General features: G+C 39.6%; 7 protein-coding genes across 21 annotated transcripts in view; 3 read left to right on the top strand and 4 right to left on the bottom strand.

Annotated features, from left to right (window-relative positions):
- Positions 1–623: 623 nt before the first annotated feature.
- tmcc3 (transmembrane and coiled-coil domain family 3) lies at positions 624–33122 on the top strand. Its single transcript, XM_017696942.2, has 5 exons — positions 624–773; positions 25719–26201; positions 28466–28926; positions 29935–30070; positions 31204–33122. Exons 1-5 carry the CDS (start codon positions 708–710, stop codon positions 31504–31506), a joined length of 1449 nt encoding a protein of 482 aa, XP_017552431.1. The 5' UTR covers positions 624–707; the 3' UTR covers positions 31507–33122.
- A 7235-nt stretch (positions 33123–40357) lies between these two features.
- lamb1b (laminin, beta 1b) lies at positions 40358–94904 on the bottom strand. The gene is made up of 33 exons (XM_017696941.2): positions 94715–94904; positions 92744–92904; positions 89104–89236; positions 84955–85028; positions 84006–84194; positions 79462–79525; positions 78692–78894; positions 78368–78488; positions 76680–76868; positions 74620–74796; positions 73544–73656; positions 73351–73430; positions 71975–72110; positions 70190–70348; positions 69965–70086; positions 68548–68668; positions 68238–68427; positions 66735–66878; positions 64989–65220; positions 63777–63940; positions 61766–61990; positions 59544–59758; positions 57960–58056; positions 55184–55553; positions 54028–54212; positions 52715–52956; positions 50928–51128; positions 50234–50378; positions 49069–49273; positions 48652–48793; positions 48232–48408; positions 47096–47255; positions 40358–42943 (listed from the first exon to the last, which is right to left on the bottom strand). Exons 1-33 carry the CDS (start codon positions 94743–94745, stop codon positions 42807–42809), a joined length of 5304 nt encoding a protein of 1767 aa, XP_017552430.1. The 5' UTR covers positions 94746–94904; the 3' UTR covers positions 40358–42806.
- A 5896-nt stretch (positions 94905–100800) lies between these two features.
- Positions 100801–125277, bottom strand: LOC108427037 (peroxisomal succinyl-coenzyme A thioesterase-like). Of its 4 annotated transcripts, none has more exons than XM_017696938.2 (13): positions 125198–125271; positions 124886–125070; positions 124087–124186; positions 114280–114476; positions 113485–113584; positions 113015–113205; positions 111168–111331; positions 110284–110403; positions 108681–108763; positions 108213–108303; positions 107975–108055; positions 107033–107168; positions 100801–101719 (listed from the first exon to the last, which is right to left on the bottom strand). In XM_017696938.2, the coding sequence occupies exons 1-13, from the start codon at positions 125212–125214 to the stop codon at positions 101598–101600; spliced, it is 1587 nt and encodes a 528-aa protein (XP_017552427.2). In that variant the 5' UTR covers positions 125215–125271; the 3' UTR covers positions 100801–101597. The 4 variants fall into 4 exon arrangements, with proteins under 4 accessions (XP_017552427.2, XP_017552428.2, XP_017552429.1 ...); XM_017696939.2 differs by having other exon boundaries at positions 111183–111331; positions 125198–125269; XM_037540491.1 differs by lacking the exon at positions 100801–101719 and adding an exon at positions 104381–106602 and having other exon boundaries at positions 125198–125277.
- Positions 125278–148881: 23604 nt separating this feature from the next.
- On the bottom strand, positions 148882–189704 carry il15ra (interleukin 15 receptor subunit alpha). 6 transcript variants are annotated; one of them, XM_037538729.1, is made up of 12 exons: positions 189173–189702; positions 168969–168998; positions 167247–167426; positions 166844–166873; positions 162429–162446; positions 160494–160610; positions 159135–159326; positions 156519–156635; positions 155805–155996; positions 150926–150964; positions 150077–150161; positions 148882–149464 (listed from the first exon to the last, which is right to left on the bottom strand). In XM_037538729.1, exons 1-12 carry the CDS (start codon positions 189318–189320, stop codon positions 149311–149313), a joined length of 1302 nt encoding a protein of 433 aa, XP_037394626.1. In that variant the 5' UTR covers positions 189321–189702; the 3' UTR covers positions 148882–149310. The 6 variants fall into 6 exon arrangements, with proteins under 6 accessions (XP_037394626.1, XP_017552422.1, XP_037394628.1 ...); XM_017696933.2 differs by lacking the exon at positions 155805–155996 and having other exon boundaries at positions 189173–189701; XM_037538731.1 differs by lacking the exon at positions 159135–159326 and having other exon boundaries at positions 189173–189701.
- Positions 189705–199672: 9968 nt separating this feature from the next.
- rbm17 (RNA binding motif protein 17) lies at positions 199673–215375 on the top strand. 3 transcript variants are annotated; one of them, XM_017696932.2, is made up of 13 exons: positions 199673–199759; positions 200668–200798; positions 201374–201490; positions 201873–202039; positions 203784–203893; positions 204871–204921; positions 206264–206390; positions 207383–207534; positions 208125–208181; positions 209443–209516; positions 209613–209711; positions 210677–210749; positions 214939–215375. In XM_017696932.2, the coding sequence occupies exons 2-13, from the start codon at positions 200676–200678 to the stop codon at positions 215040–215042; spliced, it is 1254 nt and encodes a 417-aa protein (XP_017552421.1). In that variant the 5' UTR covers positions 199673–199759; positions 200668–200675; the 3' UTR covers positions 215043–215375. The 3 variants fall into 3 exon arrangements, with proteins under 3 accessions (XP_017552421.1, XP_017552418.1, XP_017552420.1); XM_017696929.2 differs by having other exon boundaries at positions 209440–209516; XM_017696931.2 differs by having other exon boundaries at positions 199751–199860; positions 209440–209516.
- A 10906-nt stretch (positions 215376–226281) lies between these two features.
- Positions 226282–239470, top strand: pfkfb3 (6-phosphofructo-2-kinase/fructose-2,6-biphosphatase 3). 4 transcript variants are annotated; one of them, XM_017696927.1, is made up of 17 exons: positions 226282–226531; positions 229212–229340; positions 229475–229571; positions 229698–229764; positions 230000–230074; positions 230164–230220; positions 230928–231052; positions 231424–231631; positions 231883–232029; positions 232120–232224; positions 232979–233108; positions 233208–233270; positions 233367–233431; positions 234362–234541; positions 234751–234773; positions 236064–236114; positions 237836–239470. In XM_017696927.1, exons 1-17 carry the CDS (start codon positions 226450–226452, stop codon positions 237840–237842), a joined length of 1611 nt encoding a protein of 536 aa, XP_017552416.1. In that variant the 5' UTR covers positions 226282–226449; the 3' UTR covers positions 237843–239470. The 4 variants fall into 4 exon arrangements, with proteins under 4 accessions (XP_017552416.1, XP_017552415.1, XP_037398546.1 ...); XM_017696926.1 differs by lacking the exon at positions 234751–234773; XM_037542649.1 differs by lacking the exon at positions 236064–236114.
- A 25683-nt stretch (positions 239471–265153) lies between these two features.
- prkcq (protein kinase C, theta) overlaps positions 265154–283536 on the bottom strand; it is a 43720-nt gene continuing 25337 nt past the window's right edge. For both annotated transcript variants that reach the window (XM_017696924.2, XM_017696925.2), the window contains exons 3-18: positions 282282–282481; positions 282028–282088; positions 280595–280772; positions 279465–279496; positions 279226–279311; positions 278709–278838; positions 277810–277919; positions 277066–277201; positions 273152–273315; positions 272888–273061; positions 271501–271592; positions 271215–271277; positions 270943–271081; positions 270365–270553; positions 268530–268658; positions 265154–267013 (exon numbers count right to left, since the gene is read on the bottom strand). In XM_017696924.2, coding sequence (XP_017552413.1) covers positions 266855–267013; positions 268530–268658; positions 270365–270553; positions 270943–271081; positions 271215–271277; positions 271501–271592; positions 272888–273061; positions 273152–273315; positions 277066–277201; positions 277810–277919; positions 278709–278838; positions 279226–279311; positions 279465–279496; positions 280595–280772; positions 282028–282088; positions 282282–282481 — 2042 coding nt within the window. In that variant the 3' untranslated portion in view covers positions 265154–266854. The remainder of the gene's footprint in view (positions 267014–268529; positions 268659–270364; positions 270554–270942; positions 271082–271214; positions 271278–271500; positions 271593–272887; positions 273062–273151; positions 273316–277065; positions 277202–277809; positions 277920–278708; positions 278839–279225; positions 279312–279464; positions 279497–280594; positions 280773–282027; positions 282089–282281; positions 282482–283536) is intronic.

Raw genomic sequence — 283536 nt, 5'->3', positions numbered from 1 at the left:
GGTGTGTGTCGCGTGTCCTGGATTATCATGATGAGACCCGCCTCTCTGAATAATCCGAGTAGTTGAAGAGACGTTTGAATCATTTTTCTGAACCGAGTCTGTTCGTTTCAATGAACCGAACGTCCCACTCAAACGATTAATTGACTGGCAAGTCAAACCAACTTTATTCTCACCTCTTACAAATCTAAGGTTCGCCTCAAATTCAAGTATGTATCACTATCATATCCACAAAGAAATGTTATGTACACACGGACAATGATTTATTTCCCCATTTTACCACACATACAACATACAACGTAATGTGAATGCGCAATATACAAACATACAGTACAACGCTGTAATATTTCCAAGTTAGAAAGCAGTAGTTAGTGGAATTGGTGATAAAAACATGTAAACGAATTCAAACGAATACTATTTTGCATTTTGCATATTTTATTATGTTCTTTTGCGAAAATAACAATTAATCGAATTCATTTCGGAGTTTTCAGGCGTTCAGCGCGGAGAGGAACAGCGTGTACAGGCCATTAAATCAATTCGGTTGGGAGGTGGGAATCGCCTCAACCGACTCACTCAAGAGAATCGATTCGTTCAAATTCATTCAAAAGAAGGGCTGGTTCACGAGCCGGACATCGGCCGCTTCATAGACAAACCGTGAGGAGGAGGAGACGAGAACGGAGAGCCGCCGCCGCTTCACCGGGAGAGCGGCGATGCCCTGCGCCACAGCGCCGGACAAAACTTTCCCCGAAGTGGCCAGAAACTCGTGCGGAGAAACGGTAACACGCCGAGCCGCGGCTCCCGCTTCTGCTAACGTAGCTGCCTGTAGCCGCTCAGACTGAGAGTTTACCAAGCGGCTACAGTGCGATGCCCTGCCGTGTCTTAGGCTGTTTCTACACACGGATCAGCTTTAGTTCAGTTCAACAGCAGGTGGCAAAAGGCGGCAGTGCTCGTCACTAAAACAGCACGAAGCTCTCAGGTGTGCACATGTAGTCTAGAAGCTGAGAATTAGCTTTGGTCCGTCTGAGTGTGGGTTCAGGCTGTTCGGCTCTTTGTGGTGACCACAACATATTGTCGTGCAGACATGTGGGAGCACCCAACGAAGACACCTATTAACAAACCAGCTTTTATTGGAAAAGTGAAAGAGGGCCAGTTAGATTTTGGCTCCTGGAGTGAAAAGGGGATTATCTGCATAACTACATCGTTACACGTACACAAAGTCATTCAGGGTGGTTTGATGAAGTAAGTCAGACACTGGTGGTGATGGGAACCAGGCGTCCGACGCTGCTGAAGGTAGAAAGTTTTCACACAGAATGGATGTGAATGGATGTCTTGTGGCCTGAGGCCTTTTATTTATTTTTTATTTATTAATTTATTTATTTACTACTATTAGGTTGTGGTGTAAAATGTAATCTTTTAAATCCAAAAGGTACAGTCAGGACATGGTAAGGTGAAATAGTACCCAAAGAAAACTTTCAGATTTACCACCATTTTAGCATCTTCACTATTACATATAAAAAAGTCAGAAGACACAGACACAAGACACGTTTGCTGTCAGAAGTTGCTTCTAACAATAAGAATGGAATATAACTACAACATTAGGCTTTGGGTGACCTAGACTTCTGTTAATTGAGCTACATTAGTCTCGTAGCTCCACTGCCAAACTGAAGAACACCAAACATGTCTTGGCTGAGGAGCTACATTAGGGCTCTGTGTAAAATGGTGTGCATTTGATTTTTTTGTTAAGCCCATTCCTTTAAGGTTGGGGTTAAGTAGTGGTTGGGATAGTGGTTAACACCTCTTCCTTCTATACTGCAGACTGGGGTTCAATCCCCCACCAGGGCAAGCACCCTACACTATACCAATAAGAGTCCTTGGGCAAGACTCCTAACACCTGTTTAAAATGACCAAACTGTAAGTCGCTCTGGATAAGAGCGTCAGCCAAATGCCATAAATGTAAATGTAAGTAACATTACTGCACCACAGCATATCATTACAGTCATACAGAAGGAAAACACCCCAGAAAGAAAAGAATACAATTATGTGTGTAACTGGTTGGTCAGATGGCAAGTAAAATAAGGTAAAAGCTAAACTTAGTGCTAATAATAACAGTGACTACTATGCATAAAATGCCTTCAGGCTTGTGTACAGTTGAGTGTTGCTTTTTCTGCAGGGTTTCTCCTTAGAGATTTGGGCAGCTGCCATGCAGTCGAAGTTTAACAGGCTAAACAGGTTTTTTTCCTAAACAGTTTATCCGTCTCTGATGGCGAAACGAGGATTTCTTCTTGTCCCGTATGTGGGCTGTCCCATCCCACTTGTGAGAGACTGCGGCATGCAGTGTGGTAGCTAGAACAAGTATGTATATACAAAGGCACAGTATGATCAGCTCCATACAAGTGTGATGAGAAGGTTTTTGGTTGGAAATGAGTGCTGGACATGGTAGGTTGGTATTTGTAATAGACAGTTGCATGTAAATCACAAATTTGTGTAGATTTTATGCTACAAGCAATATGATATTAGACATGCTGACATTACTGGAATGATTTCCGCTGTGCTTTTTAAACAACGCTCTATTATATTGCTAAAAGAGGCAGAAAGCATCTGTGTTGAAACTGACACCATGTGGACTTTGTATGTATTTAAGTTATTTGGGGCAGATTTTCTAAGAGAGGCACAAATTACTGACAGTCTACTGACAGTTTGAGCCTATGAGGGTGGCTGATCTAGCAGGTTTTCTACTGATAATGCCCATGCAGATGAACGCTGGAAATTAATTGTCACAATTATCATTATGTTCTGGTTTGAAATGTTATTTTTTTGGCTGGTGGGAGTTCAACTTGAGTTCTTTTGAGTTCTCAACTTGTACCCAGGTCGCCTGAGAATTGTATGATTTTAAGTGTAATGTTTTTGCTGTATGCAGTGCCTCGAACAACAGATGTGACATTTCTGTTGTGTACACACACAAACCACAGCGCACAGAAGCCACAGCGCACAGGAACAATGAAGTAATAAATAGCTTTAGTAAAGCAGGCACTGCAGAGCCAACGGCTCTCAATATGTGATTTGAATCATTTGAAAAAGAAAGCTGTCAGATCATTGTTTAGGAAAAATATATATAAAAAACCTCACAATAATAAGGATTTTAAGAACACACACACACACACACACGCACACACACACACACATGTCTAAGCCGCTTCTCCTTCTGGGGGTGCCTTTCCCAGTGGTCATCGGGCGGAAGGCAGGATACACAGTCCAACTGGCCTGAAAACTGTCTGATTTTTATTTACGTCATCAAATTAGAATAATGAGAATTCATATTTCCAGGAAGGAAACTCATGCATACGCAATAAGACATAGGCACACAACAGTAGCAGCATTTCACCTGTTTAGTAAATCACAACAGCCCCTTTTTAAACGGCAGAATGGAGTTTGGGACGTTGCACAATGTTGGTAAATCTGGCCCTTTGTCTTCTAAAATGACTTGCTTTCAATTATGCTCTCACCAGGTGCTGCTGTCATGTTTTGTCAGTTAACTAAGTAGTTGTAGTACTCTAACCAGGCCTACACCTCGTGACGGTAAACTGAATTACTCTGTCCTGTGACAGTAAAAGCTCATTTACCCCAGGTTTAAAAAAAAATCCTTTGTTCTTTTATTGACTTATTCCAAGCAATCCACAGCGAGACAGTAGTATGCCCATACATGAACATAACTGAACATTCAAACATGTTGGGTGATCTGTTGTCCTACATTAATACCACATTTATTGTACAAAACATAGATGAGATTGCAGGCACATGTCGGTATAGAAGCTGTTTGCAGTACTGTGTACTCCTGTACTCTATATACCTGTACTGTACTCCTGTGCTGTATGGTGAAACTTGTGTATTGTTAAATCTCTAGTATGAATGTGTGAGAACTTTCTGGGTAGCTGAAGTCTGTGCTGGTCGTTCGTGCTTCATTGATTCAGGCAGTAATGAAGTGAAGGTGGAAAGCTCATGCTATTAGACCGTTGGTAATTGAATTGCTTTACAATCACATCACACTAATGAAATGTCATTGATGAACAGAGAGGGAAGGGAAAGTGTTTTTCTAATGACTTCTCCAACCAAATTACCCTTCAAGTTCGCTTAGCAAAGTGTTTGCCAAACCTGTTATTAATGTCGCCCAGTGAACAACAACGCGTCTGCAAGGGCCTTGTTTTTGAGATGAAAACAGTGTGCCTCTTTCACCAACCACTTTTAAGAAGAAATTTCTTTTTAAAACCAACTTACACCGTTTTGATGATGATTCTCACATTCACCAGTGCTTTCTTATATGGGAATTGTTCTTGAGGAAGAATAGAATCTGCACACACTCAAGAGCACAAAGGTGCGCGTAATTCTGCGGTTTAAGAGCACATCTTGAATCTGACATAGACTTTTTAGGGCCTTTCTCGAGCCAAATTTAAGAAAAACTGGACAAAGTAGGTGAATGAGGTCCGTTGTAGTAGATAAAGGTTTTCTCCATTGTAGCCTACTGCATTCCCAGTGTTGCCAGGGCAACCCATGGAATTCCCCAGCCATTCAAAACTCTCATTGGCCAGAGTGGGCTACGTTAGTCTGCCTGATAACCTACCATCTCAGCTTTACCTCATTATTTCTTGATATACCCTGCCTGTCAAAAGTTTGGAGACAACTAGCCTTTTCAAAGTTTTAATACAGATGAATGTGAGTTCTTTTCTCGTTTTGCAATTGCTTAAACCCTTAAAAACCCACACTTATTACATCCTAAGGCTTATTATTTAGTAATTACATATACATCAAACTGGCCGAGTTATTTATTTATTTTTTTACTTGAAGCCCAGACCCACTAGTGCCCCCTGGCCAGTTAATTTAACTATTATATTCTAGTGTAAAAGTGCATGTGTTAAACAGGTTTATGTATGGGAATGTTATTTGTGTATGTACTGGGCATCTAAAGTTTGGGTACAACAAAGAAGACAATAATTAAGACAAAATACCTGAAAAGTTGTTTGAACAAAATAGCTATATACTAATCTTTCAGCTTCAACACTTGGCCTCATATTCACTATGAAGCTTTGTATGAAGAGCAGCTTTTGTCTAAATAATGATTAGATTCTTTATAAATAATCCTTCTGTAAGGATTCACATGTTTGTGTTTGGAAGGCTTCGTATGTTTATGCCTGGTTCTGGTTCAAATCTCACACTGCATGAGGCATTTTAAGTTTATAAATGAAAAATTTGTTGTGTTTTTAAATAATAAAAGTACATGTGACTGTTATACACTATATTTTCAAAAGTATTCAGTCATCTGCTTTCACATGCATATGAACTTGAGTGAGATCCCATTCTTAATCCATATGGTTTAATATGATGTTGGCCCACCCTTTGCAGCTATAACAGCTTCAGCTCTTTTGAGAAGGCTTTCCACAAGGTTTAGGAGTGTGTTTATGGGAGGTGTCCCAAAGGTGTTCTATCGGGTTGAGGTCAGGACACTGTGCAGGCCAGACAAGTTCTTCTACACCAAATTGGCTCATCCATGTCTTTATGGACCTTGCTTTGTGCACTAGTTCAGAGTCATGTTGGAACAGGAAGGGGTCGTCCCCAAACTGTTCCCACAAAGTTGGGAGCATGAAATTGTCCAAAATCTCTTGGTCTGCTGAGGCATTATGAGTTCCTTTCACTAGAACTAAGGGGCCGAGCTCAACTCCTGAAAAACAACCCCACACCATAATTCCCCCTCCCCCAAACTTTACACTTGGCACAATGCAGTGAGACAAGTACTGTTCTCCTGGCAACTGCCAAACCCAGACTCGTCCATCTGATTGCCAGACGGAGAAGTGTAATTCGTCACTCCAGAGAACACGTCTCCACTGCTCTAGAGTCCAGTGGCAGTGCTTTACACCACCGCATTCAACGCTTTGCATTGCACTTGGTGATGTAAGGCTTGGATGCAGCTGCTCGGTCATGGAAACCCATTCCATGAAGCTCTCTACACTGTTCTTGAGCTCATCTGAAGGCCTCATGAAGTTTGGAGATCTGTAGCGATTGACTCTGCAGAAAGCATCCGCTGACCTTGCTCTGTCATTTTACGTGGCCTACCACTTTGTGGCTGAGTTGCTGTCGTTCCCAATCGCTTCCACTTTGTTATAATACCACTGACTATTGACTGTGGAATATTTAGTAGTGAGGAAATTTCACGACTGGAATTCACTGAGCTCCTGAGAGCGACTCATTCTTTCACAAATGTCTGGAGAAGCCGTCTGCAGGCCTAGGAGCTGGTTTTATACACCTGTGGCCATGGAAGTGATTGGAACACCTGAATTCAATGATTTCGAAGGGTGTTTGAATACTTTTGGCAATATAGTGTATATGAAGCCAATACATTGCTGGGAACGACTGCGCTGTCTTGATTTTGGCTGACAAAATACTTTTGTTTACACAGTTGAATTTTTGGTTTTCATGAACAACAGCAGCATATTTCATGCTTGATTCTAGCAGTGTACTGCTCAGCAAAAAACTGCCTTTCATGCATGTGTGTTCGATACTGTGCAAAGCTTTTGCTTTTGTAGTCAAATTTTAATTTATTTGCGAGAGAAGAACATAGGGTTAATGTCAGTGCACTCCTCTCGGTAAATACTGTTCAGGCCCTGCATAGCCCAAACGTTGCTGTTAAATATGTGTCAATACTTTTGAGTGTGAAAACATTCCACCATTTTTTTTTTTTTAATTGCTGCAAATTAAATTGTTGAGATGAAGTGATTCAGAGCGGTGTGATGTGAAATCATACAGTGTGGAGTAACCTACTGAGCGATTTATTTGCAGTAGTGCTGATAGAAATCAGGGATTGTGATATCTACAATACAAATATAGCCATTTTATTTACTATCTACAAAAGCAGTGAAACAACACGTGTTTTTATACATAATGTAGATAATGGTAAAATAGTGGTAAATCTGGAAAAAATCAAGTTTATTTTGTACTACTTTGCCTTACAGTGCCCCCTGCATTTATAAAAAAAAACAAAAACAAACTATATCTCATATATATTTGTAACCATTTTATGACAGATTTCTGTGATGTAGATTTTTAGAGGCATTAAATGCTTCAGCCGTCTGGTTCCTATCACCGCTATTATAACGATTCTGATCCTTCTGAGTAGTTTTCTCTACATTAGAGCATTTCGCATCAAACCACTCCGAAGTACTTAGTTTATCTCTTAGTTTATTAACTATTTAATTAAGCAGAAATTTGGAAAGATTGATGGAATTCCCCTTTTAGCGTAGGCCACATTATGGCCTGCCACTGTCAGACTGTGTAGTAAAGCATTAATATAGATCCATTAACACACTCTGCATGCTGCTCAGTCTCAGATATTACACCCAGCTGGAGATGTGCACGGATTGCTGCCAGTTCAAATGATGTTGCTTGTCTCTTTCTCTTCCTCTCGCTGAATTATTACTGTTAATGTCCTTGTGGTGACACTGTGCTTGTCTGCCAGGCTGTAACTTAGAGATCCTCCATATATTGTGTGTGTGTGTGTGTGTGTGTGTGTGTGTGTGTGTTGCTTTGGTGCTGGCAGTACCCCAAATGTCTCCACTGAGAAATCAGATTTGTGGGCGTCTGGGGTAGGAGGGGACTTTTTGGTCTTTTGTCAGCTCATTTATTCTCTCTCTCACTCACACTCTACTCTCTCTCACACACACATTGCACTAAATTAAATTTATTAGTTTGTGAAAGCTGTGGTTAATAGAACACATTACACCTTAAAAGCACAAAATTGCACTGAGTGCTCTTGGCACTTGGGGCTGGGTGATATGGAAAAAATATCACTACAATATATTTTTTCCTATCATTTGGTACCGCTAATGATCATTAAATATTAAATAAACTGCTATTCAAATTACAAGTTTAAGTGAAAATAAGTAAACACATACTCTACAGGGAGCAAATGTGAGTATGACATTTTTCTGCAATTTCTGTGCACAATTCAATTCAAAATATATATATATATGCGCAAACAGATAAACTGTATGTTCTTTGTAGAGGAGAGGATTTTCACATCTTTCAGCAGAAAGATTGGGGTGCCCAAACTTTTGCATACAGCTGTATAAGATTTCTATAGAGCTGTATATAACTTCTGTCATAATTTGTAATCTGTAATACTTTCTTGCATATGTAATGTTTACTTGTATAGTATCCTGTAGTACACTATAATAATTTTCTAAGTTTCATATAAGATACTTATATGAATGTGTAGTATCATTATAAATCTTATAATGGTATGCTCAATATTTCTTTTCTTTTATGTTATTGGATTATTCAACCTTGTAAAATTACAGTATTATACAGTTTAGCATAGACTTTAGGTGCAGTGGACACTTGATCCATTCAGACTGGGCTCCTGGCAGCTAAAAAACACTAAACACAGTTTGTACTGTGGTAGAAAATTAAAATCTAGCAAGCAAAGTCAAATGTGATATACTCTGAGAAAAGAACAGGAATAAGTAGGAAATACCATCTCAGCTCAGTTACCCCAGCAGTGATTTACTGTTTTCTTCTAGTTCTACTACCTGACCGAAAAGTGTGATTAGGCATATAAGTGGACAAGCCTTTGCAGACACAAGCTAACATGGTAGCCATGACGTAACAAGCTAACCATGCATTAATGCATCAACTGCAAGCTGACGGCCAAAGTCTGTGCTAAGTTTATCAGCTTGTGTTGTTTAATGTCCATGTCCATCAAATCGAGAACTATGTCTCGAACGATACTCTGCACTATATTATATTGCTACCTTCTTACTAACACTTCTTACTGTTCCTCTGGTTTGTCTTGTTGTAAGTGAATGGGTAGACTACTCCCTCCCTGTCCAACAAGTAGAAGGCACACACTGCCACCTAGTCATATTCGTTGTTTAAATCTCAAGCCATTTCTGCATTCCAGGAACAGAATGGAGTAATCTTTTTACTGAAAATACCTGCACATGGAAAAAAAGTAATGCAATGAATGTACTTGACTCAAATCAAGTAAAGACTAAGAAAGTATGTTACATTTAAGTACACGTCAGAATTCATTGCATTAACATTATCAAAAGAAAAAAGATTTATTTTTGGCAACTATTGTTATCACTTTATCACTCAGACCTGCTGGCGCTTCTGTAGGAGTTTCCATTTCAGTGGACTGTGTTCAGCTCTGGCTGCAGCTCTCTGTGTCTTTGATGTTTGTTCAGTGGAACGGGTTTAGTCAGATGTGTGTATCTGAATGTGTGTCAGTGTGAGCGAGCGGAAGGATTACAGTAAGACACATTCAGTTCTGACACAAGTTTAGCTGACATTAGATTAGCTTAGCTCTTACCCTACACACACACACATACACACACACACAGTTAGAAGCAAGGGCACACCTTTCTTTCCAGCAGCATTGTGTTTTGTACAGAGGTTTGATAACCGTTTGTTCCGCTGTTCCACTGACCAGCACTGACAGGCAGAAGAAAGGTCGCCAGGTTAGACCCAGCAATTTTATTGGGGTGGCAGACTGCTAAGGAAAAGAGTTGTGAGCTAACATTTTGAGAGGGTTGTATTTGGCTATGTATACAGCCAAACCTACTGTAGAATTAGCAGGAACGAAGCCCTTCATTCGCCTCTGATGAAGTGTAGCCTACATTTTTTAAAAACACATGCTTACCCAGCTGTTAGTAACACAGTAAGACTTAGCACTGATGTAGAGATTTAGCTATTTAGGTGCATTTAAACATTTTCCAAATGTAAAAGGCAATTTTACGCTAGGTAACCAAAACAATTAAGAAAACAGTGTCAGCAAAATGATCCCAGATTTGGTGAAATGCTTTGTGCAAAAGCTCCATGGTTTACTTTTTAAAACTGAAAAACATTTCTTTTTATTTTGATCTTATCATTAGGGTTAGTTTTAAAGTTATGCTTAGAAAATTCTTATTAAATGAACATATTTATGTACATATAATACTTCAGGGGCATATTATTATCGCATATTCATACTCATACATTCATATGTGTATCAAAAATATGCGTACATCTGACCATCACACCTATATGAGCTTGTTGGACATCCCATTCTGAAATCATCCCGTTCTGAAATACTTCTGAGTATGTATTGCACAAGATTGTGGAGTGTGTCTGTGGGAATATATGCCCATTCACTCAAAAGAAGATTTGTGAGTTCGGGCACTGATGTTGAACAAGAAGGCCTGGCTCACAATTGGAGCTCATTACAAAGGTGTTCAGTGGGGTTAAGGACAGGGTTTTGTTCAGGCCACTGGAGTTCCTTCACACCAAACATGTCAAGCCCTGTACTTAAGGACCACCCTTTGTGAACAGGGGCCTAAAATCACTGCAGCGCCAGGCGTCGGCTGAAGTGGTGTAAAGTAAGCTGCTGCTGGATTGACCCCTCTGCACATAGCAAGATCCGTAGAGATTTATAAAATATATAAAATACATGACCCCATGTCCTCACAAGGTATAATAAGAATGGTGTGTGTGGCGTGGGTGTGTGTATGTGCTCTTTTCTGAATTGCAGGTTCGCTGTTTAACCTCAATTCGGTCTGTAATGGTTTAGCAGAGCTGAGTCACCCCAGGCCCTTTCCAATTACCAAAGCAGTTCACAGTTATTATCCCCAGGCCATAACAGTGTATAATGTGGAGTTAAAGCAGAGTGCAGCAGGATTTTGGGCCTATGTGACGTGATACAGGCAGTGTATGACCCTTGTTTGAGTTGATTTTAAGGTACTGGCCCCCAGGCAAATAGAGTGCCTTATATGGCTTTGCCTTTACTTAGGCTGTATTTTGCATTAGTGGACTTGTTATGTGTTTATCTCCTGCAGTGAGGTTTGTGGTCTGTTGACTCATGACTTGCAGCGTAGATGTTCAGAACTTCCTCAGTGCTTCGTGGAGAGGTCCATACCATGTCTGTTATTCACAGCCTTTAGATTATAAAGGTCATTTGTGGTGAACAAATGGAGTGTCTGGTTATTAAGTCCCAGTTTTAGACCCTGTATTCAGTTGTAAGCAGGTGTAGTTTTAATTTCCCTGTACAGTGGAAGAAGATTAAAAAGACAGTACAAAAAGTCTTTAAAATGGTTAAAACTTTTTTAAACAGTACAGTTGAAAAGTAACATGATTTTATTGCTTTTATTGTTTGTGTGTGTTTAAGAAATAAAAGCTTACTGCCCAGATAAACAGCTTTACGTATTTTCTCACAGTCTAGGGCTTCTGCACAGTAGTGTGTGCTGTGTGACTGCATTTTTTAAACAAATACGTTCTTACTACCCAAATAAATAGCTTTACATATAATTTTCCAACTCTTTATGCAAAACAGTTTTTGCTGTAGTTAATGTATTACTAGCAGAGTAAAAATAGGGTCAACCTGCAATGCCAGTGTCAGCAAAATGATCCCTGATTTTGTGAAGTGTTTGGTGAAAAAGAAGCAAGTCACCATAATGTAGCTACTTCTGGCTCCTTCCACTAAGCAGAAACTGTCAGGTTCAGATTTATTGCCAGTTGCCTAAAGTTATTTTTTTCTTCACAGATCTGTTTTTCTGCTGCTCTTCTGTGCAAGCCTTTAAACTCATTTAAGTTTAACATTTGCCTATTGACACGCCACATTTAAGCCATTAGTTAATTATCAGTCCATTCATGAGCTGAAGTGGCTGTGTTAGGGTAAAGAAACCTTCCTTTTCACTCTGTCTCACTCAGTCTAGGTTGAAACTGGAATTCAGAGAATTTCTGAGTTATGTGTTCGAGTGTGGTGTGTTTTAGGTTTATTAGGCGATGTGGCACAAATTTTGAGAAGACATTTCTGGTATTTGTCACAATATTTAGTTTTTCTGATATTTGTGAATTTGAAACAGATAAAACACACCAGCAAAATAGGAATATTTATTTCAAATTAAAAAAAGCTATAACAATAATTTACTTGTTACCATACTGTTTAACACTGGTTGTTGTTGGGTAGAGACTCTATAATTGGTCAGCATTTTTACCTACCGATTTCAACTACTGATGCACCGATTATGAATAATTCTTTTAGGAACTTATTTTTTTTAACTGAAACCTCGTACTGTGTGGGCTGAATGGAACACAGGAGCACGTTTCCAGAACCTTTTCTTAGCCAAAGTGCAACATAAGCCACATTATTTGCTCTTTTGTGGGCCAAACTGGTATTTTAAATTCTTAAATGAGAAATCAGTTGCCTGTCTAAATAATATGAATCAAATAAAGTGCTGCATTGAAATTAAGAGGCAACTGACTGTTTAGCACAATGAGTCATGCATAATTATGCAATGACATTTTGGAACAGATGTCGCAGCAGCGTTCAAATACAGTGCGAGTGCACTTACCTGATTCACATTATTTACAGCGTAAAATTACAGCACAGATTGGGCTAAATAATAGTAATAAATTGGCTGAATAGCTTGTTCAGAGCGAAAATCTGCCGATTCTGATTTTGGTCAATTCCAGATGTACGTCTGTATTGCTTGCTCAAACAGTGTGTTTCTCTTATTAGCACTAAGCCACTTTAGCTGTGTGAGTATATGTGTGCTGATTGTTCATATCAGTTTCATCACATTACCCCTAAAGCAGTACTTCTTTGACAGGATTACTGTCTGAGTGTGCGCACACTCATACGCACTCTCCTGTCAACCCAGCTGGTGTCTGCCCCCCCCCCCCCCCCCACCCCCCACCCCCCCTTCCCCAATCGCCCAGCTGGGCTGTGGAGCTGAGACCGTTAATCTGTGTTCTAGAAAGAAGGGATTAATAATGAGAGAGAAATTGAAAGAGAGAGATAGAAATAGGTAGAGAGACAGGTAGCAAGTGAAAGGAAGAGGGAGAAGATGGGGGGAATTTCTTTTTGGTTGTGGCAGGGTGTGTGTGGGTCCTTAAAAATATTCAATTTGTCTGAAATTACATTACACAAATGGCCTCTTATTGTCTCTTTATGTGTTTGTCTCCTTGCTTCATTAAATTCTGGCACCAGAGTGATGAAGCCACCCGTGTGTTGGCCCTATCGTTGGGGGATTGCAAATTCAGACTCTGCCGATGCCACAGCCGCATGTGCCTGGGACTCCAAGAGCGAATAATTGGCCATAGGATGGCCTCTCACAATGCTAGTTTTCATTTAGTTGAAATAAGACAATTGGCCATTTGTGTTCTTCTCCAAAGAGTGTTAAGCTGTATGAAGATCAAATCAAATTAAGCCAAGCTTTATTGGTCCCACACACAGCCATTTACAGTACAAAGTGCAGTGAAATCCTTATACATCTGTCTGTTGCCATGAAACACAGTATATGCAATATAAAAATATAAGCTAGAATATAAAAGAAAGGGAAGAAGAGTATAAAATATAAAAATATGGGCATTTAATAAAATTCAAGTGTACAGTGGGGTAAAAAAGTATTTAGTCAGCCACTGATTGTGCAAGTTCATCTACTTAGAAAGATGAGAGAGCTCTGTAATTTTCATCATACACTTCAACTATGAGAGACAATATGAGAAAAAAATCCAGGAAATCACATTGTAGGATTTTTAAAGAATTTATTTGTAAATTATGGTGGAAAATAATTATTTGGTCACCCACAAACAAGCAGGATTTCTGGCTCTCACAGACCTGTAACTTCTTCTTTAAGAAGCTCTTCTGTCCTCCACTCGTTACCTGTATTAATGGCACCTGTTTGACCTTGTTATCTGTATAAAAGACACCTGTCCACAGCCTCAAACAGTCAGACTCCAAACTTAACCATGTCCAAGACCAAAGAGCTGTCAAAGGACAACACGAAGAAAATTGTAGACCTGCACCAGGCTGGGAAGAGTGAATCTACAATAGGCAAGCAGGTTGGTGTGAATAAATCAACTGTGGGAGCAATTGTAAGAAAATGGAAGACATACAAGACCATTGATAATCTCCCTCGATCTGGGGTCCACGCAAGATCTCATCCCATGGGGTCAAAATGATCATGAGAACGGTGAACAAAAATCCCAGAACTACACGGAAGGACCTGATGAATGACCTGCAGAGAGCTGGGACCAAAGTAACAAAGGCTACCCTCAGTAACACACTACGCCAAGAGGGACTCAAATCCTGCAGTGCCAGGCGTGTCCCCCCCTGCTTAAGCCAGTACATTTCCAGGCCCGTCAGAAGTTTGCCAGAGAGCATATGAATGATCCAGAAGAGGATTGGGAGAATATCATGTGGTCAGATGAAATCAAAATAGAACTTTTTGGTAAAAACTCAACTTGTCGTGTTTGGAGGAAGAAGAATGCTGAGTTGCAACCATACCTACTGTGAAGCATGGAGGTGGAAACATCAGGCTTTGGAGCTGTTTTTCTGCAAAGGGGACAGGACGACTGATCTGTGTTAAGGGAAGAATGAACGGGGCCATGTATCGTGAGATTTTAAGCCAAAACCTCCTTCCATCAGTGAGAGCCTTGAAGATGGAATGTGGCTGGGTCTTCCAGCATGACAATGACCCCAAACACACCCCTCGGGCAACGAAGGAGTGGCTCCGTAACAAGCATTTCAAGGTCCTGGAGTGGTCTAGCCAGTCTCCAGACCTCAACCCCATAGAAAATTTGTGGAGGGAGTTGAAAGTCCATGTTGCCCAGCGACAGCCCCAAAACATCACTGCTCTAGAGGAGATCTGCAGGAGGAATGGGCCAAAATACCAGCTACAGTGTGTGCAAACCTGGTGAAGACTTACAGGAAACGTTTGACCTCTGTCATTGAGAACAAAGGTTATGTTACAAATTATTGAGTAGAACTTTTGTTATTGACCAAATACTTATTTTCCAGCATAATTTACAAATAAATTCTTTAAATATCCTACAATGTGATTTCCTGGATTTTTTTCGCATATTGTCTCTCATAGTTGAAGTGTACCTATGATGACAATTACAGAGCTCTCTCATCTTTCTAAGTAGGAGAACTTGCACAATCAGTGGCTGACTAAATACTTTTTTGCCCCACTGTATGTCTATGTGAAGTGCAATTGTTTGGAATTTGAGTTTTCTGTGATGTTACATTAGTGGTAGTTTGCCATTTTATTCTTCTTGGAGGAAGCACATTAGGCTTCACCCTAGGAGCTTGGTAGATTCCAGAAACCTAGCTAGTGGGTAGGAATTGGCCGTAACTAATTTGGATGCGTTCAGACACCCTGTATGGCTTTGCAACACACAGAGCATTCAAAGCACATAGAGAGCTTCTGAATCAGTATCACCTTTTTGGTCAAGTACACTTGCATGCACGAGGAGCTGGTGCTTATGTAAATAGACTCTATACAATACAAATAATAAACACATAATACAAACCAATCCTATAAGAGCCAAAAAGGGCTTCTCAAAATATATGCATGTACTGTACAGAGCTCTGCAAAAGTCTTAGGGAGCCATGAAAATTGTTTAAAATGATTTATTTTGGCAATAACAAAATTGTTTTTGCCAGTAACAACACTATAGCATTAGAATAAGCACAGTGAAAAAAAATATAGCAAAATGCGGCACAACTTTTAAAAGTTAATTATATCTACATGAGCAGAGTACAGTTAGAAGAACTTGGGTTTGATTCCTGACTTCTTAGTGAACTCTCTCTCAATGTCAACTAGACATTGGTAGTAACAGTAAATGCTAGACTTCCTTGAGAAGAGCTTTTAGAAAAATGGTAAACTAATACTCTCACACATAAAATAACAGTTGTTTATTCGTATTTTATGTAATGTTAGTGTTTTTTGGAACAGATTGTTGCCCTGATAAGTAGCTTTCTGTATGATGTTCTCAGATGGCCTAAAACTTTTACACAGTACTGCATGTAAAATAAATGTACAAAGAGTTTACACACCCCATGAATGCATGACAAGTTCATTTGCATACACTGTTCTAGTTCTGTAGTTTATTTGATATCCGTGTAACCCTTGCCTTTGTGGTTTAGTCTGATCATATCTGGTGAGATGCGCTGTGGGTAATGTTGCTGCCTTGTATAGCACCTGTTTTTTCATTACAGGCTGAAGACAGGGCCTTATATCACCCCCCCACTGCTGTTGTGTGTGTGTGTGTGTGTGTGTGTGTGTGTGTGTGTGTGTGTGTGTGTGTGTGTGTGTGTGTGTGTGTGTGTGTGTGTGTGAGATAGTGGATGATGTGTGAAGAAAATACCTCAGACACTTAAAATGCTGCTGCTGTACTGCAGGTACTGTTGCACAGCGTTGAATCATTCATCAGAGATAGTCGCTCTGCATAACAGTGTCTGTCTGATGAATGAATGTAAGCATGTGTTTCTATCTGTGTGCATATTAAAGCTTTACGATATTAGAGCAAAGCTGATATGCAGATTTTGTGGGTCATAATGATGTTAAAGGGCTAAAACTTTCGACAACCAATAATATCAGCACATTATTTTATTATTATTTTGACATATTATTATTTTTTTAGGATTTAATTTCATACCCCTGTAGTTTTAGTTCAGTAGTGGTGGTGCTTTACTGACAGATATAATGATGATGATGATGATGATGATGAAAATAAAATATAAAACAGAATCTCAGGATAAACGTGTAGCAGATGCGAAAGTAAGCTAAGAGAGTCATTATAAAAAGCCGTGTGGTGGAGAATCTCTAAGGGTCAGTAGCATCAGGAAGCACAGCTGCACTATCTGACCACAGGCTGTTGATAGTGGGCTTCACCAAGGACGAATGTGTAGTATTGCCAGCTGTTCTGCTATTACAGTAAGGATATGCATTTCAGTTTGAGCACTGGGTGTAGATCCTGCACTGAAATTGGCAATAAGGCAAAAATATTTTAAAAAATTATTGCTCTGGCAAAAATACAAAGTAATACTTATATATTTGTAGAATGATACAGTCATTTGCAAAAGTTTAAACACCCCTTGTCAAATTAAATGTTTTTTAATTTCTTAAGTAAAAATAAGCATGTGGACTCTTCCTGTACAAGGAAAAAACTTAACTATGCCAATTTTTTGCTAATTTTACTTATTAGTTTAGTCATTTTAGTCATTTGACCAAACCTTTACATATAATTGTCATCATATTTAGTTATTGACGTTTGCAGTTGGAATAAACAATAAACAATAGTGCCACATAAAAAAGGTTATGAAAGAAATATGTAATTTTTTTAAATGTAGCATTTTGAAGAATTAAGTAGCTTCCATTACCTGCTCACTACATTAGCCTCGTAGCTCCAGCACAATACTGAAAAAGCAAACTTCAGACACCGAACATGTGTTGGCTGATTGATTACATTTGGTGTGAGAGGGAATGTTTTTATTGATCTTGCAGCGAGCCAAACATAGCAGTTAGTGAATAATAAATCTTCAGACTAAGAACTTGTAAGCTTTTTAAGACTAAGCTTATGTTTAAGGGAATAAATGGAAAAAAAATCTTTGAAGGGGTTAAAAAGATTTGTTGCGCGTCTATAATGTGACTCATTTCAGTCCTTTGGCCACTTTAGTACATAGATTTCAGTCTTTTTGTAACCTGAAAGCAGTCACTGTCCATTTCGAGGAAGCTTAACTGAGATAATAATATAGCATTGGCTTTCCATTAAGCAAAAAATAATGTTAAATGTCTTCTGTTAAAGAAAAACTGTAACGGCCAGCAGTGGTTTTCTCTTAAAGGGCATGCCCTTTAAAGAAACAGTGCTAAACCTTTATGCCAGGTCAATTTGGATGGAGCTTCAGTAGATTCTCTGCCAACAAATTTGTGCGTGTAGAGGGAACAGGAACCGGAGTGAGACTAAATCCATTTATGTGTATTGATGTGTGTACACCTGTTGGTGGATTTTCTCCCCACAGTCTGTTGCATTATGTATTATGCAATCTGTGTATAAAGATAAGATTAGATATCTGATGCTGCATTCATTCACTCGCTCTCTTTCCTCTCTGCTGGCAGTGACAATGCAAGCTCAGATTGTTCACATAGTTACAGGGGTGGGTGTGACACAGCCAGTGGGCTCCTGTGAGGTCAAACGTGATGGGCTATGTATTAATCTCTCTCTCTCTCTCTCTCTCTCTCTGTCTCTCTCTCTCTGTCTCTCTCTCTCTGTCTCTCTCTCTCGCTCTCTCTCTCTGTCTCTCTCTCTCTCTCTGTCTCTCTCTGTCTCTCTTTCCGTGTTCATGTTGATTTGACAGAGCTCTAATTCTATGCTATATAGATTGGTATGTATGTAAATAGATTAAGTTCTCAAATATCACAAGCACAATAAAAAAAAGAGCAGGGGTTTGTCCACAGCCTCGTCTCTCTGCCCATTTAAATCTGGTAGGCCGCACTCAGATGCCAAGTTTTGATAATTGACAGTTGTTTCTACTGTTGATGGTAGGGCTATACAATATTGTCATAAATAAATGTCATAAAATGTGATGTTTGATAAAGCTGTTGGATATAGGGCCAAACGATTTTTGCAAAATATCTAATTGCAATTTTTCTGATCAGTATTGTGATTATGATTTAAACTGCAATTGTTTATAATTGAGGTATAAATTGAGAAGACCACCATATATTTTTTCTGGCTTGAGACTTAAAGTGGTAATACAGTGCCTCAGCCTGCCAGTTATTTGTGGTTCTGATGTCACAGCAGTGTACAAGCTCCATGTTATTAGGTCAAATTTCCCTATTTAAAACTTGCATTGCATCAACATTGTTGCTAATAAACTGTAAGACTATAATAGAAGTTGCAGCTCTTGTGAAAATTGCACTCTTCCAATTGCGATATAATTTCGATATAAAAACAATTCAATCTTTCAGCCCTAGTTGGATACCAAAACCACAATATGAGAAGCAATCTGTTATTATTAACATAACGCACACTCACACCTTATTTTTGGATGTATATACAGACAGCTAACTAACTAAATCTGCTTTAAGCAAAAAGCAAAATACAAAATTACAAAAGCACCAAAAACAAATGAAATACTAACAACTACTTACATTAAAACTTTGAACACTGAAAGGCTGAAAAATAGACAGCATTACCTCAACACCTTTTTCTATAAAGGCTTCAGTAACATATATATTTTTATATTTCAGGTATATTGTATATATTGTATATTTTATATAATTATAGGCACAGAAGAGTGAGTCATTTTTGTTTTCCTTTTGTTTAGTTATTAAAAATATGACAGTAGCCAATACCACCTCACACAGTTAAAACACAGTACTAGATATGAGAACAATTTTCGTGTTTGATGTGTTTTTACTTTTGTGCTTGTAGTTTAGGATGTTTTTGTGAGTTTTTGACCTGTGCACAAGGGTCTTTTGTAATTCAGTGGTTATCGCTCATTGCCCCATGTGGGAGTGCAGCGTTCAGTCCCAGGGCAGAGAATCTTCTAATGGTTTGTGCTGGCAATGTAGTGGCATCTGTCTGGTTCTGATTTGTGATCTGTTTGATGTTATTTAATCTCTTCAGTCATTGCAGAAGCTCATATGGCAATAAAGTTAAAAACATGATTGATTGTGCAGCCTTAAAAGATGCTCAGAATAAACTGATGTGTATTGGTGATTCAGTGGATTGAAACTGGCGATACGCTGTATTCGAAATGATTACACCTTTACTAAGTATCGTCACACCCTTTCTCAGAAACACTCATCAGGGTGGTCTGCAGAGCATGCAGCTGCTTACAAGAGTTTGTTTCATCAGTGTCACCGCAGTGCTCAGAAGGCTCCACCACTCAAATAATATGTGCTCTGTGGGGGTACTGTCCATTGAAGAACAGGGTAAAATGGGGCAAAGTATGCAGAGAAAACTTCCACAATAACAGATCTGCACCTGTGAATGGACCAAGAGTGCAGATAGAAGGAAGTGTTCTAATAAAGTGTTCAGTGAGTGTATATACACACACATTTTGGGTATGCGTTAAACGGGTGTATAGAGGTGCGTACACAAAGGCAAGCAAATAGCCAATCAGATAACAGCTGACAGGTCCTGATAGTTGTGGCCTATAGATATCAAATGCTATGTGTGGATGGAGTGTCTGTGGCTGATACTAATGCAGTTTTAGCGTGTTTAAATGATGAATTGATATGATGAACTGCTTAGCATGTTGTAATACCGAATAAGCATTCAACTTTTGACTTGTCATGCAATAATAGTTTAGAATCTCGTCCTCACTCTCTCGGTCTTTCACACACACTCATCCACACATACATACATGCACAGGGAGACACACACACACACCATGTCTGTGCCTGTTTTGCTCCCATTAGGGTGAACTTCAGTCCCTCAGGAGAATCACCGTGCTCTCTAAATTAGCACATGGGCACTAAGCATTAGTGCAGAAACTCCGTTGTCCTCCTCTGACTTGCTCTCAGTCTCAGGTGTTCTACAGCCTGTACTTTTTGCCACACTAGCCTTGAGAATATTCTTTTAAAGACAGCTATAGTTTATCAAAATGAACTTTTTTGCCAACCATCACAAAAGCATGTTGTAATTCTATAGTAATTATTTCATTGTAACAGCTGGAAGTCTTCATACCATATTTGTGTTTGTATGTAGAAGAGGCGATATTTTGTCATGATTTGACATTCTTATTTTGAGGAAAGAAAACCATTCCTTTATTTTTTGTCATGATTTGGTTGAAAATTTTAAAAAGTAAAGAGTTATGCACTGATGCCAATATCTGTTATCATTCCTGTACGTATCTGCCAACATCAACACATAAACATTTATAAAATGTCGAAAATGCAAGTACATCTGTCTGTATAGCATTGCAGAGGACTATCACAGCATTTATTTATTTAGGCTTACAAATGCAGACAAATAAATGAAATGCAGTAGCCCAGCGTTACTTAAACATTCTGCTCTTTATGAGTGCAATAATTACATCATCGATCCTAAACATCTGTCTGATGCCATTTGTATCAGTTGTATCAGTTCTGAAGGGATACAAATATCACTGTCCCTAGACAAAAGCCTGAAGTACAGAACCTAACCTGTCAATACAGAAGATTAATTACATGTAAATGTAATTCATTCTGTGGCTAATTGTGCCATCAGGGATGCAACTGTGTAATTATGTTTAAATAATAAAGCAAAATCACAGTGCATGTCAGCACACATTTCTCTGTAATGCCAAGTGCCAAGTGATTCTAGTTCCAGTTTCTGTTATCAGTGTAGATGGACAAGATTTGATATCAGCATCTGTCCAGAGTTCCCTCATATCTGTACATCCCTGTAATAACTATAGATTCCTGAGAGTTAAATCTTTTTTTCCTTCTTGTAAGCACTTGCAAAATACAGCATTTGCATGTAGAGTGAATGTCAGTCAGGCTTGTGATGTGTTAGTACTAATGAGATAGCTATTCCTCTATCCCCATGTCCTCATTCTCTCTCTCTCTCTTTCTCTCTCTCTGTTTCCCAATCCTTTCTCCCCTTTCTCTGCATCTCTCCCCATCACTCTTTCTAATTCACACACACATACACACACTCACTTGCTCCCCTGCCTGCTCCCTCTCGCCTGAGAGAGCTCTGTGTATGTGTGTGTAAAGCGGGCATAGAAAGTAATTGCATATGTGATGACAGCGACCTACTTCGCCAAAGTGTGCTTTTTCCTGATGACATCGAGATGCTCCATCTGCTCTGAGTCCAAGAGGTGTCTTCACACACACACACACACACACTTTCCATTAACAAAAGGCTGCGTCTCTGTTCTGTGTACTCAGATTGGTGTGCTTTGTTGCTGGCTGCCATGGCAACTATTAAACTTGATTTCAGAGTAAAAATCTGAAGGTCTCTCACAGCACTGCATTCACAGATAATACCAGTGAGTCCAGTGAAGGCAAATAAAATGTGCACTGTTTCACAAAGAGCTTTGCTAAAGCCTTAGGGGTGGCTGAGCACTAACACAAGTGGAACAACTGTGTGTGTGTGTGTGTGTGTGTGTGTGTGTGTGTGTGTGTGTGTGTGTGTGTATTTGTACATTTTCAAGACAATTTTTTGAACAATGAACAAAATGCTCCATGTTTCAATTTTTAAACTGAAAGAGCAAAACCAGTCCTTTTTTGGTCACTGAGGTTAAGATTAGTGAGATTTGGAAAAATTCCTGTTACACAAATATACTTACATACATGTAATACATATGAGACATAATATCCTTACTTATAGGCACTTGCATGTTGGAACAAAACCTTCTGTTGCCTTTTGATGTTTTTAATTTTTTTACCTTTAAAAATAGTAGCTGCTCTCACATATTCATAACAAACAGATCAGTAAAAATGCTCCAAATTAAAATAAAATCTTGTTACATTTACTTTATTTGAATGTTTTTACCTTCTCTACCATTTTAGAGATAAAAGGTTTTATTCTGGCAGCAACAATTTAAACAATTTATATAATACAAATGAATGTGTATACATACTTATACAGTGGTTCTTGAAGGTTTTTTAACCCTTTAGAATTTTCTATATTTCTGCATAAATATGACCTAAAACATCATGAGATTTTCACACAAGTCATAAAGTAGATAAAGAGAACCCAGTTAAACAAATGACACAAAAATGTTATACTCTGTCATTTGTTTATTGAGGAAAATGATCCAATATTACATGTTTGTGAGTGGCAAAAGTTTGTGAACCTGTAGGATTAGCAGTTAATTTGAAGGTGAAATTAGAGTCAGGTGTTTTCAATTAATGGGATGGCGGTCAGGTGTGAGTGGGCACCCTGTTTTATTTAAAGAACAGGGATCTATCAAAGTCTGCTCTTCACAACACATGTTTATGGAAGTGTATCATGGCCCGAACAAAGGAGATTTCTGAGGATCTCAGAAAGAGTTGTTGATGCTCATCAGGCTAGAAAAGGTTACAAAACCATCTCTAAAGAGTGTGGACTCCACCAATCCACAGTCAGACAGATTGTGTACAAATGGAAGAAATTCCATTGTTTCCCTCCCCAGGAGTGGTCGACCAACAAAGATCACTCCAAGAGCAATAGTCGACAAGGTCACGAAGGACCCCAGGGTAACTTCTAAGCAACTGAAGGCCTCTCTCACATTGGCTAATGTTAACATTCATTAATCCACCATCGGGAGAACAACGAACAACAATGGTGTGCATGGCAGGGTTGCAAGGAGAAGCCACTGCTCTCCAAAATTTGACATGGCTGGTCGTCTGCAGTTTGCTAAAGATTATGTGGACAAGCCAGAAGGCAATATACAATAATACACAGTGGTGCTTGAAAGTTTGTGAACCTTTTAGAATCAGAGGTCAGAGTCACAAGTCCGAGGTGTTATATTTACTTTCAATGCAAGTTAATTTAACAGTTTTTTTCCAAGTAATTTTTTGTCATTGGTCCAATCATCATGGATATTTGGATATTTGCATGTAGTGTAAATGGCACTTAGCATTTTGTAATTATGTGGAAATAGATTTAGAGATATGGGGGGTACATAATGTGTGTGTGTGTGTGTGTGTGTGTGTGTGTGTGTGTGTGTGTGTGTGTGTGTGTGTGTGTGTGTGTGTGTGTGTTTAAAGAACGAAGACAGCTTTGATGTCAGTAAACACAGACAGGCTCTTTGAAACAGCAGACTATATAGAAGTATCTGTTACTCTGTCTCTCTCCATCTGATTGTTATATATTTTAAAGGCAGCATAGAGCAGCATACCCTGAACATCTGAATGAGTATTTTGACAGCAGTGTTGGATTTATGCACAGTCAGGATGTGCTCTGGCGCTCAGAACCAATTTATGACCTACTGTATTACACACTCTCCCTGCAGACCCTGGGGCCTGTTCTCCATCCTGACGTACGCTCAGTTACAGCTGCCCTCTGTGCAAAGACACACAATTTGGTTTTCTGGTTTCATAACATGTTTCAAGCCACAGTCACACTCACCCTCTGGTTATGTGCTAAATGTGCACCATTAAGTAGGTCACTCTGTGTCAAATTGCTAGAGCTGGACACGACATGTTGCACAGCTTGGAGTCATGGTGTAAAGAGTGAAGCGATGCCTCTGAGATTTGAGAGAAACATCTGTGTAAGGAGAAGACTGAAGCAGGAAGCAGAGGTTTCTGTCAGCTTTTTTTTTTTTCATCAGTGTTCCCTGTTTGCAACTGCTGAACATCTGACTAAAAATCTCTCAAACACTGCCTTTGACATCCCTGTAAATCTTATGCTGTGAAAGGCTGAGGCCGCATGCTGTGTGACAGGTGGAATTGAAACGTCATCTCTCAAATCTCAGTATTCGTGCATTCAGTCTCAGAATGTACCCATTTTCCACTTACCAGTGACAGGGACGATGCAGCTGATTATATGACCTGTGCATATTTAAGTTTATCTGCACCAGTATACAAGTTTCATGAAGAATGGGCCAAAACAAATGACCCAGAATGACTTGGAAAAATGTCTGCTTCCATTGACTTACATTACAAATAAAGATTTTTTCCTTCTGCTGTAAAGTCATTCTGTAGATATAAGGTTGTGATCCGACAGCAGCGTAATGAACTGAAGAAAGCTACTGCATTTATATGACTGCAGTGAGATATTTTGCATCTTAACAGTAGCTGTCTTTCTTCCTTCTTCATTTATCAGCTAACACTTATAAAAAACATTTCAAACAAGCCTGCCAGCAAAAATCCACCCAAAGCAATTTTAGTTTTTGAACATTGCTCCCACATTCAAGACACCTCATCAAAAGGTTTTTTTCTAGTTATTAAAATGGAAAATCAAACTCTGGAGACAACTGCATCACTGCTATATGACCTGAGTGAACATGTTTACAAAAGAAGTAGAGATGGTTCAGTTTTTATTTTTGCAGTATTTAAATGATGGACATGTAGGTCCTGAGTTAAGACCATTTGAGAAGCAGACGTTTAGACTCTGATTCAGACGATTTTGTCCAAAGTTGTTTTACTGCAGAGGCCATTACATGGTGATGTGTCACGCTGAGCTAAGACACTTTTCTTTCTCTCTCTTTTTCTTTCAGCATCTGTCCCTTTCACAACTGACATGGCTGGCAGATTTTCTAAACTGAACTGATCTCACTGTATACCATGAATAACTGTCATTTCATTCACTAACTTCATTTGTCCAGATTGGTTAATTAAACCCTAACACCTAGACTTATTATTCAGTTATTATTACTATGAATGATTATTCAGCAGAATTACTAAAACATTGTTCCGTAATTAATATGAATCCAATCAGGGTCCAGTTTCCCTTTAACATCTTAACAGGTAGAGGGAGTGTTCTGTGTGATGCTCGCTCTACCATTTAAGAAGAATCTTTGTGCTAAGATGCTTGCAGTAAAACCCAGCCCTGCATGTTTTTTTTTTGTTGTGAAAGGGAGGAGCTTAAACGTGGGCCCACATACAGACCTGAGAGTTCAGGGAGGTTTAATCAACAAGTCATTCAACAGCAACCTTGAAAAAATCTTGAATTCAGTAGCAACATTCTTACATCCTGATGTCCCAATTTCAACGTATTGATTATATTCTCTTTCTCTATATTTTTCTCCTGCTCTTTTTTTGTTCCTTTTTCAAACTGTCATTCTTTGCATTTCCATTTTTCTCTTTCTTTTTCTTTCTTTCTTTCTTTCTTTCTTTCTTTCTTTCTTTCTTTCTTTCTTTCTTTCTTTCTTTCTCACAGATTCATATAGCTTTACTGACATGTATAGTCATTAAAGCATCTTACTGGATATATGTTTTGCTGATTTATCACTCTCTCTCTCTCTCTCTCTCTCTCTCTCTCTCTCTCTCCAGGCAACTGACGGGAGCAGTCTGGCTGTCCCCGGCACCATGCAGCGGGGCGGCTCAGAGACGTGTCTGGAGCTGGATGGGGAGGGGTCCGTACGAGACGCGGGTCGCGGGCGCCTGGGACTGGAAGGGCTGCAGCAGAAGATACTGAAGGTGACAGAGCAGCTGCGGATTGAGCAGGCCCTGCGAGACGAGAACGTGGCCGAGTACCTGAAGCTGATCAACAGCGCCGACAAGCAGCAGAGTGGGCGCATCAAACAGGTGTTTGAGAAGAAGAACCAGAAATCAGCTCAAACCATCACTCAGCTGCAGCGCAAACTCGAGCAGTACCACCGCAAGATCAAAGAGTGTGATGTCACTTCCTCCTCAAATGGGACCAAACACACACATACACATAGCAAAGATGCAAAGGAGTCGTCCAAGGACAGCTTGAAAGAGTGCAAGGAAGCAGCGGTCAGGGGCAGTGGACGTCACCCACAGCTAGACAAGGTAATGAATGATGGTCACAGCACTTTTCAGGAACTCAGAGATGCATTGAGTAATTATGAACATAAAGTAACATATGGCATTAAGGACATTGTAAGCAGGAAAAAACAAGCAGTTTATGGCTAGACTAGACCTGAGAAGACTGTGATTACAGAAGCAAGATCAAAATATAGTAGCATTATAAACGAAAATAAGTTATCCGTGGGTTCTTCAAAAGAAGTGTTAGGAGTGTAAATAAGACCATCTTCAAAATAATGTTATGGCAAAATATTGCAGAAAAGCTCATGATAATAATGATATCAACGCAGTAATGGCAGTATCTGTATTTATAGAGTCATATGCAAAAGTCTGTGCACCCCTGATGAGTATCCTTTCTTAACTTAGACATGTATAATTTTTGTTAGTTATGTACTTATTTATTACTGTAGTTTTTAGACATCAACCAAAAATATTTACTGCACAATAGGGGAGTTATGTCATTATATCACATAATTTGATGTTTGGGATTTTTGGATTCAGTGATGTGGATTCCGATTAATTTTGATTATCCTACAACATTTAATCAGTTAACTGCCGGGAAGAAAAAAAAAACAGACCAAGATATATTACACTTTTAGGTCAACATAGAGCTGGAGGCTTATTCATTAAGGTGATGGCACTGTTGTTAAGAGGTTGAAAGAATCTTTAGCAGCAACAGAAATACATTTGAAAAATGTTTTATTATTTAAAAATAGCTGAGGGAAATTGCTAGGTTTTCATATTGGAAGAGGAACGGAAGCTGCTTCTTCAGAACCATGTTAGTTTGTCAGAAAAATATAGACAGACATGGCTAACATCAACCAGTCTAGTTAACAATAAAGCCATGTTAAATTTGCCTTCTCAGCCTTGACCGTAATATTGCACTGACGTTCCAACAGTCGTCTCTCAGATCAGCAAAGTGTAACATAGTAAGCATGCTTATTTCTAAACATGAAACTGTATTGTTTTACAGGCCTGTTGAGAAAGCCGCATATCATTGCTAATTTGTATAGTTCCTGTGCTGAAAGGGAACGAGAACCCGAATAGGCATTTCAGTATTCAGATACCGCCACCTTGAACAGTTAACCAAGTACTCGAATACTTGTGCAGTTCACCTAATTAAAACTGCCTTGATTCTACCAATTTGTATGGAAAATATGTTAATGTTTTAATGTTAAATTTCAATACACTGTTTCAAATATGATTTTTCAGTACTGTATTGAAATTGTTACACTTTCATTAAATTTGTAACAGGGTAACTCCAGTGGATGTACTGTCTCAGATGTACTTGTGCACAATTTATTACACTCAGAAATGAAAAATCAGTGATGCCTGTATAACTCCATAGAAGTGGTGATTATACAAGCAAAATGATTGCCAGTATTTGCTCACTCGACTGTGTTACCTACAGTGGAAACCTTTTCTCTTTAGCTTTACTCACATTGTGTGTAAGTGGAATATGCTAATGTTAACACAGGCTGATTGGCAGATACCAAGTTTGTGGTTGAAATGAGCATAAATTCTGTTGTTAAGACTGCATAAAAATATTGTCAGTATTTAACTAATTCAGAATAGTCGCCAACCAAAAATATACAGCTGATAGTGGTCCTGTGGTCAGAAGCTGACCACTGATGAGGGGTTAGAGGACAGCAAAACCAGTAACTCTGTGCGTGTATTGTGAAGTCTCAAAGTGTATAGCCATGTTAGATTTTCAACAAATCTGTTTAAATACAACTTAAAAGACATAAAGATATTACATAAAGAATAACACACTTACTAACATATTAATGTGTGAATAAATTAATATATTCTGCATGGCATATTTGAGATTTTAAAGCTGCCTTTTGATCAGGCAAACACTTGAATATGAATACACCTCACTATTCTGTCTCTGTTTACTGCTACTCTGATGAAGTAAATCAGTAATAAGCACTTCTATAGCGGTATGAATTGTGTTCTGAATGTCTGCTCACGCTCAGGCTATTCTACTACATCCAACAATGAACACAGCTTTGAGCTGCTTTTATACAGAGATAGGAAATATGGTATGGCAGAAAGCTCCAATTCCACATTCTGATCCAGTTTACTGACCAACACTGACATGCTGCACACTCACAAACTACATTTTAATAAAAAAAAAAAGACACAAGGACTCTGAACATACTGCCGGCAAGACGTTAGGTTTGATATGGTTAATTGGTATAAACCTATAGACACCCTGTAATTATTTGGTCTTGCCGCTATTACAGGTGAAGACCATCGGCCCGGGGGTTTCTCTCTCACCGCCTTTTTTTTTCAACAAGTCCCGTGGCTTCGCCAACCTCATCCGCAACAAGTTTGGCAGTGCTGACAACATTGCCCACCTGAAGAGCACCATGGAGACAGGGGGTGGGCTGCAGGCAGAGGGGGCAGGACGGGTGCTGAGTGGCAGTGCTACGCTGACCAGCAAACCCAAATACCCTAGCGATGACGAGTGCTCCACAGGCACGTCTGTGTCTGTGGAGAGCAATGGACACAACTCGGCTCTGGGTGCCACCCACATTGAGGCGGTGCCAGGGGAAAGCTCCAGCAGGCTGGCCGAGGCCCTGGAGGAGGTGCGTGAGGTGAGGGAGGCGCAGACTCACCTGGCAGAGGACATAGAGAACCTACGGAGCCAAATAAAGCGCAACTATGGCTTTATCTCACAGATGCTTCAGGAGGAGAGATACAGGTAAACATACATACACATGTACAACAGAAATTATATCCCTATACATACACCACTAATCAAAAGTTTGAGTATACCTGATTTTCATTAATAATGCAGACCCTCCTGTTACATTTCAAAAGTAGGTCTTGAAAGAAATAGTTTGGGCAAAAAATAAATAAATAAAAATCTACTTACACAAGATGTAGTCAATCAGGCAAGGCATGGTTAAATGTTGTTTCTTTTGTTTAGAAATGGATTTACAAGGCTAATGTAATTGACAAATGCAAGAACTCAGTAATGTTTGAGCAAAAGTTATTTATTAAAGTTATGCAGACTTGTTGATGTGATTTAGAGCATAGTATAACTTACTGTGAGCTAGAAACATGAACAGAAATTCACAGATACAGACAACTATTTAAAGGGACATTGCATCCATGCTCCAAAATGTCTGTGAAATTGAAAGGTTCAGATGTGATAAAGCATGAAAAATACTGATACTGACGGTGATCCCAGTCCTAGAATTAACCAATTTTTCTCTCTACATACAGGGGACAAACCATGTCTGCTAGAAATGTTTGGAAATTAAATTGTCATTCTGTTTATAATTGCTTTTACCATCTGTGATTTAATTATACATAATTATACAATTGTATGCAAAAATTTGGGCAATCTGATAAAATACCTCTTTTTTGCTGGTTTTCTAAGTGAAGGTAAGTTAATACATTCTCTACAGAGAACACACTTCTTCACATATTAATGGACAATTACTGTTTATTTACAATTTTCTAATGTGTTAAACTCAGCGAATAATGTGTTTAACTCAGTAAACAATGTGTTATACTCAAATAAACATTTGCAGAACAAAAACTATTATTTGTGTTCCCTGTTTACTTATTTTGTCTTAAATCAGGGATGTTCAAACTTTGCATATGACTGTAAATTAAAGAACATTCAATATACAGGCTTTACAGGAGGATCAATGCAGAAACTCACAAACACATACCCACTGTGTGTGCTTGTCTTTGGCAGATGCGAACGGCTGGAGGATCAGCTGAACGATTTGACCGAGCTGCATCAGAATGAGACGGCCAACCTGAAGCAGGAGCTGGCCAGCATTGAGGAGAAAGTAGCCTACCAGGCCTACGAACGAGCCCGCGACATACAGGTACACACAACACACACACACACACACACACACACACACACACACACACACACACACACACACACACACACACACACACAAAAATAACGTTGTGTCTAAATGTTTAAACATTCCAACATAATAACTTAAGAAACCTAATTGGGTTTTAGGGTGTGTGTGTGTGTCTGTATGTCAGGAGTACAAATAGGTCAGTACTACAATAACATTCTTCTGATGTTGTGAGGCATTAGTTGGGAAACATGTTTTAAGCCATGCAGATGTTCCAGCTTGTACTATTTCAGTTGAGATGTGCGCCTCACTGCTTAATAAAACTGTGTTCACATTACAGGGATGAATTTTGTATTTTTGCCTAAATGTGACACAGAATTAGGGGGTGGACAATATAGCAAGAAATATGTTTTCAAGCTAAATGATATGTTTCATGATATTTAGTTTTAAAAATACATATTTTGGAACCAGATTTTTCAGTTTTGAGAATTTGAGAATAGTTTTGGAAGCAGAATCATTAAGTTAAGTGAGCCTTATTAGTCCCACAACAGGGATATTTCACCTGTGCATTGTGAAACATCACATACACACTAGTGAACACACACGCTAGGGCGCAGTGAGCTCACTTGCCCGGAGTAGTGGGCAGCCCTGTCTGTGGCCCAGGACCAGTTGGGGGTTAGGTGCATTGCTCAAGGGCACCTTAGTCACGTACTGTCGGCTCAGGGGATCAAACCGGCACCGTTACGGTCATAAAGCTGGTTCCCTAACCTCCGGCCCATCCTCATTAATGCACTTCAACCAGTCAGTTGTGTTGTAATGAAGGAGGGTAGGGTCTAAATAGCCCTGCTTTGAACAATATTTCTGAATGGAATCATTCTTTATGTTTTGACCTCCTCACAATTATTTTAAAATGTTGAAAATAATAAATAGAAAGTGATGAATAATAATGTCCAAAAACATATGTACTTTTTAGAAATTCAGAGTCCCAATAAAATGCGGTAGACCTGTTCTGTGAGTACATGTGTCTAGACTTTTGACTGGTAGTTTAGATAATCAGCAGTAGTCATAGCAATATAACATTTTTTATTCGTATTTAGTTAAGTCCTTGTGCCCTTTTTTGACCTCTGTGTTCTTCTGTCCTGTAGGAGGCGCTGGAGGTGTGTCAGACGCGGATCACTAAGCTGGAGTTGCAACAGCAGCAGCAGCAGTTAGTGCAGCTGGAGAGCGCCGATGCCAAAGTGCTGCTAGGAAAGTGCATCAACATCATGCTGGCCATTGCCACGGTAATCCTGGTGTGCGTCTCCACGGCAGCCAAGTTCACGGCACCATTGCTACGGAGCCGGCTGCATGTGCTCGGGACCTTTGTGTGTGTGTGTGTGCTCGCGCTGGGCTGGAGCCACTGGGAGCACGTACAGTGTGCAGCGGAGAGAATGTTCCTGCCCAGCTGAGGAACTTATAGCCTGTATATGTCTGTGTGTGTGTGTGTGTGTGTGTGTGTGTGTGTGTGTGTGTCTGTGTGTGTGTGTAATCGTACGCTGAAAAAGTTCAAGTACACTGAAAAAATTGAACTGACTTAATTGATCAGTTCCACATGAATAAAATATATTACGTCTGCATAGTTTTAGTCCTTCAATTTACTCCTGGCGTAATATATATTATTCATGTATAAGTTATGTACACATTAAAATCAAGTAAATTCAGTGCATGTATTTTTTTCAGTGTAATACTGACACTGGAATTATAGTTCCTTCCTGGACTCTTCGCTACAGTCGGGCATTTGCAATGAGGAACTGTGCTGTGAATTTTGGCTTTAAAGGAACTCTTTTGTGTGTGTTTGTTTGTGTGTTCAGACCATAATGACCTTTATTATTGACACATTGGGATTCCAGTTTGTCCTGGACTCATCACTACAGTTAGAGATTCACTACAATGAACTGTTCCCTGAATTATGGCTTTAAAAAACTTTTCTGTGTGCTTTTGTATTGATCTGCTTCTCTACTCCAGCAGACACGGGTCCATCTCTGTCACTGTATTGTAACAGGTCCATCTGTATAACTGTTGTAATGGGTCCATCTGTGTTACTGTATTAGCTGTTTTGACCTGATTCACTATACTGTTCTATTTTCTAAGGGTGCACCATGTAGCAGCAGCTAGTATTTTGTTCGCTGATGAATGGTAAAATAGAATTATTATTATCAGTCCCAGAATTATAACTGATAATTTAGTGCCCTATTTTTACTGTCCTATTTATTTTTAAACTCATAACAGTACACCCTTAAAACATGGGCTCTTTAGTAAAGGCAATTTTTATATATAAAACCCTGTAAACACAAAGAACCATTTGAACTGAATGCTTTCCATCTATAAGGAAAGCCTGTTGTATATGGTTCTGTAAAGAACCTTTTTTTTTTTTTAATGGTTTGGAGAAATCGTCCAAAAAACAAAATGTTAAATATTGTTTATTATTATCTCCCAAAATTCCATATCGGTGCATCCCTGCATCTCCAGAGTCTCCCTAATAGATACTTAGCTTTGTGTGCATTGGCGGAGTAAACACAACATTTGGCTGTAACAGTCTGAGTTCAGGCATGCCAGAAATGTTTGTGTTATTATGGCCTACTTTTCCTGAAGAGTGGGAGTAGTGTGAAGCTCAGCACACACAGCTTAACATATGCACACACACTCGCCCTCCGAAACGCACACTTAAGGCGGAGCAATGTTTGTGGAGTGAACTGTTGTGAAAATGAAATATATTGTTATATGTTGACAAAATATTCCAAAACATTAATGGAATATATTGTAATATGTTTTCAATGTATTACATTTTTGTGTGGGGCAGCTTTGGAATAATTTTCACTGTGCAGAAAAAAGTGAACTTGCTTTTCGTCATTGTCAGAAGTTTGTGGTAGGGTTGCCTTTCTAAATGAGCAAGTGAAGTAAAGTAAGCATGTAATGAACTTCAGAACTGTTTTAAATGAAGGCTGAAAGAACTATTTTTGTACCTTTTTAAATCTCTATTCAGAAACTATGTTGGAACTAATGCAAATACAGTGACCTCCACCAACCTTGGAATGTCTGTTTGTTGTTTTTTCAAAGAGAGCAGTGAGGAAAAAATGAATGATTTGAATGTTCACACAGGTAATAGATAATCTGGGTCCAGATTTTGTGCCTGAAGCAAAGCATCACAGCGTGACCAGTTGAGTAACGAGGAACTAAATCAGTGGTCATAAATGCCTCCCTGCAACCCAAAACTGACCCACCAGATCAAGCTGGTCTATGACTTCAGAAGGCTGGCTTGGTTGGAATTGTTGGAGTGAATTATTTTGGAGAAAAACTTATGTGAGGTTTTGTTTGTGAGAAAATTTTTTTTTTTTTTTCTCTCTCGAGGTGTAATGACATTTGTGTGGGTTTATGTACCATTAACAGTCATAATTCAATTCTGTGTGGCTATTTTCTACTTCTCTTCATCCCCTAGGATATATATATATACACACACACACACACACACACACACACACACATATATATACACTGCTCAAAAAAATAAAGGGAACACTCAAATAACACATCCTAGATCTGAATGAATGAAATATTCTCATTGAATACTTTGTTCTGTACAAAATTGAATGTGCTGACAACAAAATCACACAAAAATCATCAATGGAAATCAAATTTATTAACCAATGGAGGCCTGGATTTGGAGTCACACACAAAATTAAAGTGGAAAAACACACGACAGGCTGATCCAACTTTGATGTAATGTCCTTAAAACAAGTCAAAATGAGGCTCAGTGTTGTGTGTGGCCTCCACATGCCTGTATGACCTCCCTACAATGCCTGGGCATGCTCCTGATGAGGTGGCAGATGGTCTCCTGAGGGATCTCTTCCCAGACCTGGACTAAAGCATCCGCCAACTCCTGGACAGTCTGTGGTGCAACGTGGCGTTTGTGGATGGAGCGAGACATGATGTCCCAGATGTGCTCAATCGGATTCAGGTCTGGGGAACGGGCGGGCCAGTCCATAGCTTCAATGCCTTCATCTTGCAGGAACTGCTGACACACTCCAGCCACATGAGTTCTAGCATTGTCCTGCATTAGGAGGAACCCAGGGCCAACCGCACCAGCATATGGTCTCACAAGGGGTCTAAGGATCTCATCTCGGTACCTAATGGCAGTCAGGCTACCTCTAGCGAGCACATGGAGGGCTGTGCAGCCCTCCAAAGAAATGCCACCCCACACCATTGCTGACCCACTGCCAAACCGGTCAAGCTGAAGGATGTTGCAGGCAGCAGATCGCTCTCCACGGCGTCTCCAGACTTTGTCACATGTGCTCAGTGTGAACCTGCTTTCATCTGTGAAGAGCACAGGGCGCCAGTGGCGAATTTGCCAATCCTGGTGTTCTCTGGCAAATGGCAAGCGTCCTGCACGGTGTTGGGCTGTGAGCACAACCCCCATTTGTGGACGTTGGGTCCTCATACCAACCTCATGGAGTCGGTTTCTAACCGTTTGTGCAGACACATGCACATTTGTGGCCTGCTGGAGGTCATTTTGCAGGGCTCTGGCAGTGCTCCTCCTGTTCCTCCTTGCACAAAGGCGGAGGTAGCGGTCCTGCTGCTGGGTTGTTGCCCTCTTACGGCCTCCTCCATGTCTCCTGGTGTACTGGCCTGTCTCCTAGTAGCGCCTCCAGCCTCTGGACACTACGCTGACAGACACAGCCAACCTTGCCACAGCTCGCACTGATGTGCCATCCTGGATGAGCTGCACTACCTGAGCCACTTGTGTGGGTTGTAGAGTCCGTCTCATGCTACCACGAGTGTGCAAGCACCACCAACATTCAAAAGTGACCAAAACATCAGCTAGAAAGCAGAAAGGTACTGAGAAGTGGTCTGTGGTCCCCACCTGCAGAACCACTCCTTTATTGAGTGTGTCTTGCTAATTGCCAATAATTTCCACCTGTTGTCTATTCCATTTGCACAACAGCATGTGAAATTGATTGTCAATCTGTGTTGCTTCCTAAGTGGACAGTTTGATTTCACAGAAGTTTGATTTACTTGGAATTATATTGTGTTGTTTAAGTGTTCCCTTTATTTTTTTGAGCAGTGTATATATCATAGTATAGTGAGCAGAGGTCGCCAATTTTCTGCAGAGTCGATCGCTACAGACCTCCAAACTTCATGTGGCCTTCAGATTAGTTCAAGAACAGTGCATAGAGAGCTTCATGGAATGGGCTTCCATGGCCAAGCAGCTGCATCCAAGCCTTACATCACCAAGCCCAATGCAAAGCGTTGAATGCAGTGGTGTAAAGTGCTGCCACTGGACTATAGAGCAGTGGAGACGTGTTCTCTGGAGTGATAAATTACACTTCTCCCTTTGGCAATCCGATGGATGAGTCTGGGTTTGGCAGTTGCCAGGAGAACGGTACTTGTCTGACTGGATTTTGCCAAGTGTAAAGTTTGGTGGAGGGGGGGATTATGGTGTGGGGTGTTTTTCAGGAGTTGGGCTTGGCCCCTTAGTTCCAGTAAAAAGAACTCTTAATGCTTCAGCACCAAGAGATTTTGAACAATTTTATGCTCCAAACTTTGTGGGAACAGTTTGGGGATGGCCCCTTCCTGTTCCAACATGACTGCACACCAGTGCACAAAGCAATGTCCATAAAGACATGGATGAGTGAGTTTGGTGTAGAAGAACTTGACTGGCCTGCACCTCTGAGTCCTGACCTCAACCTGACAGAACACCTTTGGGATGAATTAGAGCGGAGACTTCGAGCCAGGCCTTCTCGTCCAACATCAGTGTCTGACCGCACAAATGTGCTTCTGCAAGAATGGTCAAAAATTCCCATAAGCATACTCCTAACCCTTGTGGAAAGCCTTCCCAGAAGAGCTGAAGCTGTTGTAGCTGCAAAGGGTGGGCCAACATCATATTAAACCCTATGGATTAAGACTGTGTGACCTGGAGGGGTGTGATTGGGAGGAATGGCCTCTCTGATCTGAAGCCGAGTGGTGTTCAGTTTTTGGACTTCTGTACAAACCACAGTTTGTCCATCATGAACACCATGTTTGAACATGTGCACATGGCACCAGGACAACCTAGGCCGCAGTTCAATGATTGACTTTGTTGTCGTGTCATCGGACTTGCGGCCATGTGTTTTGGACACTCGGGTAAAGAGGGGAGCTGAGCTGTCAACTGATCACCACCTGGTGGTGAGTTGGATCAGGTGGTGGGGGAAGATGCCAGTCAGACCGGGCAAACCCAAACGTATAGTGAGGATTTCCTGGGAACGTCTGGCAGAAGAACCTGTCAGATTGATCTTCAACTCACACCTCCGTCAGAACTTTGACCAGATATCGGGGGAGGTGGGGGACATTGACTCAGAATGGGCCATGTTCTGCTCCTCCATTGTTGAAGTGGCTGACTGTAGCTGTGGCCACAAGGTAGTTGGTGCCTGTCGGGGCGGTAATCCTCGAACCCGGTGGTGGACACCCCAGGTGAGAGACGCCGTCAAGCTGAAGAAGGAGTCCTATTGGGCATGGTTGGCCTGTGGGACACCAGAAGCAGCTGACAGGTATCGACAGGCCAAGCGATCTGCAGCTTCAGTCGTCGCCAAGGCAAAAATCTGGGTGTGGGAGGAGTTTGGTGAAGCCTTAGAAAGTAACTTTAAGTTGACTCTGAAAAGATTCTGGCAAACCATCAGGCGAATCAGAAGGGGAAAGCTGTGTGCTACTAGCACTGTATATAGTAATATAGGAATACTTTGAGGACCTTCTCAATCCTACCGACACGTTCTCCAGTGAGGAGGCAGAGTCTGGAGACACGGGAATAGGCTCGTCCATTACTGAGGCCGAAGTCATTAAGGTAGTTAAAAAGCTCCTTGTTGGCAAGGCTCCAGAGGTGAATGAAATCCGTCCCGAGTTCCTCAAGGCTCTGGATGTGCGGGTTCTGCCCTGGTCGTGGAACACTGGACCAACTCTTCACCCTCTCCAGGATCCTAGAGGGCTCATGGGAGTTTGCCCAACCAGACCACATGTGCTTTGTGGATCTGGAGAAGGCATTTGACTGTGTTCCCCGGGGTATTCTGTGGGAGATGCTTCAGGAGTACGGGGTACATGGCTCTTTGCTATGAGCCATTCAGGCCCTGTACAAACAAAGCAGGAGCTTGGATGGCATGGCCGGCAGTAAGTCAGACTTGCTCCCAGTGAGAGTTGGACTCCGTCAGGGCTGCGCTTTGTCACCAATTCTATTCAGAATTTTTATGGATAGAATTTCTAGGCGCAGTCAGGGGACAGAGGGTGTCCGGTTTGGTGACCTCAAGGTCACATCACTGCTGTTTGCAGATGATGTGGTCCTATTGGGGACATCAGGCTATAACTTCAACTTTCGCTGGATCGGTTTACAGCCGAGTGTGAAGTGGCCGGGATGAGAATCAGTACCTCTAAATCCGAGACCATGGTTCTCAGGCGGAAAAGGGTGGAGAGCCCTCTCTGGGTTGGGGACAAGCTCTTGCCTCAAGTGGAGGAGTTTAAGTATCTAAGGGTCTTGTTCACGACAAGTACGATGGTACAAGGGTAAAGAAAGCTGAGCCACAAGGCAAAGCTCTCGATTTACCTGGTCGATGTACGTTCCCACCCTCACCTATGGTCATGAGCTTTGGGTAATGATCGAAAGAATAAGATCGCTAATACAAGCGGCCGAAATGAGTTTCCTCCGCAGGGTGTCTGGACTCTCCCTTAGAGATGAGGGTGAGAAGATTAGTCATCTGGTAGGGACTCGGAGTAGAGCCGCTGCTTCTTTACGTCGAGAGGAGCCAGTTGAGGTGATTCGGGCATCTGGTTAGGATCCCTCCTGGACGCCTCCCTCGTGAGGTGTCACAGGCAAGTCCACCAGGGAAGAGACCCTGGGGAAGACCCAGGCTGGCGTGACTATATTGCCCAGCTGGCCTGGGAGTGCCTCGGAATCCCCCCCGGAGAGCTAGTGGAAGTGTCTGGGGAAAAGGATGTCTGGGCCTCATTGCTTAGGATGCTGCCCCCGCGACCTGAACCCCGGAGAATGGATGGTTGGATGGATTAAGAAATTAACCAGAACAGCACATGAACTTGACTGGACTTCGACTTTTACTGTCTGCCATTGAGACACTGTCTCTCTAACCCAAACTTGCCCTCGGTATAACAGGAACAAACAGCCTGTCAGTTCTCTCCAGCCTCTCAGAGAATGTAGAGTTTTTACTTCCCCCTTCCTTTCTTTGCCATAGTGATTCTCTGGGCACTGACTGTATGAACAGAACGTCATTTTCTTCTTCCGTCTTTAAATCACGTTCTGCTTTACCTTGTCCTGTCTTCTTGTCACACATTAAATTGTGAAGAAAAGCCTGATGGTGCCCTGACCCCAAATCTGGTGAATCGGTCAAGACATGTTGGTCTAATGTTTGCTACGAGGCTACTGTAACTTGTTAGCTAACAGCTAAGCAGTAGCTTTATCAGAGTCGGTTTAGCATGCTGATAAGCATAATGCAAACTGCATGCCTAATAATCACACACTTGCCTCAAAACACCCCGGGCGGTTAAAGAGGAATTTGACTGATCATGATTCTGTAGTTTCTCTACAGAGCATCTTGCGCAGCATACCACTCTGAATGACTCAACATTGGAAAACCAGTGAAAATCAGTGAAATTCCTCTTTAAGCACTCTCAAATAGACATTGCATGTGGTGACCTGCTGTTATCTGACATGGACAAAACTACAGCGTAGCTAAAACAATAGCAGCAACTGTTCTGATGCTGAAATGTTCAGAAAAACATTCAGAAAATGTTTTTATCGCTTTACATAATGTTGATGTAAGTTAGCGTGTGAGGATTTGTGGAGCACTCTGCTGCCCCCTTGCGTCTGTCGACAGGAACATAACTCTAATTCATCCGCATCAGTGAGGAGAGGAAATCAGGGGTTCACACTGCTCAGGGTGCTCATATATACCAGATGATTAACTACTACACAAGACTTTGCTGCTAAAAAAAACAGCTTAGACCTTTAGACTAGTGTGGATTCCAGGCTGGTCTAAATTAGTGTATGCTGGTCTGGGGCTGGTTTAGCTGTCACCCAGTATGGTCATGCTGGTTGACCAGCATTCAAAACACAATGAATGCTTTTTTTGCTGTGTTGGTCTGGGCTGGTTTTTAGCAGGGAAAGCAAAAAGGTCTGGAGAGAAAAAAAAGTACCCTGCATTTTTTTGCTATATTAACAAGCACAAAAATCACACAGAATCTCATGAGACATATTTGTTTTGAGATTTTCAGTTGTAAGTGTGACTGCGTTGGCCGTTTACAAGCGGAAACAATTGTGTTCCCCAGCTTCCCACGGCACTCGCACGCAGCATAAGAGCTGGACTGAGAAAAATGTGCTCATATCATTTTTGCAAACATTTCCACAATGTTATATACATTAATCCAAGGTGGAATCCCTTTAAACTACTACTTCCATAAAGTACTATAAATTCTTAAGTAAACTAATCTAAACTAGCAGCAGATCAGGTGTGGTCACAGATTTACTTCTGTTCAACATCATCTTCACACATAACTGCTTCCATTAAAGTGATGTGGGACTGCAGGTTTCCAGTCCTGCTCCATTTACAGTGAAAGTGAGCTACACAATGTATCACGAAATTCAGTGCACAAGTTCTGTTTATGTGCTGAGTTTAACATATTGGAAAACAATAAAAAAAAATGTGTCATACGTTCAGCACATTTAAGCTTATTCTTCTTCCAATTTGTTAAATTCAGCAGGTAACTGGTAATTATGCATAAAAATGTGCAGAAGTGTTTTGTTTTTGTAGAGGATGTGTTCTTATTTTCACTTCACCAAAACATGAAATATTGGCACTTGCAACTCCCGACCACCAGAGGGTAGGCAGTGACAGCTTTCCCTCTCATGGTCAAAGATATGACCCAGGATGGCCCATACACCCTACTGATTATCTGACAGACCACTGAAGGTCCACTTATTCTTAGGAGGAGGATTTATCAGGTCAGATCAAATTCAAATCAGAACTTGCAAGAAGAACAATAATAAGACTTTAAATCTTACCAACAAATCTACTGTTACTGTAAACAGAAACTTTGTTCTGAGCAATTTTTTACATCAAATGTCTCTTATGTTACACTTTGATTGCACACATAAGAAAATTCAAAGTTAGAGAAAGTATTTTAAAAGTTATATAAATTATGATTCTTATTCTTCATTCTGCATTTTTGGTCCATTTCAGTCTGATGTCTAATTACTCTGTGGTTTAAGTAAGAACATAGAAGAGGCAAAACTTCAAATACAAAAGTGATACTTTATTCATCTTTGGCCATATCATTGTATAGCATTGTTCAAAAATATCACATAGCCTTTCTTTGGTATAGATGTTCTTTTCATTATATAACATTTTAATACAGTCTAGATTAGCAAGTTAAATGTTGGGCAGTTAGTGGTTTGGGTGTATGATGTATGTAAGAGTAAATTCAGTGTGGTAGGATTTAGTCTCTGTTCCAGACTAAATTGAAAACTCCAATATACCAAGGGCCTCATTCAGAAAACATGCATAAGCACGGAATTCATCTTAAAATGCAATATTTGAATTTGACATACATGGAAATGCACTTAATGAGTGTGAGATTCCATCCTGTCAGGCATTACTGTGTGTGTCCTGTGAGCACTGTGTTCTCATAAATCAGTCGTTGCAAAAAATGCTGAAGATTTATCTTAAATTCTAAATGAATAATTTGGTAAGTTGTAAACAAAATCACTCAGAGTGGTTTAATGTGAAATGGTTTATCGTAAAGAAAGTTCCTGACTCACTCTACAACACAGATACAGCCATTTTATTTATCCAAAACTACCAGTGAACCTATACCTGTCTTCTTTTTTCATATGTAAAGTCGTTCATTTCTTTGGGGCAGTGTGCTCATTACCATTTCATATAATAACTGTCTATGATGTAGTTAAAGTCTTCAGACGTCTGGCTCCTATCACCACCACTCGGAACAATTTAGACTCAGAAAGTTTCTCTAGAGCAGAGCATTTCACATCAAACCACTCCGAATTACATTCAAACTGTTTCATTATATTGAAATGTATGAAATGAAATTTATATTACATTTTGGAAATCTGGTGTAATTCCCCTTTGATAACAAATTAAGAACGAAATCCTTTATAAATCTGGCCCCAAGTGTTTCCCAGTCCTGCACCGCAAGGTCTGTCATTTCCCTGTTCTGACACAACCATTCAAACCCATTAAACTGCATGTCCCTGTTTTTGAGCCCACACTCACTGCTTCACTCTAAGAACTACATGTAATGCATTAGTTTCATGACAGTTTAATTATTAGTAGGAAATGAAACTGTGTGTCAGGGTTAGGGCTGTCACTAATACTCAAACATGTTGGCTCTTTTTAAAAATCATCAACCAAAATTTACCTTCTTGGTGAGATGAATTGACAATCTGCACAATGCACATTTTAAAGTAAATATGGTATGCGTGAGCTGCATTTCATAGGATCTTTTGGACCATATTATACATCTTTACATATTAATGTCACATGCACAGGCTCAAAAAGAAAGTCTGGCTCGATGGTTATGATGACAATAGTAGGTCATTCAGTAACATCATCAGACATACTGATGCTCAGTTCTGACCGAGTTCTCTTTGAATACCCTTTCAAAGTGCTGACAATCATCAGATTCATCTGCTTGGGGATGGGGTGCTACAAAATGTTCTTCTGCACATTGCATGCAATTACACATTTTCACCAGAGAGGTCTCCAAATTCCCAGATCTCACATAGTGCAGGTTTAAGTCCATTGTTATTCTTAGGCTTTTTTTTAAATCAGTAGATAACTAGCCCCTGATATTGAAAGTGACATGCCTATTTAAGACTGTTAGTGGGTTAATAAGCCTGCAGTTTAAGATATTAAAGGGGAACTCCACTGATTTTTCACACTATCTGCATAATTAAATGGATACTATATAAACAAAGCAATTCAGAACTGTTTGGTGTTAAATGCTTCGTTCTAGAGACGCTTGCCAATTCAGAATTGTTCACAGTGGTGGAGAAAGAACCAAGATGTCTAAACTGTTTAACGACTCTAAAAGCTCCCTCACAGAAAATGATTAAATGAAATGGTTATGAATTTGGCTTAAAATGTATTGTAATCAATTTATTTAAATCTATTCATGGTGGAGGGATACATGAAGGATGTATTTGGAATAACACTCCCCAAGGAAATCTCCTTTTTTCAGATTTACTACTATTTTACTCTTATCAGCATTAAACGCAGACCAAACATGTAGGTTCACTGGTGGTTTTGGATAGTAAATAAAATGGTTATATTTGTGCTGTAGACATTGTGACACCTGGTTCCTATCACCACCACTGTAAAGAAATCTGAGAGGGCAAGTTTCTCTACAAATAAACCATTTCGCATCAAAACAGTCTGAATGACTTTATTCATATCTCAATCAATGAATTCTGCAGACATTCTGAAAAACTGGTGGAACTCCCCTTTGAATTAATGAAGTGCTTGGTAATAAGCTGATGAGTTGAGTCTGGAGTGATAGAACTGGGAAAATGCTACAATGTTCATTGCGGCTGGACCAGAACTAGGAAACATTTGCTTAACAGAAGACAGAAGTGTGGAAGCTATTACTAATGTGCGTTCTGGCCCCCAGCACAGGATGCTGACTCCCAGAATCTTGGTTAAGAAAATGGCTTGTTATGGTACAGCTACAGGCAGGTGCTGTAGACTGTAACTCTCTGGCTGAGTTCATGCAAGATTTCTTCGGCCGCCTTCTCCAAGCCCCTCAGCTCCTCCGCTCGCTCTGCCAAAGTCTGCTGGTTTACTGAGAAATCTCTCTCCAGCTCTGAGAAAGAAAGAGAAACAGAAAGAGAGAAGGTGTGTATATAGACCATGTATATTGGTGTGTATATAGACCTTGGCTTTAAATTTTGACAGGAAAAAGATACTGGGTTTTTTTTTAAATCTTTTTTTATTAGCAATAATAACAACAATGAATTTTTGAATAAGCTATTTTTATTGTGTTCATTGTTGATTAGCAAATGCAAAAAAAACCTCAGGCAAAATTTAAAAGCTAATAGCTACATAAGTCATTTTGTAATGTAATGATCTATAATCTGAATAATCGATTATTTGTTTCAGTAATCTATAGATTATTCGACCATCAAATTAGTCGTCTGCTGCAGCCCTAATTGGCGGTGGCTGTCCCAAACCCTAACCCCTAAATTTCAAATCAATCAGTACGTTGCACCTCGTTGCACCTTGTTCCTGGGGGAACGTAATTTCACTCCACTGTGTACTTGTACATAGATGGAATGACAATAAAACCCTCTTGACTAAATTTATGGATTTTATCTTTATGGATTCAGTCATTTTGACTGCTTTTAAAGTGCAATTGAAATATTTTGATTAGATTTTTCATGTCACTACTAAAACACACATAGTTATTTGTCCATAGGCAGAGCCTTACAGTCATACCAGTTTATTTTAGACCACAGTATGTATGACTTTTAATTACATTGTTTGATTCAGTGTCAAAAATATCAATGCCAATAATAAAAACTGCAAAGTAGCAATATTTTATATATTATAATGTTAAAATGGGGTAACATTAAAATTAAACTGGCGAGAAGCAATGGCCATGGCAAAATGCCATAGTACAGTCACAGTGAATCTCATATAAGCTCATAGGAGGAAAAAAGTCCCATGTATCATTTCTTTTCTGGTACTTATTTATGTGTAATAAAAATGCCAGCACTGTCAGGTAAGGATTACACCAGCCTCTTGACTAATGTAATTTCTCCATACTGTCCCACTCTTCTATTGGCTTAGTGTAAGTTTCAGAGTTTGTGTGTGTGCCTTTTTCAGCATTTCTGCTGCTTCAAATTGAGAACCGGGATTAAGGTCTGTTGGTTTTGCTGGTCAGTCAAAGTGTTCACTGGGATGTTCCATCATATCTGCTGAACCAGTCACACACAGACACCTTACATTTGCCATCCTGGAATGTGGGAACGTCAGTGTTATGTTCTGTTTGGACATGACATACAAAGTTAATGGAAGAGTAAGAAAATGGAGAGGGCCGCATTACCTGAAAGGATTGGCAACATAATTAAGGCAGCTGAATGCTTATACAAGTATTAGAGAAGAAACAATGCATGTGGCTAATTTGTTGCCAGGGATTCTTGGCGTCAACTTCTCACATGTAACACTGTAAATGTTACAAATGTTTGTACCATGGTACAATGTCTCTGTGTTTAGCCTAGCCATGTGATGTTTTAGTCAGTATTTAGCAGGTGTGTGTAATAGCTTAAATGGCCAGGTCTACTAACGTTACTACAAAACACAAGAGCCTTCATGTACCATAGACATGATTGAGAATTTTGTATAAATGTGGCTAGACTATCCACAGCAGAAAATAATCTACAGTGACTGCTCCTGATCTAACGTTAACCTGACTGGACTGTAAATTTAAACCACAGTGGCTAAACAATTTTCCTTCACTTTTGAATGACAGATGCAATTTTCTTAATGAATAAAAAAAATCATGTACAACCCCAATTCCAATGACGTTGGGACGTTGTGTAAAACATAAATAAAAACAGAATATGACGATTTGCAAATCCTTTTCAACCTATATTCAATTGAATACACTACAAAGACAAAATATTTAATGTTCAAACGGATATTGATTGATGCCTGCAACCCGTTCCAAAGAAGTTGGGACAGGGGCAACAAAAGACTGGGAAAGTTGAGGAATGCTCAAAAAACACCTGTTTGGAACATTCCACAGGTGAACAGGTTAATTGGAAACAGGTGAGTGTCATGATTGGGTATAAAGGGAGCATCCCTGAAAGGCTCAGCTGTTCACAAGCAAGGATGGGGTGAGGTTCACCACTTTGTGAACAGCTGCGTGAGCAAATAGTCCAACAGTTTAAGAACAACGTTTCTCAACGTGCAATTGCAAGGAATTTAGGGATTTCATCATCTACAGTCCATAATATCATCAAAAGATTCAGAGAATCTGGAGAAATCTCTGCAAGTAAGCGGCAAGGCAGAAAACCAACATTGAATGCCTGTGACCTTCGATCCCTCAGACAGCACTGCATTAAAAACTGACATCATTCTGTAACGGATATTATCACATGGGCTCAGGAACACTTCAGAAAACCACTGTCAGTGAACACAGTTTGTCGCTCCATCTACAAGTGCTAGTTAAAACTCTGCCATGCAAAGCGAAAGCCATATATCAACAACACCCAGAAACGCCGCCGGCTTCTCTGGGCCCGAGCTCATCTAAGATGGACTGACGCAAAGTGGAAAAGTGTCCTGTGGTCTGACGAGTCCACATTTCAAACTGTTTTTGGAAATCATGGACGTCGTGTCCTCCGGGCCAAAGAGGAAAAGGACTGTCTGGATTGTTATCAGCACAAAGTTCAAAAGCCAGCATCTCTGATGGTGTGGGGGTGTGTTAGTGCCCATGGCATGGGTAACTTGCACATCTGTGAAGGCACCATTAATGCTGAAAGGTACATACAAGTTTTGGAGCAACATATGCTGCCAACCAAACAACGTCTTTTTCAGGGACGTCCTGCTTATTTCAGCAAGACAATGCCAAGCCACATTCTGCACGTGTTACAACAGCGTGGCTTTGTAGTAAAAGAGTGCAGGTACTAGACTGGCCTGCCTGCAGTCCAGACCTGTCTCCCATTGAAAATGTGTGGCACATTATGAAGAGCAAAATATGACAATGGAGCCCCCGGACTGTTGAGCAACTGAAGTTGTACATCAAGCAAGAATGGGAAAGAATTCCACCTACAAAGCTTCAACAATTAGTTTCCTCAGTTCCCAAACGATTATTGAGGGTTGTTAAACAAACAAAAAACAATAAGGTTTATCCGTTTGAACATTAAATATCTTGTCTTTGTAGTGTATTCAATTGAATGTAGGTTGAAAAGAATTTGCAAATCATCATATTCTATTTTTATTTGTTTTACACAACGTCCCAACTTCATTGGAATTGGGGTTGTAGTTCCTTTGTACTGCTGAATTTGTTGAACAGCCCCTATTAGACAGATGATTGACAAAGCAATGCTACAAAAATTCTAGGGATAAAATGATTCTCAACAGCTGTCATTCAGAACGTAAACAGTCTTCCTCTCCAGCCTAAACAATACATGGTCGGCCACAGTACTACAAAAGCAAGCATCAATTTTTTATGCGAGTTTAGTTGTATGTGCACTGCATGTACAAACATCTGGGTGTGTGGAGGTTTAAGCTTAAAGTGTCAACTATTAACAGCATCAACAATTCACACCAGGGAACTTACATTACTAGTTAGAGGACAGGTCTTACTAAAGAGCATGTGGACTTGTAAATATATATATACACTATATTGCCAAAAACATTCACTTGTCTGCCTTTACATGCATATGAAATTGAGTGAGATTCTATTCATGATCCATAGGGTTTAATATGATGTTGGCCCACCCTTTGCAGCTACAACAGCTTCAACTTATCTGGAAGGCTTTCCACAAGGTTTAGGAGTGTGTTTATGGGAATTTTTGACCATTCTTCCAGAAGTGCATTTATTAGCTCAGACACTAATGTTGGATGAGAAGGCCTGGCTCACAGTCTCTGCTCTAATTCCTCCCAAAGGTGTTCTGTCAGGTTGAGGTCAGGACTCAAGTGGCATCCTATCGTGGTACCATGCTGGAATTCACTGAGCTCCTTAGAGCGACTCATTCTTTCACAGATGTTTGTAGAAGCAGTCTGCAGGCCTAGGTGCTTGGTTTTATACACCTGTGGCCATGGAAGTGATTGGAACACCTGAATTCAATGATTTGGATGGTTGAGTGAATACTTTTGGAAATATAGTGTATGTATGCAACTCAGTAGGCAATATAGCCATTTCTGTGTGTGTGTGTGTATGTGTGTGTGTGTGTGTGTGTGTGTGTGTGTGTCTGGGGGTGTGTGTGTGTGTGTGTCTGTGTGTGTTCACCTTTTAGTCTCTGTAATTTGCTTGTAGCATCTTCCAGAAGGTCTTTTGCCTCCTGCTGTAGTTGCATTGCCCTCTCACGTGCATTAGATACTCCCACTGCCTTCTGTTCCATCAGTCTGCTCACTAACTTGAAGTTAGGCTCCACTTCCAACTCTAACGCCTAATAACACCCAAACACACACACACATGCACACACTCCTGATTAGTGCTATTGTACTGCTTGAATTTGTTGATGCAGAGGACCTTATGATATTTCACAAGGGGTTTGTGAGCTTTTAGCACTCAAGTAGCTTTTTACATCAGTGACACATGTTCTTATTCCTTGCTTTTGATAGCTTTTATTCATGTCTTCCTTCCTTTCATTCTTTGGGAATGTCTGTCTGTTCTTTATCAGAGCTAAATTGAATATGGACCATGGGTTTTTTAACTTGGGCCTACGAGTGCCTGCTATGCTGCGAGTGACTGCAAAAAAAAAAAAAGAATCAAGTACTGCAAAATTCTAAAATGATGTATGGCAGTGGTGGTGGTGGTGTGTGTGTGCGGGTGATTTCTGGGAACTAAAAAAATGCATGCATGTGAAATTGTTGTTTACATTTTAGAATAATTCTGCAAGTATTATAGAAGATTTGCAGTGGCGCAAATTCTCGCCATTCAAAAACATTGCATTTGGTGTGCAAGATATTATCAGTGTCTTAAAATGAATTTACTGAATTGTGTTCAATTTATGAAGGCCTTTACATAAAATGGAGTATCTACAGCTCTATGTTGTATGGTCTGAGCTCTTTTTTTTTTTTTATAATGTAAGGTCTTTTTTTGAAGCCAAACTAATTATGCCATCGGTTGGAGGTAAAACAAATCTGTACCTAAACCTTTTGAATTGACTCAGACATTATTTATTAGTGTTTTGTATTATACTGTGTCATAAAATCAAGTGACTGACAGGTTACATCGATAATTGTGTTATATTTGTAAAATCTCGGTCGGTTGAGAGTGGCCTGTGAATTACAAAAGGCTAGGAACCTCTGCTTTAGGTTAACTGCCAACATAATTACAATGTGGTAGATGAATCAAACATGTTCTTAAGTAATGTTACAGAAGTGAACAGTAGTGAACACTCTCCTGGCCATTTCATTTACCCGTTTGGTTTGGGCAGTGTCTTCAGAGATGTAGTCAGTTTGTCTCTTAGTAACTTCTGCAGTGTTGGAGGTTTCCAGGGTTTTCTCTCTGACCACACGGACTCCCTTCTCCAGATCCAACAAACGCTGAGTACTATCACTCAACTTAAACTCTGATGCAGCCGTCTCTGACTCCACCTGTAATACAGAAACGCGCGCACACACACACACACACACACACACACACACACACACACACACACACACACACACACACACACACACACACACACACACACACACACAATGCGCGTGTCATAAACATTCTACATTTAACTGGGATTCTTGTTTCTACCACACACGAACACAAGGACATTTGTTACACATGTGCATGCAGACACACACACATATGGCACAGCACATAGGGAAACATTCACTTACAGAGGTCAATTGTTGTTGTGTGTTGTTGAGGTCACTCTTGGCTGCTTTCAGGCTGTCATTGGCTACAGACTGAGCATGCTCAGATTCATTTAATGCAGTCTTCACCTCATCAGCCTCTTCCTTCAGTTCTGAAGCCTTTTCACTACAGCACACAAACAAACCATACAAAAAGACACAATGCACTCTGATGTTCAAACATTTGAAATCAATCAATTTGCTAAAAGGTAAATGCATAAAATTATTCTAATTTGCTAATTATGTGCAATGTCTTAGGTTTCAAATAATTTGTAGCTGCACATTACTTAAAATAGTAATAAAACATATCTAGTGCCTTGTTTTAAACTGCTACTCTTATTTTATGAAAAGTAACACAATGTTAATATTATAATATTATGTGTTTGAGTTTTGTGTGCACACCTGATGGCGCGTGCCTGTTGCAGTAACCTCTCAGCTACTTGGGCCTGGTCAGCACTTTCAGCAAGAATGTTGTCCACAGTGGTTAGATTTGCCACATGCTGCCGAATCTCCATGGTTATATTCTTCAGCTTATGGGCCTCTACGGGCATCCTCAGCTTCAACACCTCATCAGCCAGAGCCTCAATACGCTCCAGATTTGTTCCGTCTACATACACAGTCAGATTGTCAAGTTCATTTAACTAAAGTCATGCTTCTAGAACATCTAATGATCTAATGATTTATTAAAGGGCTGTTCAAATGTTTTGTAGTAAAGAAGTTAAGAAGGCTTCATAATTGAATTTTTAAAACTCAATATTTTGTCACTAAATGTTTATAAATACAACTTTAAAAAATGTGAATAATAAGTTTTATTTGGTCGGGATCCATCGTAATGAAAATCCTTGGCCGAAACCAAAGACAAACCTGGTTGAAAATCAGAAATCGATAATAAATAAAAGCATTTTTCATAAAATATATCTACTAAAATGATTACAGCATGTAGACCACAGTATGGCCCATGAATCTAATGGCATTTCAAAAACAGGCGACAGATGGTGCTGGTGTGCTTGCAGGGGCTTTCATTTTTAGTTTCTGGGTTTTCTGCTGTATTCTGCATATCAAGCAGGATGTTATAGATGTGTAACAAAGCTGTAATGTTGAGGGTTTTGGGTGTTATATCCCTTCTTGATAAACAGCATGAACAGATATTATAATTTGTTTTTTTAATGTCCCTTGTAAAAAACCCAGAAATAGTTTTACACAACATTTTTACTGTTGATCTGCAACTGTTGATCTGCAACTCCGTTCAAATACATTTGTACTGACCAACACAGGAGAGCCAAGGAAATAATAGGAAAATCTCTTTTTCATTACCATTAAAATAATTTGGTGCCAGTCTCTTTCTGGCCAAGAAAAATGGTCAAAAATTATACTTTTGGTACATGCCTAATATATTGGTATATATGTTTGCTCTTTCTTTGGGGTAATGGGGTCAGTTATGAATATCTTTCTGCCAGGCCAAACCAAATGTTCTCATGACTTATTTATAACATTGATACTACAAATAAATTTGTGAAAGAAACAAAATACACTCATATTACATATATAAAAGTGTGTGTGTGCTTACTTGTAAGAAAGTCTCGTATTTCCTGAATTAGCTCTCGTAGCTCTTGATTGGTCTGCTCAACTCTAGCTTTGCTCTGATTGGCCTTTAGTAGGACATCATGAGCACTGTGTTTAGCCTCATCTGCACGGCCACGAGCATCAGACACCTGTTTCACGCATTAACAAAGAAGTGCAGATACTGTTATTAGTAACATTAAGCATTAATCTACATGCTTATTATTCAGTTAATCATAACACTCATTCAATAAGTACTATTATTCAATTATTCATACACAATGTATAAGACGTGCATAAAATACCATAATGCCATTATATTACTATATAATGTGACAGCAATATATATATAGCACACACACACACACACACACACACACACACACACACATATATATATATATATATATATATATATATATATATATATATATATATACAGCAATATAATCACATCAGTGAATTCTGGATTCAGATTGGTTTAGAGATCAGCCTGCACTGTTTATGTTTCTTGACTCATGTGAATGGCGTAACTCATTTAACGGCAACAGAAACCATCAGGAACATCTGAGATTTGTTAAGGATGATGGTAAATGTCTCCTTTGCGTATTACGATGTTCTGACATATTATTTTTTATAAAAGCTGATATTACAATAACATTTAAGAAATTATATATTGTGCAGGTCTAATAAAAACATACCATTCTGTGGAGCTTTTCCACTTCCTTCAGTGACTTCAGGATGTCCTGGTCCAGGTCTTTAGCTTTGCTCCACATATCACTGCTCTGAGTGATCAAACCCTGACAGTTCTCACCACCGCACTGAGGCACTCCGTCTTCACCTGCACACCCCAAACCTCCACAATCTCCACAGCTTTCTGGGCCAGATGCCGCACCACACACCTTCGGAGACAGAACAAGAGGGAGAAAGAAAGAATACAAGGATGGGGATAAGGATTGCTATTCATCGCTGTCACTATTGTCATTGCAGTTTAAGATATAAACTATATGGCCAAAAGTTTGTGGACACCTGACCGTCACACTATGTGAACTTGTTGGTCATCCTAATTGAAAAACATTAATACGTAGTCACCCCCACCACCCGATGGAGCTAAACCAGCATCCACCCATCTGGGAAGGCTTTCCATAGTATGTCCATGGGAGTTTGTGTCCAGTCAGCCAAAAGAGAATATGAGGTCAAGCACTGATGCTGGACGAGAAGGCCTCACTCTCTATCAACGTTACATTTCATCGCAAAGGTGTTCAGTGGTGGTCAAGGCTCTGCACAGAACACTGCTGTCCCACCACACCAAACATGTATTTATGGAGTTTACTTTGTACAAAGGGGCACAGCCATGCTGGAAAAAGAAAGTGTCTTCCCGAAACTGTTGTCATAATGTAGGAAGCATGTAATTGCCTAAAAAGAATTTGTATGCTGTAATTAACATTACCCTTAGTGGAACTTAGGGGGCCTAGCCTAAGCCCTAAAAAACAGCCTCAGACCACAATCTCTCCTCCACCAAACTTCACCATTAGCACTATTCATTCTTGTAAGTAGTGTTCTCCTGGCATCTGCTAAACCCAGATTTGCTCCAGTCCTCTCCAGTCAATGCAGGGCATTGCACATTATGATCTTAGGGTTGTGTTCAGCTGCTTGGCCATGGAAACCCATTTCATGAAGCTTCTGAAGCACTTTTCTTGCACTGCTGTTGCTTCCAGAGGCATTTTACAACAGAAGAGAGGTGCATCACTAGTCAGCAGCCTTAACTGAAAAGAAATATCACTGATTCAGGCAAAGGTGGCTTATTATGACAGTGCTATGTTTTAAGTCACTGAGTTCTTCGTTGTTACCCATTCTACTGCCAGTCTTTGACTATGGAGATTGCATGACTATGTACTTGAACATACACCTGCTCTCAATGCTGGTGGCTGAAAAACCTGAACTCAATATTTAGGTGGAAGCTTACTTACGTTTGGCCATATAGTGTACATCACCTGTCACCTTGAGACATCTATCCTTTTCCACATTTTAGAATAATACTGCAGACAACAAAACTATGAAATACCACGTGTCAGTTGAATACTATATGCCAGTTGAATCAAAGCACCATTTTTTAGTGTATAAAACACTTTCCATTATGTGGAGGTTCTTTAAACTTTTAAAGGGTTCTTCACGATTGTTCACAAAACTGGTACTTTAAAGAAACATGCACTGAAAGGTTCTTTATGGAGCCAAAAGTAGCTCTTTTATAGCATCATGCCAAATAACATATTTTGGCACCTTTATTGTTTTGACAACATAGAACTTCAGTTGCATAATCTTTTTACAAGAGACAAAATGAAAAGAGAAACACAGTCATTAGTATCCGAGAATTTTCCCATTGTGGGACTAATAAAGGATTATCATGTCTTATCTTAATCAATATTTCATATTCCCTTGATTGATACAACCGCTACATCCACTACTAAATTCTTATTGGCCGAGTTACCTGATAGCTGAGTTTTGACAGGTCATCCTGCTCCAGTTCCTTTTTCAGCTTGTCCAGTCTCTCACCCTGCAGCTGCTGCTTCAGCTCAACCTCTGCCTGTAAGGCGTTCAGTGTGGTCTCTGCGGCTTGCCGTAGACTTGTGGACTGCTCCACTGGGCTGAGGTGGTCAGTTGTGGCCCGACTGGCTCGACTCTCAGCATCTACTGACTGCTGATAATATTCTCTAATGCTATCTGATGCACCTGAGTAATGGTGAATTGAACACAACCATTAAAGATGAACGGTAATAATCCTTATATAATGTACCCTTCAATAATAAATACTACATTTTAAAAAGGCATAGAAAGGTTACTGAACATAAAAACATGTATAAGGTGTACTATATGTATAACCTCTATTGGTGTTAATTAATCATCATTAATGCATTTGCCTAGTTTTACCCTTCAAAGCATCCATAGTTCCAGCTTGAAGTCCAACTGCTCATGCATTCTTTGTAGGATTGTGTGAAAGCAGCGCTCTCGCTCAAATACAGCTTTAAAATGGAAATTTATATTTATGGCTGTGAAAAGGTTAACTTTCCTTTGGCCTGTCTTTTCCCCAGTGACTAACATGTATTAATAAAATCAGACTCTGCTGAGGGTGCAAGGGTGTCTGCCCTTTGTGCATACTTACAGGCTGTTAATAACTATTGTTCCTCTTTTATTGTGCAACCCATTTGCACAATATAATTATTTGATGATGATTAACAGCCTAACAGGCTGTCTTGATAAAACGAAAGTAACACCAAGTCTTGAATATCATTTACCCACAAAATACACAGCTAATGCTGCAATATCAGTAATTTATGACCAAAAGGCTACAATCGCAAAATAGTTAGAACATGTTGCCCTTATTGGGTGTTGCTGATGAACATTAGACCTTGTATTTACCTTATTTTCACATTCCCCCTGGATTTCACATTCAGTTCATGTGAACTTAATTTTATTCATTTATGGAAAGCAAAAATGTCATTCTACTAAAGTTTACTTGTCCACTCATACAGCTGTAAACAACAGACTGATTTTATAATAAAAAAATGTTTGTTTAGGGTGAGCAAATAAAATAAGTGTAATATACCGGAATTAACTACACAAAAAAAGAGTGTGATCAATCCTGATTAATATTTGAATTGTTTGACAGCCCTAATGACACAATAATAAATAATAATAATAATAATAATAAATTTAAATAGTTTATTTTTATATTTTTAATATTTAAATAGTGATAATAATAATAAAATGTGAACATCATTAAATGATTAAATGATACTTTACCACGGAGGTCAGAGTGTTTGATGAGCAGCACCTGCTGCTGTTTCTCGTCTGTGCTGTCTTGCAGTCTCTGAGCCTCTTGAGTTAATGTGTTCACCTCATCCACAGCTTTGGCGTGTTCTGCAGAAACCTGGTTCACGGTTGCCTCTGAACGGTTCAGAGAGTGATCCAGAGCCAACTTCAGCTCACTGTTCATTTTTATAAATAACACTTTATTAATCCTCAGTGGGAAATTTAAGTTGAGTATACAAATAAAATGACATATGTACACTGTTATTTAAAAGCTTCCAATAATGTTTCCAATAACATAAAGCCAATTTGATTGCAGACAAATGTAGAAATGGTTGTAATATGTTAGTTGTATGCAAAGGTTTGTACAACCCTGATCAAATGACAGTAAGTGAAAGTAAGTTAACCCATCCTTTAAATTTTTTCATGCACGATTTCTGTTTATTTGATGAGTTTCACAAATTGGAGAACATAAAATATTGAATGTGCCATGATTATAGACAGACCACAGTCTGATTATGCATTTTATTTTTTCCATTGTGTAAACCTAAATAAACAGTAATTGTGCACTGAAATTTGCAGAAGTAACTTGATCAGAGGTGCCCAAACTGCAGTGTAAAACTCACGACAGTTCAGACTCTGAATGTGTAATTGAGCACATAAGGGCAAAACTGGGTAAGTTAGATTTTTTTGCCAAACACTTTAACTATGGGTGCTGCACAAGTTTGTTGAGACCAGTGTAAAATACTTCTATTTTACATACTGTTGGCACAGTATGTGAAATCCTAATGAAAACTGAAAGATATGATTATTAAAACCTATTTAACCTTTATTATATTAGAAAATGGTACAAAAACTAAATATTTACCTTATGAACTTATAACAAGCATAACTACATCATCTGTTAGAGTTTTTTGAACATTTCACAGTGTTCCTAGTCTTGAACTGCCCCTTTCCCAACTTTGTTGGAATGTGTTATGGGCATCAGTTGTAGATTTAGCATATATTTACAAAAAGACAATGCACTGAGAATTGAAAAAGTAAAATATTATAAATCATAGCTGGCTGTTTACATTTGCATTTTACCTACAGTCTCAATGTTTTAGGAATGTGTGTATGTGTGTGTGTGTGTGTCTATGTGTGTACATACTTGGCTTGCTGCAGTAGGTTCTGAGAGTGTGTGAGGGTTTGTTGAGCTTTGTTGTCCTCTATTATCTGAGTGAGCTGCTTGGCTCCATCCTCTAAACTGGATATTGTGTCCTGATAGGCCACTGTCACACCGGACACTTTCAGTTCATCCACTGCGTCCACCAACCTCTGAGTCTGATTGGTTAACTCGCCCACTGTCACATCCCAATCACTAAAGCACTGATGACATCGCTGACAGTCTGGAAATGTTCCTACATAGCCCCGCCCACATGAGTCACAGCGCTGGCCAGTCACGCCCTCCACGCACACACATCTGCCTGTCATCTTGTTACACTGTGGAGTGGCAATGCCTCGTGGGTCGCAGTCACATGCTGAAACACACACACACACACACACACACACACACAAATACAGACACAGATACAGACACACACACACACACACACACACACACACACACACACATACACACACAAACACACAAATCCATTCCATTAAAATAAGTCAAGCAAAAACATTTCAAGTGAAGCTATTAATTGAAACAAGCATGCAACCTTTTAAAGCTATTAGGCAAATAGTTTTTAGTTAAAGTTTAAATAAAAAAGCCTTACCAAGCTAATTAACTGGTTACTACTTTATTAAACAAGAAATAGTACAAGATATTCCTATTTCAGGAGCTATTTCTGGAAAGATTACAACTAAAATATTCCATTTGCGCAAAAAGATGTGAAAAAAAGAAAAGAACAAAAAAAAAAAAACAGGAGATTCCAAAACTCAAGAAAGAAAATTATTAAAAGATACAGAGAAGATGGAACCATCAAAACTGAGCCCATCAGATAAACCTTACTTAAAGATTTCATCTTTGAGAGAGAGAGAGGAGAAAATCAAGCTCCACTCTTGCCACAGATCAGAAAAAATCCACAGTTGTTTCTGTCTAATCTTGTGAGAAGACAACTTAACACTATGCATGAGCTCAGTATGAACTCAGCATTGCATTTAAGAGGCAATTTAGAACTTGATTCACAATTCATAATCAAAATTTATAACAAAAAAAACTTTTGGATTATACATCATTTAATGCTGGTTTAAGGAACTATTAAAACTAATTATTAACACACTTTTAAAGTTTGTAGAAATATATGTTCATTATTATTTGGCTATATTAGGATGAAATATAAATATTCTACAACACTTCTAATACAAATGCTCTTATTGTACACAAATAAATGTATAGAAAGTATAAAGTGAGGTGTATTTGCATATTAATAGCATATTTAGTGTATTTTTATATATAATTTTGCTTGATGATACCACTCCAGCCCTGCATATATTTAATGGTCCCACATTTGTACAACAAAGCTGGTTGGTTTGATAGGGCTGCCAACTGGCCTGAGAAATGGTTACACTTTATTAGAACCCTGCTACATACCACTGACATAGAAATGCTGTAAACATGATTTCATGACAGCTTATAGAAGTCTGGATGGTAATTTGAGAAGTATGTCATGACAATTAATTGTAAAGGTAACAACACACTGTTACAGTACTGGACATCTAGAGTGCATATGACATCTGTCTTGACATGTTTATGGCATGTTTATTTCACTGCGACCAGCAGGGTTCAAGAAAAAAATCTAAGGGTCTATTTGTGCACCAGTCTGTACATTAAACAAGGACAGAATGTGTCCGATTTGTGCCTGAAACAGGCAAACAAGACTCAAAACATCAGATAAAAAAATGTATTTGTGTGTACGGGTGGGTCGGTGGGTCCTTGTGGGTGTGTGTGGGTGTGTTATAAAACAGTCAGTCTGCAAGAATGCATGAGAGACTGCTTTTGTGGCTGCTGCTATCACCATAAGATGTATGAGGTAACAGAGCAGAGATGTGTTTGTGTGTGTGTGTGTGTGTGTGTGTGTGTGTGTGTGTGTGTGTGTGTGTGTTTGGACACAGCTGTGTTTAGGGAATTCTTCCCATGGTGGGAATTTGTGAACTGGAGTCTCCCGAGTTTAAATTCTTATGGTTTTCAGCTGGAACATGACCAGACCTTGTATATCTCTCCATCCTGGAATGTTTTCGTCTGAGTGTGTACGTGTTTGAGAGAGACAGAAACAAGCAAATCAGAAGAAAGAGCAGCAGTGGGAAAGTTACTGTCTAAAATAAACTCTCCTGCCTGAAATAAACTTTGTCAACTCCAATTTTTTCAGTCTTATGTGGCATTTTCTATACAGAAGCAAACACAGTGTACACACAAGCTCATACATGAAATACACATCTGACACATGTGTATGTAACAACCAGTTTATGATATAATCCTTTTTAAGGGGAAACTTTTGTCCTTACTGACTGAAATTCTGTGGCATTTTACATACAAAAGCTGCACTTTAGTATAACAATTTTGTAACACACCTACACACACACACACACACACAAGGACCCACCGAACCCACCCGTACACACAAATACATTTTTTTATCTGATGTTTTGAGTCTTGTATGCCAGTTTCAGGCACAAATTGGACACATTCTGCCCTTGTTTAATGTACAGACTGGTGCGCGAGTAGCAAAAAATACAGTGTCATAAAATAAAAAAATACCTTTTAAACAGTATCATATTTTTTTAGACTGTCACTGGGCGGGAAGGACAAAAGAAACCTTCTTGGCTTCACCAACAGCTTCAGTATGCTTGATACAGGGGGCAATATACAATATGGGGGCATTTTTGCCCTTTGATTAATTCTGATGCTGGTGTGCACATTACAATGTTTTTTTTAGACTCACCGTAGCATTTGACTTCTGGATCACCCCAGAACAGTTCTCTACACTCCTCACATGTCCTGCCACCAAAACCAGGCTTACAGGAGCATTGACCAGACAGCTGAAGAACACACACACATGCACAGTGTTCAGTACAGTAGTCTCTAGCAGATGTGTATGTGTTTTCCTACTAACACTGAAAACTAGCTGCATATTTAAAGTGATAGTTCTGTGCTTAGTCGTGTTTGGCATATGATGTTTGCTTTATAGTTTTTTGTATAATGCTGAATTATCACTGTATTTTAATTAATCTTAAAATGCATTGATGTCAACCTCAATGTATTTCAAGTTTAAATAATGCTTAACTGAATGATTGATACCTTTGGAACGACACTCACCGGCCACTTTATTAGGTACAGTGCTAGTGTAAAAGGTTGGATCCTCTTTTGCCTTCAGAACTGCCTTAATTCTTCATGTCATACTTTCAACAAGGTGTTGGAAACGTTCCTCAGAGATGTTGGTTGGTTATTTGAGTTACTGTTTCCTTTCTATCATCTCGAACCAGTCTGCCCATTCTCCTCTGACCTCTCACATCAACAAGGCATTTTTGTCCACACAACTGCCGCTCGCTGGACATTTTCTCTTTTTCAGACCATTCTCTGTAAACCCTAGAGATGGTTGTGCGTGAAAATCCCAAGAGATCAGCAGTTTCTGAAATACTCAGACCTGCCCGTCTGGCACCAACAACCACGCCACATTCAAAGTCAGTTAAATCCCCTTTCTTCCCCATTCTGATGCTCGGTCTGCACTTCAGCAAGTTGTCTTGACCACCTCTACATGCCTAAATACATTGAGTTGCGGCCATGTGATTGGCTGATTAGCTATTTGCGTTAACAAGCAATTGAACAGGTGTACCTAATGAAGTGGCCGGTGAGTGTATGCTGCTAACAGAAATGTAGTGAAATGGCACTGTTTTAAGAGCTAAGCCATTCTTCCCACCTAATTACAGTACAAGCAAACAGCTCTCAGGGACCTCTAGCCTAGAAGAGCTGTGGCATCACGAGTTGAAAAAACCTTCTTAGCCAACTGCAGCTCTCAAGACCCTGCACTTCAAGTATATGAACAGTTATACTGTCTATTTACTAGCTACTTTATTACAGCCCCCTAGCTCATAGCTTCGTATTGTTGGGCAAATCCTATAGCCCTTCCTCCATGGTCAGTTTCTGACTACAGAGCCACTCTTGGCCAAATTTTTTTGGCTGGCAGAGCACTTTCAACCTAGCAGTGACACTGATGTGTGTAAAAACCCTAGAAACACCACTTGTACTAGCATCACACACAGAGCTGTGCTGAAAAAGACCCACCACAAGTAATACCTGAAAAAACAGCAGTCTTGTGGTCAGACACTGACCAACTATAAATGGAGCAGAGGGGGCTAATAAATTGTACAGCAACACATGGGTTACTGTCTCTACATCTATTTAGTGACCTATAAGTGGCCAGTGAGTGGAAGTACAACATGGAGACTGTAAGAAAGTGGACAGTGAGTCTATTAACCAGGTTTCAATGTGCCTTTTTGTGTGTGGAAAGCAAGGTGTGAGTGCTCACCAGGTCACACGAGAGGCTGTAGGAGTGTATGTGGTGGCACTGGCATGGCTGACAGCCATCTCCACTGTTAATGTTCCAGGTGTTGGGGGCGCAGTGATCACAGTGTAGTCCCTCCACTCCGGGCAGACAGGCGCACTGACCACTCACACGATCACACTTACACTCACCATCCACACAGCTGTGAGCAACAGTGCCCAGTGGCAGGCACATACACTCTATATCCACACACAGACACATACACACACAAATAGAAAAAGGGTTTTGTCTGAACAAACACACAGATACCCATTTTGGTAACACTTTTGTTTACAGTTTCTGTGTAGTTATATTTACCAGCTAAGTATAAAGTGCAAACCCAGTGCTTTGTAATTATTTTGCGCAATGTGATAGTAAGTTCCAAGGCAGTCTAAATTACAAAAACATTGCACATTTTTTACCCAAGTATTTTGAGTAAACAGTACAGGGTACTTATATGATGGAAAAACATTGTATACATATACAGGGTGAGTCAAAAGTCACAGGTATTTTTTATGCTGTCACAAGCCTCCACGATGCAGTGCTGAAGGTGGTGTTTGTTGCGGATTTTCTCAGCATACACAATTTGTTTGAGATGACCCTAGAGATAAATGTCGATAATAAAACAAAACAAAAAATAAAATAAAACCTGTCCTGTGACTTTTGACTCACTCTGTATATTATGAAGAGTCTTACATAGCATGTACCTGTCTATTACCTATAAACAAAACTGAATCTAGACTGTAAAAGGAAATAATGGTTTTTACTGTGGTTTTCCTGAGTCCTTAACATTTACTTCAGAAACTATTTTTGCACATTGTACAGTCATATGCAGTATCTCTCAAAAGTGAGTACACCCCTCACATTTCTGCAAATATTTTATTATATCTTTTCGTGGGACAACACTACAGAAATGAAACTTGTATATAACTTAAAGTAGTCAGTGTACAGCTTGTATAGCAGTTCAGACTTACTGTCCTCTGAAAAGAACTCAACACACAGCCATTAATGTCTAAATAGCTGGCAACACAAATGAATACCTCTCACAGTGAACATGTTCAAATTGTGACAGGCTGACCTCCCACTTCTTCAACCTCTGCAGCAATACTGGCAGCACTCATGCGTCTATTTTTTGAAGCCAACTGCTGAACATGTGGACTCAACTTCTTTGGCCGACCCTGGCGAGGCCTGTTCGGAGCGGAACCTGTCGCTGTATTACCTTGGCCACTGTGCTATAGCTCAGTTTCAGGGTGTTAGCAATTTCTCACATCCTCACAGAGTTCTTTGCCATGAGCTGCCATGTTGAATATACAGTGGCCAGTATGAGTGAGTTGTACCCAAAACACCAAATTTAATAGCCCTGCTCCCCATTCACACCTGGAACCTTGTAACTCTAACAAGTCACATGATACCAGGGAAGGACAATGACACATTTGGGCACAATTTGGACATGTTCACTGTGAGGTGTATTCACTGAATCATAAATCCAGACAAGGGACCCCTGAGAGTTGCAGGGTTAAATAAATACATTAAAACATTAAATAATAAAAAAATGCATCACTCACATACTTAAGGACATACATGCAGAACATGGAAAATCAAAGGACTTTACAAGCAAGGAATCACAGCAAACAAACAAAGTTATTTTTATGTAATGTCAGGACACGGGATACATCAGAGCCCTTGTGTATTATACACTACTGGTCAAGTTTGGAATCAGTGTTTTCTATAATATAAAACCAATCTGGTTGGAGACTACTGTATAAATTGATTTGAATATGTTAGCCCTGTACAACTTCACATGGTTTTCATAATTAGCAGGATACTAGAAAGGTGAAATTAAAAAATTTAAAACATATTCGTTTTAAAAAGACTGAGAAAGCTAAACAAGATCAAGAATGAACTTATTTTAATGAACATCCAGACTTCATCATATTTCAAAATTGAAGATAAAGGGAGATAACGTGAAAAGAAATTTTGTGAACAAATAATAGTATTATTTTTCAAATAATAACTTTATAAAAATGATTGAAATATTAATTAAAACATCTAAAAATACCTTATGGTGTCTAGCCTGTATTATTTACATAGAAATATGCAGCCTGTATTATTCTATAGAAATACAAAAATTGCTAATTCCATCTGATATAGTGTATATATGTGTATATAAGTGTATCTATGTAATAAGAGTTTTCTTATTCACTTACTCTGGCAGCTCTGAGTGCTGGCATCTCCATGGTAACCAGGGCTGCAGTGCTGGCACCTGTGGCCCTCACTGTGGAACAGGCATTTGAGGCAGACGCCTGTGCGGGCATCGCAGGACCCTGGGTCATGCATGTCGATGTTTCCGTTACACTGACATGGATGGCATCGTCCACCCACCACCTCAGGGTTGCCATAGAAACCAGGAGCGCATTCTTCACACCTGGGTCCTTTAGAACGAAATGAAGGTGCAGTGAAGCTGTTTGGGTATGTTTACGGGTAGACTCACTCTCCTAACTTCTATATGACTTCGGGGTCATGGATAGGTGATGACATTATGTAAAACTACTAGTTTTATTTATATATTTATATACATACATTTTAATTGTTTGGATAAGAAGGAATAGAATGTATGACAATGACTTCCACTAATGAACAGCCTGCTGTCTCCGCTCTTTTTTATTGGATGAACTTCATGCAAATAATCTGAGTGCTGGCCAAACAGAGTGTTGATGTGAGGTACTGAAACCACATGTGTCATGGCCATAGTCAAGTTACATATGGACATCTAGTGGGAGATTATTACAATGAGCAAAATATAAACTCCACCCAACAAAAAGCACATGTGTCTCCGCTATGCTCTATTATTGTTTTTAGGAGCTGCATTTAACCACTGGTGGATCTAGGGCCGGGGTCACAGGTCAGTGGCATCAGATATAATCTGACTGGCCCCTTAAATGCACCCCCTTCAGACACGTGCCACCTCCAGTCACATCACTGACAATCTCATCACTGTCTGTGCTACTCACGTGAATGGTGTAGATTGAAAGAGTTTCAAGAGTGCTGCTGGATAATATAAACTTAATTAAAGTTTCTGGAAATCAGTGCTTTAATGGTTTCTTGAGCATATATCACAAATATGACATCTGCCTTCAATAACTTTAGAATGTTGGATGCAAAAAAGCTAGTATTATTAAATTAGACAATCAGGTATCACTTCAATTTGTCTGAAATTGATATAGAACATGTTGATTTCTGTGTATTGTTCTCCCGTTGCAAGCTAAGTGATCGTCCACAAGTGGCAATCGTGGCAGTCCAAGCAAGTTACATAGAACACAAATGACAGTGAGTTTTTAGAATGGCCTCCATTTATAATAACTGTTTAAGAAGGATCTTAAAAGGAGATATTTTCCAAATTCTGTACATACTGACATTGGTATGGTAAGCAATATGTTATTTTAAGCAAATATTTCAAAATACCTGGAAAGCAGTAGAGTTTTTGATATGATTTGAATTGCCATAGTTTTTGAACTCAATAAACTGAATTTTTTACAATCTGCATCTTACAAAGGTACCCAATCCCACTTTTATAACACACTTGATCCAATTAATAGATGCCTTCAGGCATCTGAAAATTAGACACAGGGGTGCTGGACCTGAACTCTCCAGGGTGGTGGATCTCCAGGACCAGGATTGGTCCCTTTTGTTCTACAACAATTACCCGTTTCCCTAAATGAATGCACCATAATGCTTCAATTTCATTTAAAATAACTAAATGTTTTACATTTTCTAAGCTAAATGTTCCAAGCCTCTGAACCATCTACAAGGGGTTGGCTTCTGAACTTGTCCCATTTTTCACTGCTTATGGGTTTGTATGTCTGTATTTGGTAGTTGTGACATTATTAGCTCCATGATTAAATTTCTACCATGTTTGCTGCTGAATGTAAAACCACACTGAATAATATGAATAATATATGTGTATGATGTAAATAATATATACAAATATATAGATATTATGAGCTATTGTGGAACTCTTAGAGTTTGAAGACATTTAAGCTCCTGAAAAAAAAATCCAATACAATAACGTAATGTATAATTACGATTGTATAATTACAATAAAGGCAGAGGTGCTATAGTAGAGCTTTGTATTGAAACACAGAGCATCACTTTAAAATGGGTGCATGACTTGGCTACCAGGTTAGCATCATGTCACACAGCAGGCAGGTGTGTCTTTACCTTTATATCCTGGACTGCAAACACAGACGAGCTGGAGTGAGTTGAGTTTATGGTAGCAGGTGTCAGCAAACTGTCTGCCACTTCCCGGGCCATCAGGGCACATACAAGGCCGACACTGCTCTCCACTGCCTAGCAGTGCATTGCCATGGTAACCATTTTCACACCTAGTGAAATGAAAGTATTGTCACCAATACTAGAGAGCAGTGAAAGACTTTACAGCAAAATGATGTGTACAGCAATAAATCACGCATTGCATTGCAAGTATGGCACATTAAATGAATAGTCGTCCCCTCCCCCCAATCCCACATATACATCTTTACTTTTCTATTGGGGCTATGAGACTAACATAGCTTATGGAAGCTTATACCCCAGGCATCTGATGTTTTAGCCTATTCCCCCCCGCCCCCAAACATTGCAGACTCTCTATCTCTATATATCTCTCTATATATATTTTTAAGTAGTTCTTTGTTTGTTGGACCTCACTGGTCACGCATGGTGCAATGCATCATAACTACTTAAGTACCAAGGTGACAATCCATCCAAAACCACATACCACTTCACTATACATATAACACTAAGGAATGCACTTGTTTTAATGTGTTTGACATTCTGTTTAATATGGTACACTGCAAAAAATATTATTGATATATGTAATATTTCTCAGATTTGTTGTAAGCTTATCATAAGATTATTTACTTATTTCTAGACTGATGTTATGTGATTGTAATAAGTTCAATTATCTAATTTTATTGGTAGATTTTTTTTTTATTGGTAGATTTTTTTGCTTATATTTTGTTATAAAAAATACACTTGAAACTAGCCAAATTATCTGGCAATACAAGGAGATAATTTGACTTACTTAAATCACTGAAAACACGTAATGTCTAGAAGCAAGTTATGTAATCATAAGCTTACAACTGTCTTAAAAAGAGAAATATCAGATGTATTAACTATATTTAACATAATTACACCTGCCAAGACACTTTTTTGCTGGGTAGAATGAGCCTGTGTTTCTAGCTTGGTCAGCCATGAAATGTATGACTTTGGCTCAAATTCTGGTTCTGGAAGGAAGTCCATAGAGACTATGTAAATTATTGTTATTGCAAAGATGCTGGTGTCCAAAACAAGTACATGAATCACTGAGTAAATTCCACTGAAATTAACGCTAAAACTCTCCACATCCTGTAATATCTCTAGGGTTAGTCCCCATACCTCTCGCAGTGGGTTCCAGTGGTGTGGTCTCTACACTCCAGGCACTGTCCTGTATGTGGGTGGCAGTGTTGACTGTGGCCATTGCAGAAACATGGCTGGCAGTGAGGGAAGCCCCAGTGGTTATGCAGACAGTGGACACAGGTACGGCCATAAACACCTGGTAAACATGAACACTGGCCTGTGGTGGCATGGCAGAAGGCATTCTGTGAGCCCAACGAGTCACATTCACATGCTGCAGGAGAGGAAATGTCAGAAAACACACATCAGTGTAATGCACAGTACAATGACTAAAAAATAAAAAATATCCCATGAAGTGTTATTATACAGGACGAGTCAAAAGTCATAGGACAGGTTTTTTTTATTTTATTTTTTATTTTACTATCAACTTTTATCTAAAAATAATTGTGTATGCTGAGAAAATCCGCAACAAACACCACCTTCAGCACCGCATCGTGGAGACAGCATAAAAAATAAAATAAAACAGTGTCCTGTGACTTTTGACTCACCCTGTATATGAAATATTACACACTACTGTTCAAAAATGTATTGACATGACAGAAAATGGACAAACAGACTGGTTCCACATTGGCAAAGGAGTTAGACAAGGCTGCACACTATCACCATACATGTACCACTGAGTAAGAGATGCAGGACTGAGGGGAAGATGATCAGAGATTCAGAATTGGTGGAATTATCATCAATAACCTTAGGAATCAGGAAGATGTGAAGGCCCTTATAATAATTTAAGAATAGAGAGAAAGGATTAGTCTTCAGCTGAATAAAAGAAATGGTTACGATAACGGGAAGAGTTGCTAACTTTACCACTGTTGGTGAAGATCTAGAAGTAGTGGACTGTGTTTGCCTATTTGAATCAACAAAGTTATACAGCAGCCAAGGACAAGGATGAAGGAGCTTGAAAAGATCTTCGAATGTACTGGTATGCGACTACAAATATCAGAACTGTCCAGGCGATGGTCTTTTCTGTGGTCTTTATGGATGTGAAAGCTGCATTATAAAAAGGCAGGACGGGAACAGTATTGATGCCTTTGATGTCTAGTGCTAGCAAAGACCTCTGAGAGCACATTGGATAGCAAAGAAAATAAACAGATGGATCCTTGACCAAATCAAGCTTCGACCTCTCACTTGAAACCCAAATAACCAAACTGATGCTCTTATTTTGGACATGTTATGAAAAGAACTAATTCATTGTAAAAGACAGTTATGCTTGGAACAGTTGAAGACCAAAGAGGAACAGGACAGCCAGCAACAAGATAGAAGGAGACAATCAGAGTATTCATGAGCATGAGATGTCATAAGATGCCTGAAGAACCAAACAGAAGACAAGATATTCTGTATAAACACTGTCTGTATGATCACCAGGAGGCAGAGTGAGATTGCGGTATTATCAACTAGACAAGAAGGAGTTGCCTGCCTCAAGATTTGAGTACCACTTCAAACAAACTAATAATAGAATAAATACAACTAACATGTATATAAGTAAAATAAGTAGTGATGTTGTGTGTGTCATTATGTTTGTTTAACCATTTCAAAACCTTTCCTTATGGCAGCCCAGTATTATTGTGGTTACCACCCAATACCTGGTTTGGCTAATCAATCAAACTAACTGATAAGATTATCACATACTTTTTCAAAAAAGAAATTCTTATTTCTTTTAACTATATTTATGAGTATTCTCAACAATGTGTTTAGATCTCTAAGACATTTGCACAGTGTACATATACTCACGTCTGCAGCCGGAGGGTCCGAGCTGGAAGGTACCGGGAGCACAGGTGTCACACTTCTTTCCCATCACATTCGTCCGACACTGACATTGCCCGCCGATTGAGTCACATACCAAACTCAGCGAGCCCCTCAGATCACACTGACACTCTGTGTGTGTGTGTGTGTGTGTGTGTGTGTGTTTGTGTGAGTGAGAGAGAGAAAGAAAGAAAGAAATACACACAGCTTTATGACTGTGACTCACACTTGGTTTGTTCCTATTTCATGACAGTATATTTCCTATAACTCTTAATGCTACTAAAACATAATCAATACTCTCATTAAAGTTTTTTGTCTTATAACATTGTCACACCCTCATCAGTCAGTGCCACTGGATGATTGAATTATGATATTTCTCAATTACATGGATTGTAAATACCAGGCTGGCTGTTTTGTCTCATGATGAGGTCTTACTAACATTTTCTATGCTTTTCTTCATTCTGAGGTGTTTTATATTTCCTTTTTCTTGGTTTCTGGTTAATCAGAATTGGACTTACATTTACCTGCTTGTGTTGTGAATATTTATTTGTGCTGAATTCAGATTCAGATTTTGGTTACCTGTCCCATCTTTTGTGTATCACAGTGTATTTGACCTTGAACTGTGTTTATCCCCTGACGCTGTTTTCTTGGGTTCTGTCTGGTTCATTTTTAGACATTAAAAGGACTGTGTTTACATCTTTCTCTACTGATTCATAAAAACACTAAATATTTACTATGATAATTCTAAATATTGCACTGGCAATATACATGAATTACATAACGAAAGAGAGTGATAATGAGTGAGAAAGGGAGACATGAAAAAGTGAATAGACGCCCGTGGGATGGTGGTGCGCTTGAGCCAACTGACGATAGTATCATAAATTGACAATAGTTTCTATCTATCACAACTGCTGGAGTAATTTCAACATCAAAAAATGTGCCATCTGTAGCCTTAAGATGTAGAAAAGTAATCATATTTGTCTTCTTTGATTTCTTTGTGCTTTATTTTAATGTCAGTCTAAATATGCTGTGTGGCTTCAGAAAATTCTTTCTTTTTTACCATGGTTATGCTTTTTAAACAGATAAAGTCGTGTTGCAGCTTTCCGCCGCCAGAACACCTTCCCTCCCGAAACATGTATGAGGGCTTAAAACCTCTTTTACTTTGACCTTGTGGTTACATGAACGCTAACAAAAAGACAAAGGCTAATATTGTTACTAATATCCTAATGATAACAACAGGCCATAGTAACAATAAAGGACGTCTACATTAACAATATTTTTAACAAGAAGCTATTTATCAGCTATAAACAACTTTTTAATTTATTAAACCTACAGCAAAAACTACCAAAACATAGCAAGAACAAGTGTAGCTTAAAAGTTGCAGAGCAGATGGTGGATCTTTTTGTATGATAGTTTCCAGTGTTATTACAGTGTATCAAGGCATTTGTCTATGTTTGTGTACTGGAACAGTGTGTAAGTGTGTGTTCTGACCCATAGCCCCTTGGTGCAGCAGGGCAGATGCACTGAAGATGTATTCTTTGCAGATATCAGTCATAGGGGTTTTCTGGACACTCTGGCTTCGCTCTAGGCAGCGGTACTTTTGAAACATCTCCCAGGCTGCCTGTCGGTCAGGTGACCCAGAGAACAGCTCCAAATCCCTCACCACTGGTAGCAGCACAATCTACACACAACACAGGTCATGCTAAGATTAAACGCTGAGTGGTTGGGTAACCCACTACTGACGCACAAACTATGACAGACGTGGTGTGTGTGTGTGTGTGTTTGAGACAAGGATACTCACAGAGTCGATGAGCATGTGTGGATGATGATGAAGATCATTTGATGAATAAAGGGCCAGTAACATTTCCACTGTGTATTTCTGACCTTTTTCTAAACACAGTGGTCTGGACAGAACCACATACCTGCAAAGACACACATACACACACATGCACAGGTTTTCCTTCTCTGCACAATATAGCATTTCATAATCTTTATCCAAAAATGTATCTTGGCAATGAGCCCCCTAACCAATGTTTGAACTGCGTGCTGTGAGCAGCATCTGTAAACACTCATTTTCAGATTAATGTTTCTCTGGGTGTTTTTGATGAATGAAGGTATTCTAAGCTAAATTATTGTTACAGTTCAATCTTTAACTGTGACACATTGTTGATGGAATCGTGTGTTTGTAATACATTGTAAGGCATACTGTAATTACAATGTGTAGCAATATAATGCCATTAGGTCATTACTAGCTTTTATAACCAGCTTACATCACCTTAGCTAACTATTTACAAAGTCATTCTAGAAACACATTAATATACCATTCAGTTTACAATCTTGTACTTATTAGTCATGTAATCTTGCTTGGTGGCGTTATCATCCAGAGCAAAGAGTTTGCTAAGTTGTCATTGGCTTTAGCTGTAAGTGTTAGCAAATACATAAAAAACTTCCTTGGACATCATTGGTCCAGTTGACATCAAACTTGAGTACCAATAGAAGCGGAGCCTTTCGGTACTGAACCAATGGACAACGGAAAAAGCAGTTTCAGTTTTCATGTGCCAAAGGTTTTAGTGCTCTGTCCACTGTAAAAATGATTTACATCTGTAAGTCTATAACCTGTAGCCCTAGCTTTTACAATGCATCCCTGACACCAAGTTGAAGTCCAAGTGGTGCCATCACAGTTCATGAGAGCACAAACCCGACCATGCAAGATCAACACACTGTCCATATGAACGATGCTCTGCTACAGTCACGTAAATCATGTTCAATGAGCCTACATAGATAACACTGAAAAAAACACATCTTTAACGGATGCCCAGTGTTTTATACATTTGGGCAGTACTGTTAGGTGCTTTACTTGTGACATTTTTCATTCCAAACAAGCAGGAGCACCCGCAATCCCACTTAATCTGTTAGTCTTAGTATTTAACAGTTGATTAGATGAGCCCCTAGTTGGCTGCAATGAAAACCCAAAGCCATGTTGGCCCTTTCTGGATAAGACTGGATTCCTTTGGTTTAAATAAAAGTGAAGCAATTAAAGAAAATCATGTGGCACATGAAAGAGAATGAAGAGCAATAACTGGCCTAATACCTAACTTAATTTACACTATTCTCATACTCAGTAATATCAGTTATCAGCCCAAGATTATGACATACACAACCTAGACTATGTTACATAAAAGGCTGTAGATCAGCTCACACACATGCAAACACACTACCTGTATCCTGGGGGCAGTGAAACACTCTGCTGGTCAGCGTAAGGAGGTGAACAATGTGCAGATGGTGAGGGAAAGCCAGTGCGCACTACATCCACCATCACCTGCTCCCACACATCTGGCAACTACAAACACACACGTAGCCTCAAAAAGATATCACCTCTTAGAAGCACACCAACCATACTGCGCATGTGAATGTGAGAGTGTAAGCAACTGCACATGTGTTACCTGTGGTTCGTAGCGGATCAGCAGGGTGTATTCCATAGACTGTGGCACATTGTCAATGGTGAATCTGATTTTTTCTCCTTCAGGCACGTTTGCAAAGCCAACGCCAGTCCAGGTGGGCTGACGATCTACAGGCAGCGGCCTAGGGACCACCTTCACCTCCTGTCAGACAATCATTACACACTGGAAAAACACATCCATTGTTCTAACAGACAGCAGAGTTTATCCCAGAAGAAAAGTTTATTTCTCAAATACTGATCTTAGACAGTTCATGACAATGATTAGACAATAATTAGAAAATGATTCTCACTATGTTTAACTTATGTTTGTTACAGATGTTCTCCTAAAATTCCTTTGGAGAAATAACAATAGACAAAAAAGGACATATGAGATACTTCTGGACAAGGTTGCATATTATAAATTATTTACAGCATCAAAAGTGAGAAGGCTATCAGTAACAGACGACGATTGAAAGTTTATCTTATGAGTTCTGTCTTTAATTCAAATGCAGATAAAATGAGTGTTATGTTGATACATTTGAGCACAGAGAGAACTTTTTTGAGATCTCTGCAAAGAGGAAACATGCAATTACTGAAATCTTTTTTGAAGGCTACCTACATAAGGGCTTTATGACGCATTCATAAGCACTGAATAATGTGTTTATGAAGCACTACTTGAACATTTATTAAGTGCTTATGTCGGTTCTCGCAACCTGACATAAGATGTTTTATGAAATAAATGACATTGTACTGACATAGTAAGAATAAACATTGAACATATTTACAGCACTAAACATATTTAAACACTATACATAATTGCATCAATCACCTTATCCATGCCATGGAGCGAAGAGGGGGTGGTTTCCAGGCATATTTAACCTGATATCAGTACAATGTCGTCTTAAGAATGCTGACATAAATAGTTATGTATAGTGTTTTAAAAGGAACTCTTAATGCTTCAGCACCAAGAGATTTTGGACTATTTCATGCTCCCAACTTTGGGGGAACAGTTTGGGGATGACCTTCCAATATGTTCCAATCCTGTTCCAATATGACTGCACACCAGTGCACAAAGCAAGGTCCGTAAAGACACGGATGAGCGAGTTTGGTGTAGAAGAACTTGACTGGCCTGCACAGAGTTCTGACCTCAACCCGACAGAACACCTTTGGGATGAATTAGAGCGGAGACTGCGAGCCAGGCCTTTTCGCCCAACATCAGTGTCTGACCTAATAAATGCACTTCTGGAAGAATGGTCAAAAATTCCCATAAACACACTCCTAAACCTTGTGGAAAGCCTTCCCAGAAGAGTTGAAGCTATTACAGCTGCAAAGGGTGGGCTGAAATCATATTAAACCCTATGGATTAAGAATGGGATGTCACTCAAGTGTGAAGGCAGACGAGCAAATACTTTTGGCAACATAGTGCATTTCCACCTATTTAACCTACAGTGGTCTAGCTCCACTCATTCAAGCTGAAGGAGTATTCCAGACCGGACTCCTTTTTTGAGACACTATGCAGGACAGTCAGACACTATGCAGTACAGACTGACATATGTCAGTCTCAAAGACACAGCAGTAAAAAGTGGACCTCAGGAGGAATAAAATGTATGATAAAGGGCATTTTAAATCCTGTTAAAAATAGTATTTTTTATTTAAAAAGTATTATTCCTTTTTTAATGTAACCTTAATGTAAAGGTAAAAGCCTTATAAAACATCCATTTCTCCATTTTCTAAGCCGCTTCTCCATTGATTAAAAAACAAGAAACAGAATCTCTGTGGTGAGACTTACTGGTTGGAATGCTGCATCCTCAGCCTCGAAGATGTAGTGGTCCAGGGAAGCAAAATAATAGCCAGACTCCACCTGGTCACAGCGCCTGCCAAACATGTGCTCTCTACACACACACTGCCCTGTCACTGGAGAACAACTAGAGAGAGAGAAAGAGCGTGAGACACAATTGCAGGCAATTATGATAAAGATAATGATGTTTTAGACAAAGATAGGGGTGATGAAATGAAAAATGGTCAGATTTTCAGGAAATTTATTGTGGCGTCCAAAATACAATCTATCAATAAGCAGTGTGAAAACTGCATGCCACTTGCCTTACACTTGTTAAGGAATCTCAAATGCTACTTACATAGTTTCTGACACTGTACAGTATACTGTTATCTACACTGTATACAGTGATTTGGAGTTTTATCTTAAGATTTTTTTATTCTTCAAAAATGTTAACAGAATTTAACACACACTTATTTTTCTGATAACTTAAAATGAACGAGTGAATGAATGAATGCAATTAATGAATTTGTTTGCAGTGCAACATTGGTTTCATAGATCCAGTGCAAAACTAAAGATGCAAACTTTAAACACTGAATGTATCAGTCTGGGCTGACTAAATAATAATACATTTTATTATTTAATGATCTGTCACTCTTAAATGAACAATTTGTTATTCCAATGATTTTTCAAATGTGTGCATAATCAAATGATTTAAGATTTGCAAAATTCTGTGTTCTAGAGAAACTTACAGAATCAGAATTGTTCACAGAGGTGGTGACAGCAATCAGCCAACTGAGGAATTTAGTATCTTTCTCCCCCACATAAAGTTATTACATGAGATGATTACAAATATTATGCCTGAGACTTTACAATATTGATGCCTGAGACATTGTTTTATGCTAGTTTTGAGATTAGATTCTTGCCAGGTGCTCTAAAGCTAAATAGTCCCCAAAAAACGTCATCAACATTATATATAACAACTTCTATATAACAACTTGTTGGTTTACTGGTGGTTTTGGATAGTAAATAAATGACTGTATTTGTGGTACAGACCGGTTCCTATCACCACCATTGTGTTAAGTTTCATCTTCAATGAACTATTTCACATCAAACCTCTCTGAATGACATTGTGTTTAATCTCTGTGAATGAATGCAGAAATTTAGAAAAAACAATGGAACCCCCATTTAAGAATGGCATGTTAGCTTGGATGTCAATTCCCACTGCTCCATGATGATCAGAGGTAGGACTGAGAGAGGGCTGAGGAGATAAGGTGGTGGTGGGTTTTGAAAACCACAGGGGCAATGCATGGTATATAATAAAGATGGAAACTTGCAGGATGTTAGAATGGAAGGACTAGGACCTTCATGCATGGTCCAAACTTTCTTACTTGTTGTTCAAAGCGCCACCCAGATCACAGTCACACGGTCGGCAGCCATCCATGTCGTTGCTGAGACCCCAGTGCTGAGGCTGAGAGAGAAAAAAAGAGAAAAAGTAGTGATTAAACATACGCCCAAACACACGCAAACACACACACACACACACACACACACACACACAGACACAAAAAAGTGTTCTCTCACCGCACACTGGTTGCAGTATCGGCCAGTGACCAGGCGTTTGCAGAAGCAGTTTCCACTGACTGTGTCACAAGGGTTTCCTCCAGGGAGTGTACCCAGAGTATTACAGCTGCACGCTGGAGTCACACAGATGTAAAAATAAACAGCAAGTCTTCCACAGTTTAAGGCCCTTATAAAACAATGATGGAAAACAGCTGCATTATTTTATGACATGACATTGTTTTATGAGTTTGTGTGTCTGTGCCCATCACACTGTGTATTCTGATGCAACAAATGCAATTCAGCTGGAGTGTTAGAATCAATGTTTAATCACTTTCAATAAAGTATTTGGCCATTTATTACTGGTATTTTTGGACACACCATAGAAAGATTTTCTTTATTTTGACTTTTTTTTCCACATTTTAGAAAGATAGTGAAAGGCATCCCAACTATGAAGTGACACATTTGGAATTTTATTCAGACAAAAAAACAAAAAAAAAGTTTTCTTATATTTAAGATTCTTTTATAAATTACCACATTTAGCCACATCCGTACCCTATATGCACCAAGAAAGTTTTTAAAAATACATTTAATACATTTTAGACCAGAACCTCATCTCAAAACGTAAACACTTCAGATGTCTAGTTCCTGTCACCACTGTTGTGAAAAATTCTGACATTAAGATTAAGTAACCCTTATTAGTAGTAAGTAAAAGTAAAACACCATATACACTCTAATGAGCACACACACACTAGGGGGCAGTAAGCACACTTGCCCGGAGCCGTGGGTAGCCCTATTCGCAGTGCCCGGGGAGCAGTTAGGGGTTAGGTGTCTTGCTCAAGGGCATTTCAGTCATGGACTGTCAGCGCAGTGGATCGAACACTTGACCTTCCTGTCACAGGGCAGGTTCCCTGAACTCCAGCCCACGACTGCCCCATGGTGCATTTTGCATCAAACGACTCTGAATGACTTTGTTTACATCTTAATGATTTAAAGATGCAGACATTTTGAAAAATTTAAAGTCAGATATGTATACCTCTATGTGTGTGTGTATGTGTGTGTGTGTGTGTGTGTGTGTGTGTGTGTATCTTTCTCCTCACACAGACAGCCCAGTGGATCTTCACTGAGTCCATAGTGTCCCTGTTTGCAGTGATCACAGCGCTCTCCCTCTGCATTGGGCTTACAGCGACACTGTCCAGCAACCATACCCCTCAGAATGTCTGTCACACTGTCACACACACCGCCATTCAGAGAGCCGAGGGGGTCACAGTCACATGCTGCAAGCACACACCAGCACACAAAACAAACTCGCAAATGCATGATATAATACAATCACACGCTAATAAATTATTATGAAACCAATCTAAACATAATAAAAATCTAAATTCATTAACCCTAAGAAGGAACCGTCATTGCGTGTGATAATAAAAGTCTGTTTCTGATTCTAAACTTTCAGTACATACCCGGTTTTTTTTGGAAGTAGAGGTGATATTTTATTAAAATTTAAATTTGATGAAAAGGTATTGTTGTGTATAGAGCCTTATTTTGCAGAAGGAAATATGTCACTGACATCAAAACAAAGGGAGAGAAGACAAAAGGGCAGGTTTCGATCTATCTGTTAATAAAACCTGCCATTTGGCCCGGGGCACTCAAACTCTTACATACAGCTGAAATCAGTTATATAGTTAAGTGCATAATGAATTATGTACTTAATTATATAATTGATTTCAGTTGTATGTAATGACAGGCTTTATTAACACATTCATTACAGATGTGTTACATTTCTGCAAAATTTGCACAAATACTGTTTATTTGCTTTAAATGTGTAAAAAGGTTATGGCACTTCATATTTTATGTTGCATTTTTTCCCAATATGTTTACCTAAAAAAATAGAAACAGCAATACATTTTCCAGACAAATGCCTTATTTGTGCTCCCTGTAGACAATGCGTTAAATTATTTTTAGAAAATCACTGATGCTGACAGATACAGTACGATCAACATTTCAATTTTTGCTGCTTTTTTGCTTTTGCTTTTTTATACTTGTGGATGTTCTTTCTGGTAATGCACCATGGTCAATGATGCAATGGTGATCAGAACACAAAGCTAATCTATACTCTCAGCAAAATGTGCTAGAAAGACAGCAGTGAAACTCTTTTAGGTGCTATACAGAACAACATTTTAAAAGGCTCTTCAAACAGAAGAACCATTTAATCAGCAAGGAACCATTTATAAATCCAAATGGCTCTCTGTCATAATTCTACAGTGACCGTAAATAAGTATTTAGACACTTTTGATTTTTTTTATACACTTCCTGTGCATATATCTACTTCAACCTAACCCACATCTTGTCTACAGATGTTGTAATTAAAAATATGAATACAAAAGTACATATAGACATTTGCATTAACAAGGATATGTTTAAAAAGTAAAACTGAAAGGGAAAAAGTATTCAGACCCCATGTTGTTGTAAAATTACAGCTTTGAGAAGTAATTGGCCTTTTGCAATATTGTGATTTAGTTTTGTTTTTCATTTTGTGGACTGGCAATTTTTAGAATCCTCCATACATTTTCAAAGGGATTGTGAGTATATAAGCCTGATCATGTAAGCATCTTCACATCCTTTTTTTAGATACTAGTCTTGAGTTATTTGACTCTATTTTGGGTTTGTTGTCTTGTTAGGATATCCTTCTTCTACCCAGAAGTTTCTTGGTTGATGAGATTACATTTTCCTCTTATATCTCCCAGTACATCACTCTATGTACTCATGTTTCCATCGATGACAAGTAATGCCTCTTATAGTTTGCAGAAAAGCAGCCCCCATATCATGATGCTCCCACCACTGTGGGTATGGTATCGGATATGGGATCAAACGCACAGCCTTTTTTATTCTCTAAATATGATAAGCTGAATTTCTTAATTAGTCTACACTGTTCCAAAACACTTCTGGTTTGTGTGAATGCTCATGTGCAGAGTGTCTCAGTGTGTATTTTTGGAAGATGAGTTTTGTATGTATGTAAGAATTGAGATGATTGCGGTGCAGATCATTGCTTACTTTTCCCTAACTTACATTCCTGCTGCTTTCAGGTGTATGATACATCGTCTGAATATTTTTTTCCTAGGACTTTTGTGGACATACTCTACACTCCACACACACTTACGTTCGCAGATGTGAGGGTCTCTGAGATGTCTGTTGGGGTGCTGGTAAAAGAAAGGCTTACAGCCCTCACAGTGCTGGCCCTGTGTGTTGTGCTGACAGCTATCACAGACTCCTCCACTCACATTCCCAGACGACAGATACACGGCCATGTCAAAGTGACATCTGTCAGTGTGATGGTTGCACTCACATCCTAAAACAGAGAGAGTTGAAGACTAAGAGGAATAGAGAAACAGACACGTCAATAAAACATCTTTAAATAAATATGTTGTGGTATTGTCTAATACCAGTCAAAAGTTTGGACATGCCTACAGTCAAAGCTAACAGACATGTTTACTTCATTTCCTATGAAATAACACCTACAGAATTATTCAAAATGTTAAAGAAAGCTAAACTTCTATTTCTTCAAATAAAGCCTAAACTGCTTCACCAGGTGCCACTTTTTACAACAAAACCAAAGAAGATACACACATGCTGACACTTTGTTAATTGCTGAAAACAAAAAAAAAGATTTTTGCTAGGGTTGTCAAATGATAACAGCATGTGACAATGGACCACATTCTTTATTCAGGCATGAAAACAACCACGTTCCTAAAAGCAATATATGCATAAACACATTATGTTAACATCAATGTGAGATGCAAAAAGATCACGTAAAAGTACCATGTTACTCATTGTATCTCCATTTTTGCGATTTTCATTTTTTTTATATATAGTTTGAGCACCTGTCCTCTACATTGGCTGAAAATGTTATGATGATTGGACCAACATAAATGCTCCAAAACTGCAAATTGGAATAAAATCATTAAAAGTAAAGAATGTTTTTGCCTTCTCATGAAAAGCTGTTAATATGGAGATACTTTTTTGCTTTGGACAATGACTATACAAAGCTTTCCATTTCTCAAAAAAAAAACCTGACTTTTATATTCTTGTCTTACAAAAATTAAAAGCAGAAAATTGTTGCCATTTGGCAACACCATGCAGTAAATTGCTAAGCATAGGCTGTTAGGTCTTTAAAATAATACAAATCATACTTGCAGTTGGGTTAGGGTTGGGGCTAAACTTTTTACTGGTACTGTAAATATTACATGTATATGTATAAGTGAAAATGGGACTCCTAACAACTACGCAAGACCTGGGAGTTGCACATGGAACAAAGAAGCTGCTGGTGGCCTCAGAGCAATAGACTGACCACCCAGTCCAGACCCAACATCACAGAATGTGATTATGATCACTTGGTATGTAAGAAACTGAAAATTCAACCAATTGATCTTTGGAGGTGTAGAAAAATCAGCAGGTTTCTGCATATGACAGCAGGTTTCCCGAAAAGAATGGAATCTATAATAAAAGCAAAAGGTGGACAAACTGAATACTGAAAAAAAATATTATTTTTATTATTATTATTATTATTATTATTATTATTATCATTATTTTTATCTGTTGAGACTTCAGAGTAAATTTTGTTAATATGCTTTCTGTATTTTTCCTGATGCTATGAAATGAATAACTTTTTGGTAATTTCAACTAGAAATTAAATAAATGAAGTGTGGTCTCTGTAGTTTGCGGTGAAGGTGAAATGACATCAAGACAACATGCTTTGTGAGCGTGTGTGTATGCCTGTGTACATTTGTAAGTACATGCTTGTGTGTGTAAATGTTTGTTGTGCATGAATTGTGTGTATGTGTCTTATACTCTTGCATGCGTTGGTGTTTCGGCCTTCTGCTGGTCTCCAAGGCACATCTTGATAAAACCCCTGACACTCCTCACAGTTCAGCCCAGTAGTGTGATGCTTGCATATACAGAGGCCATGAACCTGTGTGAGCAAACAAACACACACACACACACACACACACACACACACACACACACACACACACACACACACACACACACAGAAACAAAGAGACACAAATATACACACATGTACAGTAACATAGATACATATAGACAAACAATAAATGGTGTAAGAATGCTGACTGTGATGTTGGTCTTTTTTTGTTGTTGGTTGTTACTCACCATCCCTTCCTCACTTGTTTCGATTCCTCTGACTGGCGCACACTCGGAGGCATGACCATAACAGAAGCAGCTGCCACGAACAACCATGTCATAGAGGGCATAGTAATACTTCTGTTTGATCTCCTCACGACCATCCAGCAGGTTATCACCGAGGGTGTGTAACTTTAGCATTCTCACACGGAGGTTTGTTATCCTCAGCAGATCTTCAAATGCACACATATGAACATACATGTAGAAATACACACACACACACCTTTACTGGTGTGTCACAACAACCCAAATATATAGATGCTAAGTAAAAAACAGATGTTGAGTTTCTCTTGATGGGGATGGTGAAAGGAAGAGGTAAAAAGGTAAAATGTGATATTATTGGTTAATTTATTCTCTACCGATTGACAGGCATTTTAGAGAAGAGTAAAAGTCACTTGACTTCAATGAAAGATTGCAGGAACGCAAGAATTCTGTCTTTAAAATGGCATGGTGAGTTGCACGTAATATGACCAAGGACATGAACTAACAAGATAAAAAAAGTAACACACACACAACATAAAGGCACATTCACATGAAAGAATCTAACACCCAGCTATTTTTTAACAATCTATGATTTGACATTTTGACCTTGGTTGGGGACATTAGGGGAACTGTTCATGGATTCTCTCTCTACTTCACATGCACATATACGGACACAACTCCATTGATGTGTCTGAGAGCACAGTGATGGATTCATGCTGAGATGAAAGGGTTGCCATGGTGAAATGATGGCTACTCACTCTGTATATGCTGGCTGTAGGGGTCAGGAATCTTAAACACAGGGTCAAGAGCTCTGAAAATGACCTGTATGCGCACACACACACACACACACACACACACACACACACACACACACACACACACACATACAAATACACACAACAACAAATATTACACAACAAATTCAACCCACAGTATTAAATCCAACTTGGCTGTCATCTGACTTGGCTGATATAAAACAAAACACAGTTGTAGAAAAAAGGCTGGAAACTTTTCACCCACTCCCACAGCTAGAACTAGAGAAGATTATCTCCTCTGCAAATTGCACAACCTGCACACTCGATGCAATTCCCTCAAAATTACTCAAAGAAGTACTGCCAGTTATTATAAACCTTCTTTTAACTATAGCAAACTCGTCCCTTAGCCTGGGCCATGTACCCAAAGCTTTTAAACTAGCAGTTATCAAACCTTTGATCAAGAAACCAAATATTGATGCTAGCGTGTTGTCTAATTACAGGCCTATTTCTAACTTAGCATTTATGTCTAAGATCTTAGAAAAAGCTGTGGCCCAACAACTTAGTTCATATCTACATCAGAACCATATATATGCAAAATTCCAATGTGGATTCAGGCCACATCACAGCACTGAGACGGCTCTAGTTAAGATAACTAATGATCTTCTTCTTGCCTCTGATCAAGGCTACGTAACCCTGTTAGTGCTACTTGACCTCAGCGCAGCTTTTGATACAATAGACCACAATATTCTCCTAGAAAGGTTAGAAAACATGGTTGGAATCACAGGGACAGCCCTATCATGGCTCAGATCTTACCTAACAGAATGTTATCAGTTCATCAGTGTAAACAATTTGTCTTCCAATTATTAAAAAGTAAGATTTGGAATTGGAAAGGCTCTATTTTAGGACCACTATTATTTACTCTATACATGTTACCGTTAGGCACAGTTATAATTAACCATGGCATTAATTTTCATTGTTACGCAGACGATAAGCAACTGTACATATCAGCCAAGCCTGATGACAAATACAGATTAAAGAAAATAGAGGACTGTGTTTAAGACATGAAATGCTGGATGTTACATAATTTCCTCCTACTAAACAGTAACAAAACAGAGGTTCTCCTTCTGTGTCCAAAATTAGCAAGAAATAAATTACCAGATTTAATTTTAAATCTCACTGACTTTCCAGTTACACCTGGCTCAGCAGCAAAAAATCTTGGCATCACAATTGATTCAGATTTATCATTTGATCAGCACATAGGGAGCATCACCAGAACAGCTTTTTTACATCTTCGTAACATTGCCAAGATAAGAAATGCCCTATCCCTGCATGACACACAAACACTAGAACATGCCTTTATTACTTCGAGGCTACATTTATGGCATTTTGCTGACGCTCTTATCCAGAGCGACTTACAATTTGATCATTTTACACAGGTAGGCCAAGGTGGTATTAGAAGTCTTACCCAAGGACCCTTATTGGTATAGTGTAGGGTGCTCGCCCTGGTAGGGGATTGAACCCCAGTCTTCACTAAAACTAGAAAATTTGATCATATCAGTCCAATGCTAGCATCACTTCACTGGCTGCCTGTTAAATTATTTTATTGATATATAAAGCCCTACATAGGCTCGCTCCTGAGTACCTTATTACAAGACCTTATTTCCTATTACGAGACATCACGATTACTCAAGATCACAGAGTGCTGGCTTTTTAATAGTTCCTAGATTTCAGAAGGTTTCAGTGTGGGGAAGAGCCTTTTCTTACAAAGATCCCAAACTCTGGAAGGTGAACAGGTTAATTGGAAACAGGTAAGTGTCATGATTGAGTATAAAGGCAGCATCCCTGAAAGGATGGGGCGAGGTTCACCACTTTGTGAACAACTGCGTGAGCAAATAGTCCAACAGTTTAAGAACAACGTTTCTCAACGTGCAATCACAAGGAATTTAGGGATTTTATCATCTACAGTCCATAATATCATCAAAAGATTCAGAGAATCTGGAGAAATCTCTGCAAGTAAGCGGCAAAGCAGAAAACCAACATTGAATGCCCGTGACCTTCGATCCCTCAGGTGGCACTGCATTAAAAACCGACATCGTTCTGTAGTGGATATTATCACATGGGCTCAGGAACACTTCAGAAAACCATTGTCAGTGAATACAGCTCGTCGCTCCATCTACAAGTGCAAGTTAAAACTCTGCCATGCAAAGCGAAGCCACATATCAACACCACCCAGAAACGCCGCCAGCTTCTCTGGGCCCGAGCTCATCTGAGATGAACTGACGCAAAGTGGAAAAGTGTCCTGTGGTCTGACGAGTCCACATTTCAAACTGTTTTTGGAAATCATGGTGAATCATGGTGAATCATGGTCCTCCGGGCCAAAGAGGAAAAGGACTGTCCGGATTGTTATCAGCACAAAGTTCAAAAGCCAGCATCTCTGATGGTATTGGGGTGTGTTAGTGCCCATGGTGTGGGTAGCTACGTCTTTTTCAGGGACGTATCTGCTTATTTCAGCAAGACAATGCCAAGCCACATTCTGCACATGTTACAACAGCGTGGCTTCATAGTAAAAGAGTGTGGGTACTAGACTGGCCTGCCTGCAGTCCAGACCTGTCTCCCATTGAAAATGTGTGGAGCATTATGAAGCGCAAAATACCACAACGGAGACCCCGGACTGTTGAGAAACTGAAGTTGTACATCAAGCAAGAATGGGAAAGAATTCCACCTACAGAGCTTCAACAATTAGTGTCCTCAGTTCCCAAACGCTTATTGAGTGTTGTTAAAAGGAAAGGTGATGTAACACAGTGGTAAACATGCCCCTGTCCCAACTTCTTTGGAACGTGTTGCAGGCGTCAAATTCAAAATGAGTGAATATTTGCAAAAAACAATAAAGTTTATCCATTTGAACATTAAATATCTTGTCTTTGTAGTGTATTCAATTGAATATAGGTTGAAAAGGATTTGCAAATCATCGTATTCTGTTTTTACTTATGTTTTACACAACGTCCCAACTTCACTGGAATTGGGGTTGTAAAAAGCGCCACACAAATAAATTTTATTTGATCTGATTTGATTTAGAAAGACATACAAGTAGACTAGGGGTGTCCAGTCTTATCAGAAAAGGGACGTTGTGGTTGCAGGTTTTCATTGAAACAAAGCAAGAGCACACTTGATCAGTTGTTTAAAGATTGAGGCTGACTGATTAAATGAGTGAAATCAGTTGTGCTCTTCTTGTCTGGGATGAAAACCCAATCACACTGGCCCTTCCTGGATAAGACTGAACACCCCTAAAGTAGACAATGAGATGCTAAGGCACTATAGGGTAGAACAGTATTTGGAACACTGTAGTATATAAAACATACAATACTGTCTATGTGCGGTTTAGCCAGTTCACCAAAAGTTATTAACTTATACAGTTAATGCCTAAAAATGAACACGGAACGGATAAAAATACTTAATAAACCTGAAATAATGTAAAAATAATAAAGAATTCTTCTGTGTCACAATTGGCCCCTCCTACTCCTCCATGTGCTTTTGTTTACCTTTTAGTCCTGTCATGTGCTTTTGTTTTGATTTTGGTCTGGTCCATGTGTTTCTTTGTTTTTCTTCCTGGTCCTGCCCCCTTGTTTCCAGACCCTGCCCTTGATCGTATCCACCTGTGTTCATCAGCTGTGTCTTATTAACCCCCTTGCTGTCTCTGTATTTAAGCCCTGTGTTTTTCCTAGTTGTTTGTTTGTTTGATGTGTTGTTTGGGCTGTTTGAAGTGTTTGCATTGTTTGGTGTTTGTTTATCCCTGTGTTCATTTTTTGTCATGTCTTTTCCCTGGAATGTTCTGACCCAGAGTTTGGATTTGCCCATAATAAATCTCGCTTGTCTTGCCACATGCATCCGCCTCCTTGTTGCTCCCCAGAGTTACATTCTGTCAGCTGTCAGATATAGTTTAGTTGCCTTAATCCCAAGGACAGCTGCTGTACAACAATTCAAGCGTGCTTTTAGTAAATAGTAAATTTGCAAAGAGGCTGGCCCAGAGCACATCAGGTAGTAACTCTGTTGAATGCAAACTGCTGAAACATAATCATACAATTTGGATTATATGTTTTTGACCCAAATTTATTTATAAGAGAGAAAGAGCTGTCATGGACATTAGGACAGAGGTCAAAGAGGACAGTCTTGGTCAAAGTCCAAAAGTTAACTGACCCACCCATGCTCTGACCATAAATGTATTATTTTTTTGTTAACTGAGCTTATGTTTGCACTGTGGCAAATTTGTTGTTTCCAATTTACCTACTCCAAGTGTTAGCATAGCTTTTTACACTGATAGTTTATATAAAGTGTGTTTTTTGTGAGTTTGGATCATGCCTTGTGGTTCTAGTATGAGAAGAGACTGAGAACTTGGGCTGGAGTTCTGGAGTTTTGAGCTTGAAGCCAAAATTCAACCCCAAACCAAATTCGTTTTCAAATTTAATGTGATATTAGTCCACATTCTGTAAAGAATGATGATAAGTCAGTGAGCTTTGTAAAATATGTGTATATGGGTGTGTGTTACACACCTCTCCTTCTGTTGAAGGCTCCATGTCAGAGTAGCGTGAATCACAGATGACATCATCAACATTGATGACTGGACCCTGGGAGATGTATGGAAAGGATGCGGAGCAATCGAATGCAAAATAACGGTACACCTTCCAGCTCTGGCCATGATCTGCTGACCGTTCGATCACCATTGCCGCAGGACGAAATGTCTTTAAGCAAAATACATCACAGATTAATACCTTATGTACATGGAATGAGTCCAACACAGCAGAACAGGTCATATCAAAACCTCTAGTACATTTAATGGGTAAAGGCAGCATCATCTCACAGCAAACCCCCGATGGCTGACAGCTAATATCCCTATGATGGCTGAGATTAAGCATAAGTAATTTAATGCTATATCATCATTATCATGATAAATTATGTCATGATATGCTTATATGAACATATAATGATGAGTTTCAAAGTGGCTTGCAGAGGAAGCAACAAGAATGGCAGCCTATAGCAGCTTAGACAAGCGCACTGATGAATTTAGCTAATGAATAGTTGGCAATCAGCTGAGCTTGACTTTGTGGTCTGCCTGAACTAATGCAATACTCAACCTATCATTAGAAAAGGTTAATACAGACCAACATGAGAGATCTTGTAACATGACATTGGTATATATGGCATGATATATATACATGTGATGAAATTGTGATTTTTACAATGTATTTTTACAATGTTATCTACCCATAGCTGGGATACATTAATACTATCCACACCCACACCCACCCACACACACACACACCCTAACACATATACACATACACATTCATGTTGAGTTTGAGCAAAGTGACACTGACCTATATGAACTGCCATAAAAAGTTGAAACAAACTTACATGTATGTTCTACATTCACTAGAGGCACTAGATTCCTGAAGTAGAGTGGGGTGTGTATTGTGTGTCTGTGTGTTCGCTGGGTGTTACCTTAAAGGTCATGATGATATGTGTGAAGTGGAATTCAGCCTCCAAGTCCAGCTGAATGGTCACGTTCTCCTCTCCTGAAAGAAACAAAGAGTTCAGTGTCTCTGCTGCAAAAAATGATCTTGGCAAGTGAAATGATCTTAAGTCTAGTCATTTATATTTCCCATTTTGAGACTGCTGTAGCCTTATAAGATTATTTGCCTTATTTCTAAAGGTCCTACTTGTTCTAAGGTGTTTCATTAAGTCAAATTATCTCCTTACAGTATATTGGATAATTTTGCTTGTTGTAAGACCTATGCCTGAAACTCAGTGAGATAATTTCACTTAATAATATCATTTAATATATCTATAAATAAGTTATATGATCTAATAATATGGTTAAGATACCAAGATGCCATTTTTGCAGAGTGAAGCCCAAAGTTCTTTTAAGTGAATACTGATGAGAGTCTATTTTTTCATCCAGTATGAATCTGCAGTGTGTATAGTTTTTACTGTAATATTTGAAAAACAATCATAATTGTGGAGTGATTTTCCCAGTATGAATTGACAAAGTCTGTAGTTTTTCAGCAGTAGACAACAATAACAGTAACAGTAGTCTTGTTCTAGTTCATCTCATGCTAATAGAGCAAATGAACCTGTTAAGGGACACATGCAACATGTTGTTACTGAGTGTGGTGTAACACTGGGCTATCTCTGGGAATCCGGGGAAACAATTTATCATACAAATAAGCCACATGAAGCTTGACAAATTATTTATATTCATGACACTCAGCTGACACTCTCATCCAAAGGAACTTAAAACTGAATCGAGGACGATTGTTGTATTAGGAGTCTCACCTAGTGACACATATGTCATGGTCTGTTTGAGCAGGTGGGGAATTAAACTCCAGTCTGTCACATGGGGGCCAGCAGCGTTACCTATTACACCAGTATTGTGAAATGGTGGATCGTGGTCAGGACCCAGCAAGCATTTCAGCGGACTGAACCGAGCGCTTGAAAATACATTCTGTAGCAAAGCCAATTAACATATTAAAAATGGTTGTATTTCAACAATGTAAAAATGAACTGTAGCAGGCCTGTATTACAGTCAGTCTAATTACATATACATTTAGTCATAGGTGGCCCCTCAGATCTTTGTAAACAATAAAAAAAATGATTTAACTGTACCCTCCCAAGTTTTATAGTAAATTCAAATTATTACTAAAAAGATATAAATAAAAAGATAAAATAGTTTCCAAAACCTGAAAACCAAATGTAAATTATGTTCACTGCATAACTAAATAAAACTAAATAGAATTACTCAGAAAACAAAAATAGTTTTAGTTTTCTTTCATTGCATCAGTGAGAGTTAAAGACGTGGGTCCCGTTTGCGTTCCGTCTTTAAGGAAAGCCGAGCCGATCACTGTTGTGACCATTTTATCCTATCCTTACCAAATACCTCATCATAAAACTAAAAGCAAAGTTAATTCCAAAAAATTTAAGACCAGCTGAAACTAAACTTAAATCAAAAGTAGAATGAAAAATAAAGCAAAACTAAAACTAATAAACTTAGTTATAATAACCCTAATCCTAATAACCCCGGCCTGTACTACGCTACACCAGCCATTTCTATCACACAACCCTCTCTGGTAAAACTAATCCAGCTACAGTTCTCTGGTAAAACTAATCCAGCTACAGTTCTCTGGTAAAACTAATCCAGCTACAGTTCTCTGGTAAAACTAATCCAGCTACAGTTCTCTGGTAAAACTAATCCAGGTACAGTTCTCTGGTAAAACTAATCCAGCTACAGTTCTCTGGTAAAACTAATCCAGCTACAGTTCTCTGGTAAAACTAATCCAGGTACAGTTCTCTGGTAAAACTAATCCAGCTACAGTTCTCTGGTAAAACTAATCCAGTTCCTACACAGATTTTTGAGTTTTTCATGAAGAAATGTGATGAATAACATAGCTGGAGTGTAGAAGGCTTCTCAGCTCTGTCTAAACTTTCTGACATAGCAGATTTAAAATCTGTGCTTTTGCCAGAAGATATGCTAAAGACTGTTAGCATGACAGAAATGAATTCTCCCTGGAAAAAGGGAATTCCAAATTCCAAACACATCATTCATAATTCTCCTCACTTGCAGAATTAGTGATGGAATACCCTGTTTGTGAATCCAACCCATCTGCACAGTCACAACGTGGTCGCTAGGGAAGCAGCAGGAAAGCTAGTTCCCACACCCAGCTGCAGTGGTCATCCTTTCTCATACTGTCTTGCTTTCTCTTGTTCCTTCCATTTCCTCCCTTCTTTTTTTTGGCTGAATTTTCTCTCTCCTCCCCTGGCCAGGGTCACTCTCCAGGGGACACTGTGCATTTCCACAGGAAGTGTACTCTGATCGAACAGCCTCAGCACTGGAGTGTAATGTTGTGTATCTAGTGTTTCATATCAGCGTGTCTAAAGCCCTGTTCAGACCGAATAATTATCACCTATAAAAATAAATTAGAATTGTTTTACACAATTTTTATAATGTACACAGTTTCCTCTTACACCATAAACCAATCAGACAAGACATGTTTGGTGTCTGAAGTTTGCTTATTTAGTTTTGCACTGGGGCTATGAGGCTAATGTGGCTAATCTACCGCAATAATAGCATGATGCTATCTGAGGTCTAAATCGTGCCTCAAACTTTGCCGAATGGTTAAGTTATTTCAAACAGACTTGAATATGTGGTTTCTGACACTATACGACATAAATCTATGAAAATGGACCAAAATTCAGGCTCCAAGATATTTATTACTGTTTCTTTTTCTACAGATAACAATATTTCATCAAAGGTAAGAAACCACATAATCAAGTCTATATGAGCTTATGCAACAAAATGATGCTAATGGTGGTTTTTCGGTTTTTGACATAATTTGAAAATGCCTGTTGCCCTTTACACTGTGTGTAAATTTTATAGACCAAAAGAAATGGCCAAAAATGGCTCTGAAAGAACATTAAAAGCAAAGTATGTTTTTAAAATTATAAATTTAGAGATACGAGGTTTTGCTCCGGCAGCAGCAATATATGTCTAACACATCTTTGAAGATGTTGCAGTATAGTTGTATTAATTAACACAATAATTGTTTGCTTTTAAACATTACATTATTTTAATATGTCAGGAAACAATATATTTTGTTAGATAGCTATTATGCTAATGTTCATGTGCATGTGAAACAAACAATGAAGATGCATACATGTTCTTGCTTCATTTAAAAAAGTATGCCAAAATTAAATGGATTTCATGTATTCTAAGCTATTTAGATTCATATTCAAATGTACAGTCTTATGTACATAAGTTTTGGCAACAAAAACCTTAAATTATATAACATAAAGCTAGCATATAGGAGTAAAACATGCCATCCATATATGAACAACGATTTCTATCATATACGGTTTAATATATGTGTTGCTAATTGTCATGATTGGCTCCTCCCACTCCATGTGCTTTTTTGTTTTGGTCTTCCATGTGCATTTGTTTTGATTCACGCCCCTTGTTTTGTGACTCCGCTCCTGATTGATTTCACCGGTCCCTCGTCTTCCCGCTGTGTATTTAAGCCCTGTGTTTTCCCTTTTGTCTTGGCTGGTCTTTGTTTAATGTATGTTCGTCTGAATTGTTATCTGCTGTGTTGGTGATTCTGGTTTATGTTATGTCTGCACCCCGATCTATCCGTCTTGGCCATTTGACTTTGGACCGTCTTGACCATGACCCTGGATTTGCCCTTAATAAATCTTGCTTACTTCAGCACGTGCGTCCGTCTCCTCGCTCCCCGTTACACTAATATATGTTCAATGTGATATATATGTCACATGTCTCTATGCAACTAATATAAGTTGTACATCCAGCATAATTTAAGGGAAATCCATACATATGCTTATATATGTCACATGTTTGAAATTCATATCTTGCCATTTATCAGATTTCCATGAGTAATTGGTGGGGTAAAAGTTTCCATTACTTGTTAGCTACATTAGTCTCATAGCTCATTGTAGTGTAAAACTAAAGAAACAAACTTCAGACACAAAACATGTCTTGGCTGATTTGGTGAACTGGGGGTATGGAAACATGTTAAACTAAACTATCACTCCAACCCCCACCTCCCCCACAAATATAAACACCAACAAGAGCACTCTCACCGTTCTGGGACTGCCACCATGTTTTGAGCCTGTTGGGAGTGAAGGTTGTGACCACATTGTCGATGGTGTGGCTGTTGGGGTAGGTGTACTCATTGTACTTCTCTCGAGAGTCACACTCAAAACACTTTCCAGCCTGAAGACAGATAGAGAAGTGCATTTATGGATCTGCAGAGTCTGTAGAACAGATGTGTTGGCTTTGCAACTGTTACTCACTCTTTCACATACCATCACATATTTGGAAACACCAGGTTTTTCTCAGTGCTGTGAAACATGAGCATTCGTTGTCAATGTGCAAGAACTTACCATGTCAAATATATAGAGTTGTTTATATCCTGCCCTTTTTGCAGTAACTACAAAACTCAATATTAATACTGAAGTCAATATTGAAACATTGAGTATAGGCTGATCTTGTTCTGATATTTTTTCTTTAAAAGTAAAAAGCTTTATTGAAGCACTTCATTAAGGATGAACATCTAAAAGTAGGCATCACAATTAAACTACTAAATCACTCTGCTACCTCACAGGAAGAAATGCACAGCTAACAACATCGCATGGTGGTGAGTGTGTATTCTATTTCAGGATAGATTTGTTACAGGATTTGATCAGATTCATTCTTTTTTCCCTTTGGTATCTGATGCAGGTTTTGCTGCTGATATTATATAAATACTGATATGCCATCTCTATTTTTTTCCCCTTTGTTGTGTACTCATCAGCATTCAAGCCATTCAGGTGTTTAAGGAAACCACTGAGCCAAAACAGTCTCAGAATGTGCTTTTAATGATAGTTTGGAAAAAAACTGTCAATTCATGATTTAGGCAAAAGTTTAGGAAGACACTTTGATGAACATGAAGTGGACACACTTGAAATTAGCAATGAGCTATAAGGCTATATGTTAACACAGTCTTTCCTGGTATTTCTTCCTTATTTTATAAATAAGAATAAAAATAAATCATCAAAATTTCAGCCACCAAATTTTTCTTAGCTGAAAATGGCTGAAAGCAGCACTTTCAGCTTTTGGCTAAAATCTAACATAGCATCTGAGCTACAGCAGATAAACAGTAAAACGCAAGCACTGTTCACTGCAGCTGTGTTCTATATAGTCTTTGGTGCATTTCAGCATAAACTGATTTATTGAAATTCTTCAACAGAAATCATTTCAGTACCCCTGGTTTTAAAAGTTAATGCAAACATGAGCGTTCGTTAGATCCTGCTGAGGTTTATGGCTGTTTCTTCTTAATATGGTGTTACAACCTGAGTGCTAATAGCACCTCCTAATAGCACCTTCTGACAGGTAGGCATCCAGTTCCAAAGCCTCATCCAGTCCATATACTTTATATATTAAAAACAAGGTGTTTTCTATCATTATAGTAGATGCACTTCGGAAATCAAGCTTGGATGTTTTTTGGAAGACTTTATATACTGAAAATTATATAAAAAGCTGTTTAAAACCCAATTAGTCCTCTAATTCTCACAGTTCTCTTGCCAACATGGCAGCATTATGGGCATTGTTATGCTAACTCAAAGGAATAGATAAAACAGCACATCTGAATCTGTCCTGAATTTCGGGTTTGGTCGAGAGTTGTTTATTTGGTGCATCATTAATGAAAATCAATTACCAATTGGAAGTTTTTAAAATAAGGCTAGATGTCCCCTAACTTTTGACAGGCAGTGCTAATTATTCCACAATTGCAAATGTTCATTTAACAGCTGTTAGCATTACTGCACATGCAGTGGAGAGAATATGGATAGCAAGTGAGTTTATATATGAGAAATAATTTAAAGTATATGCGCATTGCATCTAAGATCAGAGCCCTCTACCCACTCTCTGATCATGAGCCAATCACAAACTGACATTTATAGCTTAGCCTAAGCCTGAGCTTCTCCCCATGCCTTCTCTGCCTACACAAACATACACACAGTGGAACATTCTGGGCCATGTGGGCCACACAGACGTGCTAAAGAAGTCACGCAGATGCCTGAGGGGGCTGGGAATATTCTGACAGAAAGATCATCCTCAGAAAACCTCCCATCAAACACTCTACAAAGGGAGCGATTGTTGGTGAGAAAGCGGATTTTACAGTGGACAGAGACACTGAGGTCTACGCACACACGCACCCACACACACAATGATGCGTTCTGTTTCCTTGCACAGCAAATTAGAGAAGGGAAATCAAAGACAGATTGTTGGAGTGGAGCATATTATAACATAAGATGGGACGATGTCCACTGGCCTCTGCAAACAACATCCAACGTCACGCAAGATCACAGGGGTTACTATCTTTGCCGGGACAAACATCTCCTTCATGAAAAAAGCACAGAAGATTCATACACTGAATCGCTAGAGTTGCTGGTTTATTGACATCTACCTTCTACTTACACTCATTAGCCATTTAATCAGAAACACCTACCATTTTTATGTGCTGTAGGAGTACAGTAACTGACTGTAGCCCACCTGTTGCTGCACAATTTATCACCCCCTCCTTCTCTATTCATCAATGGAAAGAGGCTACCATAGAGCCACTACTGACCAGACAATTGGTTGGTGAAGAACATGGTGTCCATGATCTCCAAGAGATCAAAATGAGCTTGGGCCCAGAGAAGATGGCAGTGTTTCCCAGATCCTATTTATATATGGTTCCTTTTTTGCATGGCAGAGTTTGAACTTTAAATTTGGGAATGTAGTGATGAACTATTTTTACAGACAGTGGTTTTCAAAGTATTCCTGAGCCCATGCAATAATTTCTACTACAGAATTGCTTCTCTGCTTCTGAGGGCTTGAAAATCAAAGCTAGTAAGTGTTGATTTTTGGACTGTCTGTGCAGTCTTTACCAGTCTTTTATTGCCCCATCCCAACTTTTTAGAAATGTGTTGTTGGCATCAAATTCAAAACAAGCATATATTTAAAAAAAAATTCTCAGTTTCAACATCTGATACATTGTCTATGTACTATTTTTAATTAAATTATGGGTTTAAATGATTTGTACATCATTGTATTTGTACATTGTATTTTTACATTTACATCTGTTTTTTACAGTGTTCCAACTTTTTTGGAAATGGGTTTGTAGTTTGAGCATGATAGTCTTTTAGATGCTCATCTTCAGTGAAGTGCAAAAACAGTTCATTTTAAAGTTTAAGTGGTTAAAAAATAAATTTAGGTAAGTATCAGCTGATATTCAAGGCATCAGAACTAAAGATGAAAAAGTGGTATTGTGCTATCTTTAGTTTTTAAACACGGTGTACGCTAATCTTTCCACGAGCAGTTTCTGTCAGTCATCTTCTAATTGTTCATCAGTGGTCAATTTCTGACCACAGGACCACTGTAAGCTGGATATTTTTGGTTTGGTGGAGCATTCTTAACTTAGCAATGATGCTCAGGTGTTTAAATATCCCAATATTACACTTGTACCAGCATCCCTCTCGCTACATTCAAATAACATCTGGCCAGCAGAAGTCTTGTGATGCTCATTTTCGACTGATGGATAGGCTGAACTGCAAGCTACAACAGTAATTATAAAAAGTGTACAAATACAGTATACGTTTCTGATAAAATGCCTGATGAGTGCTGGTACAAAGTAGGTGTACGTTATAAAATCTGTATTTAGAAGTATTATATAGTGCATATATACTGCATGTTGCTTACGATGCAGTAGGTCTCTGGTCCATCCAGGCCACAGGTGGATGAGGCTGTGAGCTTGTGAGCTCTGCCGATCAGCAGGTCTCCAGTGGCTGGGTAACAGCTCCCCTCCGTACATTTATCATTGTGGTCAGGAAAATACTGTGCCAGGACTCCCAAACCCAGAGCTAAAAGACATCAAATATTTACATGCTGTAGTTTTTGGAAACTGAAGGAATAGGATAAAGGGACACAAACGCACAAAGGCATACACATTTTTTTTATGTCTTGGCAGAACATGGGGTCATACATATATCCTAACCATATTATACATTGTCAAAGTCAAAAACCTTGTATCTCCAAAATGGTAACTCGTTCGAGTAATGGTCCATTTCTTGTAGTCCATATATTAAGAGTCTTTAACACAAGGTAAGGGGTAACTGGACTTTTCAAATTATGCAAAAAAATTGAAAGTTTGTGCGCAACAGCCAGAATATGTAAGAACCCATATAAAGCAATGATACGTCCCATATGTACTGAATATATGTAGATAGATATCTACAGGAAAGGTGGACAGCTTTTGCCTGCTTGAGTTAATTATAAACCCCATAGGATCCAGCAGTCAAGAAATACAACACAGATTGGTCCTTCGCAGAATAAGGATGAAAGAACTTGAACAGATAGTCAGTCATACATTGCAGTGAGGTACAGTAAAAGTGCACAGGTATATACACTTACACTGATGGAGCTTTATTGGGCTTTTGCTCCATCAAGATATTCCAGGACTTTTTGTGATTGTTATCAATTTGATCAACTTGCTATACCAAGACAAACAAAAAACTGAAAAAAGTGACTTAAACTAGCATGTACTGCATGCTAATTCCATACAAAGCCAGAGGTCTGAGAGAAGGTCCTCCCAGGCTTTCGGTTTCACTTGCATCAGGGCTGCTGTAAAAGCCAAATGATCTTGTGAAATGTGCACAAGCAGTTGCTCTTCGACCATGTTTTGGTTTCCACAAGCACTTTGGGCGCCAGGCAGAAAACCTGCTTTCAATTTCTGAAATGAGCATCACATGGGCGTAATGCATTTACAACCAGAAGTGGGTAGAGCAAAAAAAAAAAACACTATCCAGTGAAAGTATTCCTACTACAATTAAATAATGACTCAAGTAGAAGTAAAAGAACCAAAAATCAAGTCAAATAGTAGCATAAAGTCATTCAGAGCGGTCTGATGTGAAAGGGCAGACTGTACACAAAATTACTGGCCCAGATTTCTTTACAGTGGCGGTGATAGGAACCATGAACGATGTAAATATAGCCATTTTATTTACCATCCAAAATGCCCTACACACCTACACAAATCTTCTCAGTTTTTATATGTAACAATGATGATGGTAAAATAGTGATGAATCTAAAAAAGTAAGTTCCCTTTGCTGACTATTTTTTCTTACAACGCCCTGCATGTAACTTCTTGCATTGATGTGTTAAAGAAAGAGGCCAAAACTTTAGGATAAAATAGTGACTCTGGCTTCAGACAGTGTATTTATAATCACTTCATATAACAACCTTTAGAGTTATTAAACTATTCAGACGTCTGGTTCCTATCACCACCACTGTGAACTACTCTGACTCTGTAAGCTTCTCTAGAACAGAGCATTTCACACTCTGTTTACATCATAACCATTTAGTTATGCAAAGATTTGGAAAAAATCGGTGACTGGCTAAACGGAGCTGTTTACAGCCAACATCTGTGTACAATGCTTTTTAAAATCAGACATGCGTGACTAACGTGAAACATTACACTCACACCCTTCACGTGCAGAGTTACAGATGTGAAAACAGCATCGCACCTCAGAACGTCAGAAGACTGAGAAACGATCAGCAAAGTTAGTGTCTGGTCACAACGTTAAAGTTGAGGCTGCAGAGAAACTCCAAGTTTGCAGCGCTGCTGAGGTTGTGAGGGCTTATTTTCTAAAGAATGTGGAGATGAGGACTTACTCAGAATGGTGGCAGCCTGTAGCATCCACATCGCTGTTGCTGTTAAAATCTGCCTCTATTAAATCTCGCTCAGTGTGGAGGGATTATTTAGTTAATTAGGCGAATTACGCGGTCCATATGCCATGTAACCGGCACTCAGCGCAGAGGGGCTTTCAGTCACCCTCAGCTTCCCTACAGCTCCAGCCCTGCTCTTCACAAACAGCGCTGCTCCTCACTGAGGGCGGGGCTTGTTCACTAACACAGCTGCGTTTAAACTACCCAGTCGGAGATCTGATGTATATACAAAATTATGGGAAGGTATCAACTATTGGACATATATGCCTAATATATGGATCACACACACCCATCATAACATAACATTATGACCACCTCCTTGTTTTGATGCTCATTGTCCATTTCATCAGCTACATTTACTGTGTAGGTGCGCTTTGTAGTTCTACAGTTACAGACTGTAGTCCATCTGTTTCTCTGATAATTTGTTAGTCCCCTTTTACCCTGTTACTGATCAGGGCCCCTATGGACCCTCACAGAGCAGGTACTATTTGGGTGGTGGATCATTCTCAGCACTGCAGTAACACCGGCGTGGTAGTGGTGGTGTGTTAGTGTGTGTTATGCTGGTACGAGTGTTTCAGACACAGCAGGGCTGACAGAGTTTTTGAGGCTTTCTATACTACTTTCTTCACCAGCTGGGCGACTGGGATCCTCTCTGTGTGGAGTTTGCATGTTCTCTTGTCTGCGTGGATTTCTTCTGGGTTCTCTGGTTTCCTCCCACAGTCCAAGGACATGCAGTCAGGCCAATTGGACATGTCACGTTGCCCCTGGGTGTGAGTGTGTGAGTGTCTGTCTGTGTCTGTCTGTCTCCCCTGCGATGGACTGGCAACCTGTCCAGGGTGTATCCTGCCTTCCGCCCGATGACCACTGGGATAGGCTCCAGCACCCCCTGGTGACACTGAGGGAGAAGCAGCTTAGAAAGTGTGTGTGTATGTGTGTGTGTGTGTGTGTGTGTGTGTATACTACTTTCTGTTATAGATGTCACATGTATGTTTATATGCATGTGCTGTTACACGACTGAAATATGTCCCATATTTCATAATGGCCCATTTCAAATTCGCTGGTATATGTCATACCCTACAGAAAAAACACAACACTGACCAGCATGCATCTCATGCTGGCCAAAGCTGCTCTATGCTAGTTCATGCTGATCTGGTGCTAGTTTAGCATCAGACCAGCATCAAAACACAGGATACGGTGGTTTTGGTGGTGATCAGCTTATCAGCTTCCATAGCTCTTGACCAGCATGCCAGCATCCAAAACATAACATCTGCTGGTTTTGCTAATGATCAGCAATGCTGTTCTGTGCTGGGTTTTCTAGTAGGGAAATATGACAACATAAGTTGGATAAGTATAAGTTAAATCCATTTAAGCTAACTATATGGACAAAAGTATTGGGACACCTACACATTACACCTAGAGGAGCTTTTATAAAATCCCTTTGTAAATCCATAGGAATTAATATGGAGTTGGTTCAAACCTTGCAGCTATAATAGTTTCTACTTTTTTGGGAAGCACTCTACAATATTTTAGAGTGTGTCTGTGGGAATTTTGCCCATTCACCCAGAAGATCTTTGTGAGGTCACCTTTGTGAGGTCAGGCAGTGATGTTGGATGAGAGGGCCTGGCTCACAACCTCTGTTCTAGTTCATCCCAAAGGTGTTTGGTGGGGTTGAGCTCAGGGCTCTGTGTGGGCCAGTCAAGTTCTTCCACACCAAACCCACCCAACCATGCCTTTATAGACCTTGCTTTGAGGTCAGGGCTCTGTGTGGGCCAGTCATGTTCTTCCACACCAAACCCACCCAACCATGCCTTTATAGACCTTGCTTTGTGCACTGGGGCTCAGTTATGCTGGAACAGAAAATGACTTTCAACAAGGTTAGAAGCATACAAACATCCAAAATATCCTGGTCTGCTGAAGCATTAAGATTTCACTTTCAGTGGACCTAAGGGGCCTAGACCAACCCCTGAAAACAATCCTTTCTCCACCAAACTTTACAATTGGCACAATGCAGTCAATGCAGTCACACAGGTAATGTTCACCTGGCATTCACCTAATCCAGACTTGTCCATCAGACTGCCAGATAGAGAAGCGTGATTCATCACTCCACAGAATACGTGTCCACTGTTCCAGAGTTCAGTGGGGCTGTGCTTTACACCACTTACACCACTTCCAATTATAGCATCACAATCAAACTCTGAGCTCTTTAGAATGACCCATTGTTTCACTAATGTTTGTAAAAGCAGACTGCATGGCTAGGGGCTTGACCTTATATAACTGTGGCAAAGTAACTGAATGAAGCACCTGAATTTAATGATTAAGAGGTGTGTCCCAATAATTTAGTCCATATAGTGCATGTCATATGTTTGAAATCCATTGCCATATATCAGATTTCCATATGGTACTAGCTGCTGTGTGCAGGACAAACACAAATCAACACCTGAGCAAAATCCTTAACAGAAATACATACTTCATCATTTAGCAATAATGACCTAAAATGTATTTTTATTTAGAATTATTTTTGAATAAGTATTTAATACCTCTTTTGCTGTTGGGGCTTTGGCATATTTTGAATAAACAATGGCCCGTTCAGGTCATGGCAAAATGCTAAGTAAAAATGAAATAAAAACACAGCTGGCCCACGAATTTGCTGAGATTTTATTTACTATGGTTGACAAAAATGGGAAATATTTGCATTACTACTGTGACGTTTCAAGGTGGACCGGAAAATTCAGTTAAATGGACAAAAGGCCTATTTCAGGCCCACCTCTACTTTAACATTCTCAAGTATATAAAGGTGAAAACAGATAAATTAGCATACAAGGGTCGTTTCATTTTACTCTCTTATAATAGTAGTGCCGCCTGAGGGATCGAAGGTCACAGGCATTCAATGTTGGTTTTCTGCCTTGCTGCTTACTTGCAGAGATTTCTCCAGAGAAGCCAGTGGCGTCTCTGGGTGTTGTTGATATGGCTTTCACTTTGCATGGCAGAGTTTTAACTTGCACTTGGAGATGGAGCGACGAACTGTGTTCACTGACAGTGGTTTTCTGAAGTGTTCCTGAGCCCATGTGGTAAAATCCGTTACAGAATGATGTTGGTTTTTAATGCAGTGCTGTCTGAGGGATCGAAGGTCACGGGCATTCGATGTTGGTTTTCTGCCTTGCCGCTTACTTGCAGAGATTTCTCCAGATTCTCTGAATCTTTTGATGATATTATGGACATTATATTATGCTTTGAAAGACTGGTTCAGACCCACATCAAAGCCACCATCAACGTCACTGTGGATCCACACCAGTATGCGTACAGGAGGAATCGATCCACAGAGGATGCCATCTCCTCTGTGGTCCACACTGCCCTCACCCACCTGGAGCAGAAGGATTCCTATGTTCGTATGCTCTTTGTGGACTTCACATCTGCTTTCAACACCATGATTCCTCAGACCCTGATAACAAAACTCTCCTCACTTGGACTGAGCTCTTCCATGTGCAACTGGGTCCTAGACTTCCTGACCAACAGGCCGCAGTCTGTGAGGATCCACAACATCTCCTCCCCCACCATAACCCTCAGCACTGGCTCCCCTCAGGGCTGTGTGTTGAGCCCCCTCCTGTTTACACTGCTTACATATGACTGCTCACCTATCCTTCCAGGCTGTCATATTGTGAAGTTTGCGGACGACACAGCAGTGGTTGGATGCATCACAAACAGAGATGAGTCCAACTACAGGCAGGAGGTGGAACACCTGGAGGGTTGGTGCAGAGAAAACAACCTCTGCATCAACGTAAAGAAGACGAAGGAGATGATTGTGGACTTCAGAAGGGGCCATCATGACCACCTCCCTCTGCACATTGGAGGTTCTGAGGTGGAAGTGGTCGACAGCTACAGGTACTTGGGTGTGCACCTGAGCAGCAACCTCACCTGGAGCAACAACACTTCCACTCTGGTCAGGAAGGCACATCAGCGGCTCTACTTCCTCAGGAGGCTGAGACGAGCTGGACTCGGGAGGGCAGTCCTCACCTCCTTCTACAGATGTGTGGTGGAGAGCGTCGTGTGCTCCAGCATCAACGTGTGGCATGGAAGCTGCTCTGCTGCAGATAGGAAAGCACTGCAGAGGGTGGTGAAGGCTGCACAGAGGATTGCTGGAGTCAGCCTCCCCAGCACCACAGACATTTACACCTCCAGATGCAGGAAAAGGGCTACCTGCATCAGGAAGGATCCCACCCACCCAGCACATGCACTTTTTGTCCCTCTCCCCTCAGGCAGGAGGCTGCGGAGCATCAAGTGCAAAACAACCAGACTCAGAAACAGCTTCATACCAGAAGCTGTAAGGCTCCTAAATTCCAACTGACACTTACAAGAACAAGTACTGTTACAGGCACTGTCACTTTAAACCGCACTGAGACACTTTATCTAGACACTTTATCCACTGCTCTAAGTCAATATCATGCTGCTATAGCAAACTTGCACTCTGGACTTCATATTGCTGCTAACTTCCTACTCTCCCTCTCTTGTGTACTTTCTATTTATTTATCTATTTTAATAACAGCTCTTGGGTGTAAACTGGACCATGAGATCTTAATTTTGTTCCACTTCATGTACCACGTGATGCGAATGACAATAAAATCTCCTTGAATCCTTGGATCCTTGACTGTAGACGATGAAATCCCTAAATTCCTTGCACTTGCACGTTGAGAAACGTTGTTCTTAAACTGTTGGACTATTTGCTCATGCAGTTGTTCACAAAGTGGTGAACCTCGCCCCATCCTTGCTTGTGAACAGCTGAGCCTTTCAGGTTTGCTCCCTTTATACCCAATCATGAACCTCACCTGTTTCCAATTAACCTCTTCATCTATGGAATGTTCCAAACAGGTGTTTTTTGAGCATTCCTCAACTTTCCCAGTCTTTGGTTGTCCCTGTCCCAACTTCTTTGGAACGTGTTGCAGGTATCAAATTCAAAATGAGTGAATATTTGCAAAAAACAATAAAGTTTATCCGTTTGAACATTAAATATCTTGTCTTTGTAGTGTATTCAATTGAATATAGGTTGCAAAGGATTGGCAAATCATCGTATTCTGTTTTTATGTTTTACACAATGTCCCAACTTCATTGGAATTGGGGGTGTATGTCTTTGCATCTAAAGAAGGAACCATACAATTAAGCTTGCTAATGTTTGGGTAAATGTTATATTCTGAGTTTAACATACTGGCAAAAATAATACATTGAATAATATGGAGTTGTGTTGTCTGTAGGATGTGTAAACTTACTTTCACTTAGAAAATCAACAGAACCTTATTTTACCACGGTGCCAAACTTTTGCATGCGACTAAATAACATCAATTACACGTAAGATCAAACTCTAAATCATGAAACTAGTGCATCATGAAAGATGTTCATATTCAGTAATCACTCCTGTCTTTTTAAAAATAATTATTATTTCAACAATTGCTAGTAATGAATAAATACAGCAATTACTAAATAGAGTTTTCATTGTGCATCAGGGAAACCAGAACTGCCTTAAAGAGAACTCTTGTAATATGGTGCCCTCTGTGGTTCTAACAGACAAAGGCTAGCAAACAGGCTCTCTGGATCACTGGTTCCCAACCCTCGTCCTGGAGCGCCACCTGCTCTGCACCTTTTTGTGTGTACCCTGCTCCCAACACATCCACCTCAAGTCATGGAGAGCTTGTTAATGAGCTGATTAGATCAGGTGTATTGGGAGCAGGGGAAACACTGAAATGTGCAGAGCAGGGGGCACTCCAAGACCAGGGTTAGGATCCACTGCTCTGGAGCAATATGAGCTGCTCAAGGGTACAAGTTGTGAACAGCAGAGTCAAAATAATGAGCTTATGAGAGCGGTCTACAAGGCAGGCAAGAATTCTAGCACCAAATCACCAACGCAAAGTTAACAAAGATATTACAAACCAGTCAAAACCGTCTTTATGTTCTGGTAAACTAGACTGAAAGAAGGCCAGAAATTTTGAGAACAGCAGAGTTAATTTGTGTGTATGTTTTTGTATTCAGATTTTGGACCATTTGTATTTGTTTTTGAAAAATCAGAAATTTTTATTATAGATTAATAGAATAGTAACTCAAATCACCTGACAAAGTTCAACATCTAACACAAGCATGTAAGGCAACATATTACAAAACACAACCAAAGCGAAAATAAACTTTTTATGGTCTTGATTCCTTATTATAAAATATATTTTAATAATCTCAACACTTCCATGATTCCTGGATAAGTTAAAACTGAAAAAATAAAAATAATTACATGAAAATTACAGAAATAGAAATTGCCAATACTGTTCTTCTGAACGGATGCATCAAACACTTAAAGGTCCAACAAACTGAACATCCAGTCAAAACTCCTGAAATGCTTAAATGAATGTTGACATATGGCATTAGGTGTGAAGAGAACAAAAGTTAAAGCTTACAGAAGTCTGTAAAGTGGGTAAGTGTCTGCAGTGACTACAGCAGCAGTGCAGTGACTACACTACTGATGGTTCTGGCCTGGTCAGAATCCAGATTTAAACCCTATAAAGAGTATTTAGCCTCACACTAAACAGAAAATAGCTCAACGTTTTTCAAAGAAATCCAAAGAAGCCCATATTAACCTACTGTTTCTATTTGTTTAAAGATTTGTTGTTAAGACCATTAAAAAGCTTAATGTTTCGCCATGAGCGTGGCCCATTTTCTTGCCTAGGATTGTACATCTTGCCATAATGTTGCAAAAAAAAACAAAAAACATTCAGTGGTTAAAAAAAAACTAAATAAACAATCCTTTAAAGAACATACTGAGGCACTACATTCTTTAAATGGTCTACTGATCATATCACTACAGTTTAGCCTGTGAGCCAGTAAAGTAAAGATGTTGTTGCAGAAAGGCTACAATTTTTTCCCATGAGTCCTCTTGTGCGTCTGCATGTGGTTTGGCCTGTCCACCCCAGAGCATGAGCACTGTTATGAAGAACACAAATACAATCACAAGTTGGAAAAGCAAGATATGGGTTTACACACATCATAACAATACATACAATATTAAAAGGCCTGCACAGCTGCACAGAAGACTGGGCAATATATTGATGCTGTTGGGGCAAAATTATGCATCTCCTTTTTTCAAAATTTTTTACGTAGTTTAAACACTTTGCCCTTTACATTATGTGTAAATTTCATGAGGTATAGAACAAAAGAAATGATCCCAAAAAAGACAGTGTCACTCATCAGAGATGAGCTTCTGAGAATCTTATTAAACTCTGCATCTGCATCATATTTCATTGTCTGAGTGTTAGTCACTGCTGTCATGATTGGCCCCTCCCAGTCCTGTCCATGTGTGTTTGTTTTGGTTTTCTAGTTCTGCCCCCTCGTTTCATGATTCTACCCCTGATTGTCTCCATCTGTGTTTGCACCTGTCCCTTGTTACCTTATGTATTTAAGCCCTGTGTTCTGACTGGTCTTTGTTTGAATCTCTGTCTGTGTTGTTTGTTTGATTCTAGTTTATGTCACGACTAGTCCCCAATCTATCCATGTTGGCTCATTGACCCTGATTTTGGATTTGCCCTTAATAAATCTTGCTTATCTCAACACGTGTGTCCGCCTCCTCGCTCCCTGTCACAGAAAGACCAGTCACTTAAGGACGCAGCGAGTAAGCGAGTTACTGGTTTGTGGTTGTTCCGTTGGGACGAAACTCCGGCTGTTTCCGGCCCATGGTTCCTGTTCCGGCTTCTGTGCCTGTCCCGTGTCCTGTCCCGGCTCTTGTCCCTGTCTAGTTTGGTTCTGCTTTTGGTCCCTGTCTGTTTGGTTTTGTTCTGTTGTGTTTTTGTTTGGCGTGCCTCAGTGTGCGTGCCTTTGGGGGAGGGTACTGTCACGATTGGTTAGGGTTAGATCTCGCTTATCTCAGCCCGTGCATCCACCTCCTCGCTCCCCGTCACAACTGCCTCTCATCCACATCAAACTGCACTAATTCAACATCACAGCTTGTGACTTTTAATGGCCATGATACTCTAAAAAGGCTTCCCAAATTTTGAATAATTTGTAAGGTTCCTCTAGTTGTCACAGCCTTGTGTGCTAAACAAACCATGAAACAGTTTGTACTGATGGCTGTTCAACTGTACAACCCTGTACAACTGTACAACCTGTGTAAAACATTTATAAAGAATACAGAATACAATGATTTGCAAATCCTTTTCAACCTATATTCAATTTAATGCACTACAAAGACAAGATATAATGTTCAAACGGATAAACTTCATTGTTTTTTGCAAATATTCACTCATTTTGAATTTGATGCCTGCAACACGTTCCAAAGAAGCTGGGACAGGAGCAACAAAAGACTGGGAAAGTTGAGGAATGTTCAAAAAACACCTGTTTGGAACATTTCATAGGTGAACAGGTTAATTGGTGTCATGTTTGGGTATAAAGGGAGCAACCCTGAATGGCTCAGCCGTTCACAAGCAAGGATGGGGCGAGGTTCATCACTTTGTGAACACCTGCGTGAGCAAATAGTCCAACAGTTTAAGAACGTTTCTCAATGTGCAATTGCAAGGAATTTAGGGATTTCATCATCTACAGTCCATAATGTCATCAAAAAATTCAGAGAATCTGGAGAAATCTCTGCAAGTAAGCGGCAAGGCAGAAAACCAACATCGAATGCCCGTGACCTTCGATCCCCCAGGCGGCACTGCATTAAAAACCAACATCATTCTGTAACGGATTTTACCACATGGGCTCAGGAACACTTCAGAAAACCACTGTCAGTGAACACAGTTTGTCGTTCCATCTCCAAGTGCTAGTTAAAACTCTGCCATGCAAAGCGAAAGCCATATATCAACAACACCCAGAAACACCGCTGGCTTCTCTGGCCCGAGCTCATCTGAGATGGACTGACGCAAAGTGGAAAAGTGTCCTGTGGTCTGACGAGTCCACATTTCAAATTGTTTTTGGAAATCATGGATGTCGTGTCCTCTGAGCCAAAGAGGAAAAGGACTGTCCGGATTGTTATCAAGTTCAAAAGCCAGCATCTCTGATGGTATGGGGGTGTGTTAGTGCCCGTGGCATGGGTAACTTGCACATCAGTGAAAGCACCATTAACGCTGAAAGGTACATACAGGTTTTGGAGCAACATATGCTGCCATCTAAGCAACGTCTTTTTCAGGGACGTCCCTGTTTATTTCAGCAAGACAATGCCAAGCCACATTCTGCACGTGTTACAACAGTGTGGTTTCACAATAAAAGAATGCGGGTACTAGGCTGGCCTGCCTGCAGTCCAGACCTGTCTCCCATTGAAAACGTGTGCCGCATTATGAAGAGCAAAATATGACAACGGAGAACCCGGACTGTTGAGCAACTGAAGTTGTACATCAAGCAAGAATGGGAAAGAATTCAACCTACAAAGCTTCAACAATTAGTGCGATGGACTGGCGACCTGTCCAGGGTGTATCCTGCCTTCCGCCCAATGACCACTGGGATAGGCTCCAGTAGCCCCCCCGCGACCCTGACGGAGAAGCGGCTTAGAAAATGCATGGATGGGTGGATAGTTTTATGTGCAAAGTTGAAAGAAAAATTAACGTTACATGTGCATATGTGCAAGTATGTAGAGCAGCAGTTCATAAAGTGCATGTTCCAAGTAACAGATGTAAACAGTAATGTTCTGTGCATGTAACAAATGTAAACAGTAGTGTTCTGACAATAGCGGTACAGTGTATGTAAGGTGCAGTTATTGAGTGCAAGGTTGGCCAAAAGTAAAACCAGTTCAGAGTGGGAGGAGGGAAGAGGTAGTGAGTTAGGTGTTCACAAGCCTGATGGCTTGTGAATAGAAACTGTTGTTCAGTCTTGTAGTCCTGGACTTGACACTCCTGTAGTGTCTGCCTGAAGGTAGGAGTGTGAAGAGTCTGTGTTGGGAGTGTGTACTGTCCCTGATGATGATGTGAGCCCTCCTGATGACCCTGGTGTGACAAAAGTTCTGTAGTGAGATGAAGGCTGATCCCGAGATGGACTGTGCAGTTTTGATCACACACACTGGAGAGCCTTTCTGTCCTGTCCAGACTGTGATGGAACTGGTAAGAACACTCTCGATTGTACTCCTGTAGAAGGTGCTGAGAATTTTGGCTGGCATGACAAATTTCCTCAGCCTTCTCAGAAAGTACAGTCACTGCTGGGACTTCCTGATGACGAGGTGTGTGTTGTGAAACCAGGTGAGATCCTCACTGACATGGAAGCCAAGGAATTTGAAGGTTTTCACCTTCACCTTCTGTCTCATCTATGTACAGGGGTGTGTGCAGCTCCCGCTTCCTCCTTGTCTACATTCAAGGAAAGATTGTTGTCATGACACCAGGCCACCAGCTTAGCCACCTCATTCCTGTATACTATCTCGTCCCCACCAATGATCAGTCCAATGACTGTAGTATCATCAGCAAACTTAACGATGCTGGTCATAAGTGAAGAGCGTGTACAGAAGGGGGCTCAGCACACAGCCCTGGGGAACCCCATGCTCACTGTTCTTGTACTGGATGTACGGCTGTCGACTCTGACTGACTGGGGTCTGTCTGTTAGAAAGTTCAGCACCCAGTTACAGAGCGTGGGTGTCAGTCCAAGGGTGAGGAACTTTTCTGAGAGTTTATATGGGATGACCATGTTAAATGCTGAGCTGTAGTCTGACATACATTTCCTTGCCCTCCAGGTGAGTGAGGGCTGTGTGAAGGGCAGTGTTCACTGCGTTGTCTGTGGACCGGTTCCGATGGTATGCAAACTGAACAGTATCTATAGTGTTCGGAATGGTCTCCTGGATGAGTCATGACTATTCTCTCAAAGCACTTCATCATGATTGGGGTGAGTGCAACAGGGTGATAGTCATTTAGGCAGGTCACAACACTTTTCTTTGGGAGGGGCACGATGGTGGTGGTCTTGAAGTAGGATGGCACAAAAGCTTGCGTGAGGGACAGATTGAATATGTCCACAAACACGTCAGCCAGTTCTGATGAGCAAACCCTGAGTGCATGCCCGGAGATGTTGTCTGGACCAGCTGCTTTCCGTGGGTTTATTCTCTTCAAGGTCCTGCACACATCCACAGCGAATGATGTGTTCTGTGTGGCCATACTGTATCTCAGTCAGCCAGGGTTGCGGGCCTGAACTTCACTGTTTATCCTAGGTTTCTGATTGAGTTATTTTCTGCAGTGCTTTGTAGGAACAATGCTTTCAATGCAGCTGCTGATGTAGCCCATTACCCCAGAAGCATAGTCCTCTAGATCAACAGTACAGTTCTCTATCACTGCAGCAGTTCTGAAAACATCCCAGTTTGTACCGTCAAAGCAGTCCTCAAGCACTAGGTCAGTTTCTTCATTCCACACTTTGATAGTTCTACTCACCAGAAGCACTGTAAAGAAGAAAGAAACAGAAAACTCTCTCGGCACCATCAGCAGTGCTAAATTAGCTGAACAGTGTTTTTCAATAGTCTTCACATTGGAACACCACCTGTTGTTCACGTAGATGCAGACACCGTTTGTACTTCCTCGACGCTGCTGTGCGGTCCCCGTGGTGGACGGAGTGCATTTCTAACTGGAGTGCTGAGTCTGGCATGCTGTCCGAGAGCCAGGTTTCTGTGAGAATAAGAGCACAGCACTCTCTGATCTCATGCCGAGTTGTTCTTCTGGTCCTCAGCTCACCCAGCTTGTTTTTTGAGGGCGCTAACATTAGCTAGCAACAGGCTAGGTGGCGGTGGCCGTGTAGCCCTAGCCTTTAGCCTAGCATGTAGCCCACCTCTCTTGCCCCGCTTACGCTTTGGTCTCACTGTTCGTTGGCTGCGCTGCTCACCCGTGGCCGGTGCTGCTGGGCCTTGCTGGCTGGTGCTGGCGGGAGTATGGTATAGGTGTATGTATGTATCCGTAGGTATACTATACATTTAAAATATATAAATATATAAAATATATAAAAATAAGTTAAAATAAATAATAAATAGCGTTGGTTGCAGGAGGAACACACAAAGACATCTGGCACGGTGGGTGCCATCTTTAAATTATTTTATTATTTATTTATATAGTTATATTTTAAAATGCACCATCATATTTGAAATGCACAATTCCTATTGCTCTCTCAGATATGTGAGTAACAGAAGTAAAAGAACTCTTATTAGTCATTATTATGCTTACAACAATTTAAACTGTAATGCACTAAACTATTTTGTTACAGGAAAAAATATTCCATTGTTGTAACAGGTTACTGTGTGCACTGACAGGAATAACAAAATTGGGAAAATACCACAATATTGAAACTGATTACCTTTGTCTTTGCCAATGACGAAATTGCTGGTCCGGTGGTGTGGTGTGTAGGGCGGCTCAATCAGGTGACCTGCTCCAGGATAGGTGAGGACTTGCAGAAGGTGCCGATTCCCTGCCTTTTCCATCATCCTCTCCATCTGAGGGCAAAATAACGGGTGGCAAAAGCAAAAACTCTAATCAGATGATGTTATTAACCTGAGATGTGTACAGTAAACCCATTCTCAAGTAAAAGTGTTGTTGCTTCAATGATATAATGACAGAAGTATAAGTAAAATTAGCAACTCGAGTGGAAGTAAAAAAGTATTAGGTCAAAACACTCCACCATTCTCTAGCAACCAAGTGTAAAGGATGAACATTTAACTGAGGAAAATTTAGACTAATTTCCTTACAAATATACTTGAGCCCAAAATTAGAGGATTTAATGGGGATTACAAAATGTTTGCATAATTCAATTTATGAGAGTGGTTTGAGGTGAAATGGGTCATTACAGAAAAATTGACTGTTTTGGATTTCTTTACTGTGGTGGTAATAGGAACCAGGTGTTGCAGTTTTGTGTGTACTGCTGATAATGGTAAAATTATGGTAAATATTAAAAAATAAGTTTTGTTTGGGGACAATACTGTTTTACAATGTCTTGCATGCATGTTAAAAAATATGTTTTAGGCTAAAGTCTCATCTTAGAACCATCACAAAACAACTTTTTAGCCATCAGGCAGCGTATCCATAACCATTTGTAATTACTTTCTCAGAGGTGTTTTAGTGCCACTAAACTCTTCAGACATCCAGTTCCCAGCAATATAGCTGTGAACAATTCTGACTCAGTTTCTCTAAAACAGTGCATTTCACATTACATTGCTAAGAATGACTTGTGGTTTGCAGGTCTGCGATGAACCAGGAGTGGTTTTGTAATGTGATGAATCTAGAAGTTGTGTAAAACACTCACATCTTCAGCAGACTCAACAGTAGCCAAGTTCTGATCATCACTTCCATTAACCAAGAGCACTGGACACTTTATTTGACCAACCTGGGAGTTAAAGTAACTCATTATGAGCACACACACATATACAAACCAGTACACACTCAGAATCACATAAACATGTGCAACCAAATGCATGTAGGCAATAAAGCAAGCCATGCTAGCCCTCAAATAAATAAAACCGCATTATAATTATCTAACTTACATCTATTTTCATGCTTGGATCTGCTGGAATGGGCAGGATTATGTCTCTCCAGATGACCTGACCGTCCTCTACCCTTATTTTAGAAACATTTCTGAAAAGAATTACAGATTAATGTACAATGGGGCCATCAACTATCCCTCCATTCTTGCATAACCTCGCAAGCTATTAGGACTGATAGTTGTACAGTATTATAGTCTATCATGTGCAGGTTATTAAGAAAACATTCTAAAAGCTCTTAATAACAAATAATAATAATAATAATAATAATAATAATAATCAGAAGAAGAATATGAACAAGAATAATAAGAAAAATAGATAAGAATCAAATATGTAATAATACAATAATAACATTATATAAAATATATACTACAAAAAAATATATATAGTCAATACATTGACTAGATTTAAGATACTTGCACTTGCCAAGACATCATTTTCCTTCTTGAGTGTAAGTGCATTCATGCTTACTTGGCTATCTCTTGAAAGGTTTCACTCAAAGTCCTCTGGACAGCATTGACGTGACTGCCACTGATGCACACACAACATCTGGGCTGTGACAAAATTACCCATTAACACAAAAACACAAGTTTAACCAAATTGAGTCCAATTCGTTTTCTTTAGCCTAAAATGCAAACTGGTTGAACTATTCTTAGGTAAAAAGTGTGTAATAAAACATTGGGCCCGAAGGTGGCCCATGGCCTGTTAAAGGGTTAACAGATAAACTCAGTTAATGAGATCAATTACCAGCCTTCATTAGATTCAGAGATTTATACATTTCAAGCACTGTTGACTTCTAATACATTGTGAAAAACATAGGATGTTTTCTGTTGATTTGAAATGATAAAATGCATAAAAAATGCTTTGTTCCCAAATTGGCTGAACATGTGTAGAGGAAAATAATTGTGATGAGCACTTTAGCTGTTACCATGTAGCCCTGGCATGTGTATGTATTAGGGGTCGACTGATATGCTTTTTTCAGGGCCGATACCAATTACTAGTAACCAAGGATAACAGATAAATAAATATTGGCCCCAAATATCGGTTATCATAAATTTGAAGTACTATGAAAATGTACAAGAATGCAACTCTTACAACACTGACACTGTTGAAAGGACACTCAGGAGTGAATCTTGCCTTTTCAGTATATGGGTGCAAGTGAGGAAAACCTAGATATATAAAAATATATAAACTAAAAATAAGCCTAAATACTATAAGCCTAAATACTAACCAAATACAGAGAATTATACATGTATTAAATCTGAGCAATCATGCAATAAACTGTCAGTACTTTGTAAAAAGCAACAAAAATTAGTTTATTTAATTTGTTGTTCAACTTAAAATGTTTTTTAATGCAATAACAAACAGTATTCAGGCATGTTGAATTAATCAGGTGTATTCTGTGCTACAAGATCTGATGGAAATGTCTAAGTGGAGCGGTGGAATGCCTACAGACAGTTGTAGCTCACTACTTCCACTTTAAACAAGCCAAAATAGGAATGAAAATGACTAAAAATTACGTATAATGTGTAATGATACGTTATGATTTTACAAATAATTTACCACTTGCTGAAGATTTGTCTGCATAGTTGGTAAGCTCCGCTATAGGTGCACACATTGTGAACACATTAAAACTCCTACAGAACAGCATGTGTGCTCCCACACACAGAAACCTCACTCTCATCAAACTAATGTGACACACAAGTCACATTTGTCTGGCTAATGTGAGTGAAATATATGAGCTTTTTGCCAACTATTATGTTCAACCATGTTTGATTGGATTTACTTGACACAGGACTGGACACACAAACAGACTACAGAAGCATTGGCTGCTTGTACTTGATGCGTCATCCACATTTCAAGCAATCCAGTGTCGCTGTAAGTGGGACATTGGGCCAGACTACAGAGGTGAGTTTTGTTGATTGCGGTTGCTTTAGACATGCACATAAATAACAAAATTAAATAACAAAATAAATAACCGATTCCAATAATTGGAAAAACACCGGTTCTGATTATTGGCCCAGTCATTAATCTGTAGGCCCCTCACGTGCGTGTGTGTCAAACAGCAACTCACCTTAATGATTTTGGAGTATGCGGCCATGGACAGTGCTATAGTTGACCCAAACGAAAGGCCAAACAGAGCCAGTCTGTCCTTCTGCACCATGGCATGGCTCTTTAGGATCTGATACGCAGCCTACAATGCACCCACATACACATGCAAAATACACAAAAAATTGCAGAGTTCAACAGGGTTATGATCAGGCCAGCATAAAAAGAATATAAGATCATTTGGCAAAAACAGATGTTCACAGCCATCAACATACAGTATCTTCATGTAAATTTGTCAGAGGTTCGCAGTTACAGTGAAAACGAGAAGTGCTAAGGGACATATGAACACTGACTCTGAAAATAATTCCAATTAATGAGCATGACTGATTGCTTGCTAGGGGAAAACTCCCACAGTGATGTTGCTACTTGAGTTCATGCCAGCAGCCCTACAGCTATGATAAATTTCATTTGCAAGGCAATTTTTTTTTTTATCACTACTTAGCATAGATTTACGGACAAACTTCACAAACAGGTCTGTCTAACCTAGCTGTACTCTCTGTCCTCTGGCAGCAGCTTTGTAACATGCTCTGTATGTGTTAAGAGCAACCCGATGGGGAAAGCAGCTCACACACAGAGGCATCTTGATTTCTTGCAATAATAGATGGGTTAATATGTCACTGAATGTTTGTTTTTTTAGTTATAAATTAAAACTAAATTCAACTCAACTGCAAACTAACCTACTGCAGGAGAACGAGATGTCTCTCAGTAAAATCCAACAGTATTCAGTGTGAGCTTATTTTGCACTTGCCCTACACAAATCCATAGAGAACAATTCCTGTGCACTCAGCTTTTTAACCTGATAGTGCATGAGTTTGTATGTGGAGGAAAGAGGTTTGTGGTGTAAATGACCTCAAAATACTTTACATCAGTCGTGGGTGCATTTATTTCCTCTGAGGAGAGATACTCCAGAGCAAAGGACACAAAGCCATGTGATGCCAGGAGGGCAGCTCTGTACTCCACGAGACCTCCACCTCCACCCCACAAGTCCAGCAGGCCAGGAAATGGTCCAGGACCTCAACCAAAAACACATACATTTAAACATAGTGTACATACAGTTACATGCAAAAGTTTGAATACCCCCAGTCAGTACTTTTTTCCACCATTTTCATTTGAAGAGGGGTGCCCAAATTTTATTATATCTTTCATACTCTTTTTTTCCTGCATATTTATGTGCTGTTTTTAGAGGTGGGCAGTATTGTTTCAATTAGTTATTAAATTTTTATATCGCTTAGCCCTACTATATTTTTGTACCCTAATTTAGAGAATTGCACTGAATTGTCTGTTTTAATAGTGTTTTCGGTGGCTTGGTCACTTGAACTCTGCTGTCCTGTAAATATTGGCCTTGATAGAATGCCATCAAGATGGGATGACTAGGCCTGCCAATCAATGGTGTGTGAATAAATGTGACTGCCTGTTTAACTGTCTTTCTTGTTCAGTGTGTGCAACTAAAGCAAAAGACGGTGATTATAGGATGTTTGCTAAAATCCTTCAGGTCACTCGACCCGTCTCTGGGTTCCAGAGGTAGAAATGTTAAATGACCCCTCTCTGGGACTTCTAGTGTTAAGCAAGCCTAAATTAGGCAAATTAGTTGATTAGCTATCTTGATTCCAACTGAACAATTGTGAAAAAAAATTGCTCCTCATATATTCATTTACTTGCAATCTATTTTTATAACTGTGATTCTGTGGTTATGCAATACCTGTGACAGACCTAGGGATGACATAGACCTTACTGACTCATAACGTCAATGTGCATCTGAACATATGCTGTGTAATGTATTCTGTAAGGATTTGGACAGGGACATAACATTAAGTGGACAGTGGCTCCATATTTGCTCCACTCTCCACCACGTTGGGAGTGCAGATTATGAGCTTTGATTTGGGAATATGCATAGCAATACTGCGGTGTACAGGCATAAATATTACAGACATTAAAAATACTTTAGGGGACCAAACATGATTGGACACACTGCCTGCTCAGTTGTTTCTTGGCTGGGTAATTAAAGACAGAGCTAAGTAAAGATCTAGAAGATTCTACATGTGCATTTGCATCTGGATTTTTCTGCTATTGTCTTTCAACTGATTTTCCACTGAAATGTATGCCAAATGAAATGGTTAAGATGTAAATAAAGTTATTCAGAGCGGTTTAAAAATGAAATGCACTGTTCTGGACAAAATTACCAGGCAGAACTTTTCATAATAAAGGTGACAGGAATCAGACATCTGAAGCATTTAAACCTTCCAAATTGAAATCAGATGTACCAAAGTCAGTAAATCCCTCTATAATGTCCCATTTCATATCAAACCACTGTGAATGATTTTGTTTAGATCTTAACAATTGAATTATGCAGAACTGCTGAATCAGTGAAATGTCGGTAAAACAAGCCATGGTGAGGTTAAAATAAGAGGCACAAGACATAATAAGCCAAAATATCTTCAATCATGAAGACAAAATTGTTGATCAGTTCAACACTATCCTTGAAACAGGTACAGACATCAAGATCAAGATAAGATACAACAGAGTGACCCAAGTGTTTTATTAGAAGATAGTAAACCATTAGTTTTACAACCACTGATAAATCAGGGCAAACGGAAAATGCTAATTATACAATAAAATATGATGATTCCACATGAAGCTGTGTTAATAACATCCTATTACAGACACATCAAAGAAACAGAGTGTGTGTGTGTGAGTACCTGGAGGGATGAACAATGTTCCTTGAACTCCTTTCTCCTGCAGATAAACTCTTTGCACACCTGGAGCCACATACCAACGCTCTACGGCATGGGTCGCTAATGCTGTGAGCTGGCTAAAACCCTGAGTAATGTGTCCATCAAACACAGAAATGTGGAAGACCATCGGTGAGAGGACATGTTTCTTTCGCAACCTAAATTACAGAAATAAAACGATAAGATGACTAAGAGAGAGACTGAGAGAGAAGCACAACGTTAACCCTTCAAAGTCTCGGTTATTGCTAGCAACGACAAAAGCATGTAATTTAGTATTTTTAATATTATTTTTAGTTCACTGAAATATGCAGAGACATTTTGTTGAAAGTGTCAATTCTAAAGTTTCAATCAATTGGACATTTTCAATCAATATGAATTTTTCATCATATCACTATAATCTCTAGCTATACACAAAAATAGATAACACAGCATGTCACCTCAACCCTTTTCGGCTTCCTGGCACCGGCTGCATACTCCACATCAGCCCCATGGCCTCCACACCTTTATAAGTTCCTCCCATGCTTGCATCCTTTGCCACTGCACAAACACAAACACACACACACACACACACCACAACTTAACACCCTATTCATCAATGTCATATTAAACAACCAGCAGTCTCTACAAGCAATCATCCACTGTCACAGGCACATCAAACAGTTATAAATTTTAACGCTGAGATACCAAATCCTACTGAGCGTGTGCACTCATGCTATAGCTACACAGTGCAGTATTCTATCCTCAACCTCACCTGTTTGACCCAGCACGTCTTATAAAATCATACATCACACAGCCATCGGGAATCCCTGTGGAGTCCTGACTGCTAATAATAGCACAATATAATAAACACAACCAAGCTAGCACTAGTGTAATCTTTACCTCGGCTTGTTAATAAAAACAACAACAACAACAACAACAACAACAACAACAACAACAACAACAATAATAATAAGCGGTCTATAATGTATGTGTTAGTTGTAGTTTTTCCAAATGATTCTCCCACCTTTAAGATAGAAGGAAGTTTCTGTAGTCTTTAAACTCGAACATTTCATTCAACTAAGTGTGTTTACAACAGATCTAACCATTGTATTTTCTTTTTCTTTTTGGCCCTTTAAGACACCTTTATGCCACTGATTCACTCAGTATTGTGTGTTTGTGTGTCAATTCTTAACTTGTGTTATTTACTAAGTTTTTAAAGCAGAGAAGTGCACAGTCCAAAGCTGAATATTCACCTGTTACCGTGCCATGCTGGTCGCTGATATAGTGTCCAAAGCCCTCCCAGACGTCCTTGTCCTCTGACTGATGCACACAGCGAAGGGTCACCTCCTGTCTGGGGTTCAGATTCCTCACGATCACTTTTAGCTTCTCGTCTACAAGACCTCTTGTTGGCTTGACTAAGAGTAAAGGCCAAACCCTGGTGCTCAGCGTCCTGTGGACATAACAGCGGCAACTTTGTTAACAACTCGCCGCGCACAGGACGGAGGCGCAGAGGGTCTAACTGCGTCTCAGAATATTCAGCTAAAAGCGTAGGAAATGACGGCGACCTTAATTCTTACCTGCTCGTGGCCACCATTGTATTATTTCATGTCGCTGTGACCTGCGCCTGTGCACACACTACAACTACAAGCTGGTTTATATACTTTCCAGCGTCAGTTCAACGTCCATGCGCAGAGCGCTCAGTGCTCGTATCCTATTGGGTACCGGGCTGCCGCGTCACGCAACCCCCTATCAGCCCCGCCCCACAGAACTCGCTGTGCTCGGTCTCACAGTCAGAGCAGACATAAACTGCGCATGCCCAAAGCAGCCGCTGACCCCGCCCCCTATTTACAGAGCGGGATGTAAATACACTGCTCAAAAAAATAAAGGTAACACTCAAATAACACATCCTAGATCTGAATGAATGAAATATTCTCATTGAATACTTTGTTCTGTACAAAGTTGAATGTGCTGACAACAAAATCACACAAAAATCATCAATGGAAATCAAATTTATGAACCAATAGAGGCCTGGATTTGGAGTCACACACAAAATTAATTAATGCACACACTAATTAATTAGTGGAAAAACACACTACAGGCTGATCCAACTTTGATGTGATGTCCTTAAAAAAAGTCAAAATGAGGCTCAGTATTGTGTGTGGCCTCCACGTGCCTGTATGACCTCCCTATAATGCCTGGGCATGCTCCTGATGAGGTGGCGGATGGTCTTCTGAGGGATCTCCTCCCAGACCTGGACTAAAGCATCCGCCAACTCCTGGACAGTCTATGGTGCAACGTGGCATTGGTGGATGGAGCGAGACATGATGTCTGAGATGTGCTCAATGGGATTCAGGTCTGGGGAACGGGCGGGCCAGTCCATAGCTTCAATGCCTTCATCTTGCAGGAACTGCTGACAAACTCCAGCCACATGAGGTCTAGCATTGTCCTGCATTAGGAGGAACCCAGGGCCAACCGCACCAGCATATGGTCTCACAAGGGGTCTGAGGATCTCATCTCGGTACCTAATGGCAGTCAGGCTACCTCTGGCGAGCACATGGAGGGCTGTGCGGCCCTCCAAAGAAATGCCACCCCACACCATTACTGACCCACTGCCAAACCGGTCATGCTGAAGGATGTTGCAGGCAGCAGATCGCTCTCCACGGCATCTCCAGACTCTGTCACGTCTGTCACATGTGCTCAGTGTGAACCTGCTTTCATCTGTGAAGAGCACAGGGCGCCAGTGGTGAATTTGCCAATCTTGGTGTTCTCTGGCAAATGCCAAGCGTCCTGCACGGTGTTGGGCTGTGAGCACAACCCCCATCTGTGGACGTCGGGCCCTCATACCATCCTCATGGAGTCGGTTTCTAACCGTTTGTGCAGACACATGCACATTTGTGGCCTGCTGGAGGTCATTTTGCAGGGCTCTGGCAGTGCTCCTCCTGTTCCTCCTTGCACAAAGGCGGAGGTAGTGGTCCTGCTGCTGGAATGTTGCCCTCCTACGGCCTCCTCCACGTCTCCTGGTGTACTGGCCTGTCTCCTGGTAGTGCCTCCAGGCTCTGGACACTACGCTGACAGACACAGCAAACCTTCTTGCCACAGCTCGCATTGATGTGCCATCCTGGATGAGCTGCACTACCTGAGCCACTTGTGTGGGTTGTAGAGTCCGTCTCATGCTACCACGAGTGTGAAAGCAGCACCAACATTCAAAAGTGACCAAAACATCAGCCAGAAAGCATAGGTACTGAGAAGTGGTCTGTGGTCCCCACCTTTGTCTGTGGCAAAACCACTCGTTTATTGAGTGTGTCTTGCTAATTGTTGCTTCCTAAGTGGACAGTTTGATTTCACAGAAGTTTGATTTACTTGGAGTTATATTGTGTTGTTTAAGTCTTCCCTTTATTTTTTTGAGCAGTGTATAAATTTTTAAAAAATATTTAAAAATTGGAAAAAAATTAACTAAAAAAAAAGAGAGAAACAAGGAAAACAAACAAACAAAAAAAACTATGTGCCTCTGCCAAAGTGTCTCTTTCAAGGTCACTTTGCTGTCCCAAGCTCGGATAAAGGAGGAGGGTTGAACGTAGAGTAGCAGTTCCAGCCCACATAACAGTCTTTTCATTAAATTTGATTTGCTAACATTTAACAACACAGGACAAAATTGAGTTATGTAATTTACGTAAAAATGATTTATGTAATGTGGGTCTAGACAAAGCATTAAAGTCATAAAGTTATTTCAAAGGCAAAAAAAAAAAATCACCACCTTATCATGGTGGAGGGGTTTGTGTGCTTGAATAATCCTAGGAGCTATGTTGTCTGGAGCAAAAGCTCCTGGTAGGGTCTCCCAAGGCAAACTGGTCCTAGGTGCCAGGTCAGACAAAGTGTCATCCAAAAATACCCTTATGAAAATAAGAAAAAAGCAGGACTTGTGTACCTTGCCTGGATTAGGGTCACCGGGGCCCCACCTTGGAGCCAGGCCTGGGGGAGGGGCGCACCAGCGAGCGTCTTGTGGCCAGGAATTTACTCATGGTGCCCGGGCAGGCCCAGCCCAAAGGAGCTACATGAGTCCCCCCTTCCATCGACCAGGCAAATACAAGCAGCCGAAATGAGTTTCCTCCGCAGGGTGTCTGGACTCTCCCTTAGAGATAGGGTGAGAAGTTCGGTCATGCGGGAGGGACTCGGAGTAGAGCTGCTACTTCTCCACGTCGAGAGGAGCCAGCTGAGGTGGTTCGGGCATCTGGGAGGTGTCACAGGCAAGTCCAACTGGGAGGAGACCCTGGGGAAGACCCAGGACACACTGGCATGACCATATCGCCCAGCTGGCCTGGGAGCGCCTCGGAATCCCCCTGGGGGAGCTAGTGGAAGTGGCAGGGGAAAGGGAGGTCTGGGCCTCATTGCTTAGGATGCTGCCCCTGTGACCCGAACCCCGGAGAAGCGAAAGATAATGGATGGATGGATGGATGGATGGATGGATGGATGGATGGATGGATGGATATTTCTTTAATCTGTTGGCCAGAATTTACGATGACAGTAAACACAGCACTTAAAATTGCATTGTTTGGGTAGAGTTACACAAAACAGAAAGAAAAGCTGCATGGTGGGTGGGGACATCACAGTTATCTTTCCTCTATATGGCCCAATATTAGTTGCCATATTTTGGCAAAAACCTCTGGTCTTTTGGTTAGACTGTATCGTAGCTGCTCCAAGTGGAGCACATTAGCAAAATCTTTGATCCACGCTACAAAAGACGGTGCAGCTTCCGATTTCCACTGTTGTAATATTTATCTATTTGCCAAAAGCACACCAAGAGAAATTGCTTGTTTCTGAAATTTATTCAGACATAAATTAGAGTCTCTTCTTCCCAATATTGCAACTACGGGGTCTGGCACACAGGTTCTACCGAATGCTACAGAAAAGAAGTCAAAAACAGACTTCCAAAACTCGTGAAGTCTAGAGCACGTCCAAAATTGATGAAGCAGCGTTCCTTCTTCAGTATTACATTTACTGCATATGGGGGAAATCTCAGGAAAAATCTTATGTAATTTGGCCTTTGAATAGTGAACTCTGGATACCTATGAATTATTTTAAACTGTATCAATGTGTGTCATGTATTTATTGAACATTTGTTGATATTCCTCACGGCATCTTTCCATTGTTCATGGGTAATCTCTATAGCAAGTTCTTCCATCCATGCTTGTTTGAAAGAATTGGACTGGATGGTAATGTGATCACATAAGATGTTATAAAAAGTAGAAACCATTCCTATTGTATTAGGACAGATAGAAAGAATCTTTTCCAAAGGTGAATGATGCGGTTTCGTTTCAAATTCAGCTATATGTGTTCTGGTGAAATGCCGAATTTGTAAATACGCAAAAAAATGTGAAGAGGGAAGTTTGCAGCTCTGTTTTTCTATTGCAAGAAGACAGCATCCTTCAGAGCTGCTGGAAATGCATGGTTGTTACATAATGGATTATCTATGTACATATCGGGCACTTTTAAGTATGTTTTAATTTGTCTCCAAATAATGGATCATGAAATTTTTGCTGTATAAAGATTTCTGCATTTGAATCAGACTGTTAAGTAAACATAATAGAAGGTATTTTGGCACATAGAATGTTCAATGGACAGCCAAGAGGGAATTTCACATTCTTGATCTGATGGATGTTTTCGCCAAAGAGAGAGGATGTTTAAATTGGCTGCCCAATAATAAAGTCTAAAATCAGGTAGACCGAAACCACCTGCTGATTTTGGTTTGCATAAATGCTTCTGTGAGATTCTGGTGGTTTTATAATTCCATATAAATGACTTAATGACACTGTTCAATTGTTTGAAGTAACTATGTGGGATGAACAGAACCTGCGGATTGAAACAAATAAAGAAATCGAGGAAGGGTGACCATTTTAATGGCATTGATTCTGCCCACCATTGATAAAGGGAGAGTTTTCCAAGCCTCTATGTTCTCCTTCAGCTGTTTAATTTTGTTCTGCCAGTTCACCTTAATCAGGTTTTCTGCTGTTTTTGTTACCTCAATGCCCAAATATGTGAGATTTTCAGGTGCATTAGAAAAGAACTCCATATCGATCTTTTTACCAAGGAACATCAATTCGCTTTTGTCCCAGTTTATTTTGCAGCCTGAGAAGGAGCCAAATGTATTAATTAATTCAAGCAAGGGAGTCATTGAGGTCCTCGGATTAGATATGAATAATACCACATCATCTGCGTACAGGGAAATTTTATGTACAGTGTTACTGATTTTATGGCAAACTGGTCCTAGGTGACAGGTCAGACAAAGTGTGATCCATAATAACCCCTATGAAAAGACAAAAACAGGACTTGTGTACCCTGCCCGGAACAGGGTTACCGGGGCCCCACCCTGGAGCCAGACCTGGGGGAGGTGCTCGCCAGCGAGTGCCCAGCCCGAAGGAGTTACATGAGTCCTCCCTCCCATCGACCCACTACCAATGGGAGGGGCAGCAGTAGGGGTTCGGTAGGGGCAGTGTCCGAAGGCATGGGCCTTGGCGTTCTGATCCTTGGTTGCTGAAACTGGCTTTTGGAACTTGGAACGTTACCTCACTGGCGGGGAAGGAGCCTGAGTTGGTGCGCGAGGTTGAGAGATACCGGCTAGATATAGTTGGGCTCACCTCAACACACAGCTTGGGCTCTGGGTCCAATCTCCTGGGCTTTCTCATAGCCCCTCGACTTGGTGCCTGTATGTTGGGGTTTTCTCCGGTGGGCTAGAGGGTAGCTTCCCTACGCCTTCGGGTTTGGGAACGGGTCCTGACTGCTGTCTGTGCTTATGCACCGAACAGCAGTTCAGAGTACCCAGCCTTCTTAGAGTCCTTGGGAAGGGTGCTTGAAAGTGCTCCTCCTGGAGACTCTATTGTCCTACTGGGGGACTTCAACGCATAAGTGCTCATGGCACCAGGACACCCTAGGCCGCAGTTCAATGATTGACTTTGTAGTCGTGTCATCGGACTTGCGGCCATGTGTTTTGGACACTCGGGTAAAGAGAGGACCTGAGCTGTCAACTGATCACCACCTGGTGGTGAGTTGGATCAGGTGGTGGGTGAAGATGCCGGTCAGACCAGGCAAGCCCAAACGTATAGTGAGGGTTTGCTGGGAACGTCTGGCAGAAGAACCAGATTGATCTTCAACTCACACCTCCGTCAGAACTTTGACCAGATATCGGGGGAGGTGAGGGACACTGACTCAGAATGAGCCATGTTCCGTTCCTCCACTGTTGAAGCGGCTGACTGTAGCTGTGGCCGTAAGGTAGTTGGTGCCTGTCGGGGCGGTAATCCTTTAAGTTGGCTCCGAAAAGATTCTGGCAAACCGTCAGGTGACTCAGAAGGGGAAAGCAGTGTGCCACTAGCACTGTATATAGTGGAGATGGTGTGCTGCTGACTTCGGCTGAAGACGTCATTGGGCGATGGAAGGAATACTTTGAGGACCTTCTCAATCCCACCGACACGTTCTCCAGTGAGGAGTCTGAGTCTGGGGACATGGGAATAGGCTTGTCCATTACTGAGGTCGAAGTCGCTAAGGTAGTTAAGAAGCTCCTTGGTGGCAAGGTTCCAGGGGTGGATGAGATCCGCACTGAGTTCCTCAAGGCTCTGGATGTTGTCGGGCTGTCCTGGCTGACACGCCTTTTCAACACTGCGTGGACGTCGGGGGCGGTGCCACTGGATTGGTAGGCGGAAAGGGGTGGTGCCCCTTTTTAAAAAAGGGGACCGGAGGGTGTGTTCCAACTACAGGGGAATCACACTCCTCAGCCTCCCTGGTAAGGTCTACGCAGGGGTACTGGAGAAGAGAGTCCGGCTTATAGTCAAACCTCGGATCCAGGAGGAGCGGTGCGGGTTCCGCCCTGGTCGTGGAACACTGGACCAACTCTTCACCCTCTCCAGGATTCTGGAGGGTTTGATGTAAATTGAAGATTCCCAAAACTAAAATGTCTTGTATTATGTAGATAAATCATAAATAAAGCACAATATGGCCTAGCACATTGGAGCAAGTGCCCTAAAACAGGCTTCCTCAGTAGGGCGTAAGAGAGAAGACAAACACTTTATAGGGAGTGAGTGAACTTGTGAACCTTTCAAGGTCAAAACCCGAGATGGAAAAGTACCAGCATGCGCTTGGCACAATGTTTTTTTAAAAAAAGATTCAGACTAGACTTGGAGATAATGGTTCACACAAGACCCTATTTGATAGACATATGAAGGTTAATTTGGATATAATGGTGGTTTTGTGAAACCAGGAGATGACAAAAAAGAGGTGGGGCGATGTCACCCCACCTTCACCAAAGGTATAAATCATGTGCTCAAACTCTCTATATTTGGGAGTGTCATCCAACGGCCTTTGGAATACATTCTCCATGCTCAAAAGGAATAAAGAACCTGCACTTCTGAATTCTGAAAAGTCTTCTCGTATTTCTTAGTTCGTTCGATTCTTTTTATTTTCTTTCAACAAACAAATTGAATTCGTTTTATTTTACAAACCATAGATAGAACTTAGGCTTGGAGGTCAAACAAGTGTCGAGGAACGACAGGTTCAAGGGAATTTGCCTAACCAGTCCACATGTGCTTTGTGGATCTGGAGAAGGCATTCGACTGTGTTCCCGGGGTATTCTGTGGCAGGTGCTTCGGGAGTACGGGGTACATGGCTCTTTGCTACAAGTCATTCAGGCCCTGTACAAACAAAGCTGGAGTTTGGTTTGCATAGCCGGCAGTAAGTCACCCTTGTTCCCAGTGAGAGTTGGACTCCGTCAGGGCTGCCCTTTGTCACCGATTCTATTCATAATTTTTATGGATAGAATTTCTAGGCGCAGTCAGGGGATGGAGGGTGTCCGGTTTGTTGACCTCAGGGTCACATCGCTGCTGTTTGCAGATGATGTGATCCTATTGGGGACATCAGGCCGAGAACTTCAGCTTTCGCTGGATCGGTTTGCAGCCGAGTGTGAAGCGGCCGGGACGAGAATCAATACCTCTAAATCCGAGACCATGGTTCTCAGGCGGAAAAGGGTGGAGAGCCCTCTCTGGGTCGGGGATAGGCTCTTGCCTCAAGTGGAGGAGTTCAAGTATCTCGGGGTCTTGTTCACGAGTGATGGTACAAGATCTGTAATAAGATTGCCATTGTTAGAATTAATTTTATGTATAGCTCGAGATGCTTGCATGTGATGCAACTGCCTTGCCAGCAATTACTCTTCGTTCTCCTGGATACCTATGATGCGTATGTTTTGCCTTCTCGATCGACACTCCAGGTCCTCCATTTTAGCCAACAGGCGTTTATTGTCTGCGGCAAGTGAGGAACATTGAAGTTCCAATGCCTGAATGAGTTTGTCATGGTCATCAACAGCTTGCTCGGTTTCCAGTAGTCTAGTGTTCACATTCGCCATCATCTCTTGAAGATTAGAGACAAAGCTTGACATTAAGGCGAATTTATGACTTTCTCACTTAGTTGCTGTATGGCTGCCATGATGTCCGCAGACAAGGGAGAGCTTCCATCTCCGGGAGAATTCACTGACTCGTCGCTTCCATCATCGCCTTTGTCTGCATTTTTTTTTTTGTTTCGGCATACTACAGCAGCCTTCCCACACACTTTTGTATGAATTTGCAAAGTAAATTTTCGTGTGTCAAGGAAAACAAAGGAAATTGGGAACTGAGCGAAGTTAAAACATGACTAATCCATGTGAGCTCACTTGCACCCCCCGTTTGTTTGTTCTTAATGGTTAATATTTATGTATTTCTTGTGGACTATTGTTTGATTTGAGATTTATGAACCACTAAGTCTTCCAAAGTCATGTGACTAATTAACGGAGGGTTTTCAGAACACCTGTGTAGAGCTTGTATTGTGACTTTCCCTGATGCTGTTGAGAGATTTTTTAGTCCAAAGCTCAGTCACAATAAACGATTTTTAATTCGGTGAGGAGTGCCATAAGACCAATGTAGATTCACTGGTCAATTTGGATGCTGAATAAAATGGCTATGTTTGTGTTATAGACATTGTGACTCCTGGTTTACCACCACCACAAAGAAATATGCCAATTTGTTAAAGCTGGACTATGTTAGGCAGCTGGACTTTGTAAGGCGCAGTGAGTAGTGCTGTCGCCTCACAGGTGACCAGGGTCATTTCTGTGCGTTTGCATGTCCTCCACGTGTCTGTGTGGGTTCAGAATCAGAATCATCAGAATCCTTTATTGATCCCAGAGAGAATTTGCTGATTTCCTCCAGGTGCTCTGGTTTCGCCCTGCAGTCCAAAGACATACAGTCAGGCCAGTTGGACATGGTAAACTGACCCTAGGTGTGTGTGTGATTGTATATGTCTGTGTGTCTGTGCCATAGACTGGTGACCTGCCCAAGGTGTTTCCTGCCTTTTACACGATGACTGCTGGAATAGCTTCCAGCACCCCCTGTGACCCAGAAAGGATTTTGAGACCTCTCTTGTGTAAATGCATGCAATGTGCTGAAGAACATTTTGTTGTGCTCTGGACCTTCACAAGTGGATGAATCTGACGTTTGAGAGTACTGAAAGAAAACTCAGTCCAAACATGGTGAAGGATGTGTCTACTGAGGATGTGAGTGTATTATCTACTATTGTCATCATATCTTCATCAGTATAATGTTGATTTTGCATTAGAGACCTAAACAAAAAACTGACCAGACCTTCTTTTTGAACCTGTGTGACATTAAAATATAATTCAGAGATACTTACAGAGCAATTTTCATGATAAACAATGTCACATTTTCAGACATCTGATCACAGAAAAGAACTAGTAGTGCCCACATTCAAACCTCTTATTCTCCAGGGCATACTTCAGGTTTACATCTGAATTTACATGACCAAATCGTAAGGCAAATTATTCATTAATTATTCGGTTATTGCTAGCAACAACAAAAGCATGTAATTTAGTATTTTTAATATTATTATTAGTTCACTGAAATATGCAGAGACATTTTGTTGAAAGTGTCAATTCTAAAGTTTCAATCAATTGGACATTTTCAATCAATATGAATTTTTCATCATATCACTATAATCTCTAGCTATACACAAAAATAGATAACACAGCATGTCACCTCAACCCTTTTCGGCTTCCTGGCACCGGCTGCATACTCCACATCAGCCCCATGGCCTCCACACCTTTATAAGTTCCTCCCATGCTTGCATCCTTTGCCACTGCACAAACACAAACACACACACACACACACACACACACACACACACACACACACCACAACTTAACACCCTATTCATCAATGTCATATTAAACAACCAGCAGTCTCTACAAGCAATCATCCACTGTCACAGGCACATCAAACAGTTATAAATTTTAACGCTGAGATACCAAATCCTACTGAGCGTGTGCACTCATGCTATAGCTACACAATGCAGTATTCTATCCTCAACCTCACCTGTTTGACCCAGCACGTCTTATAAAATCATACATCACACAGCCATCGGGAATCCCTGTGGAGTCCTGACTGCTAATAATAGCACAATATAATAAACACAACCAAGCTAGCACTAGTGTAACCCTTACCTCGGCTTGTTAATAAAAACAACAACAACAACAACAACAACAACAATAATAATAAGCGGTCTATAATGTATGTGTTAGTTGTAGTTTTTCCAAATGATTCTCCCACCTTTAAGATAGAAGGAAGTTTCTGTAGTCTTTAAACTCGAACATTTCATTCAACTAAGTGTGTTTACAACAGATCTAACCATTGTATTTTCTTTTTCTTTTTGGCCCTTTAAGACACCTTTATGCCACTGATTCACTCAGTATTGTGTGTTTGTGTGTCAATTCTTAACCTGTGTTATTTACTAAGTTTTTAAAGCAGAGAAGTGCACAGTCCAAAGCTGAATATTCACCTGTTACCGTGCCATGCTGGTCGCTGATATAGTGTCCAAAGCCCTCCCAGACGTCCTGATGCACACAGCGAAGGGTCACCTCCTGTCTGGGGTTCAGATTCCTCACGATCACTTTTAGCTTCTCGTCTACAAGACCTCTTGTTGGCTTGACTAAGTGTAAAGGCCAAACCCTGGTGCTCAGCGTCCTGTGGACATAACAGCGGCAACTTTGTTAACAACTCGCCGCGCACAGGACGGAGGCGCAGAGGGTCTAACTGCGTCTCAGAATATTCAGCTAAAAGCGTAGGAAATGACGGCGACCTTAATTCTTACCTGCTCGTGGCCACCATTGTATTATTTCACGTCGCTGTGACCTGCGCCTGTGCACACACTACAACTACAAGCTGGTTTATATACTTTCCAGCGTCAGTTCAACGTCCATGCGCAGAGCGTCACGCCTATCAGGCTGTGTGTGTTCCAGTGTTGCGATCTTATTTAGCCACTTTTCAGACCCTCTAGCGACCTTTTCTGGTGTTACTGGAGAAAATCCCCCATATATTTGCTCTCTTCAGGAAACACCTGCTTTCTTGGACCACACTGATCACCTGGTGCATCCTCATCGTGCCTTTAATAGTTACAAGTGGAGGTCCGTTCACAATGTGTTGTTCCATTTTTCCCACGTCTTCTGGTGACACAAAGAACAGCTCCACTGAATACGTCTTTTATTTGAGGTGAAGGAACAGAGATTCAGCATCTGGAATGTCTGTTCCATGGTGCACTAGACTGTCTGCAGTTCTTTTCAAGGAGCCACCAATGCCATCTGGTGCACCTTTACCGTGGCTGGCCTCAAAGAAATGCCAGCTTGTTTCCGTAAAGCCCATCTTAAATGGACAGCATGTAAAAGTTAGCCTTCTGCTTATACTGCATGGCTGGTCCGTCGCTGAAAAAATGTAGTCTGGTGACACCTGGACAACGCTCCCTCAGCTGGGTAAGAATAGGTGAAAGATGAGCCCAGATGGCTGGAGGATCATGTTGGCAGCTTGGCGAGATGGAGCAGAAAGGGATGATGGGCTGTTCCGCTTTGATGTAGAGAACTCCAGTGTGCAGTGTAGCCTGCTGGTGGGATCCACCAAAGTGCACAGACTGAATCTCTTGTGAGTATTTGCAGTTGTAATTCTCGCTAAAGTCGACATGGATTAAAGTGTCAGTTTCTTGCAAATTCTCTCTCACCTGCCGATATGTTCCATATTGCCATCTGATGTTGAAGAGGTGTCGTCTGTAATGAGCAAGCCTCTCCTGGAACTGTGTCACCAGAGCATCTTCTCCTTTTTAACAGAAACGGTCATTTTGTCATGGCCAGCATCTCCAATCTTTTCAAGGACCCACTGTGTTACTGAAATGCTTTCATTTGATGGACACTTTATCATTTGAAATGTTGTCACACGGCATTCTGGACACTCTCCATCTGCCATCTCATCCAGATTTTTAGTTTGTAACAAGCCTTGATTGTAAAGACCTTCTGCCACGTATTGGAGGTTTTTGTGAGTTTTACACTGACAGGTGTTCCTGTCAGCTTCAGTTGGATGCATGACCCAAAAAGGTCTTTGTCTGCAAAAGAAGGGATAGGACACTGCGTCAGGACTTTCTGCCAAAAATCTCCTTAGGGTAATTGTGTTCTTTGTTCCAGTGGTCATCCTGCTCACATCATCACGTAGAAAAAACATCTTCACTGATCTTTTCTTAGCCTGAGAAGCTGTATTTCTAGTCCTGGGAAATTCTGCACTTTCCACATTTCCAAATTTCCATTGTCTGTAGGAGAACCCTAGATTTTTCTCACACAGAGATTGCATGCGATACATTTTCAACAAATTGGAAGTAAACAATCGAGCATAAAGTTGCTTTTCTTTTTCTTGTTTTGCATTGCGATACATTTCCTGCAGACTTCCTACAAGGGCAAAATGGAAAGGTAAGGTCCTCTTCACAGGAGAATGTACAAATGACCCCTTTAGTAGAGCTTCTGTGTTCTTCTGTGGACTGTTGTGTTTTTTTCCTTTTTAGTATTTGTAACTGCACGGCGGTATCTCTGCCTAATTTTGGCATAAAGTTGAGTGGTCTTCTTCAGTTCTATTTCCAACTGTTTTATTCTTTGATAGCACTTCCACTTTTGCTTTGTAACTACTTTCCTCCCATAGTGTTGCTGTCTATTGAAAAAAGAAGTGTTTAGTCAACTTTAAACACAAACAAAAGCTTAACTTAAACTTGATCTGAAGATTTTCAATCAAATTGTCTTGTTTGCATTAGAAATAGTTACACAAAATGTATGGTTGCAAAAACATGTAATAATAACTGCAATAAGAAATAACATCTATCCATCATCCTTCCAATTCTTCCTAGTCAGGGTCTCAGTGGGTTTGGAGCCTACTCTGAATTATTGGGTGCAAGGCATGAATACCCCTGAACAAGGCACCAGTCCATTGCAGGGTCATAATTAAATACTGACATATAATACAAACAGTCCTTAATCTTGCAACTAACCTTGAGTTAGGTTCAGCGTCTGGTGTGGCTCGGGGGTTGGAGTTACAGTGGCTGGTGCTGGCCTTAACTGTGCTCTATGCCTTGCCTGCCTTTCTCGCCATCTTTTTCTTTCTTGACGTTTCCCCCTTTCTGAGAGATCCCCTATTAGTTTGCTTTTATTCTGTTCAATGTCTCTCCTGTATTTCTCTTGCTTTTTTACCAGGTAAGCAGCCCTACGTTCTGGATCTGCATCTCTACGCTGCCTATACAGCCTCTGTCTCTCTGCTGCACTCTGTCTGGCCATACCTAGCTATGATAGCAAAATGACAAAATAAGCATTAACAGACTTAAATACTTACCAAAATGTTTTATTTTTTAAATAAAATATTGAACACACTTTCATATAGTTTTTCAAGTGTTGTGATCATTCATGAAATTAACAATAGTCACTGGTGCCACAACATGTCACTGGTGTTACATGAATATGACATAACACCAGTGACTGTGACACTAGTGACATTTTAGTTAAAATTGAGGATTTTGTGAAATGGCTGCCTCATTGGCAGTCAAGAGACCATGTGCAACTACTTAAAATCAATGAAATAAAAAATAAAAGACATATGGTGATATATTTGACAAAAAATCAATTTGTTAACAATTAAAGCACATAACACCAGTGACACAAAGAAGTTATGTGCTACCTGATGAACAGAATTATCATTGAATTAATAAAATAAAATGAGCAAGTATGGACTCACCTTCTCATGCCTTGAGATGCTTATTCTTTGATGACCTGTGACCCAGGGAAGCAGTTTAACAGAGCTAAAAATATCTATGATAAAATATAATAGAAGAGTCTTGATAACACCAGTGACCAAAATCTTTGTGATAAAAATATTTTTAAAATAAAATACATATTTCTTTAATGTAGTATGATGTTAATCATGTATATAGTAAAGCTGGATCTGTTTTATGAAATGTCAAAAGTTAAACCTTTTAAAATATTTCTTTACACTAAAAATGTTTGCTCAAGTGTTGAAAATTGGTTATGTGATGAGCTATTTTACATATGTAAAGCGCCTTTGAAATATGATTTAAAAAAGGAAAATCAAAGAAATCATAAGGAAAATGTGGTTTTAATCTTAGGTTAACTGTGAAAATGTATATACTGACTCTTGGAATTGTCCCTAATATTTTAGGCTTTTTTTAGCCTTCCAACCTTTTTGACATGGTTTCCCACTCCAAATTTTAATCCAGCCATTAGGGGTGTACTTTGTGTACTTCTGGTGCCGGTCTCAAGCCCGGATAAATGGTGAGGGTTGCGTCAGGAAGGGCATCCGGCATAAAACTTGTGCTAAAACTATCATGCGGATCACAAATATGATTGCCATACTGGATCGGTCGAGTCTTAACAATGACCGCCTCCGGTGCTGTTGACCAGCAGGGTGCCGGTGGAAATTGGACTACTGTAGGTCGAAGACCATCAAAGAGGAGAGGAGGAAGGCGGGTTAGAAGGCAGCGAGAGAGAAGGAAAGGCAGGAGTGTGGGGATTAGGTACTCTGAACATAGGGACAATGACTGGTAAAGGCAGGGAGCTTGCAGACATGATGGAGAGAAGGAAGGTAGATATTCTGTGTGTTCAGGAGACCAGATGGAAAGGTAGCAAGGCCAGGAACATTGGAGGTGGATTCAAACTGTTCTATCATGGTGTAGAGAGGAAGAGAAATGGAGTAGGGATAATCCTAAAGGAACAGCTTGTGAAAAGTGTTCTGGATGTAAAGAGAGTGTCAGACAGGATCATGAGCCTGAAGTTGGAGGTTGATAATTTTATAATTTTATATTATAGGTTTATAATTTTGAATGTGGTCAGTTCATATGTACCACAGGTTGGTTGTCAGTTAGAGAAGAAAGAGGAATTTTGGAGTAAGATGGATGAAGTGGTAGATGGTGTCCCTATAGAGGAGAGATTGGTGATTGGTTCAGACTTCAGTGGACATGTTGGTGAAGGGAACAGAGGGGATGAAGAGGTGCTGGGTATGTATGGTGTGAAAGACAGAAATGCGGAAGGTCAGATGGTTGTAGATTTTGCAAAGAGAATGGAAATGGCTGTGGTGAACACGTATTTTCAGAAGAGGGAAGAACACAGGGTGACATACAAGAGTGGAAGGAGGTGCACACAGGTGGATTATATCCTTAGCAGGAGATGCCACCTAAAGGAGATTGGAGATTGTAAAGTGGTACCAGGGGAACGTGTAACAAGGCAGCATAGGGTGGTTGTCTGTAGAATGAGATTAGAAACAAAGAAGAGGAAGAGAGTGAAGACAGAGCCAAAGATTAGATGGTGGAAGCTGAAGGAGGAGGATGGTTGCAGGCAGTTCAGGGAAAATTTGCAACAGGCCCTTGGGGGCAGTGAGGAGCTATCTGAGGACTGGGAAACTACAGCTAAGGTGGTGAGAGAAACTGGCTAAAATGTTTTGGGTGTTTCGTCTGGTCAGAGGAAAGAAGACAAGGAAAGTTGGTGGTGGAATGAGGAAGTCCAGGAGAGTATTCAGAAGAAGAATGCAGCTAAGAAAAAGTGGGATAACCAGAGAGATGAAGGAAGTAGGCAGGAGTACTGTGAGGCTAGACGCGTAGCGAAAAGAATGGTGGCAAAGGCAAAGGCTCAGGCCTATGATGAGCTGTATGAGAGGCTGGACAGTGAAGAAGGAGTAAAGGACTTGTATCGTTTGGCTAAACAGGGAGATAGAGCTGGAAAGGATGTACAGCAGGTTAGGCTGATAAAGGATAGAGAGGAAAATGTACTAGTGAGTGAACAGAGAGTGTTGAGTAGATGGAAGGAGTACTTTGAAGAACTAATGAATGAGGAAACCGAGAGAGAGGAGGACAACGGGGGGAGAGATAGTGGATCAGGAAGTCGAGAGAATTGGTAAGGTGGAAGTGAGGGCAGCTTTAAAAAGGATGAAGAATGCAAAGGCAGTTGGTCCAGATGACATACCTGTGGATGTATGGAGATGTTTAGGAGAGAAGGCAGTGGACTTTTTAACCAGGTTGTTAAACAAAATCCTGGAGAGTGAGAGGATGCCTGATGAGTGGAGAAGCAGTGTACTGGTCCCCATTTTTAAAAACAAGGGTGATGTGCAGAGCTGCAGTAACTACAGAGGTATAAAGTTGATGAGCCACACCATGAAGGTATGGGAAAGAGTTGTTGGAGCAAGGCTAAGGCGAGAGGTTCAGATCAGTGAGCAGCAGTTTGGAAATTTGCAGTTTGGCAATTTGCAGATTTCCTCCAGGTGCTCTGGTTTCGCCCTACAGTCCGAAGACATACAGTCAGGCCAGTTGGACATGGTAAATTGAACCCAGGTGTGTGTGTGATTGTATACGTCTGTGTGTCCGTGCTATGGACTGGTGACCTGCCCAGGGTGTTTCCTGCGTTTTACCCGATGACTGCTGGAAGATGAGATACTTACAGAGAAATTTTCATGATAAACAATGTCACATTTTCAGACATCTGATCACAGAAAAGAACTAGTAGTGCCCACATTCAAACCTCTTATTCTCCAGGGCATACTTCAGGTTTTCTATCTGAATTTACATGACCAAATCGTAAGGCAAATTATTCAGTAACTGCATGAAATAAATGCAAATTTTTATTTTATTTATTTGTTTTTTTTTTTGTAAAAGATCCCATCAGATTAACAGAGCATGTGTTTTATGATCATATGCAAAGAGTTATTGTTATCTCTTTGTGTTATTTTGTGAAAATAATTTTTACAGAACAGATCACTGAAGAGACGTCACCTGTTCATAGTTTATAGTCCAGATTTGTGGAAAAATGACTGGCACAGAGGTAAAATAACAATTCACCATTCCGGTTTTGATCGGGCAGGCCGTTCTTCCCAGTGACACCTCTCCAGGTCTCCCAGTCATTGTCAACATGAGCATTGAAGTCTCCCAGTAAGACTATTGAGTCTGTAGGTGGGACTCTTTTTAGAACCCCGCCCACTCACTCCAAGAAGGCCGAATACTCTGACCTGTTGTTTGGTGCATAATCAGAGACACAGAGTTTTCCTCTGTGTGATTCGCATTGAGGCGACCCTCTCTTTCCACTGGGACAAACTCCAACTGCACAGTCACCAACCTGGGACTTGTGAGTATCCTCAAACACCCATCCTCTCATCCTGTGCAACCCCTGAGTAGGAGAGGGACCAATACCTATCCAGGAGATTAGTTCCAGCGCTGACACTGTGGGTGGAGGTGAGCCCAACTATATCTAGTTGGTACCTCTCAACCTCCTGCACAAGCTCCGGCTCCTTCCCTCGCAGTGAGGTTACATTCCACGTACCAAGAGCCAGTTTCTGCCGCAGGGGCCTAGGCCACCAAGAGCCTCCCTGAAATCTCCCATTGCCTATACGGCACTGCACTGCTCCCCCATGCTGGACCTTGCAGGTGGTAGGCCCACATGGTTTCCCTACGTTGCCTCTTCGGGCTGCCCGGCCACCAGGCGCTCTCCGAGGAATGCTACCCCCAGGCCTGGCTCCAGGGGTAATCCTGGTGACCCTCTCCTGGGCAGGGTACATGATTGTTTGTGTCCGTTGTGCATGTAGTTTCTGAATGATTTTTAAATTATGTAAAATGATAAAACAGCGCTGATTATAACGAAAGAAAAGAGCACAGCAATGGAGCCACCTAACTCTTGATATAAGAATATCATGTTTTCTCAAGAAGTATAAGATCAAGAAGTGTATTATAAATTGATAAATTAATAATACAAAGTAACACACATTTAAATATGTCAAGCAAGCATGTGAGGTAAAACAATACACAACATGATCCAAGACTTCAGCCACTGAATTCTTATGGAATGAAGGAAAAGGCCTTTGCTTTATTGAGCATCAAATGGCAAAATGGTTTGCGATCAACCACAATGAAAAAAAAAACATTCCAAAACATCCCTTTTTATTCCCTTCTGGGGTGATGAGGTAATCTCCCTACATCAGGTACACAGTTCCATACCATTTTAATCCCCATTATGTCCTTACACCTTTTTGGTAACCTTTAAAAACAAATGCATGTGATGTCTTAGGGCATCTCACACAACCCTCCATATACATACAAGAGTGAACCTCAGCTATAACTTAAACCGTTATCTGGGACAGCTCCCTTCTGTTGGATCAGAAACTCTTTTCCCTTTAGAGAGTCTACTGCATGCAATCAATAGCCTGCTGCCCTATATTACCTTATTAGGAGGGGTCTCTAGTCAGCCAATGTTTAGTTTATTAATTACCAACCAATTATATTTTTATTCAGTATTTCCCATCAGTTCCAAGTTGTCACACAGTGAGAAAAAATAAATTCTGTATTGAAAAGAAATTATGTATCAAGATGCATCGATAATCATTTCATAATCGCATCGCAGCCCTCTGAATTGTAATTGAATCTAATCGTGAGGAGTTGTGTTTACTTGTGAGTACACAGCTAGCTGGTCAGGAAGGAAATATTGAATAGTTGTCATAATTGTCATAGTTGCCTTCCAAGTTTGTATGACTTTATGAATGCTGAAAGATGTCTTTCTGAGGATAATAAATGCATATCTTTACCAGTTTCTGGGTGTACGTTCTGCTACAGTGTTGCAAAAAATTCTTAGTGCAAAAGCTACAACTAATATATAGGGTAGTGAATAAAAGTACTTAAATGAACCTTCAAAAAATATAGAGGTAGTACATGGTGGCTTAGAAAATAAATAAATAAAAGTAAATAAATAAATAAAAGAGAGGGAGAACTAATTTCAATAGTTTTCAGTGATTTTAGTCTTAGTAATTAGTTCTAATTTACAATAAGGGAACATAAGGGAGCCATTATAATGTCAAAAAAGGACACTAAAGTGTCAAAAGTGATTAATCCTGTTGATGTGGTACAGAAGAATAATCCTTTAATGAAAGGCATTACAAAGGTATCAGAGAAATGGCATAAGCGTTGGCCTGACATTGAACAACCTTGGCCAGTGGAGGGGACCCTTAACCCAGATGTATCCAAGTTCCAAAAGTAAGAAGGAAATGGTATGTTTGGAAACTAAGGATGAATTGAGAATCAGGAGAATGGAATTTGGAGATAAAATATGAAGGAAAGAGGATTCAGGAGATGATGGTTCTAATGAAAGTGAAAATGGATGTCTCGAAGGTCACACAAGGGAATAAAGCGGCTGATGAAGCTGCAAAAGCAGTCACAGGAGCAGACAAATTGGGTGAAGTTTTTCTGGTCACTCATGAAGTGAACTTAGAAGATAAAATTATTGTCAGGGATTTGATTTTAATGCAGAAAGCTGCTCCTGCAATGGATAAGCAATTGTGGCTAGACTGAGGCGCTACCCAAGTTTCTATTGGTCTTTGGAGAAATCATGAGGGGCTGATAATAGCACCTTCAGACCTGTTAGGTCTGATCATTCAGGAGGCATTTTTGTTAGCACATGTTGCAAGAGGGGAAGTTAGGAGAAAGATTACAAAGGAGTATTGTTTTTGGGCACCATGCTTGCTTGAACAGATTGATTGTCATAGGCAGGTGCACAATCTATCTGAAAAATAATGTTCGGAGGGGTGTGATGGTTCCTCCTGATTACATTTCAACTCCGAGGGGTCCTATGTGTGAATTAGTTGTGGACTTTCTTGACATGATGAAACCAGTTGAAGGTAAGAGGTACATGTTAGTGTCACGATTAGCCCCTCCCAGTCCTGTCCATGTGCTCGTGTTTTGGTTTTGTAACTCCGCCCCTGATTGTTTTCACCTGTCCCTTGTTGTTACGTGTATTTAAGCCCTGTGTTTGCCCCTTGCGTTTGCCAGTCATTGTATCGTTGTTTCATTGTACCTGGTCTTTGTTTGTGTGGATTCTAGTCTTTGTTATGTCATACCCTAACTCTGTACGCATCGGCTTTATGAACCTGGACTGTTCTGACTACAACCCTGGATTTTCCCCTAATAAATCTCGCTTATCTCAGCGTGTGCGTCCGCCTCCTCGCTCCCCGTTACAGTTAGTTGGGAAAGATTTGTGATGGCACGAGGCCTGTTCAACTAAGCAGATGGACGTTCAGTCTGTTGCCAAGTTTTTGTGTAGAGAAGTCATAAGCAGGTGGGGAGTTCCAGATCGGATACCCTCATATAATGGGAAGGAATTTGTGGATAAGACTGTGAAATTGATTTTGCCAAAATTGGGAATTAAATAGTGTTTTGGAGCAGTCTATCATCTGGAAAGCCAAGGGAGTTGTGAAAAAATGAATGGTGTTTTGAAAAATCACATTGTTAAAATCTGCCAGCATATAGGTCTTAATTGTATAGAGGGCAAACTGGTGAAGAAATACCCGTTTTGATTATCTACTCTTATTATAGTTTTAACATTTATTTCTGTTATTATTTTGTTATTTAGTAGTCTTTTATAATAGAGTAGTATGATTAAAGGGGGGGGGGCGTGGGGATGGGAAAGGTGATTTATAACTTGGAATAATGTGAAGGTATAATATTGTGAATTTCACATTTACTTATGAAGTATTAATCTGCATTTGATGTTTCATTTACATCTGTGCTTTTCCAAAAGATACTGGTTGGTGATTTATTTTCTTAACTTCTAGAACGGTATTGCAGGAAGACCACTGAAAGGGTGGTTGCTTATTCAGCAACCCCCATGTGTTGAAGGGATTCAGACACTCAAAGTTGGACAATAAGAATGGACTGGAAGACTCTGTATAAGGACACTGTGATAAAATGTCTGGATTCAACACATCACAGACACTGCCCTGAGAGTCAACGCTGCCAAGGATGCAGTAAACCCATTCACATGTAGACTCATGCATGACATGTATGTCAAACTGGGGACCTTCCAGGCCAAAGTGCTACAGAAGTGAACGTTCACCTCTTTTAATGCTCTGAATTTAAAGTGTTCATTAAGGCCTTGCTAATTAGCTGATGAGATGAATCAGGTGTGTTTAATAAGGTAGTTTTCTTAAGTCTGTTTTGGCCTGCCAGGACTGTAACCTGACACATGTGCTCTAAGTTCATAGTAAAGCCATACTCATTTAAAAGTACTGTTGCTTCAGTGAAATAATAACTCAAGTAGATGTAAAAGTAGGCTAGCAAAAAGCAACTTGAGTGGAAATAAGAAAGTATAAGGTCAAAACTCTCCACCACAAAGTTCCCCTATAGAACTGCAGAGCAACATTCAGCATCTGTCAGCATAGGAGCTAAAGTTTGTTATGCGCTGTTCCTCTCTTTTTGTTCTAAAATAAAATGCCAATGACTTTCTGTGCGCGAGCTTTTAGAGGCTTCAGATGTTTAGTTCATACACTCACCGGCCACTTTAATAGGTACTGTTCAATTGCTTGTTAACACAAATTGCTTATCAGCCAATCACATGGCCGCAACTCAATGCATTTAGGCATGTAGAGGTGGTCAAGACAACTTGCTGAAGTGCAGACTGAGCATCAGAATGGGGAAGAAAGGTGATTTAAGTGACTTTGAACGTGGTATGGTTGTTGGTGCCAGACGGGCTGGTCTGAGTATTTCAGAAACTACGGATCTACTGGGATTTTCATGCACAACCATCTCTAGGGTTTACAGAGAACGGTCCGAAAAAGAGAAAATATCCAGTGAGTGCCTGTTGTGTGGACAAAAATGCCTTGTTGATGTGAGAGGTCAGAGGAGAATGGGCAGACTGGTTCGAGATGATAGAAAGGCAACAGTAACTCAAATAACCACTTGTTACAACCAAGGAATGCAGAATACCATCTCTGAATGCACAAAACGTTGAACCTTGAAGAAGATGGGCTACAGCAGCAGAAGACCACACTGGGTGCCACTCCTGTCAGCTAAGAACTGGAAACTGAGACTACAATTCGCACAGGCTCACTGAAATTGGACGATAGAAGATGGAAAAATGTTGCCTGGTCTGACGAGTCTCGATTTCAGCTGCAACATTCAGATGGTAGGGTCATGAACAACATGAAAGCATGGATCCATCCTGCGTTGTATCAACGGTTCAGGCTGGTGTTGGTGGTGTAATGGTGTGGGGGATATTTTCTTGCCACACTTTGGGCCCCTTAGTACCACTTGAGCATCGTTTAAATGCCACAGCCTAACTAAGTATTGTTGCTAACCATGTCCATCCCTTTATGACCACAGTGTACCCATCTTCTGATGGCTACTTCCAGCAGAAAATTGCACCATGTCACAAGGCTCATATAATCTCAAACTGGTTTCTTGAATATGATAATGAGTTCACTGTACTCCAGTGGCCTCCACAGTCACCAGATTTCAATCCAATAGAGCACCTTTGAAAGTGGTGAGACGGGAGATTCGCATCATAGATGTGCAGCCGACAAATCTGCAGCAACTGCGTGATGCTATCATGTCAATATGGACCAAAATCTCTGAGCAATATTTCCAACACCTTGTTGAAAGTATGCCATGAAGAATTAAGGCAGTTCTGATGGCAAAAGGGGGTCCAACCTTTTACCTTGTACCTAATAAAGTGGCCGGTGAGTGTATGTCCAATACTGTGAACAATTCTGACATTTGTTTTGTATCAAACCACTATGAACACAGCTGGTTGGCCCTGTACACTCGCATTGTGCAGGGCCCTCATGTCACAGCTGCTTCTTGTTTAGAAGAGTATGAAGTGGAACTGTCTATCTGGTTAAACAACAATCAGCCAAAATTATGTTCTCTCCAAGGTTGTTGTTGGCAAATAACAGTAACATTTAACAAATAAAAGCTTCCATGTTGTACAGTGCATCTTTCTCTAGTCTGTGAGAGTGAAAAACAACTATGTATTGTGTTTGATGAACACCAATGGGCAACAGTGTTTACAACTTGTGGCTCTGAAAGATAACCATGTCAAGCATGTATGTGTTTATATGAAAGGAAACTCGTGTTTTGCAGCAGCAGCCTCTGTGGAAATCAGTCCAGTATATACAGGATATGGGCATGATGGCATATTCCTCATAGGAGCACATCATTAGTTGTTGATTAGATGGGCATACTGGGCAGTATGACTGCACATCTCTCATTAAATAGAAAATGGCCTGATAGAAAACTAGAACACCAGACAAGCCATTGCAGTGTTTGCGCTGATACGCATACTAAGGTGTAGAAGTTGCAGCCATTTAAAAACATTCTATTTTAAAACACCAGACATATCCAGAATTGATTGTACAACCCCTATTCCAATGAAGTTGGGACGTTGTATAAAACAAATAAAAACAGAATATAATAATTTGCAAATCCTTTTCAACCTATATTCAATTGAATACACTACAAAGACAAGATATTTAATATTCAAATGGATAAACTTTATCGTTTTTTGCAAATATTCACTCAATTTGAAATTGATGCCTGCAACATGTTCCAAAGAAGTTGGGACAAGGGCAAGAAAAGACTGGGAAAGTTGAGGAATGCTCAAAAAACACTTGTTTGGAACCTTCCACAGGTGAACAGTTTAATTGGAAACAGGTGAATGTCATGATTGGGTATAAAGGGAGCATCCCTGGAAGGCTCAGCTGTTCACAAGCAAGGATGGGGCGAGGTTCACCACTTTGTGAACAACTGCATGAGCAAATAGTCCAACAGTTTAAGAACAATTTTTCTCAATGTGCAATTGCAAGCAATTTAGGGATTTCATCATCTACAGTCCATAATATCATCAAAAGATTCAGAGAATCTGGAGAAATCTCTGCAAGTAAGCGGCAAGGCAGAAAACCAACATTGAATGCCCGTGACCTTCAATCCCTCAGGCGGCATTGCATTAAAAACCGACATCATTCAGTAACGGATATTATCACATGGGCTCAGGAACACTTCAGAAAACCACTGTCAGTGAACACAGCTCGTCACTCTTTCTACAAGTGCAAGTTTAAACTCTGCCATGCAAAGCGAAAGCCATATATCAACAATGCCCAGAAACGCCGCCGGCTTCTCTGGGCCCGAGCTCATCTGAGATGGACTGATGCAAAGTAGAAAAGTGTCTTGAGTCCACATTTCAGATTGTTTTTGGAAATCATGGACGTCGTGTCCTCCAGGCCAAAGAGGAAAAGGATGTCTGGATTGTTATCAGCGCAAAGTTCAAAAGCCAGCATCTCTGATGGTGTCGGGGTGTGTTAGTGCCCATGGCATGGGTAACTTGCACATCTGTGAAGCCACCATTAATGCTGAAAGGTACATACAGGTTTTGGAGCAACATATGCTGCCATCCAAGCAACGTCTTTTTCAGGTACGTCCTGCTTATTTCAGCAAGACAATGCCAAGCCACATTCTGCACCTGTTACAACAGCGTGGCTTCGTAGTAAAAGAGTACGGGTACTAGACTGGCCTGCAGTCCAGACCTGTCTCCCATTGAAATGTGTGGCACATTATGAAGCGCAAAATATGACAACAAAGGGCCCAATCTCTCAACATAGGGCCCAAAAATGTTTTAAACAATAATTTGACCAACTTTCCATATACATATTGTTAATTTGTACATATAGTTGAATTGTTATGATGCAAATAAAGCTTTTTCAGAATAGTCTGAGATGAAATGCTCCATTCAAGAGAAAGGTATCATACAGAATTGTGTATAACAGTAATGATAGGAATCAGATATCTTAAGCATTTAATGCCTCTAAAATGTAAACCACAGAAAGTTATTACATGGTACATAATGGTAACTAACACACTGCCTTCTGCCTGAAGCATTGCTTTATTATAGTTTGCGATACAATTTTATCCTAAAATTTTTTTATAACTATTTTTTAGTTATAAACCCAATTCCAAAAAGTTGAAACAGTAGGTAAAAATGCAAATAAAATGTCATGTGTGGAGAGCAGTGATGCTGGATTTAAGCATGAACATACTTTAATAAACAAAAAATAAACTAGAACAAACACTGAGAATGATAACAAAAGGCAAACTACAAGGATTTTAACCAAGAAAAAACATTGAACAAACCAAACACAGGGCAGACACTTAAACATTACATGTAACAACGCAGACAACCAAGGACTGAAACAATGGGCATTGGGGAAACTGACATAAAAACAGAAAACACTTGGGGTTTGTATGGTCATGGCAGAGAAGTACATGCAGGGTGGAAGACATGTTTTACCACTATTTTACTATGATCAGAATTGCACATAAAACTCAGAAGACTTGGCAGGTTGACTGGTTGTTTTGGACAGGATCAAGAATGTCCTGTAAAACAGTAGTTTTACAACCACTGGTAAACCAGAGCAATGAGAAATTCTAATTGTGCAATAAAATATGCTTGCACTTGAAGCTTTGGTGAAAAGTTCTCAGTAGAGACACATCAGAGAAAGAGTGTGTGTGTGTGTGTGTGTGTGTAAGTACTCAGAATTTTCTATTTTCTCCAGGAAACTGACTTTTCGCACACCTGGAACCATGTGCTGAATTGTAGTTTGCATTGGACATTTTAGATTAGATTTTTGTTGATCCTAATATTTGAGTTGCATTTGTTGTTTGGAATTCTTAGTATGTTAAACTTTAATTTTTACATTTTACACACACACACACACACACACACACACACACACACACACACACACACACACACACACACACACACACACACTTTCTAAGCTGCTTCTCTCTCGGGGTTGCGGGGGCTGCTGTAGCCTATCCCAGCTGTCATTAGGTGGAAGGCAGGATACACCCTGGTCAGGTCACCAGTCCAACGCAGGGCAAACAGATATACACACACATTCACTCACACTCACACCTAGGGGCAATTTAGCATGTGCATTTTATACATATGAAACATAAAATTATCTGAACAAAAGACAATAAGTTAGCACAACTTTTGTTGTTAATGCAAATTTTGAAATTCTTATACATAGGAAAGATAAACAAATCTGAACAAAAGCTAGTTAGTTAGCACAACTATAGGTGGTTTTCTTTAAAACCTAACAGTTTAAGTTGGCCTCAAAACTCAAAAATGTTGTGCAGTAAGTTGCTCTGAAATTGTGAGTTTTCTTAACTTTTTCATTTTTACAGTGCAGCAATCTATGACACGTTGTGAGCTGGTTAAAGCACAGAGCAATGTGTCATACATGGTGATACAGCAATATGTTCCTTTAAAACAGAACCATTTACAGCAGAACATAACAAGGGGAGCTTACATTCTAAAGAATACATACAGTGCACATTACACCTTGACATATTTAGTTCAGCAGAAAAAAAATCGGGCCTTATAGGTTTTACTCAATCCATTTTGCCCATAACTGGTTAAAATTTTGCATATTAATGGAGGCAGAGAGCTTTTGCATTATACCATGTATTATATCTTTCCATTCATTCACAGTAGGTGGCTCTGGATTTAACCACTTTCTAGTGATAGTCTTTTTACAAGCTACAAAAGTATGAGAGCCAATTTCTTATCCTGCTGTTCCACATCCAAAAGGAATGTGACTCAAATACATAGAATCACATTTGAAAGGTATAACCTTTATATATATATATATATATATATATATATATATATATATATATATATATATATATATACTGCTCAAAAAAATAAAGGGAACACTTAAACAACATAATATAACTCCAAGTAAATCAAACTTCTGTGAAATCAAACTGTCCACTTAGGAAGCAACACTGATTGACAATCAATTTCACATGCTGTTGTGCAAATGGAACAGACAACAGGTGGAAATTATTGGCAATTAGCAAGACACACTCAATAAAGGAGTGGTTCTGCAGGTGGGGACCACAGACCACTTCTCAGTACCTTTCTGCTTTCTGGCTGATGTTTTAGTCACTTTTGAATATTGGTGGTGCTTTCACACTCGTGGTAGCATGAGACGGACTCTACAACCCACACACCTGAGGGTAGTGCAGTTCATCCAGGATGGCACATCAATGCGAGCTGTGGCAAGAAGGTTTGCTGTGTCTGTCAGCGTAGTGTCCAGAGGCTGGAGGCGCTACCAGGAGACAGGCCAGTACACCAAGAGACGTGGAGGAGGCCATAGGAGGGCAACAACCCAGCAGCAGGACCGCTACCTCCGCCTTTGTGCAATTAGGAACAGGAGGAGCACTGCCAGAGCCCTGCAGAATGACCTCCAGTAGGCCACAAATGTGCATGAGTCTGCACAAACGGTTAGAAACCGACTCCATGAGGATGGTATGAGGGCCCGACATCCACAGATGGGGTTGTGCTCACAGCCCAACACCGTGCAGGACGCTTGGTATTTGCCAGAGAACACCAGGATTGGCAAATTGGCCACTGGCACCCTGTGCTCTTCACAGATGAAAGCAGGTTCACACTGAGCACATGTGACAGACGTGACAGAGTCTGGAGACGCCGTGGAGATTGATCTGCTGCCTGCAACATCCTTCAGCATGACTGGTTAGGCAGTGGGTCAGTAATGGTGTGGGGTGGCATTTCTTTGGAGGGCCGCACAGCCCTCCATGTGCTTGCCAGAGGTAGCCTGACTGCCATTAGGTACCGAGATGAGATCCTCAGACCCCTTGTGAGACCATATGCTGGTGCAGTTGGCCCTGGGTTCCTCCTAATGCAGGACAATGCTAGACCTCATGTGGCTGGAGTGTGTCAGCAGTTCCTGCAAGATGAAGGCATTGAAGCTATGGACTGGCCCGCCCGTTCCCCAGACCTGAATCCGATTGAGCACATCTGGGACATCATGTCTCGCTCCATCCACCAACGCCACGTTGCACCACAGACTGTCCAGGAGTTGGTGGATGCTTTAGTCCAGGTCTGGGAGGAGATCACTCAGGAGACCATCCGCCACCTCATCAGGAGCATGCCCAGGCATTATAGGGAGGTCATACAGGCACGTGGAGGCCACACACAATACTGAGCCTCATTTTGACTTTTTTTAAGGACATTACATCAAAGTTGGATCAGCCTGCAGTGTGTTTTTCCACTTTAATTTTGTGTGTGACTCCAAATCCAGGCCTCCATTGGTTAATAAATTTGATTTCCATTGATGATTTTTGTGTGATTTTGTTGTCAGCACATTCAACTTTGTACAGAACAAAGTATTCAATGAGAATATTTCATTCATTCAGATCTAGGATGTGTTATTTGAGTGTTCCCTTTATTTTTTTATATTTATATATATATGTGTGTATATAAAGCTTTTTATGTTTTTTAGGGTTTTTATGTATCTCCTTCCAGAAGGGAGAAAGAGCATAATTTTCCCCACAGTATCTCCAGCATCCTGTGCCAATACCTGAATGTTGTTTTTGCAATGTTGTGACAAAAAGTGCATAGAAAAGGCAGAAGGATGCTTTATGGTATATTCTAATGTTAGTGATGCATTGAAATCAAAATTCTTGGCCACACCCAAAATTCAGGGCACACTCAGCCAAAACTCTAAACCAAAACCAAAAGAATAAAGTCATTTACATCCTTTATATTTGCTGTTTAATTCATGCTCCTGAATTAACATAATGATGCTGATGATGCTTTAATGGCAATAATCACCATGTTGGGACAAGATAACTGAGAAAACTAGAGGACTAATTTAATTTTAAACAGCCAGAAAAATGATATTGAAAGTTGTAAAATTATGAAAATTTATTATTTTATTATTTCCCAAAGGCATCAAAAGCTGTATAGTATTTACTGGCTCTGTATAATGCACGCTGCTAGTGTGTGTACACCACTAAGTTACCAGATCTAACATTTAAACAAAGCGTCCTTTTTTGGCTTCCTGTCACCAGCCACATACTAAACATCAAATTACATTTTGCTCAGCGTCCCAACTGTTTTGGAAATGAGTTTGCATCTTTTTATAGCCATCTATATAAATCTTAAATTGAATTCTGGCAGCAACAGAGCTGAATCCACCCTGCCACCTTTTTTTGTTTGTTTGTTTATTTACACACGTGAAAATAACTTTAACTACAATGACTGTTTGGTTTAACTCTGCTGAGTAAATTATGTGTTTACATAACATTGCTGTACTTTTCATATTTTCCCTTAACAAAAACAAGGCAGCATTGGGAGTTTGAGTAAGGTTATTTAGTATCGAACAGAACATAAGTGATGAGTACAAACTGAGTAAATGAATAAAGTACAGTCTAGGACAATAGAACAATGTTAGGTGTTATGGTAATATGGAAAATACCACTTCTAACCTGGGAAAAGGGAACTGGCATGACATTTCCCATAGTAACAGTACTCACCACTGTTATTTCAGATCACTTCAGAAACCCCTGAAAGAAGAACGTTCCTTGTCTGAAAACTCAGAGTGAATGTATTATGTCTCATGATTGGCCACTTCCTGTCCTGTCCACGTGCTCGTGTTGTTTACTTCCCAGCTGTGCTTCTGTTTTGGTTTTAAGTCCTGCCCTCTTGTTTCATGGCTCCAGCCCTGATTGTCTCCACCTGTCCCTCGTTCTCCTGGTTTGTATTTAAACCCTGTGTTTGCCCCTTGTGTTTGCTGGTCTTTGTTTGATATGTTTGATTGTGTTGGATGTATTGTATTCTCGTGGTGTATGGTTCTTGTTTGAGGTTCTGTGTTTATTTTGCCATGTCTGTCCCTCCTGCTTTTCCCGTAACTGCTTTCTGAAACTGGACCGTTTTGACCATGACCCTGGATTTGACCTTAATAAAAGTCGCTTATCTCCGCATATGCTTCTGTCTCCTCGCTCCGCGTTACAATGTGTTTATCTAAAGGAATGTCCACAATTATTGCCTTTATAAGGACCAATTGCTTTATTAACTGTAGATTACAAAACCGTGTTCCTACACTCTCAGAAAAACGGTACAACACTGTCACTGGGGCAGCACCCTTCTCATCACTGGGGTGGTACCCTCAGGGGTACATCTCAGTACTGTTGGTCAGGGAACATAACTGTACCATAATCCACTGAAATTATATTTTCTAATATATACTGACTCCACACACACTGTCTCGCCTCCAGGCTTTTTATTAAATGGTTCTGTTTTAAAGCATTAGTTTATAAAAGATACAAAAATCTACTTTTCCACAAGGAAAAACGTATTTAAGGTACACAATTGGACCTTAAAACCACTGTTGTACCTTTGAGGGAACGTTTAAAATGTTTGTACCTTGATGAGCGAATCATGTACCTGCATGGTACCTTTATTTCTAACAGTGTAGTTAATGCCAAAAGATTAAAACAGGCCTGTCTGAAATAAATAATGAAACTTTTTATGGCTAAAAGATATATGAGCTCTAAAAGCAGACGTGTTCTAGAGCTTATAGATTATGGAGTTTTTTGGATTTGGATGGTATTATATTGTTTTTAGATCTCTACAAACTTTAGGACAGTTTAAAAGGCTTTGGTGCAAATTTCATTAATGTAGTTTTAATGTTTTATAATGATATTAACCATTCGGTTATCCTTCTGCTTGGTAATGCAAATAGATTTCACATTAAAAGTGGAGTACAACTGGATATCACTCTTTCTTGTTGATATTTGGAAGGGATTATAGAACATTTCATTAATCCTGATAAAAAATAAATTTGCTTTAAAAATTGGCTTAATAAAGGCACATATTACAGGAATCTTTCCTGTTGTTCATAAGGAATGTAATTCTGTTATAAAAGCAATTATTCAGCTTATGAAGAATCACTTGTTATATGAAAATGCATCTATCAAATGTATGATAGATGATAGGAAGCTCTATTTTGGTTTAATTGACATATTGTTGTTTGACACTAAAAGACTGGTTAACGGGAGTGAAGAAAAGACTACAGGCCTGAGCAGTTTGACATGAGCGTATGGGCTCGGGTGACTGACAATTCAGCTGAAGCATGCCATCTGCCCCTGAGAATGGGGATTGAGTTCTGTGTATGCTATCCTTGTGAGGACTAGCGTGGGACGAGTGTTTGGCTAAAGCACATGCTGCGCCGGCCACCCTCCTGACTGACTCTTTAAGTCACCCAGGACAGGATGTCCATTACCAACTATTCCAAATGTATCATTGCCATCCTATTTGGATTGTGTACTGACATATTACTACTAGCTTCCTGTAATATCATACAATATATTGATCTTTTTCCCTTTTTAGCAGACTTGGGAAAGTAGATGTATTTGGGAGGAATGATGTAAGCAGTAGTAAACAGTATTTATCTACAGAACCATTTATCTACAGAACCATTTATCTACAGAAACATTTATCCAATAATCACTTGATAGCTACTATAAGCATATAGAAACACAGAAGATGTATGGTTCGTGACTATTTGTCGCGAAAGGGGGGAATGATGTAAATTAAAGATTCTCAAAATTAAAATGCCATGTATTATACAGGATAGATCATAAATAAGGCCTAAGCACATTGGAGCAATTGCCCTAAAATAAACATCCTCAGTAGGGCGTAAGAGAGAAGACAGACACTTTATAGGGAGCGTGTGAACTTGTGAACTTCTCAAGGCTAAAAACCAAGATGGAAAAGTACCAGCATATGCCTGGCACAATGTTTTTAAAAAAAAAAAATTATTCAGACTAGGCTTGGAGATAATGGTTTACACAAGACCCTATATGATAGACATATGAAGGTCAATTTGGATATAATGGTGGTTTTGTGAAATCAGGAGATGACAAAAAGAGGTGGGGCGATGTCACTCCACCTTCACCGAGGGTATAAAACATGTGTACAAACTCTGCATATTTGTGGGTGTCGTCCGAAGGCCTTTGGAATACATTCTCCATGCTCAAAAGGAATAAAGAACCTGCACTTCTGAATTCTGAAGAGTCTTCTCGTATTTCTTAGTTTGTTCGATTCTTTTTATTTTCTTTCAACAAACAATTGAATTCGTTTTATTTTACAAACCATAAATAGTACTTAGGCTTGGTGGTCAAACAAGTGTCGAGCCACGACACCTGTCTGAAATAAATAAACTTTTTATGGCTTTATGGCTAAAAGATATATGAGCTCTAAAAGCAGACGTGTTCTAGAGCTTATAGATTATGGAGTTTTTTGGATTTGGATGCTATTATATTGTTTTTAGATCTCTACAAACTTTAGGACAGTTTAAAAGGCTTTGGTGCAAATTTCATTAATGTAGTTTTAATGTTTTATAATGATATTAACCATTTGGTTATCCTTCTGCTTGGTAATGCAAATAGATTTCACATTAAAAGTGGAGTACAACTGGATATCACTCTTTCTTGTTGATATTTGGAAGGGATTATAGAACATTTCATTAATCCTGATAAAAAATAAATTTGCTTTAAAAATTGCCGTAATAAAGGCACATATTACAGGAATCTTTCCTGTTGTTCATAAGGAATGTAATTCTGTTATAAAAGCAATTATTCAGCTTATGAAGAATCACTTGTTATATGAAAATGTGAGGGATGAGTACCAGTTTAAGTGGAAAGTGTAAGTAGACCTACTCATCATCTAAAATGGAGTAATTATTCAATAGGAAATGTTTTTCACTTAAGAAAACATTACAAATTCTTATGGAATGCTTTAAACATAGATAAAAATGGGAAAATATCTCTATTTTACTCCATAAAGTTTGCTATTCGAATTTATGATGTCATGACTACCTCAACCTCATCCCTTTTTCTGCTTTTCTTTTGTTTCTCTCTTACCTTTGTAACTTGTATATAATTTATGTCCATGTTTTATAGCATTCATCACCTACACAAGCCACAGACGGTCTAACTACATCCCAACATATTCAAATAATTGCACAAGAAATCAATGACATTTCAGTTCTAACCTGTTTGTAACCTTCTGCACCAGTGAGTTAGAGTTGGTTTATATACTTTCCTGTGTTAAGGTCAATGTCCGTATGCTGAAGTTTCAGTGCCCGTATCCTAACATATCCTATTGGGTAGCACAAGCTGATTTGTCACACCCTCTGTTTGGCCTGTTGACTGTGATCATAAAAAAAGCTACAGTTACTCTGTATTGTACAGTTATATCTGCTATTCTGGGTTATAACCTGCTATTCTGAGTTAGACCATCCTATTTGGAGCACAGCTCCAAACAGCATTGCAAAACTCAAGTTGTTGTTGAGAAGTCTGTTTATTTTGGACGTTGGGTTCCATGTGTACTATGTGTAGATAAAAGGATCAGATCTAGGTTTGATCCACACTGATCCACATTTCAAGTGGATAAGAATTTGTGTAAATGTTGAAACTCTTACTTATTTCATTTTAAATTGAAATTCAATTCTCAGAACACATTCAATTTATTTTTTGCTCCTTTTAAATAGTGATCCGACCTTGGGTGTGTGAAAGGCACTATATATAAGTCTAACTTATTATTAATCAGGTATCCTCAACAAACAAAGGCATCCATAGCCAAATAATTTAGTGTGTATGAATTTTAGGTTTTACATCAGAAAAAGTAATTCTCTGTCAAGCATGTAGATGATTTATATTTGCTATATATAAAACTACAGTTTAGGTTAAAAGGTAAACATTTCATAGCATTGAGAAAATACATAAAGCACTGAGTTTTTAACAAGTCAAGCACAAAAAGTTCTAAAGTCTACAGGACCTCTTAAAGTGAAGTCTGTTTGCATAGATTTGTATTAGACCAATCAGAAAGCATTTAACAGAACACAACCCAATTTGTTGGTAAGAACAAACAGGTAACAACCTGTTGTTAGGGGTTAAGTTCCTATGAGGAGTTTGTCCAGCCTGCAGGAATACATAGTCAAGTAATACAATTAACACTTTAACCAATCAAGAGGAAAATTTTAATAAACTATAGTCTTTATTTTCTGTTGCTGACACTGTACCAGGTCTAATAAAATGCGTGTATAATCAAAGCCTAATCTGATCTGGCATTCCAAACTTTCTAAATTCTAAATTATTACTCAGTCGTTCCATTATTTAAATATATATTGTACGTTAGTTTTAGCAGCTTTGCTGCCATTTTGCCAAATTATGCCAATTTTTACTTTCAAGATTAACTTGTGTTGGTATTACTAAATACAGGTGACTTTATATTTCTGTAAAAACCAAACAAATAAATTTACAAACAAATAAAATAAATAAATACAAAATAAAAACTTGGAATCTTGTGGGGAAACTCTTAAATGAAAAGACAGCCTTCTAGGCAAAACGCTATTTAACTGTTAGTAGACATCTCAGAAAATGGTCATTGGGTCAGTGAGCCAACGGTGGCCTGATATCCTCTACCTGGAGCTGTAATACCACCACAGCTAACCAGGGAGCAGAGCATGCCCTGGGAAACAACAGTGTAGGTACCAGCATACCAGCATCCAAAACATCAAACATGATGGTATTGTTGGTGATCAGCTATGCTGATCTATGCTGGTTTTTGGATGCCAGTGAACCAGCATGACCATGGTATGTGGCCAGTTAAAGTAGCATCAGACCCGAATTAGACTGCCTTAAACCAGCTTAGACCAGCATGGAATTCATCGTATCTCAGTCCGTATTCTCTGGGTTTGTCTGTGCACCCTGTTAAAGTAGGTTAGTATCACCAAGCATGTTTTCCAAACCACTTTTTTTTCACAAAACAAGAATGCAACAACAAATTAATTTTTCTTGTAAAATTTATTGTTCTGAAAGAAAAAGGCCACTTTGGCTACATGTCTTAAGGATATTGTAAAGGAATGTGTTTACATTCTGGTCACTTTTTCTATATGAATATTACTTAAACACGGTTTGTGACCTGACAAGGATGGGTTACACTTTTTTCCACTTTCTTTGTATCATTTAATTTCATTACATTTTGTTTCGAAGAATAGGAGAAGAATGTGGGGGTGCTAATATTTATGAAATATTTATTTTTGTTGACAAAATGCTCATTGTCCTATATTTATATATTTACATATATCTCATATTTTCTGTTAAAGATCAAGCTGGCAAGCAAAACACACTCATTCCTCTCACTCAGTATACATATACATACACACACTCACACATAATATAATAATATATTAATATTTCTCAGCTTTAACAGCTCAGGCATGCTGGACAATAAGAGTAGGAAGTGAGTCTGGATTTTGGACAGAATCTGAAAAGCTCGTACTGGTGGCCAGTTCTAACAAGGGCTTATCTGAGCTGGGGGCCGGTGATATCATCTCCTCCGCAGGATTGAGCTCTCGTTTCCTTGAACTGAGAAAGAGAGAAAACAGCCAAAAAGGGACAGCAAATGTTATTTGATTACATTAACTGCTGTCTACACATGGCATTTACTTGTGTTTTGTAGCACTTTACCTAAAGGCTTGTACATTAATAATTTATTACACTGTTAGTAAATCATGGATTACACACAGCTAATACACGATTTTGACTATTCAGTTTAGTTATTGCGTTAAATGTTGCAAATTATTACAATATTAATGTTATGATTTCTCAGCATAATGTAATTGTTTTGTTAGACTATTCATTGGTATCAGACACTGCTAATGTCTCAGTCTCAATACAATTTACAGTTATTTAAATTTATAACTTTAATCCCCTCCCTATCTTCTGAGGGTCTCTGTCTTTTGTGAAAGCCACTATCAATAATCAATAAATTGATCAATTAATTGACATAAAACCATGAACAGCAACCATGAACACTTAAAATACAAATAATTACATTGAAAACCTCAGAATTGAAAATAATATAGAACTTATAAACAAGTGTATATTTACACCCCAAGTCACTACCAAGTAAGTAAGTACAAGTCCTTCCCAACAAGACGGAAAACTTAAGGTGTGATCCAGAGGTCCAAACCTTACCGTCGACACCAGAGAAAAACTCCTACTGCTGATGCCACGGCGACAATCAAGATCAATACTGTCCCTGCAGCTATTCCATTTTTGGCTAAAGTTTGGGAAAAGAAAAAAGAATAAGGAAACTTTAAGATGGAGTGAGAGAAAAATGTAAAAAGGCTCTTTTTGTAGAAAAACTCTTCTGTCACCACAAAACACAACTACTAATTATTATTTGTTGCAGCAGAAGTGTAATATAAATACATAGTGTTAAATATATATGAGCAATCAAGTAGCCTTTGAACAAGGCACCCAACCCCCAATTTCTCCCCGGGCGCCCGTGGATAGGGTTCCCCACCGCTCTGGGTGAGTGTACTCACTGCCCCCTAATATGTGTGTTCATTAGTTTGCATGTATGTGGGTGTTTCACTGCACAGATGGGTTAAATGCAGAGGTCTAATTTCACAGTGTGCAAACACAGTTGGCTAATGGTTCTCGATCCAAGTAAACTTTTTACAGTAGATTTGTGACTTTAATCTATCTATCTATATATATGTGTGTGTGTGTGTGTGTAAACATTAACCAAAAAACATGCTAGTCAGATTCAGGATAAGTTGTAAAAATATGTGACAGGATAGTAGTGGGTTGGTAGTAGAGACCACTGTATTACATCAAAACACCAGTCTGCCAGTGAGGTAAGTAAACGGAAAATAAAACTGCATTGAGGTAATATATTTCATTCCTGTGGAAATGATTCACACAATGAATCTAGTCAGTTCAAGGCAGCACCTTTTTATAATGCACAGGGAGGGAGTCATCAGTCACCTGAGTGGACAGAAGCTGATGTACTAAAACTACAGATGCACCAAGACTTACTTGGATCTGAAACCGGTGCTTTGCTCTCTCCATCGACTTCTGAAAGAGAGAACAAGAGAGTTGTGAGTAGTGGGTGGGGTGTGTGTTTTGACAGTGAGACACAGCTGTTGTTGGCATGTGTTCGGCATTCTGACACACACACACATCTTTAATTTGGGCTCATTTAAACATCAATCAATCTGTGGTGCATAAATGAAATCTTACAACACAGCTGACAGTTTCAGTTCAGCTGACTTGTTGATGTAATTATTCATGCACCAACTAAAGGTTTTTGAACAAGTAAACTAATTAAACATCATATTTTCCATGCAGAGAATACTGTGTGAGACAGAATTGAGTCTGTGTGTATCAATCTACATTCAAGTACAGCACTGCAATGGAGATGGTGGACAGCTGATGAGTGAACTAGAGGAGAAAAGGAAAGGTAGAGGAGACACAGGCATTTCCCTCCAGCTCATGCACCACATGCGAATCTACCTTCTCTCCTCCTCAGCCTGATACCCAAGTTATTGTTAGCTTAGCCAAAACACCATGTTACCCTACGTTTGCTCCCTCAGACATTAGTTTTCATCATTTACACTTGTTTTAGTAGAGCACCAGTTAATCAACCTATACTGTGGTGTGTGGCACTGTTTGGGTCTATGGCCTGCTCGCTCAGCCGATTAGGCTACAGATCCAAACACCCTGAAACAGGTTTAACTTCGCCTTTCCCTCCCTTCAACGCTAGTTGCTCAACTTCACTCCCTTAGGTCTCATGAATTATCATCTAAACTTATGTCGGTGCTTTAGTTAGCTAGAATCAAACATGTTCTAAGCTAATGCTAACCAGCTCGTCTCTCCTAGGTAGCGGCACTGTTTAATATATAGGAACCATTAGATAGATGGCTTGATATTTATTAAATGATTGGTCTAACAATAAGGGTTTCTGTTGGTTCCTGATGGTTTTGCAATGTGTTTTGGCTGGTGTTATGGTTTGATATCACAATGTAAAAGATCCTAATGGTTTAACAGGTGACTCATTTAATGGCTGGTTTAATGGCTCATTCTAAATGCATTTGATGGTTTCCTAATGGGATCTAGGTGAGTTCTACAGGAAGCGAGCGGTCTCTTTTGGAAACCCTTGAGCCAATTCCCATTAGAAAGCAAAACCATTGGGTTTTAATCCCAGTGGTTACTGATTTTCAGCAAGGTATGGTGTTTTTTTCCTGAAGAGTTACATAGCAATTCCATTCAGTGGTAATATTTGAAGACAGTTTCAATGTACCACATTAAAAGCAAACATCTGAATATCTTCAAGTGATAAGATTATTCATATCTGTTTCTATGTTTACTGAGAGAGTGAGCGAAGGGCAGGGTGAGAAAATCACATGCAGGTGGCAAAATGATGAAGAAGGATGTGGTGGATGGCTGTAGCTTTCAAGTGCTTCTGAGTTACGTAAAAGGTAAATTTCTGGATAATTCAATAATTGAAATATAAACAGTGCCATTCAGAGAGCGTAGATGTGGAACCGTGCATTGTAAAAAAAATAAAATAAAAAAGGCAACACAGATTTCTTTATAGACACAAATGTCATGATGTGTACAATGCAAATACTATTTTGGTACTAATTTGCTATACACAGCACTTAAGTTTGTAAGTAATGGTAGAAATGAACATCAAATTTAACTAAAGGTCTTTACACTATAGAAAGTTTCAGCAACCCGTCATTGTATATTCCATTCATATTATGAACTTTTCAATTTTCTACTTCAAATACTCTCTGTTGACTGGTCTCACACATCAGTACTACATTCCACAGCCCATACGAGGAACGCTTTGTCATATCTCAGCACACTAGTACAGTTCGGTTAATGTGCTTTCTTATAAATGTGTGCATATTAAGTACATTACTGTGGTTTTGAACGTGGCTCAGCCAAACATTTCAGAACTAGAACTGTTGGTTTTAAAATTTATATTTGGATGGGTGGCCACACTGTATGAACTTTACAGGATAAAATACTCCTTAGAACTTCAGTGTGAGTTACCCAAAGCTACCCTTGCTCAACCAGACTACAGGACAGTAAGTAAAAGTTGGGCTACGTCTTCATGCATGCAATATTAATTATACTGCCTTCCTGTTCTCTTCTTTACTCTTTCCTGTACCTAAAATTAAATAAACAACAAAAAAAAAGTACTGAAAAGAGGGAGCAACCTTAAATAACTACGTATGCAGACTTCAAAGTGCCATCTGAACATCCATATAAAAAAAGTTTTTGAAATGTGCAGGATGGCAAAGCTGGTGGATCATGTTCAGTCTTGTGAAATTGAGTCACATGACAGTCATGCGTACATAAACGTATAAAACCTCCACACACCTAAACTTTAAAGGAAATAAGGGCTTGACGTAGTACTGTTCAGAAGCTTGGAATGTTCCCAATAAGATAAATGCCTTTTGGCTGTAGATAAACGTACAAATGAATTATAATACTCTCGTCCTGTGGAAATAGTAGAAAAGTGGAAATCCAAAAAAAAAAAAAAGACAAATGTTAGTTGTTTCTAGAGAGATTTTAGGAAGCTCTAGAATGTTCTAAAATGATAAAACAAACTTTGGAACAGATTCTTGACCAAATCAAGCCTCACTGCTCACTCAGAAAACAGATAACCAAATTAAAGCTCTCTTATATTGGATATATTGTGAGACAGTCTAATGCACTGGAAAAGGCAATTATGCTTGGAACAGCTAAAGGTTAAAAAGGAAGAGGTGGGCCAGCAAAAACATGAGACAATTAGGAATCGTGAACAAGCCATTAAGAAGCCTGAATACCCAAACAGAAGATGGGATATTCTTGAGAAACACTATCCATATAATCGCCAGCAGTCTGGATCAACTGACCCAACTTAATAAATAACAGATTTAAAGAAGGATAATGAATGAAGTTTATAAATGCATAAAATTAACATCTAGAATTTATTATATTTGAAAAAAAGGTAATTAAATCTGGAAGGTAATTTGAAATTTACCTTCAAAATTCTAAATAGATAACTGGGTAAATGACATCACATGCATTATTTTCCTATTAAATATAATAAGGTAACACATTACTGTAGGTCATATTCCTAAGGCTACAGACACATACATGAGCCCTTCATAACAGACCCTTATTACATTATTACATTAGGCGTCATTTGTCAGAAAGGTCGCTTTCGCCAACTTTGATGTGAAGTTGACATTCTATGTCTACTGATGATTTTTTTCTGGACAGTCAGTGCATGTTATATATAAATTTGGGTGTCCCTGGAGGCAGGAACACTAGGACACTAACAACTCTGTTATGTGTGACATGGATTCGGAAACATCACTCAACAATGTAGTACCAACAACATTGACTGGGAAGCTCAGCCACTGTGCTGTGCTTAGCCATACTGTTACTTTCAGTCATCTGATTTTGTTTACACCGAGACCCAAATACAGCTGTGTGCTAGTCATACATAGAAATCTTTCTTTGTGTAATTAACATTACTAGCATCAATCTTAATTTCCATTAGCACCTCTTGCTCCAAGCTAAACATTGTTCATCTAAGCAATTCTGGTGGGTTTTTTTCTGGGTGTGAAAACTGATGATCCTGTTTAAAACAAACAAAAAAGGAATTTATACCATTAAAAAAAACAAAACAAATACCAACACATCAAATAGATCATTGCAGATATAAAATGCACATCATCTCCTTTTAAATAAGATCATTATTATTATTATTAAAATATTACTGAACACAAATTGATTTCAATTATTCACATGGTAACTGATTCTAAACTTCTGAACGGCAGTGTATTCTATTCAATTATTGAATTCCACCTAAGCCTTGATTATGTAGTTTTTATCTGTAAACTCAGGATTTAAGAACATTCTATGAAAATAAATTCAGGCTTAAATTTACATTCACATTATGGGGTTAATTGTTTTGGCCTAAATGTGACACAGTATTTCTTCCTCACTGTGCAAACATAAAAATCATGTACATACATATACGACTTCAGTCATGTTTGTGCACTAATGTCTTCACTTTGCATTAATGTGTGCGTTCAGATAAGTGACAAACTAAAAGAAAAACTTGAATAAATAGAAGCAGATGCTTCTAGACTGGTGTACAATTAGGCAGTTAATATCCTATCACACTCTGTGGCATGCATAAAAATGCTGAGCAGGCCCAGTTGTCCTTGATTTTGGATCAAGACAGCAAGAGGAGAAGTGATTTTGAAAGAGGGTTCATTATTGGACAGCTGGAGCTTAAGTCACAAACAATGCTCAACTGGCTAGTGTTTCCATAGGAACAGTGACTACAGTGCCATTTGCAGTTAGATCTATGGAAAGATTGTGGGTGATAGCACATGTTCAATGACTGTGAAGAAAATCAAAAGAGCAGCTGCTTTTTGGGTGACTGAGAATGTTAATGCAGGACGTGATCAGACTGTGCCAGCATGAGCTATCCATCCACAACCACATACAGAGAGATGTTATAGTAGGGTTGCAATGGATTATCACCCTTATTACAAAGATTAATGACCATCTGAGAGGTCAGCAGCATAAAAACTATAAGCACAGAGATGTGGAAAAAGTGAAATGGTCAGATGATCATCTTCACCATCTTCCTCAATGCACACCAAAATAACGGCACAGGACTGAATGGTTAACCCCTACAGTGAGTGGGTTTGTGCTGTGGAAAGCATTTTACTTGGGTCCACTTGTTCCCTAGAGGGAATGGTCGCTTCTGATGCACACATCCGAATCAGGTAAATTCACAGCAATGTTATTTTTTCAGCATGGACAGTATTTGAGTTAGGCAGTGATTAGTTTGGTTTAGTTCATGCTGACTGGAGATCAAACGGTTGTCTGCTTTCACCTGTCGTGGTGGTGTTGATGCTTGAGTGTGTGAACTGTGGAGAAACTGTGGTCAGATTTTCTCTGATTGTCAAGGTAGAGGAAGATGAAAGTGTATTCCTATTGGTTGTGGTCTCCTCCTTCGTTGTTGTCCTGTGGACGAAAGTCCCTGTTGTTGTGGGAACTGTGTGTGTTGTTGTTAAGGCAGTCTGTCCTGTCAGCAGTCAAAAGGAGCGTATCATACAAGAAATATCAGACATACAGGCACATACATACGAACCACACCCTGAAAAAAAGGGATGCATTGAAGGCACTGTATTCAAATGTGTAAGGGAGAGCGGGGCACAACTGAACATGGGGTAAAATTTAACAAGAATATTTCATGTAGCTAAATCGGCCAAAATAAAATCTGCTCGTATTCCCATAGTATTCCACATCATCTGCAAATTTACACAGCGACTGGACCAATATTTCTAGAGATTTACTGGTACTGTGATGACTGTTTAAAGTAACCATTAAAGTAACTTTTTTCATTATAAGCATTTTTATAAGTCACATAATTATTATGAATTTTAATCACCCTATCAGGGGCTATAATGTAGGACCACTCTGAAGCATTTAAACTAGCAACAAAGCTAAAGAGCAGCCTCCCCACGGAGGGGTTAGTTTTGATTGGGTTAAATTATGAGAGAAGTCTATATACCCCTTATATAAACCATTATGAAACCATTCATACCAGATGTTGTAGAAGTGCTCTGTGTTTTTCCCTTGGTGGTACAATAAGTCGTCACTGGTGCACTGGATGTTGAAAGAGTGAGATTTGGGGCTGGTGTGTGGGCCTGTGTGTTTGTAACTGTAAAAGAATACAAATATTTAAGATTTCTCTCCAAGAACATCTTTCCATGAAGCATGATGCTATGTGGGAACATTTGCTTTGGCATCCTACAGTCTGTCACCTTTATCAGATGGAATCAGTGAGGCCTACACCAGGAAGCAAAAGCCAGCATGAAGAAACACTGAATAATATATAGTTTGAAAGCACTTGATTCAAATGTGTACATCATTTACACATTAAATCAATGACCTCAACACAATTCATGCCTAAAGTATGCAGGGCAAAACTGTGTTGATGTAATATTTAAAATTCATGTGGACATGATATACAATTTGAATCAAGTGATTTCAATGCACTGGCGACCTGTCCAGGGTGTATCCTGCCTTTCGCCCGAAGACTGCTGGGATAGGCTCCAGCACCCCCCCCGCGACCCTGACGGAGAGGCGGCTTAGAAAATGGATGGATGGATGAATGGATGGATGGATGGATGGATGGATGGATGGATGGATGGATGATTTCAATGCAGCACTTTTTTTTTGACTAACTCAAAGAGAGAGAGAGAAATGTGCAAAAAACAGACAGCCAACTTTATAACTGATTCCTTTAAAGGGGCTTTAAGGGAATACTTTTTCCAATGTTTTAAACTGATCTGTGTCAACCACATCCGTAATGTAGGATTGATTGCCATGGACAACAAGGTTGGTGTGTTTCCCTGTACTCAGGAAAAAACACAGAAAACTGTTGACTCAAAAATGATTTCATAGGTGCTTTTCTGACAAATAGTAAATATTTTCTGGTCTTTGTAAGCATAGATAAATGCCTTTGTATGATGTGTCTGTAGCCAATATGTCCCTTGGCGAAATCTTGCATGTGTTCTTGCAATTGATGTAGCCATGCGTTCTTTAGTAGCAACTGCTGCTATTGGACAAGGTTGGACAAGCTTTACAAAACACTGGCGAAAAATATCCCTTTCAAAATGAGAAACTGCAGCACACAACTACAAATACCTAACGTGACAGTGTTATTCATTTCAAGTTACATTTATATTGTATGTTTGTGAAAGGCTGCACTTTTAAGATAGATCTGGTCTAACATGTCTACCATGCAAAGGTTAGCATGGTGCAAATCTGACATGGTTTCCATCCTGCCTAGTTTCAATTAGCAACAACAACACAGTCCAATTCTGTGGCATAGCATTTCAAACTGAAAAATCATCGTTATGTAGAAAATCTGAGCGAAGATTGTTTGAATTCCTCATTAATTATGAATATGATTTTGCCAACATTCTGTAAACCCATCATAACCCCATTTGTCAGTGCACTGACCCCTTCTGTACTGACCATGACTTATGGAAAAGCCTAAGCCCATCAACTCCCATTTGTTAGGCCACAAAGAAAGCATGACAGTGAAATCCAGCACCTGTGGTTTTTCCATGAAAGTTAGAAATGGAAATGAGGTAATATGAATTGTTGGCTGGTCATACTGGTTGATCAGTTTTTTTTTTTATTTGCACTGAAAAAATTGTGCTGAATTATACTTGATTCAAATGTGTACATCAATTCTATGGGAACAACTCATATTACATCCAAGGTCTTGTCTTACAGTCTTTAAGTGCAGAATGTGCTTTGAACTTGTATGTTTCAGCAAATGTCTTCAGTCATGTTTGTGTACTAATGTCTTCACTTTGCATTAATGTGTGCGTTCAGATAAGTGACAAACTAAAAGAAAAACTTGAATAAATAGAAGCAGATGCTTCTAGACTGGTGTACAATTAGGCAGTTAATATCCTATCACACTCTGTGGCATGCATAAAAATGCTGAGCAGGCCCAGTTGTCCTTGATTTTGGATCAAGACGGCAAGAGAAGTGATTTTGAAAGAGGGTTCATTATTGGACAGCAGGAGCTCAAGTCACAAACATTGCTCAACTGGCTAGTGTTTCCATAGGAACAGTGACTACAGTGCCATTTGCAGTTAGATCTATGGAAAGATTGTGGGTGATAGCACATGTTCAATGACTGTGAAGAAAATCAAAAGAGCAGCTGCTTTTTGGGTGACTGAGAATGTTAATGCAGGACGTGATCAGACTGGGCCAGCATGAACTATCCATCCACAACCACATACAGAGAGATGTTATAGTAGGGTTGCAATGGATTATCACCCTTATTACAAAGATTAATGACCATCTGAGAGGTCAGCAGCATAAAAACTATAAGCACAGAGATGTGGAAAAAGTGAAATGGTCAGATGATCATCTTCACCATCTTCCTCAATGCACACCAAAATAACGGCACAGGACTGAATGGTTAACCCCTACAGTGAGTGGGTTTGTGCTGTGGAAAGCATTTTACTTGGGTCCACTTGTTCCCTAGAGGGAATGGTCGCTTCTGATGCACACATCCGAATCAGGTAAATTCACAGCAATGTTATTTTTTCAGCATGGACAGTATTTGAGTTAGGCAGTGATTAGTTTGGTTTAGTTCATGCTGACTGGAGATCAAACGGTTGTCTGCTTTCACCTGTCGTGGTGGTGTTGATGCTTGAGTGTGTGAACTGTGGAGAAACTGTGGTCAGATTTTCTCTGATTGTCAAGGTAGAGGAAGATGAAAGTGTATTCCTATTGGTTGTGGTCTCCTCCTTCGTTGTTGTCCTGTGGACGAAAGTCCCTGTTGTTGTGGGAACTGTGTGTGTTGTTGTTAAGGCAGTCTGTCCTGTCAGCAGTCAAAAGGAGCGTATCATACAAGAAATATCAGACATACAGGCACATACATACGGACCACACCCTGAAAAAAAGGGATGCATTGAAGGCACTGTATTCAAATGTGTAAGGGAGAGCGGGGCACAACTGAACATGGGGTAAAATTTAACAAGAATATTTCATGTAGCTAAATCGGCCAAAATAAAATCTGCTCGTATTCCCATAGTATTCCACATCATCTGCAAATTTACACAGCGACTGGACCAATATTTCTAGAGATTTACTGGTACTGTGATGACTGTTTAAAGTAACCATTAAAGTAACTTTTTTCATTATAAGCATTTTTATAAGTCACATATAAGTCACATAATTATTATGAATTTTAATCACCCTATCAGGGGCTATAATGGACCACTCTGAAGCATTTAAACTAGCAAAAAAGCTAAAGAGCAGCCTCCCCACGGATGGGTTAGTTTTGATTGGGTTAAATTATGAGAGAAGTCTATATACCCCTTATATAAACTCAAAGCAAAGTTATTATTCTTGCATGTTTTTATGTTCAGATTTGTCAAAAATATACTACTGAGGTCATGTATAAAATATTTCTATTGGATTGTTCTGATTTTTAATATAACTGTATTCTACTTTGCAGACAACTTGTCATTTCTGACAGCCTCTTTTTTTATATTTTTATGTAATTACTTTGGAAAGCTCAAAATGTTCAGACAACATAGAAGTGCAATGAATTACTTGTGCTTGTGTTGATATCCCAGACTAGTTGTTATCAGACAACTAATTCCTCTGTCTGTTACAATTAATCTCACATATGGGGTAAGTTGTAACATCTGCACTCTCGGGTGAATCATTCCTGGACAATTTGTGCTGGAAACAAAGTTTATGTTTTCATTTGTAGCAGAAACGTGTAGGTACAGTATCAAAAGAATATTTTTTTATAAAACATACTTTTTCTCAAACATTTTGAAATTTTTCATTAAACACCAAAATGTTGTGTCCCATTCTCATTTACATCATTTCCATTTGAATAAAATATAGCTAACAAATTATTGTGAAAAGTAAGTAACCTGAAATAGCGATCTATTTTATTCAGGTGGAAATGATGTACACGTCTGAATCAAGACAGTTCAGTGCATACAAACACACATTATGAAACCATTCATACCAGATGTTGTAGAAGTGCTCTGTGTTTTTCCCTTGGTGGTATAATAAGTCGTCACTGGTGCACTGGATGTTGAAAGAGTGAGATTTGGGGCTGGTGTGTGGGCCTGTGTGTTTGTAACTGTAAAAGAATACAAATATTTAAGATTTCTCTCCAAGAACATCTTTCCATGAAGCATGATGCTATGTGGGAACATTTGCTTTGGCATCCTACAGTCTGTCACCTTTATCAGATGGAATCAGTGAGGCCTACACCAGGAAGCAAAAGCCAGCATGAAGAAACACTGAATAATATATAGTTTGAAAGCACTTGATTCAAATGTGTACATCATTTACACATTAAATCAATGACCTCAACACAATTCATGCCTAAAGTATGCAGGGCAAAACTGTGTTGATGTAATATTTTTAATTTTTAATGATTTTTAATGATATACAATTTGAATCAAGTGATTTCAATGCAGCACTTTTTTTTGACTAACTCAAATATGGACAGCCATCCATTTATAATATTTCTTGCACCTTTTCTTTTATACAATACAGAGTTTCACTATTCACTACAATTCACTATTTCTTTGAGTGTTTCTGGCTCTAGAGCAAGCAACAGCTTATCAGGACATTTTGTGTGAAAAGAAAGGGAAGAAGCAGGAAGTAATTTAGCTTGTTTATGTTTATAAAAGAATGCATGCAAATTGTCCTTGTAATGTATACTCTGCATATAGGCATCAACAAGAACAAATCGATGGATTTCAGCATGCACATCTTTATATTATGTATGTAACCCGTACACTGTTGACATCAGGGACACAGACAGACGGGGAGAGGGGGAGAGAGGAGGAGGAGGAGGAGGAGGAGGAGAGAGAGAGAAATGTGCAAAAAACAGACAGCCAACTTTATAACTGATTCCTTTAAAGGGGCTTTAAGGGAATACTTTTGCCATGTTTTAAACTGATCTGTGTCAACCACATCCGTAATGTAGGATTGATTGCCATGGACAACAAGGTTGGTGTGTTTCCCTGTACTCAGGAAAAAACACAGAAAACTGTTGACTCAAAAATGATTTCATAGGTGCTTTTCTGACAAATAGTAAATATTTTCTGGTCTTTGTAAGCATAGATAAATGCTTGTGGATGATAATCAACCACAGATGTGTCAGATAGAGATCAGATTGAAAAATGCAGGCAGGATGTGGAAATGGTGCTGAGGGGGTTTCAGATTAGATGCCTTTTCTTGGAAGGGCATTGGGTTTTTTTTTTTTTTAATCAGATAGGCACCTGCAGGCAGTGTCAAGTCTATCCCAATGAGGGTACCTATATGGCACCTTACAGGGCATTGCATCATTTTTTCTCCACTAGAAGGGCTCTCATTAAGACACAATATGAAACTTTCTTGCTCTAGAGCACGCATCAAAAATTATTGCATGAAAAGACACCCTTATTTATTTCCTACGTGAAGGCTGACCAGTAGGGCATTTCCTTCTTGTTTTGGCCACTCTATTGGGCATCTTAGCAATGCTTTTTGAACCATGGGATCACTAGGTTATGTGATAAAATGCCCTGTCTCATTCCACTACTTCAGTACATGTTCACACTGACCTACTTAAAGGAAAGAGATATTAATGTTTGTCCCACTAATGTTTGTGTTTTTTATTTGCCTTAATTAATCTTTCAGTTAATTTCCACTTTGAGTTTCAGTTAGTAAACATGGTTTACTGGTAACCATGGTTTACATGGTTAATGTATATGAATAACATGCAAATACACATTTATATTATAAAAATATAAATTGTATTCAGAGAGTGTACCAAGACTACTTTTGAGCACTGTACTTCTTCTTACTTTGAATTTCAGTATCCCAACACAAAACACCCTCCCACATCCCTAGAGCCTCTTACATGCACAATGACAGGCCATAAAGGAGAAAGGAAAACTGTACTTACGTGCTGTTGATGTTGGACCTTGCAAGACAGAAATATATAAATTTACATATTAATATTAATTGTCACTGATCAAACATGTTACTAAGCTTAACAAAAACTGCAAATGAAGAGCCATCAATACGTAGGTATTCTGACAGATCTGCTGCAAGAATGACATATTGAAATGTTAACGTCATACTCAATATTGGTGATCTGGCAATCCTCACAATCCATCTGTCTGGCCTATCTTTCAGCACTGTAGTCTTATGATAATCCTGCTCACTCACAGGACAAATGCTGTGAAGAATAGTGAAAGCTACAAGCCTCTCAGTTATTTGTTTATGCTGAGCAAGTGAACCATTATGAAATAAGTGGTTGATATACAACCTCCTTTATCGTAGGGATCAAGGCTGAAAAAAGATCAAACCTAAAAAACATGACTCAAATCATGGCTACTGCATATATATAAACACTGCAAATGATGATTTCTCATTGACTAATCAATGCTGAGGAATCATACAGAACAAGATAGCATATGAAGGCAATTTAGATTTTGCTATAAAATAGCAACATCATAAAGTAATCTACTGTCTAAGTTCTATACGTATACAGTTCAGAAATGGCTCATTCACCCATAAATATGAGTTTTAACATCATTTATATAAATTTTATTTATAAAATAACCTGTGCATTAGTTTGTCCTGCGCTCTAAACTCATAAGTGGGGCTTTTGTCATTTTTCTGACCACAGTTTTGTTTTGCATGAAGCAATAACCACCTCTCACAATGTTTTTATTTTGTATTTTATTTTTGAATTACATTCAGTTCAGTTCAGAATACTTTATTAGTCCCAAAAAGGGCAATTTATTTGCAGCCTTCTCGTCCATACACGCGACTGTACATATATACACACACATACATAGGTAAATACATAAATAAATGCACGGAGACAACAAATAACAATACTTTTAAAAGACTATTATCTGCATTTAATAGTTTGATAGCAGAAGGAATAAAAGACCTGGAATAGCGATTTGTTCTACTGAAGGGAGTAATATAACACAGACCTGACAGCATTACAGTAAATTCGCTGGAAAAAATATTATCAGATTGAGTGATAATTCCTCTTGCCTCCTGAGCCACTTGTTTCTCCCACAGGGAGCCCAGGTCTCTCTGTTGGAGTCCAATTATCTTGGAATAGATTTTTACAATGCCCTTCAGGCTATTCTTGTACCTCACCAACAGTCCATTGAACTAACAATAAACGAGTAAGTTAAACACTTTCAATAAATGACTTGTAGAAACTGCACAACACTGTATGACAAACATGAAAATAATTCACCTTATGCAGTAAATGAGCTCTTTGTTGACCCTTCTTAACAACTAGTTCTGTATTCGTATCAAATTTAAGCTGGGAGTCAAATACTGTTCCTAAGTACTTATATGTATCCACAATCTGTACCTCTTTTCCATGTATGACATTAGCTTTTGGTTCCTTTTTATCTTGCCTGAAATCAATGATTAATTCCTTAGTTTTTAACACCATGTAACAAAAGCAGCAAGAGCAAAACTATGATCTGACTCTGAACCCTGAAGAAGAGACAATAATACAGTGTTGTCAGAAAATTTTGCAAGACAGCTGCCCTCTGTAGAAGTCCTGCAGCTGTCCATGTACATAATAAAAAGCAAAGGGGAACAGGACACAACCCTGAGGTGCCCCCGTATTTGAGACCACGGTGCTGGAGGTACAGCCATTTACCCGGACTTGCTGAATTCTGTCGGTCAAAAAATCTAAAAGCAACACCAGCAGCTGTTTAGGTAGTTTAAAAGCCAGTCGCTCAATCAAAATATGAGGCTGCATCTTATTAAAAGTTGAAGAAAAATCAGCAAATAAAAATCTTACATGAGACTGGGGTCTATCAAGGTGCTTATATATACCTTATCAAGGATAAAAAGTTTTGCATCCTCTACACCCTTACCAGCTTGGTAAGCAAACTGCAAAAGATCTAATTTGTTACCAATAAGAGAGACAATTATATGTTTTAAAATCTTTTCAAATGTTTTAATAACAAGGGATGTGAGTGCAACTGGTCTAAACTCCCTTAATTCCCTGGTGTTTTTTTCAGTTTTGGAATAGGTATTATCATGGATGTTTTCCAGATTATAGGTATCTGACCACATTTAATACACAACTGGAAAAGTCCTGCGAAGACCCCACTAAGCTGATTAGCACAATGATGCAAAATATGCCCACAAATGGCATCAGGACTGGCAGCTTTGTTCATGTTCACCCTCCCAAACAGATACGTAACATATTTCTGAGTTATCACGATCTCATTCAGAGATATGAGAGACCATCTAAGCTTACAAACATCCTCCGAAAACTCAGGCCTTTCAAAACGAGAAAAAAAATGATTGAAGGCATTCAAAATTCAGAATCATCCACTCTGTTATAATAAACTGTCATGTCTCATTTACTCCTTGGTTAACAGAGGCCATTTTTTAAACACTTTCCCAGGCTTCTCTTAGATGTATATATACATATACATATATACTGGTATACTGCATTTCTTTCTTTTTCCTATATTTAATTTTTGCCCTCCTAATTTCATTTCGTACTTCTCTGGAGATAAGCTTCTTCTCCAGCGGATTTCCGATAAAAAAGATCCTTATCTTTTTATTTTATATCGTTTTAAGCTCTTTCGTTACCCAAGGTTTATAATTTGGATAAATAACAACCTTTTTAGTTGGAATAGTGGTGTCAGTGCAAAATGTAATGTAAGATGAGACTGTGTCAGCTAGTTCATTAATATCATCACAAGCATTATAGATAGATAGATATTTTATTGATTCCGAAGCAAATTTAGCAACACTGCCAGTCTGCACAATCAAAACATGCCTGGAGAGAGAAAATACTGTCTTCTGACCAAATCTTTACTGTTCTCTCCTTACGCTCAAGGCATCTGAAGGAAGGTTTGTACATAGGCCTCAGACACACTATTGTGATAGGATTCACCTAAAGCAGGTGGATTTATAAGCACCAGCCAGAGAACCATAACAAAGACTAATCATGGAGTTATTTCATGTAGTGGCACAACTCACATACTGTTCACATGTCCTAAGGATTTTGTCCAATTTGCAATGGTTAAAAACACTGATAATAAATTTGGGAGCATCCGGACAAATTGAGTCCAACCTATGCATTACATCAGCCATCAGCTGGGCAGCTACCGATGCATTCGCTTGCGGGTGTATATACACTACTGTGAAAAATACCTGTTGAAATTCATGAGGCAAATAATGAGGGTGAAGTGAAATTGTCAGCAGTTCAATATCCGGCATACACATCCTCTCCTGAACCACCACAGTATTACAGTACCTCTGGTTAACGTAGAAGCACACACCTCCTCCACGGTGGTTATCTCAGGAGACTGGTCTATTTCGAAATGGGCTACCTAACCCACTTATTAACAGTTCTTCATCCCAGTCTGATTCGCTAAGCCATGTTTCAGTAAAGGCCAGAAGACATGCTACCTTCCCTTCATGTCTGAATTTAACCCACGCTTCCAATTCATCCATCTTGCTCTGGATAGACTGCATATTTGAAAGAAGGAGTGTCGGCAGTGCAGGAAACTTGCAGCGGTCACTGAGGCCCGCCCATACTTCAAAGTTTGAGGTGTATTCCACCCCTTCTCCCCCTTTTCCGATGATTCATCTTAAAAACTGATCTGCAAAGCTCCATAGGAGTGCTTGCTGGCACAAAGCCATTTGTTGAAGCCCATAAAGATAGGAGAAGCTTGCGGGTAAGAATGATTCTCCCCGTGGTAGTGCGGCGATATTGGCCCATGCCATGGGCAGTTTCCTAACTAAAACAAGACATTGCGCATAAAAATATCCAAAAAAGTAAAAAAAACACCACAAACATTGCTACGTCCATGTCAATAGGTCCGATATACCAAACATGCAAAGAAAAACACATAAAAAAACCAAACAAACGAGCCGCTACTCAAGTCGCACACTATGAAGCGCCCCGGAAGTTACATTCTCTCTGTGCTGCTCTTGTTGGAAAATGGATCCACAAACACTTCAGTCAGAAACTTTATGTCCTGTCTGAGTGGTCGTTCCTTGGGAAAAGATCTTACTGAGTCGGTTTGACATATCAGTGAAATATAATCATCTATCCAATACCAAAAGACACCTAAACAGTTATCCGCTGATATGGATATGATTGCGATATCACTGTGCATCCTCAATTGTGAATCACACTATTTAGTAGGTATTTGCTTTAATTTATTGCTAAAAAGATTAGCATGTTTGAACTATGGTTGCATATTTGAACTACTGATACCGAACTATTCTCTCTCTATATATAATTCCATAATGAGTATCAAAAAGAGGTAGACAGAAACATAGTTTATAAAGAAAGATTCTACCTACCAGCAGTTGGTATCGGCTTTAATGGATCAGCTGCAAGAAAGAAATACAGAAATATTAGCATCATACTGAATGTTGGCGAATTGGCAATCAGTCTAGTCTATCTTTCACCACTGTAATATTATTGAAAGCTTGCCTACATACAGGATACAGGCTATTATTTGTTTATGCTGAGGAACTTTTAACTTAGTGATCTATGCTAAAAATAAGATTTAAAAAAAGATGAAAAGAATGACTGAAATCAGGAAAATCAGGACTACAGCATATATAAACACTGCAAATAATTATTTCTCATTGACTAATCAAAGCTGAAGGGTCACACAGAACAAGATAGCATGTGAGAGCATTTAAGATTTTGCTGTAAAATATCTTAATTATAAAGCAATCTATTGTAGAAGTTCCTTACGTATACATGTCAGAGATGGGAGGTTCACCCATAAATACGCGTGGTTTTTTTCTTCACATCTGTAAAGGTTGGATGTCCCGGCCTTCCTTACATAGCCGTCTATACACTGCATACGGAACCGGGACTCTAACTTGTCCGGTGTCTTTGCATTTTTCGGCGGCTCAGGAGCCTCACACCTAACTGAGAGAGTAAAAGCAAAGCACTTTAGACATTGGTAATGCACACGTGCATGCACACATACACATAAACATACACACACACACACACACACACACACACACACACACACACACACACACACACACACACACACACACACACACACGCACACACACACACACAGAGACACACACATATACATGCACACTTCAAACCACTTTACAAAATAGAGATGTCATTTAAACAAGGTCATTTTGAGTGGTTAGGTGTAGAAAGGTGCATTCTGTAGAAATGTATTGTCTCAAGGATTAATTATAAAGATTTTTTTCCATTAATAAACAGGCTACCCATTTAATAATTTTGGAAAAAGCTGTTTCACAACAACAAGTTCCTATTTGCATAGGAATTGCATACATTAAGAATTCTGTCTGGATTTAGGCCTCATCATAGTACAGCACTAGTGAACCATTGTAAACAATCTTATTCCCTATCAAGGAAAAATATATTTGCTGGTTTTGCTTGATCTTAGTGCTACTCTTGACACAATAAACCACTCTATCTTAATACATAGACTAGAAAACCTTGTAAGGGTAACAGGAATAGCTCTTTGCTGATTCAGATCTTACCTGACTGATCGATATCATTTGCTGAATGTAAATGGCGAATCATATGAAAGTAAAGCATGGTGTCCTGCAAGGCTGTTTTAGGACCTCTATTATTCACATTATATATGCTAGCACTGAATACCATTATCAGTAAACATGGCATCAATTTCCACTGCTTCGCTTATGACGCACAATTGCATCAACCAAACCAGCATTTCTTTGCTGAGCTGAATAATTGCCCACCCTGTGTGGTCTAATTGCTGTTGCTTCATCTGTCTTGATCGGGTGCCCACAGCTCACCAGCCTTCTGGACCAGTCTGACCACCATGGAGTTTCCTGCTGTACAACACTGTACAAACCTCACCTGCATGAACTAACCCTCCTGATGATATTGCTGCACAGACTCCTAACTATTTGATCATAACCATTGCTTCACCTTCTTTTACCCTTTTCCTTTCTTTTTTTAAAATATTTTCTAGTAATGGTAAAACCTACTCTCTGTTCATATTGCTTTTATGTTATTGTATTGCTATCCAGTGTCTTGCTCATGGTGGCTCGGACCTGGATTTTTCTGTAAAAATGCTTTGTGTCAACAACTGTTGTAAAACATGCTTTAACAATACGCTTTTACTTAACTTAATTGCTTAGAGTCCACTGACATGAAAAAAGAGTATAATCACTCCTCATGAGATATCACTGTGCTGTTTCATATTCTTTGCCTTTCAGTAAATCTCAAGTTATTTCTAAGACAAAATATTCACTGTAGAAAGTCCACAAACAGATATTAAGCTAGGTGTACGTTATAAAGTTGATGCCACATATAGATAGCGTATTTTTTAACTGTTAGCAACATTCACATATTTGAACTATTGATGGATATTCGAACTACTAATACTGAACTATTCTTCAAACTCCACACTAAGTATCAAAGAGGGGTATACAGAAAGAAACTACTTACCAGTGGATGACACCGGCATTGATGGACCAGCTGCAAGAATGAAAAATTAAAACATTAACATCATACTGAATGTTTGAGTTGTTTAGGCATAAAACAGAGAGAAAGAAGCACTCAGTATGCAAACAGATGGAGCCAGGAGCCACTAGTTCTTGACATATTGTATGCCGTGTTCATTTTAGAGGGGGGCTTATTATATATGTACTTTTTGTATACTTTTATATATACTTTTTGATATTGCATTGCTAGAAATACTGGCAAAAACAAATATAGCAAAAATAACATTGTTATTATTAACAATCCCAGATTCTTATTATTGGCCCCAGTTGTGGACCAAAAACAGTACATTAGCTTTTTTTTTTTTTTTTTTAGTACATTTGGTTTTTCACAGTTTCCGCCCTTATTTAGTCATAGCCAGTTCTTCCTGCCAGCTAGCTGAATGCTAGGGTGTATAGGTGTGGGGGGAGTTTCTGCTGCTGGCGTGAGGACTAGCAGAGATTATTCAGAGACGTGAAGCTCCACCACATCTTTTTAACTGCTTGAAAGAGAATGCTAACTGCCCATTCTATCCCATGCCTACATGACCACATCATCTGCAAAAAGCAGACGTGAAATCGGTTGGTGGGATTGAGAAGATCCTTGAAGTATTCCTTCCGCAGTCCAATGATGTCCCCAATCAAAGTCAGTAGCCCCCCAGCCACACTGTATACAGTGTTTTCAGAAACCGCTTTCCTCTCCTGAGGCGCTTGACGGTTTACCAGAACCTTCTCGGTGCCTGTCGACAGTCTTTCTCCATGGCCTCACCAAACTCTTCCCACACCCAAGTTTTTGCCTCAGCAACCGCCGAAGCCGCGACTCGCTTGGCCCTTTGGTATCCATCTGCTAGTTATATTTTCCAATTAAGTGAGCAAATTCTCATTACTGCAACACAGTGAGGTTTGAAGATAAATATGTAATTTCTTACAACTTTTATTTTCACAGTCCATATACTGCTGTTAGGCTGTCTGCTAAAGCTAATTATTAAATTATATAAATATTTTGCAAATTATAGTGTTCTGCAACTTTGTTCCATTGCCACAACACATTGACAGACAGCTATTGAGGTTTTCCTTTTTACCTGTGCCATATAATATTCTGTTGCTTTGGCTCACATATTTACGGTTTACAAGGAAACATTAGAGAGTAGTGAGATTCAATAGTTAAAAATATACAACATCATGTTTTCCTTTTTTAGAGATTTAGATTTTTAAAAACTAAATCCATGTGCATTGTTTTTAAGTGTTTTTAACTGCTCCAGTATTCAGAAGATATAGACATATCATCACTACTGAAAACAGCCAATGATGCAATTATGTATGTAGATCTATGTTTTAGCTGTACAGAGAAATGCTAATTGCTTGATGCCTCAGTCAATGTTATTAGCCTAGTCATCATAATTTTCTTCACCTCAAAGCTTTTAGCTGGAAAAATGTGACCTATAAAGAATTAATTACCTATCTATACATTCAGAGTATAAAGAGTGCTTGGGTCTGATGAGCTGCATCCAAACAGGTGAATGTTTTTGCTGCTTTTCTCTGATGTTTGATCTGGTAATGACATAGATCCACTTGCTAGTCAGCTCTGTCAATGCATTTAGTAAATCTATGGGCTTCAGGTCAGTCAAAATCAGGTACAGAAAGCAGGTAGGATCAGCTATTCAGAATCAGCTTAGACTGATTAACCCTAAAACAATGGTGGGTTGCTCATAAGAAACTTTCTTGATATTACTAGAAAGCAACACTGCAAATTATTGTTACATGTAGAAACACTACTATTTCTATATGAGCCAAATTTCAGTTTGTTCTGTTATGAGTACAATTTGTTAATATGCTCTCAATAGACAGAAAACCACTGCGCCTTGTAACTGCTGCCCTGATATTTCTCAGTAGGATGACAGAAGACCACAGTGTAATCTTAAAATACCACATAATTCCATAGATCTTCAGATGGTTAAGCATTTTAGTCACTGAAATACACCCACACATACACAGTTTAAAGTTTAAAGATGAATTCAGCTGATATTTCTGTATAATGCTTAAAATGTCAGTCAACCAAAGTCATTTTGGTTTTGTTGTAGAGAAAAGTCTTTACAGTAGTGGTGGTAGGAACCAGGGATCACAATGTTTTTAATGCAAATATTACATATTTATATATGTAATGTTGATCATATTAAAGGATCCACTGCCCAAATAATGCTAGTTTTGTGGTGATCTTGTGGGGGTCCTATCCATTAAATAAGAGGGTAAAACAGGGCTAACTAATCATGCCAAACAGATGGACTACAGACTGTAATTATAAAACTACAAAGTGCAATTATATAGTGAAAGGACTTGATCAAATGGACAAAGAAAGTGTAAGTGTATTTAAGTGATGTGGCCAGTCAGTGTATGGTCCATATAGGTGTATCTGATATCAACTCCTAAATCAGCTTGATATTATGGTCCATTCAGACGGTATCCAATATCCAGTACTGGTACTGGACTTAATCCAAACTTGGCTGAATTTTGCCCCAAATAAGCAGTTGGCTAGCAATAAATTAATAATATTGATTTTGGCTGTTTGACAGTTTAATGATAATTAAAATGCACTTGTGCTCTATTCGAACGCTGCTGCTAATTGTGCATGATTCATTGTGCTAAATAGCCAATAAGTCATGCACAGTGTAACATTATGTGATGTACATGCCAGTTTGGCCTATTGAAGAGCAAATACTGTTATTGTGACTCTGGCTAAAAGAAAGTACTGAAAATGTGATTGTTCATTAGTTCAAACAGATGATTTCCAAAAAAACATCCATTGGCCAATTTGGCTATAAAGAAATTGGAACCAGGTACAAAAAATAAAATCATAAAAAAACATGCATCATGCAGACACCATTACAAAATGCTGGATCAGAGATTGGATGGTAAAAAAAAGATAAATCTGACTCAATGCTGTAAAATCTAGGCTGAACTACCACAGAGTAGCATGAGTATATACTAGAATTTCATTATTTAGTATTGTCTATTTTTGCACACATCTGTTCTTTCATAATTAATAATAATAATAATAATTTCAGCACTGAAAAATCTGCGACCCATAGTAGAAAGTCTAGCTGAGCATGAGAGGGACAACATAATGAAATGAGATCAGAAATGTATGTTGGAGCTAGACCACATAAAACTTTTAAGGTAAGAAGAAGGATTTTCTACTTAATCCTAGAACTAATAGGAAGCAAATGCAACTGTTGAAGAACAGGAGTAATATGAGCTGTGCACATGGTGGAGGTAAGAACCCTGGCTGCTGAGTTTTGGACATATTGAAGACGCTTGATTAGTTTAGCTTGAAGGCCACAGAAAAGTGAGTTACAGCAATCAACGCAAGATAAGATGAAGGCATTGATGAACATTTTATCATCAGCATCACTAAGCATAGGGTGTAAGCGTGCAATGTTAGGCAGATAATAAAATGCAGGTGACTAGCTTAATGTCAGACTCAAAAATAGTGAGAGATGAATCAAGAAGACAGCCAAGGTTTGTAACAAATTGGGCTGGCTTAATAGTGACACCATCAATGTCGACTGAGAAGTTCAGAACTTAGGAAAGTGAAGTTTTAGCTCCAACTAACAGAAGTTTTAACAGCGTTTAGTTTCAGGTAATTGAGTTTTGAATCTGTAACACAAGAACTTAAAGCTTGGGTGGAGGCAGAGAGGGAAGTAGTGCTATGTTATCAGCATAACAGTGAAAGTTAAAACCATGGTTGCGGATGATCTAACCGAGTGGGGAGATGGCCTGAGAAAGAGAAGTGCAGGCTGCAACAGGGAAATCCAGATAGACCTTATTGAATTTATCCAGAAAATAATCAAAAAATGCTTGACAGAGCATTGGACAGAGGAATTCTGGGCAGAGGAATTCAAGTTTTAAAATGCATTAAAAACCAGCTAAGGAACCACAGGACTAGCTGCCTAGCTGAGTTGTAGACTGTGTTCGTCTTAGGGGGGCCTTGCTATCAGCTGAAAAACTTTTGTTGTTGCACTGTTAAAAAGATGGGCAAGAACAAATGTATCCATCTCCACGGATATGACCTCTCAAACACAACCCTGGTTATTTTCTCATTGCATTACTGCATTCACTTCCCAAATTCTTATATTTAGCCCAAATGAAACATCAGTAGCTGTAGCATAGCTAAATCTGTCTAAGCTAAAACAGACTTGCTTTTTGTTCTTCACAAATTTACTATGTAGCATTATTGAGACTAGTGCTCTTGCTTTAACATTTAACACGCATTGGTCTCTTTCCACTGTGTCCATCAACCTACCCTCCGTCTGTGTTTTTTCTTTGTTCAGAGCTCTTTACTGTTCCTTTTCTCCCATTTAGTGTCTTTCATTTCCTCTCCATGTTCCCGCTTTCATAAACACGAGATAAGGAAAGCTGAAACTTCTACTGCAAGCCTTATTTCACTGGATCCATTGGCAAGAAAACCTTTATGCCTATTATGCAATCTTTAACCTGATTCACTGCCAAAAAAACACTTATGTCTACTAGGCCTGTGCTCGATGACTTATCTGCAATAAAACTCTGACATGTGATAAAAAATTCTTCTATTGTTGGTTTAAAGTAAACAGTGTTATGATGTTCATTTTCGCACAGCACTGGATGGTAAAACATTGTGTGACATTCACAATTCAGTTCTTAGTTTAATTACTAGAACAATGCACTTAAATGTCAAAGATGACAGTATACTATAACCACAACTTTTACTGAACTGCATCTTTATTACGTTTCTGTTTGTCAAAGTTTAAGCTTCAATTCACATGCCATCACTGTGCTTCCTTCCGTGTTCACTTCAGTGTTTAGGAACCGTATAAAAATTAGCTGACGTACTTAAATAAATCATTATGATGAAAAATATAGCAGCAAATGGCAATTCAAGGGTCCAAGCACTATACTGGAAGTAGGCCCAATGTTTTGGGAGCTTTTGGAAGTGGTGACTGGCCAATTCTAAGGCTGCAAAATGTCTGCTGTTTTTTCAGATATGGTGTCAGCGTCACAGAACCCAGGCCAGGATGGCACAAATAGCAGCATGTAAAATGTCACATCAATTTGACAACCTGTTACATAATGTTTTGTTGTCACATAATATTTTCTTGCTTGTTAAAGTGCACCCTAGTAATGTGAACATGGTATATGGCTCTACTAGGGAACATGCTTGAGAAATTTTGATGTGTCACTACAACACCCCCTTAAGGCCAATTTATCTCAACTCATGGGTTTGAGTAGCAGGAGGAAATGATGAAGTTTCATGTTTCATGAAGAATTTGTTTTAGCAGAATAAGAACAGCAATGCTAACAATTGCAATACTGTTTCAGTACTTTGTGTTTGAACCCCTAATAATAATAATAAAAATAAAATAAATGTTTTCCTTATTGCCATTTATAGATTGGGTGGTCTGGGAGCATCATTAATGGAACTAGATTTTTTTCCATGTAACTGTGTACAATCATTTGGTCCTTTTAAAATTCAATTTACAGACAAAGTAAAGGACAATGGGTATTTTCAGATTATGACAAAAATTGAAAATCGACAAAATTGGAGATGGAGGTTTTGTTCTGACAGCAGCAATATACATATTTCCAACATTCCTGTAATATTTCAGCTTCTACTATAGGTGACTATATTTTGCTATTTTGCCGTATTGCTTTTAAATAGTCAGTTCAAGTTATAGCAAATTGTTATGTGTAAATTAAATAAAAACATAGGTGTTCTCCGCCCCACATCTTTGTTGAGATTTTTACTATGACCCTTTTACTCTGAGTTTGACAACCCTGTTCTACAGCACCTGAAGGTTTGTCCTAACCCTATATGTCCAGGGCAGGAACCATTCAGGAACATTACTGCTTAGGAGAGTGATCCAGGCTGTGGCAGTGTTGCCTGAGGAAAAAAGTGCAGAATGTTATGAAACAATCTGTGAGAACATGCCTGTGGTATGAGTTGTGTATTGTGGTTCAGCCCTGATTCTTCTGGTTTTGGACTTGTAGGACTTCGGGTAAATCTCTGAGGAAGAGGAAGGTTATCCTATCTTTACATGAATGCCACAAAAACATTATAAAAAGAGTTTATGCTGTGGGCCAAGCCTCAGAGATGTTTTTCATCGATTCCTGGCAGAGAACTATGCTCTTTTTTTGTATTTAGATTAAAATATTTTTGTTAAACTATGAAAAAATATTTGTACATTTTTCTAAAAACAGCAAGTTTTAGTCTTTACAGGCAAAATGCCAGGACAACTACACAGAGAGCTCCAATTATAGCCTATCTATGATAAATTGAAAGAAAGCAACTCAATCAAGATCAGTTGTTGAGGCAGGATAAAATCATAGTTTAAACATGCTTACACGTGAAACATGGTGAATAGCTGTAAAAGCCCCAGTCCACCTGCATCTGTACACTGTATTGCCTCAGTCTCTTCAAATGTGCATGTTAAGCCTCTGAAAACCCTCATGGAAATATTAGCATGATGAAGAGTTTAAGATCAACTGTTGCATGAATGGCCCTGTGATCAATTTTACAGAAAAAAGACCAAATCATCATCATCATCATCATCATCATCATCGTTGACCGCTAGTCCAGATAGGGTCGTGGCAGCAGTTGGGACAGCAGAGAATCCCAGATGACACTGTCAACCACAACTTCCTCCAGCTCATTCCCAGGGACCCCAAGCCGCTCCCAGGCCAACTTGGAGATGTAATCCCGCGGGTCCTAGGATGACCCCGGGGCCTTATCCCGGTAGACTGTGCCTGGAACACCCCCACCGGGAGGCATCCAGGGGGCATCCGGATCAGATGTCCGAACCACCTCAGCTGGCTCCTCTCAATGCGGAGGAGTAGCGGCTCTACTCTTAGCTCCTCCTGGATGACCGAGCTCCTCACCCTATCACATAGCGTGTAGCCCGCCACCTGACGAAGAAAGCTCATTTCCGCCGCTTGTATTCGTGATCTTGTTCTTTCGGTCATTACCCACAGCTCATGACCATAGGTGAGGGTTGGGATGTAGATCGACCAGTAAACAGAGAGCTTCGCCTTTTGGATCAACTCCCTCTTCACCACTACAGTCCGGTACAGTGACCGCATTACTGCTGCTGCCTGTCCCAGCCTACGGCCGATCTCACGATCCCTCTTCCCATTACTCGTGAATAAGACCCCAAGATACTTAAACTTCTCCACCTGGGGCAGGTCCTTTCCTCTTACCTGGAGTGGGCATGCCATCCTTTTCCGGGCCAAGACCATGGACTTCACACTCAGCTGCAAACCGCTCCAGTGAGCGCTGGAGGCATCTATGTGATTCCGTCAAAAGAACAACATCATCTGCAAATAGCAAAGATGCCACCCTCCGGCCTCCACACATAATGCCCTCCTAACCCCAGCTATGCCCTGACACTCTGTCCATGAATATCACGAACAAGAGTGGATACAGGGCACAACCCTGGTGGAGTCCAATGCTAACACTGAAAGAGTCTGACTTAATGCTGAGTATATGGACACAGCTCTCACTCCGGGGGTACAGAGATTGGATGGCCTGGAGTAGTAGCCCCGGCACCGCATACTCCCGGAGGACCTCCCACAAGATATCTTGAGGTACACGGTCATAAGCCTTCTCCAAGTCCACAAAACACATATAGACTGGGTTGGCAAACTCCCATGCCCCCTCAACAATCTGTGAGAGGGTGAAAAGCTGGTCCATTGTTCCACGGCAGGACGGAATCCACATTGTTCCTCCTCAATCTGAGGTTCAACTATCGGTCGGAGTCGCCTTTCCAGCACCTTTGCATAGACTTTCCCAGGGAGGCTGAGCAGTGTGATACCCCAATAGTTGGCACACACCCTCTGGTCCCCCTTTTTAAAAATAGGGACCACCACCCCAGTCTGCCAGTCCAAGGGCACTGTTCCCGAGGTCCATGCAATATTGCAGAGGTGTGTTAGCCACGACAGCCCCACAGTATCCAGAGCCTTAAGCATCTCTGGATGAATCTCATCCACCCCCAGTGCCTTGCCACTGAGGGGCTTACCAACTACCTCAGTGACCTCCACCAGGGAAATGGAACTTGACACCCCAGGAGCCTCTGGCCCTGACTCCCGTGAGGGAGGCACGTCTCCCGGATTAAGAAGTTCCTCAAAGTGCTCCTTCCACTGAACGACAATATCCTCATTTGAAGTCAGAGTTTCTCCACCCTTGCCAAATACAGCTTGGGCGCAACCACCCTGACCTCTCCTGAGTCGCCGGACAGTTGTCCAGAACCTCCTTAAGACCGAACAAAAGTCTTTTTCCATGGCCTCACCAAACTCCTCCCATGCCCTGGATTTTGCTTCTGCCACTGTTGCAGCTGCCATCTTTTTAGCCTGTCGGTACCTATCTGCTGAATCAGGAGTCCTTCAGGCCAACCAGTCCCTAAAGGCCTCTTTCTTCAACTTGACGGCCTCCCTCACCACCGGTGTCCATCAGGAGTTTCTTGGGTTACCGCACTGACAGGCACCCACAAGCTTTTGGCCACAGCTACGCCTGGCAGCTTCCACAATGGAGGTTTTGAACAGGGTCCATCCAGACTCCATGTCCCCTACCTCCTCCGGGTTCCCAGCATACCCTCACTATTCGCTTGGGCCTACCAGATCTGACCATCAGTTTTCCTTGCCATCTGATCCAACTCACCACCAGATGGTGGTCAGTTGACAGCTCAGCACCTCTCTTTACCCGAGTGTCCAGAACATATGGTCCCAAGTCAGATGAACTGACAACAAAGTCGATCATTGACCTTTGACCCAAGGAGCTCTGGTACCATGTACACTTATGAACATCCTTGTGTTCAAACTTGGTGTTCATTATGGACAATCATGCCTGGCACAGTATACAAGTCTGGCTCCAGGGGTAGGTCCCAGGGGATAGGTCAGGGTACACGATTTTTCGTGCACAATATGCATGGAGTAATTAGTCTGGGTCTTCACTCCAGACCTGTTCTCCTTGGGAGACCCTACCAGGAGCATAGTGCTCCCGAAGACTTAGCTCTGAAGATCCCTAGACCACACAAGCCCTTCCGCCACGACAAGGCCCCGATCCAGGAAGGGAAGTTGGACCAACTGATCTATTTAATTTGACATACTGTAACTTCTTGTACACTAGAGATGATTTTCACAAAATGTAGTGATTACCTTTTTTTTTTTACCTTTTACAATCGCCAAGAAACATTTCATTGCCAAGTGGACTTTTTCCAAAAATCTTCACACCCCTCTTTAAGCACTATGATTTATTTTATACCATAAATGTTTAAAATACATTACATTCACACTTCCCTACTAAAGTAATACTTTTTCAATCACAACAGAGTTACCAGAAACACTGTTGGCATTAAGGTAGATTCACTAATCGACATTAAATATTCAAATCTTTGAAGTAGTAAAGAATGATTTGCTCTATAGTTTTGTTATAAGCTGGTCATGTAAACTGAAGATGCAGAACTGAACAGAAGTTGATTTTAAGTATTTTGAGGTTTGAATTGATGAGTTGAATCAACCATTTAAATTGGCTGAATCCACAGAACATATTTTAGATTAAACTGACAAACTATTTGTTACAGTGAAAAAAAAACACAATCATTATATCAGAAACAGTATAAAACAGAATGGTACATTTTTACTGTGTAGAAAAAAATAAAGGAAACTAAAATTGAGGTCAAAAAGGTCACAGATACTGTAAATGCTTAGTTTTCCTGGTATGCATTATTTTCTCCTCCACATGACGCCCTGTTTTGCTTATGCACGTACGAATAATGAGCTGTCCATTGTGCACAAAATAGCTCCAGATGTGACTCATTTTTAATGAAAGATCAAAAGGGAAAAACAGATGGTTTGTATGAAGCCATGACTTTTTTGCAGCAATAAATAAAACAAACAAGATTCTAGGATTAGTCATATAACCTGCCTACCAGATAGCCCCTATTTAGTGACCTGGTTCCAACCCCTGTGATATGACAAATTAATAAAATGTAAATGAACTGTTCTCATCATTTTTAGTGCAGTTTTAGATTTAAAATGTATATTACATTCATTACAGTTACATACCAGAATAACCCTCTGAGCTAGTGCAGCTCTCAAGCTGTTACTGCTATAGTTTCCTTTCCTGATAATGATCTGCTGACTGTAAGGAAAAATGGCAACTTGAGACATTTGATGGGCCACTTTGTTTAGTAGCTTCATGACTTAATGACTTAAAGTGAAAAACTGTGCACACACAGACCCCATTTCCAAAAAAAGTTGGGATGCTGTGCAAACTGTAAATAAAAACTAAATGCAAAATGCAATGTGCCAATCATTTAAATCTTACAAAAAACAAGATATATAATGTTGAAACTAAGAAATTTTTTTTGTTTTTTGAAAAATATATGCCCATTTTGAATGAATGATAAAGGCTGGTAAAGTTGTATAATGCTAATACTATTTGGACACAGGCCAGTAACAAGAAAAAAAGAACATCCCAGAGAGTAAAGTATAGATGAGGAGGGCTCACCACTCTGTGAAAGACTGCACGGTAAAATAGTGCAACAATTTTCATCATCTACGGTACATAATAACATTGAAAAAATTCAAAGAATCCAGAGAAATCTCTGTAGGTAAAGGGACGAGGCCGAAAAACAGTATTTGCTGCCCAACTGTTACCCTATCTGGATTAAGCGGTCAACGACAATGAATCATCATTCATTGCTATGGCTATGGCCAGATGGGTTTGACTTAAAAATAGCCAGTTTAAAAAAAACCTTTAATTTAAAAATAGCCAGGCAAAAAAGTACCTCATCTTCACTGTGAAGTATGTTGGTGTATCTGTGATGTTGTGGGGCTTTTTTTTTTTCCAAAGGCCCTGGACAACAGATATCATGTATCATAGACTCTATTAAATACAAGGAGATATTAAAGAAAAACCTGATTGCCCTATCCAGGAAGATTGAACTGGGCCGTGCTTGGTCTTCCAGCAGGACAACATTCCAAAGCACGCCTGAAATTCAACTTAATAATAATTCACTGATGACAAAAACAAGGTTTTGCAGTGACCACCCCAGTTGACTGGCCTATACCCTTTAGAGAACCTGTGGGATGAGCTAAATACGAGAGTCCGCAAGTGTGAATCTTGGAACATGAAGGATCTGTAGAGGTTCTGTATGGAGGAATGCTCTTAGATCACTTGTCATGTGTTCTCCTGTCTCATTAAGCAGAAACCTCAGCTGTTATCATTAGCCACGTTTACATGAACCCTTAATAATCAGACTAATAGCTCCTCCTAAGGATGCAGGGTGGGTCACAGCAAAACAGAGCAGAAAGCAGAAACTGGTCAGCATGTAAACAAAGATTTTCATCAGACTGTTGAGTAGAGTGAGTTTAAACACCTCAGTCTGTAATCCAATTGCATTCAATCGGATTGGCAAAAATCTTTGCATGTAAACACAACCATTACTTTTGAAAGCTTCCTTTTACAGCCTATTTTGCTCATGTTTGCTAGGAGTTCTAATATTTGTGGAATGTACTGTATGTTAGGTACAAATAATCTGGTAATAATTCAAGATATCACATCACTTAAATATTTAAAAACTCAGTTATGTTCATGAGTGGTGATAATACTGTATTTCTGTGGTTTGCTTTAAATAAATCAACTGACTGAAAAATTGTTTTTTAAATAGGTAGTAAACAAGTTACCAAGTTAACTCACTTAACAGTCACCAGACACATTCTTAAATCCTAGTTTATCTTTTCATTAAAATGTTCTGAAATTTTTGGCTTGGTATTGTTCAGCCAAGTTCATTTTGTTTTCCGTAATTGTTTTTAAAACCTTTTATAATTAATCTAATTATTAATTAATCTGAATACACTGCATAAAGAATCTCACTGAAAACAAATTAATAATCTACATCAAGGGATGTTACTCTCTCATACAGTGAAAATCCATGCAGAGTTGAAATAGAATTATAAGTCTAATTCACATTGCCTGTTTGGAAGGATGGGCATTACTAACCACAGTGGATACGAATGTCTCTGGCACATCTGTAAATAGAATATAGAGTGGAATCCACCACATACAAAAAAGCACAATACAGCATAATGCTTAACAGCTCTGAAATAGCAATGCTAGATGACTAATACCAATCAGATGCTGCAGGACCACGTTATAACTGACCAGAATGAGTTACTATATTTTTCAATAAAAAGTGAGAGAGGACTACTCTAAGTGAGAGAGGACTACCCTAAGTTGAAATCTGTTGTAATGTCTGTTCGATGCAGTATTGCTGTAGGCACCAATATTACTGCACTTAAAGCAGTATCAGTAGATGGAAATTCACATGTTTATGGTGTTGGTTGACAAGCAGCAGTAAAAATGCTCAGGGCAAAATTTGTAACGCCAGTATTTTGTCTTCAATATTTTATGTGTGTCCCGTTCACTCCTGCTTATATCTCTGAGCCTCTGATTCTGCCCGAGTTTAATAAATGTTAGTCATTCATACTGTTAGTAGTAGCGTTTGAGGCGTAGATTTCATGGCTTTGTCAAAGCAAAAGGCCGCAAAACCCCACCACTGCATGATGCAACTGACTGTTTTGGCCAAGCTGGTGGGGCTAGTGGACACACAGGTCTGGCTAGCAGGCTGATATGCTAAAGACTAAACAAAAGCTAAAGGCTATTTTAACCTCAAGAGACTTGTGATTCCTTGCATATGACTCTCTATTGTTTGCTCCCTCAATAACAACCTGGACTAACAACAACTCAGACTGTAACTGACTACACAGGAGGAAAGGGAGCACAAAAAGCTAGACTCAGTTAAAACCACCTCCTTTTTCCTGCACTCTGTTCAATTTATCAGTTCAAATCAAATCAAATCAAATTTATTCGTATAGTGCTTTTTACAGTGGATGTTGTCCCAAAGCAGCTTCATAGAATTCCAGAATTCCACAGAGTTCCACTACCATATAGAGGCAATTTGTAACTCTATATTTACAGACCACTATATATATTTACACACATACACACACAAACAACAAAATCTAACAAGTGAATTCCATTCACTCAAGCTTGATTAATTTTCTGTATTGCAAGGGAAGTGAAAGTGGTATTGGCACCTCCCTAGTTATAAACTGGGAGGCTTTTATGAACAGTGAGAGATAATCTGGCATCTTGCTGATTGTCTCTCTAAAAATAAAGAAGGATTCTACCATATTGATTTGTTTCATGTTTTTTTTCTTTAGTCTCCTAGGATCTCTCAAAAGTAATGTTGTTTCTGGGCTTGCAAACTGTGAAATAACAGTGCTCAATCATAACATACATAGCCCATACTATGAAGATTCTCCTCTTTCAGTATAAAGAACGAGGACTTTTATTATAATAAAGGTGGTCAGTGGTGGGTACTAACTAGTTCCATTTTCTCAGTCACATGTACGTCAGTAAAATGTGACTTTACTATTTTCTAATGATGATACTTTTATTTATGTTAAAGTGTATTTATGTGGAAAGGAATTCTCTTTACTCACATTCAGTTTTGGGTTTAATTTCATTCATTCAATTTTTGGTTCAGCTCCTGGACTGCTTTACTGCTGTTCGCAGCTCTCATTTTGGAGTTTAATATTTTATTTTAGACTAAAAGAACCCAAAAAAAAAAAAAAGTGTAACAAACTTCAACTCCTACACTGACAGATGCTGGATGGGAGACAGTTCTGGATCGCCGGCTGGCCAGTTTAGCATCCGTACTCTTATTACGAGTCATGCTGTTGTAACACAGGCAGAACGTGACTTGGCAACTGAGGGGTTGAAGGTCACGGGTATTTATTTGAGGTTTATGCACATTTTATTTGCCTTACGCACAGATATTTCTCAGATTTCCCTGCAACTGTTGATGATATTATGCAATGTAGAGGGTGAAACACTACATTGTATAAACACTGTAAAATCCCTGCAATTGCTTGCTGAGGAATGTTATTTGTAAGCAGTTTTTTGCTGATGTATTTTTGGCACAGTGACAAGCCATTTCAACATTTGAGAAAAAGTAATTGATGACCTGTTCTCAAACGGCATAACTGCTCACACCTTTCGTTCACACCTGCTCAAGAGTGTGTGTGTAGATTCTGTTCTTACCTAAGAAGTAATCTCAAATAAGAAAACACTGGTGAATGTCATAAGTTTTGTGAACACTGCGTAAGTGGGTTTTTAAAGAAGATATTTCTTCCTAAGAATGGTTGGTGCATGAATTGCTTGAGGAGGAAAGTGCTGTGAATTAGTGGTACTATTTGCATTCTCTTTTTGTTTGACAATTCCATTAATTTTTTAATTTGGACACATTGTATATACCATGTATTGTATCCTGCCTTCTGCCCAATGACAGCTGGGATAGGCTCCGGCACCCATCTATGATCAGTGACATGACTGGGCATAGTGAGCAGATTCAGTCTGTCAATATAAATTCTCTAGCACTACGCAGTTACTGCCTCATGGTGTGCACAGCTCACTAAACCAGAACTCCTACTTTGCAGTAAACCCCCTCTGGGTTAGCATAAAAAGTCAGGAACCCTGTCTAAGTTGAGCTTGCTTCATGAGACCCCAGCATCTCACCTAGATTTATATTCTGACCTCTGCCAGAAAACAAAAGTTTGAAAACAAAACTAAAACCAAAACAACCACAACAAAAAAATGCTGCCATGGGTTTGTTTAAGGTGGTTAACCTCTTAAATGGTCAGAGGGACAACATTTTATTACACAGTTCTATAATCTAAGTACTTGTACTGCAGTCCCTGTCGTTACTGAATAATGAGCCTAACTATGTAATAAGCTGGGGATTGTAAGGGTCATCAAGTCTCGTATCTTTAGGATCTCTGAGATGTTAATAGCCCCTTTAACAGGCCTGGCAGCAGGATAAAGCAGACAAAGAGCAAAAGAAAAGAAACAACTATTTTCACTCAATGAATGGCTAGCAGTATTGGTGCGCATTAGGAGGCGGGTTCTGTCACAGTTTCTTCTTGCCCTGTGTTGTAGCCATCACTTGTAGTTTGTTTTTGTTATTAATGTCTGCTCACACTTATATCCAGCCTCCCTGCACTTTCCATACATGACAATTGATATTTTGTTGATGTTACTGAGAGTCTGTTGAGTGTTTTTCATCCAAAATGTACCACTCAAAATAAAGTGTCTACCATAAAATTCCCAATGTTGTACTATGGTATTACAAATGATCAATCTGAAAATGTCAAATTCCCGATAATGGGAGAAAATGTTACATTAATGGTAAAAATGCTATTACAATAACGAAAGAGAACCTTGTACTGTATCTTCAAAAGAGGTTACTTTACAGGAGAAGGAAAAAACATGCTTTACTTTTAATGCAACTCAACAGAGTTTTTTACAAGTCATTTTGGCCTGTTTCTTTTGATCCGTTCTTCATGAAATGTAAATACAATGTAAAGGGCAGTGGGTATTTTCAAATTATGTCAGAAACTGAAAAACATCAAAAGTGGAGATTTCTTCCCACAACAGCGACAATTAAGGAATTTTTTACATTAGGTTTATTACCCAATTAGGCCAGATGACCGCTGGGATAGGCTCCAGCACCCCTGAGGGAGAAGCGGCTTAGAAAATGGAAGGTTTATTTTTTGAGTTAAGTGCAAAATTCTGCTACACTTCTGGGATAATTAAGTTGGGGAATTATTATAGTGCTACAAACCCTGTCTATGGCTGGGAAACAGGATAAGAAAAGGAAACAAATAATTATTTAGCATAATACATTTAAAAATATTTACACATGCATGTGATTTATTTGCTTTTACTGTTGAAGTTTTTAGTTAATTTGGAGCCTTTAAAAATCATTAACAGATCTTTTTTTTACTAGGAAATATCATATCAGGCCTGGTGATAGCAGATTTAGTATTAGCACCCTTACTCTACTTGGCACTAGACCTTTCTCATAGGGAATCTGGTCTACATCAAACACCTGCATGTTTATCTGAAAAACTAATTAGGCAATATGATTAATGATTATAGATGATTTAAGGTTAATTCATTTCTTTTTAATGTGGTATGTTTGTTTTTGCCTAAATAGATTAAGTGCTACGTGGGTCTCAGTGTATTTACACAACAGGCTGTGAATGTAAGGTCTCTACAAGATGACACAATGTCTACCAAAAGTTTGTGTTCACAGCATGTTGATTTTATCAGCATCTTTCCTAGCGCAGAACACCTCACCACATCCTTTCTTTCCGGAAAAAGTATAAAGCACATCACACAAAGTAGAAGAATGTGACTCTATGCCATTTTTTGGACACAGATGACACTTTGCAGAACTTCTGAAGGCAGCAGCTACTCTGTAATCTACCATGTGATCTGGCTATTTTGGCACCTGCCCAATTGAAAACAGTGGCACCACATTGCATCAAAACAAATAAATAAACAAAAATACCAGACAGAATAAACCAATGTAAACCAAATTCACAGGCACTCAGACTTACGCGGGCTACTACCCAGCACAATCTCAATGAAAAGCTACCTGAAAAGTATTATTATCCCATGAAATGGTTATGAATATGTTGCCTGATTTGTTTTGACAGAAAACTACACAAAAGCCTCAACAACTACATATAACATGAAATCTTTTGGTATTTAGTATGTCCACTTTTTGCCTTCATTACAACTTCCATTATATTTTCCAGACTTTTCTAAAAAAAAGCTGCAGAGATGTTTATCCACACCTCCAAAGGTCAGTCTTAGAAGTCGGTTGCATTTTCTGCTTGTTATGATCCAAGTAATCCAAACACATTCAGGCATGCTAAGGTCTGGATTCTGGGGTGGTCAGTCTATTGTTCTGACAACACCGCCAGCTTCTTTATTTGATTTGCAAATGTTATTTTTTGTCTATTTCCTTTTCTCAGTATGGGCTTCTTGACAGCTACACATCCTTTCAGACTCATAATGTTGAGTTGTGTTCTCACAATAAAAGGACGGACAGAAACAACTGTGGATTTTTTCAGATGTGAAGCAAGAGTGGAGCTTGATTTTCTCCTCTCTCTCAAAGATGAAAGCCTTGGTGACATGTTTGGTGACATGCGACATATTTGGTGGGCTACCAAGTTTTGTTTGGTTGTTAGGAGCAACTAACACCATATGGCTTTTTTCATGCAACACCTTATCTTGTATTTCCTCAGAACTAGCTCCAGAAAAAACACTATGTCTTAATAGCTTTTTGACAAGAATTTAAATAAATGAAGGAAGGTCTGGTCACTGGTCATTTTGCAGTAAAATGCCTGTATGTGTGTTGTGGACATCATGTGGCTGGTTCCTTTCATCACCACTGTAGTGAAATGCAAGCCTCTACAATGCATTATTTTACATCAAACCACTCCGAGTAACTTTGTCAGTGCCTGAATTATGCAGAAATCTTCAGATATTGGTGCTTTTCCTTTGAGATTAAAAAAAAAAAAAACAATCACGAAAAATGACAATAGGAACAACAGGATATCAAGAAGCAAATAATGGAGTTAAATTAAACCTAAATGCACAACCACCTTATGCTATATTCTGATCAAAGCCACAGCCCATCCGCTTGTCTGCTGTACATGAGAATTATGCAGGTTAGTGTGTATATCTATATATAGAAAGGGAGGCAGTTGCGTTATGGAATGTATGTATCATACATGATGACAAATGTGTCATTATATATATATACATATATATACATATATGTGTGTGTATACACCCACACACACACACACACACACACACACATGTATACACACACACAGACACACACACGACGGAAAGCAAATCTGCAGCTTCTGGGGGAAAAAAAAGTGACTATTAGTGGAAAAAGGAATCGGTCACTAAAACATTGCCATTTCCTCAGAACTGTGTGGTCTAATTCACAACAAAACACAACTTAACAATGACATAATTATCTTTTTATGAGCCAACATTCCGTTTATTCTGAGGAATCTAGCTGCTGCTCTCCTAATAGGCAGAAAAAAGTGCACTGACTTTACTTGCTTTGAATGCGTAAACTGTTCCGCATGGCAAGAACACTGTCACGCTGGCGCAGAAGACGCAGAGTCAGCCATTTTCTGGGGTTTTTTTTTTACATAAACAGGCAGAAACAGGAACAAACTCATGAGTGGGGAAATTAAAAGGCAAAGGTAACACGACAGTGGTAAACACTCCCTTCCCCCTAATTAGCTAAAGAGAGGACATGACTTACCACAACAAATCCCAGCTTTAACACAACATCTAACACATTAGATTTTAACTAAATAAATCTATTTAAAATCTAGATTCCAAATAGATTTAAGAGAGAGGCACACAGCATTCTGTGAGTCCTCTATGTGTTCCTCTCCACTCCAGTGGCGATGCCTCAATACATTAAATCAACTCTTGCTGAAAGTGAGAACTGAAAGACCAAATGGTGTTGATTTAGCATATTTTATTCACGTGGAACTGACATGCAAATTTGAATTAAATGGAAACTCCAGTACTTTTTTTTAAGTGTCTGGATAATTGGGTCTCTAAGACATAATTCATTAAGTATGGTCTGATGGTAAATATTTCATTGTTGAGAAAATTACACAGACAATTTCTTTACAGTGGTGCTGACAGGAACCAGTGTCCATAACGTCTACCTATACATGTCTTCTGAGTTTGTATATGTAACGTTATCATGGTAAAATGATGATAAAGCTTTAGGGGTTATTTAGCCTTACAATATGCTACATGGCCTATTCCATCAGGACTGTAAAATTACATGTTCTCAAAACTGTCATAAGATAATGTCACAAGCATCTTTAAGGCTATTCAATTAAGTGCCTTTCTGCAAGGGAGCTTTCAGAGACATTAAACACGTCTGGTTTCCATCACCACAACTGTGAATTCTGACAGCAGAATCAAACCACATCAAACCACTCTGAATGACTCAGAGTATATCTTAAAGACTTAATAATGCAGAACCCTTGAAGAACTGGTGTAAATCCCCTTTTAAGTGTTGCTGGTCAGGTTTCACACTCTCGTCTTAGGCTCTACACACTAAACAAGATGGTCCTTCAGAGGTTCTTTTGTAAAGAAAAAAGGTTCTCTATAGAACCATGAACACTCTTGCTTAAAATGTTCTTTGCATCATGAAAGTTCCTTCAGTTTAATTGTGAATGTGCTGTAGATGGTTCTATACAGAACCTTTCTGAAAAGGGTTCCATGTAGCGCCAAAAAAGAGTTTTCTACAGTAACAACATAAGAATAGAAGAACCTTTTTTGGTGCTAAATACGACCTTTTTCAAACAGGGTCTGTAAAGAACCACCTACAGCGCATTCTCCATCGATCTGAAGAACCCTTTCACGAAGCGAAAAGACATTTAATCATGCAAAGAGTTCTTTGAGTGTTCACGGTTCTACACAGAAACATTTTCTTTACTAAACAACCTCTGAAGAACTGTCTTTTTGTAGAGCTTAGTCTTGAATTTAGTGTTCTAAATTCCAAAAAAAAAAGCTGTTTAGGATCCGGGGGGAGTTTATAAAAACACTGCAAGTCCAGTATTTTCCTGTTCTGCAACTTGGCAAACACATGATTAGTTTCTGTGTTCACTTTATTTTGATATGAGCCCGATTGGCTGACATGCTTACAGCAGGCAGAGATACAGAAATACACTGAACCCTATAGGTGCTGCGCTGCTATTTCTCATAAAGGTGACAGAAGCTCTCTAACATTTTTTAAAACAGTTTTTCTGGTCCAAAGAGCCTACAAGCTGTGTAGTTTCATTATTCCGCAACTGAGTCACGTCGATAACAAAAGAACTGGCAAGCTACACGAGCTTTTGCGCGCATAGCCTTGGGCAGAAATGCCTTGACCCACAGAATAACTTCCACCTGTGTGCAGTTACATACCACAAACTGAAGACAGGCGCACAGTGAAAGCTGCATAATGTGGTTCACGGAGCGGAGTACTTACTGTGGTCTTGTAAACGGGTTGTTGGGTCAAACATAAGGTCAACTGCGGTCCGTCAGAGGTATTTTTAGTGGACTGTTTGTAATGAAACGTTGGCAGTGACTCGGCAGACGGATCATCTGGCGACTTACACACAGTACGCGGCGTTAAAGCAGCTGACTCGCAGTGTGTACGCGTTATTTAGTCAAAGTAAAGGGGTTAAACTTACCGTACACCCCAGTGAAGGTGTGTTTGGCCGCAGTTAAAATGAACAGAAGAAATGATGTCCGCATGTCCAAAGCAACGAAAACGACCAGGAGCGACGAGAGCGACTCCGTCTGCTGGTAAATGACACATATTTTAGGAAACATGCACATCTCAGATCACTGAGGCGGTGACGACGGTTTCCTTTCCAAAAGAAAAAAAAACAAACAACCGCCAGGCTTTCACTTTCACTTCAGCCTCGCCGTCTGCTACGCTAACACAGCAGCGCCTCAGGCGATTCTGGCCGGGATGAAGACGCTGAGGACTGAAGACGCTGCGAGTGTGGACTTCATCCACCCAGCATGCCCGAGAAGGCGGCGATGAGCGGAGTGAAGCTCCGTCCGCCGCTCAGTCTCCCCCTACTGGATCCTGGACCTTGGATTATCGCTGATATCCGAGGTTAGGCTGTTCTGTGTGCTCATAGACGCGTGTTGACGTGTCAGAAGCGACTGAGAGAACCCAGAACCGAGCCCTCGCGATCATACCCTCCCCTCCCGTCTGAACACGTGAGCGAGCGTTCGAAACGTCATCGAATAATCGAATAATACATTATAACGCTCCGGTGTCGCCGAATCCCGACTCCCCTCGCGCGCACGCGCTTCACATGAGCACATAGATGTTAAGGACTGCACGCAGGACTTCTTAGGTTATTCCTGTGTGTAAATAACGCTTTATCAATCATTTCCATCCACAGCAAACACAGCAGGATCTAAAGCCAAACAAAGACTCTCACTGTGATGGTTTAGAAGCGTTTGTTGTTGTTGCAGTACTTGAGAACTGGTGGGATTGAATGGCTTTCAGTTATAACGATAAGTATTACGACATATTAAACACAGCTTTAAACCTCTTTCTGGATCAATAAAGTCATCTGATGACCTGATGCTGCAGTATTAGCTGACTTTTTTTCTCATCATTATTCAGCAACAAGACTTTCATTGCTTTCATAGCTAGGACAAATGAACAAATTGGTATACAGTACTGCATAAAAGAGTTGCCTATAATAAAAAAAAGGAGTAATGACTTGTGATAAAGGAAATGGCCTTGTCGCTCAGGATGCATTCGGCAAACTGGAAAACAACAACTTGAATTTTTTATTGTGACTGAGAATTAGGTTTTGTTCACTGAGAAAATCAGTGCTATGCGCTGCACATTCTGACACCAATAAGTACTGCCAAAATTCTACTCCTCCACTATCTCCCCTGTTTACTTTAGAGACATTTGCTTTATATGTTGTAATCTATGAACCAGAAGTCAGCAGAATAAGTTAATCATTCCAGTCATAATGCATCCCCAGAGATAAGATTGGCATAATTTTGACAGGTTCACAGTACACCTTCTGACTATGTAAAAACTGCTGACTTTTCAACCAAAATTAATCTCAAACTACTACCATTACAATTGTTATTACTACAATTTTTAATTATAGGCAACTAATTCTCAGTCACAATAAAAAATTCAAGTTGTTGTTTTCCAGTTTGCCGAATGCATCCTGAGCGACAAGGCCATTTCCTTTATCACAAGTCATTACTCCATTTTATTATAGGCAACTCTTTTATGCAGTACTGTATACCACTTTGTTAATTTGTCCTAGCTATGAACGCAATGAAAGTCTTGTTGCTGAATAATGATGAGAAAAAAAGTCAGCTAATACTGAAACGTCAGGTCATCAGATGACTTTATTGATCCAGAGTTTTAAAGCTGTGCTTTATCTTTCTATCTGAACTGAATGAATTAGTCACATTAGCTTCATCTATGTCACCTGCTGTTATGTTGCTGGGCGACTTTAATATTCATGTCGACACCTGCTGTGCACCCTCTACTGCACTCTGCAGTATGTTTTGAACGTTTTAGACTGATTCAGGACATTGATTTCTCAACACATATTCATGGTCACACACTTGACCTGCTCTGTACCCATGGTTTAAACGATGTTTCAGTTTCTGGTTCCATTGTTGGCTTTTCTGACCATAAGCTCATTGAGTGTGGTCTTGGTTTAGCCCTGCCTAAATCCTACAAGAAATCTTCTATTTCGTTTCATAATCTTAACTCTATTCCCACTAATACTCTCTCTAAACTTCTCCAGACCTCCGCTCTTTCTGATCATACTAAGCTGTCCTCTCCTGAAGAATTTGTCGCATGCTACAATAGCACTATCTCTGAAATACTCAATACCAGATGACCAGATGTGTTCCTGCTGCTCGTACTTCACCACATTTCACTCCAGAACTTAGAATCATGAAAGTTAAAGTTAGGCGTTTAGAGCACGTGTATAAGAAAACTGGTCTTTCAGTTCATTTCACACTTTTTACTGAGCAGTTTTCCATATATAAAGCTGCATTAAACACTACCTGCTCCTCTTTCTATTCTGATCTTATAAACTCTGGCAGTCACAGGCCTAAATCTCTCTTTCATACTATAAACAAACTTCCACCTCCTTCACCACCCACCTTGAACTCCTCTGCCCAGTGTCAAGCATTTCTGAATTATTTTTTGGATAAAATTGATAAGATCTATCTGCATTTCCCTGTTGCAACTGGCACTTCTCTTTCTCAGGCCTCTGTTTTACTCTCACCTGATAATTGACTCTCTGTTTCTCCCCTGTGAACTCTTCCACTGTGTCTAAGATTATTTCCAAATCCTCTATTTGTACATCTCAACTAGATCCTGCTCCTGCAGCTACTCTTAAGCCTGCTTCCTCTGTTATTGCTCCTCTTATAGCTCATATGATCAATATATGCTTTTCATTAGGCCCTGTTCCTCCATCTCTAAAAAATAGTCACTTCTATCCTAAAGAAACCTGGGTTGGACTCCTCACTGGCCAACTACAGACCAATCTCCAATCTGCTTTTCTTAGCAAAAGTTATGGAAAGAGTTGTAGCCTCTCAGCTGCATGACTTTCTATATGAGACTTTTCAGACTGGCTTCCCTACACAGTGCTGAGTTCATATGCGTGTGAAGGCAGATGAGCAAATACTTTTGCCAATATAGCTTATATATATGTATATATACACACAATGTACATGCATATGAACTTGAGTGATATATATATATATATATATATATATATATATATATATATATATATATATATATATATATATATATTGTGTGTTTATATATATATATATATATACATATATATATATATATATATATACTCATCAAACTATATAAATATAAGTGAGTCAAAAGTCACGGGACACGTTTTGTTTTATTTATACGTTTTAGATTGGGGTGGATAGATTGGGGTGTGTTAGATTGGGGTGGATCAGGTGTGTTAGATAGTGGTTCAGAGATGACTAAGGATGTAAGCCAAGGTTCCTCCAATCCTTAAATCCAGTTTTGGAGGGCTGGTGTGAGCACAGTTTGGTGATTTTCCTGTTCAAACATGCCTGGTTTAATCTGTTGCCAGGTTTTGTGGGTTTGTTTGAGAAGGGAAATCACCAAATAGTTCCACGTACTGACGCTCCAGGGCTGGATTTAAGGAGCTCTGGTGTAAGAAGTTCATTATCATGGTCCATGGAGCCTCCTGCCTAACCTCATCTGTCAACCTTTCCATCACCATTGCAAACAAGAAGGGGCTCAAAGCTGATGCCTGATGTAACCCTACCTTCACCTTGAAACCTTGAAATGAAAAATATAATTTAAAACAATGTGTTTAAATGTCCAACAGTACTGTCCCTCATTACATTCCTCGGTCTCTCTAGAGGGTCTCTCATTTGCCATCTTTCTGTCACAATTAGGCATCTGGCTTCAATCTAGCAACATGGGCAGAGAAAGGGAAGTGCTTATATTACTTAGGCACCCTCGCTTTAAAAAATGGGCTTTTTTATGAAGTGGCTTATAAATACTAGGAGCTGTAATTTGGGGGGATTATTCAGTTGAAATTAGTTCATATTAGTAATTTTTGATTCAGTCAAACTGTTAACGTAGTAAAACATTTTAGCACATACTATGAAAAAACAAATTTCTTCCTGGCTTCATAATTGAAAATTGTGTCATATCTGAAACTAGACCATATGGTCAAAAGTATGTGGACGCCCCTCCTAATTATTGAGTTCAGGTGTTTTAGCCACATGCATTGCTAACAAGTGTAGAAAATCAAGCACATGAAATGAATATTGAAAAACTATGGCAGTAGAAAGAGTCAGACTGATGTGACCTCATAATACAGTTCCTGGAATTTCTGCCCTGCTTACACCCAGTGAAATAGCATCTAGGATCAAGAATAGCTCTGGCACAAAGTGGTAGACCATACAAACCCACAGAGCAGGGCTGCTGAGTACTGAGGCGGATATCCTGTTGCGTTGCTCACTACAAAGTTTAAAATCTTACTTCTCACTTTCAAAGCTTTGCATAATCTTGCTCCCCACTACCTCAATCTGACTTAAAGACATTTTTCTTCCTCCTCCTCTGTATAGGTTTTTTTTTGTCTTGCTATGTGAAGCGACCTTGGATTTGTGAAAGGCAAATGTAATTTATTATTATTATTATTACCAAAGAATTCCACACCGCCTCTACCAGCAAAAATCTGCCATTTTTGTCATGTCTGCCCCACAGTCTATCCGTGTTGGCTCTATGACCCTGGACTGTCTCGACCCTTAATAAATCTCACTTAATAAATCTTGCTTATCTCAGCATGTGCATCCGCCTCCTCGCTCGCCGTTACAGAAAGACCAGCCACCAAACTGTCATGATTGGCTCCTCCCACTCCATGTGCTTTTTTGTATTGGTTTTTGTTTGATGTTTGCTTTGTTTCAATCTCTGTCTGTGTAGTTGGTTTGATTCTGGTTCATGTCATGTCTGTCCCACGATCTATCCGTGTTGGCTCTATGACATTGGACAGTCTCGACCCTGATTTTGTATTTGCCCTTAATAAATCTTGCTTATCTCAGCGTATGCGTCCGCCTCCTCACTCCACATTACAGAAAGACCAGCTCTCTAAGGATGAGTAAGCGAGATACTGTTTTGTGGTCGTTCCGTTGGGACAAAACTCCGTCTGTTTCCACATAGCCCGAGTTACCCGCGTCCCAGCGCTGCCCTGCCAGTGAGTCAGTCCCGTAGGAAGGCAAAGGACCATCCCATCTTCAGTTTGGACGATGAGAGGTCAGGCAAGCGCCTTGGATCCACCTGGCTTGAACAACGTCCCTTTGTTCCCACCCTTCCTGCCCTCACCTGTGTCTGTTTCCCGTGGGCCTCCTGTTCCCGTGTCTACTGTTCCCCGTGGTCCTCCCATATCTGCTGTTCCTCGTTGGCCTCCCGTTCCTCCTTTGCCTGCTTCTGGGTCTCCTGTTTCTGTCCCTGCATTTTTGCCTTCCTCTATCCCTGGTGTTCTTTTGTTCCCTACTTTTGTGTCGGTGTCCATTCCCGTTCCTGTTGTTGTTCCTGTTTCTCCTTTCGTTTCTGTCCTGGTTTCTGTCTGTGTGCCTGTTTCTGTGCCTGTGTCGGTCTTGGCTCCTGTTCCCCTGTCATTTGCTTGATCTGTCTTGCGTGCTTGTTTTCCTCGTCCTGTTGTTCCTCCGGTCGTGTCTCATTTGGCGTCGTTTTGTGTTGTGCCTCCTCATCCTCCCTCCGTGTTTTGTCCTTGTTCTGTTCGTGTTTCCTCTGTTCCTGTGTCTGGTGTGTCTCCCATTTCTGTTCCTGCTCTGGCTGCTTTTCCTTCTGTTCCTGTTTCGTCTCCTGTTTCTGTGTCTGTGCCCTTGTCTTCTGTTCCTTGTTCCCGTGTTCCCGCTCCTGTACCTGTTTCTGCCTCTGTGCCCGTTTCTGCCTCTGCTTCTGTGCCTGTTTCCATTTCTGCTCATGTTTCTGTGCCCGTGGTTCCTGTTTTGGCTTCTGTGTCTGTGCCTGGCTCTGTCTAGTTTGGGTCTGTCCTTGTTTTTGGTCTCTTGTGTCTGTTTGTTTGGTTTTGCTTGGCGTGCTTCGGAGCCGCGCGCCTAGGTGGGGGGAACTGTCACGATTGGCTCCTCCCACTCCATGTGCTTTTTTGTATTGGTCTTTGTTTGATGTTTGCTTTGTTTCAATCTCTGATTTTGTATTTGCCCTTAATAAATCTTGCTTATCTCAGCATGTGCGTCCGCCTCCTCGCTCCACGTTACAACTTTGTTTACTCAACTTATACCTGATACAAACAACAGGATTTTAAAAAATCCTAGCTGATAATGAACGTGAGAGACCTCACACGTTATATAGCTTATATCTATTTCATCATCGTCGTCGTCATTAACCACTTATTCCAGACAGGTAGCAGTTGGGAGAGCAGAGAATCTCAGATGACCCTGTCCCCTTCAACTTCCTCCAGCTCATTCCCAGGGACACCAATACGCTCCCAGGCCAACTTGGAGATGTAATCCCGCGGGTCCTAGGATGACCCCGGGGCCTTATCCCGGTAGGCCGTGCCTGGTATACCCCCACCGGTAGGCATCCAGGGGGCATCCGAATCAGATGCCCGAACCACCTCAGCTGGCTCTTCTCAATGCAGAGGAGTAGCGGCTCTACTCCGAGCTCCCGGATGGCCGTGTTCTGCTCCTCCATTGTTGAAGCAGCTGACTGTAGCTGTGGTCACTAGGTAGTTTGTGCTTGTCGGGGCGGTAATCCTCAAATTCAGTGGTGAAGAAGGAGTCCTGCCGGGCATGGTTGGTCTGTGGGACACCAGAGGCAGCTGGCAGGTATCGACAGGCCAAGTGATCTGCGGCTTCAGTGATTGAGAAGGCAAATACCCGGGTGTGGGAGGAGTTTGGTGAGACCTTGGAAAGTGACTTTAAGTCGGCTCCGAAAAGATTCTGGCAAACCGTCAGGCGACTCAGAAGGGGAAAGCAGTGTGCCACAAACACTGTATATAGTGGAGATGGTGTGCTGTTGACTTCGACTGGAGACATCATTGGGTGGTGGAAGGAATATTTTGAGGACCTTCTCAATCCCACTGACATGTTCTCCAGTGAGGAGGCAGAGTCTGGGGACACGGAAATAGGCTTGTCCATTACTGAGGCCGAAGTCACTAAGGTAGTTAAAAAGCTCCTTGGTGGCAAGGCGCCAGGGGTGGATGAGATCCGTCCAGAGTTCCTCAAAGCTCTGGATGTTGTGGGGCTGTCTTGGCTGACATGCATTTTCAACACTGCATGGACATCAGGGGCAGTGCCACTGGATTGGCAGACTGGGGTGGTGGTGTCTCTTTTTAAAAAGGGGGACTGGAGGGTGTGTTCCAACTACAGGGCAAATCACACTCCTCAGCCTTCCTGGTAAGGTCTATGCAGGGGTACTGGAGAAGAGGGTCCGGCTTATAGTCAAACGCAGATTCAGGAGGCGCAGTGCAGGTTCTGTCCAGTTCGCGGAACACTGGACCAACTCTTCACCCTCTCCAGGATTCTGGAGGGTTCATGGGAGTTTACTCAACCAGTCCACATTTGCTTTGTGGATTTGGAGAAGCCATACGACTGTGTTCCCCAGGGTATTCTGTGCGAGGAGCTTCGGGAGTACAAGGTACATGGCTCTTTGCTACGAGCCATTCAGGCCCTGTACAAACAAAGCAGGAGTTTGGTTCGCATAGCCGGCAGTAAGTCAGACTTGTTCCCAGCCCTTTGTCACCGATTCTATTCATAATTTTTATGGATAGAATTTCTAGGCGCAGTCAGGGGATGGAGGGTGTCCAGTTTGGTGACCTCAAGGTCACATTGCTGCTGTTTGCAGATGATGTGGTCCTATTGGGGACATCAGGTCGTGAACTTCAGCTTTTGCTGGATCGGTTTGTAGCCGAGTGTGAAGCGGCTGGGATGAGAATCAGTACCTCCAAATCTGAGGCCATGGTCCTCAGGTGGAAAAGGGCAGAGAGCTCTCTCTGGGTCAGTAATAAGCTCTCTCAAGTGGAGGAGTTTAAGTATCTTGTTCACAAGTGATGGTAAAAGGGAGCGGGAGATTGACACGCGGATTGGTGCTGGGTCAGCAGTGATGCGGGCTCTTTACCGGTCTGTTGTGGTAAAGAAAGAGCTGAGCCATAAGGCAAGGCTCTCGATTTACCAGTCGATCTACGTTCCCACCCTCACCTATGGTCATAAGAATACAAGGGGCTGAAATGAGTTTCCTCTGTAGGGAGTCTGGAATCTCCCTTAGAGATAGGGTGTGAAGTTCGGTCATCTGGGATGGACTCGGAGTAGAGCCGCTGCTTCTTCACGTCGAGAGGAGCCAACTGAGGTGGTTGGGGCATCTGGTTAGGATGCCTTCTGGACGCCTCCCTCAGGAGGTGTCACAGGCAAGTCCAACCGGGAGGAGACAGTTGCTATCTGTAAACAGTTGCTATCTGTTTACAACTAATTAAACAGAAACTATAGAAATTGTTTATATTAAAGTTTAATGGGAAACCATTGAGGCCATAGGCTCCAAAGTTATCTGCACATATACATAATACAGCTGCCTTCACGGGGCCCAAAATCTGCCAACGTCCCCTCTTGCTCAAGAGATTTGATGTCCTTTAACTTGTTTTGGTACATTTTCATGTGTAAACAGTTTTATCTAAAAACTCTACATGTGCCAAAAAGCTTTCAAGCACCTGAGTGACTGACACATAAATAATGGTATTTTTCTGAATGCCAAAATATTCTCGTCAGACTGGAGTACTGAGCAGACTGGACTGCTGATCAGACTGGACCAGACTAGACATGACTGTCTACATGCATGTGAATAAGACTAGACTCCTGATCCTGCTGATTGACTGTTGATCAACCATGCTATACCCATACTCAGTATGTGGAAATAAAATCCAGTCAACGCTGAAGCTCCAGTCTTCTGACTCTTCTTGTCGAATTTCTAACAGTGGTCTGTAGACACATGGTGGGTTTGAGTAAAATACAAATAATTTATTGAACAATTCTATTATCAGTTGTAATGTCATTTAAGTGAGAATCTCTTTTAATACTGTAAAGAGTATGAAATTTGGGGACCGACAAAATATTATGAAATTCTTCAACTATTTTCTGTGTTACACTTCTCGAATGCAAATTCTCTGCATGCACAATAAAAGTGAAGCAATCTTGTGTTCTAGAGCCTCAGGACCTCCTTCTTTTACAGTTTATGTTACACACTTCTCCTCTGACACTTGTCTCAAAACACTCGAGGAACAAGCCACTCCAGTGTCATCTAGTGTCTATAACATCTCCAGAGAAAAGGTACAAAAGTGTCAAAAGTGTACTCTCAGGTGTGCTTCGCAGTTTTAGTCAGGGAACATAATTTATACCATACATTTGTACAGTCCATTGAAATGATATTTTCTAAGTTATATTGGCTTCACACACCCTGTCTCGTCTCCAGGCTTTTTATTTTTTGTTCTGTTTAAAAATATTAAGTTTTGATAAGGTACAAATACATACTTCTCACCTGGGAAAAATATTTAAGGTAGAAAGTCGGACCTTAAAACCACTGTTGTACCTTTGAGGGTAAATTTATATTGTTTGTACCTTGATGAATGAAAAATGTACCTGTACAGTAACTTCTAAAAGTGCAGACAGTCTGAAAATCCTAGATGCTGTGGATTTTGTGATCTCTACTTCTATGAGAGCTGAAAGTTGGGCAACTGTTTGTCTTAAATCCACATCCAACACAGGGAGGCTGAACTTCTTAAGATGATTTCCATGGCAGTTAAAACACTTTTTTTCAGCACACAAAGTTCCATGCTGAGTTCACTGATGGACTGCGATACTGCTGCGATGGGGTCTAGAAAGATGTGATCTTAATGCTCCTGGGGTTCTGAAGACACAAACACAGTCTGTATGAATACATGGCCAGGAAGAAAGTCTCCCATTACAAGTCACTAATGTCTCTGAAGGACATCTTTACTTGAGCTGGTGAAATTGCCGACTTTACATTGTATGCAGCCCCATCACAGCAATCTGAAAAACAAGAAAAACTACCTCCCGATTAAGCTTCATATTAAAATTAAACCCATAAACTCCTACAGAAACTCCTATGGAACTAATATCAGAATCAGAATTGCTTTATGTCGCCAAGTATGTTACACACAAGAAATGTGTCTTGGTGAGTGCACACATGTATGACATGCAACATACTGAACAGACCAGATAGCACATAGACTATTAACAAGCACTGAACCAAGGGGAAAGTAGAATAAGACCATAATTAGAATATTGAATAACTAATAATATTATTATTAATAATAATAATAATAATAAACAGCCAACGAGAAAGGCGCTCAGGAGGAGACATATGAGATGTGTGAGAATCTACGTATGCAGGTTAATAAAAAAAATATAAACTGCACTAAAACAAGCACGTGTGAGCTTTTCTAAGCTCAAACTGTTTAGATCTCCTTATTGTCATAATTTCTTTTAGCAGCACCCGCACTTGCCGCGACCCTGTGATCAAACCAAACCAAGCGCCCACCCGAGTCCTCCAGCAGGAGCGTGTCTAGGTCATAACCGCTAGAGGGCAGTAAGTACGGTTTTTCTTTTGTGGCCCTTGCTGATGATGTCATTGAATGCGACGACCAAGCGCCGCTGCGTTAGCATGTTGTGCTAAGTGTGCGGAATAGAGAAGGTCCTCACTCTCGGTTGGTATTTTATCACCGCAGATATTTCGTGGACGAGAGTCTGGGTCGCTTTGCGGACACACCGCGGTGTCTGTTTTGGGCTGGCTGGTTGTTTAGCGCAGGTCCGTGGTAACCGGGCTGTTCTCTCTCAGCTGCTCGCTGGACGCGGGTGTACCGTGCTCCAGAAGTGTCCGGCTGAGGGTCTGCAGGGCTCGGTCACACGGGTCACTGCTTAGTTGAAGTGCTTGTGCAGGAAGTCACCCAGCCGTGGTAAATCCGCATGCTGTACTGCAGATAACTGAGCTCTGTGGTCTGTACAGGTGTCGGTGTCGGACACTAACATCCCTTTACTGTCCGAGAACGGCCGGGACCAGAGTAGACTCTGAGTTAGGACTTGGATAGTAGATCTTATAATCTGCACTTTTAAAAGTGAAACCAGCCACAGGATTGGTTTTTCATCATTTATGCCAGTATTTAGTAAAACAGCCCTCCTTTTAAGAACACTCCTTTTAAGTCCAGATCTCTCGTCTAGTTATTGAAGTCCAGTGAAAACCACTGGTAAGCTGGGTCAGAGTGTACAGGATATCCCCAGGAGATTTTTTTAAACCAAGTATGATTTATTTAAAAAAAGTTTCTCATAACACCTTAAGCCAGACAGGTCAATAAGAACCCTCTTGACCTGAAGTTTTCCTGCTGATTTAGAATTCTTGCTTTGGGAAGCTCTCCAAGTTTGTGAATACTGATTTACTGCAATATGGCAGTCCATTTAGATCAGGTTTACTCATCCCTAGTACAGATTATTCGGTGCACTGATTTATGTTAATGTGGTGTATGTGCTTGTGAAGTGTGTCAGCGTACCTTTTTGTTTGCTGTTCTTCATGAAACCAGAAACTTGTAATGTAGTTTTGCATTTTGTGTTGTGTGAATAGGAGAAACAATGTCTCTTTACGATGATTTGGGGGTCGCTACCAGCGACGCCAAGACTGAAGGCTGGTCGAAGAACTTCAAACTGCTTCAGTCTCAGCTAAAAGTGAAAAAAGCTGCTCTTACACAAGCTAAGGTATGTGTCTCGTGTTTTGTCTGTGATTTCTGAAGTTGAGTTCATGTTTGAGAGGATTGTGTAAATGTACACCATTGTAACTACTAGTGCTGTGCAGTACATCACTTGTTAATTGTTGTTGAGAGATCTTCGGTTTTGCAAGTCTCATGTTGCAGAAGGCTACTATATGTAAGTAGGCCCTCCAGCTTATCGTGGGAACAGCTTGACCAGTCCTAGTTGAGTGCTTTTCTTGGTGTTTTCATAAATCAAGGTAACCATGTAGTCTAACAATAGAAAATTATTTTGGTCAAAATAATACAGGAGAACATTTTAACTATATCACAGGATTATATCGAAAGGATGTGACCATTGCAATATGTAACAATATAATCGCTATGCAGTATTTTGTCCATTTCAAAGAGCCTTATTTCTCCCTTGCCAAGATCAGGCCTTATATCACAAAGCTCCTCAGAGTAGAAGTGCCTGATCTAGGATCAGATTCTGCTCTTATTTTCTGTGACTTTACTGACTGGAGCAGATCCTTGATCAGCTTCATGAATACAGGCCCATTTTGTTGGATGTTTTTTTCTTTGCAGACACAGAGGATGAGGCAGTCCACTGTTCTGGCCCCGGTTATTGATCTGAAGAGAGGAAGTGCTGGAGACGACAGACAAATTTCAGACACACCTCCACATGTAGCAGCAGGGTTGAAGGTAAGAGAGAAGGAGAGAAGGGAATGCACTTTTTAGCAGCAGGAATGTTCAGCCAACACAGCTCAACAGCTGGGCCTCGTAGAACAATTTAGTCTATGGTAGCTACATTAAATGTGGTATTAATGTTCATTATTGTATTACATAACATGTTGAGTTCTGTGTATGTGTGGGAATCTTAGTGTTTTGGTATGGCTTGCTTTACATAAATGATTAAGTAAATGAACATTTTTTCAAACTGGTGATATATAGGTTTTGCTGTCACTGGGGTCAGTGACATTTATTCATCACTGGGCTAAGGCCTATGGCTAGCTCGATAAGCATTTGTGTGTCTTTTTGTGTGTGTGTGTGTGTGTGTGTGTGTGTGTGTGTGTGTGTGAGACAGGACTCTGCGCCAGCTGGCTTTTCTGCTGGTGATGTTCTAATCCCATTGGCAGATGAATATGATCCTATGTTCCCAAATGACTATGAGAAAGTGGTGAAAAGACACAGAGAAGAACAGCAAAGGCAGAGGGAACAGGAGCGCCAAAAGGAGATTGAGGAGAGGGAGAAGTAAGCACATGTTCCACACGTACACATAGGAGTGGGTGATATGATGGTGAACACAATGATATGACCACAATACATTTTCAATAAGCTGAACATTGATCAAATGAAAGTAACATGAAATAGAGTTTTAAGAGGCCCTGTGTATAGGCCCTTTTCAAAGTTCTGCATTTTTACTACTGGAAGTACTTGTTGCTGGGTAATGGTGCTGCCGGTAATGCAACAACAGTAACAGCAATGATAAGTAGAGTAGAGTATGCACAGCTCTCTTTGGTGTTAGAGTTTGAAGCAAAAGCAGTGTTGTTTCAGTTTTAATGGGGTGTTGGCTCACAATGAGTAGAGGAAGCAGGCATGAGTAATTAATAGAAGGATAAACTTTGTCGTGCGGAGGAAAAGAACCTCTGTGTTAGTATTTCGTTGCTGCTGACTAACATTGCACTGAATGCAGTTCATGCTTGAAAGTTGCTGCAGCCTCCGCTGTCAGAGGAATGTTTTTCATTTTCTCCCTCAAAAGCTGTCAGCATCTAAGAGAGCAAGTGTTCAGCAAGGAATAGATGCTTGTTCACTGGAGCCGATCGTTATGGACCATGACAGTACCACATGCACCCTGCCAAAATGTGTGCTTGGTTACCTTTTTGCCAACTAGTTGATTGTCAGCAAGCTTATTCACCATCTCCAACTAACATGGCTTATTCTGTGTTTCGTTATAGTTATTTTCACCTGTCTGTCATTTTATCACTTGGGACACGTTGGCTGACATTATCGTACTCTGATAGCTGTGAAGGAATTTTTCCACGGAGCATTTAACTTGCATCCTTTATTAAGTTTGGGCTTCCACATTGTGTGTTTGGTGATCTCCACCAATTCTGGACACATCCTCAAATATCAGTCTTAATATGACAAAGATAAAGTAACAGACCTTTCTGTGGTAAACTGAAGTGATACGGGCGCCTACTCTTGGGTTAATAGCTGTCTGTAGGCAGTAGTGGAACTGGGTTTATCCAGCATTTATGAACTTCCACTTCTTGTGAAAAGGGCCTGTTGTAAATGTCTACACATTCACTTTATTATCGAGAGATTATGAGTGTAAAGGGGAATTCCACCAATGTTTTCAGGAGTTCAGTCTTGCGATAATTCAATCGGTGAGATGTAGGCAAGGTCAGAGTGATTTGATGTGAAATGGTTCATTTTTAGAGAAACTTGCTGACTCTGATGTACAATGGCAGTAATAGGAACCAGTGGTTACAACATTTACAACTACAATACCAATATTTTTACGATACTATATTAATTTACATTTATTATGCCAGTTTATTTACTGTCCAAAATGATCAGTAAACTTATGTGCCTTCTGAGTTTTTGTTTGTAAATTTTAATAATGGTAAAATATCTGAAAAAGTTTAATTCAAAAGAAGGTCCGACTCCATGTTTAGGTCTCGGAATCAACAAATATACTGATGAAAATATGATGACAAATATGGATAATTCACTTACATCCTTGGAAGACATGTCCTTTACCATGTTTTCAATTAGTTCTCTTTTGCTACTCTCTCAGCTCACTCCCTATCATCAGAAGCATCTGCTTGTTGGATTCTGAGGCGCAACTGACGTTACAGATTGTGCAGCTTTAAGCATTGTGATATAATTTTTTTACCATAATGCCCACACCTGTGTCCTCATAGTAATTGTTATAGTCATTTCATAGAGATTGGTTTTTGTGTCATCTCTCTCATCTGTTTCCGATCCATAGGAAGCGTAAGGAGCGTCATGAGGGAGGAGCCCCCAGTGGATTTTCACGGTTCCCCACAGAGGCAGACTCTGATGAGGACGAGGAGTATGAGAAGGAGAAGAGGAAGAGAAGTGGGTGTCTTCTGAAACTCCATTATGATTACTTGCTCTTTATACAACTTGCCTCTTTCCTTCTGTTCTATTTTTAACACAAATCTTACTGTCTAAACCTCATAGTTTAGATAAGAAGGAAACTGTAATGTGTTTGAATGTAGCAATATTTAATTCTGTATCATAGCGGGCAGTTTCTGATAGAGCTCTAATGTTGTGTCAACATTCATTAGTCGTGTCCTCTGAATGTTGCCAGATCTTCTGAATAACAAGCTTGTTAAGGTGTGAAAATATGATTATTGCTACAAGCAATATATTGGCTGGCTTTACACAGTGATCTGCAACTAGCTGCAACACAATATCAGTGTGACAATAAAAACAAAGTTGAGTGCAACTTTGCATGCTTGACTGTTTGACATGTAATTGACATATTTGGCTACTCAACTAGTTAACCATCAGCAGCTCAGACTTTTTGGTACCGTTCTCACTACGTAAACTGTTCTGTGAAACTGTTCAAGCCAGTCTAATATTACTGTGCACTGAATGGACATCACAAGACTGGCTGCTTCACCAAAATACCACTCGGAAACCAGCAAACTTTGTCAAACTTAGTTAAGTTGCTTTAGCAGCAGTAGTCTAAGCTTCACTAGCTCATGCTTGTATGGAAGTGATGAAGTTCAAAATAAGACTGTCATGCAACGTCCAGTGTGCAGGAGTGTTGGCTTGCTGTAGCTTCGTATTTCGACTGCTTGTTATTTAAAGGATACAGTTACACTCTGTGGGAAAAAATGTACACAGGGCAAAACATATTGGCTTTGGAGCATTTTGTTTGCCACAAGAAATGACTGGTGATTTCAGAAAATTTTTTGTCAAAAAACAGCTTCCATCTGGAGGTAGTATGAGGCTGATTACACAATGACACATGGCTAACAGTGATGATAGTCAAGCTGTGGTATATCTTGTCAATTTTTCTGACTTAAGGTTTGTTTGGCACACAGGTATGGGTGGAGCTGCCATTGCTCCTCCAACATCTCTGGTGGAGAGAGACTGTAAGTAAAAACATCCAGCTTTATTTTTTTTTTATCTTTTTTTTCTTTTGGTATTGCCAGATAATTGCTTAAAGTGTGCATATGTTGGAAAACTTAGTCTTCCTCACTTTTTTTAAAAACACAAAGCATCATATTTTACACTGATCAGCCATAACATTAAAACAAGCTCATTTTCATTTCATTTCGTTGTCCATTTTTTGAGCTCTGCTTACCACATAGGTGTATTTTGTAGTTATAAAATTATACAGTAAAAGGGGCTAACAAAGTATACAGGGAAACAAAAACAGATAGACTATAGTCTGTAATTGTAGGATGACAAAGTGAACCCATAAGGTAAGTGGAGCTGATAAAATTGACAATGAGTGTAAAAACAAGGTGGTTTTAATGTTGTGGCTCATTGGTGTGTATTTACCTTTTTTCAGCTTACAGCAGTTTAGATTTTCCTATTCATGCTAAAGTTATAAAGCATTTTTCAACCCTGACTTCTTTTTAAGTGAGATGCAAAACAGAGCAGCCAATCAGAACAGAGCTTATTTATATATCGGTTTTAAAGGCTCAATAACAAAGAACAACCTGTTTAAATACAAGGCATAAAGAGAGGATGAAAACTTCATGAAAAATGAATTATGACTTATTTGTGTGGTTCTATGTACCAAAAACAAACAACAAAAAAAGAAATATACTACAATAATGTAGGGTATGGGCTCTTTTAATGATTGATGATAAAGAGCAGAATATTTAGGTAGCTGCTGTGCCAAAATATCTGCATTTTATTAACTTTAAGGGTATTTGTAACCTACAAATAAATGTAAGGTAAAGCAGGTGCATGTAGTCTCAATTTCTACATTACATACATTTTTATTTGTTGACATTCACTGATTGTACATGACAAATATTGGATATTAGTATCCAATTAGTATCCACACAGAATTCACATATCAGTCATGGTCCGATCAGAATTGTAAGACATTGTTGAGCTGTCAGTATATAATGGTGGTTGGTAACACCTCTGCCTTCTACGCTGTAGACTGGGGTTTTAACCCCCGCCTGGGTAAGCACCCTACACTATACCAATAAGAGTCCTTGGACAAGACTCCTAACACCACCTTCGCCTACCTGTGTAAAACAATCAAATTGTAAGTCGCTCTGGATAAGAGTGTCAGCCAAATGCCATAAATGTAAATGTAGTTTAAGCTTGACTCCACTAGGCTGAGCTGTTGTCCCATGATGGGATTGATTGCATCTGTGGGTACCCTTAAAACCACAAGAGTTGCTTACTTTAACTGTGTTTGAGTAATGTCAGTAACATTATGGTTATATCTGTCGTCGGTTGGCATGGCAGCATCATACTCATATGATGAAGAGGGTCGCCAGAGGTCCAAAGCCGCAATTCCACCCCCTATCTATGAAGACTCAGAGAGACCCCGATCTCCTCCAGGACCCACCAGCTCTTTTCTGGCCAACATGGGGTGAGTGAGATTTCCAAAAACTGACATTCAGCTTATTCTCAGTCAGTGTTTATTTTATATTACGTATATTTTAGTTAGAGTTGCATTAAAGGCAGTTTTGTGATACGTCTATTAACATATGTTTTAGATTTATGTAATTTATTGTTGTATTATTGAAATTAGAATTTACAATGTTCAAACATGCATAACTGAAGTAATATTTTGACATTAATCTGTACTTTAAAACTTTGTTTTAAAACTTTTCATACTACATTACCCACTTATTTAGGAAAGAGGAAAGAAATAATATTTGGTTTTCCATGATACAGGCCCTGTAAAAAAGCAAAAATGATAATTATTAGTTATTAGCATTTTATTGTCCATAATATGATGTTGCTGTTAATTAAGACATATGTTCTAAGCCTTTACCTATTGGTGCATCCCTATATAGCTTTCTCTTGTTTTTTAAGGCATCAGTTAGCTTCATCCTCAGTCTGCTTCTTAGAGAAGCCCATGGTTATTGAATGTTAGCGCAAGGTTTGAAGAGTTAGAAAATTATTATGCTCAGCAATTGTCATCAGCTGTTGGTTCCTGATGAGTCTTCCTCACTCATTAGGCCTTTATGGACTCATTAGGACTGGTTAGACAGTTAGTTAATCAAATGTAAAGTAACTGTACATTAATGCTTGCAGAAATATATTTTTTAATAGTTTGCTGCAAAGTTTCTTTTTCTACATAATATGTAATTTGGCCCAAAACCTTTGCATGCAGTTGCGTATTCAGTACATCAAATCACAAGTAACATCGAGCTATTTGTAAGTAAAGCATAAAATGGGCCTTGGATGAGTCATTAGCATTGTGGGTTAGTGAGGGTCAGAGCAACGTCTTATGCTTGAGCTTTGGATTGACTCTGGTGACCAACGCAGTACAAAGGTGCAATTGTTACTGGTTACATTGTGTTATGATGTGCCAAGTGAAAACAAAGTGGAATGACCTGTATGTGTGTCCTGCAGAGGGACAGTGGCTCATAAGATCATGCAGAAGTACGGCTTTCGTGAGGGCCAGGGCCTGGGGAAGCATGAGCAAGGTTTGAGCACAGCTTTGTCAGTGGAGAAAACCAGCAAACGTGGCGGCAAAATTATCATCGGAGACTCAACGGAAAAGAGTGAGCTCACACACTTACCAAATTACACAACACACACACTGTCCAAAGCACGTCTGTCACGTACAGCAAAGTTCCAGTAAAATAGGGTTGTAAATCTCAAAGTCTCAAATTTTATTCGATTATTTTGGTACAATCCACAATATTTTTAAAACATGAAGGAATAAAGCAGTAGTGGATTATGGACAAAAAATCAGCAATTGTTATTTTTCACGTTTGACAATAATTTTATGTAATATTAATTAATTACGTTTGTATTCAGTTCTCTATTTATATTTTATTCGGGAGCTTTTTTTTGACAGTTAATATGGGTGTCTAGAGCAGCTGGTGTGGACTGAAACACTGAAATGGAACTGAACTGCTATGTTAGAAGGTTGTCTAAAATATCTTCAGATATGGTTGATTTTGAGATTGAATATTCAAGTACTTTTTTTGAAAATATCAACAAGTATTCAAAGCATTTAAAATATGTTTCTGCCAGCCCTAGTGACTTCATAGTCCAATTGTATTTTGGTAGTTTGTGCATCCTTTTTTTTTGTATCTTATCTAACTCTGTTTCTGTATGTGCTCACATGTGTGTTTCTGTTTCTCAGCTTCAGGATCCAGTCAGAATGTGACTGACACACCTGGCTCTAATTCAGGAGCATCAGGTTTGTCTTTACACCTGTTCATTTGACCTACTTTAGTCTGGTATCCTCAAAGCTTATTTCTTTTTTATTTCTTTGTAAATACACACGTTTCTCTTCAACAACACGTCCTACTACACATTTTACCACTTCTCTGTAGGGTTGTGACTGATGATTGAAATAAGAATTTAGGGCTGTCAAGTAATTAACAGCACAATAACAAACCCAGCATAGCCATTCACAAGTATTTAACTGGAAAACATAGAAAGGCATTTATAGAAATGCCAACTGCATATTTGCTGAGAAGGTAATAATAATAATTTAATTGATTAACTGGAACAGCCTTACTTCTCTGCTGTTCTTGGGTAGTTTGTAACCGGAAACTGCTTTAAGGTCAAAGGCTCATTATGATAGTCCTTTTATAAATGAAGCTTACAAGTATCATCACTTAATCCTATGACTCAGACATGATTTAATGTCTATGGCCTTGATAACTTTATCAGTGAGATCATAAATGTGACACAAAGGTGATTCACACTGCCAGGGGCCACTCCCATGTCTCCTGCAGGACAAGTTCATATATTTACACAACAATGCCGCTGCTAATAAATTTTCAATGTACCAAGATTGTTTGCACAAACACGTTTTTATTTACTCAAAAGTTGGCTTAGAATTAAAAAGCCTATTATGCAGCTATAGACAAAAGACAAAAAGGCTACTCTTATATCTCTTATTGTCTGGAAATTTTAGTGTGCCTCCATTTGTTTGCTCACATATTGGAAAAATGTTGGTAAAAAATAAAACAACGTTTAATGTGTCTTAACTTTTGCACAGGCCACATTTTATGTTTAATTTTTCCAGTTTGTCAAATTCAGCAAGTAAACAGCGTACATGCACTGAAATTTTCACTCAGAAAATCAATAAAACATGTCATTTGTGCCCAGACCTTCACATATATTTTATCCATTGCCATGTTACATAAGAAGGGTTCCAAGGCCATGGTTCACTTTTTGTGACTCAGAACCCCATTCCATATTGAGTTTGCATCATAATAAATGACAATAGCCACATTGGTAGGCCTTGTGGAAAATACTGTTTCTTTGTATTTGGCTCAGAAACATAGAGAAATCCAGGTTGCAGATATGGACCTCCTCCATGAAGTTACTTCACAGAAGCATAAGTGAATTAATGAGTGCTGAGATTTGAGTGTTATAACCAAAGGAACAAAGGATGTATTCATTTTTCTTATGTGAAAAATCTCTCTCACTAATTCTGTCTTTAGCAGATACGTCAAAGAAAAATGAGGTCAACCCTCTGACAGAAATCCTCAAATGTCCTACGAAAGTGGTTCTATTGCGGGTAAGTGGGGTAGAACAGTGTGTGCGTGTGAATACAAGATGTAATTGAGGACTGTCTGGATAGTCTCCAAAGATAAAAGTCTCTGTGTTTCTTTAGAATATGGTGGGACGAGGAGAGGTGGATGAAGACCTGGAGGCGGAGACGAAAGAGGAGTGTGAGAAATATGGCAAAGTCGTAAAGTGTGTTATCTTTGAGGTGAGAGATGCTTCTTCCAGGATATTGCTTGTTTGAGATTTGGATAGTTTCCCATAGTAATTGCTGATTGCAGTCTGCACACAGAATGAATTAAAGCAACAAGCCATGTGTTAGGGCCTAGACATGCCAAGTTGATGAAGAAGAGTTGGTGTAAACCAAGGCTGACTCATGATCACTTTCTGTCAGCTCGCAATTGGTGCTTGAAAATTTACACTCAAGCACGGTGCGAAGACTACAGCTTAGTGCTGAAACACACATTCTTAAAAAGTCAAGTAGGTTTTTCCTTCTCCTGTAAAATGATCATTTTGGAGATTCAAGGTTTTCTTCCGACAAAAGTAATACGTATGTACTTGTCTACATGCCTTCACTTGTATTGTTAGAAGACTGAGTCCTTGTAAACATATCACCGACCACCGTTGCTCAAACCTTCACCCTATTTAAAATGAAGAATTGCCTCGTTAATGTTCAGTGGCTAAAATATTTTCCTGGTTTGTTTAATGTAAACATGGTCTCTAATATATATATTTTTTGTTGTAAATTGGTGAGGCCTGAATAGAAAGTGAATTGGCAACAGTATCTAGGGGAGGTGAGGCTTCACAGAATTTTGCGATTCATTCTTCTGCCAAGTGATGTAGTTCTTTAACAGTTTGCTTTGGTTGTTAACATAATGAAAAGAAATGACTCTATGACCAGCATAATCATAAGTGAATGAGCATTAATACAGAATTCAGTTGATGTGTGCGGTTGTATGTATTTATATAGAGTATTTTATAACTGCTTTGAACATGGCTCAGCCAATCAGATTTCAGAACTGTTCCTTATAATAGTCCCTTAACTGTACATCAGCTGTGAAACAGTGCTTCTTTTCAGTTTTACAACAAAAACTGTAAAATGAACCCATTTCCAGTTTTGTTGCATGATAACAATAACTGTTGAATTTAATTTACTTCTGTTGTGATGTTTAGATATCAGATGTTGCAGATGATGAAGCAGTGAGAATATTCCTGGAGTTTGAACGGGTCGAGTCAGCAATTAAAGGTGGGCTTGCTTTCTTTTTTCTTTCGGTTTTCCTTTCTTTTTGTTTCTTTTTCTTTTCTTTCTTTTTTCCTGTCTTTCTTTCTGTTTCTGTTTTTCTGTCTCTGTCTTTCTTTCTTTCCAGCTTTTCTTCTCTTTTTTCTGTCTTTCTTTTTGTCCCCTCCTTATGTATGTATCTGTACTTGGCTGTGTCTAATTCAGGTGCCCCAAATATCTGTCTCTCTGTAAGTGAAGCAGGTGAGTGAGCATGGTCCCTCAGGTGTTACATCACCTGCGGAGTTACATCACATCCTCGAGAGAACTCATAAAGCAAACCAGTTCACTTCATTCACTCACTCGAACAAATTGGTTTGGACTCAATTTAGCCTGTTACTTGAAACAATGATGGCTTTATTCAGGACTAGCTGTGCTCTAATATGTTCCTGCTACTCAGGTTGCATTTCAGCAACTCCTCTTCTGATCCCTGATTAGCAGTTGTGTTCACATTGGGTCTTTCCAGCAATTAAAAAAAAAAGGCTGAGATCATGACCTTCAGACCAAAACATTGTTTATATAACAACACCACCACCCTCTCCCACAGGCCATCAGAACTCACTTCTAAGAATCAGAGAAGTTCAGGAAGGTATGAAGGGGTGCTCTGAGCAGCAATGTTATGTCACCTGCATCCGTTGTTCTCAAATGCAACAGTGACTCTCACATGTGCACCTGCACAAAACATGAGGACAAAAAGTATTAGAATTGTAGCAAATCTTTAAAAGAATGAACTAGAAAACATTTGTGTTTTGTGCTTTATGTACTGGTCAAAATATGGCCTGTGCAATTACTTGGTTATAATGATAGGCTGTAATTAATGCATTGAGTTTAGTAGTACACCTTGTGTCTCTGCTTTAGGTTAAATTATAAATTAATGTATTAGAAATATTGTGGCAATATCACTTTTGCCTAATTTTCTTCTTACCCCAGCTGTAGTTATTCAGCCAAGACATACTTGGAGTCCAGCTTTTGCTTCTTTTGTTTAGAACTGGAGCTGCAAGGCTCAAGTTGCTAACTAACAGTAGAATGCAAGAATCACCCGAATAGCATGAAATTGTTCATAGCACACAAAAGCACAAAATTACATTGCCAGAACTTCTCTCAACCCACTTAAACTACATCCAGTTTTTCATTAAGTTAGCTCAGACTAGTCAATGTGGTTCAAAGCGTACTGTGACTTATTGTGAGCTAGAAAAATGAACAAGCATTACAGGCAGCATTTAAGACAACTCCATGGTTAATATCCACAAATCAGGATTCCTCTGTGTGTATGACTGTCACCATAACAAATAGTGATTCTAGATCAGCAGCCCTACACCTGAGATGGTTTAGGAATACGTACCCTGTTGTCTAATGTGGTTTGCTGAAGTTTGTAGTTCACAGTACATACTATATCCTAGTAGAAATTAGTCAGAGATTAATCATTAACTAGCCAAATGAACACCTTCCATCAAAATAATAATTATAAAATAGTTTGGGTTTCTTGTATGGCTTGTGGAATGTACTGCTGATTGGTGGGGCTCGGCATAGTGTGTATATGTTGTTGTTAGATTATGTATTTCTGGGCTTATGCAGATGTTCTCATATATTTAGATGTGTTATTTAGACAGGATATTTGGTCTCAGGAAGTAAGCTATATTGTTATTCTAATAGCTCCATTAACCAATGTCTGACATTTGTCTGACTACAAGCCCTCCAATCCACATTCACTGTCAGATCAACTAGACAATCTGGGTCTAACTTCACACCTAGTCACAATGCCTTTGTTATCTGTATCCTGTTACACCGGCAGAGGACTTCTGCTCCCCAGCTTCAGAACCTGGAAAATTTAGTCATGACTGGCTATTCATATTTGCAAACAAAAAACCCCCAAAAAAACCAAACACATTTTCATCACTTCATGAGCAAGGTCTCTGAGAAACAGCGATCTAACAAAGTAAATAGCTTTAGGTTATTAAACATACCTTGTGTAATAAGCCAGTTTTATTTAAACCCAGAGTCAGACAACTATATGTTCATGATTATATGATTAAAAACTAAAAAGTTGATGAAATGACGAACATACTGTGATGATCTGAAAGATCTTTATTCTAAACCTCTAAAGTTAAATTTATCATTAATAACCCAAGTTAACACTAATCTAAACTACTGCACTAGCTTGGGCTAAATGAACCTCACTCTTAAAAGCTGTCACAGGATGAAAGTGTTCTGTATTATAATTTTGCACATGTGGTACAAGTGCTTGTGAACATCACTTAATTTTTAGTAGGCCTATCTAATAGGCAATTGCCTGTTTACTGTTAATCAGTAAATCATTTACATCCCTAATTCAAAACTTTGAAACTCTTTCTGGTGAACTGTTCTGCTGATACACTTAATTGGGTCATGATTATAAAACAATAATGTATACGTAGTTAGCTTACAGTACGGGGAAACGCTTTTGTTTTATATTTTTGTTAATGCCTTTTAGCTTGGTACTAACTGATAAAAGGGAAAAGTGTATTCAGACAGCATATTTAAAAAATGCATATATTGTCACTGTCCAGAGAAAAGCATCTCCAAAAGTATCTCCACAATGGTAACTTGTTCTTAACTTTCATCAAAATTTAATGTACAGAGATTTCATTCAAGTAATTTTGGAGCATTTCTGTGGGTCCATTCATTATAAGATCTACACTGTGAAAAGGGCCCAAATGATTTAGAAAAATACAAATAAATAAAAATCAGCAAAAATGGAGATCTTTATTTTTTCTGGACAGTGATAAAATGTGAATATTGAAAACAAAAGTTCTGCATATTAATTTAGCAAAAATAGCAATAATAATGTTCTTACGTCAATTTCCCCTGATGTTACTATAAAAGATGTTGCCATTGTTAGAGAGGTATTACTGCAACAAGAGGCAATCATGGCAAAAGCATTTCCAGGTTTCCAAATGTGATTTTTTTTTTTTTTTTTTTTGCCCTACTGTGACTCAGATCTAATGTTTTCGGGGCTGTGTGGACACGCAAATCTGATCTTTTCAAATCCGATCTGATCCACTTTCATATGTGGTCCTAGATCGGGTATGTATCAGATTCATGGTCATGTGACCTTGATGTGAACGCTCAGATCGGAAGTCATGCTTTTTCCCACTGCGTGTATGCCATCATTCAGTGTTACCGTGGCAGCAGCGCCAAACAGAAGTTAAAGGCTGTAAACGCTGGAAAAGCAACACATCTCACCATTTTCGCCTTTGTCTCACACTAATAATGAGCATCTGAGAGCTGTTCGGAGTTAATTATCTTTGCAGTAAAGACTCGTTTTGCTTGTTAGTTTGTTTCTAATGATGCATGTGATCACCTGACGTTACTGAGTAGGATGTGCACATGTGTGGGTCATTTCAAGCAGTTCATTCGTTCACATTAATGATAGATTTGAATCACTTACCTAAGTGAGTGTGTACCGTTGTGTCAGAGAGAGTGGATTTGAGCAATGAGGCTTGTAATGTGAATGAAGCTTAAAGTTCTCAGGGACAACGTTATTTAACAACACAGTGAAAAATGTCGTGCAGAGCTTGCAGTGACCAAAAACATCCTGGTCAGTACAGTTGTTATGATGATATGCAATTGAAAAGTTAATAGAACCACAACTAATCATCCCTAAACAGGTGCACAATGCAAGTTTTGTCTCAGACTTGTGATCGTAGGAAGGTAAGAGAGAAGCCCAAAATAACACACTCTGGAGCATCATGACATGAGGCTGCTTCTCTGCAAATGGTACTAGGGGTTTATATGTCATTGAAGGCAACAATGTACTGGTAAATATTAGAGGAGAATTTAATCTCATTGGCCAAGAAAGGTTACAAGATAGATGTCACAGCAAAAAATAAAAAAATCCCAAACATGCATCCATAATAACCCAACACTTCATGCTTAGGAATACATGTTTTTTTTTTGTTCATATTTTTAATCAGAAGACATTGTGTGTAAATGTGAAGTAGTTGTGTGCTTTGGAAGTAACATAACAAAAACAAGTGTCTGAATACCTGTTTCCCCTCACTAGATAAGGTTAAAGGAAAGTAATGAATGACTCACTGTCCCATCATGTTTACAGGTAATTGTGTGAGTGTTTGTGTGACGTGGATGACCTGTATCTGGGTTTCTGTGTGTTCTTCCTCAGCTGTGGTGGATCTGAACGGAAGGTATTTTGGAGGTCGAGTGGTGAAGGCCTGCTTCTATAACCTGGACAAATTCCGAGTGCTTGACCTGGGAGAGCAGGTGTGAGTCACTTAGTCAGTGTCACCTCCCTCACTTCAGCAATGTTAGTGAAAACACCAAGAAAAACCCTCTGTGATCCTTTCTCTGTACATAATAATAGCTTTTATACGCCATTTCCTGGCCTGTTTTTTTTTTTTGTTTGTTTTTTTGTTTTTTTTTCTCATGTCTCGTTTGGTTTTGAGGAATGTTTCATCTGCTGTTGGACAGTTTCTTGTTTTTGCTCATTTGTTGATTGTCTACATCAGTTGAATGTGTACTGAACATCTCTAATCTTTTTTGGAAAAAAAGCAGTAGTGTGTTGTACAAACCAGTAAATAAACAGTGTATTTTAGAAACCCATCCTTGTTTCTTTTTACACACACACACACACACACACACACACACACACACAATAACGTAGTATGAATCAGTTATGAATTCTAGAAGTTGTGATTTCGGCAGTGCAGCAGGTGTCAAACGTTCTGGTGGCGAGCTTTAATTTAAGGCATTCTTTGCTATATCTGCAAATTTATTTAATGAAATTTAGAATTTTGGTATTTTTATGCCCCGTATGCGCACATCTTTTTGTCCTTTGGTTGAATTCAGTAATGCTGATCAGTTTCAGCCAGCTCAGCTTGATCACTGCTTTTTAAATCCAAGGCATTTGTGATGTTAATTTTACCATTTTTGATGCCTTGTAGCGTTCTCATTTCTCAAGTATTATCTACAGCTAGAGTATAATAGCTTCCTACTTACTGTTCAAAATCTAGGAGGATCTAGAGTTACTGCCATCATATTAGAATGATTTTATGATTCCAAACTTTTGCACAGTAGTGCAGTACAGTAACACTAACATTTAACACTTCCACAACAGATTTGTAAACGGTGAATGATTCACACTTGTCTGTTGTGTCACTGAGATAGTGACAGGTTAATGACTGTGAATGGGTCCTGGTTCTGGCTTTATGCAATGACACACACCTGTCCCCCTATGGCTTAATAAAGTAGGGAACCTACATTCAGTCAGTCTGACATAATCACGGCTCCTACGAGAGCTACACACTCTGATCTGCAGACTATTGATAGACACGAGGCCTGGTTTATATGGGCCCCTCCCAGGCGGCCATTGCATGTCCATACAGACTAATGGTGATAGTCTACAAGGTTGTCCTTTAGAGTGAAAGTTCGTCCAATAATTTACCTGATTTTCCCCTTTAACCCAAAGCCAGTCAGCCAAAGCATGATTGGTGCCTGAAATTTGTTCCTTTTTTTTTCGAGCTGCCAAGCTAATGTAACTAGCTAACAAGAAATGGAATTATCATTGTCATTGTATAATTGCATGCTTAAATCATTATGCCCTAGCCTCAAACCGTGTTAACTAATGTCTTACAAAACAGATAGTTCCGGTCCTAAAATCTGGTTGGCTGAGCTGCGTTTGAAGCTGTTGTAAAATCCATGATACACTATATTGCCAAAAGTATTCAGTCACCCATCCAAATAATTGAATTTTTTTGTTCCAGTCACTTCCATGGCCCCATGTGTATAAAACCAAGCACCTAGGCCTGCAGACTCCTTCTGCTAACATTAGTGAAAGAATGGGTCGCTCCCAGGAGTGCACAGAGGTTGCCAACTTTCTGCAGAGGTCAATCGCTACAGACCTCCAAACTTCATGTGGCCTTCAGATTAGCTCAAGAACAGTGCAGACAGCTTCATGGAATAGGTTTCCATGGCCAAACAGCTGCATCCAAGCCTTGCAAAGTGTCAAATGCGGTCGTGTAAAGCGCTGCTACTGGACTCTAGAGCAGTGTAGACGTATTCTCTGGAGTGATTAATTATGCTTCTCCCTCTGGCAATCTGTCAGATGAGCCTTGGTTTGGCAGTTGCCAGGAGAATGGTACTTGTCTGACTGCATTGTGCCATGTGTAAATTTTGGTGGAGGGGGGATTATGGTGTGGGGTTGTTTTTCAGGAGTTGGGCTTAGACCCTTAGTTCCACTGAAAGGAAGACTTTATTTACATTTATGGCATTTTGCTGACGCTCTTATCCAGAACGACTTACAATTTGATCATTTTACACAGGTAGGCCAAGGTGGTGTTAGAAGTCTTGCCCAAGGACCCTTATTGGTATAGTGTAGGGCGCTTGCCCTGGTCGGGGATTGAACCCCAGTCTACAGCGTAGAAGGCAAAGGTGTTAACCACTACACTAACCAACCATGCTTAATGCTTCAGCAGACCAACATGACTGCACACCAGTGCACAAAGCAAGGTCCATAAAGACATGGATGAGTGAGTTTGGTGTGGAAGAACTTGACTGGCCTGCACAGAGTCCTGACCTCAACCCGACAGAACACCTTTGGGATGAATTAGAGCGGAGACTGCGAGCCAGGCCTTCTCATCCAACATCAGTGTCTGACTTCACAAATGCACTTCTGGAAGAAAGGTAAAAAATTCCCATAAACACTCCTACATCTTATGGAAAGCCTTCCCAGAAGAGTTGAAGCTGTTATAGCTGCAGAGGGTGGGCCGACATCATATTAAACCCTATATATTGAGAATAGGATGTCACTAAAGTTCATATGCAACTCCAGCTCGAGAAAGGGGCGCTGCTGGAGTTGTGCTAAAGGTTTGTGCATTCAACAGTGCTCTGTTATTATTTGTTGTGTTCTTTGACAAAAAGTTAACAAAATTCATGAAATGACTGCATATACAGCAACGTGTGACCGAACATTCTCCTCATTTAGCGGTTCGTGGTTGCTTGGCAACGATACCATAGTGTAAAGGAACTACATTTTTTGGTGGAATACTTGTTTATGTTGATTATTATTAATAATAAGTTATTTCCTGAAAAAAATTTGTACTTTATCATGTTTTATTTTGCTGCCATTTTATAAAAGCAATAAGCCACTTGAGGCTGTTTGTTACTGCCATTTTTTCACAGCGTCATGTTGTGCCTAAGAACATCTTTCCAGTGATAAAATCGCTGTAACACATGGCTTCTCGGGGCTTATTGCTTTAATAGACATGCTTATGTAGTTCCTGACATGTTAAAATGTGCGGTTATCTGTTTAAATGAAAGTATACAGTATAGCTAAAACAGTAGTAGCAGCAATCTTGAAGCCTGAATTATGTCTTCAGTTTTGTCGTTTTTATACATCACAGTGTCAGAATCCATGTAAGCAAGTCTATTTGAAATTTGACTTAACTTTACACACTTCAAGGCAAGCATGTAATAACTTAGACATACAGTTTGCACAAGGCTAATTGGAGAGTAGCTCCACCTTCAAATGCATCTGGAATCAATCCCAGAACACCCTTTAAATCATTAGCGTCCTCTACACTCTAATATCAGCCCATCAAGAAAACTACCTTTAATGACGGTTGTATACCCCAACAGGCAGGAACCAGAAGAAGCTTTTAGGGGTTTCCTTGGAATTTTCTTGGCGTCTTACCCTCATATTATTATAAAAACAGTGCAAAACTAAAGCTGCAAATTTTGGGCATGAAAACGTCCTGGATTAACTACATTTGAGGTAAGAGGAACACAGGCATTTAGTTGTGGACACAAAACTTGTATATTCTCCATTGAAAAGCACTGAAAATGAAATGGGTAATGTGCTGTACATGAGCCTGAAGTTGCCAAGCATCAGCTCACTGGTTATAAAGCTGCTGAGCACTGGGCTGTGGAGCAGTAGAAGTTTGTTCTTGGGAGTAAAGGAGCTACATTCAATACCTTGGCGATGTGTTGCAGTGGTGTAGGTGATCCCGAACTAATCATCCAATATCAGCATCTGACCTCACTAATGCTCTTTTGGATGAAGGCTATGAACTATTAACTTAGTATCATATCTCAAATGCAAAGACTAAATGGGACATTTAAGTTTGTTTTTTGGCCAAACTATGGATTCAAATCACATTAAACAGGCAAAGCATTATCCGAGGAAGTTGTATGTGCCTGTGTTTCCTTGTGGACATGTTGTGGCCTGAATAAGAATGACCCTCTTAAAAAGGGTGTGTTCTTCTCTAGTGTATTCTTCAAGAATTCCAGAGACAGGGTTTATCTGGGGGCTCAAACGTGTTGACAGAAAGAGGGAGATAAAAACAACAGCTGTTGCAACAAGGCAAACCAATGAAAATGAGTGTGTGTTACTTTCTGCGTGTGTGACTGGGTCAGTTATGAAGCTGTACTAGTTTATCAAAGAGGAGAGGGGACACGCTTATGTAAGCTGTTATGAGGGGTGTTGGGGGATCTGCAGAAGGAGATAATGAAATCTACACCTCAGGGATTTCATTCTGAACAGAACACTTCAGCACCAGGCCAATGAGAGACAGACAAACAGACCGACAGAAGACTGCATATTATACTCTCATGGTCCTAGAGACCTCAGACCACATTTAACAGCTCAGAAACATGATTTTTGCTTTAAACTTGGCTTTTCCTAATTCCATGCAACTTAGTAGCTTTTTCCCAATTCCGTACGACATGGTATAAACACTATATTGACTTGATGATGTTTCAGAAGTGCTCAATGTTTTGTCTTGGAGGGTGCCAAAGTGCCGTATTTGTGGTGGGCTGAGGACCAAGAAACAAACGGTATACAGATGCATGAAAAAGTCTGAGCACACCTGGTCAAATCACATGTTTTTGTTCATTTTAGAGGTCAAAATAAGTTAACACACATCACATTTAAACATTTTAATGCACAGTTTCTTTCTGAATTGAATGCACAATGTGCTGAATTTAACATATTGGGAAAACAAACAAATAAGCACTAAAAAAAACTTGGCCTGTGCAAAAGTTATGGCAGATTTCAGATATTATGTTAAAAGCAAAAATAATTAACAATAATTTAGTTAAATTCACAAATAAATACAAATTGTGCACTAAAATGGTTAGAAAATGCCGTACCTTTGTTAAATCTGTGCATTTGTAGAGGAGTTGTAAACTTATTTTCACTTAGAAATAAAGAAGGTAGCAAATGAAGTAGGTTTCAACTTTTGTGTTCAAAATTGTATTTTTTAACCTTACTTCAAAATATAAATTGGGAAGGAAACTAAGAAAATAATAAGTTACATATAGCATAGAAGTGTTTACTCTCTTATTGGGAGACGGAGTGGACTTTGGTTCACTTTCTGGCTGGCCAAATCAAACTTCAACATTCACTGCCTGTCAGACGTTTTGCAACACTGCGCTTTATTTGTTATATTTTCCAAGTGGTGTTTGATTGCCACTGTTACTTTTCAATTTTCTAGTAATGTTCCCTCACAATGTTGTGTGACTTTTGATTACCTCATGCACAAATGGGCAGAGAATATATTAATAATATAGAAAATGATATTAATCAGTAATACCTTATTTCACTACCACCTGTCAGTGAGCCAGTTCAGACACCCTCTCTGATACGGTATCTCACTTGCAAATATGTCTCGGTATGGCAGAAAAATGCACTTATTTCCTATTTCCATTGTCTAACATAAAGCAGCTATGTGCTCATTATTTGAGTATATTTATCTTCAGCACTCCTGTTCAAACTGTCTTCCTTAATATGAACAGCAGGTTTTGCTTAATCAATGATTTGACAGTCCAAACTACCATTAAATGTGCATATTGAAGCTCAAACGTGGTTTGGGTGCTGATGAGTGCTGACCCAAGGTAGGTGGCCACTGACAGTTATTTCTCCAGTTTAGCAGGTTTTGCAAAGCACTTTGGTAAAACCTAAACAGCTTTTTATTTAATATGACAATATGAAAGGCTAGTTGTTACCAAAGATTTGATGCCCACTACTGCTTTAGTTTGCAGGTTTTGTATGTATTGGACAGGGGGCTTTGCGTTTTAATGCTCGCTCCTGTTCTCAGGAGGTATTTTGGCCTCTGTGTCCAGTTACATGACCAAAACATTCTAAGCTCATGTTGTGATTCTACCTGATTGGTCTGACATGTGCAGATTCCTTCAGTCTTCTATAATTAGCTGGCTGTGGTACAAGGAGTGTAAACACTTGCCTTGGCATAGGAATGGGTACATGCTCATCCGTTACAGGCTTTCCTGGGCCTTTGAGGCTGGGGCTACATCGTCCAATGGTGTGCTGACCATGGGCTTGACATGTGCATACAGAATGTGTTTCTTGTTTACAGTGTGTATTGCTGTTCTCAGTGTTGCTAATAACTCCACTGTACATTGCCCAACACATGGTTTTCCTTTTTTGGGTTACATGCAAAAGCAGCAGGTGCCTGAGGAAAAAAAGAGTTGGAGCTTTGAGGTCTCTGTCCAATAAAACACAGACCACGCCTGTGCAATGTGTTGCCCATGTGGTCAGGGTTTGCGGGGCCATGTTGTCAATAGTTGGTGTTTTTGTGCCGCAGTGCTGTTTATGTCTGTGTTGGTTAACGTGATGTCTGGTTTTAGAGTTGGATGAGGTTTCACCTGCTCTTGGCAGGCTATGTCCCTGTGCTGTTGGTGTGTGCTGGACATGCTGTTGTCTATGGCTATGTAAATCATTTAAAAAGGCATTTGACTACTCAGATCTGTGGGAGCCTCTGCTCTTTTTCAAAATTTCTCCAAAATTTCTCCATAATCTCAAATTTTCTCCATAGTTCAGAGGTTTAGACATTAACATAGTCATTCTTAGATGTTTCATATGAAATGGTTAATTGTAGAGAAACTCAGTCATGCTGGCTTTCTTTAAAACACAGTGGCTTGTGAATGCAATTATCCCATTGATGCTATTTTTGACCAGTGTCTTCCTTATTGTGGAATCATCCACATTGACCATAACTGAGGCAAGTGAGGCCTGCAGTTTAGATGTTTATCTAGGTTTTTTGTGACCTCCTGGATGAGTCGTCAGTGCTCTCTTGGTGAAATCTTGGTAGGCCAGCTGCTCCAGGGAAGTTTCTCCACTGTTCCAAGTTTTCAGTTTTTGGCAATACTGGCTCTCACTGTGGTTTGCAGGAGTCCCAGAGCCTTAGCAATGGCTTTGTAACACTTTCCAGACTGGCAGATTTCCATTTCTTTGCTTTGCATCTGTATTTGAATGTCTTTAGAACATGACATCATGTTCTGCTTTTTGCAGCCTTCTAGTCTAAAATTAAAAGTACTTTGATGATCTGAAACATTTAAGTGTGACAAATGCAAAAATCGAAGAAATTGGGAACGGGGAAAATACTTTTTCACTGGTCATTTATTTACTGATGACCAGTGAACCCACATGCTTTTTTTATGTACTTTTGGTAGTAGTAAAATGGTGCTAAATCTGGAAAAGAAATTCAGCAGAATTCTCCTCTAAATCACCACTGACAAAAATGGATCATTAATGCAATGTCCTAGAGCAGTGACATTTGGTTGCATTAAGATGAACCGGGGCTCCCGAGTAGCGCAACTGTCTAAGTGTTGGCCCTATCATCAGGCGATCCAGAGTTCCATCCCGGGTGATGCTACAGCCATCTGTAACCGGACGTCCAAGAGAGCACAATTGGCCTTGATCTTTCTAGGTGGTTAATATGGGGAGTCCTAACCAGCGGGTGGAATTGGAGACGACTAAACAGGGAAGAAAAGTGGGTAAAAAAACAAAGATGAATCAGACTGATTTTCCATGTCTTTAAATAATGAAAACTTAAGGTGTAATCTCAGAATAGTTTGATGTGAAAAGGTACATCGTAGAGAACCTTAATAACTCAGATTTCATTACAGTGGTGCTGATAGGATACAGGGGTTTTGATGGGTACAATGCAAATATAGCCATTTTATTCACAATGTTAAATGACCAGTGAAATAGGATGCAAGTAAAATAGTGTTAAATGTGAAATAATAAAGAAAAAATAAAAACTATTTAATTCCACCCATTTTTCAATGTTTCTGACTCAGTAAGTTTCTCCAGAATAGAACATCCATCCATCCATCCATCCATTTTCTAAGCCGCTTCTCCGTCAGGGTCGCGGGGGGGTGCTGGAGCCTATCCCAGCAGTCTTCGGGCGGAAGGCAGGATACACCCTGGACAGGTCGCCAGTCCATCGCAGGGCAGACACACAGACACAGACAGTCACTCACACATTCACATCTAGGGACAATTTAGCACGTCCAATTGGCCTGACTGCATGTCTTTGGACTGTGGGAGGAAACCCACGCAGACACGGGGAGAACATGCAAACTCCACACAGAGAGGACCATGGCCGCCCAGCCGGGGACAGAATAGAACATTTCACATCAAACCACTCTGAACAGCTTTGTTTATATGTGAATGATTTAATTACGCAGAAAATGTGAAAAAGTGGTCGTTTTCCTCTTTTTAGTGGGTGGATCTTTAAAGTAAATGTAATGGGTGCGTGCAAACCTTTTTTCAAGTCTAAAGAACATTCATATAATGCTTTACACTAACAAAAGATTTTTCCTAGAGCCATACACCCTAGTCAAGAACTTGCAAACTTTATTTTTAAAGTGTTGTTTATTTGCATTACTCCCACAACTTGGATTGATATTAACCTTACTTACCTCATAAGGCTAGAGCTTTACTGTCCACCTAACAGGCTGGACGATTGCATTTGGAATCACTTTAAACTTCAAACATTGCTTTAAGCAAAGAGCAGCCCACAGAACTCCTACCATAGGCGCACTTTGTAGGCGTACAGTTATGGATCAGAGTCTGTCTGCTGCACATTTTATCAGCCCACTCTACCCTTTCCATCAATGCAAAAAAGGGACCACCACAGGACCACCACTGACTAGTTATCATTCTGATGGGGGACCATTCTCTCTGGCATTTTAAAACACCACCCTGATGGAACCAGCTGAAACCCTAAGCAGTGATACTCCATTTGTTCCTGTGCGCTGCCATATAATACAGTTCACACACAGGTGGTGACCCATAGATGTGTGTGTGCGTGTGGGTGTGTGTGTGTGTGTGTGCGTGCATGCGTGCGTGCGTGCGTGTGACAATTTTCCTGAATTCATGGTTTAAATGCACCGTGACTGTCATTAAAAACATGCATAAAACTATGTAAATCATGTAAATGTAAATCTGTTTCCATATTTTTCATATTTAAACACACACACACAACAGCGGAGGTGCCACAAAAGATGAGGAATCCTCAAATAAAAAAAGTAATATCAGTTAAGTATCAGACATATTATAACTTTAATATCATAAATGTAGTCTTTATTTAAATATATTGAAGACATAGAGATGTGCACTGATTGTGTTGAATTGAGTCTCAGCTGCTCTCCTGTGTGTGTGTGTGTGTGTGTGTGTGTGTGTGTGTGTGTGTGTGTGTGTGTGTGTGTGTGTGTGTGTGTGTGTGTGTGTGCGCGTGTGTGTGTGTGTGTGTGTGTGGAGGACTCATTGGGTCAGAATGGTATTCAGACAACCTCCCCGACCCTTCAGCCCCCAAAAATCCCAACCCCCACATCCAGCCATGCGGAAGTGGGTCACCTTTGTGGGCTGAAAATGGACTTATTCATGGGCTTTAGGACTTAGGACTGGACCTTCAAATTCTGCCAGTATTTCAGCTGCAACATTGCATACTGCACACCTGCAATTAAGCAAACATCTGTGAACTAAAGAAACAGACTGTTTCTAAAATACAAAATTCTGTATTGCTAAGAATAGTGCAAGTATAGTTTTTTATTTTTATCTATCTGCTCCAAATTAACCTTAAATTCTTAATTTCTTATCCCTTTTAAAGTGATGGTGGATTCATGCTGTCTGACTGTCTGAGACAATGATCTTCTATTTTGAGAGGAGGCTGCAGGGTATGGACTCTCATCACTCCCAGCCTTTCAGAAGGGTGTTAAATGTAAGAGGTAGATAATGATAGGTATTGTCGGTGTGGCTCTGACTCAGGGCTCAGATTATGCAGACAGAGACGGCGATTCCGTATAGTTGAATTTGTTCCTTGTACTTAAGTGCAATTAAGGTAACTTTTTGTATTTTACTGAGCATTTTCAAATGATATCTTCATTTCTGCTCCAGTATGTGTGAGGACGGTTATAGGTGCTTTGCTCAGTTCCACTGCTTTTCATATTAGTTAATAATCCCCTATTTAGGGTTTTAGTGCTATTCTGCCCTGTTGGTTCACTTCTGAGCTTCAATGTTTTAGTTTAGCCCAAAAAGATCCAAACTTTCTTAACAAACTTCACCTGCTGTGCTGATTGAGAGATGCTGGATGTAGAAAGCAGTTCTTGTTTTTAATCCGTACGTTATGTTGTTTTTTTTTTTTTTTAGTGCTTTCCCTTCTAGTTGAGACTGTTTTTCAATGAAGGCAATAACTCTTTTACAGCAGGGTGGGTTTGGCAGTTCTTCAGGGTGGCTCTGATTCATCCGGAGCTACGTGCGGGGGGGCACGAGCTGAAGAGCGTGCTCATTATATTATTCCTAATATTAATGTTGTGTTAAATACCAGCGTGTTATACAGCAAGGTGTCCAGGCGACCCTTTTAGATCACGTGAGCTCTGAAGCATCGATGCTTTTAGGGTAAAATGTTGTGGAATGTTGAATAAATTATTTATAGTAAGATAATTTTATCAACGTAGAATTAAACCGCCTTCAGGGTGGAAACGAGTTCATATTTTACTATGGCTAGAATATAATCGCTTAGAACACGCAGAACTGCTTGGTTTACTTGAATAAAATACTTAAAAACTTAAAGAAATCACATTAAAGGAATAAAAAGAATAATGTGCCACGCCTTTCTGGCGCTTTGCTTTGCTCAAATGGTAAAAATGTAGTGCTATGAATTTATTGCTCAGCAGTTCTTTTTAAAATATTTCACTTAAACACCGTGTGCATCTGCTGAAGTTATAAGTAGAATAAAAGGAGTCGCTCTGTAATAAAAAAAAAACAGGAATGTCCACCATACTGATGCTCACTGTGCTGAGGAAGGGTTTTTTTCCCCCCTTTGTGGTTTCCTACTGATGCAGTGACCTTCAGCACGTAGGCATCTCGGGTGCCCGTTTGGTGAGCTGTGGAGCATCTTGACGGACTGTGGAGGGTTTAGTGAACTGAAGTCTTTCATTAGCATCAAAAGCAACATTCATATCAAAGGCGATGCAGCTTTAACACGTGTAACACATGCGGCAGGCAAAGCAGCGTCCGCGCGTGCAGACGCACAGCAGGGCGCGATGTTATCGCTGTAAATCTAGAGGATAAAGGGAGTTTTGGTTTGGTGGGTTTGGTGATTTTGGTGATTTCGGCCGCCAGGTGGCATTGTGCTCTCGGCCGCCTCCCACGTCTGACGTCACCGGTAGTCACGTTGCTCGCCGGATTTAAAACGAGCATGTGGACCACCGCCGCAGAGCAGACCGGGAGAACAGCGCCAGTCACGCGAGCCCGACGACTAGGACCCTGATTTTGGTGGTTATTTCAGCAATACAGTTACGTTTAGACTTCGTTTCGTGGTCAAGCGCCTCGCTTATTTTTGGCTCGCTGCAGTTTCACCGCCATCACCGAGGAATGACGAGAGAACTCACTCAGAACAAAATCCAAAAGATCTGGATCCCTTCAAAGGATGACAAGCCCGCGATGCCCAGGAAATGTGAGTAAAATCTCGTGTGGCCCCTGATCTGCGGCTCGGTTCGGTTCGGTTCGGCTCGGCTTGTGTGGGGAAGGTGCTGCAGCTCTGTTCCTCTTTCTGTGTCTTCGGTCTGTATTAGCTTCAGTTCACCGCCACCTGCCTTAGCCTCACCTTACTGTCCACTGTTGTCCAGATCTGAACCAACCGGCTAACTAAGGGCTGAAAATGATCCGCTTCTGGTCTCGAGATTTCATTTTTATATCCAGTTACAAAAATCCGACAACTACTGACAGATTTTCATCCACGGTTTAACTATTCAGAAGTAGGCGTGTGGCTGTAGAGTCGGCTGGTGGGTTAACGGGAGCTGTGAGGGGGGCTGTGCTGCGGCTCGTAATGAGCGGTCGCTCACTGTAACTACGTGACGCTGCCATCCTTAGTTATGAAGGCTTTCTGGTTCATCCCATCTCCGCTCCGGTTTCCAGCTAATACTGAACTTTGTTTAACTTGTTTCCCTTCACAGCCTGTCGGCCACTTCTGTCACACGTACACGGGACTGTTTGCAGCGTTAGTCTCATTTAGTATCGTTATTAGCTTATAACGCAGGGAGCCGGCTAAAATAATCGATGACGTGGTCGCCATAGCAACCGGCTCCTGACGCTCCTCAGTTACTGACCGCTTTTTAATGCGCGTGCGAAGCGCGTTAAAAGGGCTCGCTCGAAGCTCTTAATTTATTTCCAGTTTAAGCTGCTGTTTGTTAATAGACTTAATCTGAATGATAAGTCACATTGCACATATACTGTAAGACACTATATGATTATGAAGTTATAGCGGCAAGCTGGAAAAAGCCAAGGCTCTATTCTTTTACAGTTTCTTTGATTGACAAGTTAGATCCAAAGAGGTGGAAAGATCAATGATACACTGTGTATTGGCCGGTGTAAGTTTTTTGTTTGCAAGTTAGCCATACAAATTAGAGAGATTCTGCACAGAGTCAGTGCACATGGGTCTCGGTCATCCTCTAGTAGCTGCAGTCTGCATGGTCTTTGTGTGTGTGTATGAGGGGGTCAGCATCAGTAGTCAATTTGAGGCATGCAGGTTAATGAATTCAACGACAGCTTCTGCTGTTGCCTGGCTCCTCTGGGGATGTTCTTGTAAGGAGAGCGGATTACACTGGCTGTTCGAGCTCAGTCTTTCCCTTCATAAGCATTGTGTCCCAGAGTGCTGAATGGAGACACGCACACAGCTTCATGAAGTTGAGTGTGAGTGAGAGCAATTTGAAGCTTCATGCAGGGCCAGCAAGGTGGAGTGGACAGTGAATGATCATACAGTTCAAAGTCTCTTGCTTCATTGAAATTTAGTTTTTAAAGTTTCCATCAGGCTAATGTAAACTGCAAAAATTTTAGGGGGGGGGGCAATTTAGCCACACCCACTCACATCAGTGTGATCAGGAGTATTGTTTCTGCACATTTCAGCCCAGACTGCTTTACGAACAAGACACAATAGAGGTCAGCCAGTCAGAACATTTCTGTCTGTCTACATCAGTCTTAAAGGCACAGCAAGAAGACAAGCCTGATTGGCTTCAAGGAACCAAGAGTGGTTGAAAAATGGTCATATAAAAGTTAATTGACTGTTTTTGGTGTGTCTATGTATGTATGTATGTATGTGTGTGTGTGTGTGTGTGTGTATATGTATGTGTATATATATATATATATATATATATATATATATATATATATATATATATATATATATATATATATATATATATATATATATATACACACACACACACACACACACACACACACACACACACACACACACACACACACACACATACATATATATATATATATATATATATATATATATATATGTGTTGTAAAAACATAGACTATGGGCTCTTTTAATGTGCAACATTTAAGTGATTTAAATATTTAGTTTTGATCTTGTGTAGGATTTTTTTTTTTTTTTTTTTTTTTTTTTTTTTTTTTTTGAGTGACCCGGTTTAGGCTGACTGCGCAGTGTAGTGGACTGTGGCTGACCGAGTCACAGTCGGCTGGCCCATCTGGGGCACGTGACATTAGGGCACGTGGATGGGCACTGGAGCGAGGGGGAGGGGGGGTTCTTCTCTCTCTTCATTCCTGCACTGCCCATGCTGTTAGTCACCCACTCACGCACACATATAGTGAGATATGCCCCGAGTGACCTAATTCTGTGTGACAGGGGGCTCGTGCAGAGAAAAAGGGATGAGCAGGCTGGAGGGAGAAAAAAAGGTTATTGAGTTTACAAACAAGTGCACACACATTTTCTGAGTCATTTGCTGAGCTGTGTAAACTGTATACCAGTATCAACAGCCAACTAAATATAAAGCACAATGCTTTTACTAAAGCTAAGGCCATCTGTCATTTTATCAATAATTTCTGATTATTAATTCAGTGACGAAGAAGAAAAAAATGGGTTGTCCTGACAAGCTTTGTACAGCATAAATGGAAACTTCAGGTGTTTAAATTAAATTGTACAAATTAAAGGCATTATAGAGTGTTTAATTGTTTTAAAATCTCTTCAAATTAAATTTACATTGGCAGATTATTAACTTGAGGAGGCCTGCACATGTCCAGATTGAACTGTTTGATTGAATTTAGCAATTAAAATTTTCAAAATGGCTCGTCGTTCTAACCCTATTCTGTCTGTTCTCTTGCAGCTGGTGGCGGCCCACACTTGGCCAACCCTCCTACAGTCATAGTGATGGTTGGTCTGCCAGCAAGAGGCAAAACATACATGTCCAGGAAACTCACACGCTACCTCAACTGGGTTGGCATGCCCACCAAAGGTAAATTTAACAAATAAAATAACATTAATAGGCTTAACTTGTTACTGAATAATTCACAATAGTTATTAAAAATATATAGTAGTTGCTGTATAATTTATAGCAGGTAGTGACCATAATTGCTTTTATTTTTCCAGTGTTCAATGTTGGCGAGTATCGCAGAGAGGCAGTTAAACACTACAGCTCATATGACTTTTTCAAATCAGACAACAAGGAAGCAGTCAGAATAAGAGAGTAAGTCAGTCCTTCATACCTGTGATCGACTTCAGTCTACAAGACAGAGCAAGACAACAGCTTCAGTTATTTACTGTTAGTTCACTAATTAACCCTGTCATTGTCTGATTCTGTTCATTCCTGTAGACAATGTGCCTTAGCTGCTCTCCGAGATGTCAAGGTGTACCTAACTGAGCTGGGTGGTCAAGTTGCAGTAAGTATTGCCTTTGATTATGCACATTGGGAAAAGAGGGAATGTGCTGTGCTGAATTAACTTGATTCAAATAAGTACATCATTTCTACGTGAAGTGTATATACAAAAGTTTTATATCTCAGTTTGCTGACTTTTGAAAGTGATTGTGCAGATGTAATGCATTTTATTAATGGAATGTACCATTTAATACAGCAATACAAAAGGTACAGATTTTCACCCTATTCACTGTCTGCAGGTTTTTGATGCCACAAACACAACCAGAAGCAGGAGAGACATGATCCTGGATTTTGGTGCTGAGAACGGCTTTAAGGTTCGTCATTTTAAGGGGCATTTCAGTGACTCTGACGCAAGTAGCTGCAGTGAATAAACACCATTGACTCTAAATCTGTCCTCTTGCAGATCTTCTTCATCGAGTCCATATGCGAGGACCCAAACGTAATCGCTACAAACATCATGGTATGTTTACTGTCACAGTGCATATAGCAGAGTGTGTAGATATATTAACAGATATAAAGTCTGTTTGTTTAGTCTATTTCAGAATGAATTGTGCAAGTTCATGCTTAAACCTTTGTAGGTTTACATTGGGCAGCTGTAGCATATAAAGTTGTGTGTGGTTATGACTTGATTTAAGAATAAATCCGCTTAGATCCATGCTTTTACTGTGGTATGCCACAGTGTATATAGTTGAGTCTAAAGTTATAACTTAAAATCTGTTGAGTGATTCAGAATCAGCCAATTTATACGTTAGCTTTTACTGTTTTTATGTCAGTGCTTTTGCTATGGTTTACAGTGGGTAGGAACAGTTTATATAATCATGTCTGAAGTTATGTGTTTTGACTATATTTCAGCATTTCATATCCATGGTTTCCCTGGAATACTAGCAATTTTAACCCCCTTAAACTCAAAGGCCAGTTTCTTTTATGTGGATTAAGTGTAGTATTGAACTAAATTGCAGTGCCATTGGCTCTAAGGTTTCCACATGTGGGTCCACATATAAGTCTCACTGTCATAACTGCATAACGTAACGTGTATTAGTTTCATTGTAGTTACAAAGTTATCTGTAGTAGTTAAGTGTTAAGATTAGTAACTAAACAATATGCTTTTATTTTTAGTACAGTTTAATATCAGAATGCCATTGAAGTGTGGCCTTTATTTACTAACAGGAAGTAAAGGTGTCATGTCCTGATTATCAAGACTGCAACAAGACTGATGCCTTGGAAGACTTTCAGAAGAGGATTGAGTGTTACAGGGTGAACTATCAGCCTCTTGACCCAGATGATTATGACAAGTAAGTTTCATAAATGTACCGTTCACGCCTTCCCCAGCCCAAGTCAATGCAGTCCATATAGGGAAACGCATCACGCCCATGACAAACTAATGCATATGCTGTCATTTTAGCTCTGCCCATTCATGTTGAAGTTATAAGGGATGTACTGCAGATTTCAACTCTGACTCTTTTTGAATGAGGTGCACTATGTGGCAGCCAATCAGGAGAGAGATTGTTTACCTATCAGTCTTAAGCACAGTAACAGACAGCCTGTTTTAATTCTAAGGGATAAAATGAATTATGTGCTTGCACTTGAAATGCAAGAAAAATGCAGAATGTGAACCCTTCAAACAGAAGACTTGGAGTCATAGCTGTCCTCTCTATCCTCTCAGGAACTTGTCCTTCATCAAGGTGATCGATGTGGGCCGCAGGTTCCTGGTGAATCGCATTCAGGACCACATCCAGAGCCGCATTGTCTACTACTTGATGAACATTCACGTCCAGCCTCGCTCCATTTACCTGTGTCGCCATGGTGAGAGCCAGCACAACCTGCAGGGCCGTCTGGGTGGAGACTCTGGCCTCTCCACGCGAGGCAGAAAGGTATGGTTATAACTCTGTCAACATTGTTAATTTCTAATTGTACTGCTCAATTCCCAGTCTGTGTTTTAGCCACGTAGCTCCACTGCAAAACTAAAAGCAAACTCCAGACACCACATATCTTGTGGCTTGGAAATTTGCTGAACTGTGTCTGACTTTCTAAGACAAGAATCTTTGAAGCTTCGTCACTGCATTTGCCGGTTTTTATTTATTTATTTTTATTGGATTGACCGACTTGGTCTCTCTGTCTGCAGTTTGCCAATGCTCTGGCCAAGTTTGTGGAGGAGCAGAAGCTTAAAGACCTGAAGGTGTGGACGAGCCAGCTTCGGCGAAGCATCCAGACAGCGGAGGCACTCAATGTGCCGTATGAGCAGTGGAAGGCCCTGAACGAGATTGATGCAGTACGTTTGTTGACCAGCCCAACTTCCTTAGGCTGTCTTTCTGTCTGTTTGTAACCCCTCTCTCTAATATCAGCACGTGTGTGTCGACAGGGTGTGTGTGAGGAGATGACGTATGAAGAAGTGAGGGAGCGCTACCCTGAAGAGTTTGCACTAAGAGATCAGGACAAGTACTACTACCGCTATCCCACTGGAGAGGTAGGCCTCGCAGCTTAATCTGGCGGAGGGCTCAATGTTTGACATGTAGTGTGATATACAGGCTATAAATGCGGTCAGCTCAATCCTTGTGTATCCTCGTGTAGTGCACTTTGCAGAGAAATGTGAGTCATTCCTGGTGCAGGTTCCTCAAGACCATAACAGTCTAATGCAGTGGGTTTCAATACTGGTTAAAATACTACTAGTACTACTTACTGTTCCATTTGAATGGAATAATAAGTTTCAAAAAATAAAAGCAGAAACATACATGGTGCAAACTGTAATACAATAAAATGAAGGAAACTGTATAAGACAAATTGAACAGATGAATAATTAAAAATAAATATAATGTTTCAATTTGGTTACAGTTCTTCAGGAAATGATTTAGTGTTTGATGAACTCTGGAACTGCGGAATGGCATTCTGAAAATTACAAAATACACCAAAGAGTCCAATAGTTTTATCCCACAGTAGCACCAATACAACAGCTTCTCCATCATGAAGTGTCTTTAAGCAATGTGAAGAACCATTAAAGCATTACACTGATTCTTTGAGTTGTCAGGGTTCTATATGTAACTGTTGAACCTATGGAGAACCCATTTTGAAAGGTGTACTTTATTTAATTTTGATGTAATTGAGTAATATTGTTTATAACATTACAGAATTTATATAGTTAAATCCAGTCAGGCATCATCAATGCATTTTTACCCCTGTAGCCTACAAAATTCCCCATCTAAACTTGATTTATTTCTGTCCAGTCTTACCAGGATTTGGTGCAGCGGGTGGAGCCGGTGATCATGGAACTGGAGAGACAGGAGAACGTCCTGGTTATCTGCCACCAAGCGGTCATGCGCTGCCTCCTTGCTTATTTCCTAGACAAGAGTGCTGGTAAGACCTGCATAAAACGTCACACCTTGTTACGGCAGCTGCATCTGCTGCTGTTGATTGGTCATGTAATCTGACTAACCCCTGGCCTTCTGGCTGCAGATGAGATGCCCTACCTCAAGTGTCCACTCCACACTGTACTGAAGCTGACCCCAGTGGCCTATGGTAAGATGTTTGCCATAAATAAAACTACTAACCTGTGGTAGTCTCAGGTACAAAGCAAAGAGTTTCTAACAGTGAGATGTTCCACTAATGTTTCAGGGTGCAAAGTGGAGTCCATTTCACTAAACGTTGAGGCAGTGAACACGCACAGGGACAGACCTGAGGTAAGAACAAAACTCAAAGTTCCATTTAAAAGTTTGAAATTACAGTTTAATATAAAACCAATTTAGCTGCAGGGGTGGATGAAGTGCTCTGCTTCTGTATTTAAGTAAAGGTGGATTTATTCTTGGTAAAATACTACTTGAGTAAAAATACAGTTCTTGGACATGCAAATACTTCTGTACTTTTACTCAAGTGTGTGTATTTTTATACATAATTATAATAATAATTTATTATTATTGTTATTGTTGTTGTTGTTGTTGTTGTTGTTGTTGTTGTTGTTGTTGTTGTTGTTGTTGTTGTTGTTGTTGTTGTTGTTGTTGTTGTTGTTGTTGTTATTATTATTATTATTATTATTATTATTATTATTATTATTATTATTATTATTATTATTATTATTATCAGACAAAGTACTGGTACTGCTACTTTTTTTTTTTTTTTTTTTTTTTTAACCAAGAGCACCTCTACTTTTACTCAAGTACAGAAGTACTATACTTCAGCCACCCCTATTTGGTTGCAGATACATGTATAAAATGGTTCTAGTATGATGCTAATACTCATTACAGCTTTCAAATAGTTTATAGCAATTTTAGGCATGTTCAGGATGTTGAACAGTGGTGTACATGGAAAACTAGCAACTGAATCAAGAATGGCTATAATAAAGTGAAAATCCAGGATGCCTCATAATTTCAACACGGATGAGCAAAAAAAAGTTGATAATATACTGTAATTATTTAGTATGTGTTTGTCATTTAATACCTTTATGTTGTTCGCAAAATACTTGAAATTCTGAAGAAACCAACTGAAAGTGGCTTTAAAAAAAGTGACGTGATTCCACACTCCTGAAATGAGTGTAAATGAACACAGAAATTACCACGCACATGTACTTGAAGCTTAACCATCTGTCTATCCCTCCAATCGCTTTCACTCTGTAGGAGATCAAAAGGGGCCCAGGCACTTTGATCAGGAGGAACAGTGTGACTCCTCTGACGAGTCATGAGCCCACAAAGAAGCCTCGTATCGATGCCCTGGATGACCCCACCATCCCTGAGCTGACTCCAGCACCGCTGACCTTCTGTGCCGCCACAAACGGCTCCCTTGCGTTGACCACACAGGTACCAAAGGCTCTGTGTGTACATTTGTGTTTGTATGAATGTGCCTGTGTTTGCTGCTCCACGATGCCACCACTGCTCTAATTCACCAGCTACTCTGTTCAACAGAGCAATCCGTATGCACTAATTCCACACTCCTCATCACTGTCACATTCTCTCTTCTCTGTTCCTCTTCACTTCCCCGGTTTTCTCTCATGCTCTTTTTGCTACAGCACTGGCTTGGCCAAGCTTGTCTGTAAGTATCGGTGTCCTCTGTCTGTTGCTTCTGTATTTATTTTTAATTCATAGACCACAGGCCTGTCTCTTGAAGCATGTTCTGCTTAGAAAAGGCACCTGACCGAGTTTCAGATTCACAGAACTGAAGTTAAGAATTTCTGGTGACCCTAGCTTCAATACTCATGATTAATCAAGTGGTCTATTTTTCACAAAAGGAAAAAAATGATCATACTGTGTAAATATGGAGCAAGTAAAGCATCCTAATGCTTATTGGAGTAAAATGGCTTTATATTCTTGATATGACCTGAAAAGGACCAGAGGGGTCCACTTGCCTCAGAAGGAGGTCCCTGATTAGTAAGGAATTGATTTGCCTCAGAAGTGACTTTAATCAGACATCCTGAAGTTAATCTGCCCTGGTGCAGGTTAGATGTACAGCATAAGTTGCCAGGCGATGTAGCCTGGTAAAGTGATCCACCATCATGAGACAGTAAATCCAGTGTTCGATTGATCTAAGCTGATTTAGCTGGCTGAGCAGCTCCTGTTTCGTGAGACAGGCCCCAGCTCAAATCGCTAGGTTAGTTGACCAAAGAAAGAAATTAACATTTTTTTTTAAAGGAATCATTTGGTTAAAAAAAAAATCATTGACATTTCTGATGCCTGAAAATTGCTTCTTTTAGATTTGTATTCATAAAATTGGACTAAAATATGGACAAAATTAGGGCTTCCAGGTTGGCTGCATTTAATATTTTCAGCAGTGCAACATACTTTTTGTTCATTTTTATATATAGCAGTATGTCATAGTGTCAAATCACAAGCAAGTCTATTGCAGATTACTGAACAACCTGAAGCACTTTGAGGCAAGTGTGTGATTATTTAGGCATGGAGTTTACATGATTTGTAATTTGTGGGTTATAAACTTCCATCACTTGTAAGCTACATTATCCTTGTAGCTCCACTGCTAAACTTAAGGAGCAAACTTCAGACATTTGATTTTTCACCAAACTATCACTTTAATACGACACCCGGGGGAGATGAAATTGCAGCGTCATTTAGGAATGTGGTTGCACTCGAATAACTTCACCTTCCCACACACTCTTACATCACTTGCTTAACCAGCATGTCTGCCATTTTTACCTCCACGCATCATCAGCGGCAGCTAATACATTATGTAAGCCTGCAGCGTGTGTAGGCTTTACCAGCTGTCAGTTGGCTCGCCAGCATGGTTATCTTTTCTGCCTTTTCTTCTAATCCTTTTTGTTTTGTCTAACATTCTCATATGTTTTGTCTGTCTCGTTTTGCATGCCTAAAGACGCACTGTGTTCTACTACCTGAAAGTCATGTCAGTGCTGCCCTTTCAGAGGTAATATTGGAGCCTCTGGATAGGTCCTATTTAGAGTAGAGGGGGAGCATTTAGAGATGCCACAGTATAATTTTATCATGATACTTGAGCCATGATATAAATCAAAATTGTAGAATAGTAATGCCATAAATATTGAGATGACCGTGTGATTTTTATATATTGTGATCGATTACTTTTTGATCTGCTCAATACCCTTGTTTTTCAAAGGCTCCTCCCACCTTCAAGATGCATCAAAGAGGGTTTTCCTAGCCTTTAAATCTGAATCTCCCTCTAGAAACTACTGTGGTGCCACTGTAGTATTTAACTACCACAAATGGAGTCATGGTTAATTTTTTTTTCAGTTCAACCACACAGTCCCTTTAATCTTCTTATAGCCTATGAAAAGAATGGACTCTGGTATGTTTAGTCAAGCATTTGGAAATGAATACACATTAAAACATGAGCATTTTTATACTGACACTAAATGATAAGAATTTCAACACCATTTCTTTCACTTAAAATATCAAAATACTATGAAGTATTTTTCTTCCCTCCCACTGCCTCTTGCTTTTATTGGTGTCGTAAACCAAGTCTTCAGTGAACAGGTTTACAGTGATACCGGAGAGGGTTCAGTGGTGGCATTTGCTGGCATTTCAGCAGAGTAGGGCATCTGAGATCTGATCTCTGTCCTGAACAGAACATTTAGCTGTACCCACAGCCCAGGTTTTGGTTGCACAGTATTTTATCACTTACCTCACATGACCTCGCACAAGAAGATTGCATTTTAGGTTGTGAGGGGGAGGGGTGCAGAGGCAGCCAAGCAATTAGACATTCTGTAACCTATGCAGAATGTTATGCAAGGGCAGAAATGAGAATTGTTTAGAAATTAGAGTATATAAATTATTTATCATGGCTCAGGTTGCAGCTCTCAGGATTAGTTTCCTGCTGTAGAGAGAGACTCCAAGCATCATGATAATTGTGTGGTCAATTTGCTTAGCAAACATTTGGCAAACACCAGAGCAGCGCTGTCCTCTCCTGCTCTCAATTTGTAGAAACTTTTGGCCTGACTAATCCAGTCCAGAAACCTAAAAGGTCTTGACATAGATATGCCAAACCATCATAATCAAGCAAACCTTAATTTTTGTCTGAAAATGTGTGAACACAGGGTGAAAGTGAACACTGCTTAAGAGGACACTAATGTAAATGATGTATCGGCTTACTAAATAGCTTGTGAAACATTTTATGAAATAATTCTAAAATTCCTGATTAATACTTTAACATGGCCTTCTAGTTTACATTCTGGTGCACATTTTGGTGACCGTGTTTGTAGACTTTATCTTCAGCCTGGAACAGTAAGGAATTCACTAAATTGTTAGCTTTAGCTGTAAGAATTACTAAAGACAGAGGAAGTATTTGGGTCTTGCTGGTACCTGTCCTGAACACCAAAAACATGACTAATAATTGTAGTACTGGACTGATGACCAGTTTGGGGGGAAAAAAAAGCACTGTTCTAGTTTCTTGGTGCCAAATTTTTCATTACTTTGTGCAGTGGAAAAATGTTTTTAGTCATTCAAGGGGCAGGGGCATTTGGGATTTGGGTGTGGCATTGTAAAATGCATTTTAGAAGAAAGCTCCCCCATTCTCTGTATGTGATAGCAGGTGAGGTCACTCCATGGCCAAATTTTCTTGTGCAGTTGACCGTTAATCAGACTACTAATCAGACAAATGTTCTCTTCTTGCAGAACCTGAAACGATGCGCCACCGAGAGCCACGACATCCCACAGCTTTGCCAGTGAGATGGCTCATCAGCGTCTGCTGATTTTTATGGGAAGCTTCGCTGCCAAGCAGTTTCTGCAAAAAGTTCTCCTTCTGAAGGTTCTCAGACTCTTCAGCGTCTTCTGTTCCCCAGTAAGGACAGAATATAGGCACAGGGTGGCTACTTGGGCATTTTTGTGTGCCCTTAAAATGGTTTAATGACTATGTGGGTCTTTGAAGAGTGTCAACTGCTGTGTGTGACAGTGGGTTTTTTATGTAGTGATGTGAGAGAAATGAAGCACTGTGGCAAGAATGAATGATACAGCAACGCTACAAATCACATTGCTGTGGTTCAGCAGCATTTTTTATGGCTTCCATTTATTCTGGTATGACTCATTGCCACACAGTGTGTGACGCTTGGCTTTACCAGGTGAAATCTACACCTGTACGTTATGAGACACACCAAAGAAAGTCAAAGGATTACTCATGCCCTCAAGGGACACTCCTTATATTGCCTTATATTGGGCCACATACTCATATGAATACTAAAAAAACAACTCCTGATACAAGAAATTCTTCCATTTTTACCTAGTGTTATGTCTGTCTTATCTCTAAGTGTTGTAATGAACGCCCCTACGCTGCTGCTGGCTGTTTTGTAAATTTTGTCAAATTTGTTGTTGTCAGTTTGAGATGTCTCATGCACTGAGAGATTATACAGTTTGTCTGTTAAAGAAAGCATGTTGAGGATATTATGATTGAGGTTGTGATCATGGGAATATTGTGTGGATGTATTTGTATTTGAAGGTATTTATATTTGTGCAGTACTTGTATCATTTGTTTATTGTGACTGCTGACCGAGAGAATTTAATTTTTTTTTTTTTCTTTTCAACTTGTATGAAAATTCCCTAGAGTGCCTAGTGCTTCGGCTTCTCCGGCCAATGATGCTTTAATATTCATCCAAGATTTTACTATGTGCAGCATAATTTTTCATCCTTTCGTCTGTTTTACTCTTCAGTATGTCTTAGAAGGGAGTCCTAAAATGTATGCACATTGTTAAACCAATGGAGATTTCAATATTTGGTATTTTATTTCTGTATACACTTAATGTTAACCAAATGTTTACAGTTTGTTTGTACCTGTACATTTCTTAGGTAATGAGCAAGAGAAATGTAATACAGAAACGAGCTTTACTCTTAACACTAGCACAATGGGGATAATACAATATATATAAAAGCAAAAACCAAGTTATTTAATGGTGTAAATGCACTTTTTGCTTTTTGACTAGCCAGGTTTTGGCTAAAGTGATCATGATGTAAAACCTTTCTTAACACATTGTAGATGCAGTCTTATATATCACTCTTAACTGTAGTAACTAATTATTTTTGCTTATTATACTTGAATTCTGTATTTTGTAATGCTGTATATTTTCTGTTAAACTATTTATTTATTTTTAATATAGGATCATTTTGAGTACATGCCACCTTCCTTGTTGATTTTATGGCCCGTATCATGAAGTATGACTTTTCCTTTGAGAGAGACAGTAAAATGACAAGGAAACAATTTCTTTTTGTATTTGCTGGACCAATAATAATAAAAAAAAAACCTTCATGGAAATTTGAAGACTTGTGGCTTTATTTGTTTTTACAGTCAAGACTCATTTCCTTGTCTTTCCTTTTCCCATAAATGGTTCAGACAGAGCCAGTAATTTTCCATCCCACTGAGCCCTCTGCTTGCTCTGGCCCACAAGCTGTTCTTATTTAGCCAAACACTGACCATCGTTAATTCCAATTCTCTCCCACACTCACTCCATCCTTCCAGCTCATAATGAGCTCTTTGCCCTCTTTCTATTGCCTTCTCATTTATTGGGGCAGAAATTATAACCGAAACTGCTCTATCAGTCCTGGTCACGTGCCATCCATCCTGCCGCTGGTTCCATGCAACAAGCAAGCAATAATGCATGCGTCATTTCAAGCATGTGACATGTACATAGTTTTATAACTAGAAGGTAAACAAGGAAATGTGGAGGGGAAATGACTGGAGCTAATAAAGATATGATAAAAAGTATTTACATTAAAGTTTCAATGAGAGCTCATTTGCCTGGCAGTAAGGCCAATCATGATGGCATATTTGACAGTGGCACCAAAAAGTATTTGGACACAACGTTTAACGGCTGGTGAAGTTTAAAGGAGATCTTTAGGTTACTTCAGAAAATGTTGAACAAAATGGTATTTGGAGTACTTTGCCTTTCTGCAGACCTAAATGTCCTGGGCTAAACCCTTGGTTTGAATCCTAGGTTAGCTTTCATTGCAAAAGTAGGCCTTGTGTGCCATATTAGGTGGTATTAATTGACTGTGTTGGCTGTAGTGTATTGGATAATACTACTGCTCTTTATGCAGCAGAATGGGGTTTGATTACCCACTCAGGCCAGCATGCTATGTTAACAAATGAGTCCTTGGGCAAAGCTCCAAATGCTGCATTGCCTACGTTGCTCTGGGTAAGCTGTTAAATGTAAAAACTCTTATAGAGAAAAGTACTTTCAGAACAGCATCAGCTGTTAGGGGCACCTGTTTGAATTTTTCCATGAGTAAGGTTAGTGCTATATTGCTCATGCTAGCTAGCACCACAGATATATTTATGAGCTGCTAGATCAGTGCTCAGCAGTCAGGATTTGATGAGTGCCATAAGTAATCCTAATGGCTGTGTGATGTATCTTGTGTAATGCTTGTTGGGTACTATAGTGAGAGAACACTGATGGACGAAAATACAAAAAGGATCAATGTAGTGATTTCTGTCAAATGACTAAAGATAAATCATGCAATGCTGCATTACAGCATATTACATAGGCTAACATAACAAATATCATAAATGCTAGATTTAGGCTTGAATGCCCCTCTAACAGCTCATTGAGTTGAATGCTTGAGGCAAGAGTGTGATGATTTAGGAATGCAGATTACACCATGGTAACTGAAGGGGTATAGGCTGCCATTATTTCTTAGATGTGCTTTAAGCATTAGACACCAAACATGCTAATTGTCCACAATCAATCAGAGTGGTGTAAATTTGATTTTGGCGAAATCCTTGCTGTAAGGAGCTGGCTTTATGGACACAGGCTCATAAATGGAGTTACTAAGAACTAGAGAATACACAGGAACAGAAAACCCACAGCTAAGAACTGCACAAAACAGATGAGCACAAGTTTAAAAAGGAACATACGGTAAATAAGAGAGTACATAATACAGAAACACTGATCACTACATTTAAGGGTACAGGTGCAGGTGATGATTAGAAACTAGTATGGGTGTGGATGGGCGGTGGCAGTGGAGCTAGAGCAGGATGATACCAGACAGGAGCTAAGCAACATTTCTACACTGGAAAATGTGCAAGTTTGAATGTACTTGGTTCAAAAGTGTCAGTTGGTTGCGCAATATTTTAGGCAAATGTAGCTAAAAGTAGCTAATATGCCACCATTTCCATAATACAGCTAAATTACTGTCACTAAGTCTATTTCATTTGGTAAGCTTTGTGTTGGTGTAACCTGTTCAGGGTGTATCCTGCCTTTCGCCCAATGACAGCTGGGATGGGCTCCAGCAACCACCATCTCCCCCCCCATGGCGAAGATCTATGTGTGTTGGTTTAGTCTACACTCTTAAAAAGACATTTCTTCAAGGGTTCTTTAGTAAAAGGAATGATTCTATTCAGAACCATGAGATCTATATAGAAAGTTCATGCTTAAATATTTCTTTGCATTGTTAAGTTCTGCAGATTGATGGGGAATGTATTGTGTATTGTTCTTTATAGAACCTTTTCTTAAGATATAGCAACAAAAATGGTTCTTCTACTGTTCTGATTTCAAGCTTTTAACAATAGCAGAACCCTTTTTGGTGCTCTATAGAACCATTTTCAAAATGTCTCTGTATAGAACCATATAAAGCACATTTTTCATCAATCTAAAGAACCACTTCACCTTGCAAAGAACCATCTAATCACTGTTCTAAGTAGAATCATTGACTCTACCAGAGGACATTTGAAGAGCCATTTTTTAAAAAGTGTATTTAATCCACATGCAAACGACTGCCACATTTGAATCATGTAAATTCAAGCCTCCACATTTTCCAGCGTAGGATTGTTACTCAACTACTGTCTGGTACAGTCAGTCCAACTGTGAAGGTTCCCTGACAAGGGGGCATGATGTAACTGTTTCACCTCCCATCTGCATCTTTCAATACAAGGTCAAACATTCACACCTGTTATCATAACCACAAATGAAGAAATCCTATGGTTGATCTAGAATCATACTATGAAATTGTGCTGAACCACAAGAGATGTTCATTTCATCAGATGAAATGCAAACTTCACCTGAACCCACAACTAGGGGTTGCAATCGTAAGGTGTCACAGTCTACTTGTGCTTTTCCTTGCTGCGTTCTGCTATGCTGGATCCCTCTGCTTGCAGCAGGTGGGCATTTCTATGTTACTTCACTCTCAGAAAAAAAGGTACAACACTGTCACTGGGGCAGTACCCCTCTTGTCACTGTGGTGGTACCCTCAGGGGTACCTCCCAGTACCTTTAGTCAAGGAACATACCTGTACCAGAATCCATTGAAATGATATTTTCTAAGTTGTTTTGACTCCACGCACCCCATCTCGTCTCCAGGCTTTTTATTTTAATGTTCTGATTTAAAACATTAGTTTATAAAAAGATACAAATATCTACTTTTCCACTAGGAAAAACTCATGTAAGGTACACCATTGGACCTTAAAACCACTATTGTACCTTTGAGGGTACACATACATTGTTTGTACCTTGATGAATGAATCATGTACCTGCATGGTAGCTTTATTTCTAACAGTGTTTTGCAAGAAAGTTAACTCGCTCAATCTCATTAGCAAGCTAGCTACCTTAGCAAGTAATCTGTGGTTTCCTTTCATGATGCAGTAGAACTCTACTGAAATGAATAGGATGTGGGGAGGCAAAGTTGTAGGTAGACATGTACCGTCAGACACACCACCCAAACAGAACATCTAAAGTTAAACATTTTCTTTCTGTGTTGTTAAATTTTTAGATTTACAAAATGTTTCCCTTCCCAAAATGTAGAAGGTCAAGGCATGTTTGATTTCTATATTTTAACACTGGAGGTACAAGGCTAAAGTAGCTAACTAATAATGAAACCATATCATCCATTAGCATGACACATTTGCTTCAGCAAGGTTGTTATCTGTAAAAATAGACACAAAATATAGTTTTTAACAGTATGTCATACAGTGTCAGAAACCATATAAAGAAGCCTATTCGAGATTACTTAACAACAGGACAGAGTTTCAGGCAAGTGTGTGGTGTTTTAGGCAAACACTATAAATTTAGGGCCCTAAAGTGGTGAGGTTTACTTGTTTGTTATGGTTGACATTTTAATATATTTTTAAGTAGGAATATTCAATACATTCAAGTAAAGTAAAAAATAATGAAAAAAGGTGATACACATATTTAAACAGGCAAACAACACTTATCATTGACCTATTTCAACAGCTTGCTGGTTTGATATGATGATTCCATAACAGGTTAAGCTACTGCTATCTAATTCCTCATAAGGAATGAACTTGACCTGCCAGTATGACCTGCCCGTCTGTCTAGTCAGATTAGGTGGCCTGCCTGATGAATGCTAATGAGGCTAACACCTTTCAGATTGGACTGTGAAGAAGATACACATTGTTGCTGCAGCTATGCTTTGTCATGATTGGTACCTGACTAATAGATGTTGGTTCCCAGATATGGCCTATGAAAATTACACAATGCTATGAGATAACAGTCCACCCCAGTGCTTAGATTATCCATGAAAACCCAAATCAACACAGATAATTACATACTATAGGTGGACTGAGAGGAGCCTGGTGTGAGAAAAAGGGCCATACACTGGCCTTAGGTCAGCAGTCTAGAGGAATGTGTGGATGTGACTACTGTCAGGCATGGCATTATGAGCTCTAATAGTTATTTATAGCACAATGTCCAGTCAGCTTGAAGACTAAGCATATAGCCCATTTAACACACCACAGCACAGAATTGCCTGATTGTAAAATCAAGCCTCTCCTAACAAAAAAGCAACAACACTGGTATTAAATACCAGAAAATCATCTTGTTGAACAAATTTTACAGTGAAACGTAATATGATGTATTGTGTAAATACAATAACCAGTAGTGAATTAGTTTATTAATATACTACTTACTTTTTTCACATTTTTTCATTAGGCCATGTTATTTCAATTTGCAATTAGTTCATTGAGGACCATGTCTGTCACCTTCATCCTTTGGATCCCAAAAGAATCTGAGCTCTGTATAAAATTAAGGAGTATCCATTGAATAGACAATGACCCTGTTTACACATGGCACTTCATGCGTCTTGCGTATCAGGATTATATGTGGATGAGGCCAAGCCATATGAAAATGCATGTGCAAACAAACCCACGATGCATTTAAAACAGATGCAAATCCGATCGCTCAAACCACTTCAGGAGGTGCTTTGAGACACATTTGAGCCACATTTTAGAGCAGCATAACCACATTTGTACAACCAAAGCCCTTCCCAGTACAACCAAATATCCAAAATGTCACTTAGCATGTGATCAATGTTCATGAGGAAGATAATCATGGATGATGCACATGGTTGGGGATCAGATGAAATGCGATGCTTATTAGCAGTATGGACAGACACCACTGTACAAAACTGCAGATGAACAGGCTGAACAGGTAAACAACTAGCGATTAGGTGCCGTGTATTGAGTGAATTTGCATATTTCATCCCACACAGCAATCAGATTTCAGTCCGACTAACTGGTGACGCATTTGACTACCAATGTAAATGCATGTGGCTAAAATCTTATCAGGACACAATCCAGATACTAGTCACATGAAGTGATTAGGTGTAGTCAGTGAATCTAGCTAAATCACATAAATCATGAGAACTGAATCAGGAAAATGAACAAATGTAAGTCTAATTTGACCAAAATTATTTGTTATTGGTCTGAAATCTGGTTGCTATATGGGACAAAAATATGTAAATTTACTTGTTACACAGCAAGCCAAAGAGAAATAAATGCATTAGCTAGCTAGTTAATGCAGTCGGTTACAGAAACTTTAGCTTCAAGAAACTCATGTTTGTTATCATGGCTCCAAAAAAAGTCAGAGGGGTTTTCTTTTTAACCATTGAATAACCCATTTCAACCCATTATGATCTGTCATTGCCTTTTTTGTTGATTGTTTCATCATTTTTCTCCCATGAAGTTGAGACTGATGCAACTCTTGCGACTGAGCTTGAAATGAGTTGCATGACCCTTTACATTATGCAATTCAGGTGCAATCTAGTTTACACCACGTGACATTGTGGTATTCAATCCAATCCAAGTGTACATACAGTTGTATGCAAATGTTTGGTCAGATTAGATTTTTGGATGTTCTAGTTGGGGCGGCACGGTGGCGTGGTGGGTAGCGCTGTCGCCTCACAGCAAGGAGGGCCTGGGTTCGATTCCCCGGCCGGGTGACCGGGGTCCTCTCTGTGTGGAGTTTGCATGTTCTCCCCGTGTCTGCGTGGATTTCCTCTGGGTTCTCCGGTTTCCTCCCACAGTCCAAAGACATGCAGTCAGGCCAATTGGGTGTGCTAAATTGTCCCTAGGTGTGAGTGACTGTCTGTGTCTGCCCTGCGATGGACTGGCGACCTGTCCAGGGTGTATCCTGCCATCCGCCCGAAGACAGCTGGGATAGGCTCCAGCTCCCCCCCCGCGACCCTGACGGAGAAGCAGCTTAGAAAATGGATGGATGGATGGATGGATGTTCTAATTGAAAAGAAGTTAACACATTCTTTTCAGAGAAGAAATGTACTCTTTATTTGCTAAATTTAACATAAAACATAAAATTTGACCTGTGCAAAAGTTAAGGCACATTTTACACCATGTAAGCATGTTATGTTTATTTTTTTCAGTATGATAAACTCTAATATAGAAATTGTGCTGTAACATTTGCAGAAAAATACATATTTTTGATAGTGTTAAATCTATAAAACATGATTTCACGGAGGGTGTTCAGATTTTGAATATGACTGGGTTAATTAGTTTAATACATGCAAAAATTGTTAATAATGTATTGTTGTTTTGTGTCAGTACATGTCCTCTTTATTAGCTTCATGTTGTGCAGGTCTCAAAGAGTAAGAGTTGCAAAACACTGTTAAGTTTTGGTTTGGCAGAAATACTGAAAGCACAGCTTCCTGTCACCACTGCCAACTTGAAGGCACCATTATTGTACAGAACATTGCATTCAGTGTTTATTTCAGTTTCAGAATTTGTTATTCTTTCCTCTTTTTTGTCTTTCTGGAGAATGCTGTTTACTTGTTTTGCTGTATTATTGCTATGATGTAATCACTCACTATTATAGTAATGGGACGGAAGCAGCAGGGGATTGAAAAAAGGACTGAATGTAACTGGCTACTGAATTAACATGTCTGTATTAAGCTGAGTCATGCTTTGGGAGCATCTGCATAGTGCTTGTGGGTTTAATTAATCATGTGGAGTGTGGATGTGACTTTTCTCATATTTGCTGGCAAATCCAGCCACATCTCATGAAGCCTATGAAAAGCATGGGGTGGAGGAGGGAAGAGAACCTTTGTGTTGTTTGAGAAAATGCATTGAAAATGCATTCCTATTTACAAGCACACTATGCAGGGAGGAGAATAGAATGACAAAGACTGTGCCCTTGGTTAATTCTGCCTCTTCATTTCTCTTTTTAATATCCAACAGCTTCTTTTTCAGATCTCAAATATACACTTTTCTTTTAATAACATGATCATGCTGGTTCTGTATTTATTTAGATATCATCTCTCATCAAAAACATATGATTGTTTAAAAATGCCAGCTGACCTTTTCATTTTGCAAGCATTTTATGATGACTGCACTGATAAAAATGGCCCAGAATTACATAGAATCAAGTATTAAAGCAACGCTTTCACCTTTTTCTACACAATTATTTAGATTTTGTTTTGTTATGATGATATGCAAAGAGCAAATTTTGTTATTGTTACCTTTTAAATTGAGCAAACACATGGATAGAAATACCATTCAGTCACCTTGTTATTCTATTGTTAAATAAATCAACAATAAGCATTTCCATGTTAATGTGAATTTCATTCTGAATGTGACTAATGCAGGTCATCCAACAATAAAGGCAGCATGGAACTGCTTTTATACAGTGATAGGAGACACATTAGCACACAGAAAGCTCCAGTTCCACATACTGATCCATTTTACTATCACCAGTGAGAACATGCATGGACAAGTACTATTGGGGGAAGAGTTTAATGAGTTAAAGCATACAAAAACAAACTTAAAGACAACTCAAAAACAAATACTTAGGTGTATTTTGGACTTCAGTACACCAGTCCTAGACAAGACAGCGACTTATCCTCATTATTTGCTTAGTGTTTCCCACATATTTAGTCTTTGTTTTTAGTTCTTGTTCCCATTTGTGTCACTGAGTGTGTCTCACACTTATATGTCTTCCTCATGGCTGGCTTGAAACGATCCACTTAAGTCTGTCTGCTTTAAATAGAGCTGTAATTCTCTTTATGGAGATTAACAGACTTGCTAATTATGCTCATGCTGGATCTCGCAACCGTTCCCACACTCCTTATCATGTCACATCATTATTAAATTAAGGCAAACCAGTTCTTCAAGGTGGGCAAACAGGAGTGTTTTTGGTCAAAGCCAAAAAGAAAAGAGTCTCTGAGTACATTTTGGAGTAGACACAGACAGGACTCAGCACATTGCTCCAGTGTGGTTGCCGTGACACCTCATAAAGCCCTTAGTCCGTTATTTAGTCTCCATAGTGATTAGCTGCAAACAGGGCAACAGGAAGACAAATCGGTAATCCTGTCCGTCAAAGCTGACCCATCAAGAATGTTTTTTTTCCTGCGTCATGGGGCCTAGAGTGGCCCTACTTACCTGGACTACTGTGTCCTTTGGGACAGGGATGAGCCTGAAATAGCTCCATACTCCTATGTAGAGTACTAAATAATTTACTGAAATAATGGCTTTTGCACTTAAATAGTGCATTCAGTGTACGATAGAAAGTCTTGGAATTAGCCACATACTGCTCTGTTAGATACAAAGTACGTTATTTGGGTGTAGAATCTAGATCCATCATAAATTAATGTTTTGGGGATTTGGAGACCTCTCTGGTGGGAATGGACACAACATGTGGAAATTTGTCACAACATTTTGTGTGCTGGCTGTGCTTCAGACCTCTTCCCTGAGCAGATGAATCTGATGACTGAAAGAGTATTCAAAAAGAACTTAAAGAATGAAGGACGCGTCTTCCGAGGAAGTGAATTAACTACTATTGTCATCATATCTTAATCAGTATAATATTGATTTTGCACTTGAGATCTAAACATTGAGCTGGACCTTCTTTATGAGACACTGTGTATGAGACATTAATACATATGATTATGTTATGAAAAAGTCCTGTGAAATTCAACCTGACACCTCTGACTTTTAAATTACCATTTCGAGCTTTACAGCATGACTCACACAAGTGCACATGCACCATTTTAGTGTTTTTTTCACCGGACTCAGTAATGCTACACCTTTCAATTACAACAAAAAATTACATGAAACAGCTTGAATGTTTTTTTTTATGATTTATTTATAGAATTGTATAAAGAATTATTATGTTATACCAATTATCACATTTTTGTCCTTCATTAACTGCACCTTCACACTAATTTTCTTGCAGAACTGGCATTATTTGCATTTGGGAGATTTAAAGAATGAATGGTAATTAGGCATATTATGTTAAAGCAAACTTTGACAATCTCGCTTCAGCTAACTGCCAGTCTAGGAGAAAATGATGTGGCAATTTGTCCAGTTGGGTAAGCAGGGTATAATTGGGCACTGAGCAAAATAATAAATAAATAAATAAATGAGCACCCATATGGAAATATATAAATAATTACATTGTAATTAAGTGATTTATTATTTAATTTGTATTGTCATGTTTCACACAAGTTAGTGCTCACAAGGCATAGCAATCCATCCACTAGGCCCCTTGCCCCCCTAACAGTTATGCCATTGATATTATTCTTTCTATTAAGCGTGAATCAAGTATCTGAGATGATACGTCGAGGCACTACATCATGAAGTACAGCGTGTCAAGTGTATGAATGTAATGCGTAGTGTCTGTACTGAGACGTAGAGAGGGATAGATTGCACTAGCTGGTCTTGTCCCACACATTAAAAGCACCTGTGGCCCAGATCTAACTGCATAATAGAGTTCTTGGCAACAGTGACAGACTTAGTCTTTTCATCAGCATCAGAGCATACAGCAAACCCTTGAACGTGACTCCTATACATGTCATGCTGTGGAATGAGATCTTTGTTTTTACGCCCACAGGAAAACAACTCTGCTGACTCTTTCTGAATACCAGGCTGAAAAAAAGAATGACCCAAAAAAGGAACCAGACACCGGCCCAGTTGGGAGATTAGAGGTTTTGTCCTTGGTTGGTATGTACACAGAGAGGCTGAGTGAATGGGAGAGCAGGATTTTCTATAGAGGCGGATGGACGAATTGATGTGATAATCCTACACCTCCCTTCGCATGATGCTGCATTCATCTCGGCCTCCAGTGTCAAAATTATGAATATGCAACAGATTGACGAGAGATTCGCTAATCTAAAACAGAAATTTGGCACAAAAAATAAATAATAATAATATATGCTGTGTTGATTTTTGAAGTGAAAAAAAGGAAATGCAGCAAACTATTTTAGTAAATAACTTTTTCTGTAAACATCAGTGTAAACAACATTAATGTTATATTTATTTGAAAAATAGAAAAAAGTAATTATGGCACACTCAAAAGTCAGAACTTAATAACTATAGCTATCACAGCTTGCAAACCCTTTTTCTAGCCAGCTAGAAGTCATTCTATTCCTGTTTGAGGGATTCACCCACTTTGCAGTCTTTGCAGAAAGCTTGCAGTTTTGTGATATTCTTGGGCCAAGTCAAGGGACTGTGAGATTCATTCCAAAAGCTTCAGCTTGTGTTTCTTGAAGGACTACATGGTGAGTTTTGAGGTATGTTTTGGATCATTATCCTACTGACCAGCCAGCCAGGACAAATTCTTTTATCATCAAAAAAGTTACAGGAGAAGGAAAAAAAAACATTTTAACCTTCAGTGTAAGTTAATGTAACAATTCATTGTACATCATTTCTGTTTATTAATTTGTCATGAAAGGTTGACACAGTGTGAAAACTAGCAGACATTTTTAAACTAAATATAAAAAAAAACAACCTGAAACTTTATCAAAGTACAGCTTATCACTGCTGATTTAATCCTACTGATATTTCACTGTGTAAACTGGCAGCATCACTTACAGGAGCATTCCATTGGTTGGCATTTGCCCTTATCTCCTCCTCCTTTCACTTGATCCCTCTCTTCATCTCTCTTTCCCTTTTACATGGTTGAATGATTGATCCGCAGGCTGAGATGTGCAGGAGCTCACGTACTCCTCTCTCTCTCTCTCTCTCTCTCTCTCTCGTTCCATCCTTTTCTCCAACTCTCTCACACTCATTCGTGCTTTGAATTTAACTGATGGCAGGCCAACACACGCACATCCATGGAGAGAAAGAATGCTTTTATAAGGCATTTTTTTGGTTGCATGAAATGCTTTTAACTAAGCCTCTTTTACTGCACTCACAGCATTATGGCATTACACCATCAGGTGATGGTGTAGCATCAGTTAGCCAAAAGTGAAAGGTTGGGAGTGGTAGCAAATTCCAGATAATCAGAACTCTCAGAGTAATGTGAATTTTTTATTAAGCTATCACTGGTTTATCAATTTTTGCAGATATACAATGAATCCCTTAAACTACAGGCTGAGTATTCAATTATTAACACTTTAATCAACTTGTTTAAACAACTTGTTTGTTGTTTAGAAACTAACATAAAACCAATTTGTACTCTATCATTCAAATGTATTCAAAATGTAAAACCGTTTTAATACATAAGCTATAAATAAAAATGTGGAAATGTGGACAGAGATGTAGATGATTCAGTAATACTGAGAATGAAGTGCCTTATACTTTAAATACTTTTTTAGAATGATCAAATCTCAAAGCAGAAAGTCTATCAAGGAATTGCTCTAAATAGATAAAGTTCTATGCAAAAAATATGGGCCTCCCTGGTCAAATTACATGCTTTGATGAATTTTGTTGAATTGTCGATTACTGTTTATTTGCTTGAGCATATTGGAAAAAATAAAACATAACATTTTGCCTGTGCTAAGGTTATGGCGCATTTTATATTTTATACCACCCCCACATGTTAAACACAGCAAATAAATAGAAATTATGCACTAACATGTGCTGAAAAAACGCCTTATTCAAGTTATTTGTAGATGATGTATTGATTTATTTTTACTTAGAAAATCAACAAAACATTATGTGACATGGGGTGTTCAAACCTTTACATATGGCTGTATACAATGCTAAATAAGTTCTTAATTTTCACAAAACCTTAAAATAATGCTTAAACTCTTTAAATTTTGAAATACCTTCTAACGTCTAGTTTATAGAATTTCAGTCTTCACGGAGTGAGTTATGAGTTAATAATAAGTGAATAACAGCTTTTTTCATTTCTAAGCTGCTGAATGAAGTAAGTTCACTTGAATATGGTTATTTTAGTCATGTGGAAATGATGTGCACAATGTGTTGGTGTAATTAGAATGAGGAACTGAGACAGCGATGTTTCTCTAAAAGTTGTTTCTTTCTTGTTTTCAGCCTTGCTAACTGTGTGTGTATTAAAGTTCAAGCAGTTCAGAGCAGTGATCACAGTGTTTGGGTGTCTTGCTGTGCAGAACCTGACACATTCTCTCCCACAGGAGGGAGGGTGGAGCAAACCTAGAACAGGAGGAGAGAGCGAGTGGGCTGAAGTGGAGAAGTAGAGAGAGAGAGAGACTCGCAGGTGTACGTGATTCCTCTCACACACACTCAACAAAGCAATGCACTCAATGTTTACTCAAGTTTACTCAATTCAAATGTGCATCATTTGCTTATGAATAAAATATATCAACATAAATACTGCCAAAAGTAAGTAATCGAAAGGAAAAATTGAGTTGATATATTTTATTTATATAAAATTAATGTACACATTTGAATCAAGTCAATGCAATAAAATTCATTATGAGTGCTGAGAGTGGACACAAACATGGAAATGTAATTAGCATAGATTCGAACTATTTATCCTTTAAACTGCAGACTTCTATGTAAGTCATATATTGACTGGAGTGAGGAACTGAATTGGGCTCATATATGTACACAGGTCCAGCAAGGCCATAAGCTGTTGCTACAATTTTCTGGATTGTTAAGTTAACAAGTTAATTATCTTGTGATCTCAAGATAACAACTTTGATATCTTGAGATCACAAGATAAATAACTTGTTATCTGAAGATAACAACTTTATTTACAGATCACAATTAACTCGTTATCTCAAGATAGCAAGAAAGCTAACTCATTATTTCAAGATAACAACATTGTTATTTTAAGAAAACAGGATAATTATGGTATCTCAATAAAAGCAGGGACAAAGCCTAACAATTTGTTTTTTGCAATATCATTTTTGAAATATCTCAACGAGAATGATAATATTTTAATACAAGTAATTACAAATGAAAAAGGAAACTTTGCTTAACAAACATACCATTTATTAACAAGAGTGACATGGGCTCAAATATCACAACTTGGCCCACAGGTAGGGTTTGTTGTAACTGAACAAAAAACATGGTTTTTGACAAAAATGAGCAAACCGTCAGTGTGACTTTTATAGAACATTTTGGATTAATCTTTGAATAAAGAATAGTTGCAGAATTTTAAATGGGGGGGAATGTAGACTCTCCTTGTTTACTTTGGGAATCTTAGTTGTATCAGTGTGTTAAAACTAACCCCGCCATGTGGAAGCTTTAGCCTGGCCAGCCCCAGATTGTTATTTACATGCTTCAAAGTGGCACATTTTTGTTTTTACTTACATCTGAAATTGAAAATACGGTTGCACTATAAGAATAGAAAGAGTCTATGTTACATTTCATCCTTTGTTAAGTTGTGCCCTACTTTTCCTCCATCTTGAAGCATCTATCTGCATTTATAGAAAATCTTACTGCAAAGTAACTTTTCAAATCAACACATTTTCAACATCATATAAGAGTTTGTGATGAAAAAAAGTGTGTTTAAAACAAAAACAGAGGTACGCTTGGCACCCAGAGCACTGCTATGTGGCCCAGAATCAACACATTTGTAATGTTAAGAGTCATAAATGCATAGGCTACCACACCCTGCAGCAGAAAAGAGGAACAGTGGCTGTATATTCAAGCTGATGAACAGAACAGATTAACATGGTAACCGGAAAGTTGCTGAACCTATTAAACAATAGTTTCCAAGAATGCAATATTCACATTACACTTCCTGAGCCCAGAAACAAGAAACGTGTTTTGTCATGACCCTCTCCAAACATGCATATGATAAATCTGATGTTATATATATCTAACATTTATATAGCAATATTTTATTGCTCTATTTATCATGAAATATTCACACACTGTAAATGACAGCTGGTGTTTACAAATGTTGCAAAAATAACTACTGTATATTTAAATAAGTTTTTATATTGCACTACTTGTTCAACTGTGTATTTTAATTTTCATTATCTACTATTTGTTGGGGTTGATTGGTTCAGGTGTTGGAGAGCTGAGCTAATTGATGGACTCTTAATGATTCTGTGTTAATCACATGACACATTGGCATTCAGCTTAACCATGTCAGAGGCAAACTGACACAGTTTTAGATCGAGCCAACCTGATACAGCTTCAGCTCAAGTTGACCTGAGATGCACTGCAGAGTTACAACGCCTTCCACACACTGTGAACCAGATCTTTTGAGTGCCTCTGAATTTATCCACTGATAATAATAACTTAGAACCTGACAACAGCTTGGCTGGAAGGTTGGCCTGTTCATTCTTACTAAAATATGTGAACTGAAGTAACATTTGCTTCTCAGCTAAGGCCCTGTTAAGTTTGTCTATGTGCTAACGAGAGAGTTCCTTTCACCCATGAAGATCACTAAGATCACACTTATTGGTTATCTACAGCTTACTGACTAACCTGGTATGTGAACAGATTTAAAGCTAAATTAATATATCAACAGGTTTCATGTTAAAAGATAATTCATGTTAGTTTAAACAAGAACAGTACTGTGCAAGAGTTTCATTCCTTTAAGTCATTACACACAAGCTCCTTTCAATTTTTTTCTGAGTAGATTAGACATAGGACAATCCACAAAAAAAAACATGAGAAAATGGGACTCATAATAACTATGAAATACCTGGTAGGCCACCTAAACCACCCCCATCTGATAAACAGAACTCAAAGCTTAAGGATAGGAGAGAGAGAGGGGAAAGCCTCACTCTTGCTGATAAAATCCAAAGTGTTTCTGTCCATCTGTCCACTGTCAGAAGACAAGTCAACACTCTCAGTCTGAAAGGATGTACAGCTGTCAACAAGCCAGTACTGAGAAAAGAAGATAGACAAAAAAGAAGAACATTTGCAAATCAAACAATGAGGCTGCTGGTGTTTTCAGAACAACACACTTACCACCCCACAGTCCAGACTTCAGCATGACTGAGTACGATTGGACTACTTGGATTAGGAGAAAATATCCCTGCAGATTTCTGTCACAAATGGAAAGCGAGTCTACCAAAAAGAATGGAAGTTGAAATGACGGAAAAGAGTGGACACAATAAATGCTGACAAATCTGATATAAGTTTAGTTCTTTATGCCTCTATGTAATATTCTGTTGATTTTCACATATAAAAACCATGATTCACAATGCAATGTCATGAATGGAATTTTTATTTCTGACTAGTGTTGAGAGGCAGACAACACTTTCCCTGTGTGTGTGTGTGTGTGTGTGTGTTTGTTTATGTGTCTATTTGGGCACTGATGACAAGGCAGCATTGTGCTGCAAAATTCAGCCCATGAGGCTCAAGTGTCACAGGCTTGTCCAAATACGCATGCGCACACAGAGACATTTACACACAAACACTTCCTTCTGAGCAAAAACTCCCAAACTCTGCCTGTAGAAGAAAACAAAAAGGAAAAGAGGAAAGGCTATAATAATGAATGCGTATTTGTTTGACTGTGTCTGACCTCTGAAACTGTTTAAATTTCCCGGCCACAGTGTGACTCTGAGGTCAGTGGAATGGACACAAATGCAAAGCAGAAGAATAAACAGGATTAATCAACATCTTACATTACAATCACAAGACAATCAATCTATGCCAAGTCTATCATGAAGGCCTCAAATACATTACATAAAATTTCTCAACAGTGTCAATGTGATATAATCCATGTGATAAATCATGGAAAACCACATTTTCCTGTTTTTGAAATCGAAGATTGATTCACTAGTTCAGAAAGTCTATACAGAAAATGCATCTGCAAAAATGGCTTATTTTGAATGAATTGTCTTTGTGATGTCACAAATACCACTGCATTTACATATGTCTGCCCATATGTCTGTCTTACTGTTGTTTAGCTCCACCTATTCATGCTGAAGTTATAAGGAGTGTTCCAGCCTAGACTGATTTTTGACTGAGGCACAAATAATGGGGGGGACAATCTGTCACATTTCCCTCCGGCTCTGCTGACACTTCCGTTCCCCAATCTTCTCCCAAACGCCAGCTCCCAGAATCCCAGGGCAGATCATGTGACTTTAAACTCTCAAGCATCAAATCAAATCAAATCAAATCAAATTTATTTGTATAGCGCTTTTTACAACGGATGTTGTCATAAAGCAGCTTTACAGGATTTCAGAAAAGACAAAGTTTCCACAGGACTGAAAGAATGTACAGAATGTACAGAAACCCCCCAGTGGGCAAGCCAGGGGCAACAGTGGCAAGGAAAAACTCCCTCAGAACTGAGGAAGAAACCTTGGGAGGAACCAGGCTCACCAGGGGGTACCCATCCTCCTCTGGTCAAACTACCTACAAGTGATTATACTACTAATATTAATAGCAGTAATATTGATATTAGGAATATCTAGGAGTCTATGAGAACATCAGGGTAGGGTGGGCAGCTCATCCAAGGAGGTTGGTGGTAGCTGAGGCGTGGGCAGCTGGTCTGAAGTGGGTAGCAGTGGGGCTCGGCAGTCAGTCGTCCTTCAGTGTCCAGCCGGACATGTGGGCGGTTGTATACTCGGAAAAAAAAGCAGGTAAATGGGATTAGTTTTGTTCTATCCGTTTGTACATAAACAGGGAATGTAAACATTTACAGAGTGTGGCTAATGACCCCGGCAGATCTGACTATGACAGCTACCCCGGCAGATCTGACTATGACAGCTATCAGCCTATCACAGATCTGCCTCACCAGAATACTAATCATTTGCATCTGTGTTTAGGACTATTTAATTTACATTTTGTTTGTTCTTTGCAAAGCATTGACTCAGTTCACTGAGAGATCTTCTCTTTCATCTGTTTTCTGTCTTTTGATCTGGTTTGTATTTCTTTAGTCAGATTTTTGTCTTTGCCCTTGTTTGCTATTTTTGTGATTTCTATTTTTTTTATTCAGCTTGTGTTTTGGCTACTCTCAGGATGTCCTTACTTATTTTTGATTGCATGTTTTTCTAGTTGACATTGGCCTTTTTTGTGAATAAGAGTTTGGACTTCCATTTTCACATTAAAGTCTCAAGGCCTGTTTTTAACTACAAGCATCTGGCTTATTCTATCCTGCTACAGATATGTAAAACCAGACAAATGCCCTAAGTGGACCTCAGGGGAAATACAACGTAAGATGGTCTTTAATTATAAGAAAAGAAATAGAAGGAATGTATAATGACATCCTTGTGGACCTCATAATTTCGTGTAAGTGCTGTTTAAATGAAAAAGTCGAAGCGTCAGTCCATTTGAAAGATTTCTGAAACACATTAAAGACCACTTGCAAGAAATTTCTTTCTTTTTTCAAAGAAAAAAACTGAATTTTGGGAGAGGTTTTCATGTCTGTCCAGTGTGGTGGGTAGCGCTGTCACCTCAGAGCAAGAAGGGCCTGGGTTCGATTCCCCGGCCGGGCGACCAGGTCCTTTCTGTGTGGAGTTTACATGTTGTGTCTGTGTGTGTTTCCTCCCACAGTCCAAAGATATGCAGTTAGGCCAATTGGTCATGGTAGATTGCCTCTAGGTGTGAGTGAATATGTATGTCTGTCTGTCTGCCCTGCGATGGCCTTCTGCCCGATGATGGCTGGGCTAGACTCCAGCACCTCCCGCGACCTTGAGGGAGAAGCGGCTTAGAAGGGGTGTGTGTGTGTGTGGGTGTGTTTGTGTGTATATACAAACACTCAGTGAGACAGAGTGTTTGTGATAAGGAATCCTCTGCATGGATCTCTGCCCATGTCATCTAAATGGACCAAAGACTGGATTAAAGTAAAACTTATTAACAGTTGCACACCTTCCCATTAAACCTAATGAGACCCGGTAGCATACTTTGCTCAAAGATGCTATACATAATGTTGAATTTCAAACTGCAAATACTGAAACCTACAATTATGCGGTTAGTTATTTACTTCACCCAATTTTCTCATGTCCAATTCCACCCACTAGCTAGGTCTACCCCTATCATACAATGCTACCAAGCTAGGAGGGTAAAGCCTAATATGTGCTTCCTCCGAGACACATAAAGAGCCACTGGACCTTTTCAAACTGCCATTACCAAGTCATTGGTCATCTCAACATGCTTGGAGGAGAACATTAACTGCCAGTTCTGTTACATGAGCTACAGACGTGCTGAGTGATAGGTACAACTAATGACTGTGTCATTCAAATTTGAGACCGAAAGCTACGTTTGAAATGTTATTAATTTAACATATTTATTTCTTGTGTAAGTGAAAGATTGACTTTTGTTTTTTAAATTCTGTAACTAAAACTGTAGCTACATTAACATGGCATAGCATTTTAAACATTATGTAGTGGCTTTATTATATTATTGTACATTATTGTAGCAGTCCAGGTTGAATGACTCCTACAGTTTCTCATTAGGTTGAACAGGAGTTTTGAAAACATTCTATAAACCTTCCAAGCTTCTGGGCACAACAGAAGAATTCTAAGTTACTCTGATTTCTGTCTTGTTGTTTCCTTCAGTCATTATCAACCCTTTGACCTGCCCAGCACTCTGAGAGAACATCTGTCTCTTCCTGAATTACCACATTTGTTGTGTACATCCACAGTTAGAGGAACTACACAACATAACAATGGAGTTTTCAGGTTTCACTGTCCATGCTCATGAACTACGTCAGAAAGCCTCATCAATGTCCAGCCCTGGCTGACCTCAGGGTGTGTTTTGGCTTTAAGCCCATGATGTTCTTTGCTGCCTTCCTGTGTGTATATATTAAACAGATTAGAAATCCAGGTTTTTTTCTACCTGGCCATACTTTTAACATCCATTACTCAACTGCTAGGCACACAATCACCCTCCCTGTATGTCCTCTGCCATGTCAATTAGATCTTAATCCTGTTATACACACTTACAAAGGCTCAAACTGCACTTCCTGTGTGATACCCAGGTCACGCCTGTTTCTGTGAATCAGTCTTTGATCCTTAATGATAAGCTATAGAACCTCTCAGTGACTTAATACAACACCACAGCATAGCGCCACCATGGTTATATCTGTGTCATAACCTTAACTTCTGTAAAGACACCACTGTTATCCGCAAAGTGCCACTGACATGGCAGCAAAATAACAGCACAACAAATATGACAGACTTCCTTTACAGGTAGTATACGTTTATACACACACACACACACACACACACACACACACACACACACACACACACACACACACACAGAAACACAAAAGCATGCTCACAGTGTGACTGACCACAGGCAAATAATTATGGACTTGCACATGTGTCAGGCAAACTGGTGGAGAGGTGTGTGCTATCAATCAACTGTGGTTGTGTAAATCTGAAGCAAATTAAACCATACCAAAAATACCACTGCAGCAGGTAGAGGGATACAGTATTTGACCTGAACTTGCCAAAGCGAACAAATGCACACACACACACACATACATACACACACACACCAACGCACTCCTCAGTGGAAAGTAACTAGATGAAGATTTCCATTTGCCAGTTAAAGGCAGTCGTGCAGACAGAATTCTGACATCATTCGGACAATCCAGTACACAGTGAAAAAAGTGATGTACTGAATTTCCTTGATTCAAATGTGCTTGAATAAAATAATATATTGAGTTAGATTTTTTGATAAAACTGAAAGAAGTAGCATTACTGAATCAGGAGAAAAAACACTAAAATATGGTGTACATGTGCTGCTGTGAGTCACCCTGCAAAGGGCTCAGATTTGTGGGAATTTTTCAAGTTACATCATACAGTACATACAGGGACACCTACAGGAACTTTTATGACATCCCATCCATAAATCCACAGGCATTCATATGGGGTTGATCCCCCTCTTTGCAGCTATAACAGCTTCCACTCTTTTGGGAAGCTTACTATAAGATTTTTGAATGTGTCTGTGGAAAAAAATTGAACATTCATCCAGAAGAGACAGATCACTTTATTAATCCCAAAGAGAAATTCTTCAAGACATTTAACAAGTTCGACCAAGGTGGGGATCAAACTTGCTCGCTCTTGGTGGAAGATGCATGCGTTACCACTCCACCACTTCTAATGAACGTTTTGTAAGGTCTCCATTCTAGTTTAGCCCAAAGAAGTTAAATGGGGTAGTGGTCAGGGCTCAGTGCGGGTCAGTCACAGCCATGCTGGAACAGGAAAGGGCATTCCCTAAACTGTTGCTACAAAGTTGCTAAAAGGTCTTTGTATGCTGTGGCATTAATATTACCTTTCACTGGAACTAAAGGGCCAAACCCAAACCCTGAAAAATAGACGTTGACCATTATCCTTCCTCCACCAAATTTTACTGTTGGCACTATGCATTCCAGTAGGTAGCACGCTCCCAGGATCTGCCGAACTCAGATGCATTCACCAGACTGCCAGATGGACATGCATAATCCATCACTCTATACAAAAAGTTTCCACTGCTCCAAAGTCTGTTGGCAGCGAACTTTACAGTGGTCTTTGTAGTAATCTTAGGCTTGTGTGCAGCAAATTGGCCATGAAAACTAATTTAATGAGGCTCCTACCTCACAGTTCTTGTGCTGATGTTGCTTCCAGAGGCAATTTAGAACTCATTAGTGAGTGATGCAACAGGATAGGAGAGTTTAATGCACTATGTGCTTTAGCACCTGGTGCGAGTTTGTGTGGTCTACCCCTCTGTGGCTGAGCTGTTGTTGCTCCTACACACTTCCATTTCACAATAATAGCACTTACAATTGACCAAGGCAGATCTAGAAGGGCTGAAGTTTCACAAACTGACTTGTAGCAATAGTGGCATTCAATGAAAGTGCTACATTTAAAGTCATTGAGCTGTTCAGTACAACCCATTCTATTGCCAATATTTGTCTATGGAGACTGCATGTCATGACTACACACACCTGTTAGCAATGGGTGTGGCTGAAACACCTAAACTAACTAAGAGGGTGTCCACAAACTTTTGGCCATACAGTGCATGTGGCAGATAGAGTTTATGTCAAAAAATGTTGCCAAGTCATTGCAACTCATTGTCCATTTTATCCACTCCACTTACTATATAGGTGAACTTTGTAGTTCTACAATTACAGGCTGTAGTCCATCTGTTTCTCTGATACTTTGTTAGCCCGCTTTTTCTTCAATGGTCAGGACCCCCATGGACCCTCACAGAGCAGGTACTATTTGGGTGGTGGATCATTCTCAGCACTGCAATAACACTGACGTGGTGGTGTGTTAGTGTGTGTTGTGCTGTTTTATGATTTAATTAATTAATATGTGATATGTTTGTGTTGGCCTGTGTAAGCTGTTGCTGTTGTGAGTTGCAGTATGAGCCCTGAGGAACGACATTCCAATGTATACAAGTTACTGTATGTTGAAGACTGACTATAAAGACTACTTAGACTTGATACTGGAAAAAAAATAAAATCATAAAACAAGATTAAAAATAATACTTTTGCACAATCCACATCTAGGTTTTGTCTTTTCCCCACTGTTAAATAAATTCTGCAAATAAACAGTAATTGTTCATTAAAATTTGGTTGAATGTGAATAAATGTGTTAACTTCTTTCATTTCAGAACATTAGCAAAACATGTCAATTGACCAGGAGCATTACAAAAATGGTTTAATCAGTTCATCTGACCATGTGGATACTGTAATGCACGTAACCCATAAAAGTAAGTCAGGAAATGAGATATACATAATCAAGTTCTGTAGCAGTTATTAACTATACGCCTTGTTTCTCTATCTGGCGAGTCAGTAGTAATGATAACATCTTTGAGTGGTCATTTACCATCTGAATAGGTTGTTTGTCAGCTAAGAGGTTTACTTAATTGTAGAATTTTGTGATCAAATACTTAACAAAAACATAAACTCAACACTTTGTTTTTCTCCCGTTTTGCAACAGTTTGATAAAAAGCAATCCAACACTGCTCCAGGCAAACAGTGGTCACACCTAATGTGGGAAATGACCCACTGTTTTTTGCAGGGCTTCAATGGAAATTCTTTTAGTAAAACATGTTATGTTTAGATTTTAGTACAGTACACATTGTACTTAGAGCTGATTATATAACAAGAAAACCTGAAGCTTCCTTTTAAAACATGATTTATAGTCAGTCAGTCGTAATGATTACATCTTTGAGTGGTCATTCACCATTTTTGATGCAATTCTATGATACATGATGTGATTATACTGGTCACTTCTCAGCATTAATAACAAATGTATGTTTTTCACACAGAAATGGTCTCTATAAGCAGAGATGGCAGTCTACACAGATACTTGTGTACTACTGTACCATGTACAACTCACCAAACTGCCACCTACAGAAGTTCTCTGATGACTCAGCGATCGTCAGCCGCATCACAAATGAGGACGACAGAGAGTACAGAGAACTGATTCAGGACTTTGTGCACTGGTGTCTGCGGAAACACCTACAGATCAATGCAGGGAAGACCAAAGAACTGGTGGTGGATTTCCGCAGGCGCACACGTCCCCCTCCAGCAGTGAACATCCAGGGAACGGACATTGAAAGAGTGGACTGGGTACCTGGGTGTGCACCTTAACTGTAAACTGGACTGGTCAGACAACACAGCTGCACTTTACAGGAAGGGACAGAGCAGACTCTACCTGCTCAGGAGACTGAGGTCATTTGGAGTGCTGGGGCCACTCCTGAGGACCTTTTTCGACACAGTGGTGGCATCAGCCATCCTCTCTGGAGTGGTCTGCTGGGGCAGCAGCATCTCCACTGCAGACAGGAAGAAACTGGGCAAACTGATCAGGAGGGCTGGCTCGGTCCTAGGGACTCCTCTAGACCCAGTGCTGGCGATGGGAGAAAGGAGGATGCTGAACAAGCTAGCATCCATGCTGGAGAACTACTCCCACCCCATGCATGAGACTCTGGCAGCACTGGGCAGTTCCTTCAGTGACCGGCTCCTTCACCCCAAGTGTGTGAAGGAGCGCTATCGCAGGTCCTTCCTTCCTGCTGCTGTGAGACTGTACAACCAGCACTGCTCCCAGTAGACCACACACACATACAATATACACTTGCATTCAGAATGCCAACATTCTTCATTGTGCAATATGCTAAGTGCAATACAGATTCCTATGCAACTCTTATTTTAATATTATCCTTATTTTCCTGTAAATAGTCCAGAGATTTAGCTTTAATTTTTATTATTTATAGTGTTGATAAGGTTTATACTGTTTCCTGTTTCTATTACTCAGTGCCTTACTCCTGTTACTCTGCTGCTGCTGTAATACTGTGAATTTCCCCGCTGTGGGACTAATAAAGGATTATCTTATCTCTTATCTTATCTTACTGCCCAAAGGGGAAACTGTCCTGAATCCGTCTGGCCAAAAAAAGGGCGCAACAGGTGAGACCATAATCTGTCTGACCGTCTGAAACAGTGGACATCACGAACGCCCGGCCTTTCCCTTTTCAAAGCATTTACAGAAACAGGAAGAATTACATCACATCCAGGACCACAAGGGCAAACAGCGTCTCTTCTGTGTTTCACTCATGCCGGACAGCACCGCTGCCTCCCTCTGATAAAGGCAGTGAGAGAAACTCTTTGGCTCTGACTCGGTTTCCGTCATCCGATGACTCAACAAGTCATGCGTTCGCACCCGTTTACCGTAAGTGAGCTGTGTTCTTAAGCAGATGCCGCCCTCTAGTGGACTGGGAGAGTAATGATAAATTATTCAGCGCTGGAAAGGACTTCAGTGTGCTAACGCGGTGGTCGCCAACCCCGGCCCTGGAGGTCTGCCTTCCTACAGAGTCTAGTTGCAGTAGTAATCTGCCACAACTGCTCTGGCTAATCATTGGCTGGATAAGATGCATTATTTTTAGGTAAGCGAGGAAGCAGCATATTCGATGCAGGACAGGAGATATCCGGGAGGAGGTCTGGTGACCACTGTGCTAATGTGTCTCGGTAACTCACATTGGGCTTATATGTCCGAAAGTTTGTAGACACGTGCTCAGTCAGCGTTTCTTCTGGGTATTCGTAGAGAGTTTATCTTTCCTTTGGTGCAGTAACAGACTACCTTTCTGTGAAGGCTACAGTACACGGTGGAACATTGCTGTGAGGACTTGGCTGCTTTCAGCCACAAGAGCATTAGTGAGGTCGGTGTGATTCGTTATGGATCACAAATGCCACTCCAACAGATCCCAAATGTTCCACTGCTCCCAGCCAAGTGCTGGGGGTTCTGTAGTCCTATAGCCCAGTGGTTTTCAGTCCCAGTCCTGGGGAACCCACTGACCTGCATAGTTTTATGACGTCCATCCTCAACACACCTAAACCAGCTCAACATTATCAAGTTCTTAGTGAGGTGGGTCAGGTGTTTTAAGAGCAGAGTGTACCTGAAACAGTGCAGGGCGGTGGGTCTCCAATACAAGAGTTGAAAACCATTGATCTAGCCCAGTGGTTCTGAATGCTGGTCCTGAAAGCCCACATTTGAATGCTTTCTTTGCCTTAACACAGCCCCATTAACTCAATAATGAACTGTTAATTAGCCAATTAATTGGGTCAATTGTGTTAGGAGCAGGGAAGATACTTCAGGACCAGGGATGGGTAACAGTCTTTTAGCTGACGCTTGGCATTAGGTGCGAAGACCATAGGCTCATGTGCGGCTTCTTCAGAGCATCCCATTTTACTAACCAGTGCTTTTCCACTGAGCTTATACAAGCTGTGTATTGGCTGCTGTAACTAATAAGTGTATTAGAGGAGCTTTTTCTGAAAACAGTTTGTTCACGGTGAACATACAAAACCTTATGCACAGCCATCGTTGGCAATAGTGCCCTCTTTAGGACAATAACAGGCTTACAGCACACACTGTTTACTACATCTGAATAGGTTGCTTGTCAACTAAGAGGTTTACTTAATTGTAGAATTTTGCTTTCAGGTACTGAACAAAAGCATAAACTCAACACTTTGTTTTTCACCCGTTTTGCAACAGTTTGATAAAAAGCAATCCAACACTGCTCCAGGCAAACAGTGGTCACACCTAATGTGGGAAAAGACCCACTGTTTTTTGCAGGGCTTCAGTGGAAATTCTTTTAGTAAAACATATTTAGATTTTAGTACAGTACACATTGTACCACCACACTCATTCTTATCATTCACAAATATAGTTACACATTTATCTTGGACACTAATGTGGACCCTTGCCATCATCTGTTTCTGCATGTGTTTCTAGCTAACTAATGAACAGAACAGAAATTCAAAATTATGAACATATTTAGTCATTTTAGGTTACTTCCTTCATGTGTTCTTTAAACTGTATGCAGAACAGCAGGAAAATAAGTAAATAAGCACATCCGAACCTTAGGCCTGCATAACGGCTCCAAATATAGACATGGGGTCAACAGTAGTGGAAAAAATGCACTTACCTCATTAGCTGTTGCACACACATTAGAGCTGATTATATAACAAGAAAACCTGAAGTTTCCTTTTTAAACGTAATTTATAAATAAAAGTATGTATGCTGGGAATGATATTAATGTGAATAGCAAATAAACAGCCCAATAATAAGCTAATAAAATATGTCTAGCTAGCGACATTTTACTGAATTTTACTATTTGGTTTTTGAGAACAAAGCAGAAATTAACAGATATGGATTATCAAGCTGGGGATATGCCTCTTTATTTCAATATTATAAGATAACTAGTTATTTTCAGGCCACAGGACTGTGTCTGGATCCTCTTGACAATTTTTGTAGCTACCTAGCTAGCACTAAAACTCAGTATTACTTGGAAATGGCTAATACCTGCCATACCACATTTTTTCCACACTTCTGTCACTAAGTTTTCTTTAAATGTTTCTTATAAATACAATTTACTCACTTACTTCACCTCTACTGACCACTGACAATGTGCATCCAGACCTTTCAGCAAAAATTGACCACAGATTCTCCAAGCTGGCTAACACCAATTAACATTAACAATGCAATGTGTTGGGAGTTGCAGTGTCCTATTCGTCTTCCCCAGTTTTCAGATAATTTAAAAACAATTTTTGGTGTATTTTGTGAAATGTGCACAGCAAATATGATCTACTGTTTCTGAAGAAAAAAAATTGACTGACAATTTGAAAAATGTAAGCGATTACTGACTGGTCAAACTGACCAGTGTACAGTGCTGTTATTAAATTTAGCTACAGACTGCCTGTAAAAACACTCCATATCAAAACTTAATTGATGTGGTGTACCTTAGTATGCAAAAAGGACAGTTATTTTGGACTTGCTTTAGACTGATATGACCAGCTTCCTTTTACATATTTGATGAACTTCAATACAGTTATGGTCAATCTAAGACATATAAAATACATGTTTTTCTGTGTTGTAGCATGAAATTCTGAGATTTATTTATGCCTCCTACAGAATTTAAGTTATGTGGTGCGCTACTGTGCGTGAACGACCAAAAATCACGATCAAAATAAGCAATGCACCTTTACATTTTTGCTACTTCATATGTTGGCAAAGGACACTGCGGTATTCATATGCCATACAAAATTTCATCAGTATAAGACTTCATCAACTCAAATTACAATGGTACAAGAAACAATTGTAAAACAACACTTAAAATATCAACTATTCACATGGAGACACACAGCCTGTGATTAATCTACCAATAAGCGCAAATAATAGAACCTCACACACTCATACACACATTCCAGAAACAGCTAGTGACTGAATTCTCTCAGCTAGGACTTTATGTATGAACGTGCAACCGGGCACAGCTTCTCAAATCCTATTTGGAAACATATTCACTCTATTGCATTAAATACATGCCAGTTCTACATCATCTCACTGAAACTGAAGTACATGTCACACAAATACCAGTCCACACAATAGTGATTTATAACATAACTATACAAATACAGTCTTATTTCATTTGGTAAGCAGGACGAGTTGCTGGTGCAAATATGGGGAATGATTTGTGGCAGTAAAAAGGAACTTTTCCTACAGCAGTGAGGTTCCAGTGATGTGACCTGATTGTCCCCAAGTGAGGAGAGGAGGCAGACCAGGACGTCCATTGACTTTTAATTAGGACGTATTGTAGTCCATGAAGATGGCTCAATTGTAGCACTTTTAATGATTACTTTTATGATATGAGAACTTTATGAATGCATTACATTTACCTGATTCAAATGTGTACATCATTTTCACACTAATAACATATATTAAAGATATAACATATATACTGCCAAACTCAACAGCTGTGCTGATGTAATATGAGAATGATGTGCAGATTTGAATTAAGTAAATTTGATGCATACTAAAAGTGTGAGCAGACTAGCACTGAAGGATCCTCAGTATGTGTGTGTAGATCTCAGGCATTCTTAATGCGAGCCATGCCCGGGTTGATGAAGGAAAAGTTCTTGAACATGGTCTGGTCCACACTGTTGATAAGGGTGCGATCTGCACTGGACAGTCGAGGCTTTTCATTAATGAACTCCTTATCGAAGTTGCTGCAGTCACTCGCCGATTTCTGCAAACAAAGACCAAATTTAGTTGTAATAAAATCAGACACTCACCATATGCACATCTAATATGCTTTGTTGTTTGTTAATCGTTCTCTAAATACGGCATATACAGTTCTGTGCGAAATCTAAGCACACAGTTTAAAACCATTAATCTCGACAGTAAATGTTTTTGCTTGTAAAAACATAGTATAACATTAGAATTAATGCAAATAAACATTAAAGCAGTAAATAGTACCAAAAATGTTTTCAAAAAGGTATTTGATGTCTTTTGAGCAAGCAAGAATATGTTTAGTTCCAGATTTTCACCATTGCATAGATTTATTCAAATTGGCCAGCACACTGGATTGATAATGAAGTATTGACTAAGCCAAACCTTGTTCCCTTAAATGAAAACCATCACATTACTAAAATATTTTCTGTATTAATGCCATTTGGTGCTAGTGTTTTTCTAGGCAATTAATAGCTTTTTACACATAAAATTCGTGGGCACCTAAAACTTTAGTACTGTTGTATGCAATGTGTGTTAAACAAACACAAAGGATATATATATTTAACTATTTTTATTAGCAGTAAGTGTATTTTTGCCATACAGCATTACAATAAATACAAATAAATACACATTAAATAGAAACAGGAATTTGTTTATTTTTTTTCTTTTAAGTAATTACGATCTTTTGAGTTGGTTAAAAGAAGAGTTCCATCACCAGCAAACCTGATTTAAAATAATCATGTACTAAATATAATCAAACCAGGTACAAGTAGAATTAATTCTGGGCTGCCACAAAAAGAGGTTCAAAAATCGTCAAACAAACACACCAACATACATAGCGTAACGGGGAGTGAGGTGGCTGACGCATATGCGGAGATAAGCAACTTTTATTGTGGGCAAATCCAGGGTCATAGTCAAGACGGTCCAGTTTCACATAGCCAAAACCGACTGAACGGGGGTGGGGGGTGCAGACATGACAGACAAACCAGAATCACACAAACAGTCAACACGATCAAACATCCAAACAGTTCAGACATCAAACAAAGATTCAAACAACAGTACAAAGACCAGCGACCAGACAGGGGAAAACACAGGCTTTAAATACACCAGGAACAGGCAGGAACACAGGTGGAAACAATCAGGGGTGGAGTCATGAAAAGAGGGGGGGCTGGACTAAAAAACCAAAACAAAGAACATGAGGGCTAAACCAAAACACAACACGAACACATGGACAGGACTGGGAGGGGCCAATTGTGACACATAGAATCACGACTTATTGCATTAATGTTATTTGTATTTATTGTAACATTAGTGTTTTGCTAAGCTAATAAATGCTTACTGCCCAGACACAAAGCTTTTTAAATAGTGTCTTTTTCAGGTGTCTAAAGTTTTAAAAACCTCTACAAAAACAGATAGACTGCATGATGTTTTTGTTGCTGGATTGTGCAATGTTCATGTGGTGCATACAAGCACACGTTGGTATCTGCACTTTCTCTCATACACTCTTGCTATTAAACTACATGTGGACTTACCACAGTAGGCCTGAAAGGGGGTTCCACCTGCCGCTTTTCCAGTGCATTCCAGTCTGTGTCCCTGAAGAAAGGATGCTGCCGAATGTTGCCCTTCACACCCAGCCTTCGCTCTGGCTCACGTACAAACAGCTGCAACCGATCACATCACATAACTCGGTCAGAGTTAGGTCACCACATCCACCACTCACAGCAGAGAGGAGAGTTAAGAAAGATGAAAGAAGCTAGCTTTTTAAGTTTACAGTTGCCTTTGAATAAAAAGAAAAATGAATAGAATTTGTTTGGCATATTAGCGAGATCAGATGAGAAATCATTCAGTGAAAAAACAAAGTTATCTTTAAAAATGGACCAAAGTAAGTTGCATTATTAAAAACAGCAGTAGCAGCAGTCATGAGGCTGAATTGTGTTTACAGATAGCAGTGTATCACACAGTGTCAGAAACCACATAATCAAATCTATCTGAAATGACTTAATTTGACACAGTTTGTTCGTGGGTGGACATGGCCAGGTCTTACCGAGGTAACTCGGGTTTTTTGCCTTCTGTTTTTTAGTGTACATTCACCCTCAAATATACCTTGAATACCTTGACCTTTAACCTTTTATAAGTTAGTTTTACAATCAACCGATAGATTTTTACTCTAGTGCACTTGCTGCATTGAAAATAAAAGCTTGAATGTTGTTTTTTTATTCTTAAACGCTTATTGTTACTACCTTAATTTACAGGTCTCCAACCTTAAAGTACAAAAACACTTAAATTCGGCATGTTGTCAACAACAGTAATTTTGACTGATTTGTTTGTTTACAAATAAATCTAGGTCTCATTCTCGTCTAGGCATTTTCATTACAGACTATATATGTGTTAATGCTTTGATTAAACACTAGCATTTATATTTTTAAATGCAGATGGTAGCATTTCTATGGCAAGCAAAAAAAAATAAAAAATTCTATGGGGAGCAGAAATGGAACAATCAAGAAAAGGGAACTAAATCTGGCTCTATTTATTTGATGCTGCCCATTCAAACGTCTCTTAAATGTCAATGGCCCTTTCATTGAAACTACCATTAACGAGCAACATAACACGCAGGAATTCGAACAAGCTTTTCAGCAAGGCTACAAAAAACATGAAATGCTGGTCAAAACAACACTATGGCAACCAAAATTCTAAACTTCACCAGTGTCCAGTTACTTTTACCCTAGATTAATTTATATTTAGATACATAGGTAACTTGCAATGAATGCCTGGTCATTCATTCATTACCTTTCACTTGAGTCATCTTGGCTAATTTTCAACAATAAGGAAATCATATCACTTTTGACTGGATATTAAAACAAGGTTTAAGGAAATTAGAAAGTGAGCCGCCACTTTTCGTATCAACTGCAGAGTTTCTTTGCAGCCTTCATGTTACAAACATATGGCATGCTGACAGTCGTTACCATGGAGGCCAAGTAGGCAGACACTGTGTGGCTTTCCTTTGGCTGAATGGGCTGTAGATGTTTAATAGACACTTATTTCATGTGTACACTTTACAACAGAGTAACTACTATATGTGGTTTCCCTGAAATTAGTTATCTAAACTTTCAAAATTCAGCCTGGAACGCTGTTCTGTCTAAACTTCTATTCCCAGAACAGGATTCCTGTACATTCCAGCTCATTTTTGCTCCTGAGCTTGCACAGTGCTGATTTGTGGGGTATAAGCTTTCATTACTTGAGCTTTGTAGCTCAAATGCAAAACAAAAGAAGCAGACTTTGGACACCAAACATTTCTTGATTGGTTGATTTTGTTTGTGCCAAGAAGAAATATTTTTTGCCAAAGTTTCCTTTAATTAATCTTTCATACCTTAATGAGAATATCCCGTGCGTCTCTAGTCAGCCAGCGTGGGTAACACGGATCATCTGTCCGGATGGACTGGAACAGTTCCTCCTCATCATGCCCATGGAACGGTGACTGACCAATCAGCATTTCATACAGAAGGACCCCAAAAGACCACCAGTCCACAGAGGTGCCATATTTCTGCCCAAGTAAAATCTGCAGAAGAATAGTAGAATTTAAAGAGAAATGTAATGCTGTATAATCCTGCGTCTACATAGGGTGTGTCTGCTCAAGCAAGTTTACTGCTTATTAGATATGACATTTAATCAAACACAAAGGACAAACATACATAAATGACACTCTTTTCTTCATTTATAAAAGAAATAAAAACACACACTTTTTGATAAAATGCATTAAATGACAGCTATTCTTTTTTAACTTCTTGTCATGCATGGAAATGTAGCATCTTGGAACAAAACACTTCAGAAAGATTTAATATGAATTTATTATGTTTATTACATAGATTGTGTGTGAGCATAGAAACAGTCAAGAACTAAATAATAGTACTAGCAGATAAAAAGCAAAGTGTGTTGTGAGTGTGTTACCTCAGGGGCGATGTAATCGGGCGTTCCGCAGAAGGTGGAGGTCCGAGCTTCCCCCTGCATGTTCTCCTTACACATGCCAAAATCAGCGATTTTAATGTGACCGTCGATATCCAGTAGGATATTATCTAACTTCAGATCCCTGTGCAGAAAGAAATACATACATACATACATTCTTCAGTTTACTTTCTGACAGTAATTTTGTTGATATAGTATATATTTTATGCATGTATGAATGATGTACATATTTTAATGTGGCTTTTGCCTGTAGTTACCTATACACAATGCCTTTTGAATGCAGAAACTGAAGCCCACAGATTATCTCAGCAGCATAAAACCTACCAGAGAGAGAGAGAGAATGAGGTGCAGATTTAGACATGCTTCCTTGTGTGATGTTTATCTATATTTAACTATTTTTAGGGCTGTAATGTAAGTATGTAAGTTCTGTTTATGAAGCCAATTTAAAACAATAATAGTTGACTATGTTGATGTGTACAGTGACAAAAAATGGACATAAATGGACATGAACTGTGTACAAGTGTATGGGAGTGTGTCTCTTACGTGGAGCGTGGCAGATCAAATCTGTGGCAGGCCTGGATGTGGAACATTAAATCTCCTCCATTCAGATACTCCATCACAAAAAACAGATTCTCCTACACACACACACACACACACACACACACACACACACACACACACACACACACACACACACACACACACACACACAAACAATATTTCTTACTTAAAATGCAAAATGCTGTTAAAATTAAAAAGTAAAATTTTATATACTGAAGGAAACCTGGGACCTGTCAAATCAAAACATGTTAAGTTCTGTTAAACAGAACTTGTCTGGCAATGTGAAGCTAGAAGGTCTCAAAAAGCAGCACATGATGCCACGTTTTAAAGAACTTCAAATACAGATGCAAAAGAAAGTTATTCAAATCTAGCAGCCTGATGAGGGTTCCAAAGCCATTGCTAAAACTCTGGGACTCCAGCAAACCACAGTGAGCCATTATTCACAAAGCCAGGAGCAGTGATAAACCTTCCTAGGAGTGGCTGGCCTATCAACCTCTCACCAAGAGCACACTGACGACTTATCTGGGATATCACAAAAGAACCGCAGGCCTCATTTGCCTCAGTTACAAGATTCCACAATAAGGAAGACTCTGGGGAAAAACAGCATCCATGTGAGAGTTGCATGGCACAAACCACTGCTGGTTTTATCTCACATTTGCCTCTAGATGACTCCTAGGATTTTGGGATAATATTATGTGGACTGATGAGTCAAAGGTTACATCTGGCATAAAGCTAACACTGCATTCCACCATAAGAACATCATACCAACAGCCAAACATGGTGGTGGTAGTTTGATGGTCTGGGACTGCTTTGCTTCTGCAAAACCTGGATGACTTGTCATAACTAATCAAATCCACCCATCATTTTATGACCTAAGGCTCAAGCGCAGTGGGTTTATTCAGCGGGACAATACAAAGCACATGAGCAAGTCTCCCTCTGAATGGCTCAAAGGAAACAAAATTAAGGTTTATGAGTGGCCAAGTCAAAGTCCTCACTTGAGTCCCATTAAGATGCTGTAACAAGACCTTAAATGTACAGTTCTTGCTCAAAAACTCTCCAATGTATCTAAATTAAAGCAATTCTGCTATTGCCAAGGGTGGAACGACCAGTTATGAGGTTCAGGGGAGCAATTACTTTTTCACATAGATAATATAGGTTTTGAATAAATATTTGTAAATAAAATTATGTTCAATCTGACCTGAAACTTTTAAATATGAAAAATGAGCAAAAATAGAAGAATGGAAATTTTTAGACCTGTTCTTACTTTACATTTACACGTAAATGAGCCATGTCCTTTTTATAACATGTGTGTGTGTGTGTGTGTGTGTGTGTGTGTGTGTCTGTGTGTGTGTGCGCGCACGCGTTTCACCTTGGTCTGGAAAGTGCAGTAGAGGTGTGTGAGGAATGGATGCTCCCAAGCAAGAGATAAAACTCTCCTCTCCACCATTGTACACTCCACATCATCATCCATCAGAACCACATCCTTCTTCAGAGCTTTCACTGCAAAGAACTGCCCAGTGGCATTCAGCTCTGCTAGAAACACCTACACACATACACAAGAATTTCAGTGTAGATGCTCTACCACACTATGTTAACATTAACAATACATACATATATACACACACACACACACCTTGCCAAAGCTGCCTTTTCCCAACATCTTGTGCAGTGTGAAGTCATCAAGTGTGAATTTGTGGTGGTGTTCTTTGCGTGGGATAGCGTACAGTGGCTCTGGCTCTACAGTGGGGCTCGGCCGGTCCCCCTGAAGTGGGGCGTCCCACGCTATGCCCTGATGCTCTGAGAGAGGAGGAAAAGCAGAGCAATGTCAGATCACACAGAGCAGCTTGCAAATTATAGGCTGCTCAGACAATTATAAGCCAGTGTCACAACCCTCCCCACAACAAGAATTAAAGGAAGTAGAGACAAGAAGTTGGGGTTGTGTTCTTATTTCTTATCCCGAAACACTTTACATTGCATGCAAAGAAACACACAGAACAGCAGCATACATAAACATACATTCAAATGTAAATGTTTGTACACACCTGGTTTTGTTCATTTAAAATAAGTTAACACATCCTGTACAGAGGACAGTTTCATGGAAATTGTAGTGCAGAATTTCTGTTTGTTTACTGACTTCAACATACTGGAAAGAAAATGTGCCAAAACTGTGCTATATGCAATTTTATATATATATATATATATATATATATATATATATATATATATATATATATATATATATATATATATATCAGTGTACTCTTCTTCTGCACCATGTCAAATTATGTACATATTGAAGCTCAACCCATCTGTAGCTTCACATCATATATCAGCCACTCTCAGATCACTCTGTCCAAGGATCACTGTGTATACATACTGGTCACTTTATCAGAATCCCCTTCCATTAACCTCCACCTGGACTTTGTTAATGCCCACTTATTGATGCAGTTTTTGTTGGCCATCCTCAACCTTCAGTAGCGATTTTCATTCCATTCAATATATATATATATATATATATATATATATACTGCTCAAAAAAAAATAAAGGGAACACTTAAACAACACAATATAACTCTAAGTAAATCAAACTTCTGTGAAATCAAACTGTCCACTTAGGAAGCAACACTGATTGACAATCAATTTCACAGCTGATGTGCAAATGGAATAGACAACAGGTGGAAATTATTGGCAATTAGCAAGACACACTCAATAATGGAGTGGTTCTGCAGGTGGGGACCACAGACCACTTCTCAACACTTTTGAATGTTGGTGATGCTTTCACACTCGTGGTAGCATGAGACGGACTCTACAACCCACACAAGTGGCTCAGGTAGAGCAGCTCATCCAGGATGGCACATCAATGTGAGCTGTGGCAAGAAGGTTTGCTGTGTCTGTCAGCGTAGTGTCCAGAGGCTGGAGGCACTACCAGGAGACAGGCCAGTACACCAGGAGACGTGGAGGAGGCCGTAGGAGGGCAACAACCCAGCAGCAGGACCACTACCTCCGCCTTTGTGCAAGGAGGAACAGGAGGAGCACTGCCAGAGACCTGCAAAATGACCTCCAGCAGGCCACAAATGTGCATGTGTCTGCACAAACGGTTAGAAACCGACTCCATTAGGATGGTATGAGGGCCCGATGTCCACAGATGGGGGTTGTGCTCACAGCCCAACACCGTGCAGGACGCTTGGCATTTGCCAGAGAACACCAGGATTGGCAATTTCACCACTGGTGTCCTGTGCTCTTCACAGATGAAAGCAGGTTCACACTGAGCACATGTGACAGACGTGACCGAGTCTGGAGATGCCGTGGAGAGGGATCTGCTGCCTGCAACATCCTTCAGCATAACCGGTTTGGCAGTGGGTCAGTAATGGTGTGGGGTGGCATTTCTTTGGAGGGCCGCACAGCCCTCCATGTCCTCGCCAGAGGTAGCCTGACTGCCATTAGGTACTGAGATGAGATCCTCAGACACCTTGTGAGACCATATGCTGGTGCAGTTGGCCCTGGGTTCCTCCTAATGCAGGACAATGCTAGACCTCATGTGGCTGGAGTGTGTCAGCATTTCCTGCCAGATGAAGGCATTGAAGATATGGACTGGCCCGCCTGTTCCCCAGACCTGAATCCGATTGAGCACATCTGGGACATCATGTCTCGCTCGATCCACCAACGCCACGTTGCACCACAGACTGTCCAGGAGTTGGCGGATGCTTTAGTCCAGGTCTGGGAGGAGATCCCTCAGGAGACCATCCGCCACCTCATCAGGAGCATGCCCAGGTGTTGTAGGGAGGTCATACAGGCACGTGAAGGCCACACACAATACTGAGCCTCATTTTGACTTGTTTTAAGGACATTACATCAAAGTTGGATCAGCCTGTAGTGTGTTTTTCCACTTTAATTTTGTGTGTGACTCCAAATCCAGGCCTCCACTGGTTAATAAATTTGATTTCCATTGTGTGATTTTGTTGTCAGCTTTTTACAATTTTCTGTAAAATGTAATTTAAACAGAATGCAATTTCTGGTGAGGCATAAATTAGGACACCCCTACATATTGTCCCACTTAAAATAGTTAAGATCACACACAGGTGTATCACATCAGGTGCACATGATCAGAACATTGTTACCCAGCATTTTGAATGAGGCTTGCTCTATTTAAACCTCAGAAAATTTGTTTGGTGTGTCCCTGACTGTTGAAATGAAAGTGAGCACCATGGTGAGATCCAAAGAGCTGTCTGAGGCCCTCAGAAAGAGTCTGGTAAGGGATTTAAAAAGATCCCAAAAGAATTTGACATCAGCCATTCCACCATCTGTAAAATTGTTTACAAGTGGAGGACATACAAAACAACTGCGACCATGCCCAGGTCTGGCTGTCCAAGCAAGTTCACCCCCAGAGCAGACTGTAAAATGCATGAAAAGAGTCATGAAAAATCCTAAAATTTCATCACAGGACCTACAGCAGGCTCTTGCTACAGTTGATGTGAAAGTGCATGACTCAACTATCAGAAAGAGACTCCACAAGTTTAATTTTCATGGGAAGTGTGCAAGGAGGAGACCTTTGCTCTCTAAGAAAAACTTTAAGGCTGGACTCAAGTTTGCCAGAAAGAACGCAGACAAAGACCATGACATCTGGAATAATGTTCTTTGGACAGATGAGTCTAAAATTGAATTATTTGGACACCTGAACAGAAGACATGTTTGGCGTAAGTCAAATACAGTATTCCAAGAAAAGAATCTCATACCAACTGTGAAGCATGGAGGTGGAAGTGTCATGGTTTGGGGATGCTTTGCTACAGCAGGATCTGGCCAGCTTACCGTCATAGAATCCACCATGAATTCTACTGTGTATCACAGGGTGCTTGAGAAACATGTGAAAACATCTGTAAAAAAATTAAAGCTGAAGCGGAACTGGACCCTGCAACATTACAATGACCCAAAACATACCAGTAAATCCACCAAGGACTGGCTGAAAACTAAGTGGAGAGTCCTGGAATGGCCAAGTCAAAGTCCAGATCTTAATCACATTGAGATGCTGTGGAGTGACTTAAAACGGGCTGTACATGCAAGAAACCCCTCAAACATCTCACAGCTGAAAGAATTCTGCGTTGAGGAGTGGGGCAAACTTTCTTCAGATCAATGTCAGAGACTGGAAGATGGCTACAAGAAGCGTCTCACTGAAGTTATTTCAGCCAAAGGGGGCAACACTAGTTATTAGAGGGTAGGGTGTCCTAACTTTTTTTTCTCCATTATAATATGTATTTTTGTTCATATCTTTTGTTTCATGAGTGAAACAATGTTAATTTTTGTTGTTTAATTTAATTTTTGTTAGTTTAATCAATTAAATCACTTTCTTTTCCAGAAATAAACAAAAACAAGATTGGACATTGATATGTAAACATTTCTTAATAAAGAGCTGACTATTTAATGGGGTGTCCTATTTTTTTCACATGACTGTAGTTACAGGGGAAAAATTTATTTGATAATATTAAATTCTTTTTTTTTCCTTATTAATGTAAAATTGTCTGGTGTGCATACATGTGTGTATGTGAGTATTACCTTTGCGTGGCAGTGGTGGAGCAGGAGTTAGCGGATGAACCGGTAAACAGCCTGAGGTTTCTTTGACCACTCCCCCTTGACCAACAACTACTGGCCCATCACGCCCAGACACCTCACTATCTTTATAGCTGCGTGCCTGAGACAGACCGAGATAAAAGAATTTTCATTTTCAGATTTTTATCTGAACATTACCAGCAGCACAAAGCAAACACACAGCCTGTTCTTGAAGATGCAGGAAAGCATGTGTACATGTGTGTGTGTGCGTGCTTAATTCACACATTATATTATGTTGTACTACAAACTTTTCCCAAGTTTTTTGAGACCGTGCGCAAACCCCCGAAAAAATTTATTTATATGATATGTCGTATGCAGCATAAAGGTGAAAAGTCAATGCATTTGTCCAGGGCTTTTAATGCCTGTTGTTAACTGGCTTATACAATAAAGTAAATAAAGTACCAGACGCAAATACGTTTTTTTTTTGCAAGAGAACCTCTATTTTGAATGACCTTCATAACATTTTTCACATTTGTTTTTAATTAAACAGTCCATTTTGGAAAGGTTGGCCTGTTGCCATGTAACACAATTTATTATTATTATTAAATGAAATAAAACCAACATTAGAGTGTGAAAAATGAGCAGAGATTATAAAAAGCCATTTACACATTTTTTTTTCATCTCAGACCTCACCTGTGATGCCCCCAACCCCCCATCCCTCACCACAATAATAAAGATGTAATGTTTGACCTGCTGTGTGCTCTCAATCATAGCCAGTGCCTCGGCCATCAGCTTCTGGTTGACCCCACAGAGGTTGGCCACTTTCTTCTGACACTTGTGATGAACATTCATTCCACACTCTGCAAAAAGAACACACATACACACAATATATTTGCGGTTTCGATGAGTCTCATCAGTGCCAGCTCTACCTGATGAGCATTGGACCTAATTCTACCTAATTGCATGGAACATGATGAGGAGACACTAAAGAAGGAAAACGAAATTATACTACATAAATATGTAGAAAGTAAAGCATTTATAACAGTAAAAGGCAATGCTGCCATTGCCACCAGGATTAGATCAAACTAAGCTTAAAGTTAGCTGGGTAAGCAATAAATACTGTATTGTGAGGCAGACCCCTGGATCCTGAATGCTGAGAAGGGTATACTGTAATTTACAATGTAACTTATTAGAACTTCATAGGAGCATCCAGTGATAGTCAATACACAAATTAGGCAGTCAAAAATTTACTTAATTTAGACAACTTGTAGTAGCCACTGTCATGTTTTTATCCTTTAATTTTACAGGACATCAGCTAGCAATATAGGAGGCCTGCTTAGACCCCCCCAAAAGAAAAGCCGGCCCTGTTTCTCACAAACACAGGGTTATTGTTTGTCAACAAAGTCAACCAAAAAGGATTTTAGATTAGATTGATATGGATTAATGCCATGATTTACAGTGCATCAACCTATATTCCCTGTATTTTCCTTTTCAAACTGTAGAGCCAATAAAGAATAAAAAGTGAAATAAATTAATTTGTTGCATTTTTATGTGGTATCCCTAATTTCACTAAATGTCAAAAATGAGCATTTAATTAACAACGTATTTTATGAGTCATTACTATTTCAACACATTTTGTGATTGCTCACCTTCACATTTGAGGCCCTGTCGTGCCAGACCCCAGAGCAGCGTGCCACAGTGCTCGCAGAACGTTGGGCTTTTATAGTTATAGACCTTAAATCTGTGAGGCATGTCGATCTTAAAGCGCTCTTTATGGATCTAAAACGCGTGCGCACACACACACACACACACACACACACACACACACACACACACACACACACACACACACACACACACACACTGTGAATGAACTGCAAACATTAAAATGTTAAAATAATGGTGAAGGCCTCTTGGCTTTACATTTTTCCTTGCTACAGCGATTGCAACACTTAATGCTTGAACACTCAACAATTCTTGTAAATAACATTACAGATCACTCAGCTTTGGCTCATGTCTGCAATCAAATCACTATTGTGGCATTAGTCATGATAACACACTGTTCTACTGCTTAAAGCAGCTTCAACAATATACAGTGCGATATACATATAAATATAAATAAAAATAAAGCTTCAAACAAGCAAATGCATGGCCTGCAGTAGTTACCATGGTTTCTTTACTGTTAATGGCAGAGCCGGTGCATTTGGCAATCACTTTGTCAATGCACTTCTTATGGATGGCAGCGTTGCACTCTACAAAAGAGAGAGAGAGAGAGAGAGAGAGAGAGAGAGAGAGACGAAAAGAGAAAAAGAGAAAGAGGTCATGAATATTGTTTTCTTTCTCATGAAAAAGCTCATAAATGAGCTATAAATAAATCTGTAAACAGTAAAATTCAAGAAACTCACGTCGGCACTGATATCCTTGTTTATTCAGCCCCCTGTAGGGAGAGAGAGGGGGGATCATTTATGTTTTACATATATCACACATATGATGTCATGACATCTTATGTTACATGCATCAGACAGCATGACACCCATCATAACAATGTTATATTACAGAAGATAATCTGGCATGAAAACATGATCAGCCAATTGTAATAGCAATAAGAAGTTCATTAAACCTGCTGTCAACAATTACAAAAGCATTTTCTAATTTGATATTATTTCTCATTTCAATAAATCGCACACCACTAATAGCTCTGCATGTTTAAAGGTTAAATAAAAGTGATAAAATGGATAGACTTCATTTTAAAGAAATATTCCAGTGTTTTTCAACATAACCTCTATCTGCCAACTCTGTACCATGCTGTCAACATGCACTCTAATCTTTAAAACATGCTATTAATTTTTATGATCTGTGTAATGTGTTCTTTTAGAGATTAGACCACTTTTCCACAGGGAAGATTTTGTGGTACCAAAATATCAACGTGGCTCCGTTTGACTGCCACAGACACTACAAAACCTCTGGGAAAGTGAAAGAACTGGTTTTCTAGTGTGCTGCACTGATGTTTCAGCAGATGTGCTAAGCACAACTATTGCTGTGCCTGAAAAACTGTATTGTTAGATTACAGACTTCAAATTCATCTCAAGTCACATATGTTAAAAAACGATTAATGGAATTCAGCAACTGCACTTTGGCTTCTATCATAAGAATCAGCAAGTTTTCTGTTCTTATTTAAAAAAAAAAGCCTAACAATTACTATCCAGACAGGATTCAGATGCAGCAGATAGAGATCAGATTGAGAAATACTGCAGTATTCCTTTATGAAGTAAATTGGGTGGTATTTGCGGAGAGTGTAACAGCACTGAATGAAATGACTGCTAATTCAAATGTGTCAGATGGTTGTGAGTGGATGAAATATGTGACGTCATGACAATTGCTGCCTCTCAGTTTATGTCTTTTGGCAAGAACTATGTTGATGGAATTTTATTTTATTCATGTGCACCTGGTGAACATTTGAATAATGACTGATTTTAGTAAATATTTGAATAATACAGCATTTATTTTGTTTAGGGTTGTTTCAGGTGGACCATACCAGACAAATTCTTTGCAGACTGAGCAGAAGGTGGGCTGTGGGAAGAATGTAGCTGTGAACTCATGGCACTTCACCACGTGAACTTTGGCCTGTTTAATTGCCCCACGTCGCTGATGCAGTGCAAACACTCCCTCTCTTTCACGCTCGGTCTCTGCATCTGCCTCACCGTGCCCCGCATCTGAACACACACATGCACAAATTTACAGTTCTCAGAAACTTTCAGAAATAAAATCACTGAAACTATTTACTTCTCAACATCTTTTATGAGTTGTGTGCTGCAAAGCCAATTTCAAACGTGTTGTAACGAATGCATCAACATTCAAATTTTTGCAGTCCCAATCCGAAAGTTTGAGATCACTGTTTTCAATAAACTATAAATATATGTGAGGATGGTATAAATAAATGCTTGGAAAGATTCTATTATGAATCTACTACTCTACCTCTTTCAAATTTCAACTGCAAAATGTTCCAAAAATGTTCGAACAGGGAATTAAGGGTAGGAACACTGAAAATGTTCAAAAACATCTTATACAGGTGATGTAATCATGCTTTTATATGAAAGGAGCATCCAGGAAAGGCCTTGTTCTTAATGAGCCACTTTGCCAAAAATGAAGCAACAACAAAACCAACGGTTTAAAAATGATACTCCTCTTTGCACGATTGCAAAAACTTTAGGTGCATGGTACTGTCAGAAAATTCAGAGAATCCAGAGAAATCTCTGCGCATACGGGAAAATGCTGAAAACCACAAATAAATTAAATTCATGTTTAGGCCAAAGACGAACAGGACCATCCAAATTATAGTTACCAGCGTAAAGTTTAAAAGCCAGAGTCTGTCATAGTGCTGGTGAAGCATTAGTGGATAATGTGCACATCTATGAGCCATTACTGTTGAAAACCTACTAGCTGCATTTTTGAGGGATGGCCATTTTAATTTCCACATGAAAGCCACATTCTGCATGTGTTACAACAACATAGCCAGACAGTGTGGGTGCCAGACTGGCCTACCTTCAGTCCAGAACTGTCTCCCACTGAAAACATGGGTCTTATTAAGCTCAAAATACGACAAAAAATGCCCTGGAGTGTTGCACAGCTGAAGACTTGTATAACAGAAGAATGGCAAAAAATTCTGCATACAAAACTGGATCAGTTTCTGTCTTCAGGCTCTAAATGATTATTAAGTGTTGTTTAAAGGAAAGGTGATATAACACAGTGGTAAACATGCTTCCATCCGAATGTTTTTGGAACATGTTGCCAGCATGTGTGCAACAATTTCCATGCAGTGCCTGGATTCTGACAGCTGTTCATAAATGCCTAATATGACAAAAATAGTTATAGGCTTTTAATGGCAACTGACAACTGTGTGTGTGTGTGCGTGTGTGTGCGCGCGCGCGTGTGTGTGTGTGTATGTGAGAGTACGTGAAACACTCTTACCACTTCTCTCTAAGAAATATCGTGCTTCCATCAGCAGACGACCTTGAGGCTTCAGTTCCACCTTTAGTAACACAAAGATAAAGTGTCTTTCCAAAGAACAATCAGTGACTTTTCCACAGTTAACTACATTTCCTTCATATATTACAAAGTCAGATTATCAGAATACATTCATTTTATACATCATTTTTTTTACATACAACAGCAATTACAATGTTGTCTTCACAGTGGTCAAGCGTACAAATACACACACTGACCCAGATCTCGAGTTTGCCATTCTCTTTCTTGCAGCGGGATGCGAGTGTATCCAGCTGGACAGTAGCCTCTGTCTTCAGCTCGGCTGTTTTGTCTTTGACCACCACATGCATCACTCTGCCTCTGTGGACATGGGCATCAAATGTGCTGCTCCATGGTGGGTACATGGTCGGACGCTTCTGCTTGTATACCTGACCCTTTTCTGAGGACACACACACACACACACACACACACACACACACACACAAACAGTAAGTTAGGTGTGTTTTAAATATGAGCGCATAACTAATGTTACTGATAATTTAAACAGAATATGTATGTATTTCATTAATTAAGAATATCAGTGTTATAATGTCATTCTCAATGTTATATAGTTTCCTCAGTCATTTTAGAATCCTCCATAGCTCTGCTCCTCATTCTAGAAACATTAAATGTTCCTTTTTATTTCTACAGCTTTCTTTCTTCCCATTAATTATCTGATGCCTGTGAAGTTGCACAGTACTGGATACTGGACTTCCTGATGAGCAGACCTCAGGTGATGAAAGTTGGTAACAGCTTCTCTTCCACACTGACTCTGAGCACAGGGGCTCCCCATGGATGTGTGCTCAGCCCCCTCCTGTACTCCCTGTATACACATTACTGTGTAGCCAAACACACGTCTAACATCATCTTCAAGTCTGCTGATGACACCACCACCCTAGGCCTCATCACTGATAAACAGCTTACAGAGACAAGGTCAGCACTCTATCAGATTGGTGCCATGACAGCAATCTTTGTCTCAACATCAGCAAAACAAAGAAGATAATTGTGGACTATAGGAAGCGCAGAGGGGTGGTCACTTTCCCCTGCTCTTCAATGGAGCTGAAGTGGACAGAGTCAGCAGTGTGAAGTTCCTCGGCATACACCTCATTGATGACCTCACCTGGTCCCTCCATACCAACACTATCGTGAGATCTGATCATCAGTGTCTCTTCTTCCTGCGTAGGCTCAGGAAGTTTGGTCTGCCTCCTCAGATCCTCACCAACTTCTACAGATGCACCATAGAGAGCATCCTCACAGGCTGCATCACTGTCTGATACAGCAGTTGCACTGCCTGTGGCTGCAAGACCCTTAAAGGAGTGCTGAGGCAACAAACTACCAGCCTTACAGGCCGGCCAGACAGCAGTCACCCAACACACAGCCTGCTCATCATCCTGCCATCAGGCAGGAGATTTTGTAGCATGCAGGCTAGAACAACCTGGTTAATGAAGAGTTTCT

This window comes from Pygocentrus nattereri, chromosome 1 (assembly GCF_015220715.1).
Source record: "Pygocentrus nattereri isolate fPygNat1 chromosome 1, fPygNat1.pri, whole genome shotgun sequence".
Lineage (NCBI taxonomy): Eukaryota > Metazoa > Chordata > Actinopteri > Characiformes > Serrasalmidae > Pygocentrus > Pygocentrus nattereri.
Note: the sequence above shows the minus strand (reverse complement) of the source record. Positions and strands in the feature narration are given on the sequence as shown.

Excerpts from the sequence above, each read along its gene's own strand:
- tmcc3 (XM_017696942.2), top strand. The coding sequence starts at position 708 with ATGCCCTGCGCCACAGCGCCGGACAAAACTTTCCCCGAAGTGGCCAGA. Across the intron at positions 774-25,718 it reads GAAACTCGTGCGGAGAAACG|GCAACTGACGGGAGCAGTCT; the intron begins GTAACACGCCGA and ends CTCTCTCTCCAG. Across the intron at positions 30,071-31,203 it reads AACGAGCCCGCGACATACAG|GAGGCGCTGGAGGTGTGTCA; the intron begins GTACACACAACA and ends TCTGTCCTGTAG.
- lamb1b (XM_017696941.2), bottom strand. The coding sequence starts at position 94,745 with ATGTGGATGCTACAGGCTGCCACCATTCTGA. Across the intron at positions 78,489-78,691 it reads AAACAAGTGAGGAAGGGATG|GTTCATGGCCTCTGTATATG; the intron begins GTGAGTAACAAC and ends TTGCTCACACAG. Across the intron at positions 76,869-78,367 it reads AAACACCAACGCATGCAAGA|GATGTGAGTGCAACCATCAC; the intron begins GTATAAGACACA and ends TCTCTGTTTTAG.
- LOC108427037 (XM_017696938.2), bottom strand. Across the intron at positions 114,477-124,086 it reads GGAAGCCGAAAAGGGTTGAG|GACGCTGAGCACCAGGGTTT; the intron begins GTGACATGCTGT and ends TTATGTCCACAG. Across the intron at positions 113,206-113,484 it reads GGAAGCCGAAAAGGGTTGAG|GTTGCGAAAGAAACATGTCC; the intron begins GTGACATGCTGT and ends TCTGTAATTTAG.
- il15ra (XM_037538729.1), bottom strand. The coding sequence starts at position 189,320 with ATGTGCATGTTTCCTAAAATATGTGTCATTTACCAGCAGACGGAGTCG. Across the intron at positions 166,874-167,246 it reads CCCATCTCTGACATGTATAC|CTGATCCATTAAAGCCGATA; the intron begins GTAAGGAACTTC and ends TCTTTCTTGCAG. Across the intron at positions 149,465-150,076 it reads GTTTTTCTCTGGTGTCGACG|TTCAAGGAAACGAGAGCTCA; the intron begins GTAAGGTTTGGA and ends TCTCTTTCTCAG.
- rbm17 (XM_017696929.2), top strand. The coding sequence starts at position 200,676 with ATGTCTCTTTACGATGATTTGGGGGTCGCTACCAGCGACGCCAAGACT. Across the intron at positions 204,922-206,263 it reads ATCTCTGGTGGAGAGAGACT|CATCATACTCATATGATGAA; the intron begins GTAAGTAAAAAC and ends TTGGCATGGCAG. Across the intron at positions 206,391-207,382 it reads TCTTTTCTGGCCAACATGGG|AGGGACAGTGGCTCATAAGA; the intron begins GTGAGTGAGATT and ends TGTGTCCTGCAG.
- pfkfb3 (XM_017696926.1), top strand. The coding sequence starts at position 226,450 with ATGACGAGAGAACTCACTCAGAACAAAATCCAAAAGATCTGGATCCCT. Across the intron at positions 229,572-229,697 it reads GAAGCAGTCAGAATAAGAGA|ACAATGTGCCTTAGCTGCTC; the intron begins GTAAGTCAGTCC and ends TCATTCCTGTAG. Across the intron at positions 233,432-234,361 it reads CGCACAGGGACAGACCTGAG|GAGATCAAAAGGGGCCCAGG; the intron begins GTAAGAACAAAA and ends TTCACTCTGTAG.